The sequence below is a fragment of the Halichoeres trimaculatus genome, unplaced genomic scaffold, assembly GCF_033239565.1.
Source record: "Halichoeres trimaculatus isolate MK-OKI-2021-1 unplaced genomic scaffold, fHalTri1.1 fHalTri1_scaffold_4, whole genome shotgun sequence".
Classification (NCBI taxonomy): Eukaryota; Metazoa; Chordata; class Actinopteri; order Labriformes; family Labridae; genus Halichoeres; species Halichoeres trimaculatus.
In genome coordinates, this window is record NW_027437182.1 from 18,829,252 (window position 1) to 19,092,127 (window position 262,876).

At 40.3% G+C, this 262,876-nt stretch overlaps 8 protein-coding genes across 11 annotated transcripts; 4 read left to right on the top strand and 4 right to left on the bottom strand.

Annotated features, from left to right (window-relative positions):
- Positions 1-4,337: 4,337 nt before the first annotated feature.
- On the top strand, positions 4,338-9,797 carry LOC141788959 (fizzy-related protein homolog). 2 transcript variants are annotated; one of them, XM_074668180.1, is made up of 14 exons: positions 4,338-4,539; positions 5,252-5,361; positions 5,543-5,671; positions 5,807-5,870; positions 5,981-6,108; positions 6,256-6,338; positions 6,491-6,674; positions 6,786-6,851; positions 6,943-7,045; positions 8,183-8,367; positions 8,442-8,675; positions 8,808-8,912; positions 8,996-9,088; positions 9,176-9,797. In XM_074668180.1, exons 2-14 carry the CDS (start codon positions 5,293-5,295, stop codon positions 9,215-9,217), a joined length of 1,485 nt encoding a protein of 494 aa, XP_074524281.1. In that variant the 5' UTR covers positions 4,338-4,539; positions 5,252-5,292; the 3' UTR covers positions 9,218-9,797. The 2 variants fall into 2 exon arrangements, with proteins under 2 accessions (XP_074524281.1, XP_074524280.1); XM_074668179.1 differs by having other exon boundaries at positions 4,341-4,539; positions 5,978-6,108.
- Positions 9,798-10,563: 766 nt separating this feature from the next.
- haus5 (HAUS augmin-like complex, subunit 5) lies at positions 10,564-16,887 on the top strand. Its single transcript, XM_074668276.1, has 19 exons — positions 10,564-10,893; positions 10,988-11,050; positions 11,280-11,312; positions 11,647-11,671; positions 11,858-11,990; positions 12,067-12,226; positions 12,333-12,429; positions 12,551-12,642; positions 12,758-12,812; positions 12,910-13,037; positions 13,133-13,214; positions 13,328-13,482; positions 14,231-14,393; positions 14,514-14,594; positions 14,684-14,829; positions 15,082-15,178; positions 15,826-15,964; positions 16,057-16,189; positions 16,623-16,887. Exons 1-19 carry the CDS (start codon positions 10,796-10,798, stop codon positions 16,723-16,725), a joined length of 1,983 nt encoding a protein of 660 aa, XP_074524377.1. The 5' UTR covers positions 10,564-10,795; the 3' UTR covers positions 16,726-16,887.
- A 351-nt stretch (positions 16,888-17,238) lies between these two features.
- On the top strand, positions 17,239-35,088 carry sin3b (SIN3 transcription regulator family member B). 2 transcript variants are annotated; one of them, XM_074668720.1, is made up of 19 exons: positions 17,239-17,738; positions 18,914-19,020; positions 19,198-19,351; positions 21,035-21,400; positions 21,616-21,771; positions 23,332-23,460; positions 23,609-23,698; positions 23,887-24,005; positions 24,335-24,548; positions 24,878-24,994; positions 25,186-25,424; positions 25,942-26,125; positions 28,403-29,297; positions 30,404-30,573; positions 30,666-30,839; positions 32,726-32,818; positions 32,906-33,000; positions 33,218-33,416; positions 33,510-35,088. In XM_074668720.1, the coding sequence occupies exons 1-19, from the start codon at positions 17,628-17,630 to the stop codon at positions 33,744-33,746; spliced, it is 3,849 nt and encodes a 1,282-aa protein (XP_074524821.1). In that variant the 5' UTR covers positions 17,239-17,627; the 3' UTR covers positions 33,747-35,088. The 2 variants fall into 2 exon arrangements, with proteins under 2 accessions (XP_074524821.1, XP_074524822.1); XM_074668721.1 differs by lacking the exon at positions 17,239-17,738 and adding an exon at positions 18,188-18,302.
- A 1,896-nt stretch (positions 35,089-36,984) lies between these two features.
- On the bottom strand, positions 36,985-122,278 carry xpr1a (xenotropic and polytropic retrovirus receptor 1a). The gene is made up of 15 exons (XM_074668572.1): positions 121,838-122,278; positions 116,343-116,394; positions 62,732-62,833; positions 57,318-57,538; positions 57,050-57,199; positions 56,854-56,937; positions 56,103-56,184; positions 55,749-55,936; positions 55,205-55,384; positions 50,864-51,032; positions 50,275-50,475; positions 43,824-43,990; positions 43,047-43,186; positions 42,738-42,962; positions 36,985-40,796 (listed from the first exon to the last, which is right to left on the bottom strand). Exons 1-15 carry the CDS (start codon positions 121,904-121,906, stop codon positions 40,739-40,741), a joined length of 2,088 nt encoding a protein of 695 aa, XP_074524673.1. The 5' UTR covers positions 121,907-122,278; the 3' UTR covers positions 36,985-40,738.
- A 1,372-nt stretch (positions 122,279-123,650) lies between these two features.
- On the top strand, positions 123,651-162,315 carry acbd6 (acyl-CoA binding domain containing 6). Its single transcript, XM_074668255.1, has 8 exons — positions 123,651-124,130; positions 124,341-124,405; positions 124,621-124,717; positions 127,347-127,423; positions 133,716-133,821; positions 136,252-136,341; positions 158,014-158,044; positions 160,988-162,315. The coding sequence occupies exons 1-8, from the start codon at positions 123,852-123,854 to the stop codon at positions 161,140-161,142; spliced, it is 900 nt and encodes a 299-aa protein (XP_074524356.1). The 5' UTR covers positions 123,651-123,851; the 3' UTR covers positions 161,143-162,315.
- Positions 162,316-173,581: 11,266 nt separating this feature from the next.
- On the bottom strand, positions 173,582-183,723 carry lhx4 (LIM homeobox 4). Its single transcript, XM_074668610.1, has 6 exons — positions 183,581-183,723; positions 179,720-179,891; positions 177,777-177,979; positions 177,093-177,247; positions 176,387-176,558; positions 173,582-175,548 (listed from the first exon to the last, which is right to left on the bottom strand). Exons 1-6 carry the CDS (start codon positions 183,657-183,659, stop codon positions 175,160-175,162), a joined length of 1,170 nt encoding a protein of 389 aa, XP_074524711.1. The 5' UTR covers positions 183,660-183,723; the 3' UTR covers positions 173,582-175,159.
- A 7,904-nt stretch (positions 183,724-191,627) lies between these two features.
- Positions 191,628-223,007, bottom strand: qsox1 (quiescin Q6 sulfhydryl oxidase 1). The gene is made up of 13 exons (XM_074667349.1): positions 222,494-223,007; positions 221,612-221,712; positions 219,387-219,435; positions 219,105-219,207; positions 218,063-218,153; positions 217,799-217,944; positions 215,349-215,483; positions 215,028-215,157; positions 207,479-207,598; positions 203,752-203,890; positions 202,289-202,465; positions 193,674-193,835; positions 191,628-193,491 (listed from the first exon to the last, which is right to left on the bottom strand). Exons 1-13 carry the CDS (start codon positions 222,783-222,785, stop codon positions 192,725-192,727), a joined length of 2,412 nt encoding a protein of 803 aa, XP_074523450.1. The 5' UTR covers positions 222,786-223,007; the 3' UTR covers positions 191,628-192,724.
- Positions 223,008-226,075: 3,068 nt separating this feature from the next.
- cep350 (centrosomal protein 350) lies at positions 226,076-257,140 on the bottom strand. 2 transcript variants are annotated; one of them, XM_074667650.1, is made up of 38 exons: positions 256,773-257,140; positions 254,545-254,624; positions 254,415-254,458; positions 254,181-254,289; positions 253,912-254,077; positions 252,471-253,120; positions 252,214-252,327; positions 251,905-252,033; positions 250,475-250,591; positions 248,440-249,179; positions 248,221-248,339; positions 246,513-247,519; positions 246,158-246,311; positions 245,752-245,921; positions 245,422-245,599; positions 242,887-243,074; positions 242,590-242,753; positions 242,056-242,166; positions 241,781-241,921; positions 241,505-241,638; positions 241,219-241,326; positions 240,910-241,118; positions 240,579-240,793; positions 239,833-240,105; positions 239,578-239,727; positions 239,246-239,406; positions 237,067-237,189; positions 235,275-235,507; positions 234,941-235,137; positions 234,478-234,628; positions 233,778-233,941; positions 233,476-233,609; positions 233,320-233,381; positions 231,392-233,208; positions 230,446-230,970; positions 229,834-229,980; positions 229,428-229,550; positions 226,076-229,042 (listed from the first exon to the last, which is right to left on the bottom strand). In XM_074667650.1, exons 2-38 carry the CDS (start codon positions 254,618-254,620, stop codon positions 228,875-228,877), a joined length of 9,471 nt encoding a protein of 3,156 aa, XP_074523751.1. In that variant the 5' UTR covers positions 254,621-254,624; positions 256,773-257,140; the 3' UTR covers positions 226,076-228,874. The 2 variants fall into 2 exon arrangements, with proteins under 2 accessions (XP_074523751.1, XP_074523752.1); XM_074667651.1 differs by lacking the exon at positions 237,067-237,189 and having other exon boundaries at positions 226,077-229,042.
- Between the last annotated feature and the right edge of the window lie 5,736 nt (positions 257,141-262,876).

The following is a 262,876-nucleotide window of genomic DNA, read 5'->3' on the forward strand; positions in this document are numbered from 1 at the left end:
AGAAAAAATTAAAATGTTACAGCCTTGTTGAGACAGGGTTTTTTTCTGTTAGGAGGAGAAATTTTATAAAACCCATTTTGAAGTGAGTGACTTGAGTAGCAGACAGGCACTCTGTAGCTGTTAGCGAAGAAGCTGAGGGCTAGCCTAAAAAAGTAACAAATGAGTCAATTTCATTGTACAGTTCAATGTGGACACAGCTTATAGAGCACTGGTGCAAAGGGCCACTTATATTTAACTCAGATTTTCCCCCAAAATTAAAAAAACTGACTCTTAAGTTGAAGGAGGGTGAGATGGGTTGCCTGAAATGACGTGACTCTTCAAAATTAAAGGTTGTTGTCTTGCTTGCACATAGCATTAAGAGCCCTGACACACCTCCAGCCCACAGTTACTGTGTTCATTAAGGACCACTGAGTCCCCATCAACTAATTGATTAATTGTGCGGTCTATTATTTCGCTCCTGCAGCCCAGCAGATCTGAAAGGGCCACGGCTGGAGTTAACAGTCTTATTGGGAAGACGCGTTCCTTGCACAGGACAATAAGGGAAAATAGCGGAATTAATTGGGTTTGATTAAGAGAGCTTTTCAATGGGACACAGCTTTTTCGCATGACATAATTAGAGGTCAGTTGAGGGGGTCGGGGGTGTAAGGGGGGGGATCTGCTCGTTGGCGCCAGTGTTGTGTGGGTGTGTCTGCGAGGGAGACAGATAGACAGATAGACAGACAGAGGGGGGTGCTTCCTTCACACTTGTAGAATTATGTTGTGTGTCCAATGTGGTAAATTTCTATTGGCTCAGTCACCAGAAAGCACACAGAGAGGCTCACATGGGGCCCTCTGTGCATTCTGTGTGTGATTATCACCACTACACTTGCCAGCATTAAAGGCACAGTGCTCAGCCTTTTGTTACAGCTACATGGTCATTAGCAGTGCACATCAGAGGCTGCATCATTGTATAGAAGAATGGGAGGTGACAGTAGAGTACATTCAGCAGTGTTTTAGGACAAGAAAGAAAAAATCATGCTTTTTTTTTTGGATCCCAGACACACCATGAATTTATAATCCTGTTGCGGTATACTCAAACATAGCAGGAAAGGCATGCAATCTGTCAGAGCTAAAAATATATCTGAAGTGTCATGAACCAAAACAACGTTTCACACCTGATTAGATTATCAAATATTTCATCACAAGCTGCACCTGCTTTCTTAGAAAAACTGTGACATCACTATACTCTGATTCCCCAGGATTTAGGAAAAACAATGAGCCAAAAAATAAAATGTTCAGTGGGGGGATCTTTAACTCTTTTACCTTATTGGAAGGCCTCTGAGCAAGGCATTACACCACATATCACAGTCAAGTTCCCAGTGGACAACTTTGTCTACTAAAATAGAGAAGGAGCACATCTGATACAAAGAAAATACTCAGAGATTTAGTACTGCTTTGAAAAAGTTTATGTCATTTTATCTAGTTGAATGTACCAACTGTGCTTTTGTCCCGCTGTATCAGGGACAGGGTGATCCATAGAATTAAAGCAGTAGTTGAAACATGTCAATTTAGTAAGCAAAAGACAGGCTGGTTTAGTACAAGCTACAGAGTAAACTGGAGCAGTCCTGTCCTGCCCTCAGCTGAGCCTGAAGGGGCTGAAAGTAGAGCTAGCACGCCCTCTATGTTTGGTACTTGGACATGACAGGGAACTCAGCCACACTAGGACACAATAACAAAGAAAATTCTCCCATATTTGACTTTATCCTAAATTATAAAGAGCCTCTAGGGGTATGCAGAGAGATTGCTTTTACTGTGTTAGCTTGCAAGTAGAGTAGTAGATTCTGCATCCCCTTGTTATAACAGGCTGCCAAGATACACCATCATTTTGTTATTGCATTTTAAAAGTCAAAGCCAAATACAGTGCAGCACTAACATCCAGTGATGTGAGATCAATCTGCTTGCTCCATGTTTAACTGTGTAAAAATTCAAAGTAAACAGACTGAACAATATTACAAAAGGAAAGCAAACCAAAGACAAACATGGCTGTTGAAAATTAATAAGACTGTTTGGATCAAGATTTTTTTGTGACAAAAGATATGATCGTTACAGGATTATTTACTTGGTGCTGTGCCAGAATTATAAAAATTAACATGATATGGTGCAGAATGCAGATATACATAATAGTGATTTAATACCACACTCTCAGTTCAATTTAACTCAGTCATATCAGGACCCTACCCTACTGGAACACGGGCACAACAACCTGTTCAAGGATGAAACAAACAGCCTCCTGCAGACTACCACACTGCTGTCTTCCTCTGGACTTCTGGATCTAAAAGAATTCACTGAAGTTAACTTTAAACCAACCAAAAGGCCTGTTTTGAGTGAATTTATCAGGCAGATCCACAACACGAGTAACAAGGTAAGGCAAGAAAGAAAACCCTCATTTGTTCATGAAAGGATCAAAATGAAAATTGTATTGTGAAGGGTAGCAAAAAAGTATCGTGAGGTCATGTGAAAGTATTGTAAAGCAGCTTATAACATTTTCCAAGTTTAAAACATAATGCATGGTAATTTAAAACATTATGCCAGAAACTGAAAAACAAAATAAGCAAAACATATCAGGGTACTATCATGGTACATGTACTATGATGAAAGACATTTATACACATCTTTTCTTCACAGAACCATGCTTTTTGTACCATAGTCTTGAATCAAGCTCTATCATAGTTGCACCCAGGAACATATGAAAGTACCAATGAACAAGAACTATGGTACAGAGTAAGGCAACCAATGTTAAATTCAACTTGTAACTTGGGGCATGTACTATGGCCTTTTTTGTATTTAGTGGCAGCAGTATTGGTACCATGATACATGTAAATGGATTAACCATAGTGGCACCATGGTAGACCATATGGTACCAGAGCAGTGCAGAACTCTGAAGAGACAGTGCTGGCAAAGAAAAAAAAAAGGGATGCACGACATTATCGGCACAATATCGGTATAGGCTGATAAAAGCTTAAAAACACATTTATCATATCGGCAGATATGAAAATTTCTGCCGATAGGCACAGCCGATAAGGTGCTATTCAGATAGGATTATTATTATTTACCATCTGAAAAATAAGCTCCTCAAATAAAATGTAGCACTTCATTTATTTGCACTGCAGAGCTCTGTGTCTGTCACCAGGTTGTTACAGTAGCTCTAAAATAATCAAATGCAACTTGGTTATGTTTAAAAATGCATTGTACAGTTAAAGTTCATGTGATCTAAAGAAATTATTTTTCTGGATTTCAATACTGAATGTCTTGAGTTTGAAAAAATAATACATTTCTTATTTATGGTAAAATCAAATGTTTTTTGTTTTGTTTTATGTGTGTTTCTTAAACAAATAAGACTGTCACAATAAGAGTAACATATAAATTCCAGTATACAGGATACAGGATAGACTTAGCTTTCCTTACAGTAAAAAAAACTAACAAACTTGTGATTATCGGTATCGGTATCGGCCAAAAGGGGTTTCGATATATCGGATATCTGCAAAAATCCAATATCCTGCATCCCTAAAAAAAAATACTGTTCTCCAATAATTAGCAGGTGTTTGACTTGCATGTATGCGTGTATGACTTGATCATAGGCAGCCATCAGTGGCTACCATCACATTTGAAGAAATATTTATTGAATTATTTTACTTTCACCATCGTCAGGCAAATATTACCTTGGTATGATTCTATCTGCAGGTAATAATGTGTGTTCTGACTTGGGGATGATATGTATCGTATAGCTTTTTCTTGTTCTCTAAAAGAAAGTTATTGTTATCGCATTTTTAGATCATTCTTTAACAAGATCCCCTTGCCTTCAGTTTAAGGAAACTCGGATGTGAAACTAGGAAGGTTTAATTTCCTTGAAGCAAATGTGTTGAAATGCTGAAGCTGGATGCAGAAAGCTGTGAAAAAAACTGAAATGTGTGACATAACATGTGACATAAAAAAATAAAATGGTGAAAAAGCAGAAGTAGTGGAATAAGTGTTAGAAGGAGGGGCAAACGTATTGTAGAGCTAGCAGTAGTTGAATTACTTGTAGTTGTAGTTGCGGGAAAAGTTGTGTGAGCACAGTCATTTTAAGTATGAGTAAGATATGGTAGTATTAGTAACCTAAGCAGTGATGAGAGTTTGAGTATATGCATATATTTAAATATAAATTTCTAGTTATACTGTGTTTGTTTCTGGTAAATTTATGTTTTCCATGTTTTCCAGGAACAACCCTTACCTCTAGACTTTCCCATCCGTGTCTCCGATAAGCCCTGTCTTTACCCAAACATGCCAGAAAACCTCCTCTGGTAACCAACTGAGCATTTCCGTGTTTTGATTTGCAAGGCTTACGTCACGGTGGTGGACAAAAATCCCATGATGCACTGTGATCTTTCTTCAGTAAAACGGAATAACAGTACAAATGAGAGTTAATAACTTCACATTTCTCTTTTGTTTTCATCTGAAAAATCCGTGAGTTGTTCCTCTGCTGTTCCGACACAGTGTGGGTGTCTTCGGGAACTGGCGTGTGTAAGTTGGATCAGCCACAAACTAAAGTACCTAAGGCTAGTCCTTATTAGCTTGTCTACCTCCTTTTAAATTTACTGAAGTCACACGGTTTTCAGTGTGAGGCTACCTAGTTTCATAAATGTGTGTTTCGTAGCTATGAATGTTAGATTGTTACCTGTTATTGTGCCGTAAATGAACCAAGCTGTCGTGAGCTAGGTCTTTAAAAACATTTGTTGTGCAGGTTTTTTCCACAGTTTAATTATATCAACTGTACGTTGGACTTGTGTGGGTATTAAATACTCAGATACATGGGACAATGTCCACCTCAAAATGAGAGAAATATGAAGAAACGATCTCTGATACGTTAGAGTGGCTTCAGGTCACTACCAACTACTTTAAGATATATATATATACCTGGACTGGAGACCAGGTCCAGGTCTCTTTTTAGTGTCGGGCTGGGCACATGTGTGTACCTATGGAGTGCATGTACCAGCCAGGTACTGTCCATGTACAGTGTCTGGGTCTAACTTTAAATTTTTTTGTGTTTCTTGGTAACATGAGTTCGTAGGTTTGCCAAAGAATCACTTTCTGAATAATCCTTTTCTTAGGTCACGAGGTTATATATATATATTTAACCCCCGAGTGTCTTTGGATGAAATCCCAAAATAACCAAACAGAGAACACCAATAGCTGCTCGGTTGAATTATGTTCATCTATCGTTTGAACCGCCCAGGTCTCCAGTCCGTGAATGTGGGATCAGGATTTCACTCGAGGATGGATCCCGAATATGAACATCGTCTCCTTCGCCAGATCAATATTCAAAACGACATCTTGAGCCCTGTTGTGAGTAATTTTTGGATCCTTGCCCACCACTGTTGCAAGGGGCAGAGTTGAAATGTTACTTTAGCGCTTTCATTATCATTATCATAAATCAACAAGTGTAAATATCAGCAGGTGATCAAACCTTTGCCTCAGAAACTAATGCAATTAATACATATTTGTCATCTTTTTTGATGTTTTTCAGAAACTGTCACAGAGTCTGCACAATCGAATGCTCACTGTCTCCCCGCTGTCTTCACCCAGTAAACTTGGAGACAGATTCATTCCAACAAGAGCAGGGGCAAACTGGGATATCAGCTTCCACAGGATCAATGTATGAATATTTTCTGGTGAATTATAGTATTTAGAAGAGTATCTTTGTGGTTTAGAAAGCATATGCTTGGCTATTGGGAAACATCTCTTTTGTTACTTTTTGAGGAAGTAACAGCGGTCTTCTTAATGTCTCCAGGAAAATGAAAAGTCACCAAGTCCCAACAGAAAAACAAAAGATGCCTCTTCGGACAGTGTAAAAGGTAATTCCAGTTTTGTACAGGTTATTTTAGAGATTGTGTTTCTTTTCTATGTAGACATAGGATTATATTTTTGAGCGCGTGTAACCATTAGGTTTTTGTGTGTGTAGCAGATGGGCTGGCCTACTCTGCTTTGTTGAAGAATGAACTTCTTGGAGCAGGAATAGAAAAGATTCAAGACCCGCAGACCGAGGACAGACGACTACAGCCCTCAACCCCGGAGAAGAAAAGTCTCTTCAATGTATGAGCATGTCATCTTAGCCTCTTTCTACAGTACTCTTTAAAGAAGAGTACATCCCTATTTAGTTAGTGTGGAATTTTTCTTTTGTGATTTTTGTTTTAATGTAGCAAATAAAAGTTTTCATGTTGGCCTGTGTTTTCTGTGCAGTATTCACTCAATAGCAAAAGGTCAACGCCAGATGATAGCTCCAGCATCTCCCCCTACTCCTTGTCACCTGTCAGCATCAAAAGGTAGGAGAACTTTTAAAAAAAGTTTGATTTTGTCTTTGATCCTATGGCAAAAAGATAAACCTTAAATTGTTATGTTTTTAAATTACAAACCAATTAAGAACCATTGTTTTGAGAAATCAGGGTTTAATGATGTCCAACTTTTCTGGTTGCAGTCAAAAACTACTACGTTCACCAAGGAAGCCCACTCGCAAGATCTCAAAAATCCCATTCAAAGTCCTGGATGCTCCAGAGCTTCAGGATGACTTTTACCTCAACTTGGTAGACTGGTCTTCACTCAACGTGCTTAGTGTCGGGCTGGGCACATGTGTGTACCTATGGAGTGCATGTACCAGCCAGGTACTGTCCGTGTATAGTGTCTGGGTCTGATGTTTAATGTTTATGTGCTTCTTGGCAACGTGAGTTCCTATGTTTGCCAAAGAATCACTTTCTGAATAATCCTTTTCTTAGGTCACGAGGTTGTGTGATTTATCTGTGGAGGGAGACTCCGTCACATCGGTTGGATGGTCTGAAAGGGTAAGCTCAGGTTTTCCTGCCATAAAGCTGAAAGGATGACTTTTTGATATGGTTAGTGTTGAGTAAACTCATAGATTCTTTGTGTTTGTAGGGTAACCTGGTAGCAGTGGGAACTCACAAAGGCTATGTCCAGATATGGGATGCTGGTGCTGGGAAGAAACTTTTTGCAATGGAAGGACACACAGCCAGAGTCGGTAAGAGCTTATTTAGAACGGGTAAAAGAGAGCCTTAAAGAGAAGGCCAGTGTAACAGTAAGCATTGTCAATCAATCAATCTTTATTCATTTAGTGCCAAATCACAACACGAGCACTGGCAGGACATAACAAGGATTCACTAACATTTCAAGTGACAGACATGTCTCAGAGCGCCAGAGTCTGGTTGGTTCTAAATATAGCTGGCTACTTATCTACTAGAGCTGAAACGATTCCTCGAATGATTCGAGGTACTCGATTACAAAAATTACTCAAGTACTTATTTCCGCCTCGAGGAATCATTTAATTTTTAAAAAGATCAAAGAGTGGTATTTCAAATAGAGCTGAGGCCATATTAAGAGAGTTTTCAAACCCCTCAAGCTACCTCTTATACAAAATAGCAACTAGCAACAAATCTAGCTTCTTTTCTGGAGTTTGGAGACTAATGGGTCATTCTACGAAACGGGTGCCATTTGGGTCCACAACATTTGATGAGATGTACAAGGCACAAAAAATGTGTCAAAGTGTGTTTACAAATTTTGGAGCTACCAAAGTAAGTGCTCTTATTGACATGCTGTATCAGAAAATTCTATTTCTTAAAGAGAAAAAATTTCATTTGAAAAATAAATGCTCTTTAACTAAACAAAAATGTATTTTATCCGATTACTCAATTAATCGATGGGATTTTCAGTAGAATACTCAAATACTAAAATATTCGATAGCTGCAGCCCTATAATCTACAGTACAAATTGAGTTTACAAAGTTTGCTTGTTGTCATGTTTCATACAGTGGTGCTGCGTAACTATGAATTCATTTCTTTATCACATTGTTTTAGGTAAAAAGCTGTCATGAAAAAAGAAACATAGTGTTAAATAGAAGATCTAGTCTCCATTCACGCACGCCTCAGTTATAGTCACATCCCTATGACAGTGGGTGCAACTGCTCATGGGAAATGGAGTCTTTAGCCCTGAAAATCCCTTGCTTGTCCAGTTCGCCCTCACAGCCCCTTTAACAGGTTAATGTTAATATCATTTTAGGTAGAATCAATGCTTGAAAGTCTCAGTGGTTGTCCTCTGGTAGAAACTCTGTATTCGGTCAAATGTCGAGTTAAGCATTAATTAATCTCTTCTATTATTTTAGGAGCGTTGGCATGGAACGCAGACCAGCTGTCTTCAGGAAGCCGAGATCGTATGATTCTTCAGCGAGATGTGCGGACACCTCCTCTCCAGTCAGAGAGACGTCTGCAGGGACAAAGACAGGAAGTGTGTGGCCTTAAGTGGAGCACTGACCACCAGCTGCTCGCTTCTGGTGGCAACGACAACAAGGTAAAAATGTTGTCTCCAATATGCCTGCCTCTGTCTCTCTGCATTCACTCACTGGGATTACTTGCGGTTCTCAGCTGCTGGTTTGGAACCACTCCTCACTCAGCCCAGTGCAGACATACACGGATCACCTGGCTGCAGTGAAAGCCATTGCTTGGTCGCCTCACCAGCACGGCTTGCTGGCGTCTGGAGGTGGCACTGCTGACCGCTGTATTCGATTTTGGAACACCTTGACTTCACAGCCATTACAGTGTATGGACACAGGCTCTCAGGTCTGCAACCTGGCGTGGTCTAAGCATGCCAATGAGCTGGTAAGGATGTACCCATACACACTGTGAACAAGTCTCAGGACAATGCCATTAATAACAAAAACAGTCACTTAAACACTACTGAACTGAACAAGAGTCTGTCTAGAGTTTTAATATTGGGTTTTTGTTTTATAGGTTAGCACACATGGTTACTCTCAGAACCAGATCTTAGTGTGGAAATATCCAGCTCTCACGCAGGTTGCCAAACTCACAGGGCACTCCTACAGAGTGCTTTATCTGGTCAGTGTGTGTTCTCTTTCTAATGAGAATATGATATTACTGTTCCTTAAGCGACAATTAACAGTTTTCTTTTCCTCTTTTAGGCAATGTCCCCAGATGGGGAGGCGATAGTGACAGGAGCTGGAGATGAGACCCTACGCTTCTGGAATGTATTTAGTAAAACAAGGTCAACTAAGGTGAGAATTTGCTCAGTGGTAACTTTATTTTATGATAATAGTGCCTTTATCTCCTTAACTCATTGTTCTTTTTGTCTTTTGTTTCAGGAATCTGTATCAGTTTTAAACCTCTTCACCAGGATACGATAACACAAATTTCAAACTCCGAAATTGTACTTCGAGTGAATCCTTGCATTGCCACTTAATTGTGCATCAGCATGGTGCTAAGGTCATACTGCACAAAATAAAAGGCATCATATAACATTTAATTTCTGACAGAGAAAACAGTCAAGAATTTTTAATCAAGAATTTGGGGAGTAATTTTGGTTGTTGGGCTTTAACTTTGAATGTATATTTTCTTTTTAACAAGTGGGATAAAAAGAATCATAGACCTTATTGAAAAGATATTGTGATACTATTTTCATGTAGCTGTATCAGATTTTTTTGTTTTTGCCAAACTCAGGACTTATTTATTTAAAGCTGCCACAGCAGCTATTACTTTAAAAGTGTTGGAGGAGAAAAGTTGCCAAGATGTATTGACACTAAAGCATAAGAATTTAGCTTGATCACCTACTAAGGCCTTTACAGTATGTGCCCCAAGTGTACTCTGATTCTGAAGAAGGTTGACAGAGAGGCAGAAATGCAGATTGTTCCTGTAGACCGAAACTCTGATGCTGTGCATTAAGATGTGTACTACATGGTTGATCCTTGACAGAAATAAAAAATGATGGCACTAAAGACCCAGTTTCAGTCGTTTTTCATTCACCATACATTGTATCCTGTCTAGTCTCTGGCATTACAGATAGGTCTGGAGCAAGCCCAGCCCTGAGGATGATTTTTGCTGCCTTTTTTTCACTAGTATTTCTAGTTAGGCTATGCCTTGGACTACCTAAAGGTGATACTAAGCAGTCTGAAATCAGGGCCATTTGGTTGTGGAGGTCTTTTTAAAAAAATGCTACTTGTATGATAAAGTAAATACAGAATATGAGGTCAGACTAATGCCCTTTAAGATATAAAAGTATTATATTTGTCATAAAGTATCATAAACATTGTTTTGCATTTTTTAATACAAATCAGGCCATGAGACTGACAATAAAATGGTCAAAAATGACCATTTCTTTGGATTTTCTTTTTAGCAGACATTTTTTGTTGTTGAATATTTGTGCATTTTTAGGTGAATATTCAAAATCAGCGAGCACCTGTGTCTTGTTTTGCAGTTTTTGCATTAAAAAATGCTAAATATTATCATTGCAACACTGAATTCAGTGTGTCAGAAATAAACTTAATCTGTTATATCAAGGTAAATTTGGAAATTGTGTATCAGTATGCAAGTAAATCTAACACAATCATCTTTTGTTAATTGTTAGTGTATTTAAGAAGTTCGTGTTAAAGTTGTAACGTTCACAAATATTTTACCAACACATATATTAGGGTAGCAGACGGTAGTAACGGCCTCCTACCAACGGAGGCGCTGCGTCAGTGGATGTGCTACCCGGAAGTTATAAAATCGGGCGGGAAGTTGAAAGATTGAGTATTTCAAACCAATTCGCTAAATGTTATTATAGGTCTACTCATGTAAAGAAAAATGTCAGTTTTTCTTGCAAAGTAGCGGATCTAATTAAGAAATTGTATTTAAAATCTCAGTGTTGACTAGGCTGATCAGCCGACGTTGGTGTCTCGGTTAGCTTGCTGCAGGTTGTTCACTCCTCTCTCTTTCGGTTCGTCAGGATGGCGGACAGAACTTTGGTAAAAGAGTTGAAGCGATGGGCAACAGAGGAGTTCAACTTGCCCCCGGACAGCCTGCCAAATGACAGCTATTTTAAATCGTACGTACCAAGTGTCCTCAGTTGCTTTTCTTAAACTAGTAATACTGTTGTCCCTGATATATTAGCTGAATGACAATGTGCTGTGTGTTTCTAGGCTGTGTGTTGGGTCTGGCAAGTCAATTTGGAAATATGTCATCCAACACATTTTTCAACAAAGGTTGGTATTTACAGTCCCTCTATTTCCAGCTAGTTTTGCATGTTATTTGTTGTCATGAAGGATGTACACACTTTATTTGACCTATCACAGCAAATAACAACATGGCATCTAAAGAATGGTATTGTCCTACTACAAATTATAGTTTTCTTTAAATGATTGATTGATTGAAAAGACAGATGTGCAGATTTTGAATTTTGGGTTCTTTCTTTCTTTCTCTGTTTTTGTTCAGGAATGTGAGGATGATGCGTGGGAATCTACAGTGGTATCCATATTTTCAAGCTGAATTTTAAAGCTACTATGTTATCTTCATTGTGACTTTAGTGCATTTACAGCATGCTCATGTAGATGCAGCAGGATTTTTCATCTGGGAGTCATTTAGACACAGTAGAATGAGCACCTTGCTTTAAACTTGTCTTTGTTGAGGAATAGTGAGTTAGTTCTGTGCTGTCTTAATAATACCCCCACAATATATTTACTTTATCCCCCAGTCTTGGCCTGTTATTGCTTGGTGAGGTGTGCACTACATTCTCTTGTTACCCTTACGCATTGATTGATCACTTTTTTCCAGTACTTTCCTGAACGATATCATACCTTAGGTACAAAGTTCTCCAAGACAAAGAGGTAATTACAAAAAGCTGCTTCCCCTAATGTGGTTTATTGTTTTGTTCGTTTGTTTTTTCTGAGTTTAGTTCTTTTTACTTTCCTGGAAAATTGTATGAGCTGTGAAACTCAAAGAGTTTGTTTTTTGACAGAAAAGTGACTGATCAGAAACTTTTTTGTCTGTTTCTTGTTTTTTTGCATGTTCAGTTGGAACAAACTGAAAGCCAGAGTGAGGCTGTAAGGCAGAGAGAGCTTCAGAGGAAGATAGAACAGCTGAGAGCAGAGATCGGTCACCTTGATTCTCAGATCAGTGGAGCAGAAGAACAGTCAGCTGCACAAGGTAAGTCTGTCAGATGCAGGGAGGGACAAATAACTGATCAGTGAACATTACAAATGTTTGAATTTTCTTCTTCCAGAGCAGTCCATCAGCCATACTTGGGCCAAAGTGGAGGACAGTTGTCACAGAGAGCTGCTTCTACAGGCCTTCAAGCAGCGCTGCATGTTTGGCTGTAAAGTGCTCTCTGCTGATATCCAAAAGATCAGAGGACACTGCCAGGCATTAGATCTTATGAGCAGGTAACGGACATTTAAATTTTGAGTGCAGACTATAATTATAAAACAGTTTTTTTCACATGTATGTACTCATAAACGGTATAAATGAATATTGTGATGTGTTTCACAGGAAAGCAGAGGTTAAGCTTCTTTTTGATAATAAGCCTTCCAGCACCAGTGATGGAGATGACCTCAACTCCAAAGCTGCTGCAGAGGCACAGGTCCTGGTAAGAGCTACCTAAAACTTGTCTGTATTTTGTGCTTGTGTCTGACTGATGTTGACCGTGTCTTTTGTGTACGTTATGCTGTTTGAGTGTATCATCTCATGTATTTTGTGTTTCTTGTAAGCGTGAGGTGAGGGAGCTGTGTGATGACAGGATCCACTTCTATTGTTCCCTACAAGAGAGTGAGCTGAAATCAACACACACCGCAACCAAACAGTAAGGACTGCAGTGAGAAGTGTTTGAGAAACTTTCTCTGCAAAAATTTGTCCCTCATGATATTGTCAATTTCTTATTTTGAGAACTGAAAGCTCACCATTCTGTTTTCTTTCAGTATGAGCCGTGAACAAAGGACGGCTGTGTTTCAGTACTGGCTCAGTTCTGTGGAGGTAAGTCTATGTTCAACAAGACTTACAGAACACATAGCAACTTTTTTTATGCTGTTATTTTAACTTTTTATTGGCATGTGTTTGCTTTTCTTATCAGAATCTGTTGGACAGTTATCCTCCAAACCACATCCTCTTGGCGTTGGGACATTTAGCTTCCAGAGAGCAGAGGGAACTTGAGGAAAAGCTTGCCTCTCTTGATGTGACACGAGATGTGACTGCTCTGCGGTACAGCAAACTTCAACATTTTTCTATTTTATCTACCTCCATTCACACTGTAAAAACTCTAAGTTCAAAGTATTCATATAGCATTTATATTGCAGCTTCCGATATGAAAACAATCACTTATTGGACATGTCAGCAGAAGATGATGATGAGTTGCCACCAGTGAAGACTCTATTGGCGGTGCGCAAACATACTTTGATCTTAAACAGCAGAAGTTTCAAGCAGTTGCATAGAACTGATGTGTTTTCATTCACTTATATTTTTTTTGTTGAACCACACATTTGTTGCTCCAGGCTGCCTGGGAAGAAGTGCAACAGAGTTTGGTGGAACTAGCTCAGACTCGCTGCAGAGTCCAGCAGCTGAGTGACCAGCTGCAGATTCGCAGAAAAGAGGCTGAGCTGGAGGTGTCTGGTATTGCAGATGAGCTTCACAATGACACCATGGCACTGTAAGTAGACCCACTGATAAGATTCCCACTAGACATGAGTTTTATAATTAAATGAGGACCATATTGACCCGAGTATAGGAAGAGCTTTTCCTCGTTGAAAATAATTTGAAAAGTGGGGTCTTCTTATAACAGAGGTCTAACCATCGAAACATACTGATAGTTGTCCAGGGTGTCACCTTTTTGTAAACCCAGTGATCTCACTGTGGCTGCGGGGGGGTTGTCCTATAATCAGGGTCGTCCTTTTTTTTTGGGTCAATACGGTAATAATGAGGCCACATTGCTCTACAGTAGGAGGTTATTATTTCCAAAGCAGTTAAAAGTACAGTGCCTAGAAACAGTAATGTTAAGTGACATCTGTCACATTCACCTCCGAGATCAGTAAGCCACTGTGATACATCATGAGTATAATAGTAATACAATTTCTTTTGTGCAAATATGCAACTTGTTTTTTTGTGTCACGCAGCCAGACATGAAACAGAGATGCAGATTTTAGGAGTATAACAGTCTGTTTGATCTGGCTACAGTATCTGTAGTTCAGGATGGCAGCATTTGTGGGAGGGGACCTGCTCATTCTAAGTAAACTGTAACAAACTGACTTGATTATACAGTAATTTAAACATACTGACAAATGTTATAATTGATTTCTACTAACTATTATGCGAAGTGCTGCTAATTACAACGCACAGAACTTTAAAAAAGGCTGAATGATTTCTTTCTGTTTTTTTAATTTTCCAAAACTTCTTGACAGGTCAGCTCTTAAGGTTGAACTTGAGTGTGTGATGCAGACAGCAGCCAGGGATCATATCAGAGACTGGTGTATACAACTTGACCAGCATGCCAGAAGCCGACAGGAGGTGCTTAAGAATCTGCGCAGCCAGTGGCAGAGCATCCTCGACTTCAGACAGCTTGTGGTGAGTCAGCTGATGTAAGACCTGTTAAATCGGACCACCAACACGTACAGATCTTGAAAACTTTCTTGAGATATCCATCTTTATCTTTCAAACGTCTAACACTTTGCTGTGTTGCTACAGGCTATTAGACAAGAGCAGATCAGGGGTTTGATTAAGGGGAACTCGGCGGCTAAAACGGAGCTGATTCATCTTCAAACTGAGGTGTGAATCTTATCTTGTTTTTGGCGACACAGAGTGCTTTGGTGTCTCTTGTGCCTCTTAAGAACTTCTATCCATGTGTTTTAATACAGTTACAGGAGTTTATTCGAGACAAACTGGTGCCACAATTTCAAGATGTCACCAATTCAGCCAACAGTCTCAGGAACTCCATTTCCAAGGAGGCTCGACAGCTGGGAACAGTTTCCCTTGTTGCTCTTGACAGGAGGACTGTTGAGGGGTAAGTGGGACACCTCAACACATCAGTAACACTCAGCTTACAAAGACTCCTGACCATTCATCAGTTACAATTTCAGAAATGTGTTGGAGATGAAAAAGCTGAACTTTCTCATCATTTGTACACCTCTGGATTCAGCAGAAGTGGCAGGAAAATGTCCCAGGAGAGTGCTCCAAAAGAAAGAGGACCAGTATTGATCAGGTGTTGGCAACAGCTGTTCTGAATAGAATGTTTCTTGTCTTTCTGTTGTTACAGAACCCAAAGGATCCCTGCGTCATGGTTGTCCATCAATCGCTTGAAATCTTCAGACTTTAGCAGCTTGTGTCAGAGTCTTTCATTCCCACTGTACAAGGTCTGTGTGGTTATATACTCCATCATCTGCTGTAACAATCAGTCCTCAAGTTAAGGCACTGTCATTCGGAATCTAGGTTACCCTTGCAATATGAGAGCAATAAGTTACTATCATATAAAAAAAAGAAAATAAAGAAAATGTATTTTTATCATTCTAAAAAGTGGAGCGACTATATTACTGAAAAAACTATTTAATTTAGATTTAACATGGAGACTTTTAACACTTAAAATAAAAACTTTACTTTGTTGTGATTGATTTGTAATTTCAGAAGTTTGACTGTGGAAACTTGCTACAGTCCCATAAAAGTTGTGCCAGTAGCTCAGAGCTGCTCCAGCTCTTTCAAGTCCAAATGCTAAGTGTTTTTGTTTAGCCAGCTGACTGTTACTGCCATCACTTTCCTCTGTCCTCTCACCAGTAGTACGAGTGAAATGAGTATCTATTGAAATCTGTTTTACTTGAAAAAAGGCAAAACGCCAACAGCTTTGTAATTTCTGGTCTGATTTGTGCTTGCTTTATCAATCTCTCACATGATGTGAATTCTTTTGCTCTTATAATTTACATGTTTATTTAATTGAATTCTTACTCCTCTTCCTCTGTCTCTGCATAATCACATGGTTTTGACTTTTTTTTGTTTTTTCAAACATCAGGCTCCAGAGGAGCTGTGTTCCCAGACGCGCGCCCAGCAGCTTGAGTTGCGTTTTCTTCGCCAGTTACTGCAGCTTCACTCTGCTTCTCTGCAGAAAACACAGAAAGAAGCAGGGTTGTTGCATGCATCTGATCAAAAAGGTATGAGGAAAGTCCTGATAAAGCTTTTTTCATCCTTAAACTTTGGGCTATTGTTGAGAAACTAGATCATTTGTGTCTGCTCTGTGTCTTAGCTTTGCTGTCCAGAGTCGTGGAGGAGGATCAGAAGCTTCTGAAGGCTCTGGTGCCAAGAGTCAGAAGCTTCACCCAACTTTGCAGCCAAAGCCTTTCATACGGAAACCAAGTACAAACTGCTATCTCTCACTGGTGAGACTCATATCCAAAGTAGTTTCCGTTGTACAATTTGTGCTTTTTTGGACTGTGTAGGTTTCATAGATTCCCAGCCTTCCTATCAGTTAACATTTTTATCACTACTTTTGGTTAAGCAGTATGAACAGCCATACTGTGCAAGTTGAAATTAAACTTTTTGATAAGTTTTGCCTCTGCTTGTTAAGCATCAAATAATACTTGCCATACTGTCAACTGTAGCTCTCATTATCTGACTACTTTTGGGTGGAATGTAATCCATTTTTTTACATTTCCATCACAGTAAAAAAGAATGTCATGGACTATTTATGGTCACTAACTTTCAAAGGAGGCTCTCTTAATCATTGAACCGTGTTGAGAAACTGCTCATGACTTCTGTAGCCAGATTATTCTGAGAAGTGAGAACTTTAACATATTTGCATGTTTTCCTTAGGTGGGAGAGGCCAGCCCAACATGTCCTACCTGAAGTCAATAAAGGAGGGTTGACTTTTCAACAGTGGCTTCAAAGGTGGAAACTTGGAGCTAAAGCCTCTTAGGGGTGGATAAAGAAAAAAAATGATAATAAAAAAGCACCTTTAAGTAGCAATATTACAAAGCTACAACTGTTAACAAATGTCTGTACTTGTCTATGCCTGATTATTATCCTCACAGTTCCTCCTGGTGTTTATTAAATAAAACTCGATCACTAATAAACCATTTTGAATCCAACTACTTGTTCTTGTTTTTCTTTTAGTTTGTTCAGAGACGATAGGGTGGTTGAAAACTGACGAATGCTACTGTGTTGATAATGCACAACACCTTTTCTAATATTCCCCCTGAAACAGCGGCATCTTAGTCATAAGGAATCTCACGATTAGTGTTCAGTCTATCGTTCGTTTAGCAGCCGCGGGCACGAAGCAAGGTATGAAGCTGTGTTGTCACTAAGTAACATTGTTCCTTTGTAGCATTGGAGGGGGAGTGGAGCAATCTGATTCTTGTGAACTGAGCTCCTCCCATTGATGCGCATGCGCTGTCTGATTTTTCACTCTTTTTTTCAATTTTCACTCCTACTCTGGCTTCCGGACGCCAAGACAGATCGCTGCCGCCGAATTTAAAGAGACAGGCAATAGTTATTTTAAATACGATAAACGGCAACCATTGTCCCCTTTGCTAATTTTCCGACGCTTTTGCCAGAGCTTTTTTGTTTTAATTCAGAGGAGATGTTTTATCAAAGTTGCAGCGAGTAGCAGCTCGTCTGTCATCACCCTCCACTCTGCTGGATTTCCCGTCCTTTTGCGCTGAGCCGAGACTGTCCAGCCAGGCAAAGTAGGGTTGCTTGCTGGCAGGCTGGCTTCCCGACCGAGAGGAAGGTTTGTCGGCTAACCAACAACTGGAGGTAACATCGAAGCTTCCCTCTCAAGTTGTGGTTGAGGCTCTCAAGCCTCCTGTCGCCGGGATAATGGCGAAGATTCAGGCACACAGCGCTGCGAAGCAAATAAACCAAATCCAAGACAAGCCTTACGTTATAACACAAAAGCAAGTGCAGCAGCAGCACTTCCAGAAGCTGAAGGTAAGAAGACAACGGACACGACAAGGAAAAAGTCCCTCAGAGTCAGAACCATTTTGTTGGTCGGATCATTGCATTGGATTGGAGGCTTTTCTTTTTCTCCCCTCGCGTCGAGAGGAGTGAAAGGATCGGCTGGCTAATGTTAGTTAGCTTACTGGCCTGTTAAAAGTAATTCATTGCTTAAGAGGCGAACATTGACATTTAATGTTAGATGTGGAAGCTGCGTTTCATTAATGAATGTCATGTGTGACAGTGGAGTGACACAGTTAGAGGTAGTTTCTTATTTACGATGTCAATAACAGCCTCTGTGAGCAAACGTTAACTCAACCCTCGGTTGTGGGAAGTTCCTCCTTGTTCGTTTTTTCAGCCTCCCTGAACAAAGTGGAGGACGTCAGCCAGCCAGGCCAGCCAACAACGGCTATTTCTGTTGATTAGCAGCTTCATTACACATTTCTTTGTTATCGCAGTGTTTGATTATTATCGAGTCGTTTATGCCAACACGACACTATATACCAGGAATCTTCTGTGACAAAACCTATTGTATAGATTCATACGTGGGTTGGTGTTGTAAGTGTTTCATAGAGTTATAATCGTCAGTTGAGTGGCTAACGTTAGCTACAGCGACCCTCTTTAAATGTGCACTGTTTGTGACAGGGCTTTGTGTGATCACATATTTTTATCGTAACCTGACCTGACTTGGCTGTTATGGATAAAGAAAGCTGAGGTGCAGTGAACAAAAGCTCTGTGCTGTTTCTTGTATTCGCCTAATTATTTATTTATTTAACGGTTACTTGTACAGCTTGTACAGCTAACAGATCATTTGTTGATATAGGTCTCCAGTTGAAAATAAAGCACAAAACATTACTAAACTTAATGACTTGCACCGTCTTTATTTGAAGGAATTGTGCAAAAACACAAACATTTGTGCAAATATTTTCAGTGCTACTTGATATTTTCATCATATTAAGAGCCTGTTCATACAACTGTTAATAAGACTCTAAGATTGATGCACTGAAAAAACATTGTCCTTAACATGGTCAAGGTTTTTCAGAGCTTGGTTCAAGATTGTTTTTCATCTACAGCCCTACAGGGTGTTTGCCTTTCAGCTTTTCCACAGGTCCTGGTTAGTATATTTGTGGTGCATTGTTGATTCCTGTTTTTTCTCTCTCTGTACTTAGGTTGAAGATGCCTTGTCATATCTGGATCAAGTCAAAATACGTTTCGCAAATGATCCTGGCATATACAACAAGTTTCTCGACATCATGAAAGAGTTCAAGTCACAGAGGTATTCAAGATGTAACTTACTGTTTGTAATATCTTTAAATAAGTCTTGTCATGGTGGAAGGTAACCTTTTACATGGACTTTGACTCCAATGCTTAACTTCAAATTCATGCAGTATTCGAGAGAGGAAGAAAGTCTGTCACACTCACCACTAATGTCGGTCTCTGTCTGTTTTCTTAGCATTGACACACCAGGGGTGATAAACCGTGTGTCTCAACTCTTTCATGGACACCCAGACCTTGTCTTGGGCTTCAATGCCTTCCTACCGCCGGGTTATCGGATAGAGGTCCCCAAAAATGGGGTGGCTTTCCTCCAGTCTCCCTTCTCCTCGCAGGTGAGAGTCCTTCCTCAGAGCTGAAACCATTACTTTAAATCTGCAAGACTTTCAGCAGTTGGATCTTATTAAACCAATGGTATTCTGAAAAAGTCCAGTTAGATTTAAGCGCACAGAAGTTTTAAATTATTTAGAGGAAACCCTGTTCCTCTTATTACTGTTTTCAGTGAGATACTTTACTGGGAAAAAAAATTCATGCCAGAACAAACAAGTTTATTTAAGAAGATATAAATGAAATTAATTTTACTAAACGTCACACAATGTAACATGTCCCCTTATGTTAGTTAACCATTCTGCACTCTACACCCTATAGCTGTAGTCTCTCTATTTGCACTCAATCCACTGCCCAATCACCCTGAATACAAGCATGGAAGCCCATCATAAAGCTTCTGACATACACGTCAGTCAAAACTATATTATAACTCAAAGTATGTTTCTATTCCATAAGATAATCAAAATGTCAATGAATAGCTTACCCATGTATTTTGGATTGCAGTTTGCTTGGAATAATGAAAGCTGTAATCAAACAGATTTCTTGTCAAATGGAAAACAAGAACAACATGTTATTAACAGTATACCTCTTCCACCAGCCTAACTGCTCTCTAACTATTGGCATCAGCATTGAAAAGACAATGTCAGTCAACCACTTACCCTCTTCTTTTTTTTAGTTATTTTGTGGTTTAGAGGACAGGACAGTAGCTAGAACAGAAAACAGGGTGAAAGTAGGGAACGCTATTCAGGAAAGCCGCTACAGATCGGATTCAAACTGAGGCTGCTACAGAAAGCATGCAACCTTGACCATTAAGCTATACCGACGCATCTCTATTTGGTTCAAATAAACACTTTGCATCTTTTTTTAAATGTATTTTTTGTGATAAGACCTCACATTTTGACACACATTCTTTAGGCATACTGATAAGCCTTATTTGTAAACCTGTACCAAAAATACTAAGGTAATTTGTGGCCGTTTCTAAATCAAAGTATTTTTGTGATTTCACTCAGCTTTAGTTTGTCTTCTTGAAATATTCTAAACGTATAAATCAATGAATAAAAATGTGCATTTGGTTGTAGGTCACACAGAAAGAAAAGCCACAAAAATGGAAGAATTTGATTTTTGGTTCCAAAAGCAGGAAGCCTCTAATATGCTCTTGACCAAACAAATTATCAAGTCAAACTTGCCAGATGAAATAAATCAAACCTTTCCTAAAATGTTCAACTCTAAAAAGAGAGGGAGAATTTCTTAAATCGTCACTAACGTGCAGTGTAGTCTTTCTCAAAGAACAAAAATGGTGTAGCTTACTAAAACTGCACTTTCTGTTTATGGCTCAGGATGCTCCTGAGAGTTATTTTTTCATCCTGAGGATTTGACTAATTTTTTTGCTGGGGTTTAGTTGAAATGGCTGATTTAGTATTCTGCATGATGAGTTGTAAGTTTCCCAAATGACATTAAATGCTCAATACTGAATGCATCTAATGGAGAATAGAGTATAGTGAAAGAGTGAATCAGGAACATAGACAGACACAGAGAAAAATAAGGTTCAAGGATTCACAGCTCAGCTCAAAGCACACGTTGGGTCAATAGTTCCTGGCTGATATTCCTCCCTAAAGGTCAAGGTGAACAACATTGTTTTGGAATGAAAATACTTTTAAAATACAAGCTCGCCTTCTTTTTCATCTGTCCAGGTATCCCCAGGCCAGCAGGGGAAAGGTCTCACCACCTCTGCAGTAACCGTCACCTCAGGTAGTGCCTCTACAGCCCAAACCGAAGCTGGAGCTGCCCAGACAGCTGAAGTGAAGACGTCCTCATCGGAGTCCATAACTTCCTCGACTACAGCAGGACCCCCAGAGCCCCCCAGCAGACTTTCTCTTCCTTTAATGAGCAGAGAAAGTCAGAATCAGGCAACCACCTCGTCTGTATCCCCACCTGCCTCAGAGACAAGCCCCGTAGAGTTTGACAGTGCCATCAGCTATGTAAACAAGATCAAAAACCGTTTCCTGGACCATCCAGAGATCTACAGAGCCTTCCTTGAGATTCTGCACACATACCAGGTACTTTAGTGAAAAAAAACTGGGAATTTACGTTTTTTATTCATTTTAAAGATATCTTTTAAAGTGTTATTATCCAGGATTACTCATCAACAAGTCTTTGAAAACAGTGGTAGTGTAATCAGGCTAAATAATTAACGCTTAGTTCAGCTTTTTTTCCTAAAAGAAGTTAATTTCCTCTCATCTTTGATCACCATTTCTCTTTTTCAACTCTTTAGAAGGAGCAGCTGGAGGTTAAAGAGAGTCGAGGAAGCAGAGGCAGCAGTGGGATGACTGAAGATGAGGTGTTTTCTAAAGTTGCCAGTCTTTTCAAGGGACAAGAAGACCTGCTGGCGGAGTTTGGACAGTTCTTACCTGATGCCAAAAGATCACTGGTCAGTAAAGAAGCTGTTGACTGAAATAAATGTGGTGTAGTTTGATATGTGTAAAAGGTTGTTGCGTCAACAATTCCCTAAGCAACAAGCCAGTGTTATTTCAGGGATACAATTCTTTCAGATTTATCTGGCACTCCAGATTTTCTGTCCCAAAAAGCTGGCCCACATATGTCATGGCAATCTCTATGTGTAATTTAAGAATCAGGGCTGTAAGATGCTAAAGATGAAAAGTTTTTGGAAATTTTGAGGCTGAAGTGTGAAATCATAAAATGTGTTACGAGTAGGGATGGGTACTGAATTGGGTACTTTTATAGGAATTCTGTCAAAAGTACCGGGTACCGATTCACCTAAAACCAAAAGGTACCATGTTTAGGTACCTAAATGCATCCTTGTGACTGTGGGGGAGTGGAAGAGTTGGAGATTTTCAATGCTGGACATAATCACAGCATTGCAAGGTTAAATATTGAAGAATAAATGTGTCAAATTGACAAAAGGTATATGTTTTATATTGAAATTTTGAAATTGATATTTTCACTACATAAACACAAAAAAGTACCGGAAATTGGAACCATTGAGTACCAGTACCGATTGCCAGGTACTGGGCATCGGTACTGTGTCCGTAAGGTTATATATTGAAGAATATATGTGTCAAATAAAAAAAAATACATGTTTTATTTTCAAAGAAATTGATATTTTTACTACATAAACACAAAAAAAGTACTGAAAATCGGTACCGTTGAGTACCGAAACCGATTGCCAGGTACCGGGCATCGGTACCGTATCGCTTTAAATTTAAAAGGTACCCATCCCTAGGTACGAGTGACATCAACCTTTTGTTTTTGAATAGACAGAGTGAGCAATGATAGCAGTTTCTGATTATCTACTGGACCTGATGCATTTTAAAACATAATACATCATTAGCCGTTAGCTAGTTGCTGAGCTGAAATAGGCTGATTGAAGTGCTTCCTTTAAAAAAAGTCTGTAGCCACCTTAGATGCCACCAAGGTCCAGAACTCTGAGGCTTTATCCATACTTGAACAATCAGCAGTTTGACTCTATAATCGTGATGTTGCCACTATTTTCTGTGCAAGAATAGGTAATAATTAGAAGCTGCAAACATGTCCATTGCTGAAACTTTGTTGCAATCTCCAAGTTCATCAAAATCAAGATACAGTCAAAAAAAATCCCCATTACTGCTTGACATGAAATGTCACCTTTTTCTTTTAAATTTGATTTCAATCCTATCACAGCTTTTTCTTCAGATGTTTGTAAATGTCATGAGGGATTGGCTAAGAAGGATCTGCTCTGGAATGCTTCTTTCTTAAAAGAAATTCATTGTTCTACATAAATTTAAGTTTTGTTTATTAATTCTATACAGTGAACTTTTGTTTTTTTTTCTCGGTCTTTTATGCGATTTGATTAATTTCTTACTTTGGTACAGTTGAAAGCACAAAACAAACTATGCCATCATGTAAAATTGTACTATAGAATGTTATCATGATCATTGTTCAAAGTTTTTTAACATGTCTGCTGTTTCCTTCTGTGCCTCTTCTTCTGCAGTTCACAGGGAGCTCATTGACAGGAGGCAAAGAGCAGCCAAAGAGGCTGGACGACGAGGACACAATATCCAAACAGAACAAGAAGAGGCCTCGGCCCATTCTCCTGCAGCACATGTCCCCACTGCTAAAGGTAAACTCTCAATTTAGATTAAAAGCTTTGGGCCATGTGCCAGTTTATGTATTTGGAAAAAGTTCAACAGAAGAGTCAACAACCTAGAAGATCTACAATAAGCTTAATTAACAAACATTCAGAGTGGGTTTTTTCTGTTGTATTTTAGAAAAAAATGAAGTATTCCTGTACCAAAGATCAATCCTTTGCTTCAGTTGGCAAACACGGAGTCCTACGAGAATTCTCCTTCTTTGATAAGGTGAGGCATCATTTGTTTTGGCAACAGTGAAGGATTTCCCTCTTCCTTGGTTCACGCTGTTCTTTTGATTCACAGCCGCTGTACTTCCTTTCAGGTTCTCTCTTATTCCCCTCACCATCTTCATCACATCTGTTGAAAACATGATTTGACATCACTTGTCCCTGTCGTTTTCCTTTCACATCACTCAGGTTCGTCGTCTGTTTAAAAGCCAGGAAGTGTATGAGAACTTCCTGCGCTGCATCGCCTTGTTCAACCAGGAAGTGGTTTCAGGAGCAGAGCTACTACAGCTAGTCACTCCTTTCCTGGGGTGAGTGGCTAGAAGAGTGTTTAAGCTGAATAAATGTGTGAAATGGCAGAATGGTATAATAAAATAGACGCACCAGTAAATATAAACAGTGACTGCAGGAGCTGACAGAAGGTGTAGACCGATGTGTTTACAATTGTAAAATAAGCAACCTGGTATTACAGCATGGGGAGACAACAGCAACTGCAAAAATGCTGATATCTTTAGGAAGACTTACTATCAAACTGTTTTTATTTGTGTTTACATGGATGGGGTTTTTCTGGTGTTTAATGTTTTGGTCAGCTGTTCTCATGATTTAACCGTCACTCATAATTTCAATCATCTCCTTCTAGGAAGTTTCCTGAACTGTACACACAGTTTAAGTCATTTCTGGGAGACAAAGAGCTCTCTCATGCTGTATCAGGGCTGGCGGATCGCTACATGGAGGGGGGAGGGGGCCGGGAGGTGGATTATGCCTCCTGCAAGCGCCTCGGGTCCAGCTACAGGGCTTTGCCGAAGACCTATCAGCAGCCGAAATGCAGTGGACGCACTGCCCTATGCAAGGAGGTACACCCACTCCTGTTTTACTAATGACTTACTTGATCATTACACTGCTCAAAGGTTCTTTCTTTAAAGTAATAAAGGCTTTTTAAATACTACATGCTTCCTAACATGAAGCTGTGTATGTATTATTGAAGCATGTCATACAGGCTGACTTTCACATGAAAGATTTGTCCACTAGTTTTCATTCTCCTTGACTTCCTTAGCAGGCTAAGTGCTCTGTGTTGAAATTAAAAGTGTGAAGGAATTTTCTTCCATGAAACATTTTCCTGCTTATTATTATTATGGTGATGATTTACATTTGTGCGTGTGTTTTGTGTGTTTTGTGTGTTTAGGTATTGAATGATACCTGGGTGTCATTCCCCTCTTGGTCAGAAGACTCCACCTTTGTCAGCTCAAAGAAGACTCCTTATGAGGAACAGCTTCATCGCTGTGAGGATGAAAGATTTGAGGTGTGTACATCATGAGAACTATTCTATTTACACTTCTTAAAGAACAGAGAGGCTTGTGTAAACGCTACAGTTTACTCAATGTTTGTATCCCTATAGAGAAAAGAGAACATTGTGAGCTTCAACTCACAGAGCACTTGACACAACACTGACTCTTTATTAACCACTCCATATTTGTAACCCTTCACTTACAGTTGGATGTAGTTCTGGAGACAAACCTGGCCACCATCAGAGTGCTGGAGAGCGTCCAGAAGAAGCTCTCTCGTCTTTCTCCGGAGGATCAGGACAGATTCAGACTAGACGACTGCCTGGGCGGCACTTCTGAGGTCATCCAGCGTCGTGCTGTGTATCGTATATATGGTGACAAAGCTCCTGAGATCATTGAGGGACTGAAGAGGAGTCCTGCTACCGCTGTGCCTGTAGTGCTCAAGAGGTCAGGATTATGTGTTTCATAAATCTGTTCCTTTAAAACTGTGGATGGCAGAAAATCAGTGGCTAATGCATGGTTAATTAACTTCATGTCGACATTGATGAAGTCCTTGGATCATTTGCATGTGTATGAAAGTTTTTCCTTATAGATAGATAGTGAACCCTCCTGGCTTAAACTGCTGGAAGTTGATTTTAAAATTGTGCTTTTTGCTGATATAGATAAAGGTGAATTCCCTCATTTTTCAACAGGTGGTGGCTGTTGTATATCCTGCTTTCAAAGTTGAACCAGACCTTAACTGCAAAAGCTTTCAAAATGTATATCTGTTAATTTTTCAAAGTTCTGCTCACAGTCACTTTGTCTCCTGTATTTTTACTCATAGCAGTTTCCCATCTGAATTTTGTAAAGACACTATATAACCTCACAGTTAGATTGCCATGTTTCCATGCAGACATCCTGACCCATCATAGTTATGCCCTTTATTGTTTTGTAAAGTTTATGCAAAGTATGCTACTCTCTACAGGTTGAAAGCCAAGGAAGAGGAGTGGAGAGAGGCCCAGCAAGGTTTCAATAAAATATGGAGGGAGCAGTATGAGAAGGCATACCTGAAGTCCCTCGACCACCAAGGAGTCAACTTCAAACAGAACGACATGAAGGCGCTCCGCTCCAAGAGTCTGCTCAATGAGATCGAGAGCGTCTACGATGAGGTAGATACCTGTCAGATTACAGTCTGTTTATATTTTTAAGGCTCAGTTGTAGAGTCAAAGCACAGATTGAGACATAATAATAAACATGAAAAATTAGGATGTGAAAGGGTCACTTTTCAAAAATTCAAAAAGCATTTCAACAAAGTAAAATATATAAGAGAGAAGGGCTCAAAGCACCCACTCATACAGCTGTGGATAGTATTTTTAAGGAATATGATTCATTCCTCCTATTACCTTTTGCCTTATTTTTTAGCTTTACTTTTAATTTTTGATGATCAATCAAACATGAACTTATAGATATTGCATAATAGCTGGTAATCATGAAGTGAATGTTGACTTATATATATGCTGGAGTTGGGGGATGCTTGGCTCCATTAAGATCTCAGATCAGTTCTTTGCTTGTGGGAATAATATATCAGAAAAGCGAGGATAAAATCTGAACAACTGGCCCGAATAAAAACTTTGCTTCAAGGTGGAAAAAATGGGATGCTGTTGGCCTACGTGAAAATTCATCTTCTCTTTTGCATTGTGTTTCTCATTAAAAAAAGTTCCATTTATTTTTTCAACAAAGTTTCTCAAGAAGGCCTTTAGGGATTGTCTTCTGAACTACAATATTTAGTGGTCAAAGGTCGATCTCAGTTTGACCTCACATCAGCACCAATGCTGTGGCCAACCAGTCAGAGACAAAGAGCCACAAAAATGACCGTGGTAACACAAAGAGCCACATCATGCACAGGGTCTTACAAACACACTTCCTCTCACACAAAAACGAAATGACATAAAATGAGAATCAATACATTTCCAATTTTCAAAGTGAGGTTTATTGTGTTTCGTAGTGTGTTTAAATTTGTACTAGAGAAGAGAAACTGAAACTTCAGTATCAATGTGTACACCCAAATATTGATCAACACTGATCCCAACGTTGGCATCAGTATGTCAATATTTTTGGGTTTGGGTCCCCAAACTTTTTCCCATCAGGGCGAAACAACTTTTCCCTTCTCTGATGTGGGGCTACGGTCAGTTTGCAAAAAACAAGTGTGACAATCGCAGAGGTGTCCAGGTGTCTGTAAATACTTATTCTTTCCCAGAAAGCCACATATAATCAAATATTAATAACCCTTTCTGGGATCTTGACAGGAACAAAAAATCAGAAAATAAATAATAACACTATTAATGAAATATATAACACTATTTATGAAATAAATTATAACTAAATAACCCTTTTCAGGTTTTTCACAGAAAAAAAGACCATGAACTTTCTTGTAGACACCACTGTTTGCAGCTCTCTCTCACTAACTTCACTGTGAAAACCAGAAAGCAAGCAGGCTAAGAAGCCGAACTGATACAACACCTACCGGCACAATACATTTCACTACCAGTATGGTTGTATAACAGGATTTTTTTATTTATTTTATTTTTTTTGGAAGGGGTTTCAGATAGGGCACAAACTGCAGAAGGGTGGAATAGAAAGTTACGTTTTATGCATGTGTAAGTCTCGGTCATGTGGCCAGACTGAAAAAAAAGACCATAATGTGCCTCTGGTATTGTTCAGAGGGCTTGACAAAATGTGGAAGCGGGCCATATACGGCCCCCGGGCCATAGTTTGGGGACCATTGTTTCAGATTGATCGGCGCACCACTACTCGTAACTCTATATATATTTTTATGAAGGGATCGAAGAGCCGTACACCGAAAGGCAAAGAGCCACATGTCGCTCGCGAGCCACAGGTTGGTCACCCCTGGAGTAAGATGTTGAAGCAGATGAAACTTGGTACATCTGTTGGATTTATAAGATTTTATCCACCCAATCTTCCTTAGCTCTGCCTGGGATTCATGTTAGGAAAGACTAGTTTTCTGTACAACTTGTCTCCTAGAAATGATGGACTGCTGCCTGTCCGGTTGAATGTAAGCCTCAAGCTGTTCAGTATGTGTGTGTGTGTGTGTGTGTGTGTGTAACTCTGATGGGAGGAATCTATAACTTGTGTTGGTATTCAAGGAAACTTTGTAGCTGTGACAAATTAATCAACAGGTGGTGGCTGTTGGATATTCTTCTTTGAAATTTGAACCAGACCTTAATTGTAAAAGCTTCATAAATGTGTTTGTGCTTTTACAGTTCTGCACCCAGACATTTTGACCTCTGTGTTTTTACTCAGGCTCCCACCTGAAATGAAACTTTGTAGCAGTGAAAAATTAATCATTGTTGTTTTTTTTTTGTTATTTTTTCATTATCATTATAAACAGGTTTCCTTTACTAATCTGTGTTTTCTTTATATTCCAGCGACAAGAGCAGAGCACAGAAGAGGGCGGTGTTGGACAGCAGGGTCGTAATGGCTCTGGTGCAGCATCATTGAGCGAGCCCCATATGGTGTTTACGTATGAAGACAAACAGATCCTAGAGGACGCAGCCTCGCTCATCATCTACCACGTCAAACGTCAGCCGGCCATCCACAAAGATGACAAGGACCACATCAAGCGCATCATCCAGCACTTTGTCCCTGACCTGTTTTTCTCCCGCCGTGGTGAGCTCAGTGATACTGAAGACTGGACTGATGAGGAAGCTGAGCCTGAGGAGGGTGCAGAGAGAGGAGGAGGTGGTGGTGGTGGAAATGGAGGATCAGCAGCAGCATTAGTAGTAGTTGGAGGAGGAAACAGTAATTCAAATAATGCCCCAGGAGCAGCAGCAGCCACAGGTAGTCAGTCTCAACTCCAGCCTGCCCCTTCACAGTCCCAGATCCTGTCACAACCCCCACAGCAACTTAACGGGGAGCCAAGACGAAGGCGCTGCAGTCCTTCCCAAACTACAGACACAGAGGCCTCCACCACTTCAAGTAGCATGAACCAGCCTGCAGGCACTGCCACATCCACTCCTGGATCTACACCTATGGAGATAAGTTCAGGTGTAACAGGGGAGAAAGTGGACCTGCGTGACCCTGAAGCAGAGCACCAAAAGGAGCTAGACGGCGTCTACAACCTTTTCTTTGTCAACAACAACTGGTATTTCTTCCTCCGACTGCACCAGACGCTGTGTTCGCGGCTGCTGCGGGTCTACCGTCAAGCAGAGCGGCAGCTGCTGGAGCACCGAGCGGAGCAGAGCCGGGAGAGGCTGCTGATGGCGGAGGGGAGGAGAGAAAAGGCATGCGACCTCGCCATGGAGCTCCGCCTCAAACAGCCCAGTACGTTCAGCCACCGGGGTGCCCTATAAATCCTAGAATAGTTCATCTGAAGTGTTAAATAAGACTTGGTTCAACCAGCTGTCACATCTGAGTCAGCATGCAGGAACCAGCTCAGTGTGGGAGGCTGTGTTCTGTTCTAGATTCTTGAATTATGATCGAGAGCCAGCCTGTACATGTTACATCATCAAGAGATGAGTTAATAAGTTTGGATGAATGAGCATAGATTCAGAGGGATAGTTCATCAGATGATTTTAGATGTGTTCAGTTCACCGAATCAAACCAAAATCAACTGAGCTGAGCTATGCAAAACAAGCTTGTTAGATGTTCACAGACTGATGCATTTGAAGCAATACTTTTTAAGACTGATGAATTTGAGAAAAGAAAGTAGTGTGATGGTTTTAGTATTGCCATACTTTTTGGAAGCCTTGTGTTGAGCAGTGATGTTTTTTTGCTGTTACAGCACCTAGAAGTTAAATTACATATTCTGGAAACTCTGATCTTTTAAACAACATGTGTTAATTGCAACTTGTTGTATAGGGAGAGAAGGTGCTTTGTTAAACAGCCAACTGGGACATTTTATTGGCACATAGCCCAAAGCTGTCCAAGAAAATCACCTGCAAGGTAAAACTGCATCTGGTGGTTAAATTCACGTTTTATCCCGCTGCCTCTTTTCCTCATAGTTTTGCTTTAAAAAAAGAAAGAAGGCAAATTATTGAGCACAGTAAAACAAACACTCCAAAATTCAAAGCATAAAATTTGCAGTTTGACTCATGAAATTAACAAATATCTCACATTTTAAAATCTGGAACAATCCAATGTTTTATATCGGATTTGGCAAAAAAAACATGGACTGTGTAAAATATTTTGATGAAACGGTTAAAATACTTGATGGTTTATTTTATTTTCCAAGATTAATATATTTATCATAGCGACTTTACCAAAAAGCAGCAGAAGACCACCCAGCGTGGTGTCCACCTATCGTAGCGTTTACAGTGCTGCATCAGGATAAGACTGCATTTCAGCTATACCACATCTCACACACATGACTTAATGACAGTGTTATAACATGGTATGGTAACAGGTGTGATGTACCTTTCTCAACACAGGTGAGGTGGAGTTAGAGGAGTACTACCCAGCATTCCTGGATATGGTGCGCAGCCTGCTGGATGGAAACCTGGACTCCACACAGTATGAAGACACACTGAGGGAGATGTTCACCATCCACGCCTACATCGGCTTCACCATTGACAAAGTCATCCACAACATCATTCGACAGGTAGGCCAACGTTACCCACTCACTGATCTCTTGGGTTTAACAGTGAAGAAACTGTTTACATCAAACTCAAATCTGCTTTTCTCTGACTCCAGCTGCAGCACCTGGTGAGCGACGAGGTGTGTCTACAGGTGGTTGATGTGTACCTGGCAGAGAGGAAGAGAGGGGCAGCTGGGGGAAACCTGTCATCGCAGTGTGTCAGAGCTGCCTGGGAAACAAGCTACCAGTGGAAAGCTGAGAGAGTCATGGCTGAGGAAAACTGCTTCAAGGTGAGCTCAGAGAATAACAAATCTGACAATAACAGTCTGCTTCTGTACAAGGTAACAGATGATTACAAACCATCATTTCAGTGCAGCTTCTTTTCAAACGTGCTCTAATTTCAGAGGAAATTAAAAGTCTCTTCATAACAGAGTGCGCTCAGATTGGTAGAGCACATCTGATTTTATAATGGAGTGATTGAGGAATAATGATCTGAGAGATCGTCCTTCCGTCTTCACTTCAAGTAAATCATTTTCTTTCAGAGCTTGTTTTCTGGATATTCAGTAACTACAGAAGTACTAATCAACTTGATATAAGAAGTCATATAAATCATCCGTCGGAGACTTAACCGTGCTTTTCTTAAATTAAACGTAAAAATGCATTTGCTGTTTGCACCTTCCTGTCCTGCATAAGTCATGTTGTCTCAATGTAACTGAGAAACTTTGATGTTTGATCTGCGACCTTTAACCTTTGGGTTGTTTGAGGGCGCAGTGCTCAAGCACTATTGCCCCTCTGCAGTGCCGCTCCCCCGCCGGAGAGTATGGCTAGCGGTCACACTACTCAAATATGAACCAGACTTAAACAGGTTTCACATACACGCGTGAAGCGTCTCTTCACAAGAAGTGTAGTCTTATCAGAGTGTGAGACACAGAGAGCACTGCTACAACTTTAGAGACTTTTTGACTGATGATGAGTCATTTTGGTTCTACACAGCCCTGTAACACCCCCACTTTGTTTAAAATGATTGTAGAGAGGTGTGCTCGCGGCCATCATACGTCATGGAACACATGTGCTGTCTGGGTGCTTGTGCTTGTGCACGAAGTAAATTGTGCCGAAGCCCACCTCTCAGAAGCGTGCCAAAGCAGTGAAGTAAATCGTGCTGAAGCACAGCATACACATATACACTGGCCATTCCAAACGTGCTGTAGGGCTGAAGCGTGCTTCAGCCAAGATTATAATAGTTAACTAAAACGAAACTAAAAACGAAAATTAAAATTTAAAATACATTGCAGTTAACTCAAACTAATAAAAACTAGAAAAGAAAACAAAAACGATTAGTAGACTAAAACTGTATCTTGTGTTCACAAAACTAACTGAAACTAACTAAATGATAGACAAAATTCCCTTAGTTATAGTTTTTGACAATATTAATAGCCTTTACGTTTTAAATTAATCCGACACATTTTCCCATCCAATTTTAGACAGTTTTAGGCAGTTGTCAGTGCTGCACAGCACCATCATAGCGACGTATAGGGACGAGCTTGTTTACTGCACTGACTGGCTGTGCACTGTGCTGCGACGAAACGTAGTGGAGCAATGAATCAGAGCATCTGTAATAGTTTAATTGTTACAGAGTCCAAGTTTTTATTTATTGAAGCTCATATTGTATTGTTTTTTTATAATTTATGTTAATATTATTTTTATGTAACTTATGTCAACATTATTTTATATAATTGATGCTTATATTTTTTAAATTAAGTTTATATTATTTTCATGCGTTTAAGGCAGCAGCCTACAGTTCGGTATCAGCATTGACTGAGCAGTGAGCACTATGTTGGACTTGAAAATAAGCAGTATGACAAAATATTTACTCTGACCTTTTTGAATCCTGCACCTGGTTAATAAGGTATGAATAAACTAAAACTAAACTAAAACTAAGCCTTGTTGCAAAAATCAAAACTAAATTAAAATTAGAATGCCTGCTCTAAAACTACTTTAAACTAAACTGTAATGGAAAATAAAATGTCAAAACTAACTAAAACTAAACTATAATGACAAATCCAAAACTATTGTAACCTTGGCTTCAGCACAGTGCGGTTTGCCAGTGTGACCGCGTCCTGAGTCTGCTTTGATTTCAAGTTGGTTTATTTATTTTCCTTTGTGTTTTGTGCCATAGGTGATGTTCCTCCAAAACAAGGGTCATGTGACGATGACCATTGAACTGCTGGACACTGAGGAAGCTCAGGCTGATGACCCATTAGATGTACAGGTGAACACAATCAAAATCTTGGTTGTTTTGTAAGTCTGATGCCTGATGACATCATGTTTAAATTGTCTTTGCTGTCTCCTCCTTCAGTGCCTGTCGAGCTACATGGAGCAGTTTGTGGGAACAGAGTCGAGTTTGTGTTCTCAAGTAGAGGGCTACTTCTTCAAACCTGTATTTCTGCCCAGGTAAAATGGTGTAACATTGCTATTCTCATCTTTTTTTGTAGGATCAGACTTCACCTAAAATTGGCCTGAAAAGGGAAGTTTCTTGTTAATTCTACTTTGAAATTAGTTTGAGATTTATCAGGTTAACCATTGTTTCAGATGATGTTTGCTAACGCCTAGTAATTGTTATCCCCACTGTTTATGATTTTTTAACTTTTTTAACTTTCCCTTTGTCTAGGAACCTGCGTCGTTTCCGTCGCTGGCAGGTGCGACAGGTGGAGGCGATGCGCTGCAGGAGAGAGTGGCACCGCCAGCTGGGTGTCGAGAACGCCGGGAGTCTGGACTGCCGATTCAAACTCAACACCCACAAGATGGTGTTTGTGATGAACTCTGAGGATTACATGTACCGCAGAGGAGCACTGGTCAAGGCCAGAAAGGTGGGTCAGCAGTTTCTTGTTGTGTTGTGTATTAAAATGGAAGATGATGTCCCAGAGACGAAGCTCTGACAGCTTTTTCCTCTTCCTCCACAGTCGCAGCACAGAGTGGCAGCAGGCCAGCACGAACGCTTCGACAAGTGGCACCAGAGCTGGCTGGCCAATCAAGTCACAGCATCATCTGAACGCTCAGTGCAGAACTGGCTAATGGGGGAGGAAGAGGAGGACATGATCCCCTGCAAGACTACCTGCCTGTCGACTGAGGTCAAAGGGCAAACGGTGAACAGATACCAAGTTCATTACAGCGGTAGCAAAGCCCCGGCCTCACCGTAGAGGCCTGCCAAGAGATGGACACACAGTACACACTCACACAAACAAACCCATACACACAGGTATCTGCATGGACGTACAGGACATTCATACACTAAACGCAGACATAAACGGTTGCAGTCCCACTTCTCCACTTTCCTCAACTGTGTGGTCACTCTTTTACGTTCACTCCCGGGTGGAGAAACTGGAGTGAGCCAATGGATGTGTGCACAGCGAGTGAAGAAGTGGAGGAAAAGGACCAACACAGACAGTGAAGTAATAAATGAGTGAACTCGGACCTGGACGATGGGACGGGTCGGACACGACGGCACAAATGTCAGCAGCATCATCATTAATCATTCTAGCTTCTCTGGTGGCACTAAACGTTGATCAGACTGATGGACACTGACCATTGATCAGGTGAGAAGTTCTGCGATCTTGGAGTTTGTTTCAGAAATGTGAATGTCTGTTTTTGTTTTTGTTTTTTTTTAATTATTATTTTTTTAAGTCAAGTGTAGTTTTTAGCTTCTAAAGCCAGAGAGCCTTCTGTTTGTTGGTTGGTTGGTTAATGCGTGTTTATATGAAGAGATTATGGTAAACGTGTGTATGTATGTGTATCCTGCTCTTCATTTTGTCTGTTTGTTAATGCCCAGTGCAGGCTCGACAACTCTAGTAATGACTTCATTACTGTACGTGCATATATACAACAGGGATCCTGCTTTTTTTTTATATGCATCTACACGAGTTGAATGAAGCATTTTAAGATCATGTGGTTCTTTACAGTGTTTGCTGTCTGCCAACTCTTGATGTTTGCATTTTTTTTTTTTTTTTGTTTTTTGTTTTTTTTGTATTTTTCCCTTTTTGTGTTGTAGCTAAACATGATATCACCAGGGCAACATGGAGTCCTTAAAGTTAATTGGTTTATTATGGATGAAGCAGTCAAATTATGTATCATGTTCATGATACTAAATGTTTACTTTGTGTTGTCTTTCTTTTGCATACTGACATTGAAAATAAAGCAAAATATCAGTGTTAAAATAGAATGTATAACATTTATCCTGTATCAGTTATCACAAAATAAACAACCTAGTTGTGACCTTCTTAGATGTTGACTGACAGAATGTTCGTTTGTTGGCTTTAGAGACGTTTTACGGAAACTGAACTGAAAACAACTTCCTGAAGGTCAGGCAAGGCAAGTTGATTTATTTGGCACATTTGAGCAAGGCAATTCAACATGCTTTACAGAAATACAAATCAGAAAAACTTATTCACTAAGAGAACAGGTAGGAGGAGTAACTGAAGCTCCTGTCAGCCTTCTTTATTTTACATGTCTAACATGCGCAATGACATAAATGAAAACTATTAACACAGGGATGGTTTGATTGATTTTTCGGTCCAGGTGCTTTGCATGCTTTCATTTTTATTTTTTTTAACAGTGAATCTTACTCATGCACATGCTGGTGGGAGTCAGAGACGGTGGTCTGAGCCCAACATGAAAACTTTCAATGCAGATTGAAATTGAGATTTCCCAGGACATAGACTAAACTGTCTGTCTGTTTCAATTATAATTAAGTTTAAAATATTTCTGTCTCTTTAACACACCAAACAAATTTGTTCATTAATGTATTAAACTGATGTGAACAGGTGCTAAAAATTTTTGGAGGTCCTTGAATGGCATCGTTTGTCAGAGATGATATTTTTTAGTCCAATGCCACTCAGATGCCTCAGTCTTCTAGCTGATGCTTTGTTTGCTTTTATAAGTTATGTAGAAGCAATGGCGTGCATTTCCCTTAATGTTATTGCCCTCTGAAAAATGTCCTGGCAGGAGCTTAATCCACTAAATGTGCTTAATTTTTTTAGGCAGAATGTGAGGTACTGAATCATCCCAGTGGGTTTGAAGTAAGGATGTCCCGATATTACATTTTCACTTCCGATACAATACCGATACTGCAGCATTGAGTATTGGCCGATACCGATATTAATCCGATACGATATCAGCATTAAACATGCATACTTTTATTACTTATTTTGTAGTATGTCTGTCATGTTAGAAAAGGCTTGATTAAGTGATATTATTCAAACAAAGAACAGTAGTCAGCAACAGTAGGTATGAGGAAAAACTGTACCATTTATTATTAACCAATGGGTAACAGAAACTGCTTATGTCGAAGATTTTAGATGCATTCTGATACAATACCGATACTTGTTTATTTGCTGATATCGGACTGATATCCGACATCAATATCGGACTGGGACACCTCTAGTTTGAAGTGAGGATGTGTTGGTTTTTAATGGGAAAAGTAGGACTAACGGCACACATTTGTTTTATCCTGGTACCTGCAGTGAAAAACAGTGGTACTATAACAGCACTGGAGTTTTGCATCGTGTTACAGACTCAGTACACAGGAGTTTCTCAGTCTTCACACTAACTTCACTACCACCGTGAAGCAGTGTTTTCTTTTTATCATAGCACTTTAAGGATTCAGCATCCGCTTCAGTTATGAGGCAAGATGTGATTACTTTTCTCTTTATTATGATGAACTCAACCTCCTTACAGAGATCTACAGGATGTGACTTTAAATCATGGAGCTACATTCACTAGGGACACTTTTTTTTTTTCATAAAAAGTCTTTTAAGAGTTTTATTTGATAACCTTGACTGTGTCTACCTTTGATTCAGATGCTTCCCTCTTTGCCAGGAAGTAAGATTCTCAGATTTTTCAGAGGATTCATCCATCCTCAAGTGTTCCCTGAATATAACAGCTCAGATTCAGTTTACCCTCAGAAACCAACTCACAAAAAAAGGACTTTAATCCCTAAATACAGTCATGTTTTTGGCTGAATTTCTTTAACTTTTTTGGGTGTCTAAATCTGCAATATTTACTTTCACCACCAGGCCGCACATACAGTTTAAATAAGGAGGAAAGATGAACACCCAAAGTATTTATGTGTATAACCTATCATAAAGTCTCCTGCAAAATACAGAGCAGCTACAGAAAAGCTAAACTGTTGCAACATGAGCACACTAATACAGCACTCAGCAGCAGAGGAAACAGAAATACCTGAAAAACCACACCAGACACACAAGAGTAGTTGGGCTGTGTTTTGCATATGTGTTATTGTGCATGAGGCTGTGCACAGTAAAGGTCACCCACCCAGAAAAGAAAGCCCTATAACTGAATCTGTGACACAGTGAATCATGAGAAACAGCTTCACAGCTCAAACGTCAAGAGTAAAAAAATAGTCAAGAGGCAGAATGAGTTTTAAAAATAATTGTGGTTTATAAAACCCAGATATGACAGGATCACCAAAGTGGATACAGAAATACAAATACCATCAGGAAAACCATCATAGAACAGTGTTATACACTCAACATGTACAAACTACTCTGTAAAAGGGACTCAAGGGAGGAGGATGGTTGAGAATGTAAGACATCTTTCTTTCTTTATGTCTCTTAAAATCACATTTAGCCACAATGTATTTCATCTAATATCTGTTTTTTGTACCTTATCAAAGTAGAACATCAATTTACCAAACTACAGGGACTATCACGTTGAGCTAGGTCAGAGAACGGGTACAAACAACATCAAGAGAGGGACAAATACCGAGCACTTGAACATCAGGGGAGTTTCAGCAAGCAGTGAAAACAAATTCATCTTCACCATGAGAAAAATGGGAGGAGGGATTTTTGCCATCACTGATCTCATCAAAAACACAAACTCTACAAAAGAACCCTGTTTTTGTTTCCACATACCGAACATCTGTGAACAGACACTGGTCACTAACACATTTCTCTCACAGAGGAGCATCTGAAAGAAAGCCTTCTGAGAGCAAATGAGACATCTGAGATGTGTTTGTCAGCAGATCTGGGATCAGTTTAACAGCATCTTGTTATGATGAGGGTCCTCTGGGGTCTGCTCCTGTGCCTTACAGTATGACAAAGTGCTTATGTCAGCAACAACGCATGGAACGTCCACAACATTTCATGCACATTCACTAATGTACAAACAGTGTTACAGCTTCAGGACGCAGTATTCTCCTCCCATCCCCTCCTTCATGGAGATGATGGAGCCTCATAATGAGAAGAAATCACCAATAAGATATGACCAATCACATTTTCCACGTCTGTGGTTTTTTTTCTCTGTTTTTATACAAACACATTTTAAAAGATTTACACATGAGAAAGAGTGCAGGATTGTGACCAATCAAAAAAAGCTCTTCATCACCTCCAAAATACTGCTTGTTTGGAGCAAAAATGGCGCTTAATCATTGTCACAGTAGATGCAATGATTGTTAATATACACAGTATGTCAAATAAATTAAGATCTATGTACAATGTAAAACAAAAGCAGCATGCAGGCAAGACAACACAGCCTTTTTACAAAACTATCTGCTGTAGTGTTGGGAGAGAGGCAGTATGTGTGTAAGTGTGTGTGTTTGTGTGATATGGCATGTTTCCAGTGTGTTTATTTCAACAGGGAATCTACCCATCTTCTACATTTTAAAAGGTAAAACACATTCACTCACTTTCCAGTTCACATTAAGCTCATTGCACACAGATGCTTTTCAGAGCCACAACAGGAGAAACAGAAGAAGAAGAAGAAACGGGACTTTCTCTGTGACGTGTCTCGAAGCTCTCTGGGCTTTGTCTCATGATGGGCCGGTGGTGACGCAGGGCAGCCGCAGGGAGAAGGAAGCAGAGTGAGGGGGGGAGCCAAACAGGAACACAATGTGAAACTTGAACCAGACTCAGAGTCAGCTTCCTCTGCTGAAGGCTAGAGGGCTCTTTTACAACAACAACAAAAACAAAACATTTGATTAAACAAATTTTAACAATTGAAACCATTTTAAAGTGCTAAACAAAAAAGGCAACACATTAGACAAACATAAAGTAGTAGGTGATAGAAATGCTGACAGGATCAGTGTCTTAAACTGAAAGGAAGCTGGGAGAAATATCACAGGTTTTGGGTATTTACAGATTAAGAACTTTGTGTCAGTTTCAAAATATGATTTTGAACTCCAGCAAGTACCAGAATTAAAGGCTATATCTGCAAAATATCAAGTTTAAGTTCTCATATCAGAAGAGGCTGATTATTGAGTTTGAATCTAGCCCCAACATGGCACAAAAAGCTCCCTGAAACCATTTTCAGCAGCACATTCATATAAAAGTGAAGACAGAAAGATTCAAGGGGAGGGGTGTCGCAACTTTTAGTAGTGCTCATGTGTGGTTGAAGTGTGAGGTGTATAATTAAACCAGTGGTTTTCAAACTTTTATCATCATGTCTCACACACCAGTTTTAGCAAATCAGCAGACATTTTTACCCTGATCTATAAAAAGCCTGTTGGAGTTTGGTGGCTTCACTTAGACTTGAAACTGGACTAGACATTTCTAAGAGTTGTTTTTGTTCTAGCAACATAAAATGACAGACACAAGGCTTGCAGGCAAGATTTTCACATCTAGCTGTCACCATCTGTTTTTTTTTTCTGTTTTTTTTGTGCTATCCTAGAAATATTACTGTGCAGACTTTTAAAGGGCTGGTTTGCATCAGAGCATATTGATCCTTTCTTGTTCATTATAACATTAATGACTGTTTTCATTCAGTTTGCAATGTGCTTTGAATTTTTCTTCCTGGTCCCGTTCCCGTTTGAAAACCACTGGCATGAAAGTATGCTGTCCTGGCTCACTTTGAGCTCAGCAAAAAGTCTGAAGTAGTTAAAAACCACTGTGGTTTGAAACAACAGAGAGGCTACCTGTTTAAACAGCCCAATACATGTTGAAGTTTTGCAGATAAGCTTTGTGCAGAGCCACTGTAACCACAGTCACATTCACTTAAAAAAAGCTTTGGTAGTTAATGCAAATAAAAACAATGCATTTAAATACGCAACAGCTAATAGGGCACTTTAAGATGACAGCATAATCACAATCAGTTTGCGCTAATTCGAACCTGGGGATATATATTAGGGTCTAACTACCAGCTTATTAAAAATGTGGCACAACCAAGAAAAACATTCCCAATGTTATAAAATACATTAACAATCATTGTGTGGATGCTTAAACTAGTCTCACTAGTAGAAACAACACATGTAAAAGTACTTAACGGCTACAACGGAGTAACAATGCACATCAAAATATATTAAATATATTAAATATAGTACAAAGCAACTTCACAGACAAGAAATGTTTGAATCAGAAAACATCCCTTTTTGTCGTCATTTTTTTATGTTTTGTGTATTAAATGCACTTTTCCTGCAAGTGCCTCCAGGGCTGTGATTGACAGTATTAAAAAAAAAGATGAAGTACAAAAGAATCAACAAGCTGAAACCAGTTGATTAGTTTTGATATGCTGTGATTTGTGTCGAGTCCTTCCTCAGGATTGGTGTTGGTTCTTATTTAGTCTTTTAATTGGCTTGTCTTCTCCCTGTTGATCCTGAAGTCGTTATAAAGACGTGTAAACAGTCATCTGTCACCTTTTTATGCAGCTGTCCAAACTAAATCCAGAAAAAGTAAAGCAAAAACTAAGGGAACAGAAGAGTCTCAAAGTAAACTACGCATAATTCAATAAAAGTCATTTTAAAAAAAGAAGAGAAGAATCCCAGGGCAGTGTGGACGGTGTGGTCAGTGTTTCCAGTTACATGCAGAAGATTTCCCTAAGTTTCTGTCCATCTGTCTTTCTGTCTGTGTGTGTGTGGTGTTTCCCCTCTCCTCTAATTTCATGTGTCACTATGTTTGTGCTTCAGCAGGTTTATCTTTTGTGTGTGTGTGTTTGTGTGTTGTGTTTCTATCTATACTTATAAAGACCAATGTACACAACGAGATGTAAAGATGAGGTAAGCTGTCCAAAGTGATGGCAGTGTGTCCTCACTGCTTTAAAGGTTCAGACTGAGGGTTTGAGGTTTCTAGACTTTTTTACTATGAGGAAGAAGAGAAGGGTTGAGGTTTGGGTGTTAGTGAATGAGGTCCTTATAAGTATACTTTGACTGTGAGTGTGTTTGTGTGTATGTGCTCATCTTGCAGACTCAGCTGAAGGCCTCATCATCCGTGTCTTCGATTAGCACCTTGGTGTCCTTTTTGGATCTGAAAAGGGATGCAACAGAGGAAACATTTAGTTATTGCCAATTATTGCTAGGCGCCGCCCTGCTTGCTATGGATGCCTTTTGCAGCAGCTCACTCTTTTTTGTCTGTTTCTTGTCATTTTTTGTCTCTTTTTTGTAATCTTTGTATTTGGAGCGGATCATTACTTTGTATGGCTCTTTGTTGGTCATAGACACCAAACTTTTTGTGGCTTCAGTGATATTTTTACTACTTTTTCTCCTGTGTTTGTCTGGAGATCCTACATGTAACCATGGCTGCATTGTTTTCATGTGAACTCAGCTATTAGCAGCCTGTAGCATGTCAATGCTAACTGGTGTAAGGCCTGATGTCTTCCCACAAGGTGAGGAGAAGGAGGTGAGGACGACGTGCTGGTTCTCAGATGTGAGCTAAGAAGTGACGACATGGACCTGTCCTTCCATCCATCATTATTGGGAACGTAAGATCTATCTCCAGTACGATGGATGAGCTAGCTGTGCTAACCCAGCAACAGAGGGAATACCAGAGGGCAGAGTAGCACCATGCTATTCACAGACATGGCTAATGGAGCTAACATCGGACACCAACGCCACATTGGAAGAGCTTCACCTGCTGTGAGCAGCAAGATCTAGGAGACAGAGATGGAGCATGACTAGGAAGCTCAGTCCTGGACCCTGTGGAGGTGGAGGCTGGCTGAACTGGAGAATGATGGACAAGCTGTCATCATCTATTTTCTTATGGACCTTTTTGCTCTTTCTATACACTTTCTTACTTTTGTTTTCTTGATTGCTGCTGTGACTTCAATTTCGTTGTACTTGTTACAATGACAATAAAGTTCTATTCTATTCTATTTTATTCTATTCTATTCTATTCTCATTTCATCTGATCTGTTAAAGTTGTTTTACTGAGGGGCTGGAACTTAAGATTATTCCAGGAGCTTTCGTGCTTTGAAACTACAAACCTGATGCACTGCTGATAAATGCTGATCGATAAGAAAATAGTGCAACAGACAAAATAACAAATGTTGAAACACAAAAAATGTTTTTTTTTTTCATGAAAAATATGCTCAATTTATATTTGATTTTTAAGGTGCTCTATTATTTTGGCCTGTGGCCTCCTGTCTACGTATAAAACAGTTTATTTAGGACTGAAACTTAGGTTTTTTGAAAAACACCTTCCAATGTGGATTTTTTCTAAACCTTGTTTTGTGTCAAGTCTTGAAAAATGAACTTCTAAAAAGGAGATAGTTTTACTAAGCTGCATAAATGATAACACTGATCATGACGAATTTCTTTCCCTTAAGGTATATGTAAACTCCACCAAAGTGGAGTTCTGGTGAGACTTCTCTGTTTGAAGCAAGTTAAACTGTGTTGTGGGTGCTGACTGACACATGCCAAAAAAATCTTCCTCTCGTAGCTCAGTCTGTCTGTGGATGTCAGGTGATGTGTTATTCTGAGCTGCAGCTCCACATAGTGCCCACTGGAGGTCATTTCACCACACTTGTTTTGTCCTCTGGCTTCCACAGGTCACATGACTAAAATCTACAATCTACAATATCAGTTTTAATACTGTGATCAGTATCAATACCATTACCTGTTTTAATACTACTATTAAAGTGGTTTTGAGTATTGATCTGTCAGTAAGATGTTGCAATCAGTCTATTTTCATCACTTTTATGTAGATATGTTTTATAATCACAGTGGATATTCTGAGATTTCTTGTATCATCCACTACTCAGGTCAGCACAGTAATCAGTAACTGGAAGGTAAAAATGCTCATAAATACCTCTATTCTCCTTTTTCTCTATAGGATTTAATTTTTAAACTGAATAGTTGGTGTTTCTCAGAGTTAGACAGGAGCAAATTCAGCCACCATGATCCCAAAATGTACATAAGACATGCATCAATGTGATGTTTCAGGTGTTCAAGCGTCTCGGGCATTTCTTACTGAGATGAGGACAGCAGGGGGCGTCGGAGCGACAGGCTGTAGGATCTCTTCCAGGTTTTCTTGCCCGAGCGGTTGCGCACGCCATCCTCCTGGTCCATCATCTGCTCCAGCAGCGTCTGGTCATCAGCATTGAGAGGAGCCACCGAGATGTCCCTCACAGCTCGAAACTCACCACAGTTATTCAGGTGCTCGTTCTCCAGACGGAAGAAGTTCCACACAAAACGCCTGCAAAGACAAGAGGAAGAGCTCTTTCTCAGACAGAGATATATGTGTGAAGTAAATATAATTTATCGTGGATTTAAAACCTACCTAAAGACCTCCAGAGGAGCCAGCACGGTGGCTACGATGTCGCCCACAGAGTGAATCTTGGTCATTGTGGTCAGGGAAATCTGGATTGTCCAGGCGAAACGCAGGATGACATCTTCAATGATGGCACAGTAGTAGTAGGCCTGGATGAAGAGGGACAGAGCTTAGTGTTTTTGTGGTGTGTCTGTGTGTGTTTGTTAATGTGTTCCACCTGGGGGCCGGGCCCCTGGTTTTTTGAACGATTCCCTCAGTACTTCAGGTTTGCACTTTTTGGGGGGTGGGGGGATGTGTGGGGCAAAGCAATTCCCTAAAGTATTTAATGAATAATAACTTTTGTAATGAGATTAAAGCTAGTTATGAAACAGAACCCATTTAATTCTGATTTTCTTTTATGACTGTCAAGAGCAGACAAGCCTATCAACAAGAAGAGACTATTTCTATGTTGTTATTTATAAAATGGAAAACCACTGGCAGGAGCTTGGTGCTATAGCCTCTGGACAGTTGAAAGAGGCATTTTCTTCATATTCCAGGGCAAAGATTGCTGATAATTTATAGACTTGGCTGTTAAAATAAAGGAGGGTGAAATTTTTTTTCACTGAACACAATGCTCCATCATGAACAGGACAAAATCAGGAAAAAAAGAGATCAGAGGGGCTAGTTTGTCCACAAGAGGCACCAAAACTACCACAAACCAAAAGTTCCCCACAGCAGCTTGAAGTAACTATCTCTGATTATTATACAGTATTATACAGTATACATGTTATTCCTATCAGACCCCACCTTGTGTGGGTAAACTATCTCCTCTCTGAGGAAGATGTTTTCTCCAGCTCCACGGTCAAACAGGCCCCAGTCCATGCGCAGGTCCCAGATCAGTGTGTAGAGGGAGCTGATAGTGGAGAATACAATCAGCATGTAGAAGAACATATCTGCATCTGTATGTCCTTGTTCTGGAAGAAATATACACACACAAAGAAAAAAGAAAACTCATTAGGACAAAAACTGACCTCCCTTTCAGATGGCTTCAAAGATCATTAAAAGATCCAACATAAAAGTCACTGTAGAGATAAAGAAGCACAGTAGTGAATTTTGTTTATAACAATAATACTCTGTCCACTAGGGGGTGCCATATTGCTACAAATGCCCCAGCAATGATTAATAGCTGTCCTGTGGACAACAACTACATTAAGAGTTTATAATCCATCTTGATAAAAACAATGTCCTCTGCATTTAGGATGACTTAAGATCAAATAACACTCTCTCCTGCAGATCATTCTCTTGCTGAGTTAAAAGCAAGTTGATCAATAAGATATACACACTTGACTAAAGTACAGTATAGCGTTCATACTCTTTCAGGGCATGTTAGAGCTGTTTAAATTTTACTACTGAGCTCATCACATAGATGGATTAATTCTGGAGTTACATACAGTAGGTGAAATAATGGTATATGCTCATGTATAGCAGCCATACAGTTCTTTGTGGTTAGTTTTACCTCATAAATTCAGAATTCTAACTTGACTACCTGCATGTATCAACATGAGTACAGATGATGTTAGACAGGGGCACATTCAGACTTTTCAGACTGGGGTGACCCAACGGGGGCACTGACGAATGAAGGGGTGGCATTTAACATACAGATGAATTATATGCGGTCACTCCAAATTGTCCCTCGGTGTGAGTGAGTGAGTGAGTGAATGGTTGTCTGTCTCTATGTGTCAGCCCTGTGATTGACTGGCGACCAGTCCAGGGTGTACCCCGCCTCTCTCCCAATGACAGCTGGGATATGCCCCAGCCACCCTGGACCCTGAACAGGATAAGTGTTATAGAAAATGAATGAATGAATGAATTACATGCATGAACATATAGAGAATTCATAACGACTTAAACAACATAAACATGTCAAAAAATGCTTAAAATATCTGTTTATGTCCTGGACTTGCTAAATGGACTTCATGGCACCCCCTAGTCTTTCTGACCGCTAAAGATCCTTTGAGACTGCTTTTCGCATTCACTCATTCACAGCATGTCCACACACTGATGGCAGAAGCTGTTACAGTAAAGGGACCATAACTCAATAAGTTAAACTCATTCGTATAAAAAAAAACACTGAGTGTGTGACTGCAGTATTTGGCATCAAACCCTTAACCTTTTGACCGAGAGGCAACCCACTTTACCTCTTTCAAGTTGTCACAACATGTTGAGTATAACAGGAAAACTGCAGAGCACTGTCTTAAATTTGTTTATCATTGACTTCAATGCTCTAAAACTTGGACAACAAATGTATTTTTTCAGCTTATGTATTTCTGAAGGACTGTTCACGTTCCTATGCACTTGTCTTATGAAGTAGATTAGAGTCCCAATAAAAAGTAAAGAAAGCTGTGAGCAGACAGTTTTGGTACAGCTTTGAGAGGCTTGCCTCTGACATGCTCACAGTCAGTCAGCAGTTGTGGATGCTGGATGATGAGCAGCGCTCAGCAGTGTCTCTGTGTCTCTGCAGGATCACTATGTCTGTGATGTGCTTGTTCCTCACTGGGAGCTGATCAGCACCCAGTAGCCTCACACAGTGACTCACACAGGCACATACAGAGACCAGACCCATTCCCATTTGTCACAATCACTCTGTCTTCCTGGTCGCAGCCAGAGAGACGCCGGTGAGCAGGGCAGGATGTTTCTAACAGAGAATTACTGCCGTGCTGCAACATTAACTGTCGGTGCTTTTGTGCTGTTTACCGCGGCAGCTGAGCGATGGGATGGAAAGACTCCCCACGGCCTCGCTGAGATTTCCCAGCTGTAGATTAAACTTAGTTGTGGATGATAGACTCTTTTCAGCGGAGAATCTCCACTGATGTGATTCCCTTAGCTTGTAAAGTTTGCGAGTATTTAACCCTTCAGTCCGTTCAGACTGAAGCTCGTTTTTTTTCCAGCAGGCTGGTTAGCCACTGGGCCATAAAAAAGGTTAAGCAGGGTGAGAAGAACATTGATTGGATGCTCAGTAGGGACAATTGGTGGTCACTGGCTGCTGTCACAATTACTTTGAGTCAGTATAACCCACTCTCACACATTTACACTGGGTTTCTATTGTCATCTACAGGCACCCATGGGGCTGAACAGCACTAAAACAGAGCACCTCAACAGGCTCATTTTCAGCAACGGGCTCATTTTTTTCTCTAATGGAAACCAGTTCACAACAGGAACAATCAGTCCCTTCGATACAGACTCGACAAGGTAATTAAGAATCCTGTACCTGGAGATCACTCAACCTCAGATTTTCACAAATTAAACATTTTAAGGAGAAATTACACACTGATTTAAACACGCTCTCACACACACAGTATCTGTATTCAGTGGCAGCTCTCAGCATTTTCCTGGCTCCTAATGTAAATGTATATTATCTGTACAAGGAGGAGAGGTGAGATAAAGTTCAGGCAAGACAGAGCAGGAGAGAATTTTCATAGGTTAACCCATGTGTGTGTGGGTGCATGCATGTGTGTGTGTGAATGCGCTACAATTCATCTCCTTATTATGAATGAGGGGTCAGTTCATGAGATGAAGTTATAAAAGCTGTCAGCTCCGCGCTCATCTTTATTCCAGGAGAGTCCAGCTTACACGTTCAGCCTCAGGCTCCTGACTGCACCTCCTCGGCTCTCCCCTTGCCTCTCCTTTTCCTCCTTCCTCCTCTCTTTTCTAACTATTACCTGTGTTTTGATATCTGTTAATTCTGTGATTTCCCATGACATCTGAGCCAATTTTTCTCAGCTCCCTCTGGTGCTCTCTTGTTTTCAGCTTGTCTCCTCTCCTCATTCAGCTTTTTATCAGCTCAACATTTCTGATCCTCCACAGCTGGACTCATTTTACTTCCACCCCTCACTACAACCAGCAGGAGAAGTGCTCCCCTTTAATTTTTTTTCTTATTGCAGGAGAAGTTTTGATTTCTCACGTTAACGACTTCTAACCCCATAATTCAGTCTGTCCATTTAGTTAATTCGCCTCAAGACATTTCCTCTCTTTCAGTCAGAGGTTTTTACTTCCCCTGCCAATGAAGGAACATCCTGCCTCTTTCTGTCCATGAGAGGTTAAATTAACATTAGGCTTGTAAGTAACTCCACTGCATTTGAAACGGCAATAAGTCTGAAGCCAATGTGCATCGCATATTGATCCTGAGTAAAGTAATCTGCTTTATTGTCAGACATGACGCTGAATCTTTTACTGTTTGGGAATTCTGCCCAAACCAGGAAATCCTACATCATGTCACAGATTCGGATCAGCAAAAAGGAAAAAAAAAGAAACACTGAATTTACTTCAGTCTTCTGGAAAGAGGCTCATGATTTATTCGTTGCATTTATGGTTCCAGGAAGGAGTGAGTCTCTGAGGCGGTGAGGTCACACAGAGACCATCACGGCTGCGCTCAGGCTCACAGTGAAGGTGACACATCCACAGACGGTCGCTGGGAGCTCTGCCAGATACTGACACTGCAGTCGCCTTTTACAGCTGGACCCAGCGGTGTGAACACGACGCCTGCTTGCTGTGTTATCTGGGAGATGCTGGGCTTATGTAGGGAGCATCATCTTTTCTGTCTACAGGAACTGTCGCTGATGAAGACTTCTTTAGTCCTAATCTTACTTCTAAAGAGTCTGTGTATTTATGAAAGGTCTACAACATAATCTGCTCAAGCATAAATAAAATATTTTGTGATTTCCTCAACCATTTAGTCACTATCCATGAGTGCAAATGTCTGATTTCCCATCCTTCTCTGTCACTTAACCGGCTCTTGGTCTTGGCTTCTGTTATCATGGCAGGATGAAAGACAGCTTCATACAGAATAAGACATGCAGCGAGGCCATTAGTCTACAGGCTTCAGACCAGAGGAGAAAGAAAGAGGGATATGGTTTAATGGATGCTTTTTTATGCCAAGCTGTGGCAGAAAAAGATGTCTGTCTGTCTGTCTGATGAAATAGGTCAGCTTGAGAAGCAGGATTATTGATTCTAATTGATATCAGAAACAGATAAAGTCATTTGGTGGTTAAAAATGTTGAATATGGAGCCTCACTGCTCAAATTTTGCAGGAAAACAAACAGGAACAGAAACAGGAATCTGTGAGGAACTTTAACGTGTGAGCAGCAGAATAAATAATCCTCTTGGAAATGAGCCTCACAAACATATTTCTGTTGTGGAAACTGAATTACAAAGAAAGAATACTGCAGCGCTGCTTTTATTGCCTGGGCGCTGTGTCTTTGAACATGGGCTCCTTTGTGATAGGGTTTCTGAATGTGAATAATTGCAGGCTAATTGTGAGGCTGTCAGACAGGGAGTGACTTGACTTTTAATTGTAACCACTCGTTCGTTTTCGCTTTTTCCCCTCATTTCTGGTGGATCTGAAATGGCAGTGTTTCTCCATCCTCCATCCATTTTTCTACCTTTCTCTCACCCCTGCTGTCAGACTGAACAGCATACTGTGAGAGCAGAGCCTTATTTATCTGTTGCTGTGTTTGACAAACCCTTTATGTTTCCTTTGTAAAGCTCTCGGCAATAAAGAAGATACCAAGGCCAACTGCTCTCATTTTCTCACAAGGTCACCTCCACCTTCTGAGCACACATGACTTCATACAAAGGCTGAAAACCTTGTTGACATGCTCTTGTTGCTGCAACACAAAATACTGATGTTGTGTTTGTAGACTTTTGACAGAGTGACTTCTGTATGATCTGTGGGGTTGTTGAGTTGATTTTACAGCCATGAAGTTGATCAAAGCTGCAAAACATACGGATGCTAACGTGACCGGCACACATTAGTAAGACACAGGCATGTCTAAAGGGGTGGTCTGGTGGCATGGAGCCTCTAGAAATTTGATTGGCCAGATACCACCAAAGATTTCAAAGCTGCAATTAGTTATTCGTGCAACCATAGGCTACAGAAAATGACCACATGAAAATAAAAAACCATGGATGTCGTCTCAGTGGCCTTGCCCACTGATTCCTGAGGCAGTGTTGTCAAATCAAACTGTAGTGTTGAAAATGCTGAATTATCCTAACCTTTGGTCACCAAGACAATAAGGAAAAAAGAGGGGGAGAGTTGGGACTTGAGCCAGCTAAAAATCATCTACAAAATAAATGGATTTGTGTTTAACCAACCATGGATACTGAGATATATCATATATAAAATGGAATATTTCAAGATCAGCCCTGCGATTGACTGGCGACCAGTCCAGGGTGTACCCTGCCTCTCGCCCAATGATTGCTGGGATAGGCTCCAGCCACCCACGACCCTGTAACAGGATAAGCGGTATAGAAAATGGATGGATGGATATTTCAAGATCACTCATAAAGCCTTCAAACCAAGGTTATAATAGTTAACCAAAACAAAACTAAAAACGAAAACTAAAATTTAAAATACATTGCAGTTAACTCAAACTCATGAAAACTAGAAAAGAAAACATAAATGATACGTAAACTAAAACTGTATCTTGTGTTCACAAAACTAACTGAAACTAACCTAAATTATAGACAAAATGTCCTTAGTTATAGTTTTTGACACTATTAATTATTTAATCTCATATTATATTGTTTTATATAATTTTGTTTTATATTATTTTTATTCAATTTATGTTAACATTATTTTTACATAATGTATGTTTATATTTTTATATTAAGTTTATATTATTTTCTTGTGTTTAAGGCAGCAGCCAACAGTTCAGTATCAGCATTGACTGAGCAGTGAGCACTATGTTGGACTTGAAAATAAACAGTATTACAAAATATTTACTCTAACCTTTTTCAATCCTGCACCTGGTTAATAAGGTATGAAAAAACTAAAACTAAACTAAAACTAAGCCTTGTTGCAAAAATCAAAACTAAATAAAAACTAGAATGCCCGCTCTAAAACTAATTAAAACTAAACTGTAATGGAAAAATAATGTCAAAACTAACTAAAACTAAACTATAATGACAAATCCAAAACTATCATAACCTCGCTTCATAGAGCCTTTAAATTGGGACTTGTGAGTAAATCTTCTAGTTGAATCTAAGTACTTTGAGTGGAAATTTGGGTTACTTTATTTGTAGTTGAAAAAAAGTATAAGACAAAAGCATAAATCTGTAAGATACTCCAACACACATACTGTATTTCACATCCCCTCTCCATTTGTCAGAGCCCAGTTGGGGCACCTCAGCCCAAAAATCTTGACAGCCCCTGTAAAAAGGAATTCATAGACAGTGTATTTTTGTCTGTTCTGGGTCTTACCTCTGTGTGTGGCGTAGAGTGCAGCAAAAGTGACGACAAAGAAGGTAGTGGAATATTTCCCAGCATTCACCAGGTGAGGGAAAGCCCTCTTGGTGTCACGGTAACGCCTGAGGCATTGGATGAAGCGGAACCAGGCAGGCAGACACTGGATGATGGCACGCAGACCGTATGAGTAGCTGTGGCAAATAGAGCCCCCAGGTACTGCAAAAAGAGCACAGAGCAGTGCAGTTATGGTGAAATCTCATCTTCTTTTTCTCATTTTCTCCAGTAGTGAAGTTCCCCGTGTCTCCCTCATCAGCTCATCATTATGAGAATCACACAGCGACCTCTGAGTGGCCAAACATTTCCGTTCCATTAGACCTGTGTTAATTGGCTGCTTGGAGGTGAGGAGTCAGAGCTGCTGCAGCAGATAAGCTTCAATTAAACTGTTGTTCAAGTCATGTTTCCTGACAGGAGAGCTCCACTGCTTGACACACTGTCAACTAGGGCCCTCACATCTTCAGGAATAAGATCTCTATACCAGGTGAAGGATAGAAAAGATTGTGATCAAAACCAAAAACTTTATTAACCAATCTATAAAACTTCTCACCTCTGGGGTTTGGCAGCAGGCCCTTGCTGTCGCTCCACTGCAGTTCAAAGATGTAGAAGCAGATCAGATACTCCAAATCCATCAGAACAAACACCAGAGAGTTGAGCTGATCAGCCAGCCAGAAGTCTGCAAACTCCACCCGGTGAAACGGTGCAGTGAAGACACGGAACTGGACACAATGAGAGCATAAAGAAAAAAATGAAGGTTGAGTGATTTGCTATATTAAAGGTCACATATTGTGCAAAAATCACATTATTAAGTCTTAAAGTGAAATTTGTGGGTCTTTGGCTTTCCTCCCGGCCCACAAAATGTGACATTTATTGACAAAACCTGTATTTAGTAGTGCTTGTGAACGTAAAATCCTGACCTAAAACGAGCAGTTTGGAATTTCCAGGATTTGCCGACATCAGCGATTCCCTTTTTTGACCAATCAGGGGCAAGTCTGACCTGATTGATCCATCGGAGCAGATACCCCCAAACACCCTCCCCGCCCACTCCCCTCCCGGGAGGGGAATGCCAAAGTTGAAGAGCCATCACTGCTCTGTTTTTGGCTGTAAAAAGCAACATAGTTCCATGCACAAGCTTCCCATCTCGAAAGAAGACAAGACCAAGTAGCTAGAGTCCATTTATCAAGGAAACGTGCCAGCTACACTCACTGTGCATGTGTGTGCTAATCACTTCACAGCCGACTGCTTTTCCAACTTTGGACAGTACAACAGAGGGCTAGCAAATAGACTGGTCCTGAATCCAGGCGCATTACCAACCATCCGCCAACAAACCTCGGACCCTGGAAATGTGAGTATTTTAAATGCTGTGTGCTGTGGAGCAGATGTAAGAGCTTTTCCTCAGTGTCCCCCCTGTCTCTGTGTTAGCTTCTGGATGCTAACTTTAGCTGCAGTTAGCCTGTTGTTTTAGCCTGTAATGTTACAGTAAACGAGCTTCACTGTTTTCTAAACATTGTGCACTCGGAGCTTGTTGCCCCGGTCTCAGTGACGTGGAAGAGCGGGGCGGTATCAGCGGTGGCTCATTTACATATGAAGGTCACGCCCACTAAATCAGACCGTTCTGAACAGAGGGGCTATGAGAGCCTGGAAACAATGCTGCTGTGCTTGATTTATTGGCTTTTTGGACCAAAACATGTTACTACCATTTCATGAAGACATCAATGATCCATATTAAACTGCAGAAAAGGAGCATAATATGGGACCTTTAAAGCATGAACAACATACGTGTTGCTTAAATTCAGAAAATGATGCATTCTGATGTGTAAGTCTTCCCACACGGGGACTGAATTAACTAACAATTTATTAGTGTGTAAATCTCGCTGTACTTCAGGAGAGAAGTGTAAAGGAGGGAACATCCTCCATTACGGATCAGTAACACACAGAGGGATTGAGCCTCCAGACTACATTATCAGCACGCCACAGACCGGCCTAATGAGTCACGCTGTGTGTCTGAGGGCATGTATTCATTTATTTGTGCATCACTACTGGCTTATGAGTCTACCTGGCAGTGTTTTGTGGTTTGCCTTTGCTTCTCTGAGCATGCTCTTGATCATGACTTTTGGCTGAGGCTCAGATATTGACCACGCTTTGTAAAATGATACAACCTCGCTCCACTCTTCCCACTTCCCCTCAAGCCACTTGTGACATTTACGAGCAACTGAACGCTTTTTTCTTTCCACGTCAACTTTCAGACGCCATACACCATACAACATACAACACCAAATGTCAAAGAATATTGATCTTTTTTTTCTTCTTTACATATATCAGCCCATTATGTATTTCTCTTAGCCTGTCAATCTAAGTCTGTATTGATCTAGTGACCATCTAACTCATTTCCGCTCCATCTATGTGGATGTGTCTCGGCTTAGCCTGCTGCAGTGATGTGGTTCAGTTTTCATTTCTTGAGTAAACACTGCTGATCCAGGAGCTTGCTCCACAGTTTGTCCTGTAATGAAATTTTTTGTCCTTTGACGGGTGTTTTTTTTGTTGGAGGAGATTAGCTCACCCGGTACTGATGCAGGACGAGAAAACCAACAACATATTCAATCCATTAAGCTATAATTCATTAAATGCTTATTGCTTATTCCATGGAGCTACATGCATCATAAAAACAGCTTGTTTCAGCACAAATGCTTTGTAGCTGGATATGATTTCTGAGGACCAATCAAGACCAATAATAGAGCCATATCTGCAGGGAGCTGTGAGGGCAAGGACAAGAAAAAGAGGAGGGGGGCTCTGCTGCTGCTAAGGGGAGAGGCAGAAAGGGTGGGAGCAGGAGTGAGGAAGAGGAGGAAGAAGAGGAGGAGAGGGAGGAGGGCATCAGCATAGTGATAGATCCCTGCCTGTAATGATTGCACAGTCACAACCTCCACCTCCCCTGGGACGAGGCTGCATTCTATTATCCCTCATCCCTCTGCCCTCTGTCTCAGTACAACCCCCTCTAAAGACACACACACACACACACACACACACACACACACACACACACACACACACACACACACACACACACACACACACACACACACACACACACACACCCACACCCTCTCCCTTTCAGGCCTCTAGCTCAGCTTAGACAAAGAACAGTGTAACAGAGGAGGGTTTTTGTAAACATGAGACTTGAGATAGAAATCTGAATTTTACATGCATCCATTACATGCTCAATTACATACACACACACACACACACACACACACACACACACACACACACACACACACACACACACACACACACACACAGCAATATATTCAAATTATGTCAGCAGCACAATACAGTGGCCAAACAACATGGAATCACTTTTCAAATGGAGCCCAAAACATTATTTGTTTACATTTAGGGTAAAAATATATTGTCACGATTCAAACTGTTTTTAATTTTATCATGATTTTTCAAAAAACAAATTGGATTACTATCAAATGTTCTGCAATATTGTTAACAACAGTAAAATTATCCACACTAAGTTGCTCTAAGTCAGAGGTGGTCAACTTGTGGCTCGCGAGCTGCATGTGGCTCTTTGATCTATTCTTAAATCAAAATTGAATAAATAAAATACTGTTATGGGTAGTGGTGTGCCGATAAATCTGAATATTGATGTATTGATGCCAACATTGGGTTGAGCATTGATCAAAACTTGGGTGATGAGATTGATACTTAGTTTCTCTTTTCTTCTCTGCATGTGCTCCTCACTCATCATTCATACGCTCATAGCTATCCAAGTAGATAGATAGATAGATAGATAGATAGATAGATAGATAGATAGATAGATAGATAGATAGATAGATAGATAGATAGATAGATAGATAGAACTTTGTCTCTTCTGCAGTTAAAATAGAAATTTGTCTTTGACACGGCTCCAAGTACAAATTTAGACACACTTACAAACACAATAAATCTTGCTTTGGAAATTGGAAATGTGTTGATTTTCATTTTATGTCATTTCGTTTATGTGTGAGAGGAAGTGCGTTTGTAAGACCACATGTGTGATGTGGCTCTTTGTAGTACCATGGTATTTTTTGTGGCTCTTGGTCTCTGGCTGGTTGGCCACTCCTGCTCTAAGTAGTGTTGTTGTGCTTCATAAGGGCTGTAGTGAGTCCAGGACTTCTTCTTGAGTCCTGATTTAGGACTGGTAATTTGGCTAGAACTTAAGTACTTATGACTTGGGCTTTTGCTGTTCTTCTGTTTTTGTTGGCTATTTTAGTTCGAGGCCCTAATTATTATTTTTTTTATTCCACTAATTGTGGCACAAATCTTTTCCAACATGCATGTTTATGTGTTTGCTCAGAAACATGTAACGCCAGGATGCTAAAAGAGATGCTTTAAATTATGTATGTTATTGTCAAAGATCTAAAAAGCGAATCTCAGAGACCGGCTCAAACTTTAACAGACATCAATCCAGGATGCTCTGATAAAAGTAGGTGAGATGTTAAAGTTAGCGTAACTGGACTGCAGATGTCTGTGACAAAGCGCAAAATGTTGGGGATCAGTGACTCAATCACTGGGTCGAACATGTTTAATTAGTTACAATTCTGGTAGAAAACAAGTGGACAGCTGTTTTTTTTTTATCAGACATGGTCAGGGATCCCACAGCAGCAGAAGATAATTGTATATTAAACCTCCAGACACATTGACAGGATCAGTCAGAATCTGATTTTAAAAAAAGGAACTTAAAGTGAATCAGTGCTTTCATTAGTAATAAAAATGATTCTTATAAAGAATCTGTTTTTTATCATCCCATCAATAAAAAGCTTGCAGACCTTCCAGATCTTCAGAGTTGATATAATTTGCAGCATCAAACACAGAAACAGAGTAGTAACTGATATAAAAGACTGACCAGCAGCTTAAGGAGCCAGAAACGTGACTTGTAGTATCCGGTCTTGAAGGGGTTAATGAGGAAGAGCACCATGAAGCCGTAGAGGATGAGTGGGTTGATCTGCATGGGGAGGTAGGTGTACTCTGAGTACAGACAGGAGAGGATGCTGAGACACCACAACACCCCCAAGAAACCAGCAATCTGCAGCAAACAGAGGAGAAACAGAAAAGAGTGGCATTACAGGAACGCACTTTTGACACATGATCATTACTAATGAACTGATCTGAATAATTTACAACCTACTATGTTGTTTCTGTTATTAAAAATAAACCCTATGGACATCATGAGTGTACTGTTCTGCTGAATAACATCTTTTACTTTCATGGTACTAGTGATTTTGATTTTGAATGAAGATTTTGATTACCCCGATGAAAACATAACCTCAATCACTCCAGTTGCATATTTGTTGAATAAATCATTATCCATAACAACCTACGGTTTTAGGGAAAAACTTTTCTGAACACTCAGAGCTTTGTATTGCCTCCAACCGTTTCCCCATCCTAACCTCAAACAGGTGCTGGTGTGAGAGGTTGTTTCTGGGGTTGATCTCAAAGATGAGGACATGGTTGACTCCAGCTTGTCTCCATCCGTACGTGTTGATGCCCAACAGGAAGAGGAACTGGATCAACAGGAAGCCGCCTCGATAGATCCGCACCAGTGGCCAAATGTTCTCGAAGTTGATGAATACAGCACCTGAGTGAATCCACAGAAGGTTTTAGATCAAATCTACATGCTGTGTCCTATTTATGATAATCACTCCACAGAGAACTGCCGCTTATCTGACAGTGACACTTTACAGATTGTCCAGGACTCAACAGGATATGAAAAATGTATGACTCTGAGTGTTTATGTGACTCACCAGAGAGAATGAAGGAAATGGCGAGAATGATAAAGAAACCGCAGTAGAGACCCACACGAAATGTCGTCCAAGCCAAAGCAGGCTGAACCAGACAGAGGAACAGAGAAATAGGTTATTTTTTTCAATGCTTAGGGAAATAACTATAATTTCTCAGATTCTGTATGAAAATATATTTTCAACTAAGTTTGACTGTCAAAGTAAAACATCAACACACTGCACATATCTCTAAAGCACGTCCTTCTATCCTTCTGAATATATCTATTATACACATGCCTGTAGATGCAGAGTACATGGACAGATCAATACTCGCAGAGCACAATTCAAGTCAGACATGACATTAATTAAAGCAGTAATAACAGAAGCTCTAACGGGGGGTGGGGGGTGGGGTAATGTGCCACCAGCCTGGGTTGGTTCTGAGAGATATCCTGTCTGTTCAACAAAGAGGAGCACTTATAAAATCAATACAGGAGGCTCTCATGGTTTCACTCTATAACTCTCCTATTCTCCTTTAAAGAAACTCCCTCCCTTTATTTCTCGTCTTTTCTCACCACCAACAAAACTGATTCAAACTTCTATCACAGAAACAAAAAGTCAAAAATTTTCCTTGCTGTGATATTTGAGGATGGACAAGAAATTTGTGTTTGTACTTCTGTGTTTGTAGCCTCAAAAGGAGGATTTAGTTTATATTTAAGGGCATAAATCCGTTTTTTCGAACGGTGGTTTCAAGTGTAAGCACATGTTGTTGTCCGACCTGAGCTGCTCCAAGAGGAGGAACTCTCAGCCTCTTCATGGCCTTCTGACGATCTCCTCCTTCCAGCTCTGTGGTCACCAGGGTCTAAACACACAAAACATCCACTTTACTGAGTTTTTTGTTTCCTCTAACATCCCTGTATCAAACACAGTCGGTATGGGATTTTCCATATGCGTGTGCGTGTATCGAAAAGTACCTCAGTCTCAGAGATGAGCTGCGTGATCTTCTTGCAGGTGTAGAAAGGCGCCACCTCCACATGAGCCACACGCCAATCTGCCCCGCGAGACGTATCCAGGATCTTGTCATGTTTCTTCAGGATTTTGCGGAAACCAGTGAAGTTCAGGTTCTGTGGGCAGAAATAAGCACAAAGCTGCTCACCAACAACTGAAAAGGTGAAGATCACTTCCTCGTCTGGGTCTGTTGGTCTCTGAATGGCTGTCTCATGAGTGTGTCTGTGCTGTAACCTGGTAGTTCTGGAGCAGGATGAGGCTGAGGTAGAACTCGCTGAAGGCTAGCTTCAGGTCCTTGATGTTGTGGTGTTTGCAGCGCTCCTCCTGCGACAGGTGGAACATGGTCTTGCGTTTGCGTAGGCTGGGCGGAGCGTTGCTCTCGCGCTGGGCGTCCAGTGAAGACTGCAGCTCATTCTGCAGGGTGGCAGATCGTCTCTGGGCCTCAGCAAGCTTCTCTGCAAGTGGATAGATGAAGAAAAAAACTTTAAGAAAAATATTTGCTTTTGTGTGTCAACATCATTTTACTTTCACAGTTTACTTTGGCGGCAGTGATCTTGATATATGACAAGGTTTCAGGCTTTAAAGCGACAAAAAATAACCTCTAGACAGTGACTCCTCTATGCTCCTCTGCCATCAGTTTGAGGAAGCAGGTAAGGAGCATGGAGACCATTATGCTGTTCTGACATGTAAATGCTGCTGAGAGAGGAACCATTATCAGGGTCAGAGATGGGTTAATAAACCCATGCACCCCTACCTGCATATCTACTCAGCTTGGCTCTCTTTCTCTGACAATGAAGCTTTTTAAAATTTCAGGTTCATTGACTGGATAAAAAAGGCCTTATTCATCAAACACCTACGATGTTCCTTCGCCTAATATGTGCTTGCAGGCTCCGCCAGCCTATGAGGAAACTATAAACAATGCTACCTTAACAGTTGGAGCAGTACTGTGGTGTGTGACAACTGTCAACATCAACAGTGCCTCTCACCAGTTTAGTTTCACACGCTGCCGTTATTTCTTTGTCTCAAACATAGAAGGGGAGACAGCGGAGAAGTCCAGGACTCACAAGTGTCTTTCATGCTCTGTTGCTCAAACACACACAGATATTGACCGACAAAGGGAATGCCACAGCTTCTTACAGTTAGCCTTTCATTTAACTTGTACGGTCCATCACACCAATGCCTGAATGAACACACAACAACAACAGGGATCCTGAGAGCCCGACTGTCTGGGACAAGGAGATTTAGATTGAATCAGAGGTTTAGGACCAGTGTGGCACCTATAAACACATGTCTCAGGGAATTCAGTTTTGAAGTAATAGTGGTTTAAGTTGAAAAGTGAAAGTTTCCTCCAAGTTTTCAGGAACAAAAGTAAGAGAGTATTTTGACAGCCATGTGGAGGAATCTGTTTCTGTGTGTTTTTAACCCCACAGAGATGAGAGTTTTGTCCAACAGGCTGGATCTCAGTGCAGTGCAGCAGGATGGCTGTGAGAGGTCAACGACCCCTTTCAGAGAGGAAGAGCTGTGTGGAGGAAAAGTGTCTTATGTAAAGTCAGCACACGGTTTATTTCTGGTTATCTACTGCTGCCTCTCTCTCACAATCTAACCAATTTTCTCAAACCACTGCGTGCGCGCGCACACACATACACACACACACACATACACACACACAGTGAGGGGCATCTAGATAAAGCCGCCTGTTGGACACATCTCTGCAATTTCTTACCTCCACCCTCTGTGTGTGGAGGATAAACAGGACACCTGAGTGCAAAGATGAGACGCTGGTGTTTTCAAACACAACATTCTGCTGAGCTCTCACGTCTGAAGTCTGCTGAGGAGACTGAGACGTACTGAAATACTAATGTGATGTGAAAAAGAGAAACTTGTTCAAGCTCATCAATGGTGCCAATTTCTACATCAGTAATAACGCCACCTCCCGCCTGGTCAAATGCTTTTTGGACTCTATATTATTCATAATTTGTAATAACTAGGGCTGGGACTTAAACGAGTTAATTAGATTAATTAATTACACCGCACATTAACGTGTTATAAAAATCAAAGCAAGATTAACTCATTGGCTGCCAGACATTTTCAGAGCATCTTGAACAATCTTTTAAGACCCAAATAATCTTGTTTTCTCTGACCATGTAAACACCAAAGTTACTTAAGAAGAGTGGACTCTCTTCTTTTATGTCTTTCTTCCTGTTTTTGGTCCAAAAAACAGACAAATCAAACTTTTTTTGATCGCGTTCATCTCGGGCGCTCCATCCTTTGATCCTCTCGATGATCTCCGTCGTCTTTTCTCACAATGGCGCCGCTCTTTCTCTCTGAACTACCGTGACACATCTTCGTGTCAGCGTGAGCTGCCAGAACTTTCCTGACTCGCAGCGTCTCTCTGTGTCTCTGTCATCTCACATTTCACCTTATATCCATGCTGAGCTCTCATCCAAAGAGCGCACCACCCACAGTAGTTTACGAGCAGGATTTTGATTGACAAGCTCCACCAGACCCCGCCTCCTTCCGCTGAAAAATATAGTTTACTTCTATAGACGCAGTAAACAGTAATCCAATGTCAATGGCAGGGAACACGGACATTTTAATTAATATTGACCAATTGAAAAAAAAAAAAAGGATTTACAAATCTTCTCTTTTTCGTGAATTCATTTGATTAGTCATGCACTATAATTTTGTAATGCCCTACAGTTCAAATTCTTTATGTGGGGACCTTAAGCAGATATAAGATTAAAATGTGATTAATAAGATCAATTAATAAAAAATCCTGTAAATAATTTGATTATTTTTTAATCTCCTGACAGCACTATTTACCACATAATGGCTGATGAATGCACCTGAAAGTAGTGTCCACAAAAAAAAAACATCTTCTAACCAAAATAAACAGGATTTTGTGGTTTAAACTTGAGTATGAGAATATTCAATGATTTAGTCTTCTATCAAAATCTGTTTAGCTTGAAAAGTGTTGCTTCTGATGTTGAATATTGATGTGATTAAAATGTGATTAATTACGATTAATCAATTACAAATGGCATAATTAATTCAATTAATTATTTAATCAAGTCCCAGCACTAGTAATAACAGTATGGTGGTGAAGTATCTCTGAACTCAAAGACTGTAGGCTGGATATAAGTTCAAGTCAGTGTTTCCAATATGACGACTTCCAATAATAGACATTAGATCATCTCTTCAAAAATCAATGAATGATATCACTGGGACCACATCCATGTTTTATACTGTCCAATAACTAGGGCTTTATTCACTGAATAGACGTAAAATAAATGACTAGAGCTCTCACTGAGAAGACACTGGTACAAAAACTTTACAGATTATTTGATTTAACATTTGTGTTTGGACCACATTTCAACAGGAAATCTCATGACACATTCACACTAACAAATGTCAGGGCTGCGCACACTAAGCACTGGCTCATACAGAGCCTCCTTTAACTTCTGCTGTAGAGGATATTCAGAACTACTCCCTTATCGATGTAATCGAGCCTTCTTGCACACAGCTCATCTTGCACTGCTGTTTTGATTTTTGTGTAACAAAAGTAGTATTCAAAATATATCCAAACCACATGTTAATAACCTCTGGACAATAACTTTGAAAGAATGCCTTTACAGCAATCATGTCTGGGTTTTTTTACCTCTAAAGAAAAATTCAATTTTTATTGAAATGAAAGAAAATGTTCTGAAACACTGATCATACTGTAGCTGAACACTGGTTGAATTGGGTTTTGGATATTAAGTCCAGATTTCGTCACATTCTGAACTATATGTCAATGTAAAAATCCTGTTTGTGCTCACTGAGTCATACAGTCAAACTATGATATGCATACCTATATCATTTCTGCTTTATTGTAACGTATACCATTCATTTAGAGTAGGAGTCATTTAGTTTAGTCATTAATTTCTGTTTCCCATTTTGCTACCTCTCCCTTGTTTTTGTTTCATTTTCCACAATCATCCTTATCTTACCAGCAACCATACTCTAATCCCCCTATCTGAGTCAGTTCACCTTCGAGCCTTGTTTTTAGTGTGGACGCCATCATTGTTGTGCTTCTCGTGTATCCTACGCTTATCTTGACAGATTTACAGTTTGTTGACTGCTCCTCAGAGGCTCAGATATCTTGAGCTTTTTGTTGTCCTCTATGTTGGAGTATGAGTGGTCATATCAATACATGTTATATAGAGGAGATAAAGGAGGCTGCTGTATGAACATTGAATACATGATCTTATAGAAACACAACAGGTGTTTAAACATCAAAAATCTCTGTAGGAATAGTTTTAGGTCATGAAAATGACTGCACATTTAAAGACAATGTTAATAAGTGAGTGGTCCATACAAGTGCACATTGTCTGTGCAGATAACAGTGGATAATGTTCAGGATACTGAAAGACAACTTAACTAACTAGGCTTGGCCTCTGCAGCAGCTGACAAGGACTCTCTGACAAATTTAGGTCAAGATATTTACTGTCAGAGCAAAAAAAAAAAGTAAAGCCTTCAGAGTTTATGTTGAGGCTAAGTAAGTCAGCCTCCTGCTAACAAGATCCACAGTGATTTATATCTGTTTGTTTGCAGCCCCAGCCATCCATCTGCCAGTTGATTCCCATTATTACGAGCTGGAACAAGCTCGCCACTCGACCCTGGCCCTCAGCTGACCTGCAGTTTCACACACAGCCTCTAGAGGAGGCTTTCTCTGGCTTTAGATGACTTGAACCTCCCCGAAGCTGAAGTTTAAAACCAGCAGGCAAGCTACCAGTACCAAAATACCAGAATATATTATGGTTCCCTTCTCATGTTACACATACACGCATACTCCTCTGCTCCCTGAAATACACACAGACGAGCCTGCACGCACAAACACGACAACCACTGACTGTTTCAATCAGAGGAGCACGATCAGAGGCCATGTGGTTTGGCTCTGAAATAAGAAGATAAGTAACTCTAAACCCAGCAGCTCTGATTATGATTAAGGATGACAAACCTATAAAAATCATATTAAAATCAAATGGTTTTTGAATCACTTGAATCACATGTAAACATTTCAGTAGTGGAGGATGAGTGAAGAAGCTCTGGTTTAATCAAATCCTCAAGGTCAAGGGGACCTCGAGTGGATTGAAAAGAGCCTATATAAAAATGTATCACTATTATTGGCACTCTTATCAAGTCTTTATATTGCTTTTTCCTATCAGTGCTGTAATCCACAATCAGACTGTCACTATTTAGTCATTCGATTTGACACTTGTAACCTTGTTGACTTTGGTTTGATTTGATTTGTTAAAATTGCATTTGTCTGTATCTGCACAGTCATCATGCCAACACTTTTCTTTACTTTTGGCTGTTTTGTTGATCCTGGTGTCCCCAGCTCTAGTTGAGAGTAGAAAGTAGTCTAGCAAACAGTTTCTTGAGAGGGTATAGGAATTTTTCTGTGCTGCTAAAATCATTGTCAAAGAGATAGAAGAGATAGATTATGTGTGTTCATCCTGTACTGAGCATGGGTGCATGTAAGAGCTATTTTGTATGTCTGTCTGCAAAAAAATAATCTAAGTAGCCAAAATAGAGGAAATCTATTGATGAATAAACACTGCACTTTGTAGGTTTTGTAGTTTTAGTGGAGTATAAACTATAAATACCTGAGTAAAATGTGTTGATCTTCAGGAGCTCTTTTTCACAAGTCTGGAAAAATCTCTCCTCAAACTTGGCGTAGTATCTCTTCACTGTGTCTTCGTCTGTAACTGCAAAGAAACAAAACAAAACAGGAAAAACAGTGATTAGTGCATGCACAAGAACACAAGCGTACAAAAATTTATAAAGCACCATTTGACTTTTGAATCTTGACCATAGACTGTGAAAAAAATGGACATCATCTTGCTTGGCTCGCAGTGAGGTTGCCACAAAAACTGCTCCCCCTGGTGACTGGCTGCAGTATAGGTAAAAAAAATCTGACTCTCCAGCCATTCCAGATGGGCTGTGGTCAAACTTTAAAAATGAATACACCTTGTAATAATGTGTCTCACATCCGATTGTTGTGGTAATTTGAAGATATCATTTGGCTGTCTTGTATTCAGGTCCTCTTTTTTACTGAAAGTTTTTTTTTCATTAGTTATACGAGGTTAAAAACGAGGTTTTACATCATGTTTAATGATGATTGATAGCTGCCAAAGATAAATAAAAATAGTCAAGAAGTGATTGGACTCTTGAAAGAAAAAAAAACATTATTTTTGTCACCCAACTCCACTCAGATCCTCCCAGAATCCCTCAAAGTCTCTATTGTGCAGACTCTGGCTGCACAATGGCTACCAATGGCTGCGCCCATGACGGGGGAATTTTGGCTTCAAAACCATACATTGGTAAGTGGCGGAGCCGTGCTGTCCACTCTATATTTAGTCTATGAGCTTGACCCAATGAAGGATTCTGATCCCGTGTCATGCAGATGTAGAAGTTGGTGTCTCTCAGCTGATAAACAATGACACAGCACTGCTTGTATTGTGGTAAGAGGCACTGAAATGTGAGGTCATACTAAACGATGATGACAGTAATAGTAACACCAATGTCAACACAGAGTAGGTGATAATTTTAGCTTTAGTGGGACATAAGTACAACTGTTTTCTGCACAAACAGCTTGAGCCATCTCTTCATATTGGGCTCAGTGTTTTCATGACACTATGCGACAAAGTTCTCCATAAACTAGTTCCTGTAGGTGCTTTCCTGGTCCTCACAAAAGGCTCACAGACATCCGTTCAGAGATACAATTAGATCACTGGCTTCCTTCCGCTTCTCTCCAGGCTGAAAAATCTTGCAGGTCTTTTTCAGGAGCAGGACTAATTCAATCAGCATCGATGCTCTGTCTCAAATAATCTGCAGCCTCATTCACAGCAGGCTACCTGACACCTGGACAAAATGTATACTGCTACTATTGGACAGATAGGGTTTACAATGGGACTTTTTCAACACTGTGACTTGATGTGTCACATATGAAGACTTGAATTCCAGGCAATATGGGGAAAGAGATGTGTGTGTGTGTTACTGGATATATAATGTCAGATCAAACAGTGATACCACAGCGTAAACATTTGTGGTTATATAAAGCAAGCTTAGGCGGTAGCTGCTCAATTGAGAGGTTCTCTATTCGGCACAGCAATCAGAAAGAGACGCCCGGGGGCTGCAGTCTGTCGATATCACTCTACTCTGCACAAACACACACACACACACACACACACACACACACACACACACACACACACACACACACACACACACACAAATATACATGCATCTGCAGCACGGATGTAAGAGCCTATGATGAAAAGGTGGAAAAGCGTTCAACAGCAGCTTTAAGGTCCAGTACCTTTGCAGGGGAAATAAATGAAAAACTGTCTCTACACCCTTGAACATAATCAATTCTAAGCAATCGAAACCGTGCCTTTTCTAAGTTTTCAATAAATGGAAAAACTTCTGAAGAGTAGAAGAGATGAACATTTCCCAAACAGAACTGCAGCAAAATACGTCTTACGTTGGCGATCAGGAGAGAGCTTTTAGTAGAGCCCGACCAATATGGGACTTTTGGGGCCGATGTTGGTACCAATACTGGGGGCAAAAAGAAGCCGATATCCGATATATTGACTGATATCCAATATATTGGCTGATATATAATAAATTTGTCGATATACACAGGATAAATACTGTATATGAACACAAATTATTACTAGCTATCGAAAAGTTCCATTTTCCATTTAATGCATGGGACTAAACTAGATTTTAAGTAACATTGTAGCTGCTTTCAAAACGTGCAATAAATACAATTACAACAAAATACATTGAAACATTTTCAAAAATTATTTCAAGGCAGACAATAACTTTATAAGCCCAGGTTAATCCTGCATGGCATTATGAAGTGAGACGCTGTGTAGTAGCCTTATATTAATCGACACACAGGAGCAGGAGTGACAGAATCTCCGGGGAGCAAAATTGTTCATAATCAGCTACATTTTGGCCGATGTTGATTAATCGGCCCGCCCGATTGATCTGTCAGGCTCTAGCTTTTAGTTGCACTGTAATAACAACACTTGAGAAATGGTTGTGAACTAACTCCTATTTAACATCACCAATGCTTTTTTTATATAGATAAAAGAAGACAGACTTTGAGCGTTGATTGTATGGCTCATGGGGACAGACAGAAGCTGAAAGAAATGGAAAACTAATAAAGCATTGAAACTATTGTTCCTGAATGGATAGGTCACTTGCATCCTGACATCTCAATCACGCTGGTTGGTGAGAGCAGAGAAAATAAATAAAGAAGGGGGTAAAAGGAGAAATGTGATTCTGTAGAGAGGAGGGAGTGAATGAAATATGGACCAACAGGAGAAGGAGAGAGAGGGACAGCGAGACTGATGGTTTCCTGCATTTCTACACAAATGCACAGTTCAGCTCCTCTCACAACTCTGTCAGCCTCAGAGCCATGCAGCTGACTGAGTGCTTCAGATGGACGAGTGGCTGTGTGGATATAAAGGGATGCATGCTTAAACTGCTGACTGATCGTCTGGTGCGCAGGTTTGCTGAATGACCGAGAATCTGTACCGTCAGTGAGCCAAGACAGAATGAGTAATGGCCCAACCTGCTCCTTTGGTTAAACCTGCGGGCAAACAGCAAACTGAGCTGCTCTGTAATTTGATGTGAAAGGTTAGGAAGCAAATGAACACTTTGTATGAAGGAAAGGTGAAGGATAGGGATCATTTATCACATAGTTTACGCACTATAGTGTGTCCATCAAAAGTGCGGTTTGAAATAAATAAGACAAAGATTACTTTCCGTTCATTGATGTGGTTTGTTTCACTGATCATTCAAATAATCTATCCAGACATCCCTCTCCCCAGCAATGATTTCCAGCTTCTCCTGGGAATCCAGATCCATTCACAGACCAGGTGAGATATACTGTATAAGCCCATTAGTATAGTCTGGGTCTACCAATGAGGGGCTAAGGATGCATCCTTGTCAATTGCTAGAAGTACCTCAGTTGAGTCCTTTTGATGTGAAGTGGCTCAACTCAGAGCTCCTGACCCTGTCTCTGCGGCTGAGCCCAGCCACCTACAGGAGGAAACTAATTACAGCCATTTGTACCTGTGACTTCTTCTTTGGGGTCAGACCTCATAGTTGTTGAATATAGGTAAGGGTTAGACCCAAAGACTGTGTATAAAAAGTACACTGATACCCCTTTTCCACCAAGCTGGTTCCAAGGCTGATTCAGAGCCAGACTTAGCACCAGTTCTTTGGTTTTCCACAGACTAAGCACCAGTTGCTGGCTCTCAAAACTGGTGCTTGGCAAGCACCAACTCTTTGCCAGGCCCACAAAAAGAACCATGTTACATCAGGGGGTAGGGGCAGGATTATTGAACAACCAAAGCAGAGTAAAAACAAGGAAGAGCGCCATTTTTAAAAAGACGAGTTTAGGGTAGGCAAAACAACAGAAGAAGAAGATAAGTTAATAAGCCGGCATCAGTTTGTGGAAAAGCAAACGGTTCCTAATAAATTGCGAACCAGCTCTAGCACCAGCCCTGGAACCAGCTTGGTGGAAAAGTGGTACGAGTGGTAAATCTGTCCCTCACTGTTTTGGTTATGGTGACAGATTCCTTTCAGTTTAGACAAAAAAGGTCGCCAGAGCTAATGATGATTATTTCTGTGGTGATGGGGTTCCTTGAAACTGTGGAGCCTTGATCTTTTATATCTATCTTATTATCTATTTACAGTGTACAAGGGTTAAAACAACCGGAAAAACATGAAAATGTCAACAGCCTCACCTGTAATCTTCAGTAACACAAACAGCATCTAATCAGGTGACATTTTCCACTCCTGAAAAAACCTCTAAAAATCAGCCTCATGTAGTGCATTTAACAGAGATGTTAAATTGAAGTGAATGTGTCTATTTGGTGAGATTGCCCTTTCCTCTCTCACATACTGAGTAAAATGGATGAATGAGTGTGTTGGTGGATCAAAGTATAGATATGGGGGGCACTTTGCAGGTATAGAAGGGGTTATGAAACAGCCTTGTACCTCTCTCCCTGCTCCCTGCTGACCTCATGCACTACTGAACATCAGTGAAGGTGTGGAAGTGTTTTTCTACATACTCCACACATTTTGTGTCCATGCATTAATGTGTCTATGTGGTGTATGAGAACAAAGGGTAGAGTCAGAGAGAGTTCATCCTTACAGCTGTGTCTGAGTGAGGATGTCTTCACTTCACCTGCCACACACTTTACCTTTAACCATTACTGGCACACATGGGCGACATTTATGTCTCATGATCACACTGTCTACCTGCCTGCAAGGACAACCTGTCAAATTGTGTAAATGTAATAAAGACAACTTAAATGAAAAGTATGAATTTATGTATTTATAAAGTATTCAATGTATGTGTAAGATATTCTCGGCTGTCACTGTTGGTGATCCGACAGTTTCACTGTAGGCTTCACAGTGTGGCTTCTCATTATCTCAAGACATGGTGGATATGAAGGCCCACTTTCCTGAATCTAACAGAGTTTCCAGGGAGATGTGACCACAGGAGACAACTTGGATTTCATGTCACATGAGGGATAAAAATAAAGTCACTTTAAATCCAATTATTTAATGTGAAAAATGTAGTGCAATATTATGAAGCAGTTGCAGCTCAGGTAGAAAGTAGATTTTCTCTGGAAAGTTGTCTGTTTGACCACTAACTCCAGCCTAAGTATTCATGGGATGGATGCTGAACCCTGAGTCGCTCCTGAGACAAAGGCATTGGTGTGCAAATGTGATATGTAATGTTATTCCTCTATATAAACTCACCACATACATTAGGTGAGACATCATAAAAACAGAAAAATATTTTATAATTGATATCACAAAGCCAAGTATTAGAACTGCAAACAAAATGGATAAATGGATGAGTGAGCTCATCCCTACTCTTTTTGATTCAGCAGTTAGTCGCTTTTACCAGAAATGAATTGTTTTCTGTTCCAGCACGGTGGTCCACACAGTAAGCAGCACTGTGCTCACACCATTTATTTAATATGGATGCCACTGGAAACAAAGGAAGAAGAAGATAGATGATACCAGCTGATAATAACAATTTAGAGAATGGAAGAGAATTTATATGTTATACAAAAAAAATCTCATAATAAAAACAATCACATATTAGCCACATATACATGGACCCAAATATTCCGCTTGCATTAGGTTTATTTGCTCAAACAGAAAGAATTTAACCTTTGTATACACCTCATTCTGAAAGAAAAGTGCCAATCTGAATGGACATTTAATCAGTTTCACAGGGCTGGAATATTCCTTTCCCCAAACCGATTGAGGAATCATGTATCCACTGAAACGGAAAATTGTCAGGGTGCGTTCTTTCAGCGCATGCTCAGATATGACGTAAGACGCAACTAGAGATGTTCTTTGATAAATCACATGATGTGTACGTTTTTCTGCACATGCCCCGTTGACTATTCTGTTTGATTATAGCGGCGCATGTAGACCAGAGATTGTAATATTCCTTTCCATGTATACTGTTGTTTTGGGAAAAGTCATTCAGAAAGATAAAACGTTTAATACTATGAAATAAAACTTTTTAAGGCTCTTAGTTAAGCCAGTAAAGGCTTGTGGACTGCAGCCTGGATTAAAAGAAGATGAAGTTCAGTCCAACACAGTATCTAACAGCAAAATGCAAAAGTGTGCGTTAATGCAGATACTTGCTCATAGAAATCAAGCTAAAAGTTTGTTTAATTCAGATCAAATTCAGCTGCTTTAGGTGTTTTCTATATGGAAAGCTAGGCACTTGTTGGCCTTTTTCTAGGTGTAGCCTCATATTACTCACATTTTATTTCACACAACATACAGAACACAACATCAGCCTCTGCAGCTCTGGATGCTCTGATAATAGTACAGATAGTAAGTAATGGGGAATAATGACTCTTTTTCTGTAGGGCTATGTGCTGATATATTCCCCTGCCCTCTCTGAGTCAGTGTGTTTTGTGTGTGTGTGTGTGTGTGTGTGTGTGTGTGTGTGTGTGTGTGTGTGTGTGTGTGTGTGTGTGTGTGTGTGTGTGTGTGTGTGTGTGTGTGTGTGTGTGTGTGTGTGTGTGTGTTTATACCCCATACCTGCCCTTGAAGTGTCAACAATAAATATAATTGCCTGTTGCCTTGTTGCCTTTACAGGCTGGAAGACTGTATTTACAGTGTATTTGAAAATATTAAATGACTGGGATTTATAAATACCCGCCTGTCCATCCAGAGTGATATTTAATAAATAAAAAAAACCAACCAACTGTAATTCAGTTGTGTTTTATTACTTTTTTTTCATAAAAGAGCTTATAAAGTAATTTTTTGCCTTTTTTTAAGGTCAAAAATTGGACAATTGCTGGTTTCTGTCACAAAACTCTTGATCATTATCAGAGTTCAATTGTAAAAGTCCACCAGTGTCATCATCACTGACATATTTTCACTTGGTTTCAGTCTCAGTTGCACAAAAACCTCAGAGATAGACAGTCTAACAAGCTATAGAGGCAGGGGCGCTAACAGCAGGGTATTAATAGGTTTGGCTTCATAGATAATGAGACGTTCCCTGCAACAACAAACTCCAACAAGAGCAGACCCAGTGTGTTCATCTTCCTCTTCACTTCTCAAGACAAAGAATTGTGCTGGTAGCTAGAAAAACAACTCTTGACCCGCAGTATTCCCAGGGCGGCTCGTAGCAGGCAGCCCCCTCCTTCTCTCTAACCCCTTCTTCTGTAGATCGTATAAATAAATGATGAGACAGCTCCCCCAGAACCCCTCTTACTCTAAACCCCAAAACCTTTTCTCACACATACACCCAACCCCCACCGTCTTATATTGCCATATAGGCATTTCTATGACACGACCCCATAAAACCAGCACATAAATCCTGCATACGCACCCTGCAGTATGCTGACAGTGAGAGCACAACACGGTAAACACACATGCATGACAACCTGGATCAGCATCCTTCACAGACAAGGGCTGACAAAATTAATAAATGATTTTGCTGGTTTGACTTCATAATTTTTCTGCCTGTATGTTTTTCATTCAAAGTGATCCAGTTCTTCATTTTGAGGATAGTCAACAGTCTGTTCCTTAAGAAGTAGATACCTGATTAGTCACCTGTTGCCATGTTGGGGACCTGTTACTTGTTTACGTTTTGAAGAAACAGGAAAGGTGTAAAGATACTAGGGGAAGCAGGATGATGGTGTCCTCTGTGTTAAGAGCTAAGATATTATCACTCAGAATGCTGCTGTTGTGAAATAGAGGAGAGTATACAGCATCTATCTCGTCATGACTCTACAACAAACAGGCTCCTCAGGTAGAGGACAACAAGTTTTATGTCCCTATTTTAAGCTCACTTTATCTCATTTAATGATAAGTCATAACAAGAAATAAACTTTGTTCTGATGGAATTACTGCCCTGGGAGCTGAGGATGTCATTACATTCAGATTGTCACTGTATTAGCGTCTCTTATCGCTTCTCTCCAAGCAACAGAGGTGTAAATCACAAATGAGGAGTGAGACAGAGTGAGCCATAAAAGAAAATAGGTTTGGGCTAATATTAATCCAGAGAGACAAAGAGAGTAAGTGTATAAAAACAACTTTAACATCCTCCAGTGCCAGGCATTGTAAGGGGGAAACAACACTGGAACCAGCCGAATAACCCCCTCCTCCTCTTCCCCTACTCCCCTTCCTCGCTTCTCTCTTCCCCCTCCACTTATTCTCATTCGGCCCTCCGGCCACAATTAATTCTACCAATCATGTCTCTCATGGAGGCCAGGGGAGCATTAAGAATGCACACTCACTTGGCAAGACCGCTAGCAAGGGAGGACCTGAGGCAGCAGGAGGAACTGCTGCAGCTCAAAATCTATTGTGTGCTATTTATACAGCCAGACTGCAAGCTAAGCATGCAGCTTTAAAATACACAGGGCAGAGCAGGGAAAATGAATTGATAGAGAGAGAATCATGTATTCAACACATTTCTGGAAAATTTAATACGTCTGTTTCATGTGAAAGAGGAAGAGACAGACAGAGAGATAGTGGGGGGTATGTGTGATGGGTGTACCGCCAGCAGCCAAGTCAATGCTTTGGAGATAGGAGTCAAAGTAAGAAGCCAGATGGGGTGTGAGATGATCCTGAGGACCAGACGGAAAACACACAACACCCTAAAACACTGGAGGATGTATGGGAGAATTAATCTGAGAAAAAATGAGAGGGAAGAGAACGAAATGGGGGGGTTGTTATTGGAGAAAACTGCTGCGGTTCCCAAAGTAGGCTTTGTGAAACAGTGAAACAGTGAAACAGTGATAGGAGGTCATGAAATGGTTCCAAAATCATGAACTATTTACAACTGCAGATTTCATCCCTTATTTTAAGAATAAAAACAAAAGTATGTTTAAGAGGTCCCATATTATGCAAACATCACTTTAATAAGTCTTTTAGTGAAATTTGTGGGTCTTTGGCTTTCCTCCCAGCCCACAAAATGTGATATTTAATGACAAAACCTGTACTTAGTAGTGCTTGTGAATGTGAAATCCTGACCTTAAACGAGCTGTTTGGAATTTCTGGGATTTGCCGACCTCAGCGATTCCCTTTTTTGACCAATCAGGAGCAAGTCTGACCTGATTGGTCCACCAGAGCAAATACCCCTGAACCCACTCCCTTCCCTGCTGCTGCTCCAGCAGTTATCACTGCCATCACTGCTCTGTTTTTGGCTGTGAATGGCCACATAGTTCCATGCACAAGCTTCCCATCTCAGAAGAAGACAAGACTAAGTGGCTAGAGTTCATTTATCAAGGAAATGTGCCAGCTACACTCAGTAAAACTGTGCATGTGTGTGCTAGTCACTTCACGGCCGACTGCTTTTCCAACTTTGGACAGTACAACAGAGGGCTAGCGAATAGACTGGTCCTGAATCCAGGCGCGTTACCAACCATCCACCAACAAACCTCTGACCCTGGAAATGTGAGTATTTTAAATGCTGTGTGCTGTGGAGCAGATGTAAGAGCTTTTCCTCAGTGTCCCCCCGTCTCTGTGTTAGCTTCAGGATGCTAACTCTAGCTGCGGTTAGCCTGTTGTTTTAGCCTGTAATGTCACGGTAAACGAGCTTCACTGTTTTGTTTGTGAATTCCGAGCTCCTGGCGCCGCTCTCAGTGACGCTGAAGAGCGGGGCGGTATCAGCTGTGACTCATTTACATATGAAGGTCACGCCCACTAAATCAGAGCGTTCTGAACAGAGGGGCTATGAGAGCCTGGAAACAATGCTGCTGTGCTTGATTTACTGGCTTTTTGGACCAAAACATGTTACTACCATTTCATAAAGACATCAATGATCCATATTTAACTGCTGAAAAGGAGCATAATATGGGACCTTTAAAGTTTAAATTGAAAAAATGCAGACATTTAATCTGTTTAGTTTTAGTATGTTTGTTGGACTGGCCTCTTTCAAAAGAGGGTCACTGGTCCTCATCATTGCTGTTTTAGGGGTCATGAGCTGAAAAGTTTAAGAACCCCTGGTTTAAAGAATGCTACTGAAAACAAAGCATACCATTACTACAAATCCAAGCAGGGTCAACACTGCAAAAACCATATTTCAACTTCAGGTAACTGGACATCACTGAAAACTTTTCATTTAGTAAACTTAGTACCTATTACCTGAGTCAATTCTTGAACAAGACATGATAAAAGTTCTCTAATAGGCAAAGTTATAGAGTTTCTAGGAAGCACATAAAGTAGGTCAAGTGTGATGTTGTCATTGTCTGCCCTTTCTGTAATCTGTGCCTAAAATCTGCCCTGTCAGTTAGCATTGCCTGCATTGGCTCAACATGCATGGACTGAGCTCTGACCGTTTCTGTAAATCTGATGAGCATTCATGATCAAAACTAATGGAGACACACATTTGGGTCGGCACATCACAGAGAAAAAAAGCATTGTTGTGCCTCTATCTGGAGTTCAGTTGAGGGATAGATTTGGTCAGGAGCTCTGAGGTAGTTACAGGATGAGAGAAGAAGTTAAACTAACAGGAAGTGAACAGAGAGGAAAAGTAGGGCACAGATTCTTCCAATCAGACAAACAGGAAGTCTGCAGGAGCAGCATTATTGACCATGTAGGGCTGATGGGAAAGTTAATTACTCCACTCTTTATTATTCAGACGGGATAGCTCCCCCTTCTCCCTTCTCCCCAGTCTCCTCTTATTTTGTTAAGCTGCTGCTGTGAAGCGTTATCTCTGGCTGTCAGAGGAAAGTTGGGCCCAGAACTCTCTCCTTTCTCTCTCCCTCTCCTTGAAGATGAGGAGGATAGTTTTTAAGGGTCTCACAGCCTCCCTGGATGTCTGAAGGTAGATAGAGACTGAAGGAAAAGGCAAACTGATAACAGCGTGAATTAAAAGCTGTCTGATTCATGTGAAATGCTCACCCAGATTTTTCAGTTTCAATCACGTCTCTCAGACTCTGTCAGACATCTTCAAACCTTCAGGACCAAGAAGGTAAAAACCTGCCTGTCTGTCAGGATATTCACTGTGGGGGTATTATGAGCTAAAATGTCTGGTCTGATCAACCTTTGTTTTGATTAGCATGTGTTATATTTCTTACTCTCAAAACTGGCTCTTTAATGTGATATTTATTGCCTGTATCACGTTTCCATGAACAGCCTACTACGGCTGGGAAAATGTAGACGTATTCCAGAGACATTAGTCCAATAAAGGATGAGGATAAGTATCAGTGTCTCAGTATGCAAACTCATGTTCTGCACGGATCTCTTACAAACATTAATAGAAGTGAATCTAATCTTTAGAGATCAGCTCTGATTTCACAGATCTTTAGAGAGAACAGCCACGGCAGGGTTTAAAATCTTATAAACTGTTTTACCTGTTTTTCATTTTTGATTATGAGGTATAATATTTTTTTATATCCAAGTTTGCGGTTTTAATTCATCCCATCAACTCATCATAATGAAAACTGATGAATTAAAATATAGTCTTTGTGGGAAAAATTAAAATGGGATCAAATAATAATATTAATAAAACAAACACACACACAAAAAAAAAAATTAACCATAGACCATCAACAAATTAGAGAGTTTTATAACAGAAAAGAAAACTGGAGGGTTGGGTGTTTAAGCCTAGCTGCTTGCATGTGTTCTTAGATCAGTAAAACTTGTACTGACAAGAATAAACTATGTACAATTGAGTAGCTCAGTAACTTAAAACAAAACAAGAACTAAGTCTTAATTAGTCAGAAGATCTTAGAGTTCAGTAACAAAAACAACAACAACTTTGAAGTAAGCTTAACTTGTTCTTTCGTCAAAACTTGTTTAGAAGACACAGTACAATGGTTGGAACATTTTTAACTACCTGAATGGCTGAGACTTATACATAAAACAATGTAGAAGACACATATGACCCAAACTACAACTCCTGGTCTCCTGGTTCTAAGGTCCATTTAATAGGCTATAATATGACCAAAACTATATTTTTTTGTCAGAACAACATCTTCTTTAAAACAGAAAAAACGTCATAATACTTCTAAAAAGCAATATTTTTTTCTTTTTCTTTTTTTTTTTTTTTTTAAACAAAAAAAGTTGTATTTGTCTTGTGCCTGGGCATTAATTCCCTGAAATTAACATAGTAAATCACACAGTTAATCAGTCCTCTGCTGGTTCTTTGAAAAGTTTGGTCAAGCATCTGAGATGCCTCTTGTTGTTATTGCTGTCATGTCCCAAACATTAAGATACAAAAGGTTAGTGATCTTTTGTCAATAATGTCAAGTTTTTTTTATTTATTTATTTATTTTGGGGGGGGGGGGGGGGGGGGCTGTGTGTGTCTCTGACTTCTCTTTCATGTTTGTCATGTCTTCTTTCATTTTGTAGTCCCATCTCCCCTCTCACTTCAGGTACCTTCACGTCCTTATGAGTGTCTGACACTGGGATCATAAGCTCCGCCCCTTATCTTTCCACTTGTGCCCCATTACCTCTCGTATAAAAGTCTGGGTCACCATTAGATCACAGCCTCTTATGTGCAAGCTTTGTCCAAGATCCATGTGTCCTGTGTCACTAAAAATGCCTTTTTTTTCTTCTTTTTCGGTTTATTTTTTAACATCAGTTGCATACTATGTATAACCAGTTTGTGATGTGAATAGCGTGTCTGTCCAGGCCCCAACTACAAGTAAAAATGTTTGCAAACTAAAGTATTATTCAACAAAGTGTGAACTCAAAATAAAGTCAAAGCAAGCATGGATGCGACAGAAAAAAAAACAGAAATAAGTTCATTTTTTTGTCTGGTCATCTTAAGTAAATTTAATGAGTCCTATGTGCTTTTCAGTAAAATTCTCCCAAAGAATAATTAGAATTCCCTACTGACTTGGATTAGTGAGCTTAAACTTGGAAATCTGTGTTTTCCTTGGATTCCCCCATTATCTGGTCTTAGGAAATGATAACCCTGAATCCTCAAATGCTCTACAGTGTTTAAGGATCCGAGGACGTTGCCACCCTGATACACATCTCCTCTGAAACATCTGATACCTGAATCCCCATAATAAACAGGAACGCATAATAAAAAGTGATACCCTCAATATGTTTTTTAATTTCTTCAAAGTTTTATTGCAGTGGTAAAAATTATTTGTGATATAATGGCACTGCAGTACACTCAACTCTATACAACACACACACATCAATATGTATCAGCTGGCTGTGACTGTAACTGGACATCAGCACAAAAATCAGGGGGGCAACATCGCAAGCTGCTGCTGGAAAATTTTACAATAATTCACTGAGCTGGAAAAGTAAGAGTTGTAGGGAACTGGTCAAAAAATTAAAAGTGCGCACAAGGGGATGAGAGCGCCAGAAGGGGGATGGATGAAGGAGGCAAGAGGAAAGCTAAGGCCGGTGATTGAGGGGTACAGGGTATGAGGTCCCCCTGCATCCAGAGACTTCACGGCACTGAACTGAGGGCAACAAAAAAATTCAGGCATAAAAAAGTAGGGATGAGAGGTATTCATTACTCCTTGAGGTTTGTTTGACTTTCCGCTGTCTATCCTGAAGAGGATCACAGCAGGACTTGCATTGTCTGAACCCTGTGAACAGATACAGTAGACTCGACCATCTTCTCTCAGGATCACTTGCTAACAGCTTAACCCCATTAGTCAAGGCTACTCTACGCAGTCACGGCTCATTAAGATAACAATAAGGTTTATGTTCTGCTATGAAAACAAGACTGATATTAATCATCATCTGGTCTGTGGAGAAAAGAAAACATCTCAGACGCTTCACGTGCTGCCGATGTCTAAATTATCCGCACGAATGGAGACAGAAGGAGGAATGGACCCACAATGATTCCTTGTGAGACTCTATCTCTGATTTGTCTTCACCTCTTCTTCTGCTCTTTTTGAGAACTAATGTTTACATCTTTTCTCACCTCTCTCCCTCCTCATATTTCTATCTCACTGAGCTCAAGCTGCTGAAACAGACTCAACCAAGTGGAAGACAGAGGGGCAGCATCCTAGACGCACTGCATTCATACGGAAGATATCAGGGCTAAGGAAGACACAGGAGAGGTAATCGAGGTCCTGACTGCAGGTATATTGTACCAGGTTTAGCAGCAATCTACTGTCAGAGGGAGAAGTGAAAGGAGCTTATTTGGCACCGTTTTGATTAAAAATGTGATAATCAGAGTTATTTTTCTTTATTTTTTTGTAATTTTAAGCTTTTTAATAAGAAATGCTAAAACATACATACAAAAAATGTTAGAGTGTACATATAATTAAATTGAATATAAATCCATTAAAAGTAGGACCCCCCTTAATTTTATTTCTCTACTTAAGGGTAATTTGATTTGTGACAACGAGATTTGGTTCAGTATTGGAACCTGCGGGAACCAGTGCACAGCTTGGATAGCAGAGCAGAGCAGCCGTCCTGCAGGTTTTACATGACCTTACATCATCTACATCAGCTCCATTGTAATCCAGGCCTGCGCCGATGTCCTGATGTTACACTGGTAACACAGAGCATGTCGTAAGGTGGAGAGATCGTCCCATCAATTTTCAATGATAAAACATAAAATACAGAAGAAACGTTTCATTTGGCCAAGCGTAACTGAAGTGTTAAATTGTGATTATGAAAAAAGGCAAAGAGAAAAATCCATTGTGAGACATGATTTGATGCTTCCTGCCCCTTGGTTTATTGTGAACCTTAATAACACTGCTCACTGCTGATGGATGGAAAAAGGAAATTAAGTGAGAACTGGGCAGGGCAAATGAAAAGCACAAGCTACCCTACTTAAAAAATAAAACTGATAAAATTCAGTGTAGTTTATATGAAAAAAGGGACGAGAAAAAGAAGTAAAAGCCCCCATAAAAATAAATAAAACATAATAATAAAAATAATAATAAAAATATTTATAATAATGATAATAATAATAATAATAACCGTAATAATAATAATAATAATAATAATAATAATAATAATAATAATAATAATAATAATTGAATGTTACAATCTGAATAAATCTCTTTAAAAATATATATTTTGAATCAGAATATTGGATGAATCTTGAAATTAGAGTTGAAAACAGGACAAGAATAAAAATATTCAAACATAGGACCAGGAGCAAAAAGCTCCTCGTAGCAGAAAAGCATTTTGACAGCTATAATAATATGCCGCCACCTGGTTGGAAGAAAATTGCTCTTCCATTTCAGTGTCTGTGTGTATCTGTACGTGTGTGTTCTCAAACTATAAATGCCTCAATAGTCTTGCATGTGTTAGAGTAAGTGTGTGTGTCCTGTCCCATTTTTTGCGAGCTGGTTGGTTGGGAGTGACATTGTCATTATCGACATCTCTCTCCGCTCCCCTGGATCCTGTAGCCATTAGCAACCGACTCTGGGAGCTGGCCTTTCCTCTGCTTCAGCCAATTGCTTTCACATCACTGTGGGACTGTGTGCATGCATGCGAATGAGCAGGTGCTCTTTCTGTGTGTGTGTGTGTGTGTGTGTGTGTGTGTGTGTGTGTGTGTGTGTGTGTGTGTGTGTGTGTGTGTGTGTGTGTGTGTATGCACTCACGTCTGGCTGTCGCTCTGTTGTGACTGAACACATCTGTGCTGATTATTTGATCAAATGCAGCCTCACTGTTATTCATTTATTCCCAATTCATTTCTGTGTTAGGACAAATGTTCCAGGGCAGCTTTTTATCTCCACGACAGACAACAGAGGAAAGGAGACACAGATTTCAAGCAGGCATACTGAACAGAAAACTGCCTGACAGAGGGGAGCGGGCAGCGTAAAGTAATCAATAGGTGTTGATTAGGCCTACTCAGTACCTTTGTATTGCATGGCAAGCAACAGCCTTTTTTTTTTCTCTGTGCCTGGAAATCAATACTCTGATCTCTGATTAGGCCCAGCTACATCTCACTGAGCAGAGGAAAACGAGCAGTACATGCCAACTGACTGTGAAATGAGACTAAAAAAAGGACTGGTCCATGAAATACAGTTGTAAAAAAAAAAAAAGAAAAGAAAAGAAAGGACGGTAAAATATTGCAGGCCCAGTTTCCCAGACCACAAATTAAGCTGAATTCATGTTCCTAAAGGGCTGCAGAAAGACAGTGACTCAGATGCAGACATGGCCTTAATTCTACTTCCCACTAAGAGTATTGACAAGTAAAGTCAGATATCGCAAGGATGTATAAGATGCACCATCATAATAAAGTTATGTGCCATCCAAAGCTCAGACACTACACAGTGAAGGGAATAAAACACTCCAAGGCCTCAGAAACAGCTGAGCAGGACTCATCACCGTCTAGACTTCCATGGATAAACTACAGATTTAGCAGAATTGTAACCTCTAGGCCGACCCTGACCCTTTCCACAGTGAAGCCAACACTCCAGGCACTTGTTGGCTCAGTAACATGAAAAGCCTTTTATATTGAAGGCCCCGCTGGGAGTGTGTGAATGTATAAAAAACTCTTCTTCTCTCTGTGTGGATAGGAATCTCTGGCTGTGTTTTCAGGAAATATCAGAGGTGTGGGAGGGAGAAAAACATCTCTGGTTTGTGTTTGTATCAGATGACTGAACATTTAAACAGAACAGCTGAAAATAAATGTTTCACTCAATGCAATGCTGACATTAAACTGAAGATGAGGCCTTTACGACATTAACTAAAGGGAATTTATTTCACTTGATGTCCATAAATCAGCTGAACCTTGATCATTTAAAAAGATGGGTTGATTCTCGCTGATGATGGTTCGTCTGATGATCTTTTTCTTTAAATACAAAGAGGACAAATGTGCCAACATTAAGTGCAGCATACAGGCACTAATATTCTGCACTTATCAAGTATGTTAATTAGTCTGTTTTCCTGTTACCATGGGAGCTGGTCATGTGACAAACCACAGGGGTGTGTCGATATGCATCTTATAATACCTTTGAGAGATTTGCTTGTGCGTGTGCGTTTGTGTGTGTGAGTGGGAGAGACCATATATTATAGCTACATTACTGGCTGGCGGCTGAGTTTAATCAGGCCAGTAATAAAAACAGGGAGGGCTGATGGAGGAGGGTCCCCTGAGAGCTGCAGCTCTTTGTGTCTCTGAAACCCCCTCTGGACCAGGACAACCTCTCCCACTTACCCCGCATCACCATCATCCTGACCCCTCCCTACAAACTCACTCCCAGACCTCCCTCATCTTTCCCTTTTTTCTCATCTTCAGTCGTTGATGTTTAGCGAGGACTGGGAGGGACCTTACTCGGATCACCAAGTCTCATCATTCATCTGACCCTGATCCTGTGACCTAGAGACCTTCAAACAAACCACTCCCCTCCATGGACACACCTGTGCCCCTCTCCTGCGCCTGTGCACCCCTCCCTCCAGCACATGATGGATGAGACAGAGAGGGCTCTTGTGGCGGCTGGGACCCCCAGACTAGCTGATGGCTTATTCATTACAGGCAGCTTCAACTGTCCTTTAGGGGCCCTGAAATGCCAGGGAGCAGAGCTGTGCTCAACACAAACACCTTTATTGTGATGGATGTGGCAGCAGAAGAAACGCTTGAGCTACAGGTAGAAATCCTGATGCTGCTGCTGCTTGTGGACAATCGGACCTCTGTATCTTGAGCTTTTATCTTGTGCTCTGAGGGAAGTCATTACACGCTTGCAGTTAATGTTACATCTATACTTTACACAGAATAATGAAGCACATTGACTGATGTTACAGGTGACTTTGAACCACATTATCTAAAAAAATGTACTGTGCAAAAATGATTCATAAATTTGGCTCATACTGATTTTTTATAGCTGTTAAAGGTATAAATTAAATTTTGAAAGCTCTATATTTAGTGCATATGCTGCATTTCTAATCCTTATTTTTTGTTTTCATTGTGTTAGTGTCTCACCCAGAAGGTGGCACTCAAAGAAGCAAGGGATCACATCACTATGAAAAACATAAAGTGAAGTCTAGAGGTGCCGTTTTAATTTCCTCCTCCTTCATTAGGACACAAAAATTATCTGCATTTGAAGAAAATATATTCCAACCTACGCTAATGTAACTGAAAACACTCCTCAATCTAGGACGAGTGACCAGCAGTGATGTGTGGTCTGAATGAGTTGGCAGCAGGCAGTGCTTCAACAATCAAAGATACTATTACCTTAGTTTAACTACTGTGGCAGAAGCCAGAATGATTGCAAACTACACATGCTGGAAACAGAGGGTACAGACAAAACAACAATTTTACTAAAACTACCCACTTTGGACATTGCTGTCCAGTGCGTTAACGCACTGGAAGTCAGTAAAAAAAATAACCCTCTTTCCCTGGACGGTCCTCCAAAGAGTCCATGTGTTACACATCAGTGTGACTTATGCTCCAAATTTTCTGGTATAAAATATTCTTAAGTTGTTTTTTTTTTATTTTTTTTAAATATTTTTTAAAAGTTAAAATCTACATACAAAATATGATTTTCAATTTCTTTCTTCGATAAAATAATCAAAAGTTCAACACATTTCTGGTTTGCATGTTGTCTTTGTGTTGAAATTACTGACTAGTGTTGCTTTAGTCAACGAAAATTATGAATAAATATCAACGTCAACGAACCTTTATCACGTGACAGAAACGGGAGGAGACAGGACGTGCATGGTGGTCATGTGACTACAACTATAACCAAATATATAATGTAATATTGTTGACAAATAAAAACGGGACTAAATGTGGTTTACAAGATAAAAACTCTGCTAATATACATCTTCATTTTTGTTAACCCAAACGAGATGGGACTTAATGTCATTGCGTTATTTAGTATCACTTTTATCTTGTACTATTTCCATTTCCTGGGTCGCAGTTCAGCGGCTGTTTCAAATCAGAGCTTCTTCCGTGTCTGGAATTGAATGTTTTCTTGAGTCTATAAGGTAACAATAATATAATTATAAGATATCCATGTTTGACTTGTGAAATGGATGACTTAGAGAAAATTTTGGCTACATCTACTCCATACTGACATAAATACAAAACAATACAATGTACTTTATTAATCCCTGAAGGGAAATTTAGAGTCACAGCAGCAAAACAAAGTATAATAAAGAATATAGTGCGAAAAAAAATTACAGAATATATAAATAGAATAATATTATAAATGTCAACTAGAAAAAAGAGTCCATCAGAGACAACAGCTCGGCCATCATCCTCCAGTTGGCCTCTCCAGGACTGAGCTGGACTTCTTTCACTCTCCTGTATCCTGTCCACTCACAGCAGGTTGTTAATTAATTTATTTCTTGTTGTATTATCAAAAGAAAACCAAGCTTAGTTTAACATTCGCATATTTTCCTTACAGTGGCATCAAAATGCTCTCTTTTTATCAGGAAGAGACACCCCAAGGAGAATCAGACTGACTCACAGACAAAGGTCTGTGTGACGGGACAGGCCCGCATGTCAAAGACAGTGAGGAAGAGATGGACAAGCTCACCTGTTTTTTTAGGATTGATTCACAGAAATCAACACAATATCAATAAATGACCTTGTTCTGCACAAACTAAATAGATTATCAGTTTTTAAACAACAAATAAAAAAATGTGTAGCTTTAAAAAGTTGTGACAGCGGCCTTTCCTTGGATTAAAATGTTCTTCCTCTTCTTTGTTTACAACTAGAGGTCGTCAGGTTTGCTGTTAATATTTTACTAACAGAAGAAACAGAGGCCTCACTGGTGTGTGTGCGTGTGTGTGTGTGTGTGAAGCTTGTTATGCATCTGAGCCTGCATGAAACTTAAAGCTGTGTGTGAATCTGCAGCTCTCGGCTCAAAAGCTTTATTAAAACAGAGTTTCTGTAAAGGCTGTTTAAATGACCCAACATGAAATCTTGGCATTAATAGAGAGAAGCGAATCATTCCTATGTCAAAATGTTCTGAAATATTTCACACTTATAAACACATCATGTTCACACATTCAGCTCAGCCTCAACGTCATCTAGTTCAGCACTACCTGCCGACATGATGCCTCAGACAAACACAGACTTCGGGCATCAGACATTGAAACTTTATCCCAGGGTAAGTTGAATCTGAATTATATTAGTATCCTTAGCAGACATCTCCAACACTACACCGTCTCCCCAATCTGTCTGTCTAGTCTGCCTATAAAAGTCATTAAAGGAGCCTAAACTGCTGTGTTCCTCCTCTGCACTGACAGTAGCAGTGTCAGTACAAAGGTTGGTGTGGCTAAAGAGGCAAGGCTAAAGAGGAGTGATTACAGCAGAGTGGACTTTATCCTTAGGGCCAGCAGGAGATGGATGGAGGCCAGATTAATGAGTAAGCGACAAACAAGGCGTCTGCTGAGAGACGGAGAATGACAATGCTGAGAATAAGAGAACACTGCTGGAGGTTGAGGTCCATTTATCAAGCAATGAAAAGGGCAGAGGAAGGTCATTTCCCAACTGAATGACCTCTACTATCTACAAATAAACAATTACAATGAAAAAAAGACAGGATGCTAATTAAAAATGTTTAATCAAACAGAAAAACACAGCACTTTGTTTCTGAAGCATCTCCATCCACCTTTCATCTCATTCTTTGCTGCATTAAAGCTCATGACAAAGGAGTGTTTGCCCCTCCTCTGTAATTCTTGGTAGGCCTGTGTGGGCGTGCCCATGTGTGTTGCATGTTCAGTACTGTGTGCTATGAGTGTATAAGCTACACCAGTGAATGCAAAGGCCCTGTAATGGTTGCCTCATTGCATTACCATGGATACAGCTGGGTGTCAATGCAGGGAATTCTATTACATCCCATGTGTCCCTCTGGACAACCCTCAGCAAGGAAATCCTAGGGCCTATTCTAAATTTACTTACACACAATAACAAAAGATAAAGAAAGCCCTTTTCTTTCATATTAGACTAACTTGAAGAGTCAGCCTTGAAACCAAATATAAAATCCTAAGTACTCTAAACAAATACTTGTGTAAACATCAATGTAATGCTCTTTAAGGGTTCTAAATAGGGGCCTTGCCCCCTCCTCTGCTTAAAGCTGATCACCCACTGTGTGGTTGTATAAATGTAGCGATGGAAAATAGTGGAAGTCAGAAAACAACTAAGCTCAGGAATTCAAACACAACCGTTGCCCAACAAAAGCTGATAATGTCCAATTCTAGACGCTGTGAGATATTTTGCTTTAACTGTCTAAAGCTGAGGAATCTGGTCATAGTCCTGCTTTCTTCGTGTAAGAGGACGTCGATGGCTGACCAAGATTTTAAACATACGGGAAGAGCTGCAAGGAAGCAGCTGATGGGTCTTCATGTCTCATACAGACTGCTCGGTAAATGATGCTGCTGTTTGACCAAACTTCAACATCAGTTGTGGAACTCAGGAATTGTGTCAGAATTGACCTCCAGCTACTGAAAAGTGGAAAGAAGCCCAAAGTGATACTCTGGGATGGAACAAGTTGGGTCCTATCACAAGGTTTAGGGCAGAAATTACCCCTACAGCAGTGTTTTTGTGCAGCAAAAGCCCAGAGCGCACGCACCAAACACCCCCTCCCTGCTCCTCTGCCTGTTTCCTCTGCACTCAGATGGGGCCATATTTTACTTGACCAAAAACACAAATAAACTGACTCCCACCGAAAAACTCTGATATCGGTCTGCAATCACGCTTTATTTAGAGAATTTTCAGCGCGTTACTGTCACACAAAAACACCACTAAATAAGGCTCTAGTTCTCACTGTGTCGTAAAACGGCGCTACCTCCGCTGCAGAGCCACAGCTGGCTACGAGACGCTCGCCGCTTAGTGTATCAGTCTGCGCGCGGCGTGCCAGATATAAACAACGCAGATAGTCGCGCTGAAAATTCTGATATTGGTCGGCATGAATGCCGACCAATATCAGATTTTTTCGGTGGGAGTCCGTTTATTTGTGTTTTTGGTCAAGTAAAATATGGCCCCGTCTGAGTGCAGAGGAAACTGGCAGAGGAGCAGGGAGGGGGTGTTTGGTACGAGCGCCCTGGGCTTCTGCTGCACAAAAACACTGCTGTAGGAGTAATTTCTGCCCTAAACCTTGTGATAGGACCCAACTTGTTCCATCCCGGAGTATCACTTTAAGAGGGAGGGATGATGGTAAAATAGATTTGTGAAAAAACTTAACATTTTTAAAGAAACATCATTTTATAAAGTGCAAATGGCCCAGTGGTTTAATCCTACATGAGGTTTGCCCTCGTGCCCAGGTTCGAGTCCAGCCTGTGACCTCTGTCCTGTATGTTGCGTCCCATTCTCGCCTTTTTAGGGTCCGAGGCCTGAGCTGAGGACACCTTCTAGCAGAGCAAGAGGGTGTCCTTGGCCGCTGTTTTTTCCTACTCTGTCCACTGTCCTCTACTTTCGCATTAAGCGCATGAAAAAGCCAAAAAATATCTTTAAAAAAAAACCAAGAAATGTCATTTTATAACTTATTTCATGACTCTCAGTCATCACTTATTTTAATTTCAATACAAACACAAGAATTAAAGTATTTTATCATTCAGTAAAAATACAGCCTTTAGCTCAGCTCCAATCCTTTGCCCTCTGCCTCATGTCACCACCCACTCTTCACCCACTGTTGTCCGTCCCTCTGCAAATGTCCTGTCACAAAAGGTGAAACAACACAAAACAGATCTCAAGAGGAGATCTTCAAACCCTTGTTTTTATCTGATCAAAGCTAAAAACCATGAGGTGTTCATTTTTTGATATACCATGCAAGGAAAAGCAGCTATACTACCAGCTTATTTTTTCTTTTCAAGTTCTTTTTCAAAACAAGCACTGCTTTGGCCTAGGTTCCTCTGAAATTTATTCCAGAAGCGTGTTTCTGATGCGACACATTCAGCAACTGCAGGGCTGTGTCGCAAGTGACCTTTATCAACTGGGACCTCTGCTTCTGATGCTCAGGTTATTAGTATTCAAATTTAATTCTAATGCCAGTAAGAAGGACACCAGGGACAGAATTGATCTGACTCTGCTTTCAGTGTGTGTGTGGGTGTGTGTGTGTGTGTGTGTGTGTGTCCACTGTTGACAAGCAACAGCAGAAGTCATCTTTGGTGTTCAGACTGCTAATGCGAGCATGACGAGACACTCACACAATGAATGGCAACAACAAAAGGTGAAAGGTCAAATTGATAGTGATGAAATGTTCATATTGATGCAGTTGTACACCTACTGTTGGGGCCTACACACACACACACACACACACACACACATACAAAGAACAAACGCAGATACACCCTCCGCTGCAACAGAAGCGAGATGAAAGCGCCTTTAGCTGTGGTTGGAGGATGGGAGATGAGGGGGAGCCGATGGGAGGATGAGTTGAGGCTGGGTTAGTGAGAGGGAGGACGGCTGACAGACATACAACAAAGGCCAGCACTGCCCCAAAGTTCAAAAGAGCCCCTTTCAACTGAGCATCCAGCAATGTGCAAATAAAAACACATGCATACACCAACAAACATGGCCTCGTTGATTTGTTGTTTAGATCTGTGTTGTTGCACAATATTATTCCGTTTACTCGTCCCGTGCAACAAAACAGAGCTCAACGTGTTTCTGAATAGTCATGTCACTTTATTGAGGACTCAGTACAGACATTTTTCAACAAGGCATACACACTGAAACAGACATTAAAAGACACCACACAGTCAACAAAACTATAAAATAAAACAAAGGATATCTACACTCTGCCATCACATTGATGCTCTTTGAAAACATCACTGTTTGAGATAAAGGACATTGTTAAAATCTGCTCTGTGGTCTAAGCTGTTGCATCACACCCTGTGGAGAACAATCACCTCTAATGTACACACTCTAATCCTTTTCATCTTCACAGGCAACATCAGCCTCTGCTTGTTTACAAACACACACACAAACACACTTAAAAACACCTAAAAAAGGTCTCTTAATAATAAATTGTATAAATACCCACCCCTTCGTTACATACATTTTAAATTCTTTTCTAGTCGAATTTAAAAAAATGTGCACCAAACCTGAACCTTTATTCAAAGACATACACAAAGTTAAATGAGATTTTGATTCACAAATTGGTGAATCTACAGAGACAACACAGAGAAAAATAGCAACATGTCGACAGGATCCAAGCCGGAGCTCTCTGGGGATACATGTTAATCCTGGTAACAGAAGTGGAGCTCATGCCAAAGCCAAACACTGCTGGTGTAACTTTGGCAGCCTCTGAGAGCCCGTCTCTCAGGGAAGAGGGTTGTTATTGGAAGTGAGAACAAGAGTACTCTTGAAAAACACACACACGTACTGATATCTAGAACCAAAGCTCTGTTAACAGGATTGTGGAAGCTTTAAAGTTTAGTTGTAAAGGGAGGACATGAGAAAGCAGAGGGTGACTTTGAACAAATCTTCTATAGAGACACTGTAATATGGCACAGCATACACACTGCAAAGTACAACTGAAGGTAAATGTAAATCAATCATCAGTAGATATGAGAAAAATCTCTTTAATAACATAAAGGCGCCGCCCTGTTGGCTATGGCTGCCTTTTGCAGCAGCTCTCTCTTCTTTGTCCGTTTCTTGTGATTTTTTCGTCTCTTTTTCGTAATCTTTGTAATTGGAGTGGATCATTACTTTGTATGGCTCATTGTTGGTTATGGACACCAAACTTTTTGTGTCTTCAGTGATATTTTTACTACTTTTTCTCCTGTGTTTGTCTGAAGACCCTACATGTAACCATGGCTGCATTGTTTACATGTGAAATCAGCTGTTAGCAGCCTATAGCATGTCAATGCTAACTGGTGTAAGGCCTGATGTCTTCCCACATGGTGAGGAGAAGGAGTTGAGGACGACGTGCTGGTTCTCAGGTGTGAGCTGAGAAGTGACAACATGGACCTGTCCTTCCATCCATTGTTATTGGGAACGTAAGATCTATCTCCAATAAGATGGACGAGGTAGCTGTGCTAACCCAGCAACAGAGAGAATACCAGAGGGCAGAGTAGCTTCATGGTATTCACAAACATGGCTAAGGGAGCCAACATCAGACACCAACACCACATTGGAAGAGCTTCACCTGTGAGCAGACAGGATCTAGGAGACAGAGATGGAGCATGACTGAAGAAGCTCAGTCCTGGACCCTGTGGAGGTGGAGGCTGGCTGAACTGGACAATGATGGACAAGCTGTCATCATCTATTTTCTTATGGACCTTTTTGAACTTTCTATACACTTTCTTACTTTAATTTTCTTGATTGCTGCTGTGACTTTAATGTCATTGTCCTTGTTACAATGAGAATAAAGTTCTATTCTATTCTATTCTATTCTATTCTATTCTATTCTATTTTATTCTGAATATGTGAACACGCTGTTCAATAAAAAATAGTTTGATTTGTTTTATGGTCTGAAAAATTATCATCAGGTTATTCTTCAACCCTTCAACCATTTTTTACCCAGAATCCCACATGCAATGTGTTCTGATCAGAAAGTGGTAAGAATCAAAAATTATACATCAGAGGTGTTTTTTAAATAAAATCTCAGCCCTGATTTTTTTTTTTACATCTAACAGGTATCTCGCCATAAAATACTTAGTCCTGAAATTTTGAAGAGCCTGTTTTGGCAGCAAAAGCTCATAGGACAGCTACCCTGCGGCAAGGTGACAAGCATTTAAAAAAAAAAAAATCAGAAATAACTCATCACTTATCTGACAGTTTTCTCTGCTTCTCCAGGCCATTTAGAGGCATTAGTCTTCATTTCATTTTGTGTAACCACCACTGTTTTAGCAATTAATTTCTGACCGAAGCTTTAACATCTGTATTGGTTATAGTTGATGAACATTCAAAAGAGTAACAATAGAATCTACCGTCTCCATCAGGGTATAAATGTAAGAAAACAGTCATGAAAAATGTAAAAATAAGCACAGTTTATGCAGCGCAGCTTTAACACAGAATTGGTTTGCAGGTAAACATTGGGAAATGAGTTGACTGTGTGTGTGACCTAGCATTAGCAGAGCTAGCACCACAAGCCTCCAGTCTCACTGGCTGACTAGCGTCCTCATGCCTGCCCTCGCCTAAGTGATGATATATTAAATCAAGTAAATTACAAACTTAATTTCAATAACTTTTTTGGCTAGTTAGTAATTTTGCTGCCAACTAGCCAGGGTAGTGACATTCAGTAGTTTAGTCAACTAAACGTGCACATCCTTAGTCTCCGTCTCTAAAGAGTCTTCCGTGATAGTTCTCTCTCTTTCTCTTATTCATCTTATCTTCTATGATCTAGAAATGAGTCAGAGAGAGAGAGGTGATGGAAAAAGGATTGAATCAGAGGCATGCATTAATGCAACAAGACAGAATGAAAAACAAAACTTCCGAGCTCGAGCATTTGGCTGAGAGCTTTTCAGCATTCTCTGTGTAATCTGCAAAAACACTTTGGTTGGACAGAATTTACATAATTGTTGCACTTATCGCTGCCATCATCACAGGAAAGAGAGGGGTACCCCCGCCCAGTGTGAGAACAGTCGTCAAGGCAACTGAGACAAGGGTTCAACAGGAGCATGACAGCGGCCTTGAGAGATAATCAGAGAGGGAGGGGCTGGCAAAAAGTCATCTAGTCGTGTCTGTAGAGAGGACGGTGCGGTGCTAGTTGGTGATATTGGTTCACAGTTTTGATTGAGGCGTCTGCAGTGATAAACTAAGAGATGTCTGTCGGACAGCAGGTGATGAGGAGGCTGTAGGGACATCGTAATGGTTCTTTTTAACTACACTGCAGTTGTGGGGACCATCTGCAGACTGTTTACACTCTGCTGACCACTCAACTGGCCACTGGGCACATTAAGTTTAATGAGTTAATCTACTTTGTGTGCTAAAAGATAAATGACTGCAGAGCTCTGGCATTTTTCTCCCCCTGTCCGTCTGTTTTCCCGCTCTTACTCTAAAAACGTCTACCTCTCTTTAATCCCTCTTTTCATGTCTTTATCGCTCTTTCACATTCTCCCCCTACTGCTCCACTTTCCTCTTGGTAATAGACATGACTGGAAAGGTTAGGGGCTATCTTATGTTATTCAGAGTAAAAAAGGGTGTGTTTTGGCGCGCTTATATGTGTGTGCAAGCTTAATACTGTAGCTGAAATAGGAATCAACAGCAGAAGATGCTCACTGGATAGCATCACTCTATGGCCAAGTTCCCAGAGCAGTGAAACGAGCCACCTCTGACTAACAGTCTACGTCTCTGTCACACACACCGAGACCACAAGCATCCAGGAGAATGTGCTCACTTCTATAAGATGTCTAGGCAGCCCCTAAGAAACTGTTTAGCAGGCAGTCTGCTGGGCTCAGACTCTGGAGAGCAGCCAGAGCATGCAGTACCCAAGACGAAACCAGATCGTGCTGTTGGTGGCCACAAGCCCAGCAAGAGCAATGTGTCAACCTTACTGCTCTGACGCGGTCCAACACAAGAGTTATAGCGGTATAATGTGTTACATAAATAAGATTGTTTACAGCAAGTTGGTCACTGCTTAGACAAGCTCACAAGGATTTGAAACCTTGGGGTCACCCACTGAGAACCATGCATTTCCAAACAAAATTTAACCTTTAGTCTGTAACACAAGGATATGCTGAGTGGAAACTGTTGCCTGGTGTTGGCCGACCAGGGAGCAACTATTAGCAAATGGTATAAAAGAAAAACAAAGTTCATAGGCTCCAATCAATCTCCAATTTGTTAGCCAATTATATGCCAACAATTTATTTAATTCTCAGATTTTTTAAGCCTTTATTTAGAAAGGGTTGAGCAGGAAACAGGGTAATAATGGGGAGTGCAGGAAAGGAGGGTTTAAGCTGGATTTGAACCCAAGCCAGCTGCTCCAGAGCTAAACTAATGGACACCTCGAAGCCACACCAGTGCCCCTCAAAGTTTACATTTAAAGTTGCTGCAGAATAATGAACAACACCAGCATGGTCTATTAAAAAACATGAGTGTAAATTTAAAGGATAAGAATTAAAGAAGTATTTTTGGCCATCTTGTAATAAGCTTTAGTATTTGCACAATGTACATTTTACATGAAATGAAAATAGTTGTAAGTGTATGAAAGAAAAGACAGAGTACAAGAACTGCAGAGATCAATGCAGCTCTATAGCAAAGAAAATAAAGAGATTCTCAGCAGAATCAACAGATGACAAATTCCTCTGCAGAGCACTTATGCTGTCCGTCACTTTGCCAAGGCCACTTACACACTGAGGAATGGCTGTATCCAGGCAACCAGTCTAGCATCGGCAGCCTGTATCTACCCACCATCAACCAATCAAGCGTATGAACTCGCACCTTAGCCAATGACGACTGAAGTCAAGCAGCTGCTGTTTAGCAGGGGAGCGATTACCACAGCCAGCCAGCTCAGAGAATACCTGATTGTAGGGGTGCCATTTGTGGATCTAAGAGGTTGAAACCACCCGATGGCCTTCAGCACACAAACCGTACCTGAGATAAGAGCGCAGACTCTGCGTTTCTCTGAGCTGTTGCTGTGTTCACTGGCCCTGGGTCAGGCATTTCAGTCGCTAATCTGTCTTCAATTAGAGAGCTTTTAGTTTTGTTGTTATATTCATAACTACTCCCTGAAGCAGTCATCATGTCTCAGAAATACAATTATTTCTCCTGCAGTACAAAGAGAGTTCATTAATAAGTCCTCAAACTTGATTTTCCTTTGTCTAATAGTAAACAGAGGACTGTTTGAGCCCTACTTACCTACTTCGGTCATTTTTTACATTATCTCCTAAAGCATTGGCAAATATAATTCAAAAGAACATGTACCTGCAGGAAATCGTTTTCTAGGGTGTGAAGTGTAAAGAAGCATGACATGAAGCATATTCAATTTTTCTAGACACGGCCAGATGTGGAACCTTTCCCGCTCTGGTCCAGTGGATCTCAGCTCGCAGAGTGTAAACTGTCAAAATGTGACAAATTACAACACAGTTTTATAAAAGTTTATCTTGCCTGGAATACTAGCTAAGAGTGTGTGTGTGTGTGTGTGTGTGTGTGTGTGTGTGTGTGTGTGTGTGTGTGTGTGTGTGTGTGTGTGTGTGTGTGTGTGTGTGTGTGTGTGTGTGTGTGTGTGTGTGCCTGCGCGCCCTGCCAATACGACGATACGAACCTGACAAAAAGGCACCTCTAGAGATGTACCAACTTTACTCTGCCCCCACCCCATACACACACACACACACACACACACACACACACACACACACACACACACACACACACACACACACACACACACACACACACACACACACACACACACACACACACACTTTTTCCGTTGCTCTGACAGACACAAGTTTAGGCAAGGCAATCTGTTAGCCTAACAGTGGCTGACAGTGTCTGTGATGTTTGGTTCAGTCTCTGTGTTTGATCCTCCAGGTACAGAGGAAGGGAAGTCTACAGGGACATCTCATCTGCTCATTCCCATTCTCCTTCCCTCTGATCTGCTGCAAACTGAATTATAATATAAGCATTACCAATACACAGAGCTGGGGAATCATCTTTGTAAGTGAATTAAACAACCTGAAGTCTTTCCATACATTTGCTTCTCTCCAGCTTTCTGAAGCTGTAAATAAATGTGTGCTAATTTTATCATGTAAGATATTATTTAACAGTCAGCAATAAAAGCAATGCTGACCGTAATGTTATTGTAGTTTGAAGGCATTTAGTCAAAATCCAGGTTAATGGATGAATCCAATTGTAACCCACTGGTATGGAGTAAGTGTGTGCACTCATGGCTGTGCACACGTGGGGCCTTAACATTTATAGATAGAGGCTGCTGCAGGACTCATAAAAACAAGATAAGTGTTGTGTCAATAGTCCAAGCTGGGGCCATTAATCAGAGCAAAATAAGAGCTGAGGATCTGTAACCGTGGAGGGAGACACGGCCAGGCCACACTGTAAAGGTAGAGGAAATTCTGCCTCCATTAACCTACTGTGAGGCCATGCCATTAGCAGGGGGGGGGTCAGGGAGGTAACATTATAGCAAGCACACCATGGATGGTGCCCCACCGATACATTATCACCCATGAAATTAAACATGTCATATAGGAGCCGTCAATGTGTATCATGGAAAGACTTGTGCAATATTTTATGCTATTTTTAAACAGAACAGTACAGCTAGAGTGGAGATGACTTCCCATTTAAAATGTCTTTGTAAACACACTGTTAATCATCATGACTGATCCCAAAACACTGATAAAAAACCGGCAGAACTGTTCAAAATGTATAGCTGAGGCTAAAGAGTCATGCTCCTGTAGTGCTCATCTGTTTTCTGAAAACAATATGAGACATCCTTTCTCCTCTTCAGCTATTCCATTTCACAGGTAAGTACATCAACAAGTTATTATTCATGAATGCTGAGCGATGTGTGCCTGGAGCTTGAGACGGCTAAACCAAGGTGTTAGTGTGTGTGCATTTGTGTGCATTTGTGTGAAAGTGTCTCTGCAGGCCGCCCTGGTATCCTCACAACAGCAGCTGCAGCCTCTCGATAAGAGTCGCACTAAACAGCTTCACTTTGAGGACAAAATGAACTGAAATGTAAGAAGGAGGGAAACATTTAGAGAGGAACACACTGACACCGACACACACACACACACACACGCACAAACTCACTCACGTTTAACGAATAGGGCAGATATCCAGAAGCCAGCAGATTAGAGGACATGAAACAAGGCAGTTTCAAAAGACAAGGAGAATGAATCTTGCACAGTTGCTGGAGACACTTCAATCAGGCAGAGCTAATGTTGTAGACAGGCACACTTTGAGTGCATCGTTCAACAGAACAGCCAAATATGATGGAAATTACAAGGATAATGCACAATATATCCACCCAATATATCTTTTAGGAGTTTTAGGAAGGAGTTAAAAAGGGTTAGTTAAGAAAAAGACTTAAGGACTTTGGTAGGTAAATTTGATGAGCGGTAAATGACAAGTTTTATAAAGAAAGCAAATAATGAAAAAGGTGTAGCCCATTGGGATTTGGAAGAGAAAAAGGTGAAGATGCATGATGTACTATTAAAAAAATAAGTAAGGATTAAACAACGAAGAAGCGTTGCGATTCTGAGTTGTTTAATCCACTTATACCATGGTCCTACAAACTGTGATGATGAATAATTGCTGTAAACTTGCTAAATGTGCTCAAATATAGGAACTATTTTTTTGTTAGTCAACCAAAAAAGTTTTTTTGTCTCAGCAATCGTCGTCAAGATAAAAGCAAAATTTAACGGAATGTTCCCGTTGATTGTGCAATTATTATAAGACACTGGCGCGTTTTCCTTGCTGGATTTTTTCTGTGGCAGGGATGCTGCTGAGTCATTTGCTGAGCCCGTTGACAGAATTTCGCTCCAATTCTTCCTGCCATTTAAGCCTGGCTCACAATACAGGATTTTAAAAATCTTATAAGATTCTGAAATTGGGCTGTATCTCACACATAAGGAGAATCTTCAAAGATCATCTTCTCTTAAATCTTAAGTACGCACTAACTACAAGATTTGAAAATACTGACCAGCACACACTACAGGATTTTCACCAACATTATTTGACCAGAGAGAGTGATGGACCGCATGTGCTCAGTTGTTTGATCTGAGGTTTTTAGCGCACTGGTGGGACAGGAGGAGAGAGAAGCGGAGCTGTCTGCAGCGGTGCCTTTCATCCATTACGCGCACACAGAGGGACAGAGGTGAAACTGTTGCTGTATCAGCCAATGATGGCATGATCTCACACTGATAAAACAACAGTTTGCTACTGAAAATGGCATGATTATGTGGTATTTTAAAAGGCATTATTGAACTGGCTCGAGTGGGCCAGTGGAGCGCGCAGTCAGCTGACCCGAAGCCTTTCAGTTTCACTTTGAGCCTGTGTTTGTTGTCTGTTGTCCGGTCCCTGGGGCTCTTTCTAATTGTCTGTTGTCATCCTCAGTGAGAACGAATGTTGTAATCATCCAGATAAATATCAAACATGTTTGAAAATTATCGGGGCGGCTCCGACGAGTCTGTGAGACGATCGTGAGGCTAAAGATTCACCTGACTGCTCACACTAGAAGATAATCTTGCCCGAACGTCGGGGCTGATTTTAGTCCCCGACCAGATTTCTTCCCCGATTGTCGGAAGGACCGAATCTGGGTTAAATCGGGGCGAGAATCCTGTACTGTGAGCCAGGCTTTAGAGACGGGGTCCAGTAGGAGCGCAGGCTGCTCTCGCTTGCGTTGAAATGTGTGTGCCGCGTTGCTACGGTAAAGCGCACAGCGGAGCGATACAATGGTGATTTAACTTGCCGAACTAACTTTCAACTGGCGTGCATTAGACCAATCTAATGCACGCCAGTTGACATTGGAATTCTCACTGACCATGGTATAAAATAAAATAAAGCACCTAAAATTTTACTATTGAGTTAAAATTGTCTTACCCCAATAAGTTGATGCATTAGTTATGCTTGTGCCATGTCCGATTTCACAAAACAAAACCAAGCATCAACATATCAGCTTTGATAAAGTATTTTGGAGATTCATAGACAGACAACAAAACATCTAGAGCAAAAGACTGTCAGCATCCTCGACTTAATTCAAAGCTAAGAATTGCAGCATGTTTCCAAATTTTTATTTATGAAAATGAATGTATTTGTTATTCATAGTAGCAGAAATGTTGCTCATCAATTGTTGTTTGTTTGCAACACAGACCAAATCAAGAAAGACATAATCCATGCTCAACATAACATGTCAAAGTGTGGTGACCTTTGCAGCACATCTTTACGATTCAACCTCTCTCTCTGCCTGCTCATTAAAATACTGTTATTCAAACTTATGAATGGGCCATCGTCCCGTCCATTCTACCTTTGTCATCCGGGCAGCGAGGAAGGAATCCAGTACTTGATATTATTAAATTAGGAGCAATTTCCTGACTCAATCAGATTAGGAGAACATTGACCTTGTGGTGCTTTGGAGTCATATTATTAACATGATTTATTTAGTAATTCAAAAACAAAGAGGAGTATGAAGGCATCTATAACAAGTTTAGTGTCTCTAAAGGGCTGCTATGTTTTGTGCGCCATCATTGGTCTCATCACTAATGGCTGGCATCTCATTTTGGTTTGCTTACTATCACAACCACAAAGAGTTTTAAGAAGACAAGTGTTTTTGAATCAAGATGTTTTTTAGTCTGGATCTGTAACATTTCTGTAAGATGCAGGATCTAAGATATGCACTGTGTTCTGGGAGTCCTCATAAATGTGGATATAGATGTTTACGGTGCATTTGCGATGCATATCAGCGCATGGTTTGTTTGTAGTCCTGCTGAGTTGAGTATGCATGTGACACGCAAACTGAAGAGCGTCCATAGTGAGTGGCATTTGTGTTGTGTGTGTGGGGGTTGTGTGTGTGTGTCACTCAGCAGCATGGGGTAGATGCTGGCTGAGTTTAAAGAACAGCATGCAGAAAGGAGGCAGCTACTGTCTGTCAACCACCAGCCGGCGGAGGGGCTCCGAACTCCCATTCATCCCTTTCATCTGGCCTGCGTATAAATAGACCACCAAATCAGAGCCTGAGATTTCTGTGGTTTCAGAGAGGTGTTGAGAGTGTGTGTGTGTGTGTGTGTGTGTGTGTGTGTGTGTGTGTGTGTGTGTGTGTGTGTGTGTGTGTGTGTGTGTGTGTGTGTGTGTGTGTGTGTGTGTGTGTGTGTGTGTGTCAGAGGATGAGCCTCCTAAAGCCCTGCCTGCAGCAAACACTATCTGGCTGTTTGTTGTTTTGTTTTTGTTTTTTTTCAAAGCAGACAATTCAACTCTTGAAGCTCTGACCTGTTCCTCGTTTACCTGCTTTTACTTACGAACACTTACACATGTACACCTTCTATACACACCTTCAGTTCTTCATTGTTCATTTATTTATGGTTTGATTAATGGGTTAGTTGTTATATCTTTTTTTTTGTTTGTTTTTTTTTTTTGTTTTTGTTTTTGTGAAAGTCCAGGTCCACACAAACAATGATGATACATGTTATATCTCACATTTGACCATCTTTAGATGTACAATTGTATCCCACATTCAGCAAGCATACCAAAAGTGTGAGGTGCCCATCTTATATCAACACTATCAGTAATATTTACATTTAACCTTTTTTTTTTCAATAAAATAAGAACAAGAACACTAGAAAGTAACACACAATGGGGTAAATTTCAATGGCATATAAAGCCCTCTACAGAGGAAATATACAAAAACAACGACAAAAAAAAGACACAAAAAAATTCACTTCAGACAAATGATGGTTGGATTGGCATGACATACTTTATCCATCTTTCCCATCTTTTTAAAAAGGTTCCTTGTTGGAGTCTCAGAGCAAAAGTTATCCTTTCCATCATAAACATATCATAAACTATATCGATCCATTCCTCCACAGTAGGTTTCCCTGGTTGTAACCACCTCCTGGTAATTGCTTTTCTGCTAGCAGCACTTAATATCCTAAATAAGTATTTGACATCAGAAGAAACATTTTCAGATGTGATGGCGCCCAAGTATAATTTCTCAAATTTAAACGGAATGTCTGTCTGAAAAACACTTTGCAAAACTTTATAAACCTCCTGCCAAAAAGGAACCAAAGATGCACAGGACCAGAATATGTGAAAATGGTTTGCCTCAAGGAATCCACACTGTCGCCAACATGCAGAAGAATTTGTGTAATGTCTCTTTTGAGCTGGAGTGATGAAAAACCTGATAAGGTTTTTCCAGCAAAATTCTCGCCAAACGGTTGAACTTGAGGTTTTCCACTGTATCTCACATAGGTTTTCCCAATCTTCTTCCTTTAAAACAAAATGACCTTCCTGTTCCCATTTTTGCTTTAAATACAGTGTACCACCCTTTGTTTGTTGTAATCCCTTGTATATTTTTGAGATGACTTTCTGGTTAGAGCCTGCACCATAAGCTTCCAGTTGTTATATCTTTTATGTTATATCTCCATAAAAAATGTTTTAAACCAATAAACACTGTTTCCCACAGCCTGGGATGCATTATCAAATGTCTGGTTAGGTGTAAAATATTTAGTCATAAATGTTAAGGCCAGTCAGGACACAAAAAACCTTCACATTTGAGGAGCTGACATCAGACGATTTGATCATTTTACATTGAAATACTAAAAAGAATAATTCAGAAAATATTTCACAATTCATTTAGACTTTTACAATCAGAGCATCTCTACATTTTACAGTACACTGAGCAGCAGCAACAGGCATGATCACTATTAATGTTTCTAAGCCAGTTGAGAGCTGAGGCCATTTGCAGATAGTAAAAAATATCAGGATTAATAAGCACATCTAGAACTGTAAACTCTGCTATAAAGCAATGATATTTACTATCATCACACTATGCTAGGCACATAGTGTACTATGTTGCTAGGTGCCGCCCTGTTGTCTATGGCTGCCTTTTGCAGCAGCTCTCACTTCTTTGTCCGTTTTTTGTAACTTTTTTGTCTCTTTTTCGTAATCTCTGTATTTGGAGTGGATCATTACTTTGTATGGCTTATTTTTTGGTCAGGAACACCAAACTTTTTGTGGCTTCAGTGATATTTTTACTACTTTTTCTCCTGTGTTTGTCTGGAGATCCTACATGTAACCATGGCTGCATTGTTTACATGTGAACTCAGCTGTTAGCAGCCTGTAGCATGTCAATGCTAACTGGTGTAAGGCCTGATGTCTTCCCACAAGGTGAAAAGAAGGAGGTGAGGACAACGTTCTGGTTCTCAGGTGTGAGCTAAGAAGTGACGACATGGACCTGTCCTTTCAACCATAGTTATTTGGAACGTGGGATCTATCTCCGGTGGGATGGACGAGCTAGCCATGCTGGCCCAGCGACAGAGGGGGTGCTGGAGGGCAGAGTGGCATCGTGCTGTTCATGGACATGGCTGAAGGAGCTAACATCAGACACCAAAGCCACATTGGAAAAACTTCACCTGCTGTGAGCAGACAGGATCTAGGAGACAGAGACTGAACAGACTGCTGAAGAAGCTCAGTCCTGGACCCTGTGGAGGTGGAGGCTGGCTGAACTGGAGGATGATGGACAAGCTGTCAGCATCTATTTTCTTATGGACCTTTTTGCACTTCCTGTACACTTTCTTATTTTTGGTTTCTTGATTGCTGCTGTGACTTCAATTTCATCGTACTTGTTACAATCACAATAAAATTCTGTTCTATTCTATTCAATTCTATTCTATTTTATTCTATTCCATTCTATTCTATACACACTGTATTAAGGATATGGCACTACTCTATAGTTTCTATACCATTGAGGCTAGTTTCCATCTATTAGCTTGTTTGTTTGTGTTCACAGGGGGTGTCAGCATGCTTTCAGCAGGCTGTATTAAAATTCAACCTAACACCCCGGCCCTTAGTTCCACGTGTTCCCCAGTTGTTGTGTTTGAATCCCAAATGTAAGAGGAACAATACAAGGCCCAAGTGATTCTGGCCCCTTTCTTTGGTACCATGGTAACTGACTGTGATGGCGACGGTTCAGCTTGGCTTTGTAAGTCCAGAGAAAGATACAGAAAAATAAAGTTACGATACTTCATTGAAACAGACTCATGAACGTGGTGCCACTCCCCTATACAAATGATTTTATGCTTCCCAAATTATTACCAGTCTGCAAATAAAAGATTTCACAAAACTGCCATCAGTTAAACCCCAATAATGTGGCAGCATTAAGATTAAATGCTTCTGAGCTTAACAATACAGCTATTTAAGTCATTAAACATATGATTCATTGTAATAAAAACCCTAACAAGAAATTTGCAATAATCCTCTTATAAATGGCTGCAGCCCATGCCAAGGGAACAATAAGCTGTTCTCAGCTCAATCGAGCTGCATACTAATAGGATGATTATGGGGCCTAATTATCAGATGGCACTTGTCAAGAAGAAGCCGTGCAGTTTGCCCCGAGGATGAAATGCAAAACAGAGACAAACTGTTGTTTCTGGTGAAAAGCCATCAAGGAGAGCGTCTATTTTTTATAGCTCTGCTGGTTAGAAGTCAAGATGACACTCCTGTAGATGACTGCCATGAGGAGGAGTCAGAGGGCAAATGATCACACACAAACATGCAGTACAAAATGTAATGTACACACTTTTAAATGGGCTCTTCTGCTCCTGTATCTGTAGTTTGTTTAAATATATCATTTATTTAGTAGCTTTCATTTCAGGGACTGCAGTTTTAATATAGCTTCTGATGTATAACGTGAACAATCATACATGTCATGACTGATGTAGAGGTGTGTAAGTCGGTGTGCAAAACAATGTATCTTTAAACCAACAAAGTCAAACTGCAGGATGCAATTCTACAAAGACAACCTGAAACAAATCAGATTTTTTTTTTGGTGCATTTTGCAAATAAAAAAAACAAAACAAAAAGAAAACAAAAACAGTTTCCATTCTACAATGACTCATCTACAAGGAGAGTCCATCTAATATCATAATTGTCCACCTTTTCACAAAACACAGAGAGAAGTGATAGCTGTGCATACAGCCTGTGTGTCTCCTGCACAGACTGTATAGTTAATACACATAGTCTCTTGACAACACCCGTCTGTTTCTAAGACAGATTTTTGAAGTATATCGACTATTGCAGCCATATTGGAAGTGACAGGGGTTTCGAGCACAACTATTGGGCGCCTGTCAGTCACGTGAGCTGAGCTGTGGCTCTGATTGGGCAAATCCATCGCGGGTTTGATATCCTCTAAACTGCTGAGTTAGTAACAAATTTACAGAGTATGCCAATAGTGAAATGAGCTATTTAGACAGGAGACATTTATACCAGGCTGTAAATTGGTTTATTTCTGCTGTGAAAACAGCTTTATTTGGCTTGGTGTGTATGTGACTTCTGGTACTTCTGGAGCCAGCCTCATGTGGATACTCGAGAAACAGCAAGTTTTAACACTTCTGCATTGTCTAATATTTTTAGACTGGAGGTTGCTGCATGGTCTCCTGCCTCCCTGCACTCTTACATTGTCGTGCTGTGTGATTCACAGTCAGCATCAGACTGCGAACTTTGCTTAAAAAAAAAAAAAGAAAACTGTCATAGTTGTACATGGTGGTTGAACAATGAAAGCCATGACATTTGGACCACATTCCCGGGGTTGTGTTGACTCCCCTGTCAGGTCTGGGTTAAAACCATAGACTGCATATAGAGTGGACAGCGTGGCTCCGCTGCTTATCATTGTACGGTTTTGAAGCCAAAATACCGCCGTCTCAGGCGCAGCCATTGAAGCAGTTGTGCAGCAAGAGTCTGCGCAGTAGAGACCATGAGGGACTCTGGGAGAATGTGAGTGGAGCTGGGTGACAAAAATAATATTTTTTTTTTTCTTTCGAGAGTCTAATATACCTTGTATAACTAATGAAAAACGAAACTTTTCAGATAAAAATAGTATTTGCATACAAGACAGCCAAATAATATCCTCAAATCACCACAACAATCGGACATGCGAAACATTTCTACGAGGTGAAATCGTTTTTTTTAAGTTTGATCACAGCCCATCTGGAATGACTGGAAAGCCGATTTTTTAAACCTATACTGCAGCCAGTCACCAGGGGAGCAGTTTTTGTGCAGACCTCACTTCGAGCCGAGCAAGTGGACGTCCGTTTTTTTTACAGTCTATGGTTAAAACAACCGTGACCTGGAAAGACGTGGACCTCACTAGGATTCTGAAGGTGTGCTGTTGTATCAGGCACCAGGACGTTGGTATCAGATCCTTAGAGTCCTGTAAGTTTAAGGCATCAATCAGACTAGTTTACTCAACAAATCCCAAAGATAACTGTGCTAATGTCTCGGGAATAACAAGTCTTGTTGCTACCTTTTCCAGTTCTTATACTCACATGCCCATTTTAGGCAGTAGAAGAAAACTGTGATACACCTTTCTAACAACCAGCATTATTTTTTTCAACAACCAGAGCTCCAGGAGCTGTCTTGTTGGACCAGGCCCTACCAGTCTCTGCTCCCCCATGCTCATCCAAAGGCCACGGCCACCCCCCACCCTGACCCACCAGTGGAGTTACCTTGATCAAGTCATCTTCCCATTTTGGTCCTTGTCAAAGCTACTTGCATACCTACAGTTGACCTGTTTTGCTGTCAACACATCAACTCAGAGGACCAAATGTTCACATGCTGTCTAACATATCCCATCCACCGATGAGCAACACTGTGAAGATAAAATCAATGATATTCACTTGGCATGTCAGTGGTCATCATGATATGGCTGATCTGTGTCAGTGACCCACATGTTTATCTGTTAAGCTTTTATAAGCCTTTTTAAAGTGTGCCTCAACCTGTACTGCCTTGTTATTGTGGCGTCAGATCAGAGCCACTGCCAGAGAATAAATCCAGAGTTGTATGGGAAAGGATGGATGGATGGTTGGTTGTCTTTTATCATTAACAAAAGAGGAGCTCTGGTAAAACAGTAGCAGGTTATCCAAGCAAAATAAAAAAATAACTGTGGAGTCTTTAAAGGTCTTGATACCATTTCAATCACAAAAATTTACCTCTGCCACTTCCATACACCTCTGACTTGAACCATCTACCTGTTAAAGGCTTTTGTAGCTTCTACAGAGTGAGTCATGAGCATCAGGAAGGAGAGTCTCCACATTTCTAATCTCACACACTGTTAATAATTCAGCATTTAATATAAAAAACAGACAGGCTGTCCAGAAGGGAACAACAGCTGTAAATTATTGATATCTGTCTCTTCTCTCTTGTCTCAGGATTAGAAGATGGTGATATAGAGTAAATAAAGTCAAGAAATTGTATCTGAACCAATATTCTTCAGCCCCCTGAAGGACAGTCCTCTGACCTTAGACTTATCAAACCTAAATTATGACTATTATTGCTGCTGTCATGAGAAGAAGTTGGAATGTGCTTTGAATCCAAATTTATGTATAAGCAAATGAATGAGCTTCAGCGCCTTTTTTTTTGTCTGCCTCCAAATCTTTTTTGTTTCTCACACATTTTTTGTTAGCCATAGTAACGCCTGGAACAAGAGACTCCCTGAGGCTTTCACTTCCTTTCCTCCAATTACCACCAATGTCACCTCTCCTTTTTCAGTCATGGTCTCTCTCTTTCACTCTTCCTCTCTCTTTCTCTGCCACTCTGAGCTCTGAGTGTCCCTCTGTCTGCCTGTTCACTTCTTTGTCTTTCTCTGCATGTGTCTACCTTTTTCAATCATGAGCAAAATGGTGGGGGATGAAATCTGGAGTGAGCAAGGCAAACACAAATATATGCCACCTTTTGCAACCCACCCTACATGCACGCTCACACAAATATACACACTTCAGGTACACTGGCACTGACCCCCACAGGGCCAGACTCAATTTAAAGTCAAACTCTCTGCTGCTGGAGATTTTTTTCCATCAGATATAAACTCAGAAATAGATCTCTGTGCTACCAGGTGCAGGGCTAATGCCTGTGATTGTTTTGACAATCAGCAGAAAGTCAATACAGCAATATAGAGCCGAGGAAACGGCTTCATATTAGCTTCATGTGATTGGTGCATTGTCACTGGGCCTCGCAGCCAATCTGAGCCAAGATCTGACCATTTCTCCAGAGAGACGATGCAGCAAACTGGTCCAGTGAAGGACGCTGTGTCTTCTGCAATAACCTACACTCTAACACATACGGTTCAGTTATGCACATAAAATGACTTAAGATCTGTTAAATTCACACTCATATAGTCAAAATTAATATATATATATATATATATATATATATATATATATATATATATATATATATATATATATATATATATATATATATATAGATGAAATAAGATTAAACTTTTCTGTATCCACTAATCTCTTGTACTCATCATTTGTATAGATCAATGTTTCCTCGTGTGTTTTATGAAAAAACGTGAATCAGTGTGTATACAATGTGAAGCCAAAAGAGAAAAAAACACCAGAAATAAATCGGCATATGGCCCTGCTGTCATCACCTATAGCTCACAATCACACCCACACCCCCTGTTGAATACAACTCCGTATGTGCATGTGGGACTGTTTGAGAGAGTCTGTGTGTGCCTGATTGTGTGTGTGTGTCTACAGTGTACCACTGCAGCAGAGAACCACACTGTGAGAAGATAAAAACATCAAAACACACACAGCGAAGACAAGGTCGCCCATCTCTATTCTTCCCTCTGTGCATCCATCATCACCTCGCTGCTTTGCATTGTTCCCTCCATTACTCAATCTGCTGAGCTTCAGGATTTAAAAACAGGACAGATGTACTCAGACGCCTGAGTGCACAGGGCATTTAAATCTGCGGGTTCACTTTAAGTTACTACAATTGTTTCTTTATTTCAGAAAATAAATCCAGTCGATAAAGAAATCCATTTAGATTAATCCATCAGATGTGAATCATTTCTAGATAAACGCAATGGTTAGCTCTGACTGATCGGTTTCACAGCAGAGCTGTGCTGATCGTCTGTCTGGCACACATCCAAAGCTGATGATGAGGCTCTTTATTGCCAACTAATAACAATAACTTGCCTCATAACAGAGGTCAGATCATGGATTGGAAGCCATGCTAATGCTAAACAAACACACCAAACCCCTGAGGCCTGGACAGCTGATTTCTAATCAACGTAGATTGATCTCATTACATTCACATGCCTGCCATGCTTCAGATTTTTGAGCTCAGCTATGTATACAACCTCCAGTTGTGCATATGGCAAATTGCCAGATTGTATCATCCAAGATTTGTTATCTTAGCCTTAACAAGATTATATCTTCTTTGTAGTCAAAGGTTTTGGACCTCTGAAAACTACTCTGTGGCTGTCTTGAGAAATGGCGATAGGCTTCTGACCATCTTTGAAGATGTTGAGATCACAGACTTCTCCTTTCATCCCTATTCATTCAGCAACAGGCTCATAAGTTATGAAGATAAGAAGGTGTTTGCCAAGGCCAGAACAGATGTGCACACATAATTAAATAGCAACACATAGAGGGGTAGAGGGAGACAGTTATGACAAGTGTTGATTTCAGGACTCATGAACCTCTGAAGCTCTCTACAGCTGCTGCCGGGAGTCGCTTCGCATTAAGACTTAACAGAAAAGGTTAAACTGATGTTTATTGGTAAAAAAAAGAACAAAGATCTGGGTTTTATTTAGTAAGAAAAATACTCAAAACTATTTTTGTGCACATAGTGACATTAATGCGAGTGATTTGATTGGTTGCCTCCCTCAGTCCCATCACATCTACATGAAAAAAAATATTAATGTTACATATAAAATTGAACTTCTGGCTGGATAAGAAGCTTCAAGAAAAAGGAAAAAATTGAAGTTCTCTCATGTGTTGAGGCTAGCAGCTGATAACGGCTCATTCAACAAAGGAGAGTTGATGAGAACTGGCTTTTTTTTTTTTTTTTTTTTTTTTTTTACCAGTGACAACGCTAATGTCCAAGCATCTTGAAGCTAATCATGAAAAAGTGCGGATGCTGGAAAAGAGGAGGTTTGTCTTATTTAGCTACATTAGAAGTGTTAGCTGCTGCCTCTGGCTAATGTAAGCTCCAGCTGGCTGCTACCAAGCTGTAGCTGTATACTACGGTTAAAATGAATTAGAGCTGAAACGATTCCTCGAATGATTCGAGAAACTCGATTACAAAAGTTACTTGAGTAATTTTCTCCGCCTCGAGGAATCGTTTAATTTTAAAAAGATCAAAGAGTGGTATTTCAAATAGAGCTGAGGCCATATTAAGAGAGTTTTCAGACCCCTCAAGCTACCTCTTATACAAAATAGCAACTAGCAACAAATCTAGCTTCTTTTCTGGAGTTTGGAGACGAATGGGTCATTCTACGAAACGGGTGCCATTTGGGTCCACAACATTTGATGAGATGTACAAGGCACAAAAAATGTGTCTACCAAAGCAAATGCTCTTATTGACATGCTGTATCAGAAAATTCTATTTCTTAAAGAGAAAAATTTTCATTTGAAAAATAACTGCTCTTTAACTGAACAAAAATGTATTTTATCCGATTACTCGATTAATCGATGGGATTTTCAGTAGAATACTCGAATACTAAAATATTCGATAGCTGCAGCCCTAAAATGAATGTGCTCTCACTCCCACCAGTGCTACAGTTGTATGCTTTTTGTATTTTTTTATTGTATCATACCTTCCTATGTCTACATTTTAGTTCTATGTCAAGTGTAATGGTTTTTCCATGTATTATTTTTATTAGTGTTGGTGTGCCATAAATCCTTAACACCTGCCATAAACACATCAGCTCTCCAAAGCCCCCCAATAACATTTCAATGGCCCTGTGCTGCTGGCTCACAGGGCTGTAGAGTGACCTCTCCTTCAACCCATCAAAAACATCAGTACATCATTTCATGCACCCAAGTCCTTCTTTACCCACTTCATCTTAAACCTCAAATCCCTTCTCTAAAAGCTGCATTTGCACCAGTAGAAACCCAACTCTTCCAGACTTCTGTTAAGTGTCCCAAAATCTAAAAATACCCTCCCTGCATGAACCACATCCTAACCTGAACTCCTCACCCTTTCCCAACGCCAAAACAGATTTCTTTCTCCCCCTTTCCCTCTCACCTCCTCCTTCTTCCTCTCCTTCATTCAGGCGAGATCTAATTCACCAATGAATAATGGATGGTTGGATAGGAGACTTTCATCTATCAAGGTTCTCTTTCTCTCCCCCTGTCTTTTCTTGCGGGATGGCTGTAGTGCTAATGCAGGGCAACATGCATTGGAGATGAGCCCAGGGACCTCCCACTCAGTCTGTCTGTCTGTCTGTCTGTCTGCTGCCTGAAGGATCGCTCTCGTTCTCTCTGTTTCTGATTCTGTCTTCAGACTGGACATTGACAATCCTTTTCAATCAGTTCATTATTGTTTTACAGCAAGTTTCCTTTTTTTACACTTTCAGCGTAAATGTAAAAGTAAGAGCACTGGGCATTTTTCTCATCCACATCTTCTTCCAATTACCTATCACCTTTTTTACCGTTCATTACCTGCCATTCGATTAGTGCCTGACCTTGGGATAATGATCCCAGGTTTGTATTGACCCTGAACCCCCACCCCCCCGCCTCTCTACTCTCTAATACTGTTAGAAGCCTCGCGAAGGGACCAATCTCCTGATCCACCTGCCTCATTTAATGCTCTAAAGGATCTGGGCTGCTTTACAGCCACTTTTGAAAGCTTAATTTGAAAACATTCATTAGATTCAGTCATGAAAGCTAGAGATATAGAAATTACAGCGCGACGATATGGGATTTTTGGGGCCGATGCCGATACCAATACTAGGGGCAAAAAAAAGCTGATATCTGATATATCGATTGATGTCTGATATATCGGCTGAGATATATAATAAATATATTGATTTACACAGGATATATACTGTATATAATCACAAATTATTTTAATACCCATATGATTCAGAAATTTCAAGATTTTGACAAATATTCAAGATTTAAGAATCCTGTTGGTCTTATTTGTCATTTTTATACTCTGCATAAAATCAAAGTTGTGTTTCACACATCCACCACATTAATTCAACAAATCACAATTGTTAAAAAGCATTTAAGACCATGGTGTCCCTGGTGTCATTGGTTGCCGCCATGTTGTCTTTAGCCATTTACATCGTAATTTTATTTTCATGTACAGTAAATGATGTTTTACGGAGCTTGTCTGCCTACAGCTCCTAAAGATGTTACCCTGTTTGTGCCGCTCCTTTGATTCATCCTCTTCCAATAATGCTTTATTCAGTTCGTTCAGTTCGTCCACCATCTACATGATATAAACGAGGATGAAACAACAGATCAACCCCCACCTAAAAACAACAATTAGCAGTTGAAGTCGAGCATAAGCTGCAGATTGTCAAAGAGCCCATCAATAATTCAGGTTGGTGGATGACCCCGGCTGACACACTACCATTGTGCTGAACACCCCTGCCTGTCTACCTGTCTGTCTGCCGTCCATCTGTCTCCACTAGATCCACTGTTTCTCTCTTACCTCTTGAGTGCTTGCCTGACCTCCTGCCATCCTGCCAGCATATGCTGGTACCTCTAACCACACACACACAGACGTATTTGTTTCTACAGCCTGGCTGCACGGGTGTCTGTTTTGTGTGTGTGTATCCTCAAGCTGCTGTGCCTGGGGAGACTCAGTACATGCATGTATTTATTTATTTACTGTTCCATGATGCATAAAAGTTATTCATAATTTATAAAGTGTGTTAAGTCACTCAACATGTCCTCTTGGCCTTTATTTTTAGTTTTGTTGCATTTAAGAGAAGTCTTCATGCAATTACCGTAAAATACCAAATAAATGCCGGGTTCCAATTAAACGCCGGGTTCCAAATAAACGCCGGGTGTAGCAGCACGTTTAGCAAAATAGACACCCGTTCCAAATAAACGCCGGGGGTATGGTAATTTACTCGGCGCAGCCTATGAGCTGCAGTCAATTTCTTTTGTTGTTTTTTTCATTCCACGGTCGTAGTTACAGAACACACATGCAAACGCTGAGCTCACAACTGACAGTTGACTCTTGAAAACTGATTTTTGTAAAAGAAACATAATCAGACTGCACCTTATTAGTAGTGGTGCAACGGATCATGATTGATTTGTGATCCGTTAGGATCGACGTAATCGGTTCGGCACACACATGACCCTACAGCAGTGTTTTTTGTGCAGCAGAAGCCCAGAGCGCTCGCACCAAACACCCCCTCCCTGCTCATCTGCTCGTCTGCCGTCTGCTCGTATGCCCCGTCTGAGTCTGCACTCAGACGGGGCAGATAAACAAATAAACGGACTTCCACCGAAAAAGTCTGATATCGGTCTGCATTCAGCGCGTTACTTTCACACAAAAACACCGCTAAATAAGGCTCTAGTTCTCATCGTGTCGTAAAACGGCGCTACCTCTGCTGCAGAGCCACAGCTGCGTACAAGGCACTCGCCGCTTAATGTATCAGTCCACGCGCCGCGTGCCAGATATAAACATACGCAGGTAGTCTGCCAGGACGAATTATGCAATAACAGCGTAAAGATGAGGAGGCTTTGAAGAGTCAAAGAAGAAGACGTTACCACTTCCATTGAATGTTATTTTCTGGGAAAGAAATAAACGCCTGTTCCAAATAAACGCCTGGTCTGCTAGGTGATTGAAACAAATAAACGCCCCGGCTACTATTTGGTATTTTACGGTATTAGAAAACACTTTGACTGAATCAGTGGGTGACATAACTGTGGCTGTGCAGAATTTTTGGACACAGTATTCACAGGTTTACTAATACACTGTAGTTTATAGAAAATCATAAAGAAAGGATTAACCCTGAGGTAACAAAACGACTCAGTGATATGGACCAAAAAAAAAGGGTTTTAAATTTTTATGCAGCTGTTTATGTAAAAGACTGGTTTTAAGTGATGGCAATCAAAAAGCTGTTCCACACAGGGGGGAAAAGACAGACTCCGAGGGTGACCAACAACAGTAATAACAGCAGCCGTTCCACCGAACACGCCAGCAGAATAATAATCAAGGCTGGATTGCTCTGGCTTCTACTAACATCTTATCATGTTCATCAACAACAGCAGACAAAATGGCCGGTGAGCAAGCGTCATGACTGATAGAAAATAACAGAGCAGGTGATGGCCAAAAGGTGTAGTTGAGATAATTTGGGACGGTGATTCATGTTGCCTTTTTTATTCTGCACAACAGGTAGATGGCTCACACACACACACACACACACACACACACACACACACACACACACACACACACACACACACACACACACACACACACACACACACACACACACAAAATTTGACTGTTGAAAGGGAGCTGCTGGGAGAGCAACAGCCAGATGAGAGGGGGATCATTTGGCCCTGGGAACAAAAGTGGACCCAGCATACAGGCAGCTGTGATGGTGCCTAGGATAGGAAAATGAACACCTGGATAATTCAATCTGTTCATGTCTTTTTTTCCTCTAGCACATGACCAGAAATGCTTGATTTTGTCTCTCTCATAGCAGCATGGTCAACCACACAATAAAAGTGATCTTTGGACACCTTATGAGGAGATTGTTGTCTTTATTCTATTTCAAAACCTCATCAAGTCAACTGCAGAATTAACAGTTGCTTCAACAAATTGTTAACATTTTTATCAAAGAAAACCTGAAATACCAGTCCCTTGATGTAGGTAAGTTTCAACACAGCCACCAGACCAGACTGTAGTTCTGGCTTAAAGCTATTGCTGCAATGCTATAATGCTCAACTACCTGGATGTAAACAGACACATTTAATGCATCATTTCGTGGCTAGGTATGGATTAGCAGCAATTTGACCCAGAAAATTGAACATAAGCTGTCTACTTTAACTAGCATTTAATGCATAACGCAGAACAGGACTGTGGATACTGACCAGGCTGACGAAGCAAACTCTGCGAACACTCTGGCCACACTCAACAAATTAGCCTGACATTGTTTATTTGCAGACTCTGTGATCCTGTGTCTAGCCATGTTAAATTAATTGTGTGTTGGCTGTTTTCTTACCCTTAGACTAATCTGTATGTTGAAATACAGGAAAACTAGAAGCTTTGCTATTTCAGAACATCCCCAGACAAAGCATTAATCAACCACTAACAAGCAATTTGCTAAAATGAAAAGGAAAAAATAATAATTTGAAGAAAAAGAAACACCAAACTAACTTGTACAGAGAGAGGGAGGAGACAGATGGGAGAATTTATAGCAACAACAATGAACACGAGATACAGACTTATAGTATTATTAAGTTAGCAACAATATCTATGCATATTAGTCTGTAAGACCCTTTAACATGCAAACCTACACAGTGCACCCAAACACCACCATGTCAGCATTAGGGCTGCAACAACTAATCGAGTAAATCGATTAAAATCGATTATTAAATTAGTTGGCAATTAATTTAATAATCTATTTTCATCGGCAACTAATCGCAGGTGTTTTGGTGCATGAAACTGTAGCTTACAGTATGTTAGTTAGGAGGAGATGAGCCCGCTCTAGGCTACTGGAAGAGGTGCGCATGCACTGAAAATGAGTCAGTGGCCAATTATATTTGCAGGTTCAGCTCTACTTCCCAGAAAGAGAAAGCTGTAATAAAATATTACTGAAGGAAAAATGCTTTTTATTGTCTTTTTTGCTGTTTAGAAAATACCTAAAACAATTTTAAGCTAAATTGTAAAGGAAAGTGCAAAACGTGTCATTATCCGATTAATCGATTAATCATTTAAATAATCGCCCGATTAGTCGATTATGAGAATAGTCATTAGTTGCAGCCCTAGTCAGTATAAATCTTCCCAGCAAAATTTAAATAGGATGCAGCATACTCTCATTCCACCATGTGGTATAATGTGATTGTCCATCTCTGGTTGATTTATGACCACATCCTGAGATCATGACTCTGCATTAACTGTGAAAAATGTTTAAACATCTAAGAAGATTCAAGCTTTTCCATTTATTCCCAGCATTATCTTTCAAAAAGGGATAAAAGACTTAAGAGGGAACATGGGATTAAGGTGTACACCTCTTTTCAGCACGTTACTGGGGGGGGGTTTGATAAAACTATGGGAAGCAACATAAAGCTTTATGGTTAACATTAGCCTGTATCTTTTGCTAGAAATGGTACTGCAATTCCTCACCACACAAAGAGGCACTGCAAAGCTTCCCATTTTCACACCACTGCTTTTGTACACTTATCGATTTGGCTGCATAAAACATGGAAAGCCCAGAAGGCATGAGGCAACTGACAGCCAAACCACAAGGCAGTAGTAAAAATAAGGTCGACGTTTTCTGAAGACAGAGCTTTACTGCTGAAGACAGAAATAAAAAAAAGACATAAGAAACCACCCAATCAGGGGTGCTTTCTTTTCTTTGTCTGTTTCATTCATCTCTAACATGCAGACCCTGTGACTCAGTGGATAATCCTTTCACTGGTCCCCTGAGCTGTAAGTCAATAACACAGAGGCTCCCCCCTCCTCGGACATTGTATGCGTGTTTTTGCATTTGTATCTATGCCCGTGTGTGTGTGTGTGCACAAGCTCCACCCTTATTCCCAGCGTGAATCCAGCAGTGCCATCACTGCCATCTTCCCAAGCTCCCACTTACTCCAGCCCAGCAGCACAGATACCATCACAGTAATAGAGCAGACATTTACAGAGCAGCAGAATGAATGACACAATGAATGACTGGAAACGAGTGAATGAATGACTTGTATGACCCCTCCACACACAAAAATCCACCATAATAGAAATAAAGGCATGCGTGGTATGTAACATTCCTGGAGATAGCATTACATTCACACCCGTGCATCCTGTTACAGCTGTGTGTTTATTATCCAGGCCATTGTTCTCGTATCTCTGCAATGATCAGTGGACTAATTGAATAAGACTGTGTTATAGCTCATTGTAATGGCGGGAACAGAGGGAACCAGAGATCTAACCAGCTGCTCTCTCTGTTGTTGGCCAGTGGCTCATCACAGCACAGAGACAGGTGGGTTTTAATTACAGCTACACAGGGACAGAAAGAGAGACATGGAGAATGAGAAGAAAGGATTTTAATGAGAGGTGAAGGGTCGTGTACAGAAGCAGAGCGGTTTAAGGGATGCGTGTCCTCCAAAGTCTGTATGCAACAAGCCCTGTACTAATCACTGAATCATCTGCATTTTCAGGGATGCTTGATACCTATCAAAGCAACTGATTACTGGTTATCTTTATCTGCTTGAAAACCCTACATATTTTAATAAAGTCATCAACTTCACTGACAATTTAATCCACGCAGCCACACACAGAGATTATGTTACACTGGATACAGAGATATCCAACCAACCTTACACATGATTTTTATTGCTGTCAGCCATAAAGTATCTGTATCACACAGATATACACACATGCTTTGAAGTGCTGCCTGTCCAGTTGTGTCTAACTAGCTCACAGCTCACAGCTCTATCAGGTACAGAGAGGTTATAACCCAGTAAACTGTCTCCCTCAGGCTAGAGAATCGTCCTCTGAATACCAAAAAGCTGCTTTTTGTGATGAAAGAGGCAGCAGATAGAGAGGAGGGAGGGAGGGAGGTAAACCTCATAATTCATCACTGGGGGATAGATTAAATATAACGATTAGGATTTCAAGCTCAAAGCTTGATAAACAGTGTTAAAGTCTGACTGAAGGGAGGTTGGTAACTATTCTGTGGTCTCACAAATTACGATTAGTCTCTAAATAGGAGAGGGAACATCCAACTTTTTACCAGCGCACACTTCAAAAGCCAGGATGTGTAATACTATGGGGATGCAAAAGTGCCCACAGCATGGGTAGCTTACACATCTGAGTGGGTACAATTAAAGCCAGCTAATATATTTAGGTGTAGGAGCCAGTCTATATTTTGCACTTGTGATAACAGCATAGCTCCATAGTAGAAGAGTCCAGGTGCTAAATTTCCTACAGAACCTGTCGCCTATTCACAACATTCAGTGTACTATCATGAGGCAAAAATTTTCAACACCCTAGACCCTGAATGGTTGAAAAGTTGAAAAGCTCTCTTACAACACTAAAGAAATTAGTGCCCTAAACTCCCAAATGTTAACAGTGTTGTTCAAAGAAGAGGCGGCCCAGCACAATGTTGAGTAAGCTCCTGTCCAAACTATTTGAAATGTGTCACTGGCCATAGATTAAAAATGGAAAAAAAATTATTAAACAATCAAATCTATCAGTTTGAACTAGACATGCACCAATCACTTGGCTGGCCGATCAGTGCCGATTTCCATAATTTTGGGGGATCTGTGATTAGGGATTGGTGATTGGTGATCAGCCCATCTTTACATATGAAACTGATCTTATATACCTCCGGGAAGGTCTGACAGCCAGCCATTGTTGCTTTTTGCTCTTAGACCTAAAACTCTGGACACTTTATTGGTTGTTTAAGTTAAAAAACAAAGATTTTATTGTTTCACAGGTTTTGTTCACTGATTCTCAATAAAATAAGATTGGAAGGTATATGGTGTCAGTTATCGGCAGGTCAAACTTTTCAAAGATCAGTGATCAGGCAGAAAACTGTGATCGCTGCACCCCTAGTTTCAACATTCGATACTCTGTCTTTGCATTACATGTCATTCAAATGGTTTGAAAACCATCAAAATCTATTTTTACATTTACATTCTGTCCAAATCTTATGGAACTGGAGTCATACAGTAAATCATGTGGGAGAAAATACTAGAGGCCATAAAACTATCATGGTTTGCTCTTTACAATGAAGGGATGCACGATATTATCGGCACAATACCGGTATCGGCTGATAAAAGCTTAAAAACACGTTTATTGGTATCGGCAGATATGAAAATTTCTGCCGATAGTCACAGCCAATAAGGTGCTATTCAGTTAGAATTATTATTATTTTCCATCTGAAAAATAAGCTCCTTAAATAAAATGTAGCACTTCATTTATTTGCACTGCGGAGCTCTGTGTCTGTCACCAGGTTGTTACAGTAGCTCTAAAATAATCAAATGCAACTTGGTTATGTTTAAAATTGCATTGTACATTTAAAGTTCATGTGATCTAAAGAAATTATTTTTCTGTATTTCAATACTGAATGTCTTTAGTTTAAAAAATAATACATTTCTTATTTATGGTAAAATCAAATGTTTTTTGTCTTGTTTTATGTGTGTTTCTTAAACAAATAAGACCCTCACAATAAGAGTAACATATAAATTCCAGTACAGGATAGACTTAGCTTTCTTTACAGTGAAAAAAACAAACAAACTTATGATTATCGGTATCGGTATTGGCCAAAAGGGGTTTCGATATATCGGCATATCAGATATGGGCAAAAACCCAATATCATGCATCCCTATTACAATGTTAATTGCTGGTTTCACATCCGGTGGGTTACCTTGGATATTTGATTGCATGGGTCAATAACTATGTGACATTGACAACCCAAAATAATGGATTCAAAGAAGCTAATATGCATCAATAACTAAAATGTAGCCGTCAAAAATGAAATATAAATAAAACACAATAAACTACTACCTATACCATGTGTTTGGTGACAAAGATGGTAACTGTGAAGCCCTTGGTTGACTAAAGTAAGCACAAAAAGCTTCATAAGCGCAGATCATTTTTACAATATCATCCTGGCCAGGTTTAAATGTAATCAGATTTGACAGATTGGATCTTGTGGCTGTGATGAGAAAGTGCTGCAGTAAGCTTGGATTTTATAACACCTTCTAATCTGGTTTCTCTTATGAAAAGTCAAAACCAAAGCCACAAGAGACAGTAGTACACACGGCTCAATAAAAACTGTTTGTCTGCTGCTGTTTTCATTACAGCCTCTGTGTCTTTCCCATCAAAACACTGAGAGGAAATACATCTGTCTGTTACATCCAAAGGTTTTTCTTTGAGCAAATGAAAAACAAATGGTACTGTTGATCCTCTTTGCTTTTGGCTGCTGTAGTGTTTTGTTAACATCCTGCACTGTGTTAAAAAGGCGTGAAAGCACACAAATCAATCAGGGGAATGTTAAAACGTCACAACAGAACAAGATGATTGACACAGGATCTTTTTATGCTGATTGATCGATCCATGTCTCCATGAGTAAGACGGCCTCACCTATCTTGCGACAGGCTGACAGAGGCAGAGCAGTGACCCATGAGTGCAGCTCAGACCTGAGACAGGAAGTGATTTATCATCCATGCTGGGCTATGAGCGCTGCTAACAGCCTCTGGAGACAGTGTTCAAAAAGAGAGACACAGCTCATATATTCTCACTGAACAAGACCTGTGTGATACAGAAACACAAACACACAACACTTACACAATAAGTGTTTATGTATTTAATTTATTATGTACAGGATAAACTCTGAGGGTTTATTTTCTGACCAGCTGCTGGCAAAAATAAAGTCCACCAATGAAACTGAAACTGATCTCTGTGCCCGAAGCTGACTCACACACACACACTGCTCTGTCATCCACACTCACACAGTGACTCTGTATTACTTCTCTCAGTCTCATCATACTCCAGTCCTCACTTAGACCACTTAGCTAGGACTGGGCTCTGGCAGTTGCAGACATACACATTTTGGATGAGTACACACACCCATCCAGTTGCAAACACAGATGTACAAACATGTTTGAGGTCACTTATGAGCAGGAGTGTAAATCTTGTTTTTGTTTTTTTTTCGTGACAGGCTTCTACAGCCTCATAAACACTTTATAAACTAAGCATGCAATGTGCAGCTAAAGAGACGTGTTTACCTCAACTAACATGCATCAAAATAAAATGAATGGTTTGCATTCTTTCCCTTCGCATGCATCACTTGCTGTCCAATGCCAAAGATTAATTTTAGCCGGCGGCCTTCCTTATCTTTGCTCTTGAGCAGCAACATTCGATACTGCTGGTTGTTGAACTCCAGCTCTGCTCTGCCACGTGGGCTAATCAAACACTGTTGTTTTCAGAGCTCACTTCAACAAGAGCGCGGGCACACAACATACAATACAAAAACTTTTGTAAACTTTACAACATATTTTTTATGTCCTATTATTGAGCGTCAGTCCAAAATCCAATGTCAAAGAAAGGTGGAGGTCAATAATTTAGAAAGTGCCCCTGGTCTGGCTGAGTCACAGTCTATGCAGTGAGCGGCAGCATGAGAGAAATAATGTCTTTCTATTTTTAGCAGATGAAGAGCTGTTATTCTGGGGATGCCCAAACAGGCCCTGAGCAGGGAGCACTGAGTACAGAAGTGTTTGTCTTTGAGATGTTTGTGTCTGTTAGTTTGTCTTAACAGGGAGTCTGCTTACCTTCTATGGACGGGGCTTGGTCCTGGGCTGCATACAGCATATCCTTGAACGCCTGATGAGATAATAAGGTATAAAAAACATGACAAATTAGATTTTAAGAACAATCATGAGTACAAAAAACAGTTGTTTACAGTGCACAGTGAGACGTTACACAACTGTCAGCTCCATCTGCTTTCATTGCAGCATTTTAACCATCTGAAACCATTTGAGAGCCATTAACTAAACTCTGCTTCTCCATATGGAGAAGTACAGCAGCTGAAACACAGCTGTTAACATAATGCACCACACACACTGATGATGCAATGATCTAATTTTATGAAAATAATAGGAGTTACATTAATGTGTACAATAGCTTCAAGAACTCAAAGCCAAACAGTGAATTGAGTTATTGCTGCATCTAATAAAAGATGTCCACTACCCATTAACTGTTTTCTCTTCAAGGAACTTTCACTTGTTTGACTGAGTAAAGCTCTGATCCAAAGAGGCGAGCAAGAATTCACTTTAAAAGGCAAGAAAAACACATTTATGTTATATTGTTCTTTGACAATCCTAAAGTTTAAACTGAAGTATTTTATTTAACAGATCTGTGTAAAAAGGTAGAGGCTGATGGACAGTAAGCACAAAGAGAGATATCTGCACTGGTTAAATGAGGTTGTTTCTCTGCAAAACGATTGATTTTAAAGATAATGGATACTGAAAGATAACTGCACGCCGGCTCATCTGACATATCAGAGACAATCAGAGAAAAGACAGGGACTGAATCCCTTACTCGATAAAGAGTAATTTATGGCTAAGCTGCTTCAGCCAAGAAGAAGAATGACGATAAATTTAAGCTTTCATAACGCACTGGGTAAGTAAACTGTGTTTACATTTACAGTAAAATCTGAACTAATTGATTCACTGTCCTTGTCATCCAGAGCTGACCACCTTCAAGTTTGCTTTGATTTATCCACACATCAAAACAAACTGTCCAAGTTTCTATGTAACCTGCTTTTGTAACACCACAGGGAGAGGGCAGTGTGAGTAATCCAGTGTGTGGGTGGAAACCACTCAGAAACTGCTGCACACCAGCAGCAGCCTGCACTGTTGATGCTTGACTCCATCTGTGAGTTACTTACACAATGAAACTCTAGTGTAATCCAAAAGGTCAACTTCTAATTTGTGTTTAGCTTTGTCTCTGACATGTCTGGAAAACATGATACTAACTCTACACATACACCCTAAGAGCAAGTCTAAGTCCTGGAGGCCCCGTTTTAGTTACCCCCCTCCTCTGGGGGAGGGGGGTAACTAAGTTGGGAAATAGATGTTCAAATTCAGACAAGGAGGCATCACCATGGTGATGGCAGTGATGGAAGAGGGGGTTGGGTTAGCTCTTCAGGGGATAGGAATAAACCTGCAGGCTCCGCAGTAATCAGTGTTGAAACCTGTAGACAATAACTAAGCCAAGCCTAATGGGGCCATCAGTTTGAATGACCATGCATTAGTGTGATGATGATACATAATCGCTAAAGCAAACATGAGTGAAACACAAGTGTCCAGCTGACACCGCAGAGCGTGCAGTCAGCTGCCTCAATGGCTGTGACACTTTGAGTGGGCACAAACCAAAATATCTGAGCACTAGACGGTCGAATCATTCCTCTAGGATGCTTCAGATGGCTCTGGCTGTGCTTGAGGAGATCACACCATGTGCATTATTAGTCAGAAGGAGATCTCTGCCTTGAAAAAAAAACCCATAATGGATCACTTGAATCTGCGTCTGAGTGGATGAGTGGATCTCTGCTTGTAAACAGAGAAGTGGAGAGGATGGGAGGGAAGGATGCAGGCAGGGGAGAAGGGGAGTCGAGGGCAGGTCTGGTCTGGGACCAGATGTCCTCCCAGTGGGGGAGGAACAATGAGGGGAGGATGGCAGGAAGGAGAGGGGGCCTCTGAGCAGTAACCATACCATGCCTGTTGTGTATACATAATGCTGATAATGTTTAACATGCTAATAAATCACAGTGTTATGACACAGTTTACAGATGATGTGAGCCATATTGTAGAGTTTACGGTCTATTCCCATTATTTCTATCACAATATCAAGCTCACAGAGCTGGATCACACATTTAAACTGAATCCAATTAATCACTGAGAGGGAGAGGGCTCCCTCTTTGAGCAGGTAACAATCACTCACTGAAATCACACACACACCTGCTTTTCCTCACATTATATCACTCTGCTAGTTTGAATTGTAAATGTGAGTCTCTACATGCACTTTCCTCCTCCTCCTCATCTGAGTTACACGAGTGATTAGACTGCAGAGGTAACAAGCAGAGGTAAATGCATAAGTGTCCCTGTTCTCTCGCCCACACACTTGAATCTACAGCTCTCACTCTTTTTGTATAACTCTATTATGTTTAATGCGCATTATGCATTCAGGGCTCATCTGAATTCAACAGTTGCCAACCCAATTATCAGCACACATCTTACACCATGTAGAACAAGCAAGTTTGCTTTGCAAGAAAAACCTTCGAGCATTCAGAGAAATGAATTTTTATCACAGCTTGATTCTTGCACTAAATACTTATGTGTCCAAAGACAGATCCTCTCCTTTGCTTTTGAACTACTGCTTGACCTTTATCAGAAGTCTCTGGACATCCGCAACAACACTGCCAACAGCTGTTTAGCATATAGGTTTATAACTACAATCCCACAGGATGAGGTACACACCTAATTAGTCTATCACTCAATCGCCTTGTCAATTCGTTCATGGTCAAATGAAGTGCCTCGCTTACTGAAGCCCGTGTTTGCTGGATAAGCCACTTTGCCGCATCCTTCTCATCTGCATAGAAACGGGCTGACCAATCTAAATAGACAGCACACAGTTTACCACACAATAGCACACTCTGAAAAAAGAGAGTGAAAAGCGGGCAGTAGGTTAATTAATCCAGCTGGCACACAAAGGCAACACTGTCACTTCAAACACAGTCAGTTAGGATGTGGGCAGCTGTCGTATTGTACAGATATGGTTCGTGTGGAATTGTCATTTCGTGTGTGGTGTACAAGAAGACGTGTCAATGGAATAATTTGTCTTTGGATTTTTTTTATCAGTTATTTACATTTATTTACTGTAACAGCACAGCATGGTGTTGGCCAGTGGTCCCCCCCACACTTGTTTAGAAAGACGCTTGTGCTGTTTTGGCTGTAAATGGTCTAGTGTTGCTTATGTTGCAGCTGGGTATCAAAGCTTTGCATCTTTCAGCTAAACATTAAAATACATTCTCCTTAAATCTGTCTTATTTTAGTGACTCACTTCTCTGAAATCAACTGACCTCAATGCATAACTACTATGTACATTTCCCCTGATTCTGGTAAAATTGTTAAATGTGATCTCCATCATCTGCAGGTAAGGGCTCCCTCCCTCTGTGTCACACCCATTCATGGGGTGATGATGTTTATAGAGGTCAGACAAAGACTGAAGACAGCCGCAGTGGCATAAATACACACAAACCCCTTCCTGCTGCAAAGCCAATATATAATTCAGGTTTGAGGAGGAGTACAAACTGTATGAGGAGAAGTCTGACCTTTATCTGCATAATTTAACAAAAGCTACACATGTTCTGGAGAATACCTTGGATTTTGGGATGGTTACAAAAAGGAAAAAAAAATTGCTCTATATGTAGCACATGTCAGCATTCAGTGAATCAAGCTGTGACCAGATTTATTGTTAAGCTTCTTAAATGAAGTCTTTTAGAAATGAAAGTGTAAAGCTTCGATGGGAAAAGTCAAACTGGATTTAACTGCCACTTTGAAGAGATATTAATTGCAAAGATTATGTTTGGTTCATAAACCAAATTGCGATGGCTTTTTCTCATGAGCTTCCGATATAACTATAATTGTATCAAATTATGTTATTAAGTAAAAAACTTGACAAAATAATGTAAAATTTAAATTTCTAAGTCAATTCAGGATTATTTTCCCCCACAGAAACACTGAAGGCAAGTGACGGAGAAAATCTATCACCATCCATCTCAGGTCAGTGGGAGCGACGCTGAATACTGGAGGTGTAAAATGGCTGGTATGTCCATGCATCTGTCCCTGTGCTGACTGTGTGTCAGTCTGTTCATACAAAGACCCCACAAAGGCTGAGCATCTTTTATAATCCTCAATTCTCAATTAACATCTTCAAAGCAGTGGTCCTTTTTCCAGTTTTTAACCATATATCTGAGATCTCTTTATTTCCTCCACTTCAGTTTTGTTTCCTGAAGATGTTTTTATGACATAATGATGACCGCCTATCACTCCTGAGAGCCTAGACAGATCCAAATGTCTGCTGTAGCAATTATGCAACTTGTTCACATTCAGGGCATGTTTCCAAAATAAAACCAGTGCAATGAGCTTCTGTTGAGTCTGGATATGGGCTGCTGATGTTGAAGAGAACAGTCTTTGTCTATAATTCATAGAGCTAAATGGAACCCAGCAGCCTGTCCTGTCACTGCATATCTGCACTATAGCTCTTAATGTAGAGCCAGCTAGGCAAAGAAGTGGGGTGTGAAACTAAAATACTCCTCAAGCACTGTACACCAGCCAACAAAGACCATGTTTGCACACAGACGTTCTTATTTTAAGTCCACAGACATCAGAGACTGGACCGGATATACCCTGTTATATAAAGTATTGAAGGCTGGCTTCTGGAGACAGACATTCCCATTTACTGTCCAAGATATTAATTATCCTAAATCAATTTTATATGTCCAACACTAGGAATACAGATTTTATCTCATCAAAAAAATAAATGGGGGTAAATAACTTCAGTTTTACAAGATGTGCTAATTTTTTTTTTGGGGGGGGGGGCTTATATGGATTGTTGCAATTTAAAAAAAAAATAAAAAATAAAAAAAGGTTTTATCAAAACTAAGGATCTGTCAGATGAAACTGACAATGAAAATAATTTCCTCCACTTACATACACCTCCCCACAGTTACAGGTTAGACAACTTAAAAATAAAAAGAAGATAAGAACATTTCAATTACAAATATGTTCTGAAATATACAATTCTTTAAAAAAAAACATACAAAGAGCCTGGTGATATCAATTATTTATGACAATTTTCCATTTTTTTCGCAGAGGTTTCAGTACAGAAAAAAAAACCCAATTTTTTTTTTCCTGCGTTAATTACGTTATATTTTACAGATAACTGTCCACCCTGTTTCATGTTGAGGCTTAGTTAACTCAGCAAAAGGCAATAAAAAAACACTGAGTGCACCCAATGGCTCTAAGCGCCCGTAGTCTATTTCCTCTCCATAAACAAAAGGACATCCCTTATCTTCCTCGTTCTTTATTGATATCAGAAAAAAAAAACGCTTAAACTAAATAAAATAAGTTATGAAGGTTTATAAATGGGCCAAAGTTAACAAGGACGCTTATTTCCACTTCTTCACAAAGGAATAAATTTGAGTTTTCTCTGTGCACACATCCACAAGACGTTTATGATAAATAGAATATAAATTTCACTTCACCTCATACTGAAGATACTGTTTCCTCCACTCCGGAGTGATGTGGGACGAAAGATGCTCCGCAAATTTCATCTTGCCGGAAAAATTGTCCCCTCAAACCTTCGTTAAATCCAAGAGCGGCTGTCCCTTTCCCCGTCGACGCGACTTTTGTTATTCAGTGAACTTGCTGGCTCAACATGCGGCGCGTCAGCCCGGCGCACTCCGGTGCTCTTCACTCCACTTCTGGCTCGTCCCGGTCAGTGCACAGCCCGTCCCGCATACTACTTCACGGGAGGGGACGGCAACGGCAACTGTGGTCTCTCTTTCCAGGAGGTCAGACGGTAGATTAACAGAGCCGGTGAGAGTGGCTCAGTGACTTTGCTCCGTCCCTCCCTGGGCAGGTCTGGGGACATTGCAGTCCGCCATCGAATTGAGCCACAGCGACGTAGCTGCGTCAGCAGAGCGCGCGCTAGCACCAGGCGTTGTTGGGACCTCATGTGGAAAGTAGTAAACGGCGTGGTGGACACCCCTGACTTTCACACAGTCCATTAAATCTGTAAATTATCATTAGTTTAAGTTTCAGCCTCAAGTGTAAAGCTCCTTATTGGAATTGTTTGTTCGCAATGACACTTAAACTTGGTGTAAACGCCACATTTCATATCCTTCTTTTCATCTTGTAATAATCCAACGAGCTAACATAACATCTAACTATCACGATTTATTGAACGGAATAGCAAGATGGTGCATTAAATCTCACTTTAGAAGCCTTTGTCTGTGCTATGAAACAGGAGAGTCACAGAACAGGGGAAAATGCCACTTTTACATTTCAAATGGACCTCATTACGCTGCCCACCGTTTAGGTGCCTAGAGTTAACGACAGAAGCAACAGTTTAAGTAACTGTTGCTTCTGTCGAGTAATTACTATTAACCTTAGCAAACCGCACATGCTACAGGCTGAGTGAGAAATGGCACACAACGTTGTCTTGAGTTTCAGTTTGTCTTGTATCTGGTATTGAGCAGCGATCGTAAACAGTCTATGGACACGAGCTCCTGTGGTTTATCATTATGTCAACAGCACCATCTGCTGGACAAACAGCACTTGTGCATTTTTTTCGTCAACGTGCTGTAAATGCTCTCAAAGCAAACTTATTCAGACATGTTTGGGTAGGCTATGTGATGTTAACTGCAGTATTTTTCATGCAGTTAACTTTACATGTGTTTAGACTGGTGGTGTGTGTGTATAGTGGTAAATTTGACTCAGAGTGGGAGAGTCAATTGACTATTCCACTCTGAGCCACACGAACACGAAGCTGCGGCTTAGCAATCACTTGGCCACATATGCTAAATAAGCCGGCTGTTTAAAACACTGCTTTTTTTAACATTTTGAAGTGCGGGTACTTCGAAATCCGATTCTGGACGTTATATTAGGAAGTTAAAACTGGATTGTTTCTATCAAAAAATTAATGAATAAGATCATTTTGACGACTCTGAAAAATCATCTTACCTTGTTCCAGTTTACGAAAGATTAAACCATGCTTTGGTATCCAAAAACTCTTTTGTGATAGCATTTTCCAGGTTCCCGTGAACACGTTTAACAAAATAGGTTACTATATAAAGAGCAGCTACGAGTTATAATTGAACTGAAAATACAACTAAACCTGACAAACGCCAAGTTTTGATTTTTTTTTTTCTGTTTTATCATTTACCTTATTTCATATTCACTTTTTTGTTTATTTGTTTTTTAGTTTTCTGAAATGAACACGACTGAAACCGCACGGCAGCACACCCGGAACCTTTCTTCTTCTCGGTAAGTTTACCCGGTGCTTTGATTCGACAGGACCAGCGACGGACCAACGTTAGAAACAAATCCGACTGTCACGGAATCGAACTGAAAACGGATTAAAAGACGAAGTCGCAGTCACAGCAGTGTAAAAACGTAAATTTCCGACTGATATTGGAGGTCAGTGTAGAACCGGTTTTGAGGATTTCCTCACTCGTCGCCCTCGACATTACACTTGCGCTTTAAACAACAATAACAATGGCTTCTGGGTCCCCATCGTCCTCTCCGGACACTGCGACGGGCTCAGGTACGGACCCAGCCCGACCAGACACAGGGGAGCCCCTCGGTGGAGCAGGTTCAGACTCAGATTCGGATCTAGGCCTGGATAAATTTGACTGCAGCGGTATGGAAATGGTGGACAGGCTGGAGGGAGAGGAGCTGGAGCGGGAGTTTGACTCTGCAGCTGGCCGCGTACGAGATTTGGTTCAGACCGCCAGTAGGGACCAGCTGCTGTATCTATACGCACGATATAAACAGGTGACAGTGACATGAGATTGTGCTTGTTCTGAATGACATTTTTCTCCATCATATACTGGCTCTATGTTAAAAGTATAAGCACCGAATCCCCAACATTCCTCAGCATTAGAGTTTGACAGATTCAATAGGCCCAGACAACTGTGTGTGTTCTGTTTTGTGGGTGCTGACTTAACAGGGTAATCTGAACTATCTGGATTTGCTCTTTTGCAGGCAAAAGTAGGGAAGTGCAATACACAAAAGCCCGGCTTCTTCGACTTTGAAGGACAGAGAAAATGGTAAGTATGGCAGATTACAATTCCACTCAGGACATTTATTGAATTAAATGCACAAATGAATTTGTCATTGGTTATCCTCTGAATGATGCTTAGTGCAAATTAGTCTGTAAGTGAGATAAAAGAGGGAATTAACACAACACAGATAAAGGCACACCTTAAGTATACAGCCGTAGGTTTTGATGACAGTTGTATCATATTCTATTCTATCATTACAGGCAAGCATGGAAGCAGCTTGGAGACATGGACGCAGAACAAGCAATGCAGGAGTACATTTCCTGTGTCAATGTGTTAGACCCTGAGGGCTGCACAAAGGTAATGAAGACATTTTGTTAAAAATGATCACCAATCCCCCAAAGCACAATTTTATTATATACCACAACACATAGTATACTCATCAGTACAATGTTCTAACATTTTGTACAATAACACATTTTGATTGAGGCAGTAAAAAGATTAATTGAACCAAAAAAATCATATCAGGAATGACTTCCTGAAACTGAAACTGAAATGTAATTTTCCCTCTGGGATCAATAAAGTATTCATGATTCTGATTCTGATCTCTTATGACTTCCCTTGTAAGAAATCAGGAACAGGGTTTAATAGCACACTCTTCAGTAACCGATAAAAGTGAACTGAAGACTTGGTAATCTAAAGATTTACCTGGTCTGATGTGTCTCATCAAAGGACAGAAATGGACCCTTGTAATGGTACCAAACTGAAAGCTAAATATTGAGTAATTGCTTGAAAGTTTCAACTACTGCTCTTTAAAAGCAAGCTAAAAATATAAAACGATATAAGAACACAGGGAAGCATCAAAGCTTGGCTCTTTGGTAAGATAAAAATAACAGCATCATTTGATCATTCTCTCTTATGGTGCAGTTCACTTTTATAACCACTAGGGGTCAGTATCACCGTGTCATTCTACCCCATGCCCTCTTTTGTGGCTCTTTATTCTGTACATGTTGCATGAAAAATACATGAGAAGATTATGTCGTCTTCCTCAATAGCTGACATTTTAGGATATGAATAATGCAAGACAACTGTCAAAGTATGCTCTGTGCCTGTGTGTATCGTGACTAAAGAGAGACTGTTTCCATCTTTAAGAGCTGTCTTGTCATGTGAAAAGATCATGCCTGGAGAGTTGTGTTGTCATGGACAGGCCGTCCTTGGGGGCAGCAGCAGTCAGTTACAACAACAAATTTGTTCTGTCTGTTCACTTGTAGAGTGTATTAATATTGGAATAATTTTACGAACGTGTCATTGGAATAGTTCACATCAAAACATCTTCAGGGTATATATAGATAAAGAGATTACAGTCAACATGTAACAGTGGCACAGACCTTACGGAAAATGCATAAACAGAAAGAAGAATCTTAGCAGGGAAAATTATAGCAACATGAAGTTTATAATATGTTGCTTTATTATGTTGTCATTTAAATCTATTCAGCTACACATGGAGGATTTCACAAGAAACACAATTTTACAAAATAATTTTGTTGCTTTGTGGCCAAATCATCTTTTTTTTTTAAATATATATTTTGTAGCTTTTATATACAGAATCAAATGACCTGATTTCTGTGGTTGCTTTCAGTGGTAGCAACCACAACTTAGATTTCTGTCCAGAATGTGTTGCCTTAAAAAGAATTGTTTTTCCTCTATACAGTCAATTGTGACCTACTGTACTGTAGTACTTGGGTGCTCACTTATGTTTTCGGCTCTTGCTTTTCCTCCTTTACCCTTTAACTCTTCAGTAATGCTGTTTCCCCTCTTTCAGTTTTGTTCCCCTTCTCTATACCACCTGCTTCCTCTCTTTTAATCTCTCCTGAGCCCTTTTCTTCTTTAACCCTTTCCCTTGTCCATTACTCATTTTGTCTTTCTTTGCCGTCCATATTTATGTCTCTTTAATAGCGTCACTGTCAACCACAGGTCCAACACTGACACATTCTTTTCTCCTTGGCAATACTCGCTGACTCTGCCCCCTCAGTTGCACAATGCTAGAGAGAGAGGCCAGGAAGCGCATAAATGGACCCCCACCCCGCCAAAAAAGAAGCTGATTGTATTAGTGTTAACAAAGCACCATAGCATGGCAGTGGCTATTCTTTCAGAGGCACAGTAAAATGGTGTAAGTAGAAGTGTATAGACAGAAAAGCATGGGAGAGGATAATAGGCAGAATTTGACCTCTGTTCCTGCCTCAATTGTGGAGCAGACACTGGCTCTATATTACATTATACTGCAGAGGAGGCAGGGCCAGTGCATCAGCGAATATTCTGAGTTTCTGAAATGAATTAGGTTGTCCCCAAAAGTGCACGCACAGTTGTTTTGGTTTGCTTGTCAGGCCGCCCCTCCGCACACACACTCACACACACTGGCTATTTTCTAAAATCAGATTTGTGTGGGTTCTTTTGTGAGTCGAGGTTGGTCATCGAAGAACAGGCAGCGTAATAAAGTTTCTGCTGAGCTGAATGTAAAATGAATTTCCATGAAAAACAGAAGATTTAACAGGAGTTCTAAATGTTGCTACTATATGCTTTTTATTACTCTCGTGTATATTTCAGGGCATTTATTACCTGTGAGGTCATATCTAAACCACTAGAGACTTTTTTAAAACACAGTTTTAACTCTCTAGGTCATGTAGCAGCTTCCAGTGCTATAGGTGAAAAGCTATAGGCCGAGCCTCTCGTGGTGAATAGGTGCACCCATCTCTTTGTATTGCACTGAGCACACAGAACAATAACATCAGTACCACTGGATAGCAACACATGCTGTAGAGTGAAGTCAACCTTAAAGAGGTTTGTGTTTGGCACTTAGTATCATTGGATAAGACACAGTTTTATTAACAGAGACAACCATCACTGTTGAAACTGTCCCTTTTTTTCTTTACCTATGTATGAGGTTGTTGTTATTGTTCTTTCATGTTTTGGCTCTCTTGTGTTTTGGCAGGAAAGACGAGGAGCAGAAAGAAGAACAGGCTTTGGAGGAGCAGCAGTGAGCTCTCTGTACCAGGAGGAGATGATCAGGTATTTACAATAGAAAGTAACACTGATTCATGCTCAGACATGCTGAGGTGCAAAGCTGTTCAGTGCTTTCTACACAAGAAAGAGAATTTTAAAATCAATCCAGGATTTGATTAGGAGCCAGGGAAGGGAACTGAGAACAGGTGTCTTTTTACATTTTTAAATCTGGTGAACAACTGTGCAGATGCATTTTGAATAAGTTGTAATTTTGAAGTCTGAAGTGACAGAAACCTTCTGAGATATATTTTTCAGGTGGTGAAGAGTTGATCTTAATAGGTATAGCTATAAAATTTAGAACACTCTCCACGATAACACTCTGATTCTCTTGCTTCATCTTTGCTATCTAAACACCGTGATCTCAGATGAGCTACTAATGGTGTCTGAACTTCTTAAAAAGACCAAAAGTTAGAGTTTTATTGGGGAGTCTCTGTGTTCAACAAGGTTCATCACAAATTCACACACTTCCTTTTTTTATCAGTGATTTTAACTTTTATATTGCTTCTAAAATGATTGTATAACAGTGCATCGCTGTCGCAATGAAATAAATGAAGGAAGAAATAGAAGTCAGTCATGCGACTTGTCTGCTCACCACCATCTGCCCCTGAGCTTTAAAGGATTTCATAGTTTTTCCAGCTGGAAAATTATTTAAAAGAAATCTCATCAGCTGTAAGAGACACAATTTATCAAAAATATAAGATAAAATTGTGTTTTCTAAAGAATTGATGTGGTAAAATAATAGAAGTCTGAGTAGCCAACCTTGGGGAACACCGGAATATGAGTTAATTTTTATGAGGTCTTATATTTCACAAACACTCCTTCATAAATTTCTTGTGATGTTGGTTATATTTGTTTTTTTTCTTTTACTAGATCAAAGTTACCCTTCTTTAATTAATCTCAATTTTTGCAACAGTGCTAGAACAGACTAAGCTTTTTCTTCCAGTTGTATGTTAACACCTTGAATCCTAAGGTCAACCTGGTCTCATTCAGAAGTTGTTAACCACTGATCTTGATGTTGTGTCTGATTATGCCCCACAGACCACAGCTGCAGTTGAGGCCCAGAGAAGTCACACACTTCTGATTTATGTTAATGAAAAATATTCTCCATTTACTTCTGTCTGGTAGACTTACTCAAGCTTGAAAACCTCATCTTCATCTCAATGAAAAAGGAGCTCTTTTGGAGATGAAAATGAGACAAGTGAATCCTGCAGGTCTTTCCTCTAAATGGCTGCATGTGATTAGTATGCACAGTCTAAAGAAGAGCCGGCCAGAGTTTCCCCTTTTTAATTACGTTACGATTCGGTGGGCACTTTTGGGAAGAGAGGGCGATGAAGACATGCCAGGTACAGCAGAGGGAGGCAGGTACAGAAGCTTTCCCAGAACTATGCTCTGCTCCCCTTGGTGATATCCAGTAACAGTGAAATCTCAAGGGAAGCCGGCTAGGAAGAGGTCATTAACACGGCACGGCACACACGCCTTTGCACACGTAAACATACACTTGCTGCTATACGTTGACAATATTGCATCTGAATTCATGCATAAACTGCCGGAACTGTCACACTCACTGCTCTGCTGCATTTCAATTTTGTCTTTTCCACACACACACACACAAACTCATACACACTCTCCATATTAAACATCCAAGCACCTGTTAACCTGACAGAGTTAATTGCATTGCTCACCACTCGTCTCAGCCTCTGTGTGTTTGTGTGTATGTGTCTGTGTAGTGTATTGACAAAAGCAGGACTGATTAGCAATATTCCTGGACTAGTGAGCTGATCAGTGTGTGATTGAAGAGGCTCTGAATGCTACATTTGTAATCCTCTTCTCACTCTGAAAGAGAGTTCTGAAAAACACTTTGCAGGTTTCGTTTTCTGGACTCTTTGCTGGAGCTGGAGCTACTTAAGTTTTCATTGTTTCTCCTGCTTCCGTGGAGCCAAGTCATGCTGGAAGGCGTCAACCAAGATCCTATAGGGGATGTGATGACGGATTGTGTGTGTGTGTGTGTGTGTGTGTGTGTGTGTGTGTGTGTGTGTGTGTGTGTGTGTGTGTGTGTGTGTGCGTGTGTGTAAGAGAGAGAGAGATGGTGTGGTGGTTTTGTTGATCAGGGTGAAGCTCAGGCCAGGTAGATGAGTGTTCCTGTGGCCAGTTTAGCCTGATGGATGAAGGACATATCTGCAGCTACACCGGACAATACGCACACATGCGAGCACATAACACCCTCACACACATATTTACACACACACACAAAAAGCCATGGAACCCCAGCTGTTGTGATGACTGAGTAGCCTGTGACCTTCCCAGCATGCATTGCGGTGCTGTTGATGTCACGTCGTTTGTAGGAGCCACATTAATCATTTGTTTGTTTACAGCTTGAGTGTGTGTGTGTGTGTGTGTGTGTGTGTGTGTGTGTGTGTGTGTGTGTGTGTGTGTGTGTGTGTGTGTGTGTGTGTGTGTGTGTGTGTGTGTGTGTGTGTGTGTGTGTGCATCTTATGGTGTTACGAACTATAAACAGGTGTTTGTGCATGGGTATGTCAACTCTTAGCTGTTGTACATATTTGAGAAACTTATACTATACTTAGATCTGTGCACATGCTGTATGAGAGATTCCATGCACTAGTCAGGTCAGCCCCGTCTAACCATCGACGAAAGACTGATGAGTTGGCCTATTGATTAGTTGCCGAGGAGACGGATGGTGGCCACACATCAGGGACACTCGGGGTCACCATGGCCATCAGACAAGAAAGTGGGTGTGTCCCGGTGTGGGACTCATGAATAAACATAGCGCTGGTAATCAGGAGTATGTAAATGAATGTGCTCATACATAACCCAGCAGCGATAAAAGTGTAATGAGTTATTCATAATTCATCATCGGCTGATGAGGTGGCGGGGAAGAGGGAGGGGAGGAACCAGAGAATTGGCAGAGCGGCATGTTGATGAAAAGCTGAAGAAAGGCAAGTACAGAGGTTCATTAAAGAACAAACTGCAAACAAAACTTTGTTCTTGTCTGCTGTTTGCTAACAATGAAAACAGTTGGTTGTGAGTTTTTTCTCCAGTAGAGAAAGTTTTTGGTTGTAGTTGATCAGGTGAAAGGGAGAGCTGGGGGCAGTGGGACACATCAGAGCTTCTCTTCATTTTACCTACACTTATTAGCACCCTAAGAAAAACATTTGGTTTGATGTTAGTTCATAAACAACCATAAATCAGCTGTCCTTTGGTGGGATTTTTGAGTATTTGAGAACATTTTTATCACATTGTTAAGCAAAGGGCTTTAGGAGCCCATACATAATGTACACTTGTTTTTATAATTTAGGTGCAGCAATGACTGAGATCCTAAACTCAACAATTCAGTCAAAAGCCTTAAACTGACATTTCTTGATTTATCATCTTGTATGTAAATAATTGCCTTGAAAATAGCTATGGATTACCAACTAAAAGCCATGTGTTGTGAGAAAAATTCCAGTTACTTCCCTCTGGAATTTAATTTGTTGTCGCGACATCATTTATGGATGAATTTACCATCAAAATTCAGTGCTACTCTGCTATTGTTAAACTTTTTATTCCTGATTTAGAAAAAAATGTAAGTTGTTGGTTCTACATACTTATAACTGATGTTTACAAACACACCACACGACAGCAAAGGAACATTTCTAAGCACTTTTTAAGACCATGTCAAAAAATATAAATCAATTGCATTCAGTGTCATGATGGAATCAAATGATGGCGTGAAACAAACATCATGATTTTCACTCTTTTTATTTATTATTGAAACCAATACCACATCAGTAGAGGTGGGTACCAAATTAAGTACTTTTACAGGTACCACCCAAATCTGTCTGCAGTACCGAGTACCCATTCACATGATATCAAACAGAACCATATTTTGGTACTTAAATGCATCCTCGCCACTGAGACGGAGTGGAAGAATAGGCAACAGGAACACAGTATTGTAAGTTTACATATTGAAAAATAAACATGTTAAATTGAATTTTTTTTTTTAGATTTTATAATTAAACAAATTCATGTTAATCACCACATAAACACCCAAAAATACCGAAAATTGGTACTGTTGAGTACTGATAGTGATTGCCAGTTACGGTACCGGGGCATTGGCACCGTATTGTTTCAAATGTGAAAGGTACCATCCGTATGCACCAGTGTGATCTAATAATTCATCATAATGTCTTCATTTGGTGCCATCCTGTGATGTTTTACAGACTCCAAAATATTGCTCAGCTAGTTTGATGATGTGCTCCTGTACATTTGGTTCGTAGCTGGTAGCTTATACTAGAATACTCATACTAATATCTGTTTGGCACAAAGTGCATATTGCTTTTGACTCAACTGAGCTGTGTGGTAGTTGTTTGTTTTGTTTTGTATTTTTGAGTAAGATATGTCATTTAAAACCACTGTGATATCACCTTTTTCCACCATGCCAGCTTAAATACAGTTTGCCAAAAGATAGCATGTAATGAAAAAAAAGGTTTTGATTTCAGAACTTAAATGCATTGCTATTATCACATTTAGACTGACAGCCCTATTTTTTGTAAATCATGACACCACTGTTGAGTTGAAATGTTTTTATTCCAGGCAAAACATTACCTTAGTCTTTTTTCAACAAGTCATCTGTACTTCTTGCTTCTAGTTGGCTGGATGTGTTAGGTTACCAAACCTCTTAGTATTGCGACTGTGTGAAAGACACAAACTCAAACTACTCAAACTAGTGCAGGCAACACCCCATGGTGTCTCCTGTGCGTGTCTGAAGCCAGGCTTGTTCTGAAGGTCTCCTGAGTCCCAATGTGCCAAAATGATTAGACATTGGAGACGGAGACCCGTTGGGGGTTGGCCTTGGGAATGACTGAGGTACTGCGTGGGAGTGGTAAAGCCAGGGGTTTGCCGGATTCAGTCAGACAATAGAGCACAAAATTCAATTAATGTGAATGGCCAGCATGGGTAAGAGGGAGGGGAAGGCGTAAAGCTCTAAATGAGATTTCACCCCTTCTCTCCCCTTCACCCAACATCCCTCTGTTACCACCAGCCTGCTGCCCCCACAGCACTCACTCCTGTCCCCAGTGCCAGGAGGTGATTAGAGACAGAGATACGATCAGAAGTGGGATGGTGCCGCTGTGTGTCAGTGCTCTCCAGGGATGTGGCACGTGTGACTCCTGCTTGTGTATGAGACAGGGAGAGTTGCAGTGTTATTTTTTCAATAAATACACTTTATCTTTCCCCTATTTAACATGAACTATTTAAATGGACATATTAGTGATTTAGAGAGCATACTGTTTTGAATATTACTATAACCTCGCAGAAGTTATTCAGATGTATGTTCCTTAGGGAGAAATATGTCTGTATGAATAAGTGGACCATTTTTGTGTTCCCCACAGCTTTACAATATATGTTTCAGTAATTATACCGCACCACATTTGAAAAGTACACATTAACTCATAAAACAGAGGAGTAAAAAAACCCTTCAAAATAAATTTGCACAGTTAGGTTTTTTAAACATTTGAAGCAATCAGGATGCTGAGAGGAAAATTCACTAAGAATGGAGTGCGGCTACTTATAGCACCAAGAATTGCGCATCATCTTCCCCTGCTGTCTGTTTCGTCTTCAAGCCTTAATTCACAAAGTTAATTGCATTTATTATATTCAGGCCAAAAATATCCTTGAAGTGCGACAGCAAACGATAATTATAATGGATATGGCACCAATTTTATATGTATCAAAATACTCTGTGTTGTCCAGAGGTTGAATTGATGACTGAAGATAGTACCTAGAAATACTTCAGCCCAATTACCACTTTAATTGCCCAGGCTGTTTGGGTGAATTAGGTAATTTTGACAGTTAGGCCAATATGTTTGAAATATATGCATAATTGCTCATTTGATGTATGCAAAAAAAAAACACAATAGGTTGACAGGTAATGGTGCATAACATTGGTTATCTCTTAATAATGTCTCTTGTCAAGGAATGGGTTATGCTGGGTAGCAGGTGAGCAGCATTTTGTTCTTGAACTTGGTGTATGGAAAAATGGGGAAGTTTGAGGACTTGGATTTTGAGAAGGACCAAACTATGATTGATAAATAACTGGATCTGAGCATCTCCAAATCTGCAGCTCTTGTGGGCCGGCCCTGACCTGCAGAGGTCAGTGCCTACCAAAAGTGGTCCAGTGGAGGAAAACCAGGCTGTGATAGAGTCATGTGCAGCAAAGTGTGTAACAGTTTGTTTTGTTGGGCTAGCCCCAAACCGTATGAGGCATGGATGTTTGTTGAAAGTGTCTTTTTTTGTTTTTCAGGGAAGAAGATAAGAACATCTTTGACTACTGCAGAGAAAACAACATCGACCACATCAGTAAGGCTATCAGTTCCCAGACGGTGGACGTCAACGCTAAAGATGAAGAGGTAACAAAAACTGAGACACTCTGTACTGATACAACTGAACTAATTACAAAAATCCAAAACCCTCGGAAGAAGAAGGAGAAAGTGTATTGTAACCAGGAAATAGTCTGTACCAGCTGCATGGTTTGCGTGGTGTGATCTGACCCTCTGTATGCAAAGGTCAGGTGAAAATGATCAGTGGAGTATCATTGAAAATACAGGTCACTGGGGGACGGTTCATGCCTCTCTTTCTGCACTCATTACATAATGGTTTCAATGAGCTGAAGCTGCAGACACCTGGGAACCACTCCTCAGGCTGGGATGTGTATATTGTGTGAATGACTATTACCATCAGGATGTGTTTTTCAGATTGACCCCCAAATCCATTCATCTGCCCTGGATTCATTACCATCCCGGCCAAATGGCTCGCTCTCTGCCTCTCTTTCATCACAGCCGCTCTGCAGATAAGTAGGCAGGCGGCTGGAGAGTTCCCAGCCAAAGGCCAGATGGCGGAGGGACCTCGGCAGAGAAAGCTTTGTCTGTTTGCTGCCATTGTTTTCTCACCTGCAGTGAAGCTGGCTCAACAGCAGAGGGCAGTGGTAAAGTTCCACATCAGCATGAAGCCTGACCTGCTCAGAGAGAAAGACGACACTATATTACTGTAGGGTAGTAATGAAAGTATAAACAAAGATAAAAAATGACCTTATTCAGTCGTTTAGCCAAATCAACTCTGCCAGTGTTTGCTTCTAGGCCTCAGTACCTTTAGGAACCACTTTCCCAGATACAGATAGCAAACGATAATTAGAAGAGTACAGTCATCACAATCATATTCAAGTTACAAAGAAACAGAAAGAGACACAAAAAAATCCAAAGAAATAATGAAACATTTATCCAACATAAAGCTATCAAGGATGAAGTCCAATAAAAAAAGATACTAGGATCTTTACAGGATGTGTCTGACTGTACTACAAAACTTTTGGAAAGACAAACTACACAAAAACATTATTAGGTCAAAGCAGAAGGACAATGACAATGTCAGTTCTATTTCATGTACACAGTTTGATCAGTTTTAAACAGCTCAAAAGCGAGATTAGCATTTTATTTAATTGAATTAGATAGAAATACTGACATGTTGTTTGATATTAAACAGTATAACTGTAAAATACTGTCCACAATAACTCAAAGTAAACAGTATACGCTTTATTTTAATGTTACTAACATCTCTGAGTTCTGTACTCGTCATGTTTTAAATATGATTACTTTAATTATTGCTGATGATACTGATCATCAATATTTTGCATTTAATAGCTATTGATATCAAGTTATCAGCCTTATTTTGACATGCAGACATTGTTTGTATAATTTTACAGAGCATGGTTTTCACATAGTTCCATCGGTTTATCTGATTAGAGATTTTCCTTTCCTAGTAACTAAAAATCTTTAGATGAAGCAGTCTTCAGAGATCAAGTGGTTTTCCTCATCCTAAAATGAACAGAAATGATGCTCTCCTCATCAGTTAAGTTGTGGTCTGAACTTCAGTCCTGCATATAATGTACAGCTGTTTGACATAATATGTTTTATTTATCCCTGAAGCTTTAATTTGGCTTACGTGTACATTTTCTTGTGTAAAATTAAAAAGTCTTTTCAGAAAAAATGTGTTGAGATTTAACTTAAGCACACCTGGAAAGAAAGAAAGAAAGAAAGAAAGAAAGAAAGAAAGAAAAAGAAAAGGAAAAAGCAAAGAAAGGGAAAGAAGGAGATGCCAACTTATTTGTATTCAGGCCCAGCACATAAGTCTCCATTTTAACATGCAGCCATGGTGATCAATATGATTTAAGCAACAGAATTAGACTTGGAGAGTTTGCTTTACCTAATTGGCCTCACTGAAAAATGAGCTCCTGTGGTTTTATTAGAACAAGGATCTTGGACCTGAGGAGGGTGTGTTTGTGTTAGTGAGTGTGTGAGCTTGTGTATGTGTTTATGTGAGATAGAGTAAAGGGTTGCTGATCTGGGGGCTGCTCTTTGTTTTATGCAGGGAATCCCATCAATCAAGCTGTGGGTGCAGCTTGATTGCACTGTGATCTGTCCATGAGCTTTATGTCTGTGCTCAGACCACCTTGATGCTCTTCTTTTGCACACGCGCGCGCACACACACACACACACACACACACACACACACACACACACACACACACACACACACACACACACACACACACACACACACACACACACACACACACACACACACACACACACACACACACACACACAGTCACTTCTCTTTATCCTTCCAGTTTGTTATCACTGTGATGCAAAAGCTCTTAAACATCTCTTTTGTCTGAAAACAAATCTAAAGTCTGAAGTCTCGGTTTGAAGAGCATGTGTCAAAGTTCTTGCACATGCCTCTTAAAGTTTGATGCATGCTAATGATATTTTTGTGTGTGCTCACAGGGCCGGGCTCTCCTGCACTGGGCCTGTGACAGAGGACACAAAGAGCTGGTGTCTGTATTACTGCAGCATAAAGCAGAAATCAACAGTCAGGTGAGCAGCATCTTTCTCTACAACCTGTCTCTTTTTTTGAGATGATTAAGAATCTCTGTTTGGTTCTTTGCTAAAGAACTGTTTTGGGTTTTTTTTTACCTCAAAATCAAACTTGCTCACAGTCTGGTCCAAAAAAAGGCTTCAGGCAACTCACCTGTTAATTGAAGAGGAGGGCTAAAATTTATTTAGAGCCTGAAAACTTTAAACATATTAAAGTTAGCTGGACACCAAAAAAAATAAAATTAGGGATGCACAATATTATCGGCACAATATTGGTATCGGCTGATAAAAGCTTAAAAACTCGTTTATAGGTATCGGCAGATATGAAAATTTCTGCCGATAGGCACAGCTGATAAGGTGCTATTCAGTTAGGGTTATTATTATTTTCCATCTGAAAAATAAGCTCCTTAAATAAAATGTAGCACTTCATTTATTTGCACTGCAGAGCTCTGTGTCTGTCACCAGGTTGTTACAGTAGCTCTAAAATAATCAAATGCAACTTGGTTATGTTTAAAAATGCATTGTATATTTAAAGTTCATGTGATCTAAAGAAATTATTTTTCTGGATTTCAATACTGAATGTCTTGAGTTTGAAAAAATAATACATATCTTATTTATGGTAAAATCAAATGTTTTTTGTCTTGTTTTATGTGTGTTTCTTAAACAAATAAGACCGTCACAATAAGAGTAACATATAAATTCCAGTACAGGATAGACTTAGCTTTCTTTACAGTGAAAAAAACGAACAAACCTGTGATTATCGGTATCGGCCAAAAGGGGTTTCAATATATCGGCATATCGGATATCGGCAAAAATCCAATATTGTACATCCCTAAAAAAAATCATTATCGCACACTGTGAACTGCTGCTTTCAAAAATCACTGTTTGTGACTTTTAGTAGTTTTTAGTAGTTCTCTGACAACTCTTCTTTAGTAGTTCACTTATTACAAATATTGGCTTCTAATTATGCTCACCTTGATGTGGTTAGAACAATGAGTCTTCATATTTTAAACAAATTACCTTTGTGATGTCCTGTTGTTTCATCAGTGGGATTTTTCCCACCATGGCTATGCCCAGTGCTGCTAACTACGATACCTCAAATGCTGATAATTTGTAGTGCTTAATGTCTCTGTCTTTTTCTTCTGTGACTGAAGTTCTTCTACTTCTGGCTTTTTGGTCACCAAACTTGGAAACTTCCCAAAGTCCAAACTTTAAATAGTAAAGACCATGGTTCCTTCGTTCCTGCTCACTCCCAAACTTTTCCTCTCTTTCGCTGTGGTTCACAACTTACTGTTTGTTGTCATGGACCCTATGCCCCTTTCATTGTGTAATGTAAAGCCAAACTGCTGCCTTGATGGACCTAAGTGATCTTGCTTTTGATGCTGCCAGGCTGACCACACACACACCTACGATTAACCAAAACACACTCTGACTTACAAATAAAACCATATAGATCCCTCAGGTCAGTGCTGTCCACAGTAGAGCAGATTCTTGTTTTGGATTATGGCAAATACTGTACTGCAGCCAGCTGCTAGGGGGAGCTCTAAAACTTCTTGCTTCACCTGGTACGGCTGTTTGATCAATCTATGTCGGATTTTTTTTTGTGTTTTGTTTTGGGTTTTTGTGTGTGTGTGTGTGTGTGTGTGTGTGTGTATGGGGGGGGATTGTTATGCCCTTAATTGGATAAGAGAGAGGACAGTGGATACAGCAGAGTAGGAAACAGGGCAAGGGTGGGGAGTGACATGCAGAAAAGAGGCCACGGGCCGGATTGAACCTGGGCCACCCGTGCATTGGTGAACCTTATGGAGTGAAACCTAGACCACTGGGCCATTCGCGCTCCTGTTCCATGTTTTAAATAGTTGCTCCTAGATACCAGATCCTGGTTTCTGGTATGGGTGTATCGGCGCCCCTCTTAGCTGGATCAGTATCTGAGCCAATCCATGGTGCCGATCCAGGCAATCGGCTCTATGGGACATTTTTTATGAGAAATTTCACCTACATTCATGAAGTTTGTCATCACAGTATTATGTTAGACTAATTTCTCAACGGGGTTTTCATTATGTTTGTATGAGTTATACCGCCAAATAGATGCTAGAACGCCCTAAGTCATGAAACTTTAAAATCTGCATTGTCTGTTTTAGAAGATGTTTTTTTGTGTATAGACCACTGGGATTTTAGTCTGGATGAAAAAAAGAAATGGTACTCTCCACATGAGAACCCAAAGCTAACACTGGCATCAGGGTGGCTCAGTGGAGGGTCAGTCTCCTTTGAATCAGAAAGTGAAGAGTTAAATCGGAGGTGGCTGTACCAGCAGTGTGTGAATGAGATAAGTTGATACTGACGAGCGCTCTACAAATCAGTCTCTACCATCAGTGTTCAAATGTGGCACAAGCACAAAAAACATAGTTCATTCAACATTTACATCCCCTACATCCCTACTGCCCTCCTCTCTTCTCCCTCCATCCCTCCAGAAGGTCACCTTTAATTCACTTTGTGCCGCAGACAAATCCCTCAGGGCTTTAGCAGACAGAGTTAGCTGGTAGCTAGCCCAGTGTTTAGCCTCCTGAGGTTTTAGCAGCATCCAGGAGGCTTTAGCTTTGGCGGTAAGCTGGCTCAGCTGCACATCGGAGAAATTACTCCTCCTCTCTTCTGCCCAGCATCACGGCAGTGCAGCTCAGCATGCCGCACACTGAGGCTTTAACTGTAAGGCCGAATCAATTGGAAGTAATCAGGCAAATTGTTTTACATTGCACAACCCACATAATCAGGACATTTCACAAATGACTTTCTCTTTTCTGGTCATGTGTGGCCTCTTTTGTTTTGAATGCCGGCAGGGAAGTGGGGGATTTGTGGTGAGTTGTTCATAAAAGACTTAACAGTGGGATAACTACGAAACACTTCACTAATGATTTAGAGTCATATCAAGATAATGACGGCAGAGGATGAGTGAGGTATATATGGAGCCTTTTGTATGGTGTTTTATATACATTATCAGGGGAACATAAATTGATACCACTATGTGCAAAAAACTTTCAGCACCGAGAGGAGAAAACATAAATCTGGTCAGGTGATGACCTAAAATAATTTGTCTGATTTGATAACTTTTGTTTTAAATACATAGAGATAAGCAACTTTTAATTCTGTTATTCCCGATCATTTGTGCAAGGAAAACAGCTGAAAACAACTAGAATAGGTGAAATTTAATCTTATTTTGTTTAAAAGTGAACATTTGTAAACCACATGTACGCCTGGAAACGCAGTGATTCAAAAAACACATTTGATCATTCAGAGTGCACGTTCACCCAGAATTCATGAATCCCGGCCAGCAGACCTTTACACCTGCCTGTCTCTCAGCTGTAAGAGGATGCTGGCTCTGGACAGGACTAAATATTAAAGACACTGGACCTCTTTAGCAGAGCTACTGGGTGCAGATTTATGAGGTAGCAGAGAGGTGCCTGAAAGAAAAATACAGCAGCTAAATCATACCACTCTGTCGCAACGCCAAATTATCTCACTGCGTAAAGCTTACAGAACAATATGCTCCTCATTAGAACCTGTTCGAACATCCTTTTGTTTTGTTTTCTTCCCTGGGGTGAGGTCAACAAGGAAATAAACTCAAGAGTTTCATCAGGAAAAAGATGTCTGCTCCACATAAAACTGAGGCAGAGAGGTTATGTGTGTGTTCATGAGAGGAATACAGGAATGTTTGGTATGTTTGCAGGCTATTAGAGCGACCAGTAATCTCTCCTGACCTCTACCAACTGTGGAGTAACCAGTAAATAAAGATCAAACACGATTTATGCTTAATTTGTTGATTAAAAAGGAAGGGGGGACTCCGGAGTTTGAACAAAAAGTATTATTATGTGCCTGGCGGGGAGGGAAAATCGTTGGAAATTAATCAACTGATTGTTTTAGTGAGTTGTTCCCAAACCCTGGTAACCTGCATTAAGGGCTCGTTTGATAGTTAATCCTGGATCAAGGCGGGACGGACTACAATAGGTAGCTGTCTGTGTGTGTGTGTGTGTGTGTGTGTGTGTGTGTGTGTGTGTGTGTGTGTGTGTGTGTGTGTGTGTGTGAATACTCGGATCACAGCTGTGCCACCTGGCAATTGTAGCCCAGGCCGTGGTGTTGGTACTGGACATTAAACCCTCCTCCCCTCTGTGTTACTGCCGCCTCAGCTAATACTCACAGAGAAAGTGGGGCACAGAGCACAAACTGTGGGAAAGACGACAGCTAAACCTTACTTAATGTAATAATTTGAATTAAGGCTTAAACACAGGACTTACAGACTGTGTGAGAGAATGTGTTGGAGAGCATTAATGTAGCATTAGCTTCAGTTTAGCACATTCCATCATATTGTGGCGACTGAGAAAACATACAATCATGTAACTTGGAGGAGTAAAATTATACAGATGATTTGATAATAAGACTTTGTTAGGTAATTACCAACATATTTATCCAAGTGAAGAAATTATGCATAACAGCATCATGAATAATCATGAAAAAGATGAAGGGAAACCAAAACAATCAAGAGGAAAACCTGTTAAAGGGAGTGGAAATATTCCTACTTGAGTATTTCTTAAAGCTGCAAAATGAGTTTTTAAAGTTATTCTTTAAACATTTTCAGCTTGAATGGATTAAACAGAAACTACCATTACTCTTACCAGGGATGTATGTGTTAAGTCGACGAAATAATTAAACATCACTCACTCATAGACTGTATAAAACATGGACGTAGTTTTGCCATCGTAACCCGTCTGTTTCTGAAACAGAAAATTAAGCACATCGGCAATAGCGGCCAGCGGCAAGGGCTTCGCGTAGAGCCATAGGGTGCCCCTCGGTCACATGACCCTGATCTGTGCCTCTTATTGGGGAAGCTATTGGGGATCTTAATATCCTCTGAACGGCAGGGTTAGAAAAAAATCACCCCCGTACAGTGGGTGCCAGTAGTAAAATTAGCGACTCAGACAGGAGACGTTTTTTGAACCAGGCTGTAAATAGATTAATTTCTGCTTTGAAAATGGCTTTTTCAGCTTGGTGTGTATGTGACTTCCGGTTCTTCTAGTAGCCTCAAGCGAACACTGGAGAAACAGCAGATTTTAACACTTCAGCAATGTCTCATATTCCCAGAAGGGAGGTTGCCGCTTGCACGCACTGCAGTTTGGCAGTATTTGGTCTAAAATATGGAGGCTTATCTGGTTTAACTGATATGTAATGCATAACCATTACAGGAATGTAAACTTTAACCTGCAAGGAGAATCAAGGCTGGTGATGCTAGCTCTGCCAACTGTTAGCACAACTTGGAAAACAAATTTGACCCTGCAATCCCATGTTTAGCCAAACTGTGCCCAGTTTTATTTCCAAAATAGGCTTTGTCGTTGGTGCAGACGTGTGTTTGTGTCTGCTCTCACTGTGGTCCACTCTGCCCAGACGTTGTAATCCCACACCAACAGCTAATCCTCATCCTACAAATAAACAACTCTAAGTTTTAAAGAGGAAATGGAGTTATACGTCTAAAGAGAGGATAAACCCATCCAGGAGAAATTAGAGCCCACGAGGAAGGGGTCTGGTTCAGAGGTGCTGCAGACTGCAACAAAGGTCAGGAATGGTCCACAGGACATGATGTGGCTCAGAGTGATTACTGAGAGGCTGAGAGACAGAGGTGGGATTAAGCTGACAAAGAGGAAGGACAGGTGAGATGCAGGTTACAACAGCACAAACACAATGGAAGGAAGGAAACATTGTTGAGGTTTAGCCAAGATTAAGAGAGCATGGCTGTTTCTCACGTTTTTACTCAAACTCAGGCCTCCTCTTAAGACTTTTTTGTCTATCTCCCTATTTTTCCCCTCTCCTCATCACTCTACCCTCCCTCCTTCAGCCCTCGTCCTCTTCCACTCCATCCCTCCCTCTCCTCTGCCTCTACTTTGTATTAAAACAACATGATCCATGAGGCGGGGAGGGCGACTCGCAGCACCAGTAATTCTAATTAATCCAGCGTGGTAGCACGGCCGCGGCAGGCCCCAAAGCGCTCCCAGTCTATCAGATAGAAATTCATAACTTAATTGAGGTCAGAGCCTCGAGCCGGCAGAACAAAAGTCTCCAGCCAGGACCAGCTAGATCAATAGTAATAAATATCTGACTGGGCGGCCCACGATTGGTGGCCAGAGAGCACACAACAAGTCTGGTTCACGCTGTGTGCATGTGGAGTCTGCAGAGACGTCTGGAGAGAGTCAGAGTGGGGTTTTTGCTTGTTTGCGAGTGAGGGGTGAGCTTTGAAGAGTGAGGACATGCATGCTAAATTGAGTCTGCACATTCTGACATTTTTGAAGGAACAGTTATTATTTCAGCCAGATTGTAAATGTTTGCAAATCCCAACTTTACTATGGGAAGATCTTTCTTTAGCTATTGATCTGTTGATAACATATTATGAGTGGTGCTGATGGACCCAGACTGTTGTTTATCTTTATCTGGAGTAAGACAGTGAATCCATGTCTGGATGACAGACTTTAGCTCCACTAATAAATGCTAACATACTGCTTGTCTCTGAAAAACAGATAAAAGAAATATTCCTTCTGATTTGTTTTAAGAAAAACATCCACATTTTGGAATCAGCTTCTGTAGTGACATAATTGGACCAGTAAATGTGCTCACGTGTTCAATTCAGAATACATTTTGGCTGATAAGAAACAAGACAGTTCAACTGTAGTTCAAACTAGAATAGAATAGAATAGAATAGAATTTAATTGTCATTGTAACCAGTACAACAAAATTGAAGTCACAGCAGCAATCAAGAAAACAAAAGTAAGAAAGTGTATAGAAAGTACAAAAAGGTCCATAAGAAAATAGGTGATGACAGCTTGTCCATCATTCTCCAGTTCAGCCAGCCTCCACCTCCACAGGGTCCAGGACTGAGCTTCTTCAGTCATGCTCCATCTCTGTCTCCTGGATCCTGTCTGCTCACAGCAGGTGAAGCTCTTCCAATGTGGCGTTGGTGTCTGATGTCAGCTCCCTTAGCCATGCCTGTGAATAGCATGACACTACTCTTCCCTCTGGTATTTCCTCTGTTGCTGGGTTAGCACAGCTAGCTTGTCCATCTTATTGGAGATAGATCTTATGTTAATAATAAAGATGGATGGAAGGACAGGTCCATGTCATCACTTCTCAGCTCACACCTGAGAACCAGCACGCCGTCCTCACCTCCTTCTCCTCACCTTGTGGGGAAACATCAGGCCTTACACCAGTTAGCATTGACATGCTACAGGCTGCTGACAGCTGAGTTCACATGTAAACAATGCAGCCATAGTTACATGGAGGATCTCCAGACAAACACAGAAGAAGAAGTAGTAAATATATCACTGAAGCCACAAAAAGTGTGGTGTCCATGACCAACAAATGAGCCATACAAAGTAATGATCCACTCCAAATACAAAGATTAGGAAAAAGAGACGAAAAAATAACAATAAACGGACAAAGAAGAGAGAGCTGCTGCAAAAGGCAGCCATAGCCAACAGGGCGGCGCCTAGCAAGAGAGGAGACAGAGGATAGATAGGATAGAGGATAGAAGAGTGCAGACAGAGTAAACTTAGCAAAGTCTTTTGTGAGGATTGTTAGACTGGCTCTATAGCTCTCAGAAATGGAAAGTTACACCTCCTTATGACATAAAAATGAGACCATAGATAAAAGATAAGTTTGACAATTTCCAAGATGTCCAAGACACTGAACCCCAAACTGTTTCAGGTGACATACTTAGTGGTGTGAATCCATATGAGTGACATAAACTGATACTGATGGTCTGCTGCCATTTCCAGCTCTTCCATTAGATTGTGGATGTGGTGTGAATGGGTGAATGTGATGACTAGTGTAACGAGTCCATTCACCATTTTCCCTTTACAGCCTTTGTTACGTTTACCAAATACCCACAATGAGTGATGAATTTCACTGTTAAAGTCAGCAACACAAGATATTTTTTTGCAATGCACTATCCGTTACATTTATACCAGTACCAACACAAATAAGAAGTTTCCCAATTGTTCTTTAAGAATAACCATTAACACTGAACACATTTAAAATAAGTTATTTAACATCATCCATTCATTACATGTTAAGAGGATGCTATTACATGCAGGTATGCTATTTTACAAGTTGAGCCTATGCAGGTATCCCCCATGCCACTTATATCATCCCATTTTCATGGGTATATATGTGGCATATCCAATTGCTGGTGTTAGTTTAAAAGATATATATATATAGATAAAAGAATTATGAAAAATGGCATTTTCTTGAGTTAAGGCTCAGGTTTCTTGCTAACACAGTTTCATCACAGCATGAAACAGAGCACACTGCTTTGACAGAAACACATGAAAGCCAGGCCTTCTTGATTTCTATCTTGCAGCTATAAACACATTCAAAAATCATCTCTGCTCTTTTTTGATATGCTTCCTTATAGTTACAATAGAGAAAAAAGTAGAAGTTATGCCTTGAGGAGATTACCCCTTTTTATTTATATAAAATAAATATGTGTTGGAGAGCATTAATGTAGCATTAGCTTAAGTTTAGCACATTCCATCATATTATGACGGCTGAGAAAACATACAATCATGTAACTTGGGGGAGTAAAATTATACAAAGGATTTGATAATAAGACTGGACATCAGACTTTGTTAGGTAATTACCAACATATTTATCCAAGTGAAGAAATTATAACATAGCATAACAGCGTCATAAAGAATCATGAAAAAGATGAAGGGAAACCAAAACAATCAAGAGGAAACCTGTTAGAGGGAGTGGAAATGTTCCTACTTGAGTATTTCTTAAAGCTGCAAGATGAGTTTTTAGAGTTATTCTTAAAACATTTTCACCTTAATTACATAAAAAAATATATACTTACTCATATCAGGGATGTATGTGTTAAGTCGACAAAATAATTAAACATCACTCACTGCAGTTTGGCAGTATTTGATCTTAAATATGGAGGCTTGTCTGGGTTAACCGATATATTATGCGTAATCATTACAGGAATGTAAACTTTAACCTGCAAGGAGAGTCAGGGCTGGTGATGCTAGCTCTGCTAACTGTTAGCGCAACTTGGAAAACAAATTTGACTCTGCAATCCCATGTGAGATTACCCCTTTTTATTTCAATTCTTTATGTACAGTTACTGCAAAAACCAAGAAAAAGGTGTGTTACCTTAAAAAAAAAAGCAAAATAAAGAAAAGACAGAAAAGGCTGCATATGAACAGCATCAACAAATAAACAGTCAAACTTCAGCTCAATAAATACAAACTCAAACAATGACTCAACAGTCATCTGTTACCTGGAGAAGTTGATTGTATTGCAGCTCTTTTTTTATTGGATTTCTTTTATTGCATTGTATATTTTAAAGTAGTATCTATTGACTGCTGTTTTGTTTTGATTTGCACTATCCTCTGAGCCTTATGCAGCTGAATTTCATTCAGATGTTCACTGACTGATTTATATTTTATGAAGAACAATCTCACTCTTAAAGAAAACTGTGGTCCATGCTAATTAGTTTGACAATACAGCACCCTGACACGGTGCAGATGTACTGGAAGTGAAACTGGATGGAAAAATGTAGAAAAGCCTTTTTATAATATGGACTACTTTAATTACCAAAAAGCACGAGGCTGCCACTTTTTTCTGAGTAAAACATGTTCAGGACAGCTTCCTAAATAAAGCTTTCCAGGTTTGTGCCAAATTCCTGACTCACAAATCATGAAGCATGTCAGTGAAGATAATTCATTTTCATCAAACTGCACCGAATCATGAGCATTAGCATCTGTCTGACATAGTAAACCTGTATGGTAATTTATAACCTTTCAAACTGACTGCAATATTCAGCAAAAATTAAATATTGCAACTTTTACTCTGGATATTATGCAGCTTTATGTGAGCTTTTTGAGTCCCAGCATGGTCTGCTTTCACTGCAAACAAAGAACACTGAACCCTCTCATCTCTGTCCTCCACTGTGGTGTCAACACCTAGTGTGACAGAAGTGGTCACACACACACAAACACACTCACACACACACCTTGGTGGTTGATTGAAATTCTTCTGGTGGAGGTATTATTACACGTTTGTATCCCTCCCCTTTCCCAGCACAGCCTCCTATAACTAATGGCTCAGTCAAGCCAGTCATAACAAATATCCAGCAAGATTTGTCATAATAGTGTGCGTGCATGTATGTTTGTGTGTGTGTGTGTTTGTAAGTGTGGATTATTTTTTTGAGAATATATATGGTCTTGAAAAGAGAGGCCAGCAAGGTGGGAAAGAAAGAAGGTGGATGGTATCGAAGACTCAAAGAGGAAAAATAGAGAATACAAAAGGGTGGAGCAAACAAAGATATTATATTAATTTCTTTTAGATGATCTACTCTGTTTTTTAAGCTTTACTTAATTAGCCATCTCATTTTTTTGTTGACAGTGTTGACCAGTTATTCCACCTCAAATTTTAAGTGTGTATTTGTTTGCAAAGGTTAGCCGTTTGATGCTACAAGAAAGAGGTTTAACCCTATGATTGATGCAGCGCTGTGTGGAATGGATCACCAGCACAAGGGCCACTTGGCTCTTCATCACCATGAGTGTGAGTTTCACAGCAGCACAGGAAGCTGCAGCAGCCTGTACCCACATGAAGGACCTTAGCAGGTTTAGTTGAATGTCAATGTGTGCTTTTATGTGCAGAAGAGGTGAAAAGTCAATATTTCAACTCCTCAAGCCAGTCTTTACTGTGCAGGCTGCCTCCAAAATGTTAACTATATACATCCAGTTAATTTTGTGTACATGCACTGTGAAAGTGGTTCATGTTTAGCTTTTAAAGTAGAGTAGGGCAGTGTTTCTTTCCCCTGAATGTTTATTTGCTTTCTCTTTTAGAGATTAACATTTACTAAATTGATAAAGGAGAATCTGTCGAGAAGGTCTTTTAAAAGTTACCCATTTCCACACGAGGAGGATTCAGAACTCACACAAATGCAGCTGAACACATCCAGCAAACATGCACCTTGACACTTTACAAGCCCTACTCTTATAGGATTCATATTTAGTGCTCACTGCACATTAGCTGGACTGGATGGAATGAAAGCTGTTGCAGCGCTGTGTTAAAAGGGCCTATCGGACACAGATACAGTTATGAATCTATAATACGAGCACTCAGAAAAGAGCCAACGACTTGACAGTAATAGTGCGGCCTAAAGAGCTATTCCAGCAGGTAACAGTCCTCTTTGCCATCATCAGCTGTTGTTTCTTTCTTATTGGCCACTCTCTGGGCCTTGCCTACACTCAACTATTTGATTTCCATCGTTCTTAACCATCCACATAAATTGTCAGGAGCATTAAAGCTGTCCTCGACCGTTTCAGACAGGGAGGGAGGGGAGCAAGAGAGTGAGAGAGTGAGAGCTGGATACAGACAGCGACGGGAGAGGAGGGGGGAGACGGGGGTGAGGAGAGAGAATAAACAAAGTAAGTGTTTTGCCTTCCATCAGTCTCCCTGCAGTACTCAGCTTTATGAGTCCCTCACTCCAAATGCCTCAGCCGCAGCCCCCCAGCTGCCTGCCCATTGATTTTCATATTACACTCTTTTATGTATTTATTTATTTCATATATTTCTTTTTAAACATCATCGATGAGCCGCAGGAGGACAGACGGGGGCCTCTGATGATGTGGAGTCTCAGTTTTAACCTTTTCCTCCTCTCTGATGGCTTTAATGGACGCTAAGGTATCCCATGGGAACAAGCAGGCAGGGCGATGTGGGGAGGGGGAGGAAGATGTGCATGAAGAAAGCAGGGATTAAGAGAAAGGAGATTCAGAGAAAAGAAGACGTTTCTTTTGTATGGTGGGGCAGAGAAAGGCACAAAAATCTGCCCTGTGTGGGTAAAAGTACGTTTAACCTGTTGAAGGTTATTATACGGCTTGGGTGAGGTTTAAAATAATCCTATTGACTTTTTTTTTACTGAGAGTCGATCTAGTAGAAATAAAGGCTAATATTATAGAAAATATGAGACGCCACCTAGTTTTACTAAAACTGGGTTGTTTTGTTGTCTTTATGAGGACATGATACACCAGGTCTGGGTGCAAGCAGACATCAAGATTGTGCAGCAGCACTCTCAAGGTGTTCTTAGATTTGTTCTTATCTGAGATAATATCTCTCATGAGAAAACTTTACTTGATGCTAGAATTTCCCAAAAGACTGCATAAATGTTTTATTTTTTTGGAAAAAAACAAATTTCTTCTTTAAAAGAACTGGTGACGGATAGACTGATCCAACCTTTAAAGCCCTGATTCCAATACCGAAACCTGGGTTTTAGTACCCCCTGCTACAGATCGAATATGAGACCAGCATTAGTTTTCACATTTCTCTTTTCTTTGATATGAGGATGAGACTAAGAATTATGTTTTGCAGATTAAAGCTTTTTTTAAACTTTTTAAACCAAAATGAAATAAGACTATATTTAAACTCACCGCTGCTTACTTAAATGTAGGTATGTGTGGTCAGTAAATTCCCAGCGCTGTCAACATCCTCAGCAGTTAATAAGTTAGGAATTAAACTTGCACATATTGCCGTCTGAGGTGTTGGTGAAACAAACTTGAAATATGGCAGCTCTGAGTGGTAGAATTGTTTTATCTCTCTGGAAAGACAAAGGTTCAATCCCAGATCTGTCTGTCACGTGCTGAAATGTCAATGCGCAAGATGCTGAACCCCAAATTGCTCCCACTGTTGGTCATGGTGTGTGGATGGGTTTCAATGTGTGAATGCCATCAGAGGTTTAAAAATTATGTCTGAACATTATCTGGCCTAGGGAAATAAAACCTGATTTCAATGAAGTGTCCGATGTAGTGCTGCACGATTATCGCAATCGCAGTCGCAATGTCAGCACATGCAATTACATAATCGCAAAAGAGGTGCGATTGTGCAATTATTTAAAAAAAAAGTGTAAAAAAATGAGCGTGTTTGTGTAAGTGATGTCTGTGTGTCTGTGTGTGTGTGACTGAGTAAGAGAGCGAGCGTGAGATGACTAATCAGTCACTGTTTCACCTGGTCATGTGACTACCTGCCCCCCTGGTACGACAGTTTAATCAGACAAGATGGAGCACAAAGAAGTAAGTGAGGCGCTCATGGCGAAAAGAAACTCTACCTCAGTTATTTGGTGTTATTTTGGTTACCGGTTGAATGACACAGCAAAAAGATGTAATTTCCAAAACATGCTAAGCAAAAGTGGCATAAATGTGCTATTTTGAATACAAACAAAACAGTACTGTTGTGCTGTACATTGTTGTTTGTGTACAGTAAGTTTGGATATTTTGAGAATTATTACACAATTAAAATCCTCAGTAATCCATCTCTTCTTTTTTCTTGATTTTTCTCCATGATAACCAAGCAAGTCTGTAGACTCATGACACAACTTTTTTTATTAAATCGCAAGCACAATCGCAATCGCAATATTGTCCACCTGATCGCCAATCGCACCTTTTCCCCAAATCGTGCAGCACTCGTCTGATGTAAGGTGTGTCATACTTTTTGGCCTCTGGAAAACTCTTACACAATAAGTCATGATAATCCCTGGTATCCTCTGGACCTGTAAGTCACTCAGGTTTCCCCCTATCTGTATTGTTGCTGATGGCCACTTTGGCCATGAGGGGGAAGGGGGATCACTGGAACACCTGAAGGACACTCACAGGGGGTGTGAAGGGCATGTAGTTTGGCGTCAGGCTAATTTGACCGTGGGTGGCAGTGCTCACACACTGAGTGGCAAGGTTACTTCTCCCTGCTCAGAGAGGAGACCCAGATTCAATTAGGGCTGCCCTCGGTCTGCAGATCCTTTTAACTTAGGGGGCCTTCCCAGTACACACGCACACACACATCTAATGGTAAACATTAACACACACAAACAGAATGAGCAAAAAAAAGGCAAGCCCAAATTTATGCTCAGGCCTCCCACAAAATGTTTGATCATCTCCTGCTGCATCTATGGATTTCATAACATAACTTTTTTTTCTTTTAAGTTAAAAACATCAGTTTGCTTGGTTAATTATCTCAAGATAGTTTCTTTGGATGGGAAAATTAAAGCTTCTTTACTAGAGTCATAGAAACGGAAGAATAAGCTGTTTGGCATTGGCAGAGGTTTGGCAAATTTTCCATAGGCGCTTTATATATGTGTATATATTCCCACAAACTCAGCTCGTCTTCTCATCCCACAAATGTGTGTTTTTTACAAATATGACATCATTCAAAAGGGAAATAAACAGTACACATTTACACAACAAAGAAGTGATCTACTAATCTTGCACAACCATTTCTAAAGGATTAAATCACTCTAAGTGAAATTCTTCAAAAATTAAAGAAAGAAAAAGCATTACTGCAGTTTACTCTGTGGACAGCAGAGAGGTAAGAAATATGAGTTTGCTCCCTTTAGTCCATGCTTTGGTTTCAGGTGGACATAGAGATGGAGGACCTTCCTCCTCCTCCTCCTCCTCCTCTGTCATCCTCAGATCTGTGTTCTTCTCTGATTAATGGCACCTGCTCATCATAATGCTATCTGCTTGAATCTGCATACCAATGATCCCAGTCCCCTATCGATTCACCCCTCATCTTTCCCACACACACACACACACACACACCCTGGAGACTGATACACACACACCCCTTCTCTTTCTCCCCCTCCCTCGACCACTGTCATTATAAAAGTCAGCAGCTGCTGCATGCATTGATCATAAATCATAATTGCTTGTCCATTTTTCCCCACTTGTTTAATGTTGCTGTCAGGGACAGTAGGAGGGAGGGAAAGGGAGGAGGCGGGGAAAGCGAGTGACAAAGAAAAGCCCAGAGAAAGTTTCAGAAGAGATCAGAAAAAGATGGATCCAGAAGAATGATAGAGTCGGAGCTTGAGGAAATCATTTACCTGTATGATAACTTTATAATTTTGCTGGCTTTAGTATATTGCCATGTGCTTGTGTGTTTGTTTTCCTTGTTTCGTTGCAAACTCAAATGCCAACCTAAAACACAACCATCTGACCCAGTTTTCCCATCTGGGCAAGAAACTGCATCTACAGATGCAGAACCTTCATCCAGACAGTCAACACTCACTGAGATGTTTGATCAACAAAGTAAAAACAAACGGAACAGCACAAAATGGTTTGCACTCACAAAAAGTGTATTCTGAACACTTAAAACTGAGACAACTGGACAGTTTATAGTTTGAGATGAAGTTGATGAGGCTCACGGATGAGAGGGGAAACGTCTTCACAAACTCTGAACAGTCCAGTTTCCTTGGTTTGGAGCATATGGAATAACTCTGACCTGGATGAGTAAGAGTTTACATGGAATTAGAAAGTGCAGTTCACTACATTACAAAAGAAATGTTGCCCTTAATACAGTTTTTAATTTAAGTTCAATTTTTGACCTAGAGCCCATTTTATTTTATTTTATTTTATTTTATTTTATTTTATTTATTTTATTTTATTTTATTTTATTTACTTTTTATTTATTTAATTTACTTTTTATTTATTTTATTTACTCTTTATTTATTTTATTTTATTTACTTTTATTTAATGTTATTTTTTATTTCTCTAATCTATTTTATTTTATTTTGTTTTGTTTATTTTTTGTTTATTTATTTACTATATTAAAAGTTATTTATTATATTATTATATTATTTATTATATAAATTATATATTACAATTACTATAATGAAAAATACTTGTGAGAAATAAAGGTATATTGCGTTTAAAAAGGTGTATTGCATTATTATTGTATATTACTTTTATGTTAGTTGTTAATTTTGTTTCAAAATAATATTGTCAATAATATCGTTATCAATAGTAATTGTGGGAAAATGTATCATCAAGCAAAATCTTGAGGCTCTGATAAGAGTAGAAAGTAGAAAATAAAGTAGAACAGTGTCCTCTTTGTGAAAATGTTGAGGTTTTGTAAAAGTTTTTGATATACGACGAGATAAAACTCTATAAATTCTTGTACTCACAGCTTCCATCATAACCATTGCAGTTTGTGTTTGATGGGTGTGAAAAGCTCAGTCCATGAACACTTTGCACACACATGCATACTAACTCTCTGTAGTCTCATATGTTACAGCTGACTCCACAGCTGGCAGTGGATTTCGTAGACCTTTCACCTCTACCCACAATCCCTTCCTCAAATCTGTGCGATAGACAAACAGAATATAAATCAGACGGACTCAAATCCAGTTTCTAGCCGAGTGAGACTCCAGGGACTTGTGTCCTATTTGTATCTCTGACTGTGTTAAGTTTCTGCCCCTGATACGCCCTTGATCCGCTCACTTAATGCTGGAAAAAACAGCTGTGTTGAATGCCTGGGGTGTTTTGGTCACGTCCTGACTCGTCTGTCTGTAGACTGACAGAGAGAACGAGTTGGAGCACTATCTGAGAAGGAGCACAACATCTGTGACAGTCTCTTTGTGTGTTTTTCTGCAGATAAACAGAGCAATACAGAAGGGTTTACTTGCTCATAGTAAATCTTTGACAGGTTCCTGCACTCTTTAAGGATCATGTGTGTAAAATGACAGGTTAATTCCAACAGTCATGTGGCTTCTATCTGTCTTTTTCTTTGGATAACATCTTGGTTTTTTTTTGGTAGTTTTTAAAGTAAAACACTTAGGAAGTCAGGCTGTGTACTTCTTTTCACATCTTTGATTTGCTGTCCTTCTCTGCTATCCATCTTGCTTTGCATTGTTCACATGGAAGAAATGATAGATGTTGCAACTTAAATTCAGCAAAAACCTGCAGTTGTACTAATAGATCAATCTCTATCCATGCTGCTCCTAAGCATATTGCTGCACCCCATTAGACTGATACACTCCACAGTGCTGGATCTGGTATTGTGCAAGCAGCTGCTTTTATTGAGCACTCTGCTGACATCCAGCCTGGCTTTTCTGCACAGCACGGCGAAACTTTGGATGACATGTAAAAGCAGGGGGCTTGGTGCGACATGCCTCCGTAATGGGATGGGAACAGGGGTGCACCAGAGAGGTGGAGGGGTTTGCTACGGTAGGCTAACTGCAGGTATATGCGTGGGAGTGGAGGGTTTAGGGGGAGGGGGTGTCTCTTCCAGGCCGCTTCAAAAGCAAATGGAAGACAATCCAATTTCCTGTGATTCCATCAAGCCCTGCGTCCTGGATGCAGGGGCATTAGGGAAGGCTGAGAGGACAGGCCACTGACCCCCTCACATGAACATGCAGGAGGCACGTTCACAATGTATACAGCTTCAACTGCAACTTTTGTATGCAAGTGCAGCTAACTATCCATTTAATTTAAAACAAGATTTGTAACTTGAACATCACATTTTCAAATTACTGTTATTGTGATAAAAGTCCAATTAAAAAAACATATTTCATTTCATTTTATTTACTTTTTTTTTTTTTTTTACAAATGTTAATCACGTTATTTTGGAGTAGGAATGGGTACCTTTCACATTTGAAATGATACGGTACTGATGCCCGATACCTGGCAATCGGTCCCGGTACTCAACGGTACCACTTTTCGGTACTTTTTTGTGTTAATGTGGTAAAAAATATTAATTTCTTTAATAATAAAATATTTCATTTTTCAATTTAATATAATTATTCTACAATATATAACCTTGCAATGCTGTCTTCATGTCCAGCATGGAAAATTACCTACTCTTCCCCTCCCTCACAGTCACAAAGATGCATTTAGGTACCTAGATGTGATACCTTTTGGTTTTACGTGAATCGGTACCCGGTGCTTTTGACAGAATTCGGTCGGTACCTATAAAAGTACCTAATTTGGTACCCATCCCTATTTTGGAGGGTCTGGTATGGCTACTAAATCCCCAAAACATGTCTTTTTCACATTCATACAGCTGAAGTAGGCCAGAATAAGCCTCTGTCTTATCACTGTTAACAATGAAACTGAGACTCACTTGACAAAGATGATTTTGCCTGTTTTAATTTCGCCTTGCCTTCTCTTTTACCTTCACAGGAAACAAAGTCTTATCTGGAAGTTTTTCATCAGCCATGTTTTCAGACCTTAAGGTCTTCGTCAGATGATAGATGATTTGTTCTCTGCTTAGATACGTTGTTTAACTTATTAAGCAGAAAACTGGGCTGTCGCTCTGTTGATTTAGAATTTTACTTTATTCATGTTTCGCACCGAGAAGCAACATTAGTGGATTAATCTTTGTAATACATAAAGTACAACACAATGATGCAGTTTACAAATTAAAACAAATAATCAAGTATGGTTTAACTATTTTGTTACCTCATATTCCTTAGCTGTCATTATTTTGGTGAGGTGTACATTATTTTACTTGAAGTAAGGTTTTCATGCATACCTTTTTCTTGCAGTTGAGTATTTTTCACAGTTTGTGCTATTGGTGCATTAACTTCACATTTACGAGAAACTTAGATTGGTTTCATTCACGCCAGCTTCAGCTCCTCTCTTTTCTCCCTTATATTCTTCTTTGTGGACTGTCAGCCATTCATACTTGCTTTCCAGTGTGTGCGTGTTTGCAGCTTTTGAACAACGAACAGCAGATTAGCGCTGGCGGCAGATTAAGGCTTAAACCCCTTACACTTTAATTATAACTGTATGTATTTATGTGCACCATCGTCTTTTACGTTGCCCCCACTGTAAACATCTGTCACTGTCCCAGCTACCATGTGTGTATGGGTTTGTTTGTGTGCTGTGAAAATAAAGAGAAAATAGTTGGATGTTTTTACTCTGTTGTTCTAAAAAGAAGGGCAAAAATATCTTCGGTGAATGGTGAAATCTTAAAGATCTTTCCATGTATGTAAAGGAGCAGAGTCATTGTGAGAGACAGACACAATGTCCATAACACATCACAGGCTGTGATTCGACTCCCAGACAGACAGCATTGTTGTCCTGGGTTAACTACAGCACGCTTTTCACGCTGGTGGCGATTTGCATCTGTGCTCTGTGATCCACCCAGAGGGAATAGAAAGCTCTAATCCAATCAGCAGGTCCCTGAAGTGCTGCCCCAGAGAGAGAGACATACACACAACAATAGGATCACTCTGCACTGGGACCAGCCAGAGAAGGAGAGACAGGAAGGAGAAGGAAAAAAAGGAGAAGGGATGGAACAGAGGGATTGAACAGGATTAAGATTGAGGAGGAGACAGAACGGAAATGAGCGAGAAAGGTGGATGAGGCAATGAAAAGACAGAAAAAAGGCCACAGAGGAGGGATTGAAGTGAAAATAACGAGGGTTAGGAGGAAGAAAGGTCAGAGGAAGAGGAGGGAGGATGTGGAAGTAACCAAATGGGAAGGTGTGTGAGAAGATCTGCTGTCTGAGGGGCAGAGGTGGAGACACCAATGAATAATTTGAGCAGAACAGTTAGTATAATTTGGGAAGATTTCCCTATCAGTGGCATTTTCAGCACAGTAGGAAATGTCAGTGTGTCTGTCGGCTTTTAATCCGTCTCAGTGTTTAAAACTATTGTACTTGGCTCTTATTCTGAGACTGGAGGCAGCAGTTTGACCATTTATCATCATTATGAGCTGCAAAGGCGGCCTGGACCAGTGATTAAGAACCCAATCTACTGTTGATGAGGCCTGTCATATATTGTGTCTTATTATACCTACACACACACACACACACACACACACACACACACACACACACACACACACACACACACACACACACACACACACACCTGTCCCCAATTCACAGTTCTTACAAGAGTTATATCTCCACCATTGACCCCTGACCTCAGGTATCATTTTTATTGTTCAAAGGACACACACCTACAATCCTCACTTACACACACACACACACACACACACACACACACACACACACACACACACACACACACACACACACACACACACACACACACACACACACACACACACCAGACCACCAGTGATTTCCCCCTCTGATGCTCATTTCCTCTCCCCTCTCCTTTGTCCCTGAACTTACGTGTGTCAGGGCTGATAGTGTCCAAGTTTAATTCATTTAAAGGACAAGGCTTTAAATATTGTGCAGTTCTTTAACCAAACCAACTAGTTAAGAAACATTTAATGTTTTCCTCTCCACAGCATGACAGAGCTCATTCCTTTCTGACATTAACCTCCAGAGTCTATAACACACCATTATAACACCATAGCCCCAAGCACTGGTATTCTGGAGACAATTTATTCATCTTCATAGACGGGTATCTGTAGAATAGAACAGAATAGAATAGAATAGAATAGAATAGAATAGAATAGAACTTTATTTGTCATTGCAATAAGTACAAAGACATTGCAAAAGCCCTTTAGTCAGTGCAAAACAGTGTAAAGTGCAAAATAGCTGCCATGTTCAGGTGCATTGATGCTATAGAGGTAATTGTTATATTGTAATTATATGACAACAAATGAGGCATTTTTAGCCTTTGTTTAGGACCCTTACTGCTGTTGGGTAGAAACTGTCTCTGAACCAGTTAGTCCTTGTGGTGATTGACCTGTTACCGCCTGCCTGACGGTAACAGATTAAACGTGGTGCCCAGGGTGAGGGGTCCTGGGTTATTTTATTTAAGCAGGTGATTTGTAGCTTATCTTACTTAAAACAGAACTTCAGTGCTTAATATAAAAAAAAACCTATCATAGAACTTTTACACAGTTTTCTGGATTGTACCTTAAGTAATTTGTTGTCATTTAATTTTTTTGTCCCATGAATTATACTATTTAACATGCACAAAAGTTTTAATGTAGGAACCACTGGCATGCCCTGCAGTAGACTGGGTTATGTTTCTACTTATACTGCAAACAAAGCAGGGCTCAGGGAAGGAAATCTTGTCTTTGAGTTGATGATAGCGAATTGCTAGCTATGCTAGAATACCTGAAATACTGGTTGTTTCTCCCAGAGGTGTGGTTTGATCCTTAAACATAAACCTTTAATGTAAATCTAATCAGTGTCACTGATCACAGCCTGAAACTTGACCTTTACACTATACAGATTTTGAAAATGATCGCATGGGATTTAAAGTAGCTCCTGAGATGATCAGTTTGCTCCCACATACCAAGTTGAATTAGCTTTGAAATCTGAACTGTAGCTTGTAAAATCATATAGTATGACAAGAAATTTTCCGAAGTCTAATATCAACATAGGTCGCCAGGTTGGTTCAGATGGTAGAGCAGGCGCCTCATATTCAGAGATTATAATCCTGGACCCAAGGATGCATGTTTCCTACTGTCTTCTACCCACTTTTCTTTTCTCTTACTTCAGCTTTTTTTTTCAAGCCGAAACTTCAAAGATCTATCTTCAAAAGGAAAACCTGTTGTTATCTTTTTTCTGGAAAAAAAAAAGTCATATAACACAGTGACAGAAGCTAAGATAAAGTGTTTTAATACAGCAAGAACACTTATAAGTTACCAGAAAATATCAACCATACTCTTACAGATCTCTCTGGTTTCTTTTTTGTTTTCTTTTTCTTCAGGTTAATCTAAGCTTAAAGTTGCCTGTGTTCTAACAACACATGCAGGACATTTGTTGTTATAAGATTAATATCTCATGTTCTCATACGTGTCAGCTTTTTACACAGCCAACGCGTGGGACATAACAGGGAGGTTTTTATTGTTGATTATCAAAGTTTTTGTTCACAGAGTTATGTGGTATGTGTGGGTTGTATTTTATGCCTGAAGACTTGTTTTTTTTTTACAGGACAATGAAGGACAGACAGCACTACATTATGGTAAGAAGGCCTTATTTTTTCCTTATTTTCCAGAAGCATTGCTCACTTCTATGTTTTTGCTTCAGTGCTTTCCATATGTGTTGATTTTACATGATTGGGAGTTTTCCATATAGACTCTTTTCTTTGAACACACACCATCAGTTTCCACTGTTTGTCTAGAGTTTGTCATCTTTCTCTTCTCTCTTCTTCATCTCTCTCCCTCATTCTTGGTCTTCATTTTGCTCCAGTTCATTTTCACCCAGTTTGTCTTGTTCCTTTATGTTATATCCTGTGGTAGCATCGGTGTGTGTGTGTGTGTGTGTCCTTTGGTATGTGTGTGGGGATTCCTGTCTGGTTTTGTTCTTTGTGTGCCTGTGTGCGTATGTAATCATTGCTGGCCCTCCCAAAGGAAATCAGCACTGGTCTTCAGACTCCCCTGACCCTCGCATGCCCCAATACACAAGTCCCTGAGGGGCGTTTCCCCTGTCCTCCACATGTGTGTGTTTCTGTGTCTGTGTGTGTTGCTGCACCATCTGTCCCCATACTTGGTTGCGTTGTGTTGGGCATGTTGCATCACCCGCCGTCAATTTACACACACACAAACACCGTGAGCTGAAGGAAGCCCTGAGGATGGGGCATAAAAAGATGACTAATAAACATAAGGGATGAACTCCTGGAGACAAATAGCAGAGAATGAAAATTCATTCCCACCTCTCTTTGCACAGGGCCACAGTGGCTGGCAAGTGATTAATTGAGGGTTTACTGCTCACCATAAATTGTTCTCCTCTTGTACGGCTCCCCTGAGGGCCAGCCACTTTTTACAGCTCAAGGCCCAGGCGAGACACCCTCCACGTGCACACACACACACACACCTAGAAATACACACACTCACACACACACATCGCTAGCTAAATAAAATATAGTTTAGAGCAACAAGAGGAGGACTGCAAAGATGGCTGGAGAAATAAGCCAACCTTTGTTTGCCTGATTTCGCTAGAAGATAAGTGTTTTCCGTTGTGTAGGGAAACACACTTCTTATTACTCATAAACACAACTTCAGTGTGCACACACACACACTTGAACGTGCATTCCAATGTATCATCATATCTCATGCACACACACTCCTGCCAGCCTGCCCGCCAGCCACCCCTGGGCTGGAGGTTAAAAGGCCTGGCTGTCAATCACCACGACTGCTGACATCAGCAATCACGGGTGCAGCTCAGAGTCTGCTCTTTTAGAGGAGCGAGCGATTGACACAGACAGAGAAGAGCACTCAGAACAAGGGAGGAAGAGCAGGGGGGTGAGGTGCCAGAAGGGGGTGAGAGGTACATCAGGCAAACAGGGAACCCACTAACTGGGTTAGCAGAGTGCAAGCCCCCCTCACTCTTCCCTCTTCTCTTACAGGAAGAGTGAGACCCTTTTAGTGGGGCACAAATTGCCAATGGGGCAGAAATAAGGTGTTTGAGAGAAGCACAGGTCCAACCCAGTGTCAGTGCTGGACCTGCAGATGGGCTTTTCATTAACTGCAGTACTATACATAATGTATTAAACCACAAAGGGTACAAAAAGGGAATGACTCAGATTTATCCATACTTGCTCCACACAAACTGTCATAACGGGGACATGAACTGCTGAGGATTTCATGTTAACTAACTCAGCCCGTTAAGTTTTAAAGCACATGTATGGCTGGGCTGTTTGGTTTTTATAAATGTCCTTCAAAGGATGCAGCCCACAGCACAGCTAATTTGAACATAATGATGTTTAGTCTGGGTGTCTGCGGGGTCTTAAAAAGTATTAAAAGTTGATAAATCAGTTGTGGGAAAATTAAGGCCCTTAAAAAGTGTTAAAACATCTTAATCGTAATGTTATGAGGGGTTAAATTTTATTGGTATTCAAGCTTCGACTCCAAAAGTATCCATGAATATTTATTTTCCTCCTTGCGACTGTTACAAACTAATCTGACACGCCAGACAGACAGTTTCAAATATCCGCCACAGAAATAGTCCATCTGTTTCGAGTAGTAGTCCCCCTGATCTCAGTTGTTTTGGAACAAATTTTCTTTGTTCAAATCACCTTTTACAACGCGATGAGATAAGTTATTTATCAATACGGTTATGCAGCACAGTTGTTTGAGACGTGACAAGCTAAGTTGTAATTTTGTGAGGCGCAGGCTAGATGTATCGCTAGCAGCCCAACATATCCGTAGGCTAATGTGACAACAAACTCAGTTCATACAGTAGTTTAGTAGCCATCCGTGTGTATTTTATGCAAGTTGGCCTTAAATAACTGTTATATGTTGTGGTAATGGGAATGCCAATTAACCTGCCTTTAGTTTCATTTATACTTTCAAGCTTTATTCCTTCTCAGCTTACCTAATTTATGTTAAAATGAAAACTCCAATCATCAAAGATTGGTTGCTAACAGCAGCTTAAAGTCGTGGTAAGGTCTTAAGACTTTTTGAAAGGTTTTTAAAAAAGTCTTAAAAAGGTATTGAATTTAACCACAGAAGTCTTTGCGTTCTACACAGTGGTGGCTTCATTCATTACACTGATGTTTTGTTCATCAGACAAAGATCAGAAACGATGCAGTTTTGGCCTTTTGAGTGTGCTAAATAAGATATCAGAGGGTGCATTTATTACCACTGTTACTTTAGAGTTGTAGCAATGCATCATCAGATTCAATATTATCTACCCTATGTAAAATATCTGCAGGCTGATCACCTGATTTCAGGGTCAAGTGATCACTAAAGTTTATGTGGTTCATCCTCTGTAGGCCGTGAATATCTGTTCCAAATTTCATGACAATCCATGCTGTGGTTGTTGGTGCTGCTGTGCTGATAGCATGGCTATTAAGATAGTGTTCCTTCAATAAGTTTCCAAAAATGTTAGTGTGTCTTTTTCCTTTCTCTTCTTCACTGAAGTTCTTTTCTCTTCCTAACAGTCTCCTCCTCTTCTCTTTTCATAGCATCGGCGTGTGAGTTTTTAGACATTGTCGAGCTCCTCCTGAACGCTGGAGCTGACCCGTCCATCAAAGACATGGAGGGCTCTCTTCCTGAGGAGGTGACTGAATCCAGTGCCATCTCCTCTCTTCTGCATCAGTACACCACTCCAAAAGGCTAGACCATCCCTCTCTAGGACCCAGCCCCTGCCCTCGTCCCTGTCTCCCTCTGTTCATCTCCTGCAGTTAGTAAACCAGGGTTTCAAAGGTTTTATTCAACTTAATTCCCAAATACTTGAGGTGAGTTTGATTTTGCTTGGTTTAGCTCTTAGGGAGCACAGGGTGTCAGCCTTTCCATTTGGTGAACCACATGAAATGAAGCACACCACATGTATTTTTACTTATCTAAATACCGTATATTGACTTTATTTGCCCAGTAGGGTTGGGTGATATGAAAACAAAAGAGATCTGTCAACTGTCTGAGATTTTCCAGAGGTATGTGGACCTTAAATACCTCCGGGGGGTTTAGATAGATGCTGATGTTGCAAATAAACCAGCAGGACTGCTTTTTGGCAATATTAGAATGACAACGTTTCTGTATTAATGTGATGAATTATCTGAATATGTCAACCGAGAAACCAAAAATAGACATTCCCATTTGCTTATTTTATTTATCAATTGTTAAAAAACATAAATATTCATATCAATAGGGATGTAACAGTATTAAAATCTCACAGAAGTATAATACCTCAGTTCGAGTCCTCCTGCCCTCCAAGTAGCTTGTGATGTCCACCCATGCATGATGAGTGAGATGCTCACTTAGCTTAAGGCTCTGTGTGACTTTAACTAAAGCATGGGAGCCATACTTCGGCCTTGGTTAAATGTTTAAACTTTTGGCTTTGCTGGATTTTTTCCCCTCGCGTCTTCGTACAACTTTACAAGGATGACCATTTGCTAAGTGTCATCTCAAAATATTTGTAATCCCCGGTGTGTAGGTCACTGATGGGCACACATGGGTGGGTGGTCTCTCCAGTTTCCGCTTCCCTCTGCTCTGCTCCAAAACTGCACTTTTTACCCATGAGGCCTCTAGTCCACAGTATCAAGACACTTCTTTTTCTATATTGTGAAATTGACGATGCTGTTACATACCTACATATCACGGTGCTGTGACTGCAGTGTTAATGTTTCGTAAAAAGTTATACATATCACCCACTCCTACTGCCCAGGTCTGACAACCAGCCGGGCCTTTTAGTCTGGGTCAGCCCCCTCTGACCTTTTGTTCATGAATCAGTTGTGTTACATTTAAAGGAATGCTTTAATCATCTGTTCTTTATCATATTAAAGTGTTAAAAATATTTCCTCTGGTCTCTTCTCTGTGCACTTATAGTCAAAATTAAATGACTCCATCACATGGTTCAGTTTTAACATTTCTACTGTCAACGTGGGCTGCCTGCAACTAGAAATTATTTTCTGTCATTTCATCTGATGATTTTTTTCTCCGTTAAACATTGTAGGTGTTCCCGACAAAGTAGATAAAGTCTGTAAATAAAAAAATAGATCTGACAAGATTTAAAGAAAACAACAACAACAACGTGAGACTTGCACAAATAATGGATGGTAGTAAGGTTACACGCTGGGAGGATCATGTAGGGACCGTTTACACGACAACGGTTTTAGGGTGAACCGCAAAAGTTTTGTTGCGTTTCAGCCTCGCGTTTACACGGAAACGGCGTTTCAGCCAACCTAAAACGCAAACTTTTCAAAACAGCCTCTAGAGTGGGATTTTTCTGAAACGCAGCCGACACTGTTGCCGTGTGATCGGTAAGCCGGCGTCTTCAGTGGAAACGCTGACGCCACACTCTTCTCCTAACGAGCGCATACAATAGCACTGTTGTAACGATTGTCCCGAACTACCGTGTCGTGCTTGTGCTGCTCAATCTGCTGTATCTGCTGACTGTCTTTCATCAAAATGTGCATCTGTTGCTCCACTTTTTCACTTAGTATTCCCCAATACACCAGATGATCAGCTCAACTCTACTTCAGTGAAGATCTCCCAAAAGCGGCTTCTGGACAAGACAGTTATAGCACAGACTACAGGCCTGGCATGCTTACTACAGCGTTTTCAGTCGTTTCCGTGTAAACAGAGATTTTTTTTCACTGCGTTTCTACTGCATTTCAGCGTTTTCAGATGAAACGTTGTCGTGTAAACAGATGTGGAAAAAATAGTCACATAAAGACCAACAAGATGTTGGTGCTCAAAGATCAACTGTTTGATAATTTAAAGTGGCCAAGTGCAACACACTGCACTGCTCAAAAGATACATCCATGACAGTGGATCAGGCTGGAAATCCAAAAATACAAGCAACCAGGGCTTGACATTAACAGCGGCCAACCGGCCAAATGCGGGTGGATTTCGGCAGTGGCAGGTAACACCACCGCTCCCACTGGCCACTTTGGCGGGTTGAATTTTATCTCAAACATGGAGCAGAGAGACAAGCAAAAAGATGACTCTGGTGATGAAAGCTCTGAGGAAATTTAATTTACCTCTCCTTCATTGTCATTCTCATGAAAAAATAAATGATTTTCTGATTACAATTGTTAATAATTATTTAAGCAGACAGTGTCTCCTGCTGTTTTTATCAGTTCAATTAATCCCCTTCACCATTTTATTATAAGCAATAACAAACTACTATTTTAATTACTATGTCTTAATAGACTGCATATTTTCATATGAAAGGAGCACAATGTTACACACAACTTTATCAGAGCTGAATACCTGATTAAGGACCTGTGGATTTTAACATTGATGTAGTCTTGTTTTGAGTGTGCATAGGGGTCATTTACATTTAAAGAGGTTGTAAATCTTTTTTAAGTAAACTTAAGCATGTCATCATCGGCTTTCATCAGGGATACCACTAGCCACAATGGCTGGTGAGCAAAAAAGTTAATGTCAAGCCCTGCAAGCAACCATTTAAAACAATGTACAGTAGTTAATAAAACAAACCCAGCGCCAGAAAAAGGATGTTGGAGAAAATGTTCTGCAGAGAACAAAGAAAATATTTTACAGAAGCATGCTGTGAATTATAAAGGAAACAATAATGTACGAACAAAATGACGCACACACACTTCGTCTCCTTAAGGTATTTATTTTAGACCTTAACTTAATTGTTTCTTATGACTTAAAACACTACACGTCAGTCACTCAACTCATCTTCCTCCACACTCTTTATGTACCACCCTGGTCTCTCCAACCTGTCTGTGTAGTATTATGTCATATAGGGTGGATCTGGACGTTCTCCAAAAATAACCAACACATGGTCTGAGTCCAAATCTGCTTTACTCATCCACAAGCTCCTCTGATCAGCACATTCTCTCCGCCTTAGTCCACACAGACACACACTCACACACATAATCGCACACACAATCCATTAGATGAAAAAACACTAAATCTGGATCTTGGATCTTAACCACAGCTTCATGAAGATGCACATTTTGTACACAACAAAGCTAAATCCTTGACTCTCTCACCCCCTCGCTTGCTCTGTGCCTGCAGTGTTGGACTTAAATCTGTCCTGACACAAGGCGTTAGATAACCGTCTCAACATGTCACTCACTCACTCTCAGATCCATGACAGTATTGGATCGTCTACACAGCATTGGTAGTCATCACCAGAGACAACACTTCAAATTCAATCTTTGTCCCAACAGCTGTTTACAGTGCCTGAAGTGGATTGAGATGCTAGAGAGCTGTGCTGAACATGAGCTGAATCAAAATTGGTCCTCATAATGTTTGTATCTGCATCCATGTCCTGCCCTTCCCTTTTTTATAAACTGCAAAAAAAGAGGCCCAAAAGCCTCATCATTCACTTTGGTAGACTCCAGCCATGGAGCCTTCCTCTATGTCTGCACGTCCTCTCATGAATTTTGAGGAGGACCCTTACTCGAGAGAAAAAAACCTTTTGAGTATTCAACCTGAGTCTGAGACACAGCCCCGCTACAATTCCACAAAGAGACGAGCGGCCACCATCTTTCTGTTATGAATTCTGTTCACATGCAGCCATTAGGCCGTTGGTGTATCTCTAAAGCCTGTTTGGGGGCCCGCTGTTGTCTCCTCGTTGCTTCCGTAACCCCGTTATGCTGCCTTGAGGTAAGAGAGGGTGACGGCAGGCCTGCTTCGCCCCCCAGATCGTCTGCGAGACTCTGACACTAAGCCCATTATGCTTCCATTATGGGGCTTCAATTTTCCTCTGAGCTTTTCACTTTTGACACTGCAGCTTGCTCCCTCTCCAAACCGCAGACACACACACTCACACACAGACACACACACACACACACACACACACACACACCACAACAGATCAGCCATTCTGAATATTTATACATTTTTCAGAGGTGAAATTAGTAAACTATGTCTACCTAAAGAATGAAAATTACATATAGTTTTGAGGTACTATCACTTTCCTCGAGTGCTTTTTCTTGTGCAGTTGTATTCTTCTACCATCCACTTTTAGAAAAGGAAATTCCCAAGTGTTAGTCGTTCTCCAACCTCCAACAATATTGCCAAGATTTCAGACACAGAGAAGCAGGAAAGACGGGGTTACTTAAGTTATTCTGACTGGAGAAAACCCCACAACAACACTTCATTACCCTGACTAGTGTAAGAGCTTCACCAGGGACAAATAGATCCTTCATGTCACATCACATCTCTCATAGTGTCACCCTGTTAAAATTATGGCCTAAGTCAAAACGCTATCAACTTCACCAAATACAGAGCAAATCATATTTATTAATCATTTCAATCAAAAAGGCCTTCACAGAGGATGCGTGGAAGATTGTGTGTCAGTCATGTAAAATTAAAGAATAAAGTGACTTAGGCCAATTTTTTCTAACATTCTGGTGTGACTTAGGCAACTTTAAACCTGACTTAACTGCCCTTTCATTCCTTAGTACAAACTAAAAACTGAAATTACCCTGCGTTTAATTGAACAAATGTCAGGTAAATCAATTTGGTCAGGTGGCAGCCCCTTTCCTCACTTCTCCAGGTCTTCTTGCTTGGTTTTTTATTGAACTTAACCCATTTCCAACATCCGGCTTTGCCAACTTTTTGAAACCTGACCATTAACTGTCTTTCAATTCCACAAAGGAAACTCAGAACGTAAATAACTCTAACCTAAACTGAACAAATGTTAGGTCAATCATACCGTGAGTAAGTATACTCATACATCTCCTACCAAAAAGCAAAAACATTTCTTTAATTCTAAAACAGCACAGCATATGTCACCCCACTGTTAATCTCTCCTCACCGGCTTCCAGTGGCTGCTCGAATCAAATCAAATCTCTTCTTCTAGTTTACAAAACACAGACAAGAACAGCTCTTACCTTCCTGGGGTCCCTCTTCCAGGTCTACACTCCCTCTGGCCCACTATGCTCAGCTTGTGAAAGACGCCTGGTGCTCCCAGCCCAGCACGGCTCTAAATCTCTAGCCAGACTCTTTTCCTCTGTTGTGTCCAAATGGTGGAATGCATTACCAAACTCTATACAATCCACAGAGTCCCTTTCTACTTTTGAGAGATGTCTAAAGACTCATCTGTTCAGGGAACACTTGGGCACTCAAGCTGACTCTTCTACTTTTTGTCCTCAGGGGTAGAATGAGTCAAAAGATCTCAGACCCAGCTCTTAGTGTATATTTAGCACTGATCGTTGAATGTTGTTGAAGGTCAAGATATATTGTTGCAGCAACTAAATGTGGTTGGTTGGCTACATTATTCCTCATAAAAAAATAAATAAGATAAATAATAAGAATATCCTCTTACACTTTATGGCAGCACCTGCAGCCAAATAACTTGTATCACTTTGTCGCACTAACTAAGGTTTTCCCTTCTGTCTACTAAATTCTTGCTTATGTTGTATGTCACTTTGGATAAAAAACGTCTGCTAAATGAAACCATAGGACTGTAGAATTAAAAATAAATAAATAAGGAAATAAAATAAAATAAAATATTTTAGGAGTATTATTGCCTTGTGTTCATTTATGTTTGGTTGCAGAAGTAAGTGGGTTAGCCAGGAATAGGTAGCAAGCTAGAAGTAGCCAAATTTGTAGTTAACAGGTCAAAACACATAGTTATACCCTAGCCTTTATGATAGTGAACCTATTAACTCACCAAATGAAACTGATTCAAGAATCATGTTTACAGCTTCTTCTGTACTAAAGATTCAGTTTCTTCCTGAAAATAATCAAAAATTTCAACCTAGGCCAGAAATAAAATGGCCAAATTCACCCTCTTGACGTAGGCCATTGTCCTATAGGTCATAAAGAGCTCGATCCTTTTAGCTAAAGTTTTGGGTGATTTTACCAGAGATGGCCAGCATTATCAAGCCATGATTCAAGCCAAAAAAACATGTCAAAAAATGACTTATGCCATTGATTTAATAGAGTGACAACATTTTTTCTCTGCCTATTGGCAGGGTGAGAAAAAAGTTACTTCCTTATACCATCAGGAATAAAAGAAGGATATTTATCAGTTTGTTTTGAGAGATGAAAATCTAGTTAATGGCTGGTTGGTCACTAGCATAGAAAAAACGACGGGGTGAGAGAAAGCACAGAAACTAGTAAGAATTATTTAGACACACAAGCCAAGTGAAAAAATAATCAACCAAGCTGAAAAGAACAGACACAAGGCAATAGTGAGAAAAAAATCCAAACAAAAGAAAGGTACAAAAAAGAGGATTGAGTACAGGTGCTGCAGATCTGTTTAAGTGCCAATGAATAATGATTAAATTTCACTTGATGATGAATAAAGTATTTAATTTGATGTTAATTTAACCCACAAGTAAGCTGATTAGAATACCATTTCAGTGAAAGTGCTACCAACCATAGCAGATGTATTTCTAGCTGTAATAATCTTCAATCTGTACTTGGCCTCACTTTGTTTGGCTCTGTAGTTATAGAAACTGGGTGATTAGCAAAACTTTGAATATCTTCACACTGTGGGTTATATTTCACATAACTACCTACTCATTATACATTATCCCCTACAGAAAACAATGAGAGAAACAAACAATATCTTTTTCTACCTGTTGGCCTTTTTCTATTTTCTTGACCCACTTTTAATTTATTTGTTACAACAATGCAACCGTTCTCTTGATTTTCATCCATAGAGATTGACATTTAGATGTGCTTCAGAACTCTGGCTGTGTTCAGGTTTTCCGAGTGTCCTGCCGTGTTTATGTGAACCATGTTTCTCCAGGTTTCACCGCACCTATGGGTGTCCAATATTCTCTTTCATGTGTGCAGGTCGTAAGAAACCGGTTTACCATTGAAACAGTGGGTTGATTGCTGATGCTAGAAGCTCAGAGGTTTTTGTTTGTTTGTTGTTAGATGGTGAAAGATTTGTGTATGTGTGTATATGTGTGCATGTGTTTCAGTTACACAGCCCTCATCCCTCCTCTTTCCACAATGCTCTCACGTAATCCTGCACCCTTGCTCTTTTCTGCTGTTACCTCTCCACTCTTGTCTCTTTGCTATAAAAGCAATACCATGTTGTTGCTTTGCCCACCTTTTTAGTGCAACCCTTAACCTTCACAACACCAAACCCCACCTCACTCCTTCCTCCATCTCTATTTTACACTGCAGCACCCACCCACAAGCATTTGTAGCTGCTGGCTGAGAACCTAACAGTAAGCAGAAAGTTCTCATCTGCTGAAACACTCCCAACTAATATCAGCTAATATCAGGGGATCACTCACTGCGTCAGTCAAGTATTGTGTGTGTGTGTGTGTGTGTGTGTGTGTGTGTGTGTGTGTGTGTGTGTGTGTGTGTGTGTGTGTGTGTGTGTGTGTGTGTGTGTGTGTGTGTGTGTGTGTGTGTGTGTGTGTGTGTGTGTGTGTGTTGGGGGTTAACAGTCAAGAATTAAGAATAGTAGAGTAGGTATCCTTTCAAAGTATCTACTGCAGGGGTGGCCAACCTGTGGCTCGTGAGCCACATTCGGCTCTTTGCCTTCACATGTGTGGCTCTTTAGCCCATTCATAAAGAATCAGTCCATCATTATGAGTAGTAGTGTGCAGATCGATCTAAAACGTTGATAATCAATACTTGCGTGATAAGATCGATACCTAAGTTTCAGTTTCTTTTCCCTGCGTGCTCCTCTCACTCACTTTGCTCATGTGCACTCTGCGCCTCCCCCTCCTCTCCTGCTTTTATGTAAGGGGGCGTTACACAGCAATGTCTTTTGGATAAAAAGCAAAAGTTTTGTTGTGTTTTAGACCCTGGTTTACACGGAAAAAGTGCTTTTACCGAACTAAAACGCAAACTTTGCGAGTGGATTTCTTCCGAAACCCTGCATCCCCCGCTGAGTAAACAGCAAGGTGGCGTTTTCAGGTACCCATAAAAATACCTAATTCGGTACCCATCCCTAACCATGTGTATGATGTGGCTCTTAGTCGTAACACCACAATTTGTGTGGCTCTGATTGGTTGGCCACCCCTGATCTACTGTATGTCCATAGGCAACCTCATCCTCTGCCTGCGAGAAATGAAGCCAAAGTGGAATATACTAAAAAAAAAAAAAGAAAAAAAAAAAAAAACGCAGTTCCTTTGTTGTCCACTTGAGGGGAAAAACAAATTTTACAGTAAAAGAATTCATATTTAGAGCTCGATTCAAAAATTAACATTAGTCTAAATAATTCATTTTTGTGGTGGCACACACTGTAGCCTACAGGGCAGATTTTTTTATTTAAACTTAGTCCATGTGTAAAAATATTAAGATTGCAAGTTTTGTTTTGTTTTGAGTACTCATAGAAGGGCAAATAAGTTATGTCATGACTCTTAACAAATGAAGGAGGTCTGGACTAGATTTCCTTACACAATTTAGAGAGAGCCTAGAGCATATCAAGGCCAAGTGGCAGTGAACAACGTCCTTTTAGTAGGCTGAAATCTTGAACAGAACCAAACTCATTGGTAAGCAGTAATCTGCTTAGAAAACAGGTCAGCTAGAGAGTCACATAGAGAGAGATGCATAAATTCAAAGAGGGAGATGTTTCAGTATTAGCACTAATAATGGTGGATAAAATGACTAATAATCATATTTTAAGTCGAAACATAGCTACCACAGCTGTATTTGTCATTGTTTCTGTTGGCTAATGGACCCTCCTACTCTTGTTACCTAGCATCTTATCTAACACTTACAGCAGGATAGTTATAAAGAAGAAAAGGTTTCACATGAAAACCGCATCGAGCTCCCAACCTTGAGGGTGTCATTGAGAGGCCTCTGTTTGACTCCAGCCCTGCTTTAAGACTCACTCAGTCATCCTGAAGAACATTGTTCACTGCACACCCGATGGAGTGGTTTGGGGAGAAAAATGCCCTGTCTCCAAGCTGCAAGATTGACTCTCCGTGCAAAACAAATCCTGTCTATTTTGCATGTTAATTTATTCTATTTTGCTTCTGGGGAGGAAAAAAAAACCGTTTCCTTCAGGAAGTTTGTAATAAAAGCCTGGCGATCAATGATAATGGCATTTGTGCCTGTGTTTGTCATCTTCGCAAAAGCAACAGTGGTGGAGTTTCCTCAGATTTATTTGTATACTAGTGCTGTAAGTGGCGTGTAAATTATCCTAACTGTCTGTGTGGCTTTTTATCTTTGTAAGGCACTATTAGAGCCTATCCATTATAGCCCATAGCCTAGCCAATCAATGCTTATATAAAAATCAGCTCAATTTGTAGTGTTTTATGCAAACGTGCAAACTCCAAGCAGGCTGACTCTCGGCTTTTTGTTTTTATAATGCAACAGGAATAGCTAAAACACAAAGGAATCGATAATACTTAAGTTTGGGTAACACTGGCGTGCTCTTAGACAAGTGCTGCATGTTGCTGCATACAAATGAGCTTCATACAGATGTATACCGTGGTGTAATTTCATTATAATTCCATGCATAGTTAGCTTATACTATAGTTACAGGGGATGAATCCACTGCAACCTGAGAGGTACCAGTAATGCAGCAGCCACATGAGGAACACCAGGCTATAAACAAATTTCACATAGTCACAGCTGTTACTGGAGACTCAAAGATCACTTTCTGCTTATTTTCTGGAAAATCTGGGAGTTCAGAATTCAGATTTCATACTACACATGGATTTAAAATAATTTCTGGGTTTAGCATAGCATCATGAGACAACTGTCATATTAAGCCCCATGTAGTTTTAAAGATATGGTTGTTTAAAGGATGATCCAGATACTCTTGGCCATGTTAGTGTAGTCACTTTTTTGGATTGTAATGGAGGCCTTTTACCCAGTCTCATTCCACACACACACACAAACACACACACACAGATATCAGGTCTGGATACTGATGTTCCTATAAGCCAGGGGTGGCCAACCAGTCAGAGACCAAGAGCCACAAAAATTACCGTGGTACTACAAAGAGCCACATCACACACGTGGTCTTACAAACGCACTTCCTCTCACACATAAAAAAAGGACATGAGATTAAAATTTCATTTCATTTCTATCTATCTGGATAGCTATGAGCACATGAGCGATTGAGAGGAGCAAATGTAGAGAAGAGAAACTGAAACTTAAGTATCAATCTCATCAACCAAGTATTGATCAATACTGATCCCAACATAGGCATCAATATATCAATATTTTAGATTGAGCAGCACACCACTATTCATAAAAATATATAGATCAATATATTTTTTTTAGGAATAGATCGAAGAGCCACACAATCAAAGGCAAGGAGCCACATGCGGCTCGCGAGCCACAGGTTGGCCACCCCTGCTATGAGCAGTATCACCCTTGCTAGTCGACACAAGAATTACAGGTCAGTGAAACAGATTGTTTACAGTGTATATTACTGTAGGATATAAATGTTTTGCTTAGACTGTTTCACAGCCACATATAATAGGCTGTGTCTAGTTAAACTAGCATATAATCACGTTAGTGTATGCTGATGTGTGTAACCAGCACAGGTTTGTGTCCCTGATTATGATAGAAACTGTAAGGAGCACCAAATGCAGCTGGTGCTATCTCTGCTAATGTTAGCCACACTTAGAAAAGAAATCAGACATTGTTCACCCACAGATTTTGTTATCCTTTATGAAGTATTTTGGTCTTGGCTGGGTTGTTTTGTTTTCCAACCAAGACGGGATGTTTGGTTTTTTTTACTGATGTGGAAATGTTTCCATTATAACATCACTGAATTAGCTTTGGTAATCTCTTTGCTTGTTTAAGCACAAACATCAGGACCAGGATAATTTCTCCTAAATGTTTAAATTTAAAATAGAATTAAAAAAGAAAAAATTAAATGGCATAGTATAAAAATATACCAACACATAGGAATAAGCAAGGTGAGTTTTGAAACTGCTTTGAGACCATTATTTATTAGAAAAACACATTATTTCTACATCTTTAATTAAAGATCTTTAGTCAAAAACTTTCCTAGGGTTTGAGGATTGTGTTAAAGAGTTAGAGCACAGTGGTTTTAAGTCTAGCTACAGCTCTGCCTGTAGTTTACTTACCAGCTTGGCATATCAGCTTACAAGATAGAAGATAACCGCCTGCCTGGTTCCTTCCCTCCCTGACCACAAAGCATATTTGGCCACATTTCACAAAGCACCCCACAGTTAGTTAACAGCACAGGGATTAAGGAGAGATTTGACAGTGCAGTGCTGCAATCTGTTGTTGTGTGTCTTTAGCACTGAGAGGATAAGTGAATCCAGCCAGGCATCTGTTTCTCCACTTCTTTTTTTTTTCTCTTTTTCTCCTCCCTCTTCATGTATCTTTCTTGTCACCCCCACCCTGAGAGCGAGAGAGGAAAGCAGCATCAATCACTGTTAACTGACCGACCACTGTCTGTTGGTGGTTCTAAATGGATCTCCACAATTGAATAGAGGCCTAAGTGTGTGGTAAATGCTCTCAATGGGTAAATGAATTTGCGGGTTAACTCGCTCTAAGAGTGTTTCGATAAGGCAAAATAATAAAAACACCTACAGCAGATATTTTTCTTCTGATATATCAGAAACAAAGTTCAGCTGAAATCTGAACTCTCACATTCATCACTGCAGGCCTGTGCTATAGAGAGAAATGCACTGGAGGGTAACCCAAAGACAATTCAGCTTTATTTTCCTCATATAGATTTGACTGTACACGGTTTGTACCATTACACAGAAGGCATAAATGAATAAATTCAGTGCTCTCTTTTACATCTTTTTCAAAGACACATGGCAATAATAAATAGCGCTCATGAAACAAGACGATCAACACGGTTTTCAAACTGTACAAAATTTACAATTAAGATGCAAACTTGTGAGGCAACACAGACTTAACAAAACTGTCCTGGTAGAGCATTGTTGCAATTTCATTTAACACTTTGGAATACAGCCTACAAATTAAGGACGTTTATTCAGTAGTCAGGATGTGTAGATAAAGCTGTCTGCTTTCCTGCTTATTTCAGTAACATTACTGTCATCCAGTTATTATTGAAATAATCAGTGTTTAAAAAACTTGTAATTTGAGAGTATGGAGAGAAAGCTCCTTTATTTCACTTATTTAAATGAAGTGAAACTATTTTTTTATTCTTGCTGTTAACGTTTCAGATAGTTATGTCACAATTTGTAGGCTGTAATCTTAATTGTTACTTGGTTTTCTTCTCTAATTTTGGGCTCTTAAATAGGATGTTTGCAAAAAGGACTTGGCATTTTTAACACTAAATTGATTTCGAATGAGATGATTTGAACTTTTCCTTTGTTTGACAAAAAATACAAGAATATGTTTTGAAAAGATCAAAATGGTTTCTAAATTTTGTCTTGCTGGACAAGTCGAAACCAAACAGTCATCTGCTCTCCCTCGGCTCAAAGAGAGGACGCATTTCAGGAGTTGTACTTTCAGTGAATCGGTTGTTGTGTGGGGATTGGAGATCAAGCCGTTGTAGCCTGAACTGTAACATCAGCTCTCTCTAGTCAGGCCTGCGGGGAAGCTCCAGCAGAGTATCAGTGCTGATAGTGGGGGGCTCTGTGGTAATCCCTCTGACATGGAGGCCGGCAGAGGAGAGAACAGACTGGCGACACATCTGGGGTCAGTAAGTAGGTTGATCGCAGGCAAAGCTCTGCTGAACTGAGTAGATTACCAAGACAGACCGTGATCAGACTGAGGGGCAGAAGAGCCAACACAAAGCATGATTTTTTTTTCTCATGCTCCTGCTAATACTGATGTTGATTTAAATTTCAACTGACCTTTAACTTTACTGGAATTATCTATAAATATTTCATATCTGTGCATTCAAAAATAAATTAATAACTTTTAAAAGTGAGTTATTGAAAGAAGGATTGAATTTTGAATTTCTTTGAACCTTAACCATTTTAAACATCCTATAACACATTGACATCTGGTGATCTGGGGAACTTAATACTGACAGACGTCTGCTCAGACAGCTTTTTAAACAGACAAGAATAAGTCAAAGGACAATAAATATAGAAGAGAGAACTGCTGTGTTTGCCCTCACTCAGACAGAGGAGACGTCAGTTTCTACAGACTGATATGCAGACAGACCAACTACTTCCATAAGCCTCTGCAACACTTAAAAAAAAACATCAGCATGGATCAAAATTCACACTTGTGCCACTGTTCTTGTAAATTTCCCTCCCGGTGAAACACTGTGTTTTTGCCTTGTGCATACATCTCTCCCCTTTCCTGCTCCTCCTCTCTCTGCATTTCTGTCCACACAAGTAGAAAAAGAAGAGGAGAGTAAAGTGCATCACCAATATAAAGGCTCTGATTCGACCAGACAGCAGTCCTAATCTATCGATCAGAAGCATGCAGGTGCCTCTTGGGTCTCATAGGGACTTGGATCTAGATTGTAGCCCTAAGACTTCATCTGTTAGACAGGGATGGTGTATTCTGGGGGCCTCCCCTTGAGGAAAAAAAAAAGACTAATTGGTAATCCAGTCTCTTTTTCTGAGTGAGTGAATAAAATAAATACAGGTGATCACTGAGGGTTGTATGATACAGCGTTGAGGTTCAGAAGTGTGGAGGTGTATTCACGACACAACCAGACCCAGTTAAGACGGCTGAAGGACTGAGAGTCACACTTCTCTTCTGTCTCCTTTTCACCTGAAATCACATCAGTCTCTCTGGGTGAGTGAAAGAAATGTAAAAAGCCACATGAGTCTATTTTGCCATATCCCCACAGAGATCTTCAGCCACACTTAAAACTGGGAATGGTCCATCTCATCCAGCCATGAAGCAGGGCTGGTCGGGAAGTCGGGGTATCCTGTACTGCTGCCCGTTGAGAGGTCTGATGTTGGGCCTCCTGCCATGGCTCTCAGTGCCTGTCCCACGCCACCAGGCCCGCCCTGTACCACCAGACTGTCCATGCCAAAGCCCAGGTTGTTGAGGAGGGGGGTGTGGCCTGGCAGGGAGGCAATGGACGAGGGCGACTGGGGAAGACCATAGGGGCTGCCCGCTCGGATGTCATGGTACGGTTGGCCCGCCGCATCAACGGAGAAGCTGCCATTCAGCACCCCGCTGCTGGTCATGTCACCAACACTCCCGTAGAGCCCGTTGGTGTGACCAAGATCTGACAGGACCTGGTCATCTGAGGAAGAGAGATCATCACTTAGCATCAGGAGAGTAAAAACTTTTAAACCATCATCGGTGCTGTTCGCTGCAGGAGCATTAGATAGTTGTTATATTTCAATACTGTTAAGTGCTTTTATGAGTGAGATTTATTGTGGCATCATTATGTGGAGTTAAAGAAGGTACAGTAAGTGGACCACTGAGCTTCAGTAAGTATTTAACAAGCATTTGTTGGTGAGAAATGACCAGCAAAAGCTTATCTCTAAAAAGAGTGATCCATATTTGTGCAATTACTGCAGCACAAAATATTTGTTTCCATCTCCATCCCTCCCCCGGGTGGATTCAATAACAACAGAGCCCCACAGCACTTCCTCTCTAATTGGCTAAAAGCCTCACATGCTTTATAGAGTTTCTGTCACCATGTTTTCATTTCTCATAAAAATGGCCTTCTTTTTAAAAGTGCCTGGAAGACTTTTATGACTTTCCAAAACGGGCTCTGTGAACATTAAATAACATAGGGATGTCTAAAATGTCGTTTGCATCCCACTAAGGACCCACTCTCGTTTCCAATAAGCTCCATCACCAGGACAAAGTGAGGCAGGAGCATGCGTCACGAGGAGATGTGTGGGGAATGTAAAATGAGGATGCCATTTTGAATAACTGAGACAGTGCAGTAGAACACTACAAGAAAACAACTGAAATGCCAAAGAGAAGCTAAGTTGCTGCTGCTGTGTCATTTAGCAGCTTGTAGGCTCCTTTAATTTCATTAGCTTGACAGTAAGACCGACAACTCCCTTTCAGGAATCTTAGTTGTCAATTAAAGACATGTTGGTTGAAGTTCTTCACACAGTTTGTACCTCTGAAGCTCAGCTCGCTGTCACTGAGTCCTGCATCATCAGCCGAGCTTTCCTTCTCCACTTTAGTCCCTCCTCGGTTGCGTTTGACGCTTTTGTAAAACTGAGTCCAGCGATGTCGCCCAGCATCTTTCTTTAAACGCTTCTCCTTTGCTCGCCTGTTCTGAAACCAAACCTGAAGGGGGATTAAAAAAGTTCACATGCATCAGAATAAGAAGCCGTTATTCAAGAAAATCATCCAGAATGACAGCTTATTTGAGTGTAACATGATACATCTGATGCTTTTTCCTAAGTATTAAGCTCTTTAAACAACTTAGTTTTACTTAAAATATTGCACATTTTAACCAAATATGTGGGAGCTGAAAATCCTTTGACACATGAGTTTATAGACATGCAAAATATAAAATAATATGAATATAAAAATTTAAAAAGTTATTACAATAAATGAAAGAGATAAATGGGCAAGATCAATTAAAAGTAAATATGTTCACAATTTTTCAGATGTTTGGAGGGAATCACTGCATTTCTGTAATTATCATGGAAAACAATCTTTAGCTTTTTGAAGACACTGCTCCAAAGTCTAAAACCACAAAATGCAGGATGCAGTGCCAACCTTATACCAGGAAAGGAGCTTAATGACAAAGCCATATTTGTTAAGTGTCTACTGCAACAGACACCTGGATTCCCTTGAGAAAAGTAAAATCTGTACCTGCACTACTCTCATGTCCAGCCCTGTCTCTGAGGACAGCTGCTCTCTGACGTGGCGAGCCGGCTTGGGCGAGTTCTTGTAGGCACTTTTGAGAGTCTCTAGCTGCTTGGCCGTGATGGTGGTCCTCGGTCGCTTGGTCCCCGCCTCCGAGTCGTCTGAAAACATCATCACAAGTGTGAGTGACTCCCTCTTACATTTGTCACGCCGCCTTAACAGGTAGTGCCCCCTCGGCCTTTGCGTTGAGTATGTGTGTTAAATGAAGTAAATGGTCATGTATGGAAGCATATTATTGTCCTTGTGCATCCATCCCGCTCCCACAGCAGAGGACATAAATCTACCCTGCCCGAGTGCCAGAGGAGTCGAGTTATTGGGGCCACACAGTAAAAGACCATTGCATTGCTTTACATAATCAATCAGAGATTCATGGAAACCTCAGAGAAGAGGGAGAAGGAGAGAGACAGCATCCACACCCAGATGACAAACAACATAGATCTGCAGTCAGGAGTCATTTCTCTGCATTATACAGTTCACTGCTGTGAATCTGACATACAAGTAAAGTCAAAGTTGTGAACCACACAGGCTGTGACTGACTGAATTAGACCAAAAAAAAAAAACATTTTATCCAATATAGAGATTTAAGCGGGTTCAACTGTTGTGCTTTTTGTTACATGCATGCAAACGTACCATTTTGTTTGGCCGTCTCATAATCCACCTTGCACACCAGCCTCCCGTCCTCCATGAGGTAAAACTCGTCTCCTGTGGCCAGCTGCCGGCTGCACATGATACAGGCAAAGCAGTGCAGGTGATACACAAAGTCCTGCGCCTTCCGCACTACCTGTGTGGGAGGGATCCCCTGCTGGCACGACGCACATTTTGTTCCAAAACGCCTGCAGGGGAACAAGGAGACAAGAGCTGCCATAAGAACATTTAATATTAAGACAAGCAGAGCAGACTGACATCCATCTCCCCTTTAAACACATTTTACAGCCTGATGGAGATGGTGAGACCAGCTGAGATTAAAAATTCACATGCTAGACAGCTATTTCTTCAGCCGCAGCCAAGAATGATGGCACAGTGTCTGTATTAATAGTCTGAGCTCCAGCTGTTGTAGGAATAAAATCAGCACTGGAATGCATTTTTGTTAACGATAGACCTGTCTGAGGCTGATGGATGGAGAGGATCAATGCACTGTGCGGTGTGTGTCTTTGCAAGTGTGTGTGCATGTTTGCATGTTGATGTGTTTGCAGATGAAGTACTGAGACCCAGAGAACAGGAGGAAGAGGAGGAAGAAGAGAAAAGGAGGAGGAGGAGGGGGTGCTCACAATAAACACACCCTGAGGAGAACCAATAAAACTCTGACTCAGGAGAGGCTTTAAATCACACAGCCAACGCACAGAAATAAAAAGAGCAAGGTGAGGCCTCCAAATCACTGCTGGGAAACACACGTCCGAATCTCTATCTCTCTATTTCTGTGTATCATCATTTTCATTTGTGTGTGTGTGTGTGTGTGTGTGTGCGTGTGTATTCTCTCGACACACGTGTCCCATCACATCTTGAACATGCAACAACCCCCTCCTCCCTGAGGTCACCTAACACAGTTAGACACCAGTGAGACTGCAGAGCTCTTAAGGTCCCATTCAGGCTCTGAGCATTAAAACCTTTCAAACATGATTTAGGAAAAAGCCCAGATCTGCTGATCCTGTTTTGGATAAAAGTCAAACTCAATTTTGCTCTGTGGTGCTTTATAAGTCCAACCACAGAAAAGGAAAGAAAAGGAGTAGTAAAGGGCAAAATAACTGGGAAATGACTGAAGAAAGAAAATGGCTTTAGAGGCTCCTCTTTTTGCTCTGTTTTGATGTCAAAAAAAAAAAAAAAGATCCAGTCAAAATGTAAATGAATGTGTGATTTAACCCCTGAGAGGCATCACCTATTTTAACTTATAAACAAATTAAATTAGAAACTATTGTTATTGGAGCACATATAGCTTTATAACGGATATAAGTATTTAGAATGAGATGAAATTATAACTGCAACCAAAGAATACTGTTAATAAATGTGAGAAATAAAGCTGGCTGACCATTTGTGATTGACTTACTGACCTATGAATTTTCACTGATAACGTCTTGACGTAAAAAAATAAATAAATAAATAAATAAATAAATAAAAAATAAAAAAAAACTACAGTCAACTGTATTGTAGTTGTTGGGTTTTTTTTCATAGTAAAACTTTGCGGTCTTCCAAAATATTGTGAAGACATTAAAAATTTCCAAACAAACAAAAAAAATAATAATAAAAAAATGCAGAGATTAGAAATGTAAAAACAATTTAGTGAGCGAGACTGGCGTAATGCTGCTAGCAAATTTCGTGTGACGATAATAATCAACCTATTTTTTTTAACATCGTTTAATAAAAAATTAAGAATGAGTTTTCTTTGCTTTTATCGTGCACAATGTCGATATTAGTATACTTCTGTTTTCTAAAAACATAGCTTAAGCCAGGAAACCGACTCAATTCAAATGAGTTAAGAAAAAAGAAAAGGAAGAAAGAGAGGTGTTAGACTATGTATCAAATGAGTGAGTGAGTGAGACGGGATAATTCAGAAGACGAAGCAGTAAATGTACACTGACTTGAAGAAATCCTCTTTGCAGTAGACGCTTCCGGCCCGGGAGAAACATTTGTCCGCCAGCGGGGTCTGACAGTCGGCGCACTTGAGGCACTTGGAGTGCCAGTGTCTGTCCAGCACCTTCAGGATGAATTTATCCAGGATGTGCTGACTGCAGCCGGCACACTGAGGAATCTCTGTGGGGACAAGCAGAGAGAAGCATTAAGTCGCACACAAGTGTAAACGTCACGCCAGGTGTCAACAGAAGAAGCCGTCACAGACAAGGGCTCGTATTCTACGACGGTAAGTTAACACAGTTACACATTCCTACATGAAAGAAATCACACTTTGTATGATAAAAACTATTGCTGAGGGTGAGTGACATAATGCCATTGCTTGCAGCTGAGTGTAACAGACGGGAAAATCTCTGAACATTGAAAATTCCTGTGCATTTTTAAGTAAGTGAATGGCTTCTCGGTGAACTGTTATGCCCTATAAATATGTGGATTTATGTGGAATTACTCATGGATACCGTATGAGGTAAAAATGCCAAATAGGACCTTCTTCCGATCGCCTAATTGGCACCTTGATTTATTCTAACGAATCAGTCCTATTTGTTTAGGCTCTTTAAAATGTGACATTTTATCAAAGGTTGAACCCAGAGAGCCGTGTTGACAAGATTTGCTGTCAGTTTAGTTGTATACATACGCTGTGTGAAATAGTCCGTCACTGTCCGTGGTGCTGATCTCTGTTTCCCCCAGTCGTATTAAGACGCTTTTTAGACAATCGTTTAATATGTTTAGGTTACATTTTAATTTTTGTTTTTTGTTTTTGGATTTTATTTTACTCCTTTTCCAGGATCCATTTCAGATACCTCTCCAGGTATCTTGGATACGGAATATCGATCAGTAGCCTATCATTTGAAGGTATGTAAATATGCCAGTAGTACACTGGATTAATTTCAATTTCGTTGGATTCGAAAAAATAAAAAACAACAACCTGGAAATGGTGGAATCCCCAAACTTTGAAGAACATCTATTATATCCACAATTACGGTATACTGTGTACTTTAAATCAATTCATGTTTTAATGAAAAACCAAGTAGACTTTTAGTGATAATAATAAAATGCCTCTTGTCTATATATAGCGAGAACAAGTTGTGCTGTAAAGCAGCAATCTAAGGTAATTGTGTAAATTCCTGTTGTTTTCTAATCGTTTCTTTACGTTAATTCGTTCATTATTTCAGATTCAACAAAGAAATAACTGAAACTATACATCTGAAATAGTCTCAATATTTTTTGAGCAATATTACACGATTTTTCCTAATTCATCTTTGGCAACCAAGCTCTCCTCTCAAACGTCCAAATGATGTCGGATAATAAAAAAATCAATATGTAGGAGAAATGGACAGAGCAAAAAACACATACACACACAAGTACACACACTAAATTGTAACGGGAACAAAGCAAGCTTTCCATAATCATGCATCATCCAAGTTTTATTACTGTAAATCTCATCACGTTTCTCAAGTCAAGTCAGGGCATTTGAGCACAACGTGGACACAAAGCTCACATCTTTTCAACGTTAAAATGTTGGCGATGTGAAATAATTTTGTGCTGTTTTTCTTCCATACCGTGGGTCTAATTTGAGAAACAAACGACTCAACTAAAATACATTTGATACACCAGGTAGCTCGTGAGATTTTAATGTTTTCTCAAAAATAAAAAATAAAAAAATGAAAAAAATATATGATTGTAAAATCCCAGAGAGAAGCAAGACAGCAACCACTAAAACACCCAAGGAGTACAGGCTATAGAGTATTTTTAAACCCCTATTTGGGTGAATTCTTTCTAAAAAATAAATTAACTAATTAATCAATAAAATGTGAATTTTTTAAATGGGGCATTTAAAAAAATGTTGCCATTGAAAGTGTGTTTTTTATTTTGTTTATCCTTACTTAACACGAACCCTAGCGAAGTTGAATGTGTGGATGCAGCTGAGTGGAGAGATGTGGTGCTGAAAGGATAGCAGCACGAGCTTGGCAAAGAAGAAGTGTGCGCCGTCCAGCTTGTGTGTGTGTGTGTGTGTGTGTGTGTGTGTGTGTGTGTGTGTGTGTGTGTGTGTGTGTGTGTGTGTGTGTGTGTGTGTGTGTGTGTGTGTGTGTGTGTGTGTGTGTGTGTGTGTGTGTGTGTAAGAGAGAGGGAGAGTAACCCTCGTGCCTCATATCTGTGTATCTGCTGTTACCATTCTCCACTCTTCACCACATTCACTCTCATCACCTCTGTCATTTCAGTCCTAAAGTAAAACACATTCAAGTCCATCTCCTATGCAGCCTGAGCAGGGTCTATTATTTCCTGAGAAGAAGAATTGCAGTCTGGCAGCCTCTCATACTTCCTATTGTCCAATGATTTGTGGTAATTAAACGTGAAGTAAACACTTTGTCTCGCAGACTAACAGCCTGTGGGTTAAGGTTTGGATGTAATTGCCCTGAGTCAGCAGAGAACTCTGTCCAGGATATATTAGAATATGTTAAAGTGAATTATCTGCTGCTTTTATTCCTAAAATAATCCTGATTTAAATCTCCAGGGGGGAGCTGAGTGGCAGGATCTTTCTCCAATCTTTTAATCTGGCACGATTTACAAAACTAAAGAGCATACGTCGAATACATAGGGTATGGTCTTTTTTTCTTCGGCTTTATTCCCAGAACAGCTTGCGAGGATATGCAGATCGTCCCATATAAACTTAAACTTTTTCTTTCTTATTTTATATTATTTATCTATTCATCTATTTTTGCATTTTCAGCTGTGATGGAGATGCTCACAAAGTAAACTTAAAAGGAATCCGTGGTCTGGGGTTATTTAGAAGCCACGTCCACTTTAGATTTTCACAAATGTGTTTTGACCATCGTTCCATTCCAATAAGGAACAGTCGTATTATCTCACTGCATGATCCTATTTCGCTGGATAATATTGTTTTGGGGTTATAGCTTATTAAACTGTGCCCATCTGTACATTTTTTTTCTAACTCGCCTGTAAACAATTAGGTCAGAGCAGAAACCCATCCACTTCTATCTTGATTGCACGATCAGATTATAACAGGCCTGGCACGGATTAACACGCCGGGACCAACACATGTTGGGAGATTCTCGCCTTTGATGCTGTAAAAAAAACTGTGGTAATTTCTTAGTCTCATTTTAAGAGAGCATGGGTAAACGAACCACAACAGTTTAAGCATTTTAGAGAATAGATCTAATAAACCTATGAGACGACGTACAGGCCTTTCTCTGGAGACAGGAACAAAATAAAGTCTGTCTGGCTTCTTTTCTTGGAGTCAGTGATGTCAATTAAAGTCAGAGTGTGTTTGTCTGATGGCTGATGACAACTGCGTCTGATCTCTTGACCACGATGCTCGTTTGCAAATTAACAACTGGTGAAGAAGGCTCGATGTGGGTCCAATAAGGATGCAGCAAAGTTTGAAGTCAAAAAAATAAAAACGGCCGTTGTTGCTTTGAAATAACATCAAGTACCCTATTCCTTCCCCTTTTAAACAAGAGCATTTATTTTCTAGAGTTATCATTTGCGCTATAGCAGAATAAAGCCTCCAGCTCTGTGAGCATGCGAAGATTAAACGGACATCGTTGGCTTTCAGACCAAACATCGGTATTATTGAGGTGTCTTTTTGCCTCCTCACATCCGCATTACACATCAGTGGCCTGTGTGCAAGTGTCTAAGACTAAGAGCTCCATCCTCCTCTCCCCTCTTCGGCTGGGTTACTGTACCCAAACCCCCACTCCCTACAGTGAAAACCTGCAGCACAGGATGTACGCGCCAACCTGTTTCCAGATAAACAAACGACAGAAGAAAGCAGGGTAAAGATGGGGTCTTACGTTGCAGTGGCACTCCGAGAATCTCCGGTAAACTCTTAACAGGACTCTCTGTCGGTAGGACCGCCGCACTTTGCATCATCGTGATCCAAACCGGGAGACAAACGCACGCGCATACACCCGAAACACGGTGGGCGCACTCCCCCCGTCCCGTCTCGTGGAGAGAAAAAAAAATAAGACGGTTGCTGGTGTTGAGGCCTCTCTCCTCTCTCTGCAGCAGCTCCCCTTCTTTCCCCTGTTATGTCTCTAATCCCGGGGTGATGTCCGTGCCTTGCTGAGCAGGTTTGGAGTGAATCAGACAGGCTGCTCTGTCCATTCAGCGCTGCAGGGGCGGCGGGGTCTGACGTCACAACGGCAGAAGCGCGCCAGGGGCCAATAGGAGCGCAGGAAGAGGAGGCCCCCCGAGGCGGAAAAGCATCCTCCATAGGTGTACAAGCGAGGAGAGAAAGGAGAAGAGGAGAGGAGGCGTCTGACACGGTTTATGAAAATGTCTCCGGAGAGGTGGGACCTGGTTACTGTGGAGAACATAAATAGCTCACTGCAGTGGCTCTCTGAGGGGCCCGGGGCCAACAGGAGGAGGGCCCCGCGCTGCCAGAAAGACCAGAAATGTTTCAGATTTATTTATATTTAAAAAAAAATGACAAAAGGAAAGTCTACCAGTGAACGGGAGGATGTGCCAAACAGAAAGTGTGATTTTCTGACACAGGCCATTTCTTTCCCTTATGCTGTGCTTTAGGCACAACACAACCAGAAAGAAAGTGAAAAGTCAGGTTGTGTATACGATGGATACATGTGAAGAAGACACTGAATAACGCAATTATATTTCAGCAGTATTAAAAATTGGACACCTTTATACCAATTAAGACAAGTTCTCCGGGGGGATAACGCCAAAATAGTTTTGAGTCTGGGGCCAAAAAGTAAGATCCCAACTCCAAAGTGAGAATATTGAACCCGTGTTTGAGGAGAATTGTTCACACCTATCTCTACCTGGCCAGCAGACTTCTCCCCGGCCGTCAGTGTGTCATGCAGCACCCATGCAGCTGTTTCTCTCTGTGACAGGTGGGATTAGGAGTCTGGGCGCAGTCCTCCTGACACTCCTCATTTCAGAGCCCATCGTCTGAGAGACTGCTCTCTCGGATAAAATATTCCCTCTGGAGGGCTGCTAGTTCAAGCAAGATGAACTCAATCTTCGCTTCCAATTTACCTCAAGCGAGGAAAGCAAAGCACACAGAAGCGTTTGAAAACAACGCAGGGTGTTTCCATCAACACTGAGCCCGTTTGTAGGGCCCAGCGCACGGAGAACTTACACAGTCCGAAATGTTAAGCAGGATGTTACAGGAAATGGAAAGTGGGTTGAGTATTTAACGAAAAAATATGGAATTGCACTATTAAATACAAGACATATTTGGCGTAGCCCGCTTTGAGACACTCCGCATGTGCCAATCCAGCGGAACTTCTGTTGTGTAATAAAAAAGCTCAATATTTTGCATTATTGATGTGTTCTTTGTTTTCTTAATTGCATCCAAAATAAATGTATTCAAAAAAGTAAATAAGGTTTAATGGAATGCAAAGAGTGTGTGTGCATAATCAAAAAATAATGCATTATGGGACATTGAATTGGGCTTCGGGAAAACCAATGACTTGACGCGTGAGTCCAGTGCCAATAAGAAAGACAGCGCAGCCAACATTTCTTCTGCTACATTGTCCTGGTTTATCCTTCTGTCTTTTCCCGTATTTTCAACAATGAACTGATCATTCTATTGCTGTACGTCCTTTATACACTGAAGGGACCAGAAATCCCATAATCCCCTCCTCAGTGTGGATAATGTTTCAAATGTAATTTAGTAAAATGAAAACACACATCAAACTGATTAAAAAAGAAAGCTGGAATATTGCAGGAACTTTATCCAGCCCAGACAAAGCTACATTTTGAAGGCCAGGTGTCCCATCCATCCATCCATCCATCCATCCATCCATCCATCCATCCATCCATCCATCCATCCATCCATCCATCCATCCATCCATCCAAATAGTCTATGTGCGCTTAAAGAATCATCTGCTCCCACTTTATTTTCATTATACACTTTTCCCCTCAAGATCATTCAATTTATTCAACTATTCAATTACTCTGATTGTTGGAATCGAGAGCATTTGGAGCTGCCCTAGAAAACAATGCAGATAAAAATGCTCTTAACCTGTCAGCAAAGGGCAGCACAATTAGAATAATTGACGGATGTAAAAATGCAGAAAGAGAAAAGATGGGAGCACGCACATCTGGTTAGTGAGACACTGCGGCTTTACGCAGCTTGATGCTACTCCAAAAACAGAAGGGGGATGACCAAATATATATTATATAAATATATTTTAAGTGATATTTATTCTGCAAAAATTACCTTAAAAGAAAAAATAAATGTAAAATTTTAAATAGAAAATAGGTAAGGAATTTTTTTTGCGTCCAACCGTATGGAGATTTTCCCACTATAAACTTATTTATATCAACCGCATTTTTAACACAACAAAGCAGAGATATACAAAAGTTCAAATTAAAACAATAAGAACAATTAATAATTAGATGAGTGAAATTTTTAATCTCATGAGTTGGGTGAAAATACACTTTTCTGTTATCAGTAAGAAGGTGCTTTATGCATGGGGGGAAAAAGCAGCGGAGGAAGCAGCTCCCGGGCAATAATTCAAGCAGAGGGCGACTCTTGTGCCACAGCAATGACCCAGCCACCTCTAATTAGATCTAATATTTCAGTGCACGTGCTCATTGACATCTGAGATTCACAGATTCATCTTAAAGCGCAGGGAGTCACAAATACAGAAACGCATCCATCTGTGCAGGATGAGTACGTTTTCATGGAGTAGAATATATCACAGTTTCGGATAAAACTGCAGCATGCTGCTTCACCATTAGCCAAAACAAAAGAAACATTAAGTCCATTACATTAATATTTTTATGCATTTAGAAACAACACTGGTTTATCCTTTTTAAACATTTTTGCAGAGGTCAGGAACGCCTACATCAACATAATGAACCACCAGATTAGTAAGGGATAAAATGCACATTACTAATGTTAAACACTACATGACTGACGTCAACAGCACGTTCACTTTGTGTGGCTGTTAAGTAAAACTTGCCATCCTCTGTTGTGATAACTCCAATCCGTCCACACAAAACTGTTTTTCCTGTAGTTTGCACGATCAGCGTGCACACCTACCGAATAACAAAAGCTGCGGCGAATGTCTCCTTCCTCTCTCCCCTCCTGCTCTTCCTCCTCCTCCTCCTCCTCTTCTGCCTCCTCTTCTCCTCCATGCAGCTCAGATCTTTTTTGTCAGCCGAAGCTCGCAGAGACGAACAGCAGCAGTCAGTCCACACTTACTCCAACATCCAGTGACAAAAACAACACGAGTTAGCTGAGGCACCGTGTGTCCCTGAGCATTTGGTCCGAAAGAGGAGCAGGGAGAGGGAGAGAGGCAGAAACCTGAGCAGAGAGCACGGAGGAGAAAATTAAATTGCACTTGGGGGGCAAATTCTATTAGGGAATAGTTATTGTCTCCTGACAGCTCCTGTCCATTTGGGTAATTAGTAGAAGAGATTGGTTGAACAAACCAAATCTATTCCCGTCAGAAATGATATTTTCCAATACCCCTGATTGAACCTGGCTCTGCGCTGCTAGCACGAGGCGGTAATAAGCAGCGCGTTCTCAGCCCAGGTCGTCAAATAGCGACGCTTTGTCACGGCCCTTTGGCTGTAATGGGCTCATTTGACTCAAATAGCAAGAGCTACAGACAGAGCTGTGAGACTTGACTTGGAGTTAAACACAACCTGATACAGATTTTTCTTTTTATATAACACACTGCTGAGGCTTGTACTGTCTGTGCTTGTCACAAACAAGGCGGCCTTAAAGTCCAACCAAAATCTTTAAGTTTTATAAGGACAGCACTTTCAAAAATAATGCATCTCAGAAACAAACAAACTGTAAATTACTATCAATAAAGAGCAGAAGAGGAAAAAATACTGAGGGATCTGCAAAAAAGGAGTATTTCAAGTTTAACTTCCAGCGATTTAAAGGAACCTGCAAGGGGCTCAACATGACTTAAAGAATGAGAAGCAAATTATCTTATTGCTAAAGTTTCAAAACTTTGAACTGAGCTTTTCTTATGACAACTAATATACCTCAGAGGTGCATTATTTCAAAAGCTGTAGTGTTGATTGGTTTTAAAAAAAAAATCTAATTGGCAGTGTGAGATTAATGGAAGTGCAACATGAAGTTAACAGTCACTTAAAGATGATCAGAATGAATTAGCTTGTACCCTCTAGATCTGCTGTGATTTGGGATTTTTTTTGAAAGATTTTGAATTGATTGGGATTTTCTGGCATTTGCAGGGGTAAAGGGTCTTTCAAAAGACACTTAAGTATCTGGGAAATGTTGCTTGCTAGGTTTTCATAGAATTGCAAAAGGACTGAAAGAGACAGGACATATAGTACACCTTGATGAAAACTTGCCTGCCTTCCTAATTTTGGCTTCCCAAGTTAGAGGAAACAAACAGCTTACATGTTGTTTAATCAAGTTCCACTAGCTCCTCATTTTGCTTTTGAGAATAAGGATTTGAATGAGATGACCTGAAGACCCTGCAGTATAATCAGATTCTTGCAAAAGACACTTGGCATGAGCTCCAGATTCTCAAGTGAAAGCTAGGTGTGAATCTTCACACTGAACTGACAGGAGGGTGTCAGCTGGGTGAATTGTAACTATGTGAGAGATAAGTGCTGGATTCTCTCAAGCTTAGTAACCTACACTTCCTGTAAGCTGTGGGCCGTGTAAATTGTTTGCCTGGTCTTAGCGATGCCACGCTTTGGTTTCTACAGTGAAGTCTGAAACTGAATTGTGGTGATTGCCATTTGGAAATACTGACTCAACCTAAGTTGCGTTGGGCCTTTAGCCTCCTGGCTAACAGTTACTTTGTGTCTGCCTGTCAGTAAAATCAAACTAGCTCCCAAGTATGCCAAACTTGACAAAACTTGTAGACTTGATAACATTGAAACAAACTTAAAAAAAATAATGAACCCTGTGACTAATCCCCTTTTGCTCTTTGCTTACAAGAAGTCATAGAAAACATATAGAAGTAATCATAACCCCAAGCTTTGACAGAGGGATGAGGTTTTTTTTGGGAGATGAGCTGATGAACGAGCACGTGAAAGGGGGAGGGGCTGTCACAGTAAAATGAGATGGATCTGACCCCCTTGACTCCCTGCTTTAAAAGGCTGAATGTTTCAAAGCGAAAGGGGATCTGGCTTAGTTTGGATGTGATATATACCAATACCATATATTAACCTCCTTTTCATAATTTATTCAGACCCCCTTCCACAGCAGGAAGCTTTATAGTATTATTAAAGCCAGAAAGAGAGATGACAGAAAAATGCATCAAGGCCCTTCTGCATTTTAATATCAATACTAGAGAGGTAATAAACATAGAGGCAGAGAGCATGCAGGAGAAGAGCGACTATAAAACCCCACATTGTCTAATTTATGGAAGACAACAACAGGGCAGCAAGGTGAGCTTTTTACCCTTCAGTCTGTGAGTCTCATAACACAATAACACAACAACATTTCTGTGCACAACATTTGTTGTACAGTGAATAGACACAGAGGAACTTTGAAGGAAGGTAATCTGGACGTTTTGAGTGAAAGGCTCCTGAAAGAAGGATGAAAGCTTTGGCAAAAGAAGAGTTTTTATTCATATGAGGATGCTTGAGCTTCATTGAAAACTCTGTTTGCACTTCTCTTTACCTTTTTCTCTTATGTTTTTTTTTTTAAGTTGATCTTGAAGTTCTTCCTCCAGCTTGGAAAAGCAGGCTCTAGTAAATCTCCAGCTTTTGATATGAAAAAAATCTACAGGGATGCAAATGAACAATGCTAAAAATTGAATATGTTAATTTTTAAGCAAATATCATTTTTAACGCTAGAGGCCGTTTACACGACTACGGTTTTAGGGTGAAACGCAAAAGTAATGTTGCGTTTAGCCTCGCGTTTACACGGAAACAGCGTTTCAGCCCACCTACAACGCAAACTTTTAAAAACGGCCTCCAGAGTGGGATTTTCCTGAAACGCTGCCGACACCGTTGCCGGGGAAACAGGCGTTTTCAGTTGAACCGCTGACGTCACACTCAGCCTCGCGCGCGCGCATACAACAGGACAACAGTACCGTTGTGACGATCGTCGCTACCGTGTTGTGCTTGTGCTGCTAAATCTACTAAATCTGCTGTCTCCATACAAAATGTGTATCTGAGTTTACTGAACAGCCTTCAAGCTTCCTCAGGATGTGTTATATTAGCGAATCTGTGTTTACATTATATGTAGACTTGTCTTTCATCTGACCCCCCTCAACTTTTAACGTCTTTGAATGTTTCTGTTGCTTTGTTTTAACTTATCATCATTCAAGTTAAATCCTTTTTTGTAAAAACGGCTTAATCGATTCTGCACCTGAATTCAGACCAAACAGGATCACAGACATCCCTAAATGTGTCCTGATTTAGATTTGAAGCCCCTGTCCTCGATGTGAACCACTCACCTCCGCCTTGGCAAAGCTGCAGGCAGATATTACATTGCTGCCAACTTCCTCATTAACCATCATTAGTCTGAAGCAGCAGAACTCAAACAGCTCGCTGAGGCCCCGGGCTCCTGATAAAGAGCTTCTGTAGAGTAAGCAGCAACAAAGCATTGCTGACTCCAATCCTATAAGAAACACAGGTAAACATTTAAACAGATTAACAGATCAGAGGTGTGGCTGAAATGCTCTAAGACCAAAAGTCATGTCATGATTTAACAACAAAAGTGAATGAGAACCCTTAAAAAAAGTTTCAGAACAATATTTCTCTCATGCAGTTTGATAGTTTGTATATGTTAAAATTATAAGAGCCTACACTAAAATAATGTGGGATGATGTATTTGGTAATGTTTGGAAAACAAATTCCTTAAATGAAGAAGCTTCTCATGACAATCTCATTCATTTTGGTGATCATCAAAGTATTAACACCTGACAGAGTCACACCACCACAGCTGCCCAGCCCTGATGCTCCTCTGCTCTAATGTCAGGCTGTTAATCATCCTCTAGTGTGTGTGTGTGTGTGTGTGTGTGTGTGTGTGTGTGTGTGTGTGTGTGTGTGTGTGTGTGTGTGTGTGTGTGTGTATGTGTGTGTGTGTGTGTATGTGTGTGTGTGTGTGTTAAGGAAATCAACTGCCTTAATTCAACTAATTCACCGTCAAAACCAGTCATGGCGCCGATGGTCTTGATAAAGGATTGGAGTGAGGTTTTGAGTCAAGATCAGTGTGTGGGATTTGTGTTGTGCCTGTGTGTGTGCGCATGTGACAACTTGAGGGTGAAGGTAAGGGGCAGGAGTCAGGGGAATTCAAAGCATCGTTCAAGGAAACACAAAGCCCAAGATCAAGCCTCACTTGTCCTTCAGATGGGCGTCTTGTAATCCGTGCAACATCAAACCCCTGTTCTTCATCTGATCGCCCCTCCCTCTTTCATCCACCTTTACCCACCCAGAGGGTCCCTATCAAACCTCCCCCACAGAGCCCACCTCCAAGTGTGTGAGGGAAGAAGCCCTACAAAAGCCGATTGCGTTTTAATAAAGTTTATTATCTGCAAGGAGCTAATCCTCAAGGGTAATCTCTCCCTCTAGTCCTAAAGGAAAGCTGGATTACTCACTTGCTATAATCCCAATGAAATTGTTAGGATTTAGCTTGCGCTGCACAGCAGATGGCAACAGGCTTTTTCCTCCAACCTTGGGTGCTTGAACCCCCTTCATTTTAAATGTACCACCCTAGTTTTGCCTTCCCCTGTAGTCTGGGTCAAAACAACAAAACTAGCTGATATTTGTTTTTTCCAAACATGCAGTGAATGTAATCTGGAAGCTTCTGTAAACACATTTTGACACACTAGAAACAGCTTGTGTCAGTGACAGAAAAAAAGAAAGACTCTTTATCAAAAATAAATTTATTGATTCAGATAGAAGCAAAGATGAAAACAGAAAATCAGTGTTAGTGAGATTGTTAATCCTCAGACTTTACATTGTGTTGATGATAGTGTTTAAAATATGGTCCAGTGTGATCTCTATGTCCCTCAACAATACTTCCACAGAGAAGCTTCGTAATGTGAGGACTCAGCAGTTTGATGTAATATTCACAGATGTCGCATAAAGCTCGGTGCAGGGTTTGAAGGAGCAGCTTGAAGAAGAGCTTCCAACCAAAAACAGAAATCTGCTCCTCTCAGGTGAGTGAGGAGCCGCCTGTCCAGTCACATGTTCAACAAAAATATCCAGCTGTCTCACTCCGACAGATTAAAAAAAAACAAAACAAAAAAACCCAGTAAAAATTCAGGGACTGGTGCTATCTATGTCAGTAAAACTGTCCGATTACTACATTAAGCATAAAGCTTAAGACTCAGAAAACATCAAACTGCAGAAAATACATCCACCTGTAATTTAACATACAACTGGAAGAGATCACTTTCTCTAATCCCTAAATAATCATCAAAGTGATTCAAATACTTTTGACTGTCACTTCATATTAATTTAAACTACAACTTTTTGGTCATAGAGCACAGGGTAATAGTGGAGGGCTTCCTCTTTACATATGAGAAATTAAATAAAGGAAATACGTCTCCTACAAACATAATGCCGGCAAAGCAACAAAAATCACTTTTCTGTCTTCATATAGTTAAAACCGTCTTGGGTTTAATCCTTCATAAGTGGTGTAACAAAATCAAAAGCTTAATTACATTTTCTAGAGTCCAGCGAAACCTTTCAAACAAAAAACTCACTGGTGAATGTGAAGATTTATACGCACAAATCTTCCACAGTTCACCAGTTCTTTAAAATCTAGGCCATATTTGCAGTAAGACTGAATAACTCCTGAATTTTAAAGATTTTTAAGTCATTCCTTAAAGTTTCCCTCCTCTTCATCCTCAGTCAGACACTCATCTATAAAATTCAGGTTCATCCCGCCTCCTGCTCTGGCTGCAGTGGATGTCTAAACACCTGTTAGCTTGACACATCTCCCTGACCTGAAACTTAGCCTACATGACCCTACTGACTGTCAGTCACTGCCCTCAGGCCCAATTTAGATTCACTTTGGTTCAGGGTGAGGCCACTTTCACTCGCCGTAGCCTAAGACGGTTTTTGAAGAAAAGGTACATGGCCAGAAGACACATGCAGGAGAGGGAGTAAAGAATAACACACAGGCTGATGTCCAGCTCAGAGAATCCGATGCTCAGCACAGACATCCTCCAGCGTCCCCTGCGGTTCATCTCAGCCTCCTCCTCAAAGTACCCGTCTGTCAGTTCACGCTTATGTAGCCGATTTCTCTGCTCAAAGTTTGCATCCACTGGCTGTAGGCCGACCATCCCAAGCCCGGCGTCAAGCTCCATGCCAAGTCTGAACACTGGCCCCGGCTCCTGCTCCTCCTTCCTCTGCAGGCTGCGTTGTTTGACCCGTGCAGCGGCCATCTGGAGAGCCTTGGCCTTGTAGTGCTCGTTGACGAATGAGTCCAGATCCACAATGTCCTCTGGCACCTCCCGCATCTTCATCCCCACAATGCTCGGCCTGCCAGTACGCCGTCGGCGTGGACCTATGTTCACATCAGGTCTAGCCCAGGGGGTTGGCTTCGCCTCCATCTCTGCTGCTTCTCCACCTTCCTCTCCCATATCAGCCACGACTGCATCCTGAGGCCCCTCTTCCTCCTCCTCCTCCTCCTCCTCTTCCTGCACAGCGGGCTGTGATGGTTTGATGGAATCCACAGCTTCTCTGATCTTTCTCTCATGTTTCTGAGCCTCTAAGTTTTGCTGCCTAATGATTTGTTTTTGCTTTTGTATTTCCAGGACTTGACTCTCACTCTCCAGGTAATCTGACAGGACGAGAAGAAGAAAGACATGAACATTATTACTGAAGTCATTCAAGCAGAACAAAAAAACCTACTCAATCACTGCTTTTTAAATACTGCTGCTGCTTAGTATGAAAATGTGAAATAAGAAATTAAGCAGTAGGATTTTACGTTTCTAGAGCTCCAGACTGTAAACACCACCGTACCTGTGAGGATACTGCTGGGTGAGAAGTAGGACAGGAGGAAACGAAGAGCCTGCTCTTTATTCCACCTGTGCTCACCGTCTGCCCTTACTGTGTGGCACGATGGACACATTACTGGAGACGGCCACTGGATCTTTGGGAAGTCAGGGTCTTCAGTCAGAGCTCCTGCAGGGATGAACAAAAAGAACTGTTTTTGTTTGTTTGTTTGTTTTTTTGAACAATGTTTTTATTAGTTTTTAACAGACAAACAATAATAATACACTAGAAAAAGGAACAAACATTTTCTTTTAAACAACATGAACAAACAAACAAAAACAAAAGAAAAAAACAAAACAAAAAAAAAACAATATAGACAGTAATACATAAATAAATAATAGCAAAAAGTAACTAAATGAATTATCAAGAGTTCAAAATGATAACAGTAATAGTATACATATATTTTTTTAAAAAATAGATATATAAAAAATAAGTAAAATAGATAAATAAATAAATGTGGCTGTCACACTCCACAGTTCATTGTCATTGTTGTTGTTCAAGAAAGCTCATTAGGGGGGTCCATACCTCTTCAAATTCTTGTGCTCTGCCTCTTATAACATGAGTTAGTTTTCCATTGTAACACATCGTATCATTTCCCTTTTCCAGGACTGTACAGAAAAAACTTCAGTCTCTTTCAAAGATAAAGCGATCATCCTTCTGGCCTGCAGGAGACCCAAGTTGATCAGAGTCTTTTTTTTAGAGCTAGCCACAAAGTCAGCTGGAAATAGACCCAGGATGCAAAGTTTTGCTAGATAAGTTACTTGGGTACCAGTGATAAAGTTAAGTGTACGAAGAACCATTTTCCAGAAATTCACCAGTTTGGGACGTACCCATACACAATGTATTAAGGTACCTTTCTCAGTTAAACATTTGACACAGGTGTCTGGAATGTCAGTTTGTCAGTTAGTTTGTGTTTGTGCTTTCACCCATTCATCCTCACCTATATCTTCCTTAATATCTGAAATCCAAGCTTTCATTCTGTCACTGCAAGATTCCTTCTCATGAGAAATAAGTGTAGCATATATTATTGAAATTTGCCATCTACCATTCATACGTTTAAGAATTATACCCTCTAGACCAATCATTCCCAAAGTCTGGGTCCTGACCCAAAGGTGGGTCTCCAGAGATTTTTTATGGGTCACCAAATTAGTTTTCAAAATGTTTACACAAAATTCACGCTTCCCTTTACCAGAAGAAGTCTCCCTTCCCCTTTATTTGTTAACGGATGATTGGCTCCCCACACTGTCATAGCTGGTTATGTTTTCATTGTGAAGGGTCATCGCCACGTTTACTCTAACTGGAAACATGCAACTGTTTTTCAAAAGTCTGAAGCCATTTGCTGGTGCTACTCAAACAACCAAATCCAAACCACCTTATGTTTCCTACTGTTTTACAGCACTCAGAGGAAAGGCTGAAAACAAGACATGGAAAGATGCCGTTACCTTTATTCTGGATTAACATCGCGTCTTAATATCTTGTCCTTAATATCACATGACGGGGATGCAATTCTGAAAAGCAAGCGGGCCAACCCGTAATAAAAATGCAAGTATTTTCAGAGTGTAAGCCTAGCTAATAAAATATGTCAGGCCTGTTAGCTACTCCAAAAAATGTAAATGATGCAGAAACATGATTAAAGCACCCTTTTTTATCCTGTCATTTGATTTACAGATTACATATTTTGGATTGGGTCCCCATGGCTTGTTTCCCCAAAAATGTGGGTCACCTGGAAAAAAGTTTGGGAAACACTGCTCTAGACAAGACAGTGGTGGTTCATGTATAATGTTATATTGTTTTGATGAAATGAAATGTTTTAGCTTAAGATATTTACAAAGTGCTTCTTTGGGATAGAGTATTTAAAACAAAGGTCATCAAATGTAATCAGAGACCATGAGCATATAAATCTCCTAGTTTCTGCAACCCTTGGTTAGCCTGTTTCTTAAAGCCACTATCATCTGTGCCTGGGGTAAATTGTGAATTCCCCCAGATAGGAGAAAACTGAGAGATGGAGAGTGTGTCTCCAATATGTTTATGAGCTTTAAACCAAATGCTAATGGTGTTTCTAAGGAAATGATTTGTTGGTTTTTTCATTAGTGTTTTAATGTCTGCTGAATATAAGTAAAGGCTCAAAGGGATCTTGGATGATGATTGCTCAATAGATGCCCATGCTGGAGGGGATTGTGTAGAAAAATAAAACATGGTAAAGCGCGAACAAAAAGAAGTGTTAATGTTATGAGACACAGGGTCCTCATCTCTTTACAGAGAAAGACCGATTGACAAAAAAAAGATGTCTGATTGGTTGAAATGAATAAAAAATGAGAGCTTTAGATTAAAACTTCCAGCCATTAAGCACTTATTAATGATTTTTTCTTACTGTTTTTTTGACAGCTACAGTACAGCTCTGCTGAATCTTAAATTTATGAATAAAGTTATTTTGAATTCCAGATTCAAAAATTCTGAAATTTTCACCATAAATCATCCGTCATAGTGCGTAAAAGGAGAGGCATAGTTTGTATTTAAATGTTAAGTTTGTCGCAATGGCAGTGTGCAAAAGTCTCTCGACAAGAAAACAGTTTTTGTGGTGCAATCTACAGTCAGAAGCATAACTATCAAAACTTCACTGAGGTTAATTTTAATACTAAGTAGCTCTCATGCAGGATTTAGTGCTTTAACAGTGAGTCACATTTCTTTAGCTACTAAAGCTTTGTAAGTCTTTGCACTATGACAAACTAATAAATGCCTCACTAACTTTCAGCAGGTGATATACAAGGTCAGAGAGCGCTGGGTGAATGAGGATTCAATTTAACATTCAGGAAATACAAGATAAAACCCCCTTCAGCTGCTTCTCCCATTGTTGTTTCTTTTATTCTCCTTGTCGGTGCGTCAACTTGAGGATGTAAGTGCTCTGACGACTGGATGCAATCTGCGCTGAACCCATTTGATCTTGTCACAGCGCTCGTAAAAACTAAGTGCCCATATGCATATGTGTATGTATGTGTTTTAAGTGTGTATATGTAAATCATCTGCCCCTGTTTGTGAGCATGTAATCTAGGGATTGATATTGTGTGTGTGTGTGTGTGTGTGTGTGTGTGTGTGTGTGTGTGTGTGTGTGTGTGTGTGTGTGTGTGTGTGTGTGTGTGTGTGTGTGTGTGTGTGTGTGTGTGTGTGTGTGTGTGTGTGTGTATGTGTATGTGTGTATGTGTGTATGTGACAGGGTCTAACAATGATCAATGGGCTTCTGGGATGTCCCAGTGGGAGGGGTGGTGAGATAATAGATGTGGCCAAAGTGGACAGCTTCCCCATGCATACACACGTGCGAACACACACAGACATAACACACACACACACACACACACACACACACACACACACACACACACACACACACACACACACACACACAAACTATCCCTGTTTTCAGGCGGCAGACCTTGGTGCACCTGTCTCGTCCTCTCACACCCCTTTGAAAGCAGAGTTCAATCTCCAAATTGAACATGAGAGCAACAGAAACCTCAGAGGGGAGTTACCCTCCTAATGAATTAAAAAACTTTCTCCCTTAACAGGTTTAGTCACTAACACACATATGCACATACACACATACACACACACATACATGATACATCTATGCAAACAGACTGGATGAGGAACAAACACTTAGATAAAAACAAACCGACTCAAACACACACATCACAAATGCCTGCAAGAACAGAAACACAGGTCAGTATCTCATAATAATTTTTTGGGGTCACCAACCTGCTATTGTTAATGTGTGTATGCATGCATTGTGAGTGTGTGTATGTGTGTGTAAGGATGGAAAAGGCAGAGCAGCAGCAGGTCTGTCACTTTACAATGCTGTCAATTTACATCCTCCATCACCTCCATCCTCCCCCACCGCTAAAGATTAATCTCAGTCATATGCATGTGTGTATGTACTCTGCATACAGTACTTTATATAAAGGATACATCAATTTTACTGTGTCCTGGATGGGCTGCTGCAGCCTGTGTGTGCATGTGTGTGGGGGGGCTTTTACACATTTCAGCAGGTGAGAGCACACACATGCACACACTTTCTCTCTCTCTCACACACACACTCACACACGCTCACGCCCCCAGATGCCTCAGATCTCGTTCCTTATTCTAATCAGCTTGCCACGTTTGTGGCCAGGGTGACTTTAGCCATAGCAGCCAGATTGAGATTGCCACAAAGGCCTGTCACTGGGATGTCATCACTGCCGCTCATACATATTCATCAGGTATAAATATGTATTGTTCAGCACGTCAAACTAGCTTCCTCAGCACTAATTCTGTAAGTGAGGATCAGCTACACCGCCCTGCATCCAGAGCCATCATGGCTGCTGGGGAGCACAAATGCTGTCAGACATTTTTATGCTCATTTAAATAACTGTGACAAAAACTAAAACATGGCAACATGGCTTCTGTTTACTGGATAAAGAATCCAACACTCTGGCTTTGGGACACAAATCTGCTGGAAACATAAAGGTCTTTATAATCTAAAACTGGTGTTGAAATCTTGTAGCTTATGTAAATCAAACATGGGTCAAGGTGTGTGCACATTAGAGAGGCACACGGCAAAGAGAGCAGACAAAAAGAATAATAACTCCTCAAACAGAAGTTGTTCGTTAGCTAACCCCTAACACTGATTCAGTCATAATCCTGCTTTAATATATGTAATTCTTACATTTAACTGCTAAAGAAATATTTCTGCTTTATTTCTTACATTTGGGGAAAAGGTAACCTAATTAGTCTAACAGTGAGTTACCTATTGGTCTGTTGTTTTTGTCACAAAGGGGAAAAAAATTAAAAAGTGAAATTCACAATAAAGTAAATATTTTTAAATGATGTTATGCTGTTTGTTTTTTCTTCTGTTTTAAAAATGCATTTCTGTCAACAACCAGCATCGCTGCATGTGAACAGTCCACCAGGCGACCCTGCCTGCTGAGCCGTTCTGTCTGTAGAAATGTGAATCAGTCTCAGCCTGTTGACAAGCAGCAACAGGGCTGAGCTGCCACCGCTCTTAATTCTGCTGCTGCAAGGAGGCTGAGGGCCCTGGGGCCTCTTTGTTGCCAGCTAAATTAATTGTTGGGCTGCTTTACAAATAGCTGCTCTTTCATGCATGGCTGCTCCTGAAAGGAGAGGCGCGGGGGCCTGCTAAAGAGCTCCACTTTAGGCAAAGGGAAGAGGAGGGGCTGAGTGGATGGAGGGATGGAGCGTGCTGTCCTCAGGGAGAAGCTGACGCTCATTGCTACAAACGCAGCCAAACCCTCGACTCCTCCTTCTCTTTCCTTCTGATTCACCCGACTTATCCCCTGTGGACCCCTCGACTCACCCTCTAGCATGACTAACTCCCCCTGCCACACGCCACAACTTGACCCATGCTTGGAAGCCTGTGTGTGTGTGTGTGTGTGGAAAGCAGGGGAGGAAAAGGAGGGGGGAGTGTGTGTGTGGCTTGTGTCGTGGTGTTTGCCACCTGCTGTCACACAATGCCTTGGGAATTATATGTGTGTTTGTGTGTGTGTGGGCAGAGAGGACTGGCTCCTGGGGGACCCATCCTGAGAGGATGCTTGGCTATTACTTGTCAAGCGGAGGATATGAGTCCCCGGGGATGATGAGTGGAAAGAGAGAAGGACCGCCACAGGAACAGAGGAATAGGAGAAGATGGATGGATGTAGGTGGAGGGTTGAATAGTGTTTAAGTGTCTGGGGAGCAGACTTATGCGGGCACGGGTGTCCTTCTGGCCCCTGCTGTTAAGGACACAAGCTGTCCCTGAAAAAAGAAGAGGGGGCAGTCTACACAAACAAAAGATAGTGATTTAACAAAGTGGGCTTAATAAAATCATATGAACACTGATGAGGGAGGAGGGATGTTTGGGAGCTGTTTAACACTTGGTTGTGATGTGTTGATAGAGCTTTGAAGAAAAGACAAAAAAGTCTGGAATAAGGACCAGATATAAAACTTGCAAACTACGAGAACACAACATTTTCTTAATCTTAGTCGTAAAGGAAAAACGTTCAGTTTAAATGGACTCCAAATGGATTCGCCATCAAATGGTGTTTTAAGGTACAAGTGCTGAAAGACTGGAGGAGACAAACTTCAGGATGGTCAATGACTCGAGACTGTAGTGGGGCACAGTGTGGGGTGTGTGAGAAGGATGGTGAGGGTGTGAGAAGGATGGAGGGGGTTCAGGAGAAAATGGGTGAGGCAGAAGCAGATGATACTTGAAGGACTAAGACAGGGTGACAGCTGGTGTCTGATCTGAGGATCCGTTTTTCCTCCTCCCCTTAACCTCTAAGTCGTATTACAAAGACTCACCAATGCTAGGAGGAAACTGGATCCAAAGAAAAGACCCCAAACAGTTGAAGCTGGGATACAGAGAGGACAAGTGTAAAAAGAAGACATGATGTTTTGGGAGAGGTGGGAGGACTAAGATGGTTTAACACCCTCAGGTGTGTATAATGAATCAATTATAAGATGGGCCTAAGCTACACTACTTTGTCTTTCCAACTATGAATAACAGAGCTGTCGGTGTTCATCAATTTTGAATCAATATTCCATTTAAAGACTAATTGTACTTTTTTGAATGTACTTTTTCAAGATCAAAAGTTAGAAATAAACTCATCACCATCATAAAAAATACTGATAAAAACTCATATGATGTTCAGTTCAGACTTTCACAACAAAAGCATGACTTGCTACCACAGACTGTGTAAAACATGGACGTAGTCTTGCCGACGTCACCCGTCTGTTTCTGAAACGGAAAATTAAGCACATCGGCTATTGCGGCCATATTGGTAGTGGCAAGGGCTTCGCCTACAGCCATAGGGCGCCTGTCGGTCACGTGACCCTCAGCTGTGCCTCTTATTGGGGGAGCTCACAATCTGAATATCCTCTGAACAGCTGAGTTTGAAAAAAATTCACCCCCGTACAGTGAGAGCTGGTAGTAAAATTAGCGACTTAGACAGGAGACGTTTTTGAACCAGGCTGTAAATAGGTTAATTTCTGCTTTGAAAACAGCTTTTTTTGGCTTGGTGTGTATGTGACTTCTGCTACTTCTGAAGCCAGTCTCAAGCGAACACTCAAGAAACATATTCATATTGTCTCATATTCTCAGACCAGAGGTTGCAGCTTGCTTGCTACGCCCTCTCTGTAGCAGACAGTAACCTGATCTGCAAGAATCATAAACTGTAAAAAACATGGACATAGTCTCAGTGATGTCTCCACCTGGTTTCTGAAGTTTAATGATGTAGGATGCTGACCCTGTCTTTGTGTGACAGACATTTTCAAACATTTTCATTTCGCTCTAAAGATGGGCTTTAAGAATGAGTGTGAGGCTGTCAGGACTTTTCAGCCCTAAGTGGACACTCAAGGAGCTGCAGTTTTTAACACTTCTGTGTCAACTTCTTTTCTTAGGACCTGTGCTTGCCACTTGGTTAGAAATACAGCACCCAGTCTTGCATTGCAAGCTCCTGATGCTCTGATTGTTAGTTTCACACACAGCCAAGTGTCTATCCCATAGACTGTAAAAAATATGGATGTCCGCTTGCTCAGCTCGAAGTGAGGTCTCCACAAAACTGCTCCCCCTGGTGGCTGGCCGCAGTATAGATTAAAAAATCTGGCTCCCCAGTCATTCCAGATGGGCTGTGGTCAAACTTTAAAAAATTAATACACCTCGTAGAAATGTTTTTCACGTCTGATTATTGTGGTGACTTGAAGATATCATTTGGCTACCTTGTATTCAAGTCCTCTTCTTTCTGAAAAGTTTTGTTTTCATTGGTTGTACGAGGTTAAAAACGAGGCTTTACTTAACGTTTAACGATGACTGACAGCCGCCTTCTCGTATATTTTTTTCGGGGATTGTAAAATATGTCGAGAGGTAGAGTCAAGAAGTGATTAGACTCTCGAAAGAAAAAAAAAATATTATTTTTGTCACCCAGCTCCACTCAGATTCTCCAAGAATTCCTCATCGTCTCTACTGCACAGACTCTGGCTGCAATTGCTGCCAATGGCTGCCCCTGTGACGGTGGTATTTTGGCTTCAAAACCATACACTGATAAATGGCGGAGCCACACTGTCAACTCTATAAACAGTCTATGGTCTATCCTGACTTGTACACCGATGAGTGTGTTGGTCTTACAATGCTGTCTGGTTGTTGTTGCTTTGTTCACTCTGAGCAGCAAAAAGTGATCACGGCACTGATTAAAAACAGAAAAAAAAGAAAAAGTTGGTTTAAGGGGTGCACTGATACCAATATCTGGGCTTTAGTGTTTGCCGACAACAGTATTGATCCGATCTGAGATTACCACTAATTTAACCTGAATTCCTCAATGAGAGAATCAGACAGGGTATTATGATCCGGCAACAACAGGTTTTCTGACTTTTCCTAACCCCAAAACAAAGAATCAAATATTTTTAATTGTACTAACGCTGCTTGACTTATCAGTGACAAGTGTTAAAATTTTCCATATTGCTGAGCCACTTTAGCAAGCTGCTACCACACTACATTGGCTACACAAACAGTTGTTGTAAAAAAAGACCATCTCAACATGACTGGTTGCACCGACTCTTACCTGCTAGTCTGTTGTTGACACGATTATGTCTTGACCAAAGCCACAGGACTGCTGTTGACAATGTGTTCACCTCCGACATACTCTCCTTCGCCATGTTCTCAAAGTGCTCTGCACAAAGCCTGCAGCCAAAGAAGTTGTGGACATAACTTCTCATTGCAGTCAGCACCTCCAAGGGATCTGGAGAGAAAGGACAGTTTATAGTAAGAGATGATAATGTGATGAACATGTGCTGTGTTTGTTTAGAAAAATATCACAAATCCTTTATTCTGTGTCCTGAATGTGTTCCTTTATTAAGGATGGACGAGTGTGTTTCAAGCAAAATCCCACAGATTACCTCCTCCTCTTAACATATAGAACAACTGGTCATTATCGCATGCATACAGCACAATCAATCACCTGCCCTTAAAGCTGGTTGTCTCTGACATACACAGAAATGTGCTGCTTGCTAATGGATGTGCAGGTCCACAGCTTCCTGGATTCCCACGGTTATGTGGGCCAGGAGTCAAAGAGAGCTGGGTTAACCCATATCGAGACGAACACACTATAGGAAGAGGATAAACCAATCTGGAGATTAAAGGCCGTTAACCCTCTGTGTGAATGGTGGCCAGGCTGTTGTCTCAGGGCTTTGACAGTATGCAAACATATTTTCATGAACCTGTTTGCTTTTGTTCTCAGCTTAGCAAGACCTTCAGATGAACCGAACTGAAAGTGGGAGAGTGTCTGGGAATGCGAGTGTGTTTGTGTGTGTGTGAGCATGCATCTGTTTATTTATAAGATATAAGGAAAGTTTAATTCAAAAAACAGTTCAAACATCCTCAAGTGTGTTTACTACTTTAATAATTTCTGTGTATAAGTGGATATTAGTGAATGAAGTTCTACAGTGAACACTGTGCAGTTTGTGAGTGTATGTCCATTAAGCTGGTGGTCTGTGGGGGGCCAGATGGACACCCATTTTGGCCAGTCCATCTGCAGGTCACATGATGGTCCGTAAAACTCTGGATTAACCTCTGTGTGTGTGTGTGTGTGTGTGTGTGTGTGTGTGTGTGTGTGTGTGTGTGTGTGTGTGTGTGTGTGTGTGTGTGTGTGTGTGCCTGGTGTGTGTGTGTGTGTGTGTGTGTGTTAGAGTTGAAGGGAGATTATTGTTCTTGACAAGAGCGGAGCCTCCGGTCATCTGCCTGTTTTTTTAACCAGCCACATTCCACTAATCTAGCATAATCCCTTTTCACACAGCCACAATTAGGCTCAATTTGAGGTGTAACAAAATGACACAACACAACAGAAGAATCAAAGTAAAAAAAAACATCATTAAGGTCTATGTTTTTGTGTCAGTGTTTGTTCAGTCCTTCCTCTAGGTGGTATTAAACATCAATCATTCATTTGTCCACTAATACTCTCAAAGCAGTAGTATACTGTAAATATCTGTTTATGTATATGTGTGTGTGTGTGTGTCTGAGTGTGTGTACCTGTGCTTTCATTGTTATAAGCCTGGACAGTAAGAACATGGAAGAGAGTCCACACCCCGCATGGATAACGTCTCAGGTGGGGCTGTGAACTCTGACAGCCCACCCACCGCACACCGTCGGGCAAAGCTGCATTGGAAGACTGGGAGAGAGGGAAAAACAAGCAGACAAACAAAATTAAAGATAAATATTGAGGTAAAGAAGGAAAAAGACCTCGATAGTAATTATGGCTTTACTTCATATATTTCCTACTTTCCTGAAATGCAAAAGAGGAAAATAAAATGCAACAACCTCCATGTTGTCAAACACAATAACTGGAGTTCACCTCTTATTCAATTAGATTTCTCCCCTGTGCTCTCTTGTGCTTTCTAGTCTTTCTCTGTAAACAAAACAAAACAATACACTTTCTTTTCAGAGTAACTGAACCAACTCTCAACAGAGTTTAACCAAATCTAACACAAAACTGTGTATTGATTCAAAGAAAGAAGTACTGAGTTAGTCCAGGTCTATACCCATACCCCACAACCTGTGAAAGAATCACAAAACCATTACCATCTTTTAGCTTGTAATTACAATTCCAACTTTTGATGGATTAAATTTAAAACACAACCTTGCTCTCATGCTCTATTTTAATTGCATAGTAATATTAGCTTATTGTTGAGGAAATTTCAGGAATCTTGACACTTGATGAAGAAGATTCAGCAGACTCAGATGGCTTAGGTTGAAATAGTTTATATAGCTCGGCCGAGGAGAAGTGACAGACAGTACACATGGGTGCCCAGTGTAATGCAGAGTCACTTCTAACAGGCCAGTCCGTGTGCTCAGTATTTAGTATTCTTGAGATTGGGATTGCTATGTCTGTCTATGAGCCAGTGGGTTCAGCATAGCTTGGTAACTCAGTGTGAGAAAAAGTGTTCAAGGAGATAAGAACATGTGAATCGGATCCAACCCAGACTAGGAAAAACACTGTCTCTGTGTACAGATAACTTAAAGGCAAATACAGGTATTATTGTGACACATATAGAGTCAATTTAGAATTAATTAAGGAAAATCATAAAGTAATATGAAAATTCCACCTCACCTATAACTGAGTTGTTAATGTATTGTGTAACTAGCTATTTAAAGTGTTAATTCTTTAAGAGACATTTTACTTGTGTTTAGAGTGATCATACATCCTCATCTGCTTAGACATGTCTTCCTTTTTGGTCGTAACATTATGTATATGAGAGATTATATTAAATTCCTGAAAAAGTCTGGGTATTGCTCAGCTTTAGACCATTAATATCAAGCCCTGCATTGAGCCACTGGCATTATTCTTATGAACCCACCTGCAAAAATGTTGAGCATTCACGCCACATGCGCCATTACGCAGAAGACACAGGCCACCCATTCAGAAAACATAACCTCTGCCTGCACTGCACCGCACCCAGACAACAAAAAGAGACTAAAGAAAAAAAAATGATGAACATGCTACCTCTGTCTTTTTATTACATTTTAAGCCATTATTTATTACCTTTATTTTTCTTTTTGCTCAACTACAATTTTGAGGCGTTAATTCTGGTGTATTTTAGGCATTCAATTTGCACAAGAGAAATATAGTTTGAGCAATTATTTGAGCTTGTTGTGAGCCATTTTTCACATTTACATCTGTCAAATTTTTCTCTTTTAACAGAAAAAGAATGTTTTAAATAAATGGTTTTTAAAGTTACTTGAGTAATTTGGGATATTTTGCAGTATTCCATTTTGGGGTCTCAGAATATAGTCACCCTACTATTGACAGCTTAAGCTAGCTATTTAAACTTCATGTAATACTTAAGCTTGTTATGAGTATTTTCATATTACTTTGTGGAGCTAAATTACTTGTTTGTCCATTATTTTAGCCAGTTACTAAATATTTTATTCCATATCTTAGCTAGCTTATTTGAATCTCTGTACATAGCTTTATGCTAATCTTCAAATGCTAGCTTTTCAAAAACTGTAGTTAGCTGTAGTTTGTGTTTCTTCATAATTTCGGCTGCTAATTTAACTTTTGTTAAATTCTAATTTGCAAGCAAGTCTAAATGTTCATCCATGATATTGAGCTTATCTTTTGAGAACTATTTATGCATATCTATATTCTTGTTTTAACTTAGCTTTTTAATTTTAGCAGTTTGGTCAGTCTCTAGCCAGCTCATAATTTTTCAAGCTGAATTTATAATGTTCATGCATTACCTTTGGTATTTTAACTATAAATTGAGGTTAAGTTAGCCAAGTGTCTACATTTTGCTTTAGCCAAATATTTTGACAGTTCATGTTTTGTGCTACACAAATATTTTTTAAAACATTGTTGTTTTCAAAAAAAATAATAATGGTATATAGTTTACAACCAACAGTAACACCCTCTATTTCAAAGGGGGAGTTATCCACAATTTTTCCAAGTAAACCCTAGGACACAGTGTCTCTTGGAAAAAAAAAGATCACAACAACATTAGGAAGGAGGAAAAAAGGTCTTCAAACATAAACCGAACCATTATTAAGATGTGTTTTTCAACACTAACTTGACAGCACATCCTCAGCAGGAATGAAAGTATTTTGTTGAAAGTGCCACAGAATAGGGCACAGGGGAGTGAAGAAGCCCTGAGACAGAAACTTTTCACAGAATTTGTCGATAATTGAAAAGATGTTGAATAACAACAGCATTCCCCCTAAATGAGGTACTCCCTAAATCCCAGAGACTCTCTAAAAATGTAGAGTCTTTACAACATCGTCCAACCTGTGCAACTTAATGAAAGCTGCTCCGTGTAGTTTCCTTGATCAATAAGAAGTCAATATCAGGTTAATGGCTCAGCCCTCCACTAATGAACAGAAGCTATCCAGATCTCTAACCACACACCACAGTTGAATCCAATAACATATTTTCTCTGACATAAAGTCGTTTCTCTTGCCACACTGCATCACCATCACTTGTGTGATTGACAGGGTTACTCACATGTCAATAGTAAAGATTTTCCGTATGTGAATGCGTGTGTGTGTGGAGAGTCCATTTCCTCTGGGCCAGAGTCTATTCATACCTTCTCATTGATTCATTGATCAATTGATTTGCCTGCTAAAAGCTAATGATGTAAGTAAGTGACTCTTTCAATTTGTATGGGGGCGTAAACTGGAGGCATGCAGGCTTCTGTCCAAAGACAACAGCACATAGATCCTTAGCTGTATGTGCTGGCACAGAGACAGGAACAAAGTACATATTGATATACCTGGATTATTTTACCCACGCATGCTGCGAGTTTTTATCAAAAATTTCAAGACATGTCTTCGACAGAGAAGGCATCAACGTGGCCTCAGAGGTGGTTTTGAACTGATTAAGTGGCCAGACTGACAAGTGACCTTGGTTTGTCAGTGGAGTGACGTGCTGTTCCCCGACAGACGTCCTCACATCACATCACATCAGTCTGGGTGTATTTTTGAGACCCTGCTTTTGGTTTTCCCTGCGACTGCTTATCTGCCCGGTCACCCTTTAAGTTCTTTGTAAAACACAAAGTTTGTTCTCAAAAAGTTACAATTTGCATTTATATGAGACTAATAACTCTTATGACTCCAATGTTCATTACCATAACAATGAAAATAGATTAACCAGTTCAAAGTGGTGTGTGGCTCTTTAAGAAAAACAAAACAAAAAACAAAAAAAAGGAGGAAGGAGAAGTTCATCACAATATTGATGCAGACTGTCTAAAGTGCTCGGTTGACTTACCTCTGCTGTATTTTCCAGTTTCTCTTTGAGTTCATCATAGGAAATCTCATCTCCACACTGGTTCAGCCAAGTGTCCACAGATCTGAGCAGGTTCATCACAACTGTACGGCCTGGAAAGTACTGTTGATTAAATAAAAATATATGTAGGTCATACTTCAATGTGATATGTCTCCCAGTTTTTAATTTTTGTTTAGGTTTTGTTGTCTGTTTCAGTTTATGAACATGTGATTCAAAGAATTTCGTCCTATTAAGATGCATAGGATGCCATGGGGAAATGTGTCAGGATTATCAGCAAGCGACTCATCCTGAATAATGTTACACACATTGTTGAGCTGTTAAAAAAAGTCAACATCAGTGTGTTTTTCCTTCTCAGCATCTTAAAAGACACCCAGCAAAAGAGACCACAGCTGAGCTTAAGCCTCCTCCTCCATTAACATCCGTCCTAAGCCACTAACAACCACTTAGTTACTTGTGTACTCAGTGCTTTCCCCTGCTGTGTATTTACATCTATTCAAAGACCCATGGATACAACCACAACTGGACGGAAACATGAAACTGTAACTAGCAGAGTAAGACGAATGAAGGGAAAGCGGAAATCCCGCTGATGGGTGTCTGAGACCTGTGATGACAGAGTGAAAACAGACAGAGACACATGTGTCTTTACACACACAGTACTGACAATAGAAACAGCTGATCTCCTCAGCATTCAGACAGTGGGGACAAAGAGAGTACTTAAATAAATTTCAGCTGAAGGCGCTTCTTATTCTCACTGTAAGCCTGACGGTGCATGATGATCGGCCTGCTTCCCAGAAATCCACACAGTAGAGGGATCAAGTGTTTTCTAAACACTAAACAACAGGCGAACATAATTGTATTGTAACTTTGGCTCAATCCAAATGATTTTGAGGTATCCACTGAATATTTGGTAACTTTTTGTTATCATTTGATGAATCATACTGTCCATGAAATGCCAGAAGTAGCAACACACCAGTTCAACTCTATAGATCTTAAGGTAAATTCTTATTTTTGTCAGATGAGCTTTTCAAGGCCTACAGATATCCAAATTTTGTTGTGTCAATTACAAAGAAAAGCGTTAAGTTGTCACTTTTGAGAAGCTAACAGAGTTACAAAACGGGGATGCTCCTGAAAGAAAACAAACCCATAAAGAGGTCACAGAGGAAACAGGGCACTGTTTTCAATACAACATGTGGGCAAATGGCGTGAACCATATGTCCATCTGAACACATCAGAACACAAACATGCTTTTCACTCTCAAGCTCAGCCGTTTATTCATCGCGGTCTAACAGGATCTATGAGTTACACCGTGACCACTTAACCAGACCCCCACTGATCTGCTAAGACCTTCTGGTCCAAAGTGAACAGAGAGCTGCTCTGTCTCCTTCATGTGCACTCAACAAGTAACCTTCCACCTTCATCAACATAATAAACAGAAAACTGTTTCTGTGTATAAAATCTGAAAGTCCACAAACTATAAGTTAATACCACACCATCTGAAACAACAATGGCATGTACGAGCAGACAAAGGCCTCTGACCAGTGCTGCTCACTGCCAGGAGAGTGATATAATAGGTTTAGGTCTTGATCTGAGGTCTGGATGTCAACCAGTCAGGAAAGCTCATTAAACAGCCGTATGAATTCAAGCAGAAGAGAAAACGCAGGTGTTTCCAGCTAATGGGTTTAACTCGGCATCACCAAAGCAACACTATTCATGAGCTCTTCAGGCCTGGGGACTGCCTACAAAAAGTACAAGCTGTGAAACTCAGAGTATTTTCAACACTATAGCTACACTCTGCTCTCTCTTATTCTCTTACTAATTTCTCTTTTCCTCAATCTCTGTCAGACTCATGGTTTTGATCTTTGATCTTAGATGTTGCACAGTGTTGCTTAGTGTGCTAAGTATGTATCATGTGTACAGTATCACCTTGACAAACTTGGGTTGAGTTAGTGATCAACTTTGGAGACAGTGTATTTAACTCCTAGAAAGCTTGACCTAATGAAGTTCATAAATAACCCCATGTGCTCTTTTTGCTCTTCCAAAAGTATTGGTACCTTTTTTCATATGTTTTGGGAATGTGCTCCAGTATTTAAGTTTTGGGAGATGATTGCCTTTAACCTTTCTAAATTGTTCAATACTACCTTACCATGTTTTCCTGCTGTACTTATTTTGAATGACTTATCTAACCTGCACAAAAATTTGGACAATAGAAAAGCCTTGCTGGCAGGCCTCACTGCTGGGAAAAAACGCTGGAAACCTCCACACTCGCTCTCATACCGTGCTTGGATTCTGACATACTTGGACATTGCTTATATGGAGCTATCAATAGCTAAAGTTCATGGAGCGAAAGACTCTGCCATAAAGAAGTGGGATGCACTTTTAACTAACCTCCGTGGACTTCCACGGAGGTTATGTAACATATGACTGAACTTTATGGATCTGGATCTGGGAAATGGGTGGGTTTTGATCTGGGTTTTTTGTTTTTTAATTTATTTTTTATTATTTGTGAGATTTCTTTAATTTAATTTACTTTATTTATATACTTTAATATTTTCCTTATATGTTTTCTCGGTTGTTTATACACTTTTACCACCTTGACAGTTATTGTAGATGATTATACCTTTAATCTGTATTCCGGTTATGATCACAATATCTGTATCTTTACCTACTGCACTTTTATTTACATTTGTAAATTTTTACAACTTGGACTCTATTTTTGTATCGTGCACAAATATATATTTGTATGTATAACGCCGAGAGGCAGAAACATAAAGCAAATAAAAATTTGATCACAAAAAAACTTTGGAGACAGTGTCAGTCTTCAGTAGTAAAATAATGCCTTTCAACAAATATAACAACCACTGTAGTAGTTACAAAAGATTAAGTATAGAAAGACTATTTTAAAATATTTCAAAAAAGGAGCAACATCAACTGAAGTACTGTCTTGTGAACATTTTTTTTCTTATTTGTAAAAATAAATTTATTGACAAACTTTATTTCATAATATATCTTACCTTGTCTCATGTATTTTTAAAGCTAACTTTGTCTTTGTTACATTTTATGGCTTTCATACATTTTTGTTTGTGTGAAATGGAGCATTGACACAGGGATCATGGCTGCTTTAAAAATGGAATTTCCTAAATGTTATGTATATTGAATGATTATAAAATCAATATAATTATTGAGGATACCTCTGATCACTGATTGACCAAAATAACAGGTTTATATTTTGTTTATATCAAATACATTTTGTGCTACATCACCCCTTTATTAGTTTGGTAATTTTTTATGCTGTTGTCTGTACCTTTAAAACAAAACACATACACACACGCGCGCGCACACATCCTGATCTAACCCCGTATCTCTCCCGCCCCCAACCCAGTTGCACCATGACAATCCCCTTCACCCTGGCAATATGTCATCTCTGATCCGATTAGTATCAGCAGCACTTGAGAAACCACAAGCGCCTTGCTGTGAGGGTCCAGGGTGGAAGGCATCTGTTGGCTTCACCAGTGCAGACCAGACCAGACCAGGCTGGACTCTGCAGACCCGTGCCACAGAGCAGAAAGCAGGCAAGACTTGTTTTTCTACTATCACTGCAGCTGAAAACATCCCAAAAATTAATTCTTGGGGGATTTGCTTTTTTAAAAAACAACCATGATTACATGCACAGCTGCTTTCAATAAAAAACAGTATGCATGTTGGGTAATATGTAAACACCATTACATGACTTAGCTCTGGCGTGAGAAGGGTGAAGGCCGTGTCCTTTCAGACCAAAGCCCCTCCTCTTAATTCTTTGTTTTATTCCCCGGCCCTCTGTCCCCTCTGGGCTGAAGGGCTTCTTTCAAGAAAAGCAGGATAGAGGTGTAATCCTTAAAAACCTTGCTGTAATGCTCTCATGCTTCCCAAGATCCACTTTTTTAATCCTTATGTACATGTAGAGGATTCATAAATCCGGCTTCAGCCTGACAAGACAGTAAATCTAGTAAAATAACGGACGGGTGAAAAGGACAAAAAAACAGAAGAGAGAAACAAAACAAAACAACCTTGTGTTTAGATGTTTGGTAAGAAATAGGGAGGATATGTGATGTTGGATGAAAAGAATTACACTTGCTTGACCAAACAAAGAATCACATAAAATTAAACAAGTGGAAAAGGAGGAAAATGAATTCCTATATTATTCATATTTAAAGGAAATTTTAAGCAAATCTTTTCGATAGTGAACATTCTTCTTTTTTCCTGGCATCGTGTAAAATAAACTAGGACAACATCTCACATGTAAATACACACACACACCCACATGGATGCAAATGCAATTACCACTGATTACTTTGTTTGGTTAAATTCAACCAGCATCATGAGTGTGAGGAAACGTGTCATCAACATTAAGCGATGACACACGCGTTAAGGTCACAATGTCATGACTCACTTTCTCTCTAATCTAATCTGATAACATGACTCACTGCAGGAGGTCAGGAGTCAGATTTCTTACAAACTGTGTCTGAGATCAGGAAGGGAATTTTCATCATCAAACGGAAGTTATTCTAATTAAGTTTGAAAGTAAAAGACAGCAAAAAGAAATTAGTATAAGAGCCAAAACATGACTTCAATATTAAGGATGCACAATATTATCGGCACAATATCGGTATCGGCTGATAAAAGCTTAAAAACACGTTTATCGGTAGCGGCAGATATGAAAATTTCTTTCGATAAGCACAGCCGATAAGGTGCTATTCAGATAGGATTATTATCATTTTCCATCTGAAAAATAAGCTCCTTAAATAAAATGTAGCACTTCATTTATTTGCACTGCAGAGCTCTGTGTCTGTCACCAGGTTGTTACAGTAGCTCTAAAATAATCAAATGCAACTTGGTTATGTTTAAAAATGCATTGTACATTTAAAGTTCATGTGATCTAAAGAAATTATTTTTCTGTATTTCAATACTGAATGTCTTGAGTTTGAAAAAATAATACATTTCTTATTTCTGGTAAAATCAAATGTTTTTTGTCTTGTTTTATGTGTGTTTCTTAAACAAATAAGACCGTCACAATAAGAGTAACATATACATTTCAGTACAGGATAGACTTAGCTTTCTTTACAGTGAAAAAAACAAACAAACTTGTGATTATCTGCATATCGGCCTAAAGGGGTTTCGATATATCGGCATATCGGATATCGACAAAAATCCAATATTGTGCATCCCTATTCATTATTTTTAGCAAATGAACTGCATCTGTAGATACTTTATCTAAATGTTTTTAAAAAATGTGTTACTCTTTCAACGTGCACAAACTGGTTTAACTGTATTTTTTATCCTGATGAAGATCGTCCACTTTGCCTTCATCTCCTTTAATGTCATTTCTGTTCACAGCCTGCTCGCTCGTCTGACATGAACTGTTCCCAACACAACAACTGACTGGAAGGATTCAGCCTCTTTGTGGTCTCGTGCAGTCAAATGACAACGAGGCCTGTCACAAGTCAGCTGCAACAATGTCGACCTCCTCAGCCGCACAAAGCCCTGCTGAGGAGCGAGGCCATTCTTGTAGGGGGGGACAGGCTAAAAATACCACAGGGACCTGCTGCTATTGACTAAACAAACTGGAGCTAATGGGAGACCACCCCTCCCACTCCGCCACACAAACACACATACAGACTCATACATACTCAAGCACTGACACACACTCGCTTGCTACAACGCCTCCCTAGAGAGACAGAGATATAATCAGAGAGATTGGTGGCAGACTGGAGCAGTGAGACAGGCTGGTGTGTAGCCAATAGGGACAGGGCTAGCAGGTCAGGCCTCATCATCACAACATGTTTGCGAGGCTGGCACACTTCAGGCAGACAGAGGGATGGAGGGAACAAGGTGAGCATGTGATGAGATGTGGAGAAAGCAAAAACACAAAGGCAGAAACAGGAAAACGATGAATTGAAGCTAATAAATCACAGAGAGGTATAAAATAGGAGAAGACATTTGCATCCTTTGAAGTGAAAGGAGCAAAAAGACTTGACAGAGGATTGACATTCGACATCCATAAGTATTTACTGAGACACCTGTGTGAAAGCAAAACAGGAATACACCATGACAAGGAAGAATGGAGCTGTGGTACCAGTGCCCCAGAAAGGTTTGATATTAATCAGCTGGTGTAAACTCTGTGGGTGGCCAGTAGCTGGCTGCCACGCTTCAATCCCCATAGGAGCCAACATCAAGAGGGTCAACAACACCCAAGAGAGTCTTTGTGCTCCTGCTGCAGCCAAAAACATCCACTCTGGCCTTTAATCATGAACAAGTACGCAAGTGTGTGTGGAGAGAAGTAAATGTGCTTTTTTGGAAATAATTAATTTGGTAAATACAACAAATAATCTGAGGGAATGACAGGAATAAGGATAAGTCATGAAGAGTAACTTTTAAGTTCTACACTGCAATACAAAAGTACAAATGTGCAGTATGAATGAGCATTCTGCTGTCTCACTCTCCATCTACTGTTGACCTGCTGCAACTACATTTCTTCTGCACATGGTTATTCATTTTCCCATTTGGAGGCACGGAAATTTTTTTTTCCTACTCATATCCAGAAAAACTTTTTTACTCCAACAGAAAAAGTACACTAGAAATCCAATTTTAATTTTACGTCATTTTAGAAAAATGTAATGTGTCTTCTTGTCTCATACCAACTTCCTCCATCCCCTGATAACAAAAATAGTGATGAGGTTCTGATCACAGAATGTAAACAGGAAGTCAAATAAACTGCGGACCATGGGTCATATTATTCCCAATTATTACCTCTGCCAAAGAGGTTATGTTTTAGGGAGAGTTTGTCTGTCTGTCTGTTTGTTTGTCTGTGAACAGCATAACTCAAAAAGTAACCAACAAATTTTGATGAAACTTCCATGAAATGTTCAAAATGGGATAAAGAAAAAGCGATACAATTTTGGAGGTGATCCAAATCAATGTCCAGATCAAGATTTTTTTTTAAAGGATTCTTTATTATTGTGAGATAGGGCCGTTTTCAACATATGTGTATATAACTCCACAATAAATGGTTGGGTTGCTTTGCAAAACAATACAAGACAAGGTCACCATCGTTTCTGATCCAGATCCTGGCAATATTCTGGATACTAAGATCTGGATTATGATATGTACCGAGTCATCATAATTTTCAACACTGTCAGGTAACAAGTTATCGTACAAACCTGCAGCTAACACCAAATAGTAGCAGACAGTCTGCTGAAAGGGAGTATAACATTAAAGTAGGACTAAAGTCTTGCGTAACAATCACGTTATGCTTGGTGGAGGTCTGTGCTCTCTGAGGGCTTTTCCAGCTCAGCATGTTTTAGCATCATTTCTGGAATCAAAACCTCACTGTGTATTTTGTTTTATTTTGTGTTACTCAGTTTCAAACTTTCATTATTTCTGAAATGTAAAATAAACCCTGGAAAAAAAATACGATTATACAATGTATTTGCTATTAGAAAAAACTGTGTGTGTGTGTGCGTGTGTGTGTGTGCAGTGCTCTCCATGGGAGCTTTACCTTAACCAGCACAGAGATATACTTCTTTAGAGCAGTCAGGGCCTCTCCTCGGATGACGGGGTGAAGAGCCAGCTCCATACGCAGAGAGTAGTGCAGCGCTGACTCCAGATCTGCCATGTACACTCTGGACCTGAGCACACGCGTACACACACACACACCACACACACACACACACACACACACACACACACACACACACACACACACACACACACACACACACAAACACACACAAACACACACACACATATCCTTCATGATACAAAATGCTTACAATGACTTGAGACTGTCCGCCAGCTTAAGCATCTTGTGTGTTCATACTTGTTGAAGGGTCTCCAGGGCTCCACGGTTCTGTTGATGGGGGCACCATTGGTCACCGGCGGAGGCTTTCCTGACCGCACCACCCCTGGCAGCCTCTTGAGGGCGAAAGAGTAGAAAGCACGAGCCTCGATGTTGCTAAGGGAGATGACAAGTGAGATGGACACTTTGAGTACTCAAAATAAAACACCTACACAGCAGTGACATATTTTTCATCCAGGGTTGACATGTTTAAAGCTGGACCTCTTTGTTTCAGTTAATGGGTTCTTGTCGCAGAGTGCTTCAAACTATTCAGTTTTGAAGTGACGCTTCTCGTAAAGAGAGGTTAATGCAGTTTTTACCTTGCCTCTTTGGTTAAAAACTGAAAAGGTGTATGCAAATCAGAAATCCCCATCCAACATGAAAAACAGCAGTACAAACTTTGGGCCACTCAGTGTGTATCTTAAGCATGAACAGCTTGGCTCAAGAGCTGCAAAAAAAACTTAAACAAACACTTTTTCCTGATCCCAACCTTTTGTTTCAGCACTCCACCACTATAAAAAATGTTTTATGGCCACTTTTTTTTGCGACCATATATTTTACACACTTACGGGAATGCGTTTAAAATACTGAGCAGATGGTGCCAGAAGAAGTGGGGAACAGAGAGGGAGATGGCTGACTATTAAGTTGTGTGATAACACTGCAACTGGAACCACAGCTATTAAGATTTCTCTTTTACTCTTTCTCTACCCCTCCACCTCTCGCATCCTCCTCTCATTTGCTTTCTCCACTTGTCAGGGGCAGAGAGAGAAAGAAAAGCAAGAGAGACAGGGAGGGCATCGTAAAACTGGAGCAGGATGGTAATAAGGAGGATGGATACTCTGGGCCCACGCTCACTCACACCAGCCCGGAACTCAATTACACCTGCGTGTCTGGTGGGAGTGTACAGATGTGGAAGGGGAGCCATTCATCCAGCGATCCCAGGGGCAAGCAGGCAGGCAGGCATCAGGGTGTGCTTTGGTGGGGAGGGGGGTTGCACATTCACCTGGGACCAGCACACATTAGATGCATGACGGATGTGAGACGCCCCTGCACACTCTCGCACACACACATACACACATAGACACACAGGCAAACTGCGCTCTCCCAGGATCAATCAGACATTCAGTGATGATGGGAGGCCATCTGTCGCCGTGTGCAGCTGGGGGCTTGTTTGGCAGGTGAAGCCAGGAAAGCAATGGCATTGTTTTCATGCAAGAAATTAAAAAACCTCCCCTCTGTACAGTGATGGAGATGAGGGGGGCTGGAAGGGGAGAGATGGAGGGTGAATAAATAAATCAGCAATAAATCATTTCCTTTTTTGCATTTGTCAACTAAAAAGAGTCCTCTTTGCATGCCAAGTTATTGAAACAGCCAAACAAAGAGGCAGAGAACAGCAGATGAATTTGCAGGGCGAGGAATGATCAGTGACGCTTTATGAAAGTGAATAATGGGAGCGATTTTGATGCTCTGATCCCATTAAGAGGCCAGATGTTTAAAAGTATTCTCATGAATAGGGTTCAGATAATGAGTACAGCACGAAGGTTTTCTGCAGAAAGCAACGCTGTCACACTTGGAACAATTGAAACCAAGGGAAATAAACATGCTTGTGTATTTTATATCAAACTAAATAAATACTTCAGTGAAAAGTTTGTTATGTTTGTAAGTAGTTCTTGTCTGGCTGCTGCTCACAGAAAATGCTGAGTGAAAAAACAAAACAAAAGGAGAACAGGAGCAACACTGCTCTATAACCTCAACTTGTCATTCAGTCCTGTCCATCACAGAGAACAATCAGTACTTCTGAATGCTCAAGTTTCACGTCATTGTTTTATCCTGTAGGAGGAGACGCTTGTTCCTGTTCAGCGGGTTCATCTCCTAATTTGCCCTCCTCTATTTACATATTTACAAAGTAGGCTTGTCATGTGTCGAGTGCCGTCACAAAGCAGCTGTTGTGGAAAGTAGTGGACAATAAAACCGTCAGACAGAGTGTCTGTCCTGGCACTGACATCATCCTGCTGTTACCTTCATTTGCAGCACAACACCACAAAATAAAACCATTAAAATAAAATTTTAAAAAAATGCCTTTTTATATTTTCATGCCTAAGAATACAGACCCACCCACAGTCGTATTCTAATCTTACCAAAAATACAACTCCACTAGGATGAAAATTGGTCAGAGCTCCCCATAGGAAGGAATTGAGAGTGAATTTCACTAAAACAGCCGGTTATAAAATTTTCAAAGTATTTACACATTAGATATGTGCATCATAAAAATCTGTAAGCAATGTTTGAAAAAGCCCGGAGAGACGAAACAAAGGTAATTAAGTGTGGCCTTTCAAATAAAAAAAGAACAAAGGGGGCTTTTTTAACCATATTTGATAGAATAGCTGAAGAGAAACAGGAAACATTGGGGGAAAGTAAGAATGCACACTCACACTTTGAGCCTGGTGATGTTGCCTCCAGGATAGTAAAGGTAGCAGGATGGAAACTCAGTCACACCCAGTTTGTTGACCAGACCCTTCTCAGAGCTCAGGACTCTCCTCACTGCAATGTTCTCGAACTGCAGCAGATCCAGGGTTACCTGGAGAAAACAGTACATAACACAGATTACAATAAAGATTACATTTGTATATCTGTAAGATTTAATCATTTTAGGTGCTTAAAAATCTATCACAGGAGAAAGAAATGTGTGCTGATACCTCTCTGCCAACGTAGGAACCATCTTCTTCAAATATTAGAGCGAGGTGTTGAACATTATTAGTCTCAAAGAAGCTGTCGAGCTCTGCTTGGCTGGACAGTGGGAGGACAAAAGAACAAACAAGTCTTTAGACCATGACTTTGTAAGTCTTGAAGGAAAGCCAAACACAATAAAAACCATGTTTTAAATAAAGAAACAAAGAGATGTTAAAACACAACTACCAACACTCAGTATAGATGTATAGATGTATAGATGTATAGATGTATAGATGTATAGATGTATAGATGTATAGATAGATAGATAGATAGATAGATAGATAGATAGATAGATAGATAGATAGATAGATAGATAGATAGATAGATATAGATAGACTCCCCTTTGTACATCTTTCGCAAAGAATCTATATCCACTCCGCAGACCAATGCATTGAAAAACAGTTGAAACTAAACAGTTACTTCTCTCCTCTGTTACCATGCCTTACTAATAAACTCTGACAGGGACAAAAAGGGTTCAGTTAAAAAACTTCCTGGCTCCTTGTCTTGGGCCTAACTTGACAAAACATTGGTCATCTAAGAAGTATCAGTATTGGCTTACACAATAAAAACAAAAGACCTGCCACATACATATTTCCAGGTTTCCATTCTTGGGATTTTAAGCCTTTATTGAGAGGAACAGTGTACAGAGCAGGAAACTCAGGCAGAGAGTGAGGAGTGACATTATGTAAAAGGCCACAGGTTGAAAATGGACTTGGTCTGTGTATTTCTTGGACTATGACCCCTTGCTCATGGGATGCAATTCCACCTCCAAACCAAACTGGCCACTCACATACAGTTTTAATGGATTAACTTTAGAGCCCAGGTTTTTAATAGTTTTTCTCTGCTGATATTTCCAGCAATTAAATAAAAAGCTTAGGGGAGATGAAACTTCACTTAGATCCATCCTCCTGAGGTCAGATGAGCCTTCACTACCTCAAAAATGAACTAACTACATGTTGGTTTTGAACTAGGCATGCCTGCGTGCTTCTTCTCTTGTGTTGTTATTACCTGGTGGGCTCCAGCGGAGGGCAGGCAGGGGGCCAAGGCTCCCCATGGCTTTCTAGTTGGGCTATGATGTTGTGCCGAAGCCACACTGTATCTGGATATAAATCTGAAAGTCAAAGAAAAAACACTTGATGACCTACACCAAATATCTCCAGTACATTCTTCGATATCTACAATTTTAACAAGTTAGCTGCTCCTACTTTATCAAAGAGGATTACAGCCAGTGTCTTCTTTACTCGTACTAGAACTGAGTGACTTTCATGTGTATCGTAGTGGTAACAGTACCTTTTATTATATGTCCTAGAGCTCCAGGCTTTGAATAAGCACGGAAGAACTGTAGAAAAAGAGCAAGAGTAGGTTTGTGTTACAAAGGAAGTAAAGAGAAAGAGAAAAAGAGAAGAAGGATCTGATGAGAAGGCCATTAGAGAACCAAAGCCATGTTGTGTAAAGTTTGGTTATGTTGGGGGGGGGGGCAGCTTCCCCTCTGCCCGCCTTGACCCCCAAATCCTTCCTGGTTAAAATGAGTCGCAGATGTTAAAGCTCCATTGTGTGTTCAAACAGAAGGGGCTCTTTGTTTTAGCTGCTTTTGCTGGATGACAGTGAGGAGAGACAGGGACTGTGAGCAAACACAGGCTAACGCTGACCAATCAGATATGATAAAAATACAAATGCAGGTGTTGGAAGCTGGAGCTCTTCTGCATTTTGGCTGCAGATCATACAAGTTGAACTGCAACAGGAAATGACTGTTGGATCTGTAGTACTTTGATATTTAATCTATAGCTTTTTGTCACCCTGAAGTTTGTTCAACAAATGCCTTCTTATTTGAATCAATAAAGCCTCCTCCTAACTTTGGGTTTGATAGCACAACAGGATTGGAACACAACAGGTAGCTTCACGTCCACTACCAACATCAGTTCATTACACAATATTTGCCAATGGCCAATGTTAGTTGACTCTTCCAATACAGGTTGATACCGATTTAATCCATGGGTGTATTTCAGAGGGAGACGGACCCTTCTTACAAAATGATCACACAAAATAACACTGAGTCTAAGTTATCTTACTGACGCAAGGCTGAAACCATAATGTAGCTTTCAAAGCGGAAGCTTTTGTAGTTTGAAACCGATATTAACCATCAAAGGGGTAAGTTTCATGAAATCAATCAAAAATCAATTTCTGATATCTGAGAAAAACTGTATTTTCTCCTGAAGATATTTCATTGTCTACCTTTTTTAGCGGTTGCTAGGTGCCGCCCTGTTGGCTATGGCTGCCTTTTGCAGCAGCTCTCTCTTCTTTGTCCGTTTCTTGTAATTTTTTCGTCTCTTTTTTGTAATCTTTGTATTTGGATTGGATCATTACTTTGTATGACTCATTTGTTGGTCATGGACAACAATTTTTTTGTGGCTGCATTGTTTTCATGTGAACTCAGCTCTTAGCAGCCTGTAGCATGTCAATGCTAACTGGTGTAAGGCCTGATGTCTTCCCACAAGGTGAGAAGAAGGAGGTGAGGACGACGTGCTGGTTCTCAGGTTTGAGCTAAGAAGTCACAACATGGACCTGTCCTTCCATCCATCGTTATTGGGAACATAAGATCTATCTCCAATAAGATGGACAAGCTAGCTGTGCTAACCCAGCAACAGAGGGAATACCAGAGGGCAGAGTAGCATCATGCTATTCACAGACATGGCTAACAGAGCTAACATCAGACACCAACGCCACATTGGAAGAGCTTCACCTGCTGTGAGCAGACAGGATCCAGGAGACAGAGATGGAGCATGACTGAAGAAGCTCAGTCCTGGACCCTGTGGAGGTGGAGGCTGGCTGAACTGGAGGATGACGGACAAGTTGTCATCATCTATTTTGTTGTGGACCTTTTTAAGTTACTAATGCTAAAACAAGGTCCATAAACTATATAATATATGGACAAAGTCTCTGTGACACCACCCATCTGTTTTTGAACAGAGTAATGGAGTCAATGGTCAGCAGGAGCCATATTGGAATTGCAGGCTCAAGAGGCAGGCTTTGAGCCTCCTTTCAAATAGCTATAGGGTGCCAGACCTGTCAGCCACATGAGCTGTGCCTCTGATTGGACAAACTCAGGAGCTTAATACTCTTCAGTGCGTGCTGAATGATATGATTACATGCTGCACATTTAGAATACTTGCCTTGTACAAACAAGAGTCCAAAGGTTGATTAGGTCAGTGTCACACAGGGCCATGGGAAGCACTTTACTATATTATCACAGTGAAGTATCTACTGAAACAGAGGGACTCAATAGCAGAAAAGAACCAATTTGCTATCTGTTGTTTTGGTACACTGATCACTACCTGACCAGATAACTAAGTAAGAACTATTTAAATAATTCAGAGTTAAGGGGCAGTTCAAGATTCCTTATCATCATCTCTTAGTCATGTTTGTCTCTGGTCAGTAGATTTCCAAAACAGAAAATCTCTAATTCCTGTACAAGTAAATTTTAAAAACAAAACAAAACAAAAACAAATGTTAAATACCTTTACAGTGGGATATCCTCGTATGTTATAATCAGAGCAGACTTTGAGGTTCACCCTTTCAGAACAGTCTATAGCTGCTAGGTCGACCGCTGGCTTCCATTCTGAAGAAACATCAAATAAAAAGAGGGGGACAGATAGAGAGAGAGAGAGAGAGAGAGAGAGAGCAAATATTTGGTGTCCTTTCTAATGACACTGGAAAAGGTCCCATTGTCCCTTTGTAATGTGTGCCAACATTTCTATGATAATTTAAAAATGAGTGTCTGTTTAATTTTTTTTTTAACAGAACAGGTATTGCAAGCTTAATTTGTACTATTTATATAATGATTTACCCAAGAACATGTAATTTCTTCAAGAAGGTTAAAAAAGGTACATCAAACAAATTAACCTGCCCTTTACACATCATCAACAGGTTAATTTGTTTGATGAGAGGAGGCACTTTGAGGCAACATTTGCTGCTGCTGCTAGTGTGGGTCAAGGTTATGAAACAAACACAGGACTGAAACGCTTCCATGACTGAGGCCTGAGTCCTGTGAACAGTTATTCTCATGGCTGTGTGATATTTCTTTTGGCTCATGAGCTACAGAGACAAAAACTCAGCTGGAGGATGTGATGGTGACTGAGCAGAATAAGAATACATTTATGAAATCACATGCTCCAATTAACAGATGGGGAAAACATTCCGGTGATACAAATGAAAGGTGTGATCATGGCAGTAATACAGCAAAGGGAAATAAAAGTATTATAAACATAGTCTTAAAATGTTGAACTAGCCTTTTTATCCATAAAACTGAAAAAGATTAGACACAACACTGTCTGCATGTTTTATCACTATAACAGTCTACTGTGATCAACTTAAGCTAGTGACTTGCTGCGTGTACATACCTTTAAGGTCTCGAGCAAGACTTCTGTAAACCGGAGAAAATGCGACGCAGTGTCCACACCACGAAGCGTAAAACTCCACAACCAAAGCTGCAGAGGAGTTCACCAAAACTTTTCCCACAGTATCTCGACTCAACAAGATGACTTGGTCAGACGCGGTGTACAGTCCAGCCTCCACGGTGGAGGGAAAGCTGAGACAGAGACATATCCAAACCGCAGAAATAGCTATCTTTTGGGGACATTTTTGTATTTCATTGGTAAACCGAGACGTGGCACGGCCGCAGCGACGCGCCATCTTCCTCCTCGGTCCGAGCTGCTGCAGCTGATCGCCCGTTGGTCTTCCTGCGGCGAGTTTCCACCTCTGTGCAACAAAACTTGACACAACTTCTCCTCCGTCTCGTTTCCAGGCCAGCGCAGACTTCGGAGTTCCTCCCCCGCGTCCACTTACTACTGCCTGACCAAAACACCGCTCTCAACAAACACACCCTCCCAACATGCCCGTTTTCCACTTTCTGAACCTGTCCGGATTCATTTATGAAATGTTTACACCAGGTCGTTGAAATGACGCACAAAGGAAAGACATAAAGACTGATTTTTTCCAATTTCGTGGCTCAAAAATATATTCAAATTATTTTAAGGAAAACTTTATAAAAGGAAAACTATAAGGAACTTTTCCACTCGTTTCTAACCACGACCTTAAACAATTAATCAATAAAAGTAAACTTGTAAGGTCGGTTCTCGTTTTTACCTAAACGCATCACGTGGTCTTTCTCAGTTAATTGGGTTATCTCTATGACAACCTAGCATCTCCTTCAGCTGCACCAAACGAGGGTTAAAAGTGACCTTATACATGGATGGAGTGAATATTGAGCAGGTAGGGGAGACTGGGGAGAGTTGCAACACTTTTTACATTACTCTCAGTTACTCAGAGAATATTTGGACTAGTCTCACCAAATCTTTACATATTAAACCTACATCTGTCTGCTAAATGCCCATACCATTTAAAGATAGCTACATATACCATATTAATCACAATATTAATTTGAATAGAGGAATTCAGACGTTGCAACTGACCCCAAACCTGGGGACAATTGCAACACAGATCAGGGACGGTTGCAACATATAAAAAAACATTAATTTTTCACTAATTATTCACAGTGTTTTGTCTAAATAGGAAAAATACGAATGTTATGACCCAGAGTGGGCTCAAATGCAATTTTCTTTTCTGTACAGCTTTAAGGTATTTAATTAGTTTTGTTTTGTTTTAAACATGGGCCTACCTTGAGTCAATGTGCAGATATTACTGAAGCTATAAAAACTCAATATTGCATTTTGGGACAAAAAGAATGGAATAATTTCTTTTTTGTACATTTTCTCTATTTAGATGATTCATTCACTATATGACAAGTTTACATGACACATACAACATACAGCAATAACTAATTGCTAATTTTTGCTTAACGAGTTATTTGGGATGTTATTCTGTTTATCATTAGCATTAGTTTCTCCATGATTACCTGTTCTGTACATCATGAGCAATAAAATTATTAATTTTGCCTATTTTGAACTAAAAATCTTAAAAAATATGGTTGTGTGGTCTCTTCTAATATGACTAACCTAATACCATGGGGACAGTTGCAACAGTTGCAACTGTCCCCATGGTACCAGTCATGACAAAACACCAAGTGCTAGCTAGCCACGTTGACATTGACACATGCTCACCATGTCATTTAATAATCAACAAACAGTGATTCAAACTAGATAGATTTGGATTCATTCATACATAAGGTCAGGACAGTATGACAAAAAAAAAACAGCTCATGAAAAAAGCTACTTTCATACCTCCAAAACAACTTTACTTGATAGAAGCAGGACCAGATGCTCAATATGGCCCCTCTCTTCTTGGTGGGTAGAGGGTTTAACTGAGCATGTGCAGTGTGAGTGTCATCACTCTAGCATGTTTCTGATTAGAGAAACAAGGCTTGTTGCAACTGTCCCCAGTCTCCCCTATCTGAGTTTAGGTTTCTGGGAATCATAATGGATGAAAATATGACATGGAAATCACATGTGTCATATGTTAAAAGAAAGTTATCAAAGAATATTTTATTCAGAATAAAGCCAAGGATGTTTTAGATTGCAAAGCAATGAGAATGTTGTACTGTTCACTTAAACTGCCTTATCTGAGTTATTCTGCAGAAGTGTGGGGTAATACATATATGAATAATATAAAGCCTTTGTTTTTGTTGCAGAAGAGAGCGATCAGAATCATTAACAAAGTCAAATTCAGAGAACACACCAATAGTTTATTTATTAAATCAGGGTTATTTAAGCTTCCAGAGATAATAGAGCTTCAGACATTACTAGTTGTGTTTAAAGCCAGAAACAGAGCTTTACCAGAAAACCTACAAAAGCTATTTGTGTTTACCACAGAAGATCAAAATCGTAGAAGAAAATTTGATTTTAAGCACCAAGTCGCTCGACCTACTTTAAAGCAAATGTGTACTTCAGTTGTAGGTGTAAAAATATGGAATTTTCAATCACAGGACTTAAAGGGTTGTGCAGGGACTCATCAATTAAAAGAAATGTATGAATGCAAAAAAATTAGTCAATACACACTAGAAAATTAAATTGGATGCGATGCATGTTTTGAGGTTTAAATTTGAACATTTTTTGGAGTTCTTTATTTTATTGTAGGCTGTTTATTTGCTTTTGTTTTGTTTGTGTTTGTTGTTAAAATCGATGACGGGTTAATGTAGGCTGTTGAAATTCAACTGTATGTGATGTCAGACCATCTACTCTTTTTTAAAAGTTGTTCAAGTAGGGGCAGACAAATATAAGAGACATTTCTCTTCACGCTGCTCCTTTCATGATTGTGTTTGTTTTAGGGTGTAATGTGCACCTGTGTATGGATTTGGTCGTCAGCTTTCATGTATGGAACAAATTAATAAATAAACAAATAAATAAATCTTTTACTTGGAAGCTGTGTTGAATATCATAGAAATTCAGTTTGTCCTTACCTGGAAGAAAAAAAAAACTGTTGTAGTTGTTACCGAGGCCAATTCAGCCAACAGTACTTTTACATACAGTTAAAGATTTTTCCGCAAGGATTTCTGGAAGGTAAGTTAGAGATTACTAAAAAATAACACAATATAAGGATGTTTTCAGTGTTCGAAAACAGAAGAATGTTTTCCCATAATCTTAATAAACATGTTCTTCAATATAAATGCACTTAATTGTCTTGGAGTTTCCAGTTCAAATACTGGCACATAAACTTTGGACTTATTTCCCTCAGCTCCTTCACTCCAGCATCTCCAGTATTTGTAGTAGGATTTCATACCTTGCCATTACATGGACACACAAGGTTTTATGGTTTTGATGTAGGTTACCAGATGCCTAAACATGACAACTGAGCTGAAGGATCCGAACACTTTTGACTTGCAGTCCATCTGTATCCACAATCAAAGTCAAACAGCTGCCTACGCTGAAATAAACCAGGACTCATTGCATGTCAGCTTTCTTTTAGAAACAGTGAAAGCTTTATTTACAATTCCATACAAGTTCATTTAGTTAACAAATATATACTATGCACATATTTGCAAAGTCAACAGTTTTTATTTTACATCAATCATTTAGGTTGCAGTAACAATGGGTCAGATAGAAGAGACAGTATATTTACACCCATAAAAGAATTATACAAGTCCTTGAGTGCATTCATCACACTCTTACAGCACATTATTATAAATAATCACCAACGTTTCAAAAGAGAAAACTGTAGAGCGACAGGATTAATTTTGATGATCAGAATCATTCGTGCCTGCTTTTGTATACAGTTATTGGGACGCTCTAACCTGGTAAACTGCTTTATCTCTAAAGAAAACTGATCTCAGAGAAGCAGACAGGAGCGACCCCATCCAAAGCCAAATAGCTCCAAGCTTCTTGGAGACATGTCCAATCTACAGGCTACAGCAAGTCTAAGCTGTTTGGTCCATACGTAAGACCAAATACTGCATAGTTACAGAGGGGAACTTAACATTGTTCCATATACAATCAATTGAAGAGGACAACCACAGAGGGTAATAAAGGCTTGCAGAAAGTGTTTCTAAGGTACTAGTCATGTCACAATTACAGTTACATATGCCCAAGGAACAGACATATAAGTCGTACAGCATGGAGGAAGTTGGTGTCAAATAATTTTGCTCTTTTTTCTTTTTTTACATCAAATAATTTACAGTTTGACCATACAGGTTAGAAACTCTCAAAACATTGACAGTATAAGAAAGACTGTGTATAGTCATTTCAGTACCAAAGTGTCAGGGAGGATCAACAAACACACACGCCACAACCAGTTTGTAAATAGCTTGTTGGATCAAAGCAGCACTGACCATGAGGACCAAAATTAGCCCTTTGTTGTATCCAGTCCTACGTGCTCAGCATCATCAGCTCTATGACGCACACTGTGCAGCTTGTAAGGGTGGAGTGTCTACAAACAAGTTCCTGATACAGTTTATCAATAAAATGACTCAACTGTGTCAATATGCATTCTGACACGGACAAGGAGCTGTTGACATTTATGTGATTAATGTGATGCAGGTTACAAACATCTCCCAAAAGGCTGAGGCTGAAGGAACTGAGACTGTTTACAAAGACTCTCAACTAGCTTTCATACAAAGAGCGATAAGGCAGAAACAGAAGTGTTGGCATACTGGTTAGAAGGAAGAAGGGTCACTGAAGGATCACAAATAGGTGGCGTACAGCAGTTAAAAGAGACATTCAAAGCAAATAGGTCCAAAGGATGTTGAGACATCAACCAGGTTTGTCAACTCAAAGAGGCACTTGAACTGAAAGCTGCGACCATCGCTGGGCTACATTCTGCTTGGCTGGCCAGTCTGAACTTGCCAAGTGTCATAAAGCCAAATTTCAGATAGTGGAACACAAAACAATTTTGCAACACAACTAGACGTTTTAAGAGGTAGAAACCTCACGCAGGACTTCAGATAAATATAAGGAAACAGCACTTTTTTTCAGTTTATCGAAAGAGCTCAAATCCAGCATTTTAGTACCATCTTGTGATTTGATTCTCTGAGTATTAAGTCAAACCACTTCCTATCTCTGACTTCCATATTATACACATTAGGGAACATAGTATGTTGAGGCTCAAAAAAAGTTAAGTGATCAATTGACATCTCCGAAACAGCATGACTTGGTTTTTGGACACACAAAGTTAATGGATGTGTTATTTTTTGATGGTAACACAGAATAGTGACAATGAGGAAAGCAACACAGTGCGAAAGTTAGTGAGAAAAAAAGTTAACTGAAAATCACTGGACAGACATTTTCTTAAGTTTAAGTCAGAAGAAAACCTGTGATACAGATCAAAGTGGGACTCATGGGACCATCTGAACAGTTATGGACATGGGTTCAGAAAAGATTAGAACGATAAACCTATGAAAATTATATATAAAGACAGTTTTTGCCACTGTGTTTGTTTTCTAGTTACAATAAAACTCTTTCAACCTCCTACATAATATATTGCCAAGTTCACATTCACATTTCGATTTGTGCTTTTTACAGTTTCATTCAATATTCAATTTTTTCCATGTTGACAATCATTTACAATTCAGAATAATCCTCTTACCTCTTTTCAAACATTTTTACACAATAAATAAAACATAAATGGAGGCTTTTTTTTTTACAATATCTGATCTCAGTGATGTTTTAGTACAGCACAGACTGACAACTGTAGAGTGAAAAAATTAAATTGTCTTAGCTCAAGCTAGATGAAGTCTATGCGCCGTGGACTGAGGCTTAAGTTATTTCTTAAAGTTAATGAGCCATATAATAAATAGCATGTCACTGTCAAATCAATTGTTTTTATCTGCTTCTCTGTTACAATTTTAAAATCCATACATATATTTACTTTAACATTTATTACAAAATATAACAACCTGCATTTGTTTCAGGTGGATTTTGTACATATTCAAGTCCTCAATGGAACAAATAACTTAGCAGCATTAATGAACTTGAAATGATAACAAATGGCACAGTCAGCCCTATCAAAACATATTTTCATTTTGCAACTGGTGTTTATAAAAGGACCAGTTTAGTAGGAAAGGATCGACACCAGATGATGTTAAGGTTTTATGTCTAAAGCAAATTATAGAAACACTAAATTAGCTGAAACAAATTCAGCAAATTAATGTTATCGAAACAATTGTTCAGCTGAGAGGTAATGCTGGGAGTGAAGGCATCTGAGGGTTGCTGTTGGCACACCAGCTGGTGGAAGACTGAGCAGCAGTAGGCAAGTTAAGTAGAGTTCACTGTGGTAAGGGAAAGAGGAAGGTTGAGCTAGAGGTTGTAGTTAAAAAATCAGAGACAGAGAAGCCGTCAGGAGAGAGTGTCAACTTTGGCCCTCTTGTCGTAGATGAACGTAAGCATGTTAGCAGTGTCTTTCAGCAGAGTGTCAAAGATGCTGTCTGCCAGCTGCATTTTGACAAACAGCTCGTCCTCGTCATAGTTCACCCACTGGGCCTCCTCCTCGTGCAGCTCCTGAACCTGGGGGACAAACAAAGTCAGGTCCTGAACAGTGACTCATAGAAAGGTAAACATGTCCAAGCTAGAGAATCACTAAACACTTCAGTTTAAATATGGACATTTTAACCAAATAGACTTCATACTACTAACAGATCTGATGATTTTTCTAATATTAGCTAAAACATTACCATTTGGGATTTTATATTTAAATCTGTCAACCCTTGAATATACATTTTCATAAAACTGTTCTTGCCCCAAAGTGGAAAGAAAAAATGCTCCAGATAACCCAGAAAAACAAAAGTTGAAGGACTGTATGAAAAGAAACTTTATAAAGTGGGTTAAAACTTTCTGTGTATCAGAAATTTCTACCCTTCACAACAATGAACAAAATCGTTTTGAAACCTACTAATATGTGATCGACTCTGTCCCGTTTCTTTCTGCCAAATTTGAGCATCTTCTGCCAGTCAGTCTTCTGGCACTGATCCTTTGTCAGACTGAAGAGTTTCAGGACCTCTGCTGTGATGAATTTCTGGAGCACAAAATAAAAAAAAGGCAAAGTGTTATCACTTGTGTTAGAGGCATGATACTGCATTTACATTTGTACAACTATAAAAGAGTTGATTACCACACTCTAAAGTTTACTGATAACCAAATAATAAGAACAAAGCCACACTCTGAGGTCTGTTTGTTCTCCTGGAGACAAAACTCAGAAGCTTTAACTGATCCAAAACTGGACCTTTAATACAGCAGGACCAAGTAGGGAATTTTGCTTAAGCACTTCAAGGAACTCACAAATTTCAGCAGTGCTTTACCTGGACTTGGGATATGTCTCCAGCTGCTTTCACTCTATGGAAGAAAGAGGACTTGATACGACGTGGTTTGACCCACTGAGGCTGATCAGCATTGGGGTCCTCAGCGTAGATCTCCTGCATCATCTCCCATGTCAGGTCATACACAGCCTGAAAAATAACAAAGCAGAGAGAAAAGAGTGCTTGAGTAAGCAAACTGAGCATTCTAAAGTTTAGTAAGATGGGACTAGAGAAAAAGTACCAAAACCAAAATTCATTAAAAGTGTTTACATTCCAAGCAAGGTTTCTGACCATTCAAGGCAATATTTGGGGCAAGAAAACCAAGTCCAAGATACTGAAACAGCAAACTAAAATATATGTACATATCTCTGTCATCTCACTTAGTTTAAGTGCTGACTTGGAGTCTACACATTTTGTCTTTTCACTACAGTAGCAGAAATATTGTGTTATACTGCTCCAGCATAAGTGATTAGAAGAAAAGAGAAAGTGAATTATGCAGCTGGATCGTGTTGTGGTTATACAACACAGAGGCTTTATATCCTCACAGGCTATCTTAATGGTTTTCTTTTTAATCTAGACTTTTTTTGGTATTTTGAACTTCTCCCCCCTGTTCACCTTTCTGTAGCTGCGAATGGAGACAGCCTCCTGGTCCTGGCTGCCCGCCTCTTTACCCAGATATTCTTGGGAAGGTTGAGGGTTTGGCAGTTGGGCGAGGGTCATTCCTCCCTCAATCCCCAAACCACAACTGTCCCAGATCTCCTGAGTAGCAGTATGGACCATCTTCTCCACCTCTGTGGCTGAGTGGGGCACCACCATGGCAGGCTGCTCAGGAAGTTTAGGTGGCAGTGGGAGAGGGGGTTCAGGCCTAGGGGGGGTCTTGACCTGCTGTTCTACACCTGATGAAGGAACAAGCCCCCCTAGGGCTGTTCCAGTTGATGAGCCTGACCTCCCCAGCCTGGCCTCCTCCTCTTCCTCTCTCTGTTTGAGTCTTTGCTGTTCTCTGCGGGAGCTCAGGCCAAAGTCCTCATCGAACCAGTCCTGATCGTCTCCAAGCTCGTTGAGAAGTTCGCGGCTGAGTTCCAGCTCTGCTAGTTTTTTGGCGAGCTCCTCTTGACCGTTGGCCCCCAACACTGGACTCTCCTGTTGTAATAGACACAAAAAAAGAAGTGAGCTGTTTGCTGAAAAAGAATTTTAAATTACAATCATTCATAAATGTAAAGAAACTATGAAATGTCAAGTCACAATATAGACCATCTATTTACACTTCTGATCTTGTATTAGTTTTCTTTCTTTCTTTCGTTCTTTCTTTCTTTCTGAGGCTTCAAACACATTGATGTTTTCAGCAAAAGAGGTCAAATCCAATACAGTCTGTCAACCCTGAGTTGGACTTTGGTTGTACAAACAGGTCAAATCAACAAGTAGTGTTTGTCAGTGACTTGATTATATCATTTCCCCACAGTAGGAATTACAACATTTGGCCAAGATCACATTTAACACTTCTTAAAAAACAATCCCTCAAACTTTCATTATCAATTTATCAAAGAATCAGAAGCACACTTACGGGTCGGTTACACAGCTCTGGAGAAGACAGCTCTTCTTTTTCTGCAGTCAGGAAGAAGGGCAGACCATCTTTTTGTTCAACAGAGGGGAACCATTCTTCTTCTTCTTTAGCATGTTCAACAAACAGCTCTCCATTCATTTGGTTGGCAGCCTGGATCTTCTTTCCCTTAGCCTTTTTGATTTGGGCAAATTGCGTCACAGTGTCCTTCACAAAGCTTTGGAGGAGCTTGTCTGCACATGTGTCCAGTAGGTCTCTGTCTTTTTCTTCATCCTTAATGTCTCTTCTGTTGTCTGTGGACAGATCTACAGAAGGAAGCTGGCAAGGAGAGTCTACATCCTCTTTCTCAACAGTTGTAATTTTCTGACTTTGCTTCTCCAGGACAACTTTCTCGACGTCAGAAATGAGGAGGTTAGTTGGTGTGTCTTCAAAGTCCAACATGATGTCTCCCGTGTTGCCATTAGGAATAAGCTGCTCTGTTTCTCTGTTCTGCTCTAAAGTGAGGTTGGATCTGACCTTGTCAGCAGGCTCTTTTGAATTTTTTGCATCACCAGAGCCAGACACCATAGAGGATGTGTCTCCTTTTCTATTCTTTAGATTTTTGGATTTTTCCTTGTTTGTTTTGCGTTTTTCCCCGCCCTTATCCGACAGATCATCAAAGAATGAGTCCTCATCCTCTGTGGTGTCTGTGTAGATCTCAAACTTGTCTGGCAGGTGTGTAATCTTGTCTGGAGGAGCAAAGATACCATGGCTCTCGCCACATTCAAAGTATACGATGCCATCGTACGTGCCATTGTTGTTTCCCTCAGATTTGTCCAACTCCACACCAGCCCAGAAGCCGTTAGCGAAGCTAGTCGTACCTTTGAATCTCAGAGTGCCAGGCTGAACACCACCAACAAGAACACGATCGTCAATGTTGAAACTTGGCATCTCATCTTTACCAAGAGGGAAGGCAGGTGGTGAGTGGCTGGAATTAACCATGGCCTTGCTGTCACGTTGGGAGTCTTCTTTGGGGCTGTCAAGATCCAACAGTCTTTCAGATTGGATGCTAGCAACACTCGTCACTGAATGATGACTCAGATCTTCACCTATCTCCTCCTCCTCCTCCTGGCTTGCTCTGCTTGGTGAGTCCTTTCTTGAGCCCTTGGTTTCTGTTAATGACCCTGAGATTTGAGAGGTGGGCTTGGATCTTTGAAGCTCTCCTCTGGTTGAAGAATCTGCTGATGAGTCAAAGTCATCATGATAGCTGTCTGCTGTGGGAGAAGAGGCGTTTACATCTTTTGTAGGTGCCTCCTTCTTTGAGGTGAATGCGACTGAGTCAGGGGGGCAGGAGTGATTGCTTGATGAGGAGCTTGGATGTGAGGAAGTTTTGAGGTCCATTGCAGCTGAATGTGGAGGACTGGAGGCAACAATGCTAGATTTTACAGCCTCTTCAGCTTCAAATGACTCCCTCGTCTTTATCTGATTATCCTGCCCTGTGCCAACAGAAGAGGAATACAGCTTTTCTTCACTAATGGAAGAGGATGTGGCTTGAGACTGTTTCTGCTGAGAGTCCATACGGTCTTCTTGTTTAGAGTGCTGATCCTGAAACTGAGAGCTCACTTTTACCCCCAGCTCTTCCTGAATGCCAGAATCCTTATGAAACACAATGTTCTCTCCTTCTTTCATAAATGCCTGGGCTTCTCTAGAGGAGAGCTTTATAAGACTTGGACACTCTGGGCTGCCATGAACTGGAGTCGGAGTGACTGTTGGTGGGTCTTCATCTGACAGTTCTTCAGGCACTGAGGTTGATCTACTTACATCAGGTAGGGGGCGGAAGTCTGGCACAAGATAAAAGATCAAAATATCAGAGAAATATATATCATATATATCATTATGAAATAAATAGTCAATGTAAGGTATGTACAAGCTGTAGTTAGTGTATCACCCACCGTTTTCTAATGCAGCATCAGCTGGCCGCCTTTCAGGCTCAGAGATTTTGCTGGTTTCAGATCTAAAGGAGAAGGATTTACTTTTAATAATCAGTGATATTTCAAATTCATCATCAGTACAGATTATTTTGTGTCATGTTTCTAGCAGTTTGGTACCTGAGAGCAGCTGGTTTAATGCTCGACTGCTCTGAGATTGATGTGGAGTCTTTCGTCGGGGACTCTGAATCAGGTGTTGAGTCTGGCTCCTTGTTCAATTCTGCTTTTGTTTTCTCAATGAAGTTGTCATAGTTCTGAAAGAAAGTATGTTTCAAATGTATCAAACACCACATGAATTAATGCAAGAACACACACACACACACACACACACACACACACACACACACACACACACACACACACACACACACACACACACACACACACACACACACACACACACACACACACACTAACAGTACCTCCAGCTGCTTCAGCAGGCTAGCCTCTTGTGCCTTTAATCTCTCCTTGTTCCTTTTCTTCTGCTCTTTCTTCAGCTGGTAGGCCATAAATTTTCGTTTCCTGAGTTCCTCCTTCAAGGCCTTGATGCGGGTCTCTATGTCGCTCTGGTCTGAAATGGGTTCTCCTGGTAAATTTAGATGATAAATCACAGTTATAATGTGAAACTCGTGCCAGACCTCTGATTAGCAAGGAGTAATCCAACTTTGTACCCACTTGAACTCATACCCAATTCTTTTAGAGATTAGTGTACACTTTCTTACCAAGAAATGTGTCGAGATATTTTTGTGACTGTTTTTTGCTTTCTATGCTATGGACAATCAGTACTATGGATTAAAGGTTTAAAAAACAGTGTGACAAACAAATTCAATACATCCAGCTACAATACTAGTCCAGCAGGAGGGTTTCTTGTCTGATAACTTAGTGCAATGCAAAGTGTTCTTCACCACTATCACACAGCTAAGCAGGTTAGGTATCAGGGAAGTGCTTGCATAATGTATTCCTGGCAGCATCACATTATGCCTGACTACACACAGCCGGCAATATAGCTGCATTATGTACAGTCTCTCTGGTCTCCATCCCCCTCATTCTCTGAAAACTATCAGGAAGTGTTAACACTGTAACTATTGAACATAGAACTCTTAGAAGTCACTGGTTACTCACCCGTCTGTGGGGCCATGGGACTATCAGTTGGCTGAGTGCGGGTGATGCTGGGGGTCCGGGAGGAGGAGCGAGGTTGAATCCTGGTTTTGCTGCTGCCGTCTAAAGAAGAGGAAACTGGGCTGTGGCTGCCTTTGAATGGAGACTGGACCAACTAAAAAGGAAGAGGAGGAGGGGAGGAGAAGGGAATATTACTTGAGGATATAAAAGCATGGTAAGATAGAGTGATGATAGGGTGTCTGGATTGATATTTCACATGCACAGAAAATGAACAAATCCATGATTCCACTCTTTTGAGACTGGAACAAAACATCAAGCGTCTGTGAAAACTTGTGAGTAATATCAACAGATTTCTTTTGGAAAGAAAGCACAGCAGCAAAAACACCTCACAAACATAGCACATGAAAGGGAAGTTTTGGAGAAGCTTTATACACCATAACACCCAAGCTGAAAACCATAAGCTTACTTGTCTGTTTGGAGAGTGGGACGCTGAAGTAAAGTCTTGAGTGTAATTTGCAGGGCTGCTCTGGACAGAGGCCAAAGGTGTTTCAGGGACTGATGCGGGTTGCACTGCTGGGCTTCCTAGTTGCTGAGATTCTAGTCCTTCTGTGTGTATACTGGACTCGGGTGTTCCTGATAAACCATCAGCCTCACTCACATATTCTGAAAGTATGTAGAACAAATAATCACGGAGAATCCTTTGTTTTCAACATTCAGTTTGATATTGATAACAAACATTCAGATTGGTTCTGTTGGGAAAACAAACCAAAGCAAAACAAAACAGGTATAATCTGCTTCACCTCTCTCATTGTCGGTTCTGAGTTCTGAGCTTTGATGGTGTCTAGAGCTCGGGCTAATGTTGGATATCTCCTCTCTCTTGTCATGTGGAGTGTTTCTTTCCCATACAGCTAGGGCCTCCTTTTCCATCCTGCACACCTCAGCCTCCTCCTGGTCAAGCCGCTGTTTCCACTGCAGCAGCTCCTCTGCATGGTGACGCCTATGCATCAACTGCTGCTCTCTCTTTGTCAGGAACCTGAAGAAAGGAGATGGTAAGAATGAAGGATGAAACAGGGGGAAGGACAGAAAGAAGAGAGGAAAAGGAAGATAGTAAAGTGGTGAGGGGGAGGATGAGGGCATTGAAAACAAGAAACAGGAATGTCAGGTAAGGGTGAGGTGGTGATGGGAGACAAGAGAAGCAAAATGAAGACAATTAAGATAAAAGAAAGTTGTGAAGTAACACTGCAGAAGCAAGCAAACCCATATCCCCTCATCATCCAGTTACCACTCCAAACTTACCTTGAACTTCTTTTAAAACACCAAAATACACACAAACCCACCAGAAACATGCTTTACTCATTTCTTATCCTGGAAAAAATACCCAAATGTTAAGGTAGCATACAAGCACCCGTTACAAAGGCAAGCATAAGTGGTGGCATGTCACTCGGGAGAAAAAAATAAGGGTGAAGATGTCGGATTCATGCAATAGACTGAAACCTGGTTAAACACTGTAAAAGTTTCTGCCAAATACACTTTAAACACCTGTTCTCCCTGAGCCTTAAACTCAGTCTCGTAAGGCAAATTCTCCTGCACATGTGTGCCTGTTACAAATAAAGAATAGCTGTGGCATGATGTGGTCTCCCACAGCTTTGTGTGCCATCACAGTGCAGTATTATGTAGCATTGATTTCATCTAGAGGTCTTTTTCTTGATCTAATGTAAACTGATGACAGGACAGATACTGAAGGACCAGACTTGAGGTTTCTATTAGTGCCTTCCCAAACTCTATTACAGCCAATGGCCATTTGTACTTATTATCCAATCCTATGGAACAGTTCCCTAATAAAGAGGGCTAGTTAAGATTTACTGGGCTCATTAAAGAGATAGACCACTCGATCTGTAGTCTGTTCTCTGCAGAAGTCTTGTTCGTCCTTGTCAGAGTGTGGTTACTCTCAGAACATTTTGTAATGATAACTGAGCAGGAGCTGAGCAGCCAGAAGCCCACAGTTTGAACAGCATTGTAAAGAGCTGCACTGCATCAATCAAAAAAAGAAGAAACGAGTGGGAGAGTCACAAACAATCACCACAGAAATCAGCGAAACCCAAGCAGGGGGTCTGATTTTTATCGTTCAGCAAGGAAGGCTCCAGTAAGAATACGCCTAACCTTTGGACTTCACATAGATAGCGTTCTATCTTTTTTTAACATTGCTTTGCAACTATTATGTTTTGAAGCAAACACTTGGGTCATTTGAGATCTGACTGAATGATAATGAAATTTGATGAAAAACTGATTTATGTAAAGTAAAGTCATTAAAAGGTTAGTTTATTTCATTAATGAAGCTTTCCTTGGGCACACTTCAAATTTCACTCTAGCTCCTCCCCTCAGAAATCCCTCCTGAAAATTAAGAAAACCCCAAACAAACCAATGCATCCAATCAGTCATCATTCACCCCCACACCTCTACAAGGTCCCAGAACCAGTGGGTGAACACAAGCATGTTCCAAGGGATGGGGTTGGGTGGGATAGGGTGGGGTTGAGTTGGGTGAAGGCTAGGTGGGGGGTGCTGGAGGAAAAGGTAGAGAGCACTGTACAGTACCTGACCAACTGGTTGTAGATAAAGAGCTGGAATTTAGGGTGGAGTTTGGGAAGACAGACACTGAGGGAGGCCCAGTGGTGGGCCGTGAACACAGAGAAGAAGTAGTGGACGGGGGAACAGTGTCTACAACACACAAGCACGCAACAGACAGAGTCAGGGGCAGCACACAGACATGGGTATGAAAACAACACACACACAGGCACACGCACACGCACACACACACACACACACACACACGCACAGGTAGTATTAACAACACATGAAGGGAAAAGAACAAGTAGAGAGAAAAGGAGAGAAAAGCCAAATGAGCAAATGTGGTTTTAATGCACCCGTGGCGTCAGGTGTGTCAGGTTTCTGAACAATGATCAACTTTTAGCTTGTTGGAGGGCAGTAACGCTGATTCTTCTAGAAATTTACGTGTAAGATGGCAGATGTTAGTGTGTTATGTCACAGAGAAAGATAGGATACATTTGCTTTAGCAGCGCTCATCAGCAGGGCAGTGGTACCAGAAAGGAACACAGAGAGGGTAGATAACTCACATAAATGGACCACAGCAAGCAAGCAAACAAGCTGATGAATGTTTGATGAAGAAATCTGATAAGGGTTTTAATTTTTCTGTTTTATCATTTTGCAGGTCCTAAGATCAAACGGTGGGTAAATCTTAGTTACGACCAGTCTTCTTTTTTAAGAAACCCAAAAAAGCGTCACAGCTGAATATCAGCCTGAGTTACAGTAAATCCTAAACCCCAGAACAATCAATCCGATTGTTGGAGCTACCAGGTCATGAGAAGCTCTAAAGCCACATGACCATAGCTTTTGCCAAGTCCAAAACCTTTGATGACTTACAGGAAGTCCGTGCCCACAAAGTGACATGTTAAAATAATGGAGAGTAGAAATGTTGGAATGAGGATGCTTAGAAGTAGCTGTGATTAAATGTTTCTCACAAAATAACTATTTTTGAAAAGTTCATGTTGTCAGTTCAAAATATCTGAACTTAAAGTGATACTCTGGGATGGAATAAGTTGGGTCCTATCACAAGGTTTAGGGCAGAAATTACCCCTACAGCAGTGTTTTTGTGCAGCAGAAGCCCAGGGCGCTCGCACTAAACACCCCCTCCCTTCTCCTCTACCGGTTTCCTCTGCACTCAGACAGGGCCATATTTTACTCAACCAAAAACACATAAACACTATAAACATAAACACAATAAACAAACTCCCACCGAAAAAATCTGATATCGGTCTGCATTCACGCTTTATTCAGAGAATTTTCAGTGTGTTACTTTCACACAAAAACACCGCTAAATAAGGCTCTAGTTCTCATCCTGTCTCTTCGTCCTGGCAGACTACCTGCGTTTGTTTATATCTGGCACGCCGCGCGCGGACTGATACACTAAGCAGCGAGCGCCTCATAGCCAGCTGTGGCTCTGCAGCGGAGGTAGCGCCGTTTTACGACACGATGAGAACTAGAGCATTATTTAGCAGTGTTTTTGTGTGAAAGTAACACGCTGAAAATTCTCTAAATAAAGCGTGAATGCAGACCGATATTGGATTTTCTCGGTGGGAGTCCGTTTACTTTTTTTTTTTGGTCAAGTAAAATATGGCCTCACCTGAGTGCAGAGGAAACCGGCTTATGAGCAGGGAAGGGGTGTTTGGTGCGAGCGCCCTGGGCTTCTGCTGCACAAAAACACAGCTGTAGGGGTAATTTCTGCCCTAAACCTTGTGATAGGACCCAACTTGTTCCATCCTGGAGTATCACTTTAAAGGGGTTTACTGTGTCAGAGAGACTTTACTCTCATCTATTTCTCAGAGGAAAGAAATAAACTTGCTTATCTTCACATCCACACATTCACAGATCCACAGCAGGAAGGGAAAATGGAAAATTGGCTGTTAGTGGAAATAAAGATTTAAAAATCACTTTTGACTTATGCAGGTTATCATAAAGGAATGTAAGAAAAGAAGGACTATCAAGAGTGCAAAGCACCACAAGAGACAACAGACCCAAGGCTTTATCACACAAACTTGGTTTAGGATATGAGTACGAGCCAAAGAGACTATGAGGCAAGTTCAACAGTATTTCTACTGTTATGAGAGAAAACTCAACAAGCACTAACTGGAGTCAGCAACACAAGTATTGATTACATTTTGAAACACAACATTAAAAAATACAATGAAAGACTCACTTTTCATCCATGTGAGAGCGCATCTTCTTGAGCTTCTGCATGATGCTGCTCGTCTCACTTCCAGAGATGGAGAGGGAGGGAGAGGAGCAGCGGCCGTCCTCAGCATGCCCTCGGTTGGCAGAGGCTGACTCAAACTGAGAAGTTTCTGACACAGGGGTCTCCTAAAGAATGATAGAAAGTCAACTTTGCAGGTTAGAAAGCCAGTGAAAAGTGCAAGAAACTTAAGGAGGGCGAGATCGGAGGCTGTACTAAACAGTGATGAATAAAAACACTTAAATCTATCTGTATCTTTGTGCAGGCTGTGAAGAGACTTAATGTGCTGCACTACTTACAGGTGCTGGTTCACCCCCTGCACTCTTGAGACGTTCCTTCAGTCTCAGTGTGGAGCTTCTCATGCGCTCAATCTCCTCCTGCTGCTTCAGCAACAGCTGCCTCTCCTTCCTGGCTGCTTTGTTGGCCTCCTGGAGTCGCTTGATCTCAGCCTAAAAATGAGCATGGAATAACAGACAGTTTAATAAACAGCAATTTATACTTTAAAGTTTAAATAACACACATAAATTACTGAATTTTCAACCAAACAGAAGTACCTGTTCTTGCTGAAGTTTTATCAGTAGGCCCCTCTGCTTCTTCCTAATGGGTGGCATTTTGTCATCTTCTCCCTTGTCCCTCAGTGTCTTCTTCTGGTGTTCAAGCCAGGCCAGCTCAGTCCTCGTCTTCTCTTTAAGAGCTTTCTGACGAAGGTGTAGCAGAGAGCTCTGGTGCTGAAGTCTTACCTCTTCGTCTTTCATGTACTGTCGCACCATATCCATAGTAAACTGAGAAAAGCTGTCCTGTCCACCAGAGAAGGGCATGCTTGCATCCTAGAAGAGAGTAAAGGGAAAATGTTGAGTTTAGAATTGGATAAGAAAAAAGATCCACAACAAAAGCCGAGTTAAAAGAAGGTAGATTTGAGGTGATGTTATTAAAAAAATGAGTTCAAGTGCAGAAGCTGTAAGAGATTATATCATAGTATGTCAGTGGAGGGAATTATAGAAAAGATAGCAGATCTTGCTGTCAGTGGCTGACCTTACTGGCTTGTGAGATTTTTTTGTTTTTGAACAAGGTATTTTTTATTGTTTTTTTACATAACACAGAGCAAAAAACACTCCCAACTTTGAATTAACAGCCAGATAGTGTTGCAGATATGAATATATATATTAAAATAAAATATAAATTAAATAAAAAAATAAAAAATTAAAAACTTCAAATCAAAATAAATAATAATAATAATTATTATAATAATAAAATAAATACAATAAATCAGGTAGATAGATCAACAATAATTCTCTCTCACCTTTAAGATGTTGTGTGCCCCTGACATCGTTGTCTTGTTATGACTGGCTGCATCATCCTCTGATTCCTCTTGGTGCCGCGACTTCTTTTCTTTGGTACCTCGTCGATGCGCCTCTGATGGTAACAGGGAGCGGAAGGAACGCTCCTCTATTTCATCCTCTGTCATCGACTCATCAAACTTGAGGGAATACTCTGTTGCCACTGATGTACTGTCACCTAGTGAGCCAAAATTAAGAAGAGCTCAGAGTTAAATGAAAATGTTCAATTCTATTCACTTTTTTAGTTGTTGATACAAAATGTGGCTTTGGATGGCCATTATTGCTTCAACTTACATTTCTCATCCACAACAGAGTGGATGCTGTTGCTGCAGAGGGAGTCGTTAGCTGCAGTCAGAGCCTCCTCCTCAATGGAGCTGCTGGCTTCTTCCCTCTCTTCAGTTCCTGCCTTTTTCCGTTTCCCTGCCCCTGCTTCTTTTTTCATCCTTTCTTTCTGGTTTGAGGAGGCATGTGATGGGCTTTGGTGGCTGCTAGAATCTGCTCCACTGAGGAAATGAGAAATAAAACAGATGGAGAATCGTATTAAAATTCTATCCTACAAATCTAGGGAAAAACAGCTGAAGTAGTGAGAGGCCTGGCTGCTACCTGAGGTTGGGTCTTCTGAAGGACTGAGAGTCAGAGTGACTGAGACTGTTCAGTGGAGACAGAGACTCCTCTGGACCAGTTCTTCTGCTTGACACTGGACTCTGGAAACTGGACGCATGAAATAGAGAGCATTTATCCTCCGGTAAAAATAACCAAAACTTCAACCGATGACAGTTTTTTTTTGAGGCGATAACCATGATGAAGTTTAATTTGAATTCATGGATAAAAGATAAAAGTAAGTGTGAACAGGCAAATACTTTTTATCAAAAGGCGTTTTTTAGTTCACCTGTCCGACTCGTCCTGTCGCTGCTGTGAAAAAGAGCTCTGCTCATCTTTCGACTTTTCCAATACAGAAGATCTTGGGACATCTGGGGGTACAACCAAAGCTCCTGCTAACTGTGACCGCGCCATTTCAGTCATCTGGCAAGAAGAAAAAAAAAAGAGCTTTTTGTTACAGTGTTTATACTTGTGTCTCCACTGAAACTCAACAGTTGAACAGCTTTTGGTACAAAATGACACCTCGGCCGTTTCCCAGACAGAGAGGAAGGTACTGATTGCTTACTTCCTTGATGTGTCGGGCAGTTTCAGCTGTGTATCGTGCTGTCTCAGCCTGTTGACTCATCATCTTTGTAGCTGCCTCCTGGAGGCCCTCCAATGTCTCTCTTTGAGCTCCAGCCAAGCTCTCCTGCAGTTCAATGTGAGCCTGTATTTAAAAATGAAGCACAAGCATGGGCATCATACTCACAGAAAAATACTGATGCTCATACCCCTGAAAATTTGAAAGGAAAGAAACCAAACTCTTAATTGCTGAGAATGAGTTTGTTTTTTTGTCTTTACCCTGGCTGCCTTCTGCCTGTTTTCTTCCAGCTGTAGCTGTGCCTCCAGAGCTTCCCTTTCAGCCTTGATCTTCAGCTCATAGAGGTCACGCTCATGGCTCTGCTGCTTTGCCTGCAGGGTCAAAGATCAGAGTGTAGGTCAATATTGTGTTTCAATTCAGACATTAGTGGGGTAGTAAGTCACTGAAATTTATGGGGGCTGAGAAAAGAAAGAAAAGAACTTCTCATGTAAATGAAATGCTCCATCTATGGATACTGAAGTCACCAATAAATACAATTATTGCTGATTACTTTACTCTGTTTAATTCATCTTTCTGTGATACCTTAAGCCAAGAGCAGGTCTTATTACTTAAGTTACTACGTAGACACAAAAAGGTAATTCCTGCTATCAATATATTAAATAATGCACAAAATTGCATATTCTGTGGAAAAAGATACACAATTCATATTTTCTTCTTCTACTTCTGAAGCCTTTGAATACAGAACAGAAATTGTTGTGTTTCTTGGCTACACATTTATTTTTCCCCTTCTGTACCTTGAGCATCTGGGCCAGTGACACGCTTTCCTGCTGAGCCATGGACACTCCCATCAACCTCTCCACATCCCCCAGGTGTTGAACTGACTCTTCAATAGACTCCAAATACTGAAGTTCTGCTGCCATACGCTGCTGCAGGACAGCCGGTGAATACTGAAGTTGACCTGACAGGAAGGACAGACAGATAGAACATGAGAACAGCAGCTTTCACTAAAATCAAATGAATACAAAACTAAACAGGACAGTCAACATCCTGGTGTTAATAAGTTTGTTGAGAGTTTTGTTGTATTTATTCACCTGTAGTCCTTGTCTCTGCTCTACCACTGCGAGCTCCTGTGCCTGTCTTTGGGCTGTTTACCCCCAGAGAGCCACTTCTTATGGCCTCACTGGAGGAGTTTGATCCTGACGGAGAAACACACTCTGGAGAGCCATGTGGAGAGCTGTGTTTTGGCCTGGCAGAGGACTTCTTACCTTCAATACCCAAACTAGAAAGAGATTTCAAAAGGATAGAAAAGATAGAAAAAGGTCAGGTACAACACAAGCTTAGCTATGGCACTAAGAAGTGGGTCCTTTTACAGGGTATATGCTAAAATCCTAAGGTTGATTTCAATACCCCTTTAAGACTTTTTCAAAAACCTTTTAAAAAAGTTTTAAGACTTTATCGCAACTTTTAGTTGTTGTTGGCATCCACTTTTTAACAGTTGTAGTTTACATTTTTACAGAAATGATGTAAGCTAAGGAGGAATAAAGCTTGAAAGAACAAATGAAACTAAAGGCAGGTTTATTGACACTCCCACAAAAAGAAACAGCAGTTATTCAAGGCCAACTTGTTGAAGAAAATGAGAAATTTTTAAATTATTTTTAAAATTTAGGACATGTGCTGGAGATTGTGTGATTTGCTTTAATGTTGTATCTAATTTCTCTTTATGAAACTAGAAATGACGTTACTGTATAGCTGGTGTTTATGCCGCTCACAATCCTTACTGTTGTATTTTATTGTAACGAGTCTTTATGTATTTTTTTTTATTCTATTCTTTTGAATTTTTGAATTTTTCTACTGACTCCATCGATTTCTGCTGTTAACACAACAATTTTCCAGTTTGGGATCAACAAAGTAACTCTATTCTATTCTATTCTATTTTAGAACTTTATCGGCTGAATGTTTAGCGTCCCAATCAGGGGACAGTTGCAAGGAGGAAAATAAATATTCATGGATATTTTTTGGCTCAAAGCTTGAATACCTATTAAACTTGATACCTCATAAAACCACAATTAAGACTTTTTAATACTTTTTAAGGCCCTTAATTTTCCCAAAATTGATTTATCAACTTTTAATACTTTTTAAGACCCTGCGGACACCCTGCTATAATTTGAAGTTTTTAGCACTGTAGTTTTGTCAATACCTCACTTTTCAGGGCATCTTAAAACCATTTATTGAGAAATGTAGCTTGACACATTGATCTCATTGTTTTTAAAAGCAGGTCTAATCCTCCTCTATCAAACACTGCTTGGTGTTATGCTACAAGCTTTGCAGACTGTTGCTCATTTTGGCAAGAGAAGAAGGTTGCCAGACGGTAAAGAAAGAAGGGGCCCCTGGTAATGCACACCTCAGTACTGACTGAGGGAGCATATCCCTGCTGTAAGAGGCCCAGACTATGAATGGCTATATTGTGCTGCTCAGAGACCAAGGGCAATATCTGAAAGGATTAGGACATAGTTTTCCATTTAGGGAAGCAGACAGTTATAAAAAGACATTCAAGGTACCAGTCAGAATCAATAGAAAATTACAACTAACCCAATGCTGAAGCTGCTTGATGTCAAATATGGGGGTCAGATATCAAAACAGTACACAGAAAGCTCACAAATAATATGGCAACAATTCTGAAATATAACAACATCCAGCTTTAATGGTGTTAGGAAAAGGTCATTCTATATAAATACCTTGTTGTTATTTTAAAAAATCCACAGGCCACAAGCTCTAAAAAGTGGAAGAAATCTGCCATCTGGGTTTTTTAAGTACCATTTGCAATCCAAACTGTCAATACTGGACACTAGGGTTAGGAAGAAAAAAAATCTTTTCTTCTCTGGCAGCCGGCCAAAGCTGTGTGAAGCTGGCTGACCCATCAAACCACCCTGCAGGCCTCCAACACAAGACAGCCAGTGTTTTCTGTCTTGGATTGAACTGCAGCCTCCTTCTGCTGGTGGGCATTACAAGACTGCTTAAACCCTCCGGCCTTTAGCTGAACCACAGGCCACAAGACTGTTTAGGCTGGCAGCTTTAACAAGGACTCTCCAAGCATACTTAAGCAATTTGTTGCACCCTGATAAATTAACATTGGGGTAAGAATGGTTAATGCCAAATGGAGGTTTTGAGTGGTTGGTACAGATACAACTTAAAGGATCCCAACATCTGTGAAGACACCATTGCACAATATTCTACTTAAGACTCGGAGGAAACTGTTGAGTCCAACATTAAATAATTCAAACTGCATCTGGTGAAAACTGGAGTTGCAAATCAAAACCACCATACAAATAAGCACCAGGAAATACAAAACCAGCAATTCCGTGACCCTGAAAACAAACACTTACTACCTGCTACTTTCATAGAAGCATAAAAAGTATTCTAATGCTAATTGGTGCAAATAAGGAAGGAAGACGAGACCTAAATAAACCAATTAGATGTGAGGGAAATGAATACCATCAATGCACCTCTGATAACTGATAAAGTCTCTCGAGAAAAAAAACAACAACGTGGGACACTGCAAATGGAGGGTTTCTTTTTAACCCACTGGTGTCACACTTCCCACCTTGACATCTGCAGAAGATTTTTACCTCTGTGGAGAAGTTTCCCCCAACGTATCATTGGAGTGGACACTCCTGGCCTGACTATGGGGTGAGCTTTTGTCTGAGCTTCTCCTCCTGGAGTCAGAGGATAATGCATCAGAAGGAGGTGAGCAGGAGCTCCTCTGCTCTCCAACCAATGTAGCATCACTCTGATCGGATGCCGTGCCTGCAAAGGAACAGACATGTTGTTATGCAGTGTTCCATGTATAAAAAAACATCACCATACAGAGAATATATGTTCATAGTTCATTTAAAACAATCTGTTGATACAGACACAAATCTGTAAACTGACCAACAATCGAAACCATGAGGTCTCACCTCTCTTTCTGGAGGAGTGCTTGGAAAAAGGTGAGGAGCAAGATGTTGAGCCAGGTGAAGGATGAGGAGAGTGACCAGATATGTGGAAGGATGAGTGGTTGGAATTGATGCCTCCTGTGCTTTTCTCATAAGGAGATCTCCTCATCAGCTCCTCAAAATGAGTGTTAACACTATGACAAAGGGGAGGAGGAAGTTTTATCAAATCACATTGAAATAAAAATTCTTCACCAATGACAACACACAGCACAAAAAATGTACCAGTGACCAGTGAAAAACAGTTGGGATAACTTCTCTTCATCTTTGAACATATGAACTAAGAGTAAGGACTGCTGTCTGAGCTTTCATTTGTGTGATGTGAATGCCACCCAGTGGCCGTTTTGAAAATTGAGGTCTGCTTTTTTATTACCTTTTTGAATTGGTGCCTCTTTTTAAGTGTCCATTGTGTCCGCTGCAATGTGATGAGACAAAGTCATCTTCGTAGACAGCTGGGTCGACAGGGCCATTTCCAAGGTGTGAAGAAAGGGCAGAGTGGGGTGTCCTCTCTGAGTTTCTTTCATGCTCTGTGAAACAAGGTGAGTACAGAAAAAATGTATGATCCTACCCCAGACTGGGTGTAATATTAAATAAACAACATATATTTAAAATTTAAAACATGTTTTGCTGTGTGATGTGTATTACTTCCACCTTATTATATTCATCATCTATAAAATCACCACTCAAAAATATATATCTGACACCTCAAGGTGTATAATCGAACTAACCTTTAGTATGGCCATGAAAGTTCTTTGTGTAGATATTGATAACACTTAGAGGGCTTCCTTTGTTCAACTCCTCCCAGGCTGCTTTGCTGCCTTCATACTGTGCAAAGGGTGAACTAAGAGCCAAGCACCTCGCAGCCTCCCTCTGGAACTCTGATATTCGCTGGAAATCCCTTCTTTGCTCTGCACTGTAGTTCACCAAATGTTCTGCCAAATTAGGTACACGATTGTCGGAGGGTCGATGAGGGCTGGCTTCATCCTCAGAAAAACTTCCTTCACTCAGGAGAGGACCCTCGCTGATGGAACCTGCACTGGAGTTGTGATTATCGGTCTCATTCTTCTCATCCATGGATCCTCTTGTATCTGCAATTCTCTCATCCTCATCAAAGCCATTGACCAGCTTCCTCCTTTCGCTTGGACTACTGTTGAGAACATGCACTGATAAATTAGCCGACGTTAGGTGTGGTTGTGTCGGACTGGTTTGAGTACCCTTTATTAGTTTCTTTCCGCTGAAGGCGTGCAAATTGCCTACACCTGGTAGTTCTGTGTCATCATGTGAAGTAAAACCTGTGCTAGTCAAAATCCTCTGGAGCCTCAAAGCTACATCATTATTTTCTGCTGCTGCTGTCCAGCATCCATCTACATCAGCTGTGGAAGGCCCGGGTACCAAAAGAGTGTCACCTTCAACAGAAGTTGTTGCACCATAGTTGATCCCCTCCCCTGCAAGCTTCCTAGCCTCACTCTCTACACGGTTTGAGAGGGATGCTGCTGTGGCCTTGAGGGCCTCAATACGTGACAACTTGGTCTGTGATCTGCTAGAAGGTGCCGTGGCAGGTCGCTGAGTGCACTGGGTTTCACCAGCTGCCACGGCAGACTCCAGCCTGAGGAGCTGAGAGAGGAGAGGGTCACCAAAAGGAGCATAGGAACTACTGGGACTGGTCATGGGTCGAACAGCAGGGCTCGGACTGTCAGGCTGGAACAAAGGTGGCACTCCTACATCCAAATCGTGCCTGCAAGGAAAGCAAAAATAAAATCAGTTAGGAGAGAGAGGGGATAAAGGAGGGGGAGAGGTGATAAAGCAAACAATGCAACTGTAATTGCAAATACTCGTAACGTTTGAATATCAATGCTGCGGTAGAATTTTTGATGGCAAAGTTCTATGAAAACACATGGATAACAATTTGTCTTCTGGTCTTTTTCAAAAAAACATTTAACGTAGCAGCATACTTTTTACTGCTGCACTTCATGAGTGGTTTTACCGACTACTCTTGTACACAACTGTGAACATGAAACATAACAAAACGATTAAATGTACACTTATCAGGACAGAAAAGCACTAGAATATCTATAGTTCTTATATATAATCACAGAGATGCTCTTTATGTCTGCTTCACAAGTACAGCATTATCTGCCCTTATCTTAGTTTCCAGTCTGCTCTTTCAAATGTTCCTTTATCAGTGACTGTTAAATGAGCCCTAGAGTACTTTCCTTTAATCTTGTATTTTCATAAAGGGCAAAAGGCTTCTGGGGCGCACAATGTTCTCTTAAAATAACCATCTTTGAACAAAGTTTCTCTGTTTGCCACAGTCAGGTGATTTTCTGGAGACTGTCACCCAAACTTTGTTTTCAGCTGATACAAGCTTTTTTTCCGCTGCGAAGAGATATTTCATGTTTATGAGTCAACAAATCTGAAGCAAGAGTGAGGATGTACCTGGATAAAGGAGGAGCTGGGTGATCGTTCAAAGATCTATCACTGCTGGATGGACTCTGTGGTGCCTTCAGCCTTTTGTTTTCTTTGTCCGACTCTCCCGAGGGCTGGTACATCGGCCTCTGTGGAAAAACAAAGTTACACAAAAACAAAGTTAGCTTGTCCTTATGCCCCAACTGATGAAAATAAGAGGATGTTATTTTAAGGTGACGTATAATGTACCATTTGACTAGATGGAGCAGCAGGAAACGTCTGTGCAGTCTCTTCCACCAGCCTGACCTCCTCCAGGAGTTTGTTGTAGGTCTCTTGTAGCCGCTTTTGTACAGGGGCCACAGGTGGCTCACTTGTAAGGGCCACTGTTTTGGCCACTTCTCGTTGTTTCCTGTAGAGCTCCTGTAGTCTCTGATTTCTCCTCTCAGCTTCCTCCCTCAGTGCCCTCTTCTCCTCTGCTTGGCGCCTCTTCCTCTCCTCCTGCTGCTTTAAAATGTACTGGCGAACAGTATCTGCGTCGTAGTGTCGCTTTTTGTGCCCCATTTCAGCTGTGCTGGCAGTGTGAGGCTGGTGTGTAGTGGGGCTAGTGCTGCGGCATCCTCTTGAGGAGGAACCTGTTGCCACAGTAGTTCCCCAAGCAGAGACCGGAGTTCTTGTTCTTGACCCTGATCCCCCTCTCCCTCTCCTACAACCACTCCCACCTCGGGATCTCTGTCGAGTCCTCTCCTCCCTCTCAGCTGCTCTGCACTCCAGCTGGAGGTCATCAAGTATCCCCTGGATGTCTGCTGACAACAAGTCTGCACCTGCACCCTCAGTGGCCCTGTCCCGATCTGCAGATGAGGAGGCAGGTATGGTTGTGTAGAGGCTTTTTGAATGCCCCTGAAAACCACTACCAGGCTGCTCTCGGCTACTGGGACGAGACCTTGGTTTTGCTCCTGAGCGAGGCTCTGAGCTGGAGCGGTGACGTGTAGCTGATGGACAAATAAAGTTAAATGTGAGTCAATAAATAATAAAAAATTCATGATAACAAAAAAAAATTGGATTTACAACAAACCAGGACGAGGCTGAGGTGATACTTTTAAGGTAAATCCAGATTAAGGAAACAGTTTTATTCTCATTCACTTTTCTTAGTGCATCCAAAAGGACTGCATTTATGACACCTACTCTGGGGAAAGTGCAATGTGATGTAAGGCATACAACTCTGAATGCGTACTGCTATTTCTTTTGCTACTTGATATAAATGGAAAATGCAAGGTTTTAACTTTGGATGAGTTTCTACAAAAGATCCTTTAGCAAGAATGTCCCTGTACGTACAAACTATTAGAGGAGTAGAAGGGTTTTCATATCATGTGCCTGTAAATGTTAACACAATATATTGTCATTAAAGGATAACATGGGTGATTGAGGCAGCTATTAACATGTTTTTGAAGAAATGTTAGATTACATGTAAATGTATTCCAACAGGGAATTTCACACATAAAAAAACCCTCCAAGGATGAAGCAGCAGCAGGATCTGACCCAGACTGAAAATGCAAACTTAATAAGGCCTGAGGGGCAGGCTTGCCATGGCAACTCTAATCTGCACCAAACTGAAAATTCCCATGTAGATTTTACACTGTTTAATCCAGACAGTGTTTTTTCAGAACATGGCTGCAGTGAGCCTCATCATCCCCCCCTTCCAGAGTACATGCAGCCTGTACTGGGGCAACCTCTGGAAATGAGGTCATGTCTAATTGTCCACCCAACAAGAACGACACGTCAATCTCTATTCCTTCCGGTCAGTGGTGAACACTGTCGCAGGCAGCAGAGACGGAGGTTGATGCTGGGTAGTCCATGCAAAAAAGCAGTCAGACTCTTTATTTATTGATAGCTTTTGGCTGGCTCTGTTGTCTGCTTTGTTGCCTCACGGTGGGTCCCCAACAAGCATTTTTTTTGTATTATGGCTTCATATAACTACATTACAGATAATATCAAAGTTTAATAGCAACATTAGAGATCAGATTAGAGAAGAATTAGGATGCAAGTAGACTGAAATAAGGGGAATGAGGGTTGGAGAGTTAAGAAGAAAACCCAATTTACACCTAGGTTATAAAGTCTTGTCCTATGTGACGTTTTACCGGAATTAAGCAAAAAGGACATTTTTAACATGTGAGTTTCTCTCAACCTTTTGTGAAATCTTAGACTGTTATGTTATTGGTAGTAACATAGTCGAACGAGATATGAGTGCAGTGGAATCTAAAGAAGGGTAATACTCTTCTGGTCCCACCTGTTCTGCTCTGTCCATCAGCTGTCTGAGGTCTGTCCTCCCTGGAAAGCTTGGGAACTGGACCCAGCACCATCTTAACAAGCTTTTGGCCCTCTCGCCATGATGCAGGGCTTATCGCTGCAGAGGAAAACAAGTTTAAACCTTGGTATCGCTATTTAATATAGTTCAAGTTGACCTCATGAAACCTGATAGCATGCATCAGTATGAATATGCAGAGATGAATCCAACACTGGTGCAGAGTTCACGATGAAGACACAGACAGCTTTGAGAAAAGTAGATGTAAGACATTCACTTTCTCTAGTGAGTGAAGTCATTTACTTCTTAAATGAAATCACATAAAGAAGAATGCTTACTGTATATTAACTGCAAATCTTGATCAAATTAATCCTCAAAATAAAAATTTGTGATCAAACCAACATTTTTTGAATTATTATAATTGAGGTAATGTTTTTTATTTGATTACACACTGTGAATTTTTCACATTGAGTTGTTCAGGCATTAGGAAATTGCATCTTTTCACAACCAAATCTCTTTACTTTAAATGATCTCCGGTGTTCTTTTCACTTTGACGTTGCTCTGCAGGAAGCAGTTCCCGGTAATGAAACTGAACATTCCCACACTGAGCAGCTGTTTATGCCATGTAGACAAGCCAATTGAACATGGTCTGAGATTTCTGAGGACTATTTATAGAGCTGTGCCAGTATGGAACAGGCAAACTTTGGGGGCAACACAATTGTTGAAGAAAACACAAGCTCTGACACCAGACAGGGAGCCAATAAGATAAACATGTTGCTCACTTTGAGGTTATTTGGAGGTGACCTTCTTTGGTCTGAAAATTTCACAGATTTGGGACTTAGGCAGAATAATCAATCTAAAGCAATGCATTCTATCAGTGTTTTTGTATCAGATACAAAGACAGCTTTATATTATCTTCAAAGGTTCACTCCTGGGAAGAACCTTTGAGAATAGAGAAAGGGGGATTCCCTTGGTTGTTCCAGCTTACCGCTGTATGAGGCTTCAATTATTCAATGTAGCTCTCTGTTTGCTACTTGGTGGTTTCAGACTGCATTTAACATGTACTGGACATTTCTTTTAGAATTTAAGACTCATCACAGCCTCACAAGTTCACAATGTGTTCATATACCGGAACACACATGAGCTCAGTACAGGACAAGTGTTATGGATGGAAAGAACAGTCAGCACTGTAGACTTGCTGCTGTCTGTCTGGGACATTAATGCCATTCAGATTAAAAGTAGATTAAAAATTATAGATTATTTGTTCTGTGTAATTAGTTAACAGTGATTGAGTGTACTGTCTAGTAAAACAAAGGAAACATCGTTCCACTGTTCAACATGCTTTCCTACTGTCACTAATTAAAAATAGATCAGCGGATGGGGTGGCCCTCTCACATAAAAGAGGATTAATATACCTGGTTTTGCATTTGGGTCAGAGGAAGGGGCAGCTCTGTGGACCTTCCTGACAGGCTTTGGAGGCCTCCTCTCTTTGTACCTTTCTGCTCCACGTTCTCTCTGCTGCTGATCTCTGGACCTTGTGGTCTCTGCAAACAGAAGACAGGTGCAGAAAATCAGCGACATGGACAAACACAAAAACAGAATGATTTATCATTACATGGTCAGAAAAAAACAACTCCTTAGCCTCCTCCTGGGGTTGCAGCAACAAGTCCAGACAAAAACATACATCAGTTTTAGAGAGGAAGACATTAGCAGAGTAAGCTTACCAGCAAACTGGCGAGACAGGTCTCTATATATTTCTCTGCTGAGGTTATGAAACTCGTCCTCATTCCAAACTTTGCCGTCAGGAGTCCGGATCTTTGTCTCAGTGCTGTTGAAACCTGAGGAGTCACAGGGTCAATGTTGTCAAGCTGCAGCATCATGTTTTCTACTACTTGGCTTAAATCTGAATCACCATATGCAATCATTCAAAACAAACACAACATCATTCTACAGTTGGCAACAAGTCAAACACTAAAGCTACCTCTGTATATAGGTGCAGGTGGTGCAGCTGCTACTTTCCGTACTTTTGCTGTTGCCATGTTGGCAACAGCATTGGTATTATTACTACACACAGCTGTTGTAATCTGCTGCTCCAGATAACCCCGCAGTTTTTCTTTCTCTGCAGTCTCCTCCAGATGCTGTCTCTGCCTGCGAATACGCTCTTTCAGCTTCTCCAGCTTATCGTCAGGCTGATGCCGCCTTAGATTCTCCAGTCGCTGAGATGCTGAGCCAGGGCTGGAAGAAGGAGTGTTCTCCCCTCGTTGTATGGAGCCTGGGGCTGGAGCTACACAAAAGCTTGGATCTTGGCTATCCATTCCATGTTGTGCTTTGGGAGTTCTTTCCTCCTCAGCCCCCTCCAGACCTGTCAGATGTGACTGGTTTCCAATAGTCCTCATGCTGACCAGGGCTGGCTGGTCATTGAGGTAGCGGACCTCTGTGCTCTCCAGAGCTGAGGAGTGTGTGCTGTCCAGGTCCCTGTCAGTCTGTTTGTCCCTGGTGTCTCTCTGGTAGACCAGTTGGCTACAGAGAGGATCCGAGGAGGGCGGGGAAGAAGGGTGTGAAGACCCTGGCACCGAGTGAAGACTGTAGGCCTCCAGCTGAGAGGCGGGATGTGGTGGAGGAGTGGCCTCTCTGTACACAAACCAGATTACATGGGATCAAGAAGGGGATCAAGATTTACACTTAATTTACCAGATACTGAGTGTACAGAACAGCACATTTATAGGAAAAGGTTGTGAAAGATGAACAAGTCTTAGTAAGTGTACATATAAAAGCAATCAATTTTTTTATTTTTCAAATTATCAATTCTTAACTTAGTATCATTATTAAAAATCATTTACATGATGCTATATAAAGAACAAAATGAAACATTTAGATTAAAAACCTCTCAATCCATTTTACTGTTTATGTGCACATTAACCAGATTGGTAATTAGTTAAATCTGTTATGCTAAACTTTGGGTTTTGCTGTTGTACTTAAACTGCTGGAGCCAAACTGCCATAGAGCTACGAGATGTTTGAAGATGTCAAGAACACATGGTTTCTGAATGGAAGCTTTAAGAGGCAGACGACGAGGGGGAGGGCTTGGTATTTTGCTGAAGGAGCTCTTGAGCTGTATCAAGCCAAAACAATAAGGTGATGCAGTACTTGTTATGTAAACATCAAAGCTCAAATGTGGAATCACGATAATCTTAAAATGTCTTCACTCTGCTGAAGATAATCAAATACTTCAGAAGTGGTCAAATTATTATAATGTTAATACCATTGAAAATAGTCATGATGTCAACTTTCTTTGGTATGTTAAGGTACACAGGAAACATCAAAGGGGTCAATATCCAGTGACAGCATGTTTTTTTTTTTATAACCGTAGCAACAGGCTTTAAAAAAAGGACTTGGAAATGTTTTGAAGTACAAAATCTGTACCTGTAAGAGGCAAGAGGTTCTCTGAATTCCACACTGTTGTTCCTACAGACATTGCTGTCCTGGGTGGTATTTCTCAGGGGGCTGCGGGAGCTACTTTTTTCTGGACTCTGCTGACTACGCCCCCTGTGCTTTGAAGACACTCCATTGTTGTCAGCCCGCCGTCCATCTGTGAAAGAAACATAAAAAAAAGAGTTTTAATAGAGCAAACAGAGTTGTCTAACTGAAGCCATACTTTGATGTATTTGGCTCTACATTTTGCCATCACTCACCCCTGTGACGAACATTTCGAGCAGATTTCTTCCTGGGAGGATCCATGACAGACTCCAGCAGGACCCCTGTGCCCGGGGTTGCCTCTAGGCGGTTTTCTATGTGCCGCAACTACAGATTTACAACAATGAAGAGTGAAAAGGCAGTATTTTTCATCACTTTTACAAAACATACATTATCTTACTGAAAGGTTGACAAAAAAGACATTTAGAAGAACTTGTTTTAGTTGTACTTACAGCAGCTTTGGACTGAGCCAAACTTTTCCATGCAGTTGTCAGCTCTGACAAAGAAAAATCCATTAATAACCAAAAAAAGATCTTTATTTTGTATGACCTTTATTCATCCATGACTTTTTATAAAACAAACCTGGGTCAATAGTTGGATCATTGAGCTGCTGAGCAGAGAAAACCTCCGTCCTTCTGCTGCTCCTCATCTCTCCCATTCACCTGCAGCCAAGTTGTAACAGTTGTAAACAAGGAAAAAAGAACTGACTACAATAGATCAACACAGTCTTTTCCTCTGTGTATTCATCTGAATGCCTGTGCCAAAAAAGGCAGTGACTATCCAGTAGAGAGACAGAAACAAGTCATCAATTAGGGGCAAAAGAAAATTAAGCTGTTATCTGAAACTAAAACAAAATATATTCAAAAAGAAAATCAAGCACAAAGAACAAGCCCTGGGGACATAAAGACAAGCTGTACACTGTGCTGAGGTTTTCAGTTAAATAACACACTGAATTAAATGTTAATCCTAATTCATTCTAAGTATACCAATCATAGTTCACCAGCTTCTTCATGTCACCCTGCTGTTAAAAACTAGTCAGACGACAGCACATACCTCAAAAGATTTCCATGAGGGAAGGTGAGCAAAACTGTCACATGTCAGCCGTGTGATGTTTACCTAAAACACGTCACCAGAAAAGTGCACAGGTGTCTGGTATTACCTATTAACTATTCTCATTCTGTCACAAAAAAAAGAAAAATTATGACAGTTTTGTGTGGATTAAAAAAAACAACAGGACAATGGTGGAAAACAACGAAAGCTGTAAAAAGTGAAGTCCACTACTGATCTCCAGGCAGGCCTAGCTTCGATAGTTTGCTCAATGTCTGTGTTTTGCAATCACGTTACACAACTACTTTCAGTCATTCAGAATTTTTCAGGAGTCATGCATTTTACCCAGAACAATCACATGACACTGCCCGGGGCATTTAAATCAGGAGGATGAGTGAACAGGGTGGAAATAAATTCACCACTGCTTCTTCCACAGAAGCAACTACACCACCAGAGAACAGGAGGCCATAAAGGAATGAATACCATACACTCATATTTCATGAGTCAAAAAAAAAATTAAAATGCTGTTTATTAAACCAGATTAGTGGCAGTTAATTAAGTATTTGCTGTGATCTAAATCTGAGGACAAATTTGTGAGAGAGCCAAGGGCTGTTTAAATGGATATTGTGGATAAGGGAAGGAAACATTTTCCAGGGTGATCTTGACAATAGCTGACTTAAGCTGCTTTTACAGGGGTGGTGCTTGACCAGTACATCCATAGGCCAGCATTGCATTGCTCACTTCCTTTTTTTAAAGGCTGCTAACAAAAGTTTGTTTAAAGTGAAACCTGTCACAGGGAAAGTGAACTCATCGCTGATCTTCCAGAAAAGCGGTGTCCAGTGACACAGAGGCAAATTTTTACTGATACAGTGCAGTTCATTTCCATTCAAACAAATGCACACTATTATTTGTACACCGAGTTGACGGCTGACTAACTGTAGTCAATCGATGATGTCACTTCTGATTGCCTGCTTCAACAGAAACGCTAATGTGAGGGTGCATGCGTGTTACTAGCATCTTTACATGGAGGTCACAACAGGACAAGAGATAAATATTGCCCCCCACCGACTGTTCTTACTTTGACTTTGACCTAAGTCTTAATGATCTTTGACCTCCATTTATTGACCTGAGATCGCCTCAGTCCCTGGATCAGTTGTTTTAAGTTCCTGTTTTGACACTAGTTACGTTTTTTTCTTCCGTGTGTTAAAACCCGAAAGCTTGGAATGGGTGGAATTTGACTGATAGTGACCGGTACCTGTACAAGACCAACGTCACTCGGTCACAGTGACCAATATTCTCAGTAACAACAATATTAATTTATAGCCTAAAATGTGGAAACCTCACATTAAAGGAAATAAAAACGCATTCTTAGTCCAAACTTGTATATGACGAACGATCTATGTCATGGCTAGAAGTGTAACATTCTTCCAGGAAATACACACTACCCAGCTCAACATTAATGTTAACCTACTTTCGGGCGTAAACTGCTAAATGTTATCTGTCATTTTGTAATTGGATACCAGGCAAACTGATCTGAACTTTTCGGACGCTATTTTTAGTTCCTGATAGGACAATTTTAAGTCAATAACATATGTATCAGCAATTATATGTTAAGCCTTTCTCGGAACGGTTTGTTTTGAAACGTCTTCGTTCCAAAGAGTAGTCGGAGCCGCCAACTCAAGGGAGTTAATCTTAACGTTGGCTGACAGTGAAGAGTTAAATTAACTCAGTTAAACGCATTTCCTGAATACAACAAGCCATACCTTCAGTGAAATGACCTCCCGTGTCCAGATAACAACATTAATCCTGATGTCCCAGTGATAAAAATATCCAAACTTCTCCAGACTTCTCCTTCAGCTGTCTGTTTGCTAACGTTAGCCGGCTAACGTTAGCAAACCGATGTTAGCTAGCAGTTGTGCCAACTGAGCTAGCAACTTTTCTTAGCGACATGCACCCATTGTTCTCCTCTGAATGGTTTTACAGGCAATACGATATCCCGGTCAGCCGTGTGGTTCTTAGAAAGAAATGTCGCAACCCGCCTATGAGGTCGCCTTTCCCGGGTTACTGTGTTGATGAAACTCAGCGGTGGGTGAAACTGGAGTATCCAAGACGGGTAGGTAACGTTAACGAAGACCAAAGTATCGCGAGCGTTGGATCACGTCATCCAGTGCCAAACACTACTGTTCCACCAAAACTCATTCAAGCTGAAGCTGCAAGTACACAATAATTCTTATACTGATGTAATATATTCAAAAGGTCCTCTAGATTTAAATATGATCATTATATCGTTTGTTCAGTTACCTCGAAATCAATTTACAACATTTTAGTCAGAGACTATCAACACATAAAAACATTTTTATCTATAATGTTGTGGGGGAAAAAATAAATTATGCAGTTCCATCCTTATAAATAAACGGCTTGTGGCTTACAGTTCGATTACAAATAGAATTCTTTCCTTAACTGAACCAAGTATTCATGATAAAAAAGGCAAAAATGTGTAAAACTACACTACTTTACTACTATTTTCCCCTTAGTATCTTTTCGTTGATGATCATAATAGAAAACATTAATTTTTAGGAGTAAGAGTACATTTTTGAAGTAAACTCACAATTCTAAATCCACGCTATTGGTCATAATCAAAGAAAGAATGGGGAAATTTGGAAAAATAATGAGAAAGTAAGATCATTTTTATGTATACACTAATAACCATGCAGCAATATACTGAAACACCGTGTAGCTGTAGCCTATTCTCCTCATTGCTTGAATATAGAGCCAGCTTTTCCTGTATTTAGTCTAATAATGTCATAACGTTTTTTTTTCTCTCAAGCTTCATTTAAAATATTCAAATATGACATTGTTTTAAAAATCCCATGTGGAACTGAATTAGGAATTAATGGCAAACCCATATACTGTATACAGAACACTGCATAATTAATGCAGAAGGTACAATTATCATCTCAAACTGTATATATGATGCGTTGACTGCCACCTAGCGGCCTGAGTGTGTATAAAACGCAGAAATTCAACCAAACTATGCTGCATCACATCCCATCACCTTGAAGGCTCCATCGAAAATGCATTATAATAATGGAGCTTCCAATGCGTTTTAATTTGTAATCACTGAGATAGTACTTTTCTTATATAGTTTAACTGTTTTCACAATAGGTAAAACTAAGAGGGACCTTTTTTGGTTCCCTTAGCAACAAATGGAGCGCACGTTGTAAAAGTGTTATGTACGATGTATGCACACTGTTAACAAGTGAGTCATAAATATATAAACAGTATATATATAAACTGTACTAAAGTCTGGTAAAGGGTCGGAGAGTTAAGGTTTCCAGTTATTGATTCTTTCTAATAACACAAAAGAAACACGTAGGCTAGATTACGTGCATAATTCAACGATTATAAAAAATATTTTGTTTTATCAACATTTGGAATATGCCGGTTCTGTCTTGTGACTTAAAGGTGTAATTTGTGGCACTACTCCTTTTCCCCAACCCCTTGTGGCTAATAACCTGTCGTGGCTGTCCCTTTGGTCTCCTTCTCTTCCTCTGTCTCTCTCTCTCTCCCTCTCTTTTTCTCTCCCTCTCTTTTTCTCTCCCTCTCTTTTTCTCTCCCCCCACTCTCTCTCTCAGAACTGGCGAGGGGAAGTACGGACGTGCCTGTATCTGCCGCCACATTTTCATTTTCTGAGGACAGCTGAACGAAATGGAAAGGAGTTGTCTCTTTTTAGGTAAGAAATTTATCTTTCTCGATTCACATTTACTTCCTAACCTGATTCATATTTACCAACAGGTGTTAGTTTAAAGCCAACGGCTGTAGCTGTCCAGCTTCATCGGACAGCTACAGCTGTTTTGGCAGAGGGTATAACAGTATGCTGCCCAGAGGTACAGGGTACAGAAATCCATAATGAGAGGTCTCCCCTCAGTCTGTTAAAAACGCTCCTCATTGAGATGAAAGGAGGGTGATGAAGCTGCTTTGTGACTTGTAATATTAAAAAACCTGCAGGTGTGTGCATTTTGTGGGTATAATGCCAAATTTTTGCTAAGGTACATTTATGTGATTCAGTATTTAGATAAACTGCTTTTATTTTACCTTAAGGAGAAAAGTATTTACTGTCTAACAGATTTATGAGATTTTTTGTTCGACTGGCAGCTGATTTTTCCCCCCACTCATTCATACTTTATTAGCCAACAGAACACAATCAGGTAAGGTGCATGCTAAAGCTATGATAGAATCAATAAGACAGGTGGCTAGTCAATTAAGATGATCTCATTTCATGTGACTGCTTCTGAGGTTGCAGGACAGGTGTTAAAAAAGCTATATGACAGCAGGTATTTTTTTTTTATTATGTTTTGATAATTATTTTGTGGGCCTAGACTTGACAATTCTAAAAATTTCTACTGCAAGAAAGAGAAATCTGCCTAGATCAATCTCAGTGGTTGGTCAAGGAGGCAATCACTGCCTCAAGGAGGGAGGGATTAATTAAAGATGAGAACAGAGAGACAGCATTTGCTGCATTGAACGGATAGGATGTGTTTGACAAGTTGCTGATGGGCTTTTACACTCTAAATGACATGCTCTGCTTGGTGTTTAACTGTTGTCTGTTTCTGACCATGTATTTCTACCTCCCTGTTTTTTTATCTAAAGTTTTATCTTTTCAATATATGATCCAACACACTTACTCCATAGAAAGCAGCACAACAGTCTGTTTCTTCGGTCACAGGAGTTCACTATAAAGCTAGCCAGTTGGAATAATCAGTGTTTGTGCAAAAGATGACTGAGTGCAGGAAGCAAAATGACTATGCAACCTGTTGTCGTCACCGCATCACATCTTTTTTTTTTTTTTTATTCCAAAGTAAGGCCTTCGATTTGCAATCTTCAATCACCATGTCACTGTTGAGTCAGTCAATAAACTGATGTGTGCCTGAATTGATCAAATGATTTCTTTTAAATGAGGGCAAATTGATCTCTACGCAGATCAATCTATCTCCCCTGGGCTGTCTCGTTAATTATTTCATCAAATTAACATTTATCACTCACACCCTTTGACTAGTTAAGGTACATTTTTCCTGTTGTTGTCTTGTGGTAATCTTTTTGTGTCAAGTGCTCTGATTGTCCCACTCAAATAACACCACTCTCCTTGAAAAGGGTGTAAATTGGTTTTCATGGTGTATAAATTAGTGCCTTTATTCAGCATACAGCAGAACCTGACTGTACCTCTTAATCTGAAACCAGCAGCATGTTCTCAGGACCACGTATGATAGGATAATTATTGTGATTCATCATTAACAAAATGATTAGTCCTATTGTTGACTCAAGAAGTGCAGCACATTAATATTTAATTCTCACATGCAGTCAGTCTTCCTTTCAGAATCTTTGGCTGGTGTAAAAAGTGACCATGTTTTATGCAAATGCATTAAAAACAGCAAATCCTTGAGGGAATAAACACCTGGGCTCAGAATCCCAAATAACTCCTACTGCTGTATCATTTGTTAAAGGTATACAACAGTAACTAACTGTGACTTTTTTCAGGTTCAGTTTAATTGAAATTATTTGGATTTATCTGTTTTAACATACCTGTAAGAACATAGTGTTCATAACTTCAGAGTTTTGTGTAGATTTGTTTTGTTTTTATGTTACTTTTTTAAAATCATGTTGTTCCCCTCCAGATTTGTGGATCAATACTGGAAAAAAAAGCAACCCCAGTGTTTTTATGGCTGTATTGCTTGCTAAAAAAATGAGTGCAGACCACAATGTAGAAAATCATACCAAAATGACCTAAAGGAATGTAAGGCTCCAATGTTATTTTGCAGGCACTATGTACCAAATACTTTTTTTTCAGTGTTTTTTTTTCCTGGTTGACAAATCCTTTCTAGACACAGGGTGCTTCTAAGTTAAGTTTTTTATTGTTATATCTGTTAAGTGTTTAAGTGGTATAGCTCTGAATAGGGTAGGATGTTTGATTTCACAACATACACATACAAACATACAAGAGTCACTAACTGTGCAGCATTCCTCTGTATAGAGAAACTGTTGAGCTGGCATCATTCATGCTGACCTTTTTACTACATTTCGCACAATTTTATGCAAATTCATTACTAGGTGCACTCATCAAGTATTCTTAACTGAAACAGGAAACACAAAAAAGGAAACTTCATTACCTAAATTTCAACTCCTTGTTCACTTCATCTCTCCTCAGGTATGAGTCATATTAGAACATAGATGTAGACCTAAACAAGTTTAAACAATAAGCCAGCTTTAATCTTTTTTACTTGCATTAGTTTGATGTGTCACTTTAACACATTCTCAAACTGCTTGGGTCACAGTATATAATGTCTTAAACATAATTACAGCAGAGAGCTCTAGAAAGTCTCCTCACCTCCTGGCTGTCCTCATGAGGCCACTTTACCTTCCAATGATTGGATCAGAACAGTGTGGCTGTCCTATTAGCAGCCTTGATCATTACTGAGTTGATGTGTCAACAGTGTTATGTAATTTTCTTTGAAGGTCATCACAGCAGTAGGATCCCTTTGAGAAGTGTCTTTTTAACGTCTAAAGGCTGTTTGCCATGGTATGCCAAGTTGCTAGGGACTGAAAGCCTGGCTGCTCCCGCACAGTGGTTCAGAAAATGAAACAAAAAATGAAGAAGATGAAATCTTTTTTAAACGTTAAAATAGCCTTGATGCAGACATTTCATTCAGTAGTAATTCACTAACCATTTAAAACACATAAATACCATCAATTCAAAATGATACATTATGACAACCTAGAAGTTAGTCTGCAATTTAGACTGTTACAGGCATCCAGCTAATTGATCTAATCAAAGTGTGGTAATTTAATGCCTACAGTCCTATGCTTACATAATGATCATATGAAACTTTAATAAACCATGCAGGGAATAGGGTGGCTGTTGTACAATAATATCATCATCATCATCATCATCATCATCATCATCATCATGGTGATGGTATGGAAATGAAATATAAATGTGATTAAAGCAAATGTATCTAAGGTTATTAGTGGAAGGCACAACATCACACAATTCCGCTAAAATTCATAAATGAAAACAACATCGTTACAAACAAATAAGACACTTTTCTAAAAAAAAATGCATGCAAAAAGGTTAAAATCAAACATAAGAAAATCTGTTTGACACACGTGATCATAAGTTTTTTTCACCTGCAAAATAAGCAGACAGGGATAAGAGGTAATTGAGAACATATGGTAAACTTTGTTGTAATGCATTTAGGTTTTTCCAGAAAGTGAAGATGAAGTAATGATGCAGAGACAACAATAGAAGTAGAGGGACACGACTGTGGGTGGAAAAAACTACACTGACAGGATGCTGCAGAAAAAGTTTAATTGTTCGTCTTGTAATTCTCACTTATTGGTCTCAGTGGTGGATGCTCTGGTGTGAAAGAAACCCCTAAAACATATATTGAATATCCCAACGATTATTTAATGGATTATCATTAAGTTTGACATTACTGCACTCTTCGGGACAATAAAGTAACATCAGTGGTCCCTCTACAGTGTGCTTCTGTAATTAGGAACTGCTACAATGCTGACTGACCATACTTTCTATTACCCACATTGCAACTCAGTGACAACTTGGTTTGAGATATTCCATGGCTCTTTTTTTTTAAATTTAATAATCTTTAACCTGTCGTCTTTAGCCCCAACTAACACAGGGTCAAGAGACACAAGAGGTAATGTATGACTATATCTTTGGCCTAACTTTTTTTTTTTCTTACAAACAACCTTAAATAGTATAAGTCATGTGGTGTCAGAAATCCAGGTAATACAAGGAGGTGGGAGAATTAATAGCAGATTTAACAACATTTTTTATTTTTATTTATTATTA

Excerpts from the sequence above, each read along its gene's own strand:
- acbd6 (XM_074668255.1), top strand. The coding sequence starts at position 123,852 with ATGGCTTCTGGGTCCCCATCGTCCTCTCCGGACACTGCGACGGGCTCA. Across the intron at positions 136,342-158,013 it reads AAGCAGAAATCAACAGTCAG|GACAATGAAGGACAGACAGC; the intron begins GTGAGCAGCATC and ends TTTTTTTTACAG. Across the intron at positions 158,045-160,987 it reads ACAGACAGCACTACATTATG|CATCGGCGTGTGAGTTTTTA; the intron begins GTAAGAAGGCCT and ends CTCTTTTCATAG.
- sin3b (XM_074668720.1), top strand. The coding sequence starts at position 17,628 with ATGGCGAAGATTCAGGCACACAGCGCTGCGAAGCAAATAAACCAAATC. Across the intron at positions 30,840-32,725 it reads CTGAGGAAAACTGCTTCAAG|GTGATGTTCCTCCAAAACAA; the intron begins GTGAGCTCAGAG and ends TTTGTGCCATAG. Across the intron at positions 32,819-32,905 it reads ATGACCCATTAGATGTACAG|TGCCTGTCGAGCTACATGGA; the intron begins GTGAACACAATC and ends CTCCTCCTTCAG.
- xpr1a (XM_074668572.1), bottom strand. The coding sequence starts at position 121,906 with ATGAAATTTGCGGAGCATCTTTCGTCCCACATCACTCCGGAGTGGAGG. Across the intron at positions 57,539-62,731 it reads GATCAACACATTTTACTCAG|AGAAGCTTGCTGAGGCCCAG; the intron begins GTATTTATAGTT and ends ATCCACTTGCAG. Across the intron at positions 43,187-43,823 it reads AGATAGTTTACCCACACAAG|GCCTACTACTACTGTGCCAT; the intron begins GTGGGGTCTGAT and ends CTCTTCATCCAG.
- cep350 (XM_074667650.1), bottom strand. The coding sequence starts at position 254,620 with ATGGGAGAGATGAGGAGCAGCAGAAGGACGGAGGTTTTCTCTGCTCAG. Across the intron at positions 254,459-254,544 it reads TGATCCAACTATTGACCCAG|AGCTGACAACTGCATGGAAA; the intron begins GTTTGTTTTATA and ends TTTCTTTGTCAG. Across the intron at positions 240,794-240,909 it reads CTCTGTTGTGGATGAGAAAT|GTGACAGTACATCAGTGGCA; the intron begins GTAAGTTGAAGC and ends TTGGCTCACTAG.
- qsox1 (XM_074667349.1), bottom strand. The coding sequence starts at position 222,785 with ATGGCGCGTCGCTGCGGCCGTGCCACGTCTCGGTTTACCAATGAAATA. Across the intron at positions 221,713-222,493 it reads TCTTGCTCGAGACCTTAAAG|AATGGAAGCCAGCGGTCGAC; the intron begins GTATGTACACGC and ends ATGTTTCTTCAG. Across the intron at positions 215,484-217,798 it reads AACATCACCAGGCTCAAAGT|CAACATCGAGGCTCGTGCTT; the intron begins GTGAGTGTGCAT and ends CATCTCCCTTAG.
- LOC141788959 (XM_074668179.1), top strand. The coding sequence starts at position 5,293 with ATGGATCCCGAATATGAACATCGTCTCCTTCGCCAGATCAATATTCAA. Across the intron at positions 5,672-5,806 it reads TCAGCTTCCACAGGATCAAT|GAAAATGAAAAGTCACCAAG; the intron begins GTATGAATATTT and ends TAATGTCTCCAG. Across the intron at positions 8,676-8,807 it reads CTAAGCATGCCAATGAGCTG|GTTAGCACACATGGTTACTC; the intron begins GTAAGGATGTAC and ends TTTGTTTTATAG.
- lhx4 (XM_074668610.1), bottom strand. The coding sequence starts at position 183,659 with ATGATGCAAAGTGCGGCGGTCCTACCGACAGAGAGTCCTGTTAAGAGT. Across the intron at positions 179,892-183,580 it reads TCTCGGAGTGCCACTGCAAC|AGATTCCTCAGTGTGCCGGC; the intron begins GTAAGACCCCAT and ends TTGTCCCCACAG. Across the intron at positions 177,980-179,719 it reads TGCAAAGAGGATTTCTTCAA|GCGTTTTGGAACAAAATGTG; the intron begins GTCAGTGTACAT and ends GTTCCCCTGCAG.
- haus5 (XM_074668276.1), top strand. The coding sequence starts at position 10,796 with ATGGCGGACAGAACTTTGGTAAAAGAGTTGAAGCGATGGGCAACAGAG. Across the intron at positions 11,051-11,279 it reads CAACACATTTTTCAACAAAG|GAATGTGAGGATGATGCGTG; the intron begins GTTGGTATTTAC and ends GTTTTTGTTCAG. Across the intron at positions 11,991-12,066 it reads AGAACAGTCAGCTGCACAAG|AGCAGTCCATCAGCCATACT; the intron begins GTAAGTCTGTCA and ends TTCTTCTTCCAG.